At 36.1% G+C, this 278,647-nt stretch overlaps 2 protein-coding genes across 4 annotated transcripts; one reads left to right on the top strand and one right to left on the bottom strand.

The window, feature by feature from the left end:
• Positions 1 to 35,641: 35,641 nt before the first annotated feature.
• LOC150105661 (carbonyl reductase [NADPH] 3-like) lies at positions 35,642 to 180,112 on the bottom strand. The gene is made up of 9 exons (XM_090394982.1): positions 179,581 to 180,112; positions 169,815 to 169,896; positions 122,577 to 122,755; positions 115,211 to 115,323; positions 98,557 to 98,682; positions 85,123 to 85,264; positions 65,216 to 65,279; positions 43,170 to 43,277; positions 35,642 to 36,129 (listed from the first exon to the last, which is right to left on the bottom strand). The coding sequence occupies exons 1-8, from the start codon at positions 179,602 to 179,604 to the stop codon at positions 43,177 to 43,179; spliced, it is 831 nt and encodes a 276-aa protein (XP_090251108.1). The 5' UTR covers positions 179,605 to 180,112; the 3' UTR covers positions 35,642 to 36,129; positions 43,170 to 43,176.
• A 13,089-nt stretch (positions 180,113 to 193,201) lies between these two features.
• On the top strand, positions 193,202 to 275,721 carry LOC150105660 (uncharacterized). 3 transcript variants are annotated; one of them, XM_090394979.1, is made up of 6 exons: positions 193,202 to 193,282; positions 210,218 to 210,401; positions 216,318 to 216,464; positions 243,816 to 243,926; positions 265,336 to 265,434; positions 274,691 to 275,721. In XM_090394979.1, exons 1-6 carry the CDS (start codon positions 193,271 to 193,273, stop codon positions 274,807 to 274,809), a joined length of 672 nt encoding a protein of 223 aa, XP_090251105.1. In that variant the 5' UTR covers positions 193,202 to 193,270; the 3' UTR covers positions 274,810 to 275,721. The 3 variants fall into 3 exon arrangements, with proteins under 3 accessions (XP_090251105.1, XP_090251107.1, XP_090251106.1); XM_090394981.1 differs by lacking the exon at positions 274,691 to 275,721 and adding an exon at positions 267,869 to 267,921; XM_090394980.1 differs by lacking the exon at positions 193,202 to 193,282 and adding an exon at positions 193,290 to 193,382.
• The last annotated feature ends 2,926 nt before the right edge of the window (positions 275,722 to 278,647 follow it).

The following is a 278,647-nucleotide window of genomic DNA, read 5'->3' as shown; positions in this document are numbered from 1 at the left end:
GTCCGTGAATGGTGTCTTCTAAATGACACTATCATACTCTTTAGAACATTCTTTCTTTTTGTCCAAATGGCATTCTTACACTGACTAGAGCATTTGTTTTGTACATCTTTCCCCCTCATCCTGCTTACCTGCAAATATCGTAATAATTCATTTTGTTTATCCCATCTTCTCATGTACCTCTTTCGTACTTTTATCTTATATTGCCTGAAAGCCTATTATAAAATTTGTAGACTGCTATTCAAATATAGTAATCAGCAAGCTAATAACTAAATTATTTTGCAAACATTTTAGGTGGGGAAAATCCAAATCGTATTTGTCAAACATTGTTTTGTACCGTTCTTTTAACGTTTGAGTATGCTATATTTTAATTTTGTTGAGAAAAAATCCTCTAGTACCTTTTACTTCCCAAAGAGAGTAAACGGAGCTCTTTCAGCATAACTAATTTGGAAGATCAGTCAACAGTTTCTCTAACCTAAGCCTTAGCAGTAGCTGAGTCCAAGACTATTAGTGATTTCATAGGCATTGGAGAGAGAGAGAGAGAGAGAGAGAGAGACAGACAGACAGACAGACAGGGAGAAAGGTAACAACTGCCAGAATCTCATCGTCCTAAATCCCATAGGTGCACATTATTGTCTGAAATAGTATGAGTAATACGATTAATTATCTTGAGTTGCAGGGCTAAAACAAGTTTCGAGAGTGGAAAAAAAAAAAGCTTAATTTCTGTGCCAAAAATCGACTAACTTGAGAACTGGATGAAAAAATGTTTAGGAAAAGTTAATATAGTCAGAGACTAAAATCGAACCTATAATGGTCTTTCTTCTGTAAGTCACACTATAGGAGTAAGCACCTTTTCTTCAGGAGGAAAGGTTGAAGCTACACTATGCTACACTATGCCTCAGCTTTCTTGCACTGATAGAAACTGAGTTGCGTGTGAATGCAAAATTCATGTTAAATTGACGAAACCGCCCAAGAATGAGATGATGAAACAGTCATAAGGGAAGGTCATTCTGACCAGTCCATTTTTTTGGGTCATCCTAACATTACTTTTAAAATTTGGAAAGTGTGTGTATATACACACACACACACACACACACACACACACGCACGCACGCACGCACGCACACACACACACACACACACACACACACACACACACACACACACACACACACACACACACACACACACACACACACACACACACACACACACACACACACACACAAGGAATAGTACTAACGCATATTGGAATGTCTCATAAACTTCCTCCAGTACAAGAAATCTTTACATGCCACATTTCATTTTCCTCTCTGAAAAAACCTCTAATACCTTAAATTCCCTTTAAGCGAGTACACCAAACTCTTTTAGCTCTAACTAACTTTTTGAACTCGGTGTCCATTCTTCAACCTTTCATTGATAGCGAGCCCAGACTATCAATAAATCAAAGCTTTTGCAGGAGAGAAGAAAGTGCAGCATAGAATTGTCGTCATCACACTCGTATTACTGTCTACAAAAACGAAGAAACATTATTTGTTCGTGATAGAGATGACTAACTCGGGATTGTCGAAGAAGGACTTAGAAAGAGTTTCTCTAGTCAGCGACTAGCGTCGAATTTGAGACGGTTTTTCTTCAAGTGGCCCAGCACTATCTGTAAACGCCATTTCTACAGAGCTACAAAGGTATCTACATTTTTTCAGATTGTATATTGACGTAAAGCATATTTCTAAATTAAAGACCTTTTCTTCCCCTATAGTTTTGCTACGTTATTGTAGAATAATACACTTCTTTCAAAATATATATATATATTTTTAAATTGTATGCAATAGATGAATCCCTTTATGAATTTTTAAATCCGTGAAAAGTACAAGAGGTAGTCTTTCATCCTAAATACTTTGGTAATACGTAGTCTCCATAATCGCCAAGTGGTTAAATCCATTCCCATGGCAGTTTAGATAGCGTCGATATTCCTGATATTAATGCATTTATTTGCATATATCATATGTGGTCGATTCTCCTGAGTTGCAACATTAAAAACCCGAGTTTCTTTCTGGAGGGGAGAATTGTTCGCTGCAAAGTTCGCTCCAAAATTGACCAAAAAAAAAAAAAAACAGAAAAAAAAACTCCTGTACAGAAAACGAACCTAGCATAATCACAAGATTAAGCAAATCTTTTAAAAATATAGCGACCTATTTTATTCCATACTCCATCTAGTTCTCTGTGCTGCAATAGACATGCTTATGCAACAGGTTAATGACTTCATTTCTGTTTGTTACTAGGTGAGTATTCTCCTTTCTTTTATCTTTCTACTAACGTCATCGTCACCCCCAAGAATCTTCGATCATTTTAAATGTATTGATTATTATATTATTTCTGACATAAATCATATCAAAATTAATTTAACCCAGAATTCAAGAATTTTTTTTTTCCATAATTATCAAAACTGCATTTATTCTTGCATGAAAATGTAGCTGAAAACTTGAATATTTCACAACTCACTCTAGCTGAAAAACATTCGGCTAAAACAATCGCTTCGATATCCAAATATCATCATATTGTACTTTTCGGTATCTTTGTTGGCTTCTTCTTCTTCTGGTAATCGTTAGCATTACTTATCATCTGAACCGAATCATACCTAAACTACTGAAAATCAATGTTATTTCTTGGCCTTATCGGTTTTTGAATAGAAGCAAAAGCATCTGTAGAAGTGGCGTGACATTAATTAGCTACTGTTGCCAGATGTCACTTTTACATAATTCCCAGTAATACGATTTATCAGCTTTTCATTGTACAAACTCCATCCAGATAAACTTCAAGTAGCAAGATATTTCATTATTATTATTATTATTATTATTAATTCAAGAAATAGAAGGAGAACCACAGTTCCGCGCGGAACTGTGGTTCTTCTTCGCTTCCCTCTTCCCGGTGAACGCACGCAACTGAAGTTATAATAACATAACCGCCTCATGGCCTCTGCTGCTTTGGCTTGATCCTCAACAACAAACAGAATGAATTATTTTTTTATGTTAAAAAAAATGTTAAAAAACGTTTAATTTTCTTGACCAAAAAAGCTCTGCAAAAACTTTTATTGGGATTATATTGATCAAGTGTATATAATAAACAACTAAGTTATACCAACTAGTTTCACCAACTAAGCCTGTTGGCATCTTCAGGGTACATAACTGATGTAAGGCACTAAAAAGTAAAAAACTGTTACAAACTAAAATCAACCGATTCCAATTATATTAAACAAAGAACAGAGCGCGTACAATACACTCATAGAGCATGGATGATCTCACTTGTTATTTAGGATCGTTCTATAGTTGGCACTATAATTCAGTTCTGGCGAGTTGAAGGATCTGATAAGGGTCTTCCAGATCACGGGAAAGATTAGTCCTTGGTTCCTGTTAAGGTTTTGTGTACAGCGGGCAACTGTTGTGGCCTCCTTAAAAATTCGGGAGCGGAAGTCCTCCTCCATGTAAGGAATTGTGCTTCTATCCTACTCTATGGTATGGTTCGTTCTTAAGAAATGAAACGCTAACCACAATTTTTCTTCTCTGTTATTATTGACGTCACCTATATGTTCTTTTTGCCTAATTTCAAGGCTCCTTGAAATTAGGCAAAAGGATGCCTACGATCCAAGGATCCTCAACAACAAACAGAATGAATTATTTTGTTGGTATAAAATACTCCTGTGAATAACAAAAATGTAATTTTGTTATGCCGTTTGATTATTAGTTAAAATAGTATGAATGGTCATATTAAAGTGAATTTTATTCTATCTCATCTTTATTTTACATATTAGGCTTAGCAGTATGTTTTAGGCAGGTAACTTGACTTCTTAAGAACATAATTTTTGATGATGATGATAATATGCCTATTAATCCTATCACTGTAATTTACAATGTCTGCCAATTGATGTGTTTTCTGGTCTTGTTTATTTATTTCTTTTTATTTTATTTAGCAGTTGTGGGAGAACTATTTCTTGGTGCCTCAGCGCTGTTTGAAATATCGTAGTGTGGTGTAGATGAGGATTAAGTAGTGTAGATGGGGTTGTGTGGAATGCATTCAGTCACGAGCTTTTGGACTCCTAGAAGTGTCACATAATAATATTTGCATAAGAAAGACTAAAAGACCATAAGAAAGTGTTTTTTTACCTTCCTTGAAAAACACATATGAAGGATTTGAACTCGATTCGCTTCAAGAAAGGACACTATCACTACGGATACGAGTAAATTTTTACCAGTTACTTTCATCAATTAAGGCAGTGTTTCCTAAACTTTCAGTACCCACGTACCCCTTTTAAAATTTTAGTAATACCTGTGTGCCTCTTCTCGGGCAAAGGAAATTTGGGAGATGTTTTAATACTTCATTCCAACACGAATAATGATAAAGTGTTTTTTTTTTTTTTTTTTTGACATTTGCGTTATAAAAATTACAAACGCGAATTTTTTTTTTGATTATTTAATAGAATTTTAATTATACGAATGCAATTTACATAAAGAATGGACAAAAATTACGAAACGCAAAATTTCAATAATAAAAAAGAGTTTAACGAGACGAATGCAATTCTTTCCGTTCGGAAGAAAATAATTTGGTCAAATCCGGTTCTATATTTGTTATTTTTAGCCCATAGGTGAAACTCCACGTCAAGAATGCAACTTGTGACAAAACACGATTAAACATGTACAGATGCGCGCATGGGTGATGAAACAATCCTGAGGACCAACAATTTAAGATTAAAGATGTGAATGATTGTGAAATTTAGCACGCGGTTCGAACCATTTCAATTTAAACTTTTAATGCAAACAGTTCGAATCACGCGATGAAAATGTGATCGTGCCATCAGCCAGAAGTAGTCCTAACGGAGGCCAGTCGATATATGTTTCGGAAACCTCTTGTTTCCTTTTCGGAAACAAGAGGTTTCCGAAAAGTAAGGTAACACATTTTTTTTTTTTCTCGAGGACGTTTAATAATACGAAATTGAAATTGTACACCAATAAATAAGTAAACATGCACTATTTCTCCACAAAGTCTCCAAACGTATTGATGCAGTTGTCCCAACGACAGATCGGTTTATCAATACCCGTACTGAAGAAGTCCGTGTCCACACCCAGTAGTCAACATTGCACCGCCTGATGATCATCCATAGTGAAATCCCTTCCGGAAAGGTGTTTCTTGAGGGGGGACCGAAATAGAAGTCTGAAAGCGCTACATCTGGGCTGTAGGGAGGGGGTGACAGAGTTTCTTAACGATTACAGCGCAACCACTCACGAGTGGTGCTTGCAGTGTGTGTGTGTGTGTGTGAGAGAGAGAGAGAGAGTAGCGTTGTCGTTAATCACGCCGATTGTCAGAAGTCCTGACCACTTGCGTCAAATCATGGCTTTCGGTTTGTCCAATGTTGCACTGTAAAGCTCTGATGATTGTTCCTTCCTTAGGCAAGAAGTCGGCCGACAAAAACAAAATGCCTTGGCGATCCCAGAACACTGTAACCATGATTTTTCGGACAGCAGGACCAGTTGTGAATTTTTTGTGCACAAGAGACTGTGGATATTTCCACGTCATGGAGTCTTGTTTGCTCTCCGGGGGTAAATTGATGAACCCACGTTTGGTCTCCTGTAACTAGACAAACGAGAAATATATCGCCTTTATTAAGACAGATTCCCCAGACATCCCCATGCGTGTCTTCAAGAACGATGCCAAAATGTTGCTTTCTGTCTTGCTGGATGAAGACCTGTCAGCCCGATGTCGATCTTCAATGTCACCACAGCTAGCTTTAAATTCATTGCACCAAAAATGCACCTACTTCTTTGAGATCAATTTTCGCTGTACACAGCAACCAGTTCATGGTAAATGTCACTTGGTGAAGACTCTTTTATCATACTTGCAAAAACTAAACATCTTACAACATCTTAGCTGTAAGGCGACAATAGCGTCACACTGCAATGACAGTGTGACGCTATTGTCGCCTTAAATCGGAAACCCTTCATATAAGGTAATATTTTATTTTAAACCAATGCACCTCGTACCCTTTAAAGACCTATCGCGTACCCATGATAGGAAACCACACTTCGTAAGCATCGCCGTAAACCATATTGCTTAAACGAGAAAATGCAAGTAATGACATTTAATGAATGAAACGAGATTTTATTCGCATAACATTCTAAGAGTTTGTTAGCCCTTAATCAAGAAGTCCTAAACAGTAAGACCTAGGTCCAAATTCGGTGTAGGTTTTCTATACATGCAAATAAATAAGTAGTTCTAATCTTTTTCTAAGAGAGATGGGCAGCATTTCTTTAAGCCCTAAACTTTTGGAAACCAGTAAGCCAGTTGCTGAAGTTGAGTGCATTCCCACAACGTGCTAGATAATAGGCGATTTCCTAATCCTAATTAATATTTTATCCGTATGTGTTCTATACTATACTTTGAGTAGGCTGACCATATTTCCTTGAGACAAAAACGGGACGGAGTTTTTGTAATATTCTGTATTCATGAAAATGTAAGACGATTAAAAAACGTTTTACTTTGCCCAATATGTATGGTGATAAAACATTGGTAATTATTGCTTCTGATTTAGTGCATGCTGAAGAAAATTTTGGTTCATATCTTCTATTGATCAATGTCGACAATCGACAAGCAGTCATTTGCCTGAAAATTTTGGCCGTGACCCATAGTATGATAAGCAACCAGAGCTTCACTTGCTGCAATTTTATCACCATTACGTCCCAGCATAAACGAGCTAATGTTTTTAACTGAAGTCAGAGTCTTCTCAGCTTCCTTATGTTTCTGGCTATGTAGATGTCGCTTCTACCTCCATGAGTAACGGAAAAATGGACATTACAATGTTGGCATACCACTTTTGTTCCATCACTATACAGCTTGTCCAGTTTAATAAATTTGAATTCTTTCTGGAGATCGTTATTAAAACTGCCATTTCGCCTCTTTGACATTGCAAGGATAGACTTAAAGCTTTAAAAAAATAAGACTTAAAACTTTAAAAACTATGAAATTTAAACCACTTGCATTGAATAACAAAGCCACCGTTTAGCATACAGACAAAACAAAAACTAATTCTACAGCAGAACATACGCCGCGTCTGAGACGCAAGTGTTGACAAAATGTAGTTATTTTCTCTGAATAAATCACTGCAGATATCGATATTTAGTATCGAACAATGCGACTCCATGGTTATACAAATTACTCATATTCATGATATTGATATACGATTATAGGTTATGAATAATAATTAATGATCTACCGATATTAAAGTATATTTGTTTTATTAAAAACGGGACAAAATTAACATTTTTATTAAAACGACGGGACGGCAGGAAAATATGAAAAAAACGGTACTCTTCCGTTCAAAACAGTACGTATGGTCAGCCAGCCTAACTTTGAGCATTTGCAGGATCACAGATCCGATTTTCTCCGAAGGGAGGAAGTCCGAATAGTTTTGGTTTTAGATAGAACTGACCGTGAAAAGGTCCTAAAAAAAATTCCTCTAGAGTCACTCGAATCGAACCTATAATGGTCTTTTTACTTCCAACGTAGAAAATCTTGGATATTTTCGATCTTATAAGTTTTCTCTTATAAATTCAAATAATATGAGGATTGTTATGCACGAAAAAGGAGATGAGGTTTACAGGGATTTCTTAATATCGAGTGGATAACACTATACCTTGATTTTGCAATGACGGTAAACAAGGAACAAAGTAATTCTTTTAAATCTGTAATAGATTTAAGAAATTGTTTTGGACAGAAACAACTATACAACAGTGAGATTGAGTGTTAAATAAAATCATAGTAGTAATTAGAAAATCTTAAATATTGGAACGAGCTCTATTTAATGTGTGAGCGGTTTCAATTTTTTTTTTCTTTCCTCAGCCTGTGTAGCTCAGTAGAAGTAGCGTTTGCAGTCTACAGCGCTTGACTGCACGATGAAAGGCGTTCGAATCTAGTCGCCGACTAGAGGAACTTTTTCTAAGCCTTTTCTCGACCGGTTCCAGAGTTAATCAATCTCTGGCACTGGCTAGCGGGTTTTTCCTCCCGAAAACTCGGATTTTTCGTGCCGTAGACTCAAGAAAATCTGCCGTCGAACCCACGCTATTTTCAGACATTAAATATATCGTGTTAGGGTTAGAGACCACCAGATGGCGGCACTTACTAGTCGCCCTCTTCACTGCGTGCCGATTAATTTGTGATAACCTTGGGCCAGCTATCTCTGATTGGCTATCAGTGGAGATTGAACTGCCCACTCAGTCTCCAAAAGTTAGATAGGGCTAAAAAAACAGCCTCGCCTACTCCCTATACGGGGAACAAAAAGGCTTGGCTGATTTTTTTTAATTTTTCCTCATAATTTAAAATTAAATAATATCATGTTTTCGTTCCTCAAAGAGAGTAAACAGAGCTCTATGAGCCCAATTGTTTAGGAAATCATAGGCAGCATTTTCATCATTGCCATCATCAAATGCATTTCTGCAGGATGCTAAAATGAAGATAATGCTATTAATTCCAACAAGAAGTTATTTGTATGTATTTGTGTGCTATCCAGTGGGTAAATTATGGGATAAAAAAAAATAAAAAAAAATAAATGTTTAGGACGCTTACAATCGGTAAAAGGAAGATCTTAAGGTTTAATAATTATAACCTTCTTAAAATTTCCTCTGATTGGTTACTTTTGTCAAACCTTAAGGTCTTTCTTGCATCATTTACCATCTCTTGCATAAACGCTGATAACCCTGTTACCCAAGCTTATGTCGCTGATTTACATACCGTATAAGCTACAATTTAGGGTACTGCCTCATACAGATAACCTAAAATTCATTCGGTAGTGAGCACCTCTTAAATATTACAGCTTAGGGACCATAAATCCGACTCTCAGTCCAAATCTATGAATGACTCAGACATAACGCTTGACTGTAGAATGAAAAGCTTTTAATCGCACAGCAAAATTATTCTGCAGGTAGCACTGCTCTTTTTTTTTGTGCACGTGAATACACATCACGTGACAATCCGTTTTATTAATGCTCTCGTTTATATATATCAGGAATAATTTACGTCTTTGTTAGTGTGCTGTCTTTAATTCCTTTTAATTGTATATTTGTTCCTTGGCCATCAATGCCTCTAATGAATATTAAGCAACACAATTTTAGAAACATCTGATTTTTCAAAAAAAAATAATAATAATTCGCTAACACCGTTTATTCCTCAATATACGAGGACGTTTGATCCTTTTTAAAGATTGTGAGCAGCCAATCACCACCTTAGCCATTCACAAATAGCTGCCTCGAGGCTTTCAATAATTTAAACTGGCATCTGAAAAATACAGTACGTCTTTCCCAGATGCCAGTCATTATGTCATCACGTGGTTTAACACTACATATCTGAAATATAGTGCGAGTTCTACGCGCGATATTCTGGAGTTACAGGATTAAAACACTCCAGTTTGTTTTCAGGAGAAATAAATCCTACTTGTCCATGAAAGACATCAACTGTCTTTCACGGACAAGTAGGATCATTTCTGTCGGTGGTATTGCTGTCTTTCACGGACAGAAATACCATCGCACTCTAGCTGCTTTTTTGCTGGGAAGCATAAGCGGCTTCGTCTTGGGCTCAAATTGAAATTTGAGAAAGGCCCAAACTCTCGGTCAAAATGTTGTGCACAGTTGATTTTGGAATCCCCAATTCATTTTCAATCAATCCCATGGAAAATTTCGGGTTTTCTTTGATGAAATCACGCACTGTTTGGATTTTAACTTCGCTCAGTCCAGTTTTTGGACGGCCTGGCTTTTCGTCGTCTTCAAGCATCTCACGACCACTTTGAAATCGCTTAAACCACTAGCAAACTTGAGTACTGGATAAGCATTCATCGCCGTATGCTTTTTGAAGCATTTGATTAGTTTTGGTAAAATTTTACCAAGTTTAACACAAAAGTCAATCACAGCTCTCTTTGAAACTCATTTTCCGACCGTTCGTCAAGTCACTCTTGGCACTATAACTCGGCTTCTAATGAAACAAATGTCAAACAGTTGACACGACACTAATGAAGGTTGCTGCTTTCGACAACAAAAAGATACAAGAGGTAGCATCACTGATTTCTTCTATTTTCAAAAAGTTCGGTTTCTTTTTGGACAGAGGATGTAATATAATAATTTCTGGTTTCTTGTAATTTTGCAAGCATTAGAGATTTGATTTATCTGTTATACTTACTACATCATCTGCATATATACGATGTGTGCGTGATTGGTCTTCCATTGACTTTTCTTTTACTCCTTTTGTTGAGGACAATGCTTCAATGAGTTTTTGGATAAAATGCTAAAAAAGACATTGGGAAGAGTGGATGTCCTTGCATAACTCCTCGCTTGATTTAAAGTTTCACTTGTATTCTGATAGTTTGAAACAATTCTTAGTATTTCAAAGTATGTTTTTCTTTAATATTTGAATAAGTTTTTCTCTATTGACAGAATGAAATGCTTTAAAATTCACCGATAAAGGCCTCTCCCTTGTTCCATGCAATTCAACCAGACTGTCAAGAGTAAAGATATGGTAAACTGTTGACCTGTTTTTTTTTCTAAAGCAAGCGTGTTCTTCTATTAGATGTTTTTGTAAATGTTATTTAGACGATTCTATATTATTTTTTCAATGATTTTGGAAAAGTGGTAAAGAAGAGTAATTGTCTATAATTTTACATTTTTTTGAACATCATTTTTTTTTTAATGTATAGGCAAGATTTCGCCTATTGGTGAAAATAATATTGTTGAAAAGTTTGGTTGTCTGATTAGATCGGGTCCATCATTGTTATGGAGTTCTGACGGTATTTCATCAATTCCAGATGTTGTGATGATTTCATTTGATTAAGGATTAATTATTACTTTTTCCTCTAGGATTATAGGTGCTGTTTTTTTTGTCACTGGTCAGTATATGTGGGGTGAAAAATTTTATCTTTAAAGATATTGGGAGAAGTAATTGTACCAGATGTATTTCATTTCTCTATTTCCAGTTATCTTGCAAATCTTTCATGGTGAGAGGTGAAAGAATGTAGTCTTTGGTCATCTCTAGAGAGTAATTTGGAGTCATGATACAATTGGCTTCTGTACATTTGTCTGTTTTATCATTCAGAGAATCTATTTTTGCATTTTGGCACATTCTGTCTAGCTGGTTCTAGGCTTCTGTAATATATTCCATTCTGTAATTCTATCTTCTGTAATATATTTCATTATATAGTTTATTCAGATGTTCTTTAGTCTATCTTTTCTGCTCCCATAATCATAACCTGATTATCTCTGGTGTTGTCCAGTGATTATTTGGTTTTATTTTTTTCTAAAAATCTGTCAGCTGAGCTGGTTATATTTTTCAGAAAGTTCTTCATTTTCAACATTGTCTTCCTTTTATATGTTGACTGATCACATTTTGATATGCTGTTTAAGTGTCCATGTGGAATTTTTTCAGATTTGGTTCGGAGTGCTTTACTTCATTTCTTTTTTTTTTTTTTGTGAAATTTTAATTGGACCTTGGCAGATAAAAGTTCATGATCTGTAATCCATTTCAACACTACGAAGGGTTTTGATATTCAAAACAGATTTTACAGTTTTGCAAATTAGGAAGTATGAGGGGGGACAGTTCTGATAAACACCTAGAACAAAAATGACATTAAAGCAACTGATATAAGGAACATTCTTAAAACCCTTTAACCCCCATGTTTCATTAAATTGTAATAATTTGTTCTTTTTCATGGTTCTACCTTAATTCGTTCATGTCGATTATCACAACTTTTCAGCACACCCTCTTAATCTATGCAGTTTTTAGTATTTGAGTCTGGTGAAGTCCAGGTGTATTTGTGGACAGGTATATGGTAAAACATGGTGTTTGCAACTATAAGATTATTTTATCTACAGAAATAAAGCAGATACTCTCCTCTCTCATTTTTTGTGTCGATTCCAAATTTACCCATGACATCATGTATGTCATCTGAATATTGTCCAACTGGCATTAAATTCACCCATGATTATTAGCAGATCTTTTTTGTATCTTCCATCATGGGTGAATTTAATGCCAGTTGGACAATATTCAGACGACATACATGATGTCATGGGTAAATTTGGAATCGACATAAAAAATGAGAGAGGAGAGTCGAGAATGATTTGACACATCCAGGCAAGAATGATTTGACACATAGGAGTAGCTGTCATAGTCTATAGATCACTTTCCCACTGCATTGTAGAAGTTAAACCCATCTCATCTAGAATCATAGCCATTAGACTACAAAGGAAAAAAAAAAAACTTTTATTAAAATAATATAAGCATATGCACCTGATTCTTCACATTCCGAGGATAATATAATATTGAATGTTTCAGATTTATATAACCATGTCCAGTCCAGTGTGTTTCCGAAAGACCCACAACGCTCCAGCTCTTTCTCCATCAAATACACCTTTTGGGTTTGTACAATGTTCAGATGTTTACAGAAAGTAGGTAGTGAATGGATTTCGCTGACCACATAACCAATTTCTCACTGTATCTCTGTGGCATAAGATTCAGCGCATCAGCTTCCCCATAAGCAATAGTATTATTGACACTTCTTTTAGTAATATAATCCACATGGGTTTGAATAGCAATTGAATTTAATGTAGCCAACCTGCTATTCTTCTGCTACATTTGCCTACTTGGGTAAAGCATATATACCTGGGACAGAAGGCAGATTTCTTCTGTCCACTGCAGTGAAGAAGAAATTTGTAAGACAGGAAAGATACACCCCTAGCCCTCAAATAGTCTAATAGCATTGTGAGGAAGGAATAAGATAAAAAAGAAAGAAGACAAAAAGAAGAGGAGGGACCAGTCTACAGATAACATAACAGAAATGCAGGTATATTATATTAAGTAAGGCTTGGTCTAGCATCACGTACCTTAGGTTTGCCACTCCCATGCTCATGTAAAAACTCTATGTTACGAAAATTAATAAAATCTCTAGTACATCGATTTTTACTTTTTTATTTTAATCTCTAGTACACCTTAAAAACCTTGTATATAATGTATATAATGTATCTATGTTTTGTATGTTTAAACTTTGTTTAAAGATCAAAATAAGCCCAAAGGGAATTAACTCGCTCATTGTTTAAGAGCAGAAGTAGGATGTTATGTTTGAAATCAAGGATAGTGTCTGTAAGTTGGCAGTTCCTTTTGAAATGTATTTATGAGTCCTGTAGCAGGTGACCTCCAAGGTCAGTATTGAAAAGGGACAGCCTCCATCAGTCAGAAAGTCCCGTAGGCCACGTAGCCGGATTAAGGCCATCAAAGGGGAAGAATAGGATTTGTCGGTTAAAGTTTCGAGAACTGCAAGTTACATGCTGTTGTACGGGGTTCTTGAAACTATGTGCAAGACATTACGAGGACATTTGGGGTCCGATAAACGTAACCCAAAGTGCAGGGGTATTGAGAATATACGGCTTGGAATTTTGTTGAGAAGGGCTTCCTGTTTTCATCTTGTGTGATCTGTCCACAAGAGGTTGAGAAGGAGAGGTGTCGATTAGTTCCAGAGGGGAGAGATGGGAGTCCATCCATGAAGGGAGTTTCCAGTTCGAAGCCAAGGATAAACCAGAGGTTACAGTCTAAGGGGGAAATCTTGCCGTATTGGTTCAAGCCTTGCCGCTCTGTTTGAGTACATGCATGCCCACCAACCTACACAGTTCCTCGCCGGTCAGTTCAAGACGCCGAAGGAAACTTATCCAGTATCCTGATGGCTGATGCGATCCCTCAATAGTGCCCTGTGACTCCCATCAAGGAAAAGAAACAAGGAGGAAAGGCGTGTGCAAGACAGTCAGAGACCCATGTGAGTCTGAATGTTAATTATTTTATGTTTGTGATTTAAGAGAATTCCCCTCAAGGAACTGCTGAACTATTTAATATAGAAAAATAGTGGTTTAAGGTACATGAAACGCTCGTAGATTTGTGAAAAAATTATTCAGTTTAACGTGAGTGTAGTTAATTTCCCTAAGAATGATTGGGCTAATTAAGATTTCCTTTGATTAATGTGTGTTAATTAATTGCTGATTATCACATCATAGAGCTGTTTTAACCAAAGTGAATGAAATATGCCAATGTGATTATCAGTCAATTAACTAAGTCTTTAAGATGAGAATCTAAGAGTCATATGTGTGTGGAGTGCATGGTTGATGACTAATTACGATTGTTAATACGCACCTAGAAATTTCTTGTTCTGTGTGAATGATATTTAGTATTTGTGATATAGAATGTATTACTGAGATTTAATTAGAGAAAAAAATAAGAGCGTTCACTAAGTATTACATTTGAGTAATTATTCAAGATCAATGAAATTTTGAATTCATGTATTGTATGGTAACTCTTAGATATCAGTAATTAAATTCTGTTTATATATTAGTACATAATGGTTTGGTCTCATTTTCTTGTCTTTTGCAATGCACCGATTCAAAAATAAAAATTGAACCTAAGCGGGAAACGTTGATATAAATAGGGCCAGGACTGCAAAGCAAATTGATAACTTGGGGACGATAAAGAGATTTTGTTGTGAAAGATTTAATAACCTACTGGAAGTACTATATTTCTTGCACCATATCAAGGCATGAAAGGCGCAGTCATACATCTAAATAAATATTTCCATTGCTCTCTCAGGTAGGAGTATAGAATACAGAAGGTAGTAATCTAGAGTATAAAAAGGGGAACGAAAAAAATTAAGTGACGATATATTACACTGTCGCAGCATCACCCGGATATATATATATATATATAAGTAAAACATCCCAGGATAATAATAGAAAACAAGAAACAACGAACTAACGAGAAATAACCTCCCTATTATTACACTCACAAGAAATGAGCACCTGAGGATATCTTTGATGTACACATGAATGACTTGTTTCTAATCTATGTTTAAGTTACACAGGATAATCCAATTCCACATTTCATCTCAAATCTTTATCATCATCATCAAATTTCTGCCATGTACCATCAAGGGGTGTACAGGATGTGATAGTACTACATGAAAAAAATTACATCATTATTAATTTCCTATCTACAATTTTCCTCCAAATCAGTCTGTTACTTGTCAAGACTCCAACATTATCAGATCTTATATTTCTATCGTCTAAAGCACTTTATACCGTATCAATTCACCTATATCTTGGTCTTCCTCTGGGTCGTTTTGCTGCCAACCTGGCAGAGAACACTTGTTTTGCTAATCTTTCCTCGCCCATTCTGTTTAAGTGACCATACCACCTGAGATTAGCTCTGCTAATGCATTCCTGGATGCTGACAATGTCAAGTTCTTTCCTAATATCCTCGTTTTTAATATGATATTGCTATTGATGACATCTGTTCACTCCTATAATCTTTCTCAGGACTCTCATATCTGTGGTCTCTAGTCTTTGGTCAAGTGTTTTACTTCTGACCAAGCTCTCAGATCCATAAGTTAAAACTGGTTTGAACACTGTCTTGTATACAGCTAATTTAGTGTTCCGACTAATTTCTCTCTTATTCCATATGAATTTATTCAATTGACTTCCCACATACCAACTTTGCTGATTCTGTTGTCTATTTCTATATTTAATTTACCATCTTCACTAAAAATCGTGCCTAAATAGCTGAAATGTTTTACTTGTTCCACAGGTTCTCCATTCACAGCACAGTTGACATTTTCAATGATTCTGCCTATTTTCATTGTCTTTGTCTTTTTATTGCTGACCTTCATACCATATCTATTATAAAAGCTATTCAATTTAGTCAGAGAATCTTGCAGATTTGTAGCGGATTTATTTAGAAGTATAACATCATCTGCATAAAGCAAAGAGCTGACATTAACATCTCCAATTTTGATATCATGTTTAATACCAATTTCCTTCATAATGTGATCCATATAGATAATGAATAACAGAGAGGATAATGTACATCCTTGTCTCACACCAGATTTAACATTAAACCATCTTCCTGTACTTCAATTCTAACTGCTGACTTACAACTCAAATAAAGACTAAGTATTGCTTGATATAATGCCCCATTGACACAATATAACTGCAGCATATTGATTAGCTTCTCTCTTCGCACCTTGTCATATGCCTTTTCCAGATCGACAAAACTTAAATACAGATCTTTGTTATATTCCCATGCTTTCTCAACTATTTGTCGTAAAGTGAAGATCTGATCCTGACATCCTCTATTTGGCCTGAATCCAGCTTGTTCTTCACCAAGCTTTTCTTCCACAATTCTTCTCAACCGTTTCTCAAGTATACTTGTATAGGTTTTGCCAGGAACACTCAGTAGGGAAATACCTCTGTAATTCTCATATGCAGTTTTATTTCCCTTTTTATATATGGGTACTATGAGAGCTCTACTCCAATCATTGGGAATTCGTCCCTCTGTCCAGGCTTTCTGAACTATGCAGTGCAGCTACTGTAAGACTCTTATACAACCATACTTCAACATTTCTGGTCGAATATCATCTACTCCTGCTGCCTTTCCACATTTCAAGCCTTTGATGGCTTTTTCTACTTCAAGTATGAATATGTATTTCTGACTGCATACCTGCCAGTGTTTTTTACCACTGTGCTGTCATCACTGCTTGTTTCATTTAGCAGTTTTTCAAAGTAATTACTCCATACTTCAAGGATATCTTTTTTCTCCCGTTTTCATGTCACCTTTATCATCTCTAATTCCTTTTACAGCACTCTTTCCTCCATTCTTAAGCATCTTCAACAACCTCCAGAATATTTTCCACCTTCTTGATATTTATTTTCTATATTCTTGCCAAAGTCCTCCCATAACTTTTGTTTAACTAGTTTTACACAGTGTTTCGCATTCTTGCATTTGTCTCTATATTCTCTAAGAGTACAAGCTGACTTATTTGACAGGAACTTTTGGTATGCTTTCTTCTTTTCCTTCACTGCCTCTTTAACTTCCTGTGTCCACCAGGGAGTTCTGATTTTTTTATCCTTACAGACTACCTCACCACATGCCTCTCTGGCTGAATCAATTAGGGTTTTCTTCAAAGCATGCCACTGAATCTCTAAAGTTTGGTTACTGTTCTCAAACTCTTTCATTTTTTCTTCAATAATCTTTGTGTATTTTAGTCTACAGTTCACATCTGAGAGCTGCTCAACTTTTATTCGCTTTAAAACTTTCTTGCATGTTATTCTTTTCAATATGAAATTCAATTTTATCCTGCTCAAGACTAAATAGTGATCACTTCCAATTTCAAATCCTCTGTACACTCTGGTGTCCTGCACCAGGGAGAAAACATCACTATCAACAATAACATAGTCAATGAGACTTTTCTTATTCCTTGCCTCTTCTCTCCATGTGAATTTGTGCACATTTTTATGTTGGAACATGGTGTTAGTAATAACCAGTCCATGTCCTGAGCAGAAATCCAACAGATATTTGCCATTATTATTAGCTTTGCTGTTTTCTCCAAATTTTCCCAAAATATTTTTGTATGTCTCACAATCATTTCCTACTCTGCTATTTAGATCCCCAACAAGGACCAACTTTTTTCCTTTTTCCTTGTGTCAGTTGCTTTTTCTAAAGCCTCAAAAAATTCCTCCACTTCTACCTTAGTAGAACCTTTTGTGGGACCATAGGCACAAATAAGTCTCATTGTCCAGTTCTCCATTCTCATATTTGTCCACATTACTCTACTTGAGACTGACTGCCATTCAAGAAGATTAGCCTCATATTTAGTGTTGAATACTATGGCTACTCCTTCTTTTCCTTGATTGTCATTGCCTGATGTATTTATTGCTCAGAAAGATCTCACCAGTTTTGGTCTTTTTTGTTTCAGTCACCCCTATTATGTCGATCTGGTACTTATCTAATTCCTCAGCTTGCTCCATTTCTTTGCCATTCAGGCTTCTTATGTTGATAGTACCGATCTTTAACTCTGATGATGTTGAGTTGGGGTTTGTTTTCAGATTTGTTCCAGTAGCTGACTTTTCGCTGTTCGCCTTGGTTCCCTGGGGAAAACAACGGGGGCCTTGTTTAACCAGGCGACACCCCAGCCGGCATGAAATTTTGTCATGTTGTACCATCATTCTATATTTTGGTTTAACCAATAAGAATACAATTTGGTTGGCTAAATCCCAAATTGCCAGCCCATCCTCGTCCGTTCAGTATCCAAGTAGATACCCAACAGGGTGCACCACGAGAAGGTGAGGATTGGACATTAGGTCAGAAGCCCTGGTCGGTTCTCCGCATTCCTTTAAAGGCTATGTGGAGCTCTCCTGTCAGTTATACAGCTTTATAGATTTATATTTACAGTTTTTGTTTAAATTTACAATAGTTGCTCTATGTACCAACTTATGGTGAATCTCCTGGAGGCACTTCATCAGCACCACTGTTTTATGTGTGTGTGTGTGTGTTAAAAGCAAACTAAGGATTTAACATATGTTTCACTGTGTTTTCCAAAGTTTTATTAAAACTGGTCTATTGAAATTTCATTTTAACAGGACAGCTACATACTGCTTGAAAAGAAATCAACAGACATCATAGTGTGAGGAACAAACAACCATTGCGCACAGCTTAACAAGATGTAGGATTTCTTTTCGCTGCAATAACTGCATCAATCTTACAGGACATACTTTCCACAAGCATGATAGCAATCGATGGGAATTTTGGACCATTCTTCTTGTAGAAATGTAATGAGGTGATTGATTGCTGTTGGGGAACGTCCCTTGATGCTACAGTTCACCCCACAGATGTTCAATAGGGTTCAGATCAGGGTTCTGTGGAGTTTGGTGACATTCATTCTCCACAAACCATGTCGTTACAACAACAGCTATATGCCACGTTGCATCATCTTGCTGAAAGGGGCAATAGTAAATTCCATAGAAAGGCCAGAAAATCGGAAGCACTGCATTGTCTAGAATGTTCATGGCACTGCAAAACAGAGGTCCGAGGACAAACCAGGAAAAACAGGACCATACCATTTTACGCACTCTGATAAGAGACGTTTACTGGGCATCTCCCACACCCATCCATCTGCTCGATAGAGAGTGTAGTGTGATTCACTGCTCCATAACATAACACTTTCCAAGCTTCCACATCTCACTATACACATTCTTTGCACCACTGAAGATGACACTGCATGTTGGTTTGGATAACGTGGCGCTTGCATATTGCGGGTCCTACCATGGAAACCCATATTGTCAGTGGCTTTGTGCAGATTTGTGTTCCAGTTGATGTCCAGAACTCCACATCAACACAGCCTATGCATGGCAGTTTTTACATATCCTTTGTAGCATCCTATGGTCACATTTGGTGAGTCAACTGCAAGTGCTACTGCAGGGTAGCACTTGCAGTTGACTCCCTACACTTTCATCTCAGTATGGTATCACTGACTTTTGTTCTGTGATGGCACAATTCTTCAACAATTTGCCAAACAGATAGGCCTGCAACATGGAATCCTATCACAATGCCCCTTTCAATTCTGTCAGTTCAGTTCTCACACCCATTTCATTCAGATACAGTTGCATTGACTTGGGAGCATCATATTCCTACAATTTATACCAGCTGAAAACGTGACTCATTACATGGCATGATGCATCGTGCCCATGGGAGGTATCTGTTGACGTCTTTCCAAGCAGTGTACTTATTTACTACTATATTTTGAATAAAACATTTTCTCTGTATTGTTCTTCATGTAGCTAACAGTTATTTCCTTCCATGCCTCTACTATATTTTTAGTACATTCAGTATGTTAGAATTGTGCAAAACTCCCTGATAGCTGTTATAAAATATTTGCCATAATTTTCTTTCATAAGCTGTGAAAGACACACTGCAGATAGTAGTAGGAGTAAAGTGGAACAAATGCAGTTTGAATGTCAGTTGTGAAGAGGTACTGTTGAAGAGTACTACTGTATATACATACATATATATATATAGTTTTTTGCAAGGTCATTCATTCCTCTTATAGCATCCTTTAATAGCTAGACAAAAATCATATATAAAGTACTCTTGAAAAATACAAAAGCAACATGCTTTTCTGCTGAAATGTCCTATTTACAGTGATTCTGCTCAGGTGCCCTTTTACATCCACTGTCGAGGAAACACAGTTAATGGTTTCTAGGCCTTAAAAGCTATGACTTGTGCACATCTTTGCTTGCAGCCAATAAACATAAAATATTTCCACAACTTGTACCATATTTTATTCATAAAGCCTAATTGTGGAAGATATTTCTTCTTTTCTACTATCATACCAGCACTTTTAAGGGCACAATGCAAAAGTTTCAGCAAATTGTTAAAGCAGAATTAGAAGCTTCTTTTGTATTTTTGTCCTGTTTGTGCTCTATGTGCATATGTAAAATCAGTGTGAAATCCATAATTATTTTTATAAAAATGAAGCACATGTGACTAATTCTCATTAAAATTCTTGCATAAAACCTTTGTGCTACTTTAGCTTGCACCACAGTCACATTTTGACATTTATCTACCATGCATGTCATCTATCATAAATATATGAATAGATGCAATGCAAACTAGCTTCAAATCTGTGAATACTGTTCAATTTTTGCTCTGACACATTTTTATAATTGGCCTTTCCCTTCTTCTCCACCACACAAAACTATAACTTGCTGTTTGGGATGTATGTCATAATTTTTAATCACACACACAAACATGTTTGCAATTATATACATTATATATATATATACAGACACTGACTAAATTAAAAAAAAAAAAAAATTAAAAATCCAAATGAGAATAGGAAAAATGAACCACTACTGAATTTCATAATAAACATTCATTATTTCAGAAGGCAAGCACATACTTATTGCCACCTTATAACTTTCCTAGCTTGAGAAAATGCCAAATAGAAAGTAGGTTACTCTGGGAAGTACTTTACTTTAATCACCTTGTTAAACATCATCTCCTTACTTATAGGAGACATATACAGTAGCTATTACCATGTTTCACTTCCACTTTGTTTCTCCTCTCTTTGTACAATGTGGAAGTGAAATGGTAATAGCTACTGTATATGTCTCCTATAAGTAAGATGATGGAGATGGCACTTCTTCCATGCTTGCTGATATTACTCATCTACCTAACTCCTGCCTGATTTACCCTCCTGACCCTGTGTATACAGTACAATATTGATTCCTCCAGATACCCCCCTTGACTTCCCCATACACTGTGAACATCCTTTCCTAATCTACTGATGCATGTCTTCCACATCATCTCTGGCCTATAGCAGCCACCAATTTTATATTTTGTCCTCTTGATCTCCATCTCACACCAGATTGACTCAAAAGAACTGCCATCTACCCAACTGACTCCTACTTTATTGGCTGCAATTCATCTGCTATCATCAGTAGTATATCCTACCCACTATCCTTCCTGAAAATACGAAATCCATCACATTCATCCTAATTTCTTTAGTTTTCTGACTTTGTCCTTCCACACTCTCAAAAAATGAAGCTCTCTCTCTCTCTCGACCTCTAACTACAAATCCATAAAAATCATAACTACAAATGCTGATAGACTGCATTAAGTGCAGTCTATCAGCATTGTATAAATACACACTCGCTCACCAGTTTCGCTCTCCTTCCACAAATCTTTCAACTTTTGCAGCAAATACATCTCACACATATTTACTGGACAAAATCCGGACAAGAACAGAAACTGGAATATTCAACAGAATGACATGCACAATACTAAATCTATCACATTCATCCTAACTTCTTTAGTTTTCTGACTTTGTCCTTCCACACTCTCAGAGAATGAAGCTCTCTCTCTCTCTCTCTAGACCTCTAACTACAAATCCATTTAAGTGCAGTCTATCAGCATTGTATAAATCTTTCTGCCCATCAAATCAGGCTGTAGGTCCACAAACCCTACATCGTTAGTTCTGCACAACCTGCATATTGATTCCTTACCTATCGTTGCCCTCTTTCTCAGTTTATCTCTGTCATAGTGTGACAGAGCACTTAGAAACTTCATCTTCTCACTCTTCTTCCAAAAACTCTTTCATATCCTACTTCCCACTTTTTAGGTCACTGGTTCCAGCCAAAACAATCAATTCTTTCATTTTTCCATTCTGCATTCTGGCATTACTAATATTATTAATTTTTCACCTAGAGAAACAAGATTATGCAGTACTTTTGTAAAGTACACCCCCTTATCACAGAATCACTGTAAAAAATCTCATTTACTGTTATGATTTTCTTTTCTGCTTCGAACTGCTTGCTTTTTTCTGTTATCAATCCAACTAATCTCTTGCTGTTTCTGCAGCCTTTCAATCTTGTACTTTGTCATGTGAAAGACTACATGCAATTGCACTATTTCTTTATTAAGGTCTTCTGTCCTCCAGAACTTCTGCTACTGCACTTTCAGTATTATTGCTGATATTTATATTCCTCTCTCTTCTATTAATACTCTCTACTCTATCATGTACTTAGTTTGTTCTTCCCACATTCACTCTCAAAAAATTTATTACACACTCACTCACCAGTTTCGCTCTCCTTCCACAAATCTTTCATCTTTGGCGCAAATACATCTCACACATATTTACTGGACAAAATCTGGACAAGAACAGAAACTGAAATATTCAACAGAATGACATGCACAAACTGCACGTGCATGTTAACAGGTGCTAATAGTCTCTCTTTGTAGGTAAACAGTGGCAAAACTATCACTGCTCAAAAAATAAATAAATAAAATAAAATAAATAAATAAATAAAATAATTTTTTTTCTTCCACTCATTTATTTCCTTTCACCCTGAAAAAAAATCTTTCAAATTAATTAGAGGTTTCAAATTAATTGTGATAAAGTATGCAGAAAAGAGCCTGATAATATATACAACAAATAACTGAACTGACCTAGAAACACATGAAGAATTGGACAATGGACCACAGTAACAATGAAATTTTAGTGCCTGCAGAAATAATTATTTTGGAAATGAGAAGATGGTTGGTTACACATGACATCACTGATTTTGTCAGGACAATTTCATGTTAAAGATTTATGAAGCAGGACATGCATACATATACTCAAACTAGAACAACATAAGAGGTCTATTGAGTATGAAATTAAAATTTTACAATTTCAGAAATTTGTAATGCTGCTAGGAAAAAATAATAATAATCATATTTCAAGGTTCAAAAATTGCAACAATAATGGAGCTTAACTTTCAATGTTCCTTCAAATAAGACTCTGGGCATTAAAGTTACTAAACCAATTCTTAACAAAACTTCCAGCCAAAGGAAAGCATATTATACTATTGTTTTGGCAAATTATGCTGATGAAACAATATTGCTTCCCATGTGTTAATATTTAAGAAATAAATGAAACCTAGTGGTAAAATTCCAGAAGGAATTTTTATTCACATTCATTCATGAGTGCGAATAAAAATTCCTTCTGGAATTTTACCACATTCATTCATGAATGCATGCGGTCAAAGCATTTGGGTGGTGTTCCAAAAAAAGACAGCCTAATTCACATTGCATATGTTGTCAATAACAAAAAAAAAAAAAAAATGGGAGAGGGGGGATGAATACATAATTAGTTACAACTGCAGGAGGCTTTGCTAGTCAACACAAGTGCTGCAAAAAAATATTGTAAGGAATGAATTAAATGAATGGGAAACAGTTGTGTCGGAAATAACTGGCCCACTATCAGTCAGCCATTTGTTTCGGACCCAACATGAGAACATAGTGACTTACGATAAAAACATGCTTATACTCTCAAGAGCAGGGGTAAGGAAGTAATAAATAAATTGTAATCAAAAGGTATATCAACTTAATTAATAATACTGTTGTAAAGTAGTCCAAATAGTATTTTAGAATCATGACCAATATGGGAAAATTATGTTGAACAAATCAGAATAGTATGTTAACCAATCAATGGAAGGTCAGATCACTACGTAATAGTCCACAGTGACACAGCAAAAAACCCGTATAATCATCCAGTAACCTCTGCCGTAAGAGTTCCATCAAGAGAGGCATGGAGAAAAGGATGTGGCATCATTGATACCTGATGAATCAGAGATAGCAAAGTGAGTGATGAAGGCAGCAAGAGAGGGTGCTCGCGGATGAGATATAAAGAGCGGCATGCACTCTAAACGCTCTCCTGTTCCTGCATTTTTCCTGTGTTCCTGTTCAAAGGCTGCCGCAAATTTCAGGGCTTTTTTCTTTATTATAGTTATTGTGTCACTTTTAACATTTTTACTAACTCTGTTGTTGTTTATTACTAACCTTTAACTGCTGGTAGCGCTTTATAGCGCTACAGGATGATTGTTAGAGTCTTTGGACTCTAATTCTTTTTTATTTTTTTTTATATAGACGCAGAGACCAAGAATGAGTCGAGTGATCCCCCCCCCCCAGGACCCAGACTTTAGGAGTAGAGATTCCAGGGTTAGAGGACCCCAGAGTCCTAACCAAAGTCCTTAAGGAGCTAGTAGGAGCTCAGAACATCTTCTCCTTCACCACCTACGGAGGAGGATGATTTCTGTTCGTCGTAAAGAACGTGACGACGAGAGATAAACTTTTAGAGGGCTTCCAAGTCCAGGGGAAGCAGATGACCCCCTACCATGGTGGGATTGCAAGTGCGCCCGTTGAAGATTAGCTGATTCCCCATGGAATACATCGAAGCTGGAGACGACATGCTCATTCAAACATTTAACAAGTGGGGGAAAGTGAGCAACATAAAGAAGAGTGTCTCCCATGAAGACCCCGCCTGGTTTTCTGGTACCTTCACCACGGACATGTGACAACCTGTGCCAAACCTTGTTACCATCGGCACGTCACATGTAATGGTGAACTATCCCGGAGTGCAAAGACAGTGTCTGCGATGTGGCTCAGTGGAACATCTGGGTAGTAACTGTCCCCCGAGCCAAACGTTTCAACTGCGTCGGCATCAGGCACATCTCGAACCAGTGCCCACTCCCCTGCCGAAAGTGCACCAGCATGGAGCACAAAATAACATCGTGCTCTCTGTGCACATTTGCAAAGAGGGCAGGGGCACCGATAGAACCCTTGAACCTGCAGCCTGCAAAAGACGTTGGTGAATTTCCAGTACTCCCCAACACCAGCGGGGAGAAAACCTTCACACGAACTATCTTAGGAAAAATTAAGAAGTATCCAACTGCAACAACACCAGCAGAAGAGACTATTTATTCCCCCCCCCCCCAACCAAGCAACAACATTTGCTGAGGAAGCAGTCCCCCCCCCCTCAGCCACTTCCACCGTACCAACAACAACGGTGGAAGAACAACACACAGCCAAGGGTAATACAGAGGAAGCTATGGATAGCACTTCACCAGCTATCCCCACCTCAACAACATCACAGGAAACTTCGTCTGTTGATGCTTCACAAGTCCCCCCTGTAATAGCCAGCATCCCCCTCCCTGCAGAAGAAATGAAGACGAGAGAGAGGAGGTACAAGATCTTCTACCTTCTAAAGAACTTCCCAGAAAAAGGAAGGAAGCGGCTTCTCCTAAAATGGAAAACATCAAAGATGCTCCAAAAGAAGCACAGACTCAACAACATCAGAGTCCGAAATGGAGGTGAAAACCTCCTCTCACAGACATGAAAGTATCAACCATAAAATTAAAAAACGTACCAGCTCCCAGTTCAACTTATATGATTATAAAGTTGACCATAAAAAAATAATCAGTTTTAAGATCAAGAACATTAGCCATGAGTTCAAAGTCCTTTCGAACTCGTGCGCAAAACTGGAAGCCGGTCTGCAGGAAGCTGGATACTCTGCGTCCCCCCCCCCTACAAATTGACAACTTGGTGAAATACATGAAACAACTACATATTAAAGATCTAGGCCAGCTATAAAAACATCATAATGCCGCCACCCACCTTCTGTGTTGCCTCCCTCAACATCAGAGGGCTCCATTCACTACCAAAACAAGAGGAGGTGTGGAAGCTCATGCTAGCTCACATCATCCGGCTCTCGTTCCTGTGGGAAACACACTTTTTCCATTTCAAAGACATGCAGGAATTGAGCTATAAGTACCTCGTACTATCATATTGGAGCTTCTGCACAAATAACACCGCTGGGGTCAGGGCACTTATGCTAGTCCCCCCCCCCCCTCCTCGGAGCCTTCCATAACATCCAGAGGGATACAGAAGGGAGAGTCCTCGCTGTCGACTGGAAGTACTGGGGCTGTATCACAAGATACATTAACATCTCACCCCAGCATATGTAACATTAAGACCAGCATTCTTCCAGTCGCTCCATACATACTTGTATGGCACCCATCACGTCATCTTGATGGGGGACTTTAACTGTGTGGCAGACCTGGCCTACGAGTAGGGGGAAATCCCAACACAGATACAGCTGGCTACAGGGACTTTGGAAATTCACCTTAGGAATCTCCAGTTGACAGATATCTGGAGGGCTCACAGCCCTTACTGTCGGGATTATACTTGGACAGGCCAAGGCATCAGCAAACGGATCGACCACTTCTATTTAACACCTTCCCTTGTCTCCAGAGCCGAGACAACAAGGCACATTCCAATTAGCCATTCCATCTCGGACCACAAATTAGTCGTGCTCAGGTATCATCCTTTAGAAGCTGTAGATGTTGGTCCAGGCCTCTGGAAGTTACCCGTCCCTGTTCTCGGCCAAGCTTAACCAACTGTGCTTCACCTGGAGCACCGCTGGCTGGGACGCCTGGGCACGACAAAAACTTACCATCAAAGAAAACATGAAAAAATGGGGCCAGGAATGTGCCTTCCTCAGAAGAGCTCGGCTCTGTGACCTCTACAAGGAGAGGAGCTGGTTCGTAGCCAGCCAACACCAAGGCTTTCCATGTCACAACGCCATCTGTGACATTAATCTTGACATTGAATCGGAGAAACAAAAGCAGGTGGAAGAAAAGAACATTAAGATCCGTCTCCACCTCCACTCAGAAGACAGGCAATCGTCCACATTTTATAACAGGCAATACGTCAACTTCCAGCAGGAGCGAACCATTATTAACATCACTGAAGGCGGGTGTAACCACACCACTACACTTAACATCATGAACGCCTTCTGGGGGGGGGGGGGTACTACAGTCAACTTTACCAAGACAACAGTTCCCCCAGGATTACTCCTGTTGGAATGTTGACTCCTTCCCTGCGCACAACCAAGCAGGGTTGGATGCACCTTTTACAGCGGCCGAAATAACATCAACCTTCAAACAATGCCTTACAAAGAAAGAGCCTGGGCCAGAAGGATTAAGCACGGAACTCTACCGAGAGGCCTGGGATCACATCCTCCCCATTCTCGTGGCAATATTCAACACCTTCCTTACCACCGGAAACATGCCATGGGAATTTATGGAATGCCATACCGTCTTCATCCTGAAAACCAACAGGGACCGTTCCAACATCAAGAACTGGTGCCCCATGAGTCTGTCGAAAACGGACTATAAGATCCTCACCCATGTTCTCAACAACAGACTGAAGATCAGGATGAGGTACGTCATCAAAAGCACAGAAGTGTATGGTGTTCCTGGTCGATCGATGGAGTTCAATCTCATCCTCATCAGAGAAGTGCTACATCTGGTTAACATCAAGAACTACTCTATGGCATTGTTAACTATAGATCTCAACCGAGCGTTCGACAACGTCCAGCATTCCTTTCTCTTTAACATCCTGGAGAAAGTCGGGGTCAGCAGTGAACTCCTCAACATCATCAGAGGAGGCTACAACAACAGCTCCACTCGCCTCCTCATCAACGGACCTATCTGATCATATTACCATCCAGAAAGGGGTCAAATAAGGGTGTCCCCTCAGTCCGCTGCTCTTTGCACTAGCCCTTGAACCGTTCCTGCGGGCTGTCAACAATTCTCAGGCGGTTCAAGGAATTCTACTTCATCTCACCACGGATGATTCCAAGGTAATTGCCTACTCAGATGATGTGGTGGGCACTCTTAGGGACAATGACTCCATACTAAACTTCTACAACATCCTAGAGCAGTTTAAAGTGTCGGGGCTAACATCAAACCCCGACAAAACCAAGATCAAAATGTATGGAGTCTTGGACCTGAACAACATCCCTGCAGGTCTCGTCCCTACTGCCGACCCCCTCACCATCTTGGGGATCCCGTTTGAAGAATAGCCTGTGCTTAACATAGAACTTCTTGACAACAACATCGTTGAGAGTCTCAAGGACTGGAAAAATGGACAGCTGTCACTCTCCTCCAGGGCCACTGTCATCAAAACCATCATATGCCCTGCACTTCAGCACGTCCTGAAGTGGATTAGGAAATCTGGCTTTACAGGAAGCCCCTGAAGTTCTTCTGGGACAATCTACGCCAGGAAGTTGACATTAAGATCCTTCAACTTCCAGCAAAGATGGGAGGCTTTGGCCTCCCTCCCTTAACATCAGATACCTAAGCAAGATCAAAATGTATGGATAAGCAATACTGCTTTCCATCTAAACAGGGTACTACAGACTACACATCCCTGCAGCTATCCTGTGCAGTATTTCTTAGGTTTCAAGCTTCCCCTTTTTGGGATCCCAGTCTACCAGGGGTCCCAAAGCGGACATTGTTCCAGAAGATTACAACAGACTGTGCCAGCTTATGCAACAACTCTGCTCATCAGGTGTGAACATCATTGGGATCCAGAACAGTTACACATGGTACGAACATTTCTTCAACATCCTTCGTACCAATGTTCCGGATCTGGGGATCAACAACAATGAGCTCCTCTTCGGCCACCTCTCCAAACATTGAGGCTACCCATCGAGAAAGGACCTGGCATGGAGGATTGTGTATGGACACCTTCCAGTCAACATCAACATCTGGCGGTTCCACAACACCCAGAACCCCTTTTGTGACTTCTGCAGATGCCTGGACACCATAGAGCACGCCTTCTACCGGTGTCCCATTTCTATCTTTATCTGGAGGAGGCAAAGCGACATGCTCCGCATCTCCCTCCTACTGCAGGAGCAAGTCATCTCCCTGTAGTTTGCTCCCCAAGCTAACAACAAGCAGAAGTTAGTGGTATTTGTAATTAATGAGTTTAAATACCACATCTGGAAAGTAAAAAATAAATTTTCTAATCCTACTAATCCTCTCAATCTGTTGGATCTCTCTCTCTCGGATCGTTTTTTTACAAGTTCTACGGTTCCTTAAGGAGGTTTTTACATCTTGAAAAGGAGGCTCTGGGTGACACCACATTTAAAAACAAGTGGTGTTCACCTCCAATCCTGTGCAATGTCAGAAACAACACCAAGTTCTGCCTGCTGCTGCTTTAAGATCTCCATTTGTGGCAGCAGCTCCACTTCTAATCATTTCCTTGGTCTCTGCATCCCCCCCCCCCAGGTCTGGTTTTCCCACGGAGGTAGTTCGGAGGAAAAACCCAGGCCATGCAGGCCTACTCGAGGAGGGCTGCCCTGAAAGGGCGGGTCACCTGGGCACTGGCTACCTCCGTGGTCTTTTCGATCTTGAGAGCCAGGAGGCCTGGGTGAAAAATTATCATCTGATAGCATGGAGCTAGCAAGTGTGAGATATGAGCTGAGGCCTACACTTCCTTTTCCTACTCCCCACCCGCCATTCCCATCCTATTCCCCTCTCCTCTCCTTTTCCCCTTTCCCATCCCCCCTCACTTCCCCACCTCAACCTCTCTGTCACTTCCCTTTCCTTCTTTCTCTTTTTAACTGGGGCACTCTGACCACGCCATTTTTCAGTGGGCCAATGATGAGTTTCCCCTTTACTTTCACCCCAAGGCCATGAGGGCTGAGGAAGCTTGTCCCCGGTATCCAGCAACATTCCACGTTGCTGTGGGACCCGATGTGCACAAGATGTCCAACGAACATTGGGAGACCAGCAGACAGAGCCATCAGTGAATCTGCCACCAATGTGAGGATAGCGAAGGGGATCCTTCGAGAAGGAAAGAGATAGATAGTGGAGCGACAAGGGAATCTTGCCACGTCCGAGGAAAACCCGGAACTGAAGTTAAGGAACCATTTCACTAAAGAAATAGCCGGTAAGGTGCATATCTTTTACCTTATATATATCAAGTATTATAGAACCAGAGGAAACGAAAAGAAAGAGAACTTTAAGCATAGCCCTGCTCGACCCAACTAAGTGATCCGTTTTTGGACTAATCGTCTGTGACAAGACCTTCCTGTGATAGTTTAAACTTTTGTGTAAGAGAGACACTATAGTAGGACAATTATGAAATGATTCATTATATGTGATAAATGTGTGAAGGCACTGTTCTTTATATTGAGCCTATAACTTGTGTAAATTTTACAGCAAAGAGTTTTAATCCTCTAACTAAGATAGTAATTGATAAATTGAGTGAACATATCATGTGTATTTAGCTAACTTTGTATTACCAAAATTTGCATTGCAATAGAGCATCACTTAATACTAATGTAAAGTACAGAAATAGGATCGATTAACTGATGCTCTTGGAATATAATCATATGTGCCTGTGCGATAAGAAACACGTGAGAGTGATATTAATGCTTAGAATAATTAAGTGATTTTATTACAATAGCATGAGAATTTATGCATGAGTTTGTTTTTATATTGTTATTACATGATTTCTGTATATGATTTTTAGTTCAATCAAATGTATTCTTTTAAATCAAAGCTTGTGAGTTCTGTTGTTTGAGACTGAATTACCACTTAGAAAAGTTCGGACCTGTGTAAGTGGGGGACATTTTATGCAAGGTAGTAAGGGGAGCCACGACTGCACACGATGTGATTCCTATGCTCAATTAAATTGTCAAGATAATAGAGTAAACCTTAATATCAGAAACTAGTTGCTGGCTGGTGCAGTCGATGCTAAAATTTTGTCAGGAACTGATTTCTGGTACATGTAACTTAAGATATAAAACTAAAGTAGAGTATAGTAAAAAAGCAGAAAATAACAGAAGGTAGAAAGGGGATAAAAAAAAATTAATTAAAGAGGAACTAGCGATGTTACAACACCAATAGGATGCACCAAATGATGATTTGACAAATGAAAGGGCAAATGAAACACCCATGCACAAAACATGTTTGCAAAGGGATGAAGGATCCCTTTGCAAATACCATGTGACTATGAAGTCTTTCAAGAAATATGGATTAGAAATGTCCTGAATGTACTAAAGATGAACTATTTACAAAAATAGTGAAAAGTTCAGATAATAATAGTAATCATAACTGTTATAAGTACTAAAGAAGAATTTTTAGTACTTATAACAGTTATGGGTTTGGGTTAGGGGATTGGGGACACAACTATTAGAAAATTAATACTGATAATTAACACTAATGTAATTCATAGTCAGTTCATAATGTCTATGCATGTAAATTATATAAAGAAAAAGAATACACATTCATCAAAATGAATACACAGAAGGAACGGACCGGTATGTGAAGCAAGAATGGAGTAACAACAGATGTTTGTTGTCATTCTGAATGTCTTTTTAAAGAAAGTGCCAGAAATCTCCCATAATGCAGGGTGATTATAATTAAAGTTCACATTTCGAAAGGTTGTAACTGAGTAACTACTCAGCAGAATGATTTCATATTTAACATGATGATGTAGGTCAAAATAAAATTTTATTTTGCGCAAAAACCAATGTTAGTCTCAAAGTTGCTACTAGGGTGATACATAGCGCTGCAGTACGTGTAAATTACATATGATATTCCTGGTATGTAGTGAAATGCTGTGTGAAATACTGTGAAATGTAGTGAAATACTGTTTATGCAAAAGACAAATGTCCCCAGTGATGTATGCTTTGAAAGAAGCTTCTATAAAAGCAGGTAACTGCAGAATGCAAGTTAATTTCTTGTAAGCAGACAATGTTAAAGCACAATGTCACCATTAATTTAGGATTGTGCTCTTCTCGTGAAGTTGTTTTACCAAAATAACAGCTGTGCCTTGACAACATTGCAAAAGTTCAGAACATTAAAGGGATTAAATATGGGTCCTATGGTTGCAAATGGGTTATGCAAAATGGCAAAATGACCCGGAAATTTGAAGAGACAGGCTCCTTAGATGTCAAACCTGGCAGAGGACGGAAGCCCATCAAATGGTAGACAATGGAGGAAGCAGCCACAACATTAGAGGAAGAAAGAATGGCAAATGTCACAGGAAGCAGCAACGCATAGTCTTTAGACAAACCCATAAGCATGGTTCACGAAGTCGTAAGGCAAATTGTGCTCTGTTATCCTTACAAGATTTCCTACATTCAGTAATTGCTAAATCCTGACCACAGTGCATGAAAAACATCTGCCCTACAATTTCTTGCTCGGATTGAACTGGACAATGACTGGCCATTGAACATTTTCTGGAGTGATGAAGCTCACTTCCATCTAGATGGTGCAGTGAATGCACACAACTGCAGAATTTGGGCAACCACAAACACACATGTGCGACAGATTCCACTTCACTCCCCAAAAGCCACCATTTGGTGTGGTTTAACAGCAGAATCCGTTATCGGACCTTTCCTTTTCAAGGAGATCGGTTCTACTAGTTTCATTACCTGCACTGTTAATGGCGAGAGATATGCACCTCTCTTAGCCAATCAAGCTAAGAGTAATTCCAACACTTCAACAGCATCATTGCCTGGATTCACAGGTTTTTATGCAGTATGATACCCCCTCCTCACATTGCCATCCCTGTCAAGCAGTTGCTTCAGACACATTTTACCGAGGACAGAATCATCAGCCGCCATTTTCGTACAACATGGCAAGTGTGCATGCCAGATCTGAAACTGGCATTTCCAAGACATTGTCTATCATGGACACACAGCCAACTAAGTGGATCTCAAGAATAGCATTACAAGCCATATCCACAATATTTTGAGTAAAACCTATGTTCTGTGTTTGAGCATATGATTTTGCGAATTTCAGCATTCTGCTGAAATTCGCAAAATCAACAGAGGACAGCATATCGAACATGTTGTTGTTGTAACCACACAATGCACCATTTACCCCATGTTTTATGACATTTTGAATTACTCACTATGATATGTAATAGAAGGAACAAGATGTAATAGAGGGAACAAGAGGTTCAAGAATTTTAGATTTGGTCATAGCATCAGAAGAGTTGATAATAACTTAGATGACATCTCAACCACCAGTTGGAGAGTGCGATCATGTGATTTTGACTTGGAAGATGAATAGACATGCAGTAGTATCAAAGAGATGGGGACGCATGTGGAATTATAAGGCAGGTGATTATAATAGTCTAAGAAGTCAACTTGGGGAAGTTTCATGGAGGGAGGAATTGGAAGGCCAGGATATCATTAGTGCATGGGAAATTATGAAAGAATATTTGTTAGCAGCAATGGTAAGTTGTATACCACAAGTGAAAAAGAGGACACAATTTGGAGTAAAGTGGATGCCAAACAATATTAAACAGGAATTGCATGTGAAAAAGAGGCTGTGGAAGAGATATAAGGAGACAGGTGAAGAGAAGATACATGAAGAGTATAAGACACAGGCCAGAAGAGTGACTAGTATGCTAAGGAAGACGAAACTGGAATATGAGAAGAGATTAGCCCTAAGATCCAAAGAAAACCCTAGGGAATTTTTTAGATATGTGGCCAGTAGGAGGAGAAATGACTGTGGAAGAATGATATTGTGGAATAAAAATGGGAATAGAATGACTGATGCAGAGGACATAGTGGAATTATTCAATGAACACTTTATTGGAGTATTTCATCCTGGAGGAGTCAGTTTTAATGCTAGAGGGATAGGGCAGGTTCGAGGTTTAGAGGTACAGGAGGAGAGTATGCTTCAAATACTGAGTATTTTGGATGTCAGTAAAGCTGTGGGACTGGATGGTATTTCACCATGAGTTTTGAGAGAATGTGCTAGGGAACTGACAGTGCCTTTGACCTGGCTTTTCAATGAAATTCTGGCTGCAGGAAAGGTGCCTATGGAATGGAAGGAAGGTAAGATAGTGCCATTGCATAAGGGCGGTAGCAGACTGGAAGTGTCTAATTATAGACCAGTTTGTGTGTCATCAGTAGTTAGTAAGATCTTGAAGAAAGTAGTGAAGGACCGTATACAGCATTGCGTAGATTAGGGTAATGTTATCTGTGAGAGTCAACCTGGATTTGTGAAGAGGCGCTCTTGTTTTAGCAATATGCTAGTCTTTTATGATAAAGTTACAAGTGCATTAGATGAGGGAAAGGCATATACTGCCATTTTCTTAGACTTAGCAAAGGCATTTTACAGGGTGCCACATGATAAGCTGATATTTAAGTTGCAGCACATGGGTCTGAATATCAGATTGGTCAACTGGATTCAGGATTGGCTGTCAAATGTATCAGAGAGTTGTGTATGGTGGGGCAGTTTCAAGGAAGTAGAGAGTTACAAGTGGGGTCCCACAGGGCTCAGTACTGAGACCTATATTGTTTAACCTTTATATCAATGACATTGTCAGTGGATTGCAAGGGGATATTCAGTTGTTTGCAAATGATGCGAAGCTGGGAAGGATTATTAGTAATAGTGCAGATGCGGCAGCCCTGCAAGAGGATTTGAATAAGCTAGATGGATGGGCAAATGAATGGGGGTATCAATGTAATGCAGCAAAACGTAAGGTCTTGAGGTTTGGGAAACATCGATGGGATGCTGCATACTCTATGGGAGGAGTTATACTGGAGAAAGTAGGGGAGACATGAGATCTGGGGTTGATGATTGATAGAAACCTGAAATTTAGGAGACATATTGCAAAGGTGGTGAAGGTAACACAGAGGATTGCTGCAATAATGAGAAGGACACTGACCTGCAGAGATAAAACAGTTATCATTCCGTTGTATAAGACCTTGATCAGACCACACTTGGACTATTGTTCTCAGATTTGGACTCCAGGATTTGAAGGGAATAAATTAACTGTGGAAAGGGTACAAAAGGCAGATAACAAAGATGGTTTCAGGACTGTACAATGATAGTTATGAGGATCGGCTGAGGGAATGTAGACTGCAGAGTTTGTTGGATAGAAGAAGGAGAGGTGATATGATCGAGACTTTTAAACTGTTGAGAGGTGGTTACAGGGTTGACACTGGGGAGTTCTTTCACTTGGTTGAACAGCGGGAAGGAGTGATGACAAGAGGCCATCCCTGGAAGTTACGAAAGGAAACTGTGAGCAAGAGGGTGAGAAGTGGTTTCTCTACATGGAGGGTGGTTGAACCATGGAATGCATTGCCTGATGGAGTGGTGAGAGCGAGAATGGTCAACGAGTTCAAGGAGTGGTATGATAGACTTTGTGTTTCTTAGGAAGGACCTCCCACGATGAGTCTTTTGACTCCATGGAGGCCTGAATAATAATAATAATAATATTGCAGTGCTGTGTATTGCTCGAGTGGCAATTTTTAGAACTAGCGTTGGTTTTTGGCAAAATAAAATTCCAATGCCACACACACACATCATGTTAATTATTAAATCGTTCCACTGAGTAGTTACTCAGTTACAGTGTTTCAAAATGTGAACTTTAATTATAATCACCCTCTATATTACACTGCAAATGGTTCATGATACGTGTACCAAAATGTCCATACTATAAATATTTTGCTGTACTTAACATATAACTATTTAAATGAATACCACCAAGTTATTCCTTCAACAAGATGAAAAAACTATTAACAAGCATCTAATAATTGTGTTGGTCTATCATAATATCTGCTTTATCCTTTGTATAGATCAAAAAATCTATAATACTACAAAATAGAACCAAATTATGCATTTTCCATGTTCAATTTATTTTTCATACATAGGGGGATGATTTCCTTACCTCCATGTAACTTGACAATTTTGTATTTAAAGAGCATGAGTGACCAAATATACATACAAATAATAAAATATTAATATTTGAAAAGCAGGAGAGAATAATGCTTCACAGTTATAAGTCAAAATTATCTAAACATAATCAGGGGATTTTAATTTAGTTTTCAGAGATTTGATATAAACACACATTATAGGATAATGACAAAATTTTTGATTTTTAGAACATAACTATTCATGCACCACCAACATTTTTAAATGTAAGCAATGGATTTAAGCAGTAAAACTTTAAATGTATGTAATAAAATGATTAATTCATCTATTTTATAATTAAAAACTTAAAAAATACTAATTAGTCACTGAAAATGTATAAAAACTCTGTGGTCTTCATGCATAAGATAAATTTGTTTTTGCCATCTCGTTTGAAGTCTTCAAGCTTGATCTACAAAAAAATTTTTAAACAATGAGACTTACTTAGATCAGTGATGTATCTGAATAATATTAATCCAATATTAATCCAATCTGTTTTAATTTGTAATACAATTTGCTCAAGTAATTAAAATATACTGAAAAGTTACTTTAAAGAATTACAACTTGAATCTAAATCTATCTTGAAATCTATCTTGAATCAGCTAATCTATTTCTTTTAAATTATATTTCTTTAGTTATAAACCTGACTACATGAAGATCTGAGAACTAGAGACATACGAATGTGCACATGTATGCGTGCATGAATGCAGCATGCACAAAGCTGCCTTCAGTTTAGTTAAGGTAAACTGAATTTTTATCTTAACTAAATTGAATAATTTTATTCAAAAATTAAATTGTTTAATTTAAAATAATGTCCTTTTAGTTGAAATACACTGTAGTGTTGTGTATTATAGAGTATAATTTTATAATGAAAAAATGAAATTTATATATATGGGAGGAAAATATTTGGAAGAAAGGCATTTACGTGACTTTTTTTTTTTTTTTTTTTTTTTACACGATTTCGAAATAACACAGTTCAAATGGTGCTTATTTTTAAAATTTCTGTTTGGATTCAGTTCTGTTAAATAGGGTATTTAACAGAACAGGTGTAATTATCATTTTCTAGAACGGTACATATGCACTTAAACTTGAATTTTGGGGAACTCCCTCGATGTTTTAAATTTCAGGGATTACTCTAAGCTACTTAATGTAGACAATTGTGGCAATAACAAAAAAATCAGTTTTTGTAGTTACGATTCCCCAAAGCCGACAAATGATCCTTTATATTCACTTGCCGTTAGTTCCTGGAAGCAGAAGGGTGGTATGCTGATTCCTCAAAGTTAAGTTGGTCCGTTATGGGAGGCCCGCCTAAATAAAGCTGCTTGGAGGGAGTTAAGCTGTTTGCTAAACAATCATTTCTTGTTTACAATTCGAAATGGTTACACGTCTTGTGTTTTGTTCATGAAAGTTTTGTTTGTGCAATAGAGTTCGTGTCTAAGGGCAAGGCAATGAAAGGTGTGGATTTTAACACATTACCAGTGTACTGGAATTATACAAAGATCTAGTCAAAACAGGATATCAACAATTAATTACAGAGTTCGTGGTAAAAAAAAAAAAATCAACCTTCAGAATTATTGAAAATTAGTGCTAATTTAGTTCCTTTTACTGAAGAAAATATTTCGCCATTGCAGTATGAACAGGAACAGACAAAGTGTTTTGAGTAGTGGAAGTCATTTAATTCCAGTCTCACACAAACGAATGCAGCTGCTGTCAAAAAGTGATGGCGAATAAAATTTAATAACTAATAACCATATGCGCAGGCGTATTTGGGCCTTTTCGAATTTCTGATTTATTAGTGACACACTATTTTCTTTAAGAAAGATACATAGGTATATACATTAAATAAGTATTTCAAAATCAGCTAAAAAAATCAGCTAATGCCTGTTTATTCCCGTATATAGGGAGTAGGCGAGGCCGTTTAGCCCTATCTAAATTTTGGAGATTGAACTGAGTGGGCGGTTCAATCTCCACTGGTACCCAATCAGAGAGAGCTGGCCCAAGGCTATCACTAATTAAGTGGCATGCAGTGAAGAGAGACAGCTCAACAAGTGCCGCCATCTCATGGTCCCTAACCCTAATTTTTCTTGAGTTTACAGGATGAAAAACCCGAGTTTCCAGGAGAAAAAAACCCACTTGCCAGTGCCAGAAATCTACTAACTCGAGAACCAGTGGGAAAAAAAGGCTTAGAAAAATTTCTTCTAGTCACCAACTAGATGCGAAACCAAGGTCTTTCTTCGTGTGGTCAAGCACTGTGGTGTGCAAATGGCACATCCACTGAGCTACACAGGCTACTTTAAATGAGTATTTAAAATAAAAAATATTCCATTAAAATTAAATAGTATTTTAATCAATGATTTTCATATGTTTTGTTTGAAAATAACTTACTGTTCATATCGGGTTTTCACATCTGGAACCATTCTTCTATTTTTCGATATGCACTGTATTCTTTTTTATACGGTTTTCATTTACCCAGATTTTTTTGGAACCAATTTACCGTGTAAATGGAGAATTGGATATATATCTTTAGTTTTAAAGGTAGAAAAGGTCATCAGATAGTTGAAAATTTTCAGGTTTCTGATGGCTATGTTACATACTTCAGAAGGCCTGGTCAAAATGAAGATGATTAGAAAAAGAGCTCCACTGGTACCCATGGAAGTATATTTGAAAATAAGCCAAGAAATTGTGGAAGAGAAATGAAATACGGATTTGTCACTTTAACAGAAACAGAAATAATGGGAATATAAGAAGGATATGAATTTAAGTTTTCGAGAACAAAAACATACAACAAGGTGACAGGAGAAAATGTTTAAAATCCTAAAATTATATAGGGTTAATGGGAAATTACACTAATCAATCTATTGTGTATATTTAAGTTATAAGTCAGCAGTTCGAATTCTAAGGTTGTACAGGAACATCATCATCATCAAATTCCTGCCATGTACCCACAAGGGGTGTACAGGATATGATAGTACTACATGAAAAAATTATATCATTACTAACTTCCTATCTACAATTTTCCTCCAAATCAGTCTGTTACTTGTCAAGACTCCAACATTATCAGATCTTATATTTCTATCGTCTAAGGCGCTTTGTACCGTATCAATCCACCTATATCTTGGCCTTCCTGTGGTTCATTTTGCTAATTTTTCCTCGCCCATACCACCTGAGATTAGCTCTGCTAACACATCCATGGATGCTGAAAATGTCAAGTTCTTTCCTAATATCCTCATTTTTAATATGATATTGCCATTGATGCCATCCGTTCACGCCTAATCTTTCTCAGGACTCTCATATCTGCGGCCTCTAGTCTTTGGTCAAGTGTGTTACTTCTAACCCAGCTCTCAGATCCATAAGTTAAAACTGGTTTGAACACTGTCTTGTATACAGTTAATTTAATGTTCCGACTAATTTCTCTCTTATTCCATATGAATTTATTCAATTGACTTCCCACCATACCAGCTTTGCTGATTCTGTTGTCTATTTCTATATTTAATTTACCATCTTCAGTAAAAATCGTGCCTAAGCAGCTGAAGTGTTTTACTTGTTCCACAGGTTCTCCATTCACAACACAGTTGATATTTTCAATGATTCTGCCTATTTTCATTGTCTTTATCTTTTTATTCTTGACCTTCATACCATATCTATTACAACAGCTATTCAATTTAGTCAGAGAATCTTGCAGACTTGTAGCGGATTTATTTAGAAGTATAACATCATCCACATAAAGCAAAGAGCTGACATTAACATCTCCAATTTTGATATCATGTTTAATACCAGTTTCCTTCATAATGTGATCCATATAGATAATGCATAACAGAGGGGATAATATACATCCTTGTCTCACACCAGATTTAACATTAAACCATCTTCCTGTATTTCCTTCAATTCGAACTGCTGACTTAAAACTCAAATAAAGACTAAGTATTGCTTGATAGAATGCCCCATTGACACCATATAACTGCAGCATATTTAATAGCTTCTCTCTTGGCACCTTATCAAATGCCTTTTCCAAATCGACAAAACTTAAATACAGATCTTTGTTATATTCCCATGCTTTCTCGACTACTTGTCGTAAAGTGAAGATCCGATCCTGACAGCCTCTATTTGGCCTGAATCCAGCTTGTTCTTCACCAAGCTTTTCTTCCAACAATTCTTCTCAACCGTTTCTCAAGTACACTTGCATAGATCTTTCCAGGAACACTCAGTAGGGAAATACCTCTGTAATTCTCACATTCAGTTTTATTTCCCTTTTTATATATGGGTACTATGAGAGCTCTGCTCCAATCATTGGGAATTCGTCCCTCTGTCCAGGCTTTCTGAACTATGTAGTGCAGCCACTGTAAGACTCTTATACCACTATACTTCAGCATTTCTGGTTGAATATCATCTACTCTAGCTGCCTTTCAACATTTCAAGCCTTTGATGGCTTTTTCTACTTCAAGTATGGATATGTATTCCTGCCTGCATGCCTGGTCAGTGTTTTTTACCACTGTGCTGTCATCACTGCTTGTTTCATTTAGCAATTTCTCGAAGTAATTACTCCATACTTCAAGGATATCTTTTTTCTCCAGTTTTCATGTCACCTTTATGATCTCTAACTCCTTTTACAGCACTCTTTCCTCCATTCCTAAGCTTCAACAACCTCCAGAATATTCTGCCACCTTCTTGATATTTATTTTCTATATTCTTGCCAAAGTCCTCCCATGACTTTTGTTTAGCTCGTTTTACACAGTGTTTAGCATTCTTCCATTTGTCTCTATATTCTCTAAGAGTACAAGCTGACTTATTTGACAGGAACTTTTGATATGCTTTCTTCTTTTCTTTTACTGCCTCTTTAACTTCCTGTGTTCACCAGGGAGTTCTGATTTTTTTATCCTTGCAGACAACCTCACCACATGCCTCTCTGGCTGAATCAATCAATGTTTTCTTCAGAGTTTGCCACTGAATCTCCAAGGTTTGATTCCTGTTCTCAAACTCTTTCATTTTTTCTTCAATAATCTTTGTGTATTTTAGTCTACAGTTCACATCTGAGAGCTGCTCAACTTTTATTCGCTTTAAAACTTTCTTACATGTTATTCTTTTCAATATAAAATTCAATTTTATCCTGCTCAAGACTAAATAGTGATCACTTCCAATTTCAAATCCTCTGTACACTCTGGTGTCCTGCACCAGGGAGAAAACATCACTATCAACAATAACATAGTCAATGAGACTTTTCTTATTCCTTGCCTCTTCTCTCCATGTGAATTTGTGCACATTTTTATGTTGGAACATGGTGTTAGTAATAACCAGTCCATGTCCTGCGCAGAAATCCAACAGATATTTGCCATTATTATTAGCTTTGCTCTTTTCTCCAAATTTTCCCAAAATATTTTTGTATGTCTGACAATCATTTCCTACTCTGCTATTTAGATCCCCAACAAGGACCAACTTTTCCTTTTTCATTGTGTCAGTTGCATTTTCTAAAGCCTCAAAAAATTCCTCCACTTCTACCTTAGTAGAACCTTCTGTGGGACCATAGGCACAAATAAGTCTCATTGTCCAGTTCCCCATTCTCATATTTGCACACATTACTCTACTTGAGACTGACTGCCATTCAAGAAGATTAGCCTCGTATTTTGTGTTGAATACTATGGCTACTCCTTCTTTTCCTTGATTGTCATTGCCTGAATATAACATTTTGTATTTATTGCTCAGAAAGATCTCACCAGTTTTGGTCTTTTTTGTTTCAGTCACCCCTATTATGTCGATCTGGTACTTTCTAATTCCTCAGCTAGCTCCATTTCTTTGCCATTCAGGCTTCTTATGTTGAGTTGGGGTTTGTACAGGAACACAGTTATAAAATCAGATATTAGACAAGAGGGGCACTCCCATCTCCATTATTACTCATCTGTATGGGTCACATTATGAAGGAAAGTGGCATTAGACTGGATATCAAAATCAGAGATATTGAATTCCATTCTTTATTTGATGCAGATGATGTCATACTGCTGAATAAATCCAATACAAGTCTTTGAACTTGTACTGGATTTATTTGAATAGCTTAACTAAACTGAATAACTAATAACTGCTATCAAACAATTATGAAAACTAGAAATAAAAACAAAAATTAGAAAAGCAAACAGAACCTATAGAATAAGTAAAATCTTTCAACTGTTTAGCAGCAATTTTTACTGAGGATTGTGTATTAAATATGGTAACAGCTAACAGAATAAGACAAACTGGTATGCTGGAGAGCCAGCAAAAGAAAAAAAAAAATTATATGGAATAAGAGAGAAATTAGCCAAAATAAGAAAATTAGTGTTCAAATTGAAATGAAGAGAGACAGTATTCAAACCAATTTGACTTATGGTAATTTATAATTGAAAAGAAATTATATTCTTGTTTTAATCCTTTACTCAAGCAAGAAGAAACAAAAAGTTTGCATGTGAATTATCTTCAGCTACTTGTATACAGAGGCTGTTGACTTCACATGGAATTGTTTGGGTATCCCATAATGTCTCCCCCTCCCCATACACACATCTTTATGGAAAGGATTACTATCCAGCCTGGTTTTTATTGAGACCAAAACAACAATATAATTTCTTGTCAGGTATAACTTATCTTCTGACCAACAAAAACTTAGCTATAACTATCTCGGATTTATTTTAATAAGCATATAGTATTTTAACACACTTTTCTGCTACTTGTATATGAAAAACATGATGACCTATGCATTTAACTCTCAGTATTGCCACTGATGAGATCTCAATAAAGTTCAAACCAGTTTGGGTAGTGATCCTTCCCATAATGCATGGAAATAATGTCCAAAGGGATATATCCTGTGTATTATGCAGAGTAATGAAGCAATTGATGTGAAGTCAACAGCTTCTATATACAAGTAACCTAGTGGCAAAGATACCACACACACACTTGGGTAAAGGATTAAAACAAGAATACAGAGTCATGCTGAGTATAATTTATCTTCTGACCAAGCAAATACTTACTATAAAAATTTTATTAATGGATCTGAGAAAACAGATGTCATCATAGGCAAAATCGTATCAAAAATAAAGATTTTTGAAAAGAACTTAACATTATTAACATATAAGAATGTGTGGTGTGAGCAGGTTAATCTAAGGTGGTACAGTCACTTAAACAAAATGGAAAAGGTTAACAAAACAGGTGGCTGATGACCGCAAAAAGGACAAAAGGATAACCAAGATCTGGGTGTAAGATCTGACAATGCTTGCATTATGAGATGTTATGTTTTGATCCAGACCTGTCAGAAGAAATTTTTTTTTATAGGAAGACAGTAATAATATTAACTTATTTATTTAGTTTTATTATAGTATCCTGATACCCCTTAAGAGTGCATATCATTATTATTAAGATGATGACCACTTTATAACTCACTGAAAAAAGGAAAAAAAAAAAAAAAAACCAAGGCATACATTTAAGAAAACAGTTTACCTTGTAATCAGAGCCACTTAGCTATAGATTTATCATTCCAGATATATTCTCCTCGAGGGGAAGTAACGTTAGGTGGAAGTAGAGCTAAATACACTGGAGCTACAGCACCTACAAGGATTTTTTTTTAATTATCAGAAATGAAAATGCAATTGAAATAACCATGTTATTAATTTTTAACATTACAGCATCAGAGCAAGAAAAAGTTCATTTCTTAATTTTTTGCTCTAAATCAGTGTTTATGTTTTGCTCTTCAACCTGAGTGCTGCCCATTAATGATTAGCTTTCAGGTGGGCAGCAGAATAATTACATGCTGTATTAAAAACATCCAAAATATACAAACTCAAATTTGTGAGAGAATGTATGTGAAAAGAAATGTTACTATCATAAATAAAAAGTTAAAAAAATATTTGTGAGACACGGAAATAACATAGTACAAGATTGTTCCAAAATGATTTGATTCATCATGCCATGCTATTGGTTGAATGCTCAGCGTGCATATGGCCATACGGGTATTGATCAGGTTGTGCCAAAATGTTTTCATTCAACGCACCACGATATTCGTTCACTGGTGCACACAGCCTCTGTGACTCAGTTGAAACGTATATTGTTAATGCATAGTATTGCCATTGATGAGATTTCTGATTTTTTCTTTTTATTATTATGTTGTTGTGATTTGAATAATTTGTGCAACAAATATTGAAACCATGCCAAAAAAAAAAAAAAAAAAAACTCGTGGCTATTTACCCAAGTCTCTGAAGATGGGTTAAGTCATTGAATATTTTCAACAACTTTTGAAAGATTTCAAAATTCAAAGTCTGTTGGCTCTCAAAGGGTGCATGCTTGACTTGTTTTGTTGAATTATATGAGAATGTCGTGAAAATGAAGCTAATTTCTGTCAACGATTAAAAATAATAAAGCATGATGCATTTTATTTGGCAGGCATTTTTAAGAAATTTAATGAAATTAATTTGTAGCTTCAAGGAACCAACATAACATTTATCAGTTGTAAAAATGTTGTCATTATTTATCGATCTTTTGATAAAACTTGATCTTTTTTGTCATAATCTTTTGAAGAGGGAATTTCATTAGTTTCCAGAATTGTCATCAATAAAAGATGCAACTCCAGAGGGGACTGAAAGGTTAAGTAGTTACCTCAATGAACTTAAACTGGATATGGAAAAACGATTTAGTGATATTTTGAACTAGAAGGTGTATGACTTACTACAAGAGAGGAATCAAATTTCAATAGTGATGGATACCAAAAACTCTGGCAAAATAAAAAATAAAAAAATGCCTGCCTTATATCCAAATATGTGAAAAACTATATTTAATTTGCTGCTACCTTTCCATACCTCATATCTAACAGAATCAGGCTTTAATGCTGTGAATCATATTGTCACCAAACAGAGAAACTGTCTGAAAATCACTGAAAGAGGAGACCTTCACTTGTTCCTTACAAAAATCAAACCACATATCAAACATTTAGTTTCTCAGCATCAAGGATCAAGCTCAGTCTCAAGGATCTCATTAAATTAAAAGTGATTTCAATTAATTTTATTGTTTTATGTAAGGTATGTAACTTTTTTTTTTTCAATTTAAATATTAGTGGATGATAAGGATTTAAACTCACAAAAGTTACAAAAGTGGACACTAAGTATTAAAAGGCTGAAGAGCACTGCTCTAAATTATAGCTGACACTCATTGTAGCAAATCTGAGGGACTAAATAACAGCTAACTGCACTTGAAGATCTATTGCAAGTTTAGTTTGTCACAGTGAGTTAGTCTGCTATCATAAAAATTAATAATTTTAATCATAATAATTTATATGAAATAAAAAGTTTAAATAAAAAGATGTATTATTTCAGACTTTTTTCACGAACTAAAAGAATTCATATGCTGGAGAGTACAAAAATAGTTAAATGATTTAGTAATGGAAGTTTCTTAATTGCCACTCTGTAACATGCAAATGATACAAAGAAAATACCAGCTATTCAGTGAAGACTGATACAATATTTTTCAGTCAAAAGGTTACTGGAACTGTTAAAATTGATTGAATATGGCAATTCAAATTAGAAATGAAAAAGGCTTCCAACTTCATCTCAATATAGAGTGGGCTTTGTTGCAGTAATATCATAAGATGTACTATGCTAATTTAGCTTTTCCTTTATAACTGATATACCAATGAAGGCAACAAACTAGAAACATTCAACAAACATTTATTTCATACTGAATTCTGAAATATATAATCCACAGCAAAGCACACACATACCAACACACATTACCTCTTGCATATCATAAATGTCAGGAACTCATGCATCAACACACTATATTTTATAAACATAAACATTTACAGCCTACATCACTAATGTCCTTTAAATAAATCAGTGTTGAGACTAAGAATAATCAGAACCTCATAGTTATGTCTACCGATAACTCACTGCCAGGTTTCTTACCACTTATTTGTCACAAAATATGATTCATTATTCTGCAACAGTTTCTACTGTATGATCATAGCAATTCTTACCACAAATTACCATATTGTGCCAGATTACAATAAACATGAACAAAATAAAACAATCAAACAGTACTAGCCCACATACTGATTTCTGTGACACTATTCCTGACTCTGATACATTTTTCACATAATTCAATTTCTGAATTTTCTTCCTAAACTACTTTTACTAAAATAAGCTGAGAATTATTAAAAGATGTATTTAAATTCAGAGTAATGCATTTCATAATGAAAGAATTGTTGGATAGTGCGAAAAAAAAAGTAAGAATCATGAACTGAGTACATTACAAAGTTGACACAGGTGGATTATGAAAGGCTATACCTACAATTCACTAATGTCACCTGAATAAATCAGTGTTGAGAGTAAGAATAATCTGAACCTCATAGCTACTTCTACTGATACTCTCTGCCAGGTTTCTTACCACTTATCTGCCACAAAATATGATTTATTATTCTGCAACAGTTTCTGTTGTACGATCCACAAGAGAATGATGTTTAGTATGCGGATGAGGATGCTGCATGACTTCTTTAGGTCACCACTGTTTAATTTATATATTAATGATATTGTGGATGGTTGAAGGATAATATACATTTGATCATGATGTAAAGCTGGGAAAAGTGATAAGGAATAACTGATTTTGCATCCTTTGAGCAAGACAAATGCCAGTTCAATGCTGTCAAACATAAGATTTTACATTCTAAATTGAGGAAACAGGAAATCAAATTAAGAGGACATAAAAAAAAAGGTAGTAAAAACAATGTTGAATTACTGATAAGGAAATTGTTCCTCTTTATAAGATCATCATCATCTTACATCTAAAACTACTCTGTGCAGATATGGTCACCTAAGTTTCAGGTTAATATGAAAATGATAAAGCTGTTAGATATGTAACGTCTGACAACTTCATTTCACCAGTGATGATATCAGGATTATGAACACAAGCTTGTGTTCTTTTATATTGCAGAGTTTGACAAACAAGTGGAAAGAAGGAATATTATAGCAACAAATGAGCTGAAAGGACTATAGAATATATGGAAAGTTTTCAGCAGTTGAAAAACATGATGGGGGGGGGGGGGAAACAAGGGGTTATCCTTTGATGTTAAGTAAGAGTGCAGTCAACAATGGAATAAAGAGATTTTTCTTATATAGTACTTCAATAGTGAACCAATTTAAAGAGAAGTATAATAGGCTTTGGAAGTTTATTTTCCACTTGGTTAGACTATAATAAATTTAGTTTAATCTTTTACCCAAGTGTAGGCAAACAAAGTTTGCGCCTGAAGGAGTTCAGGACTGAGGCAACTCGTAGTAAAGGTGGACCAAGCTCTCATCACTCCTGTCTCAGTATCTCCCATAATGCAAAACACATCTCCGCAAGGAGATGTGTAAAGCTTTGCATTAAGGGAAGGGCCACTACCCAGACCGGTTTCGACCTTTATTGAGGTCTCATCAGTGGGGAGCAGACCCAGAAGTGGTGATACTAAGGCAGAAGCAATGGAGAGGTATATTTACTTATATCGTAGTAAAGGTGGACCAAGCTCTCATCACAAGGAGTGATGAGAGCTTGGACCACCTTTACTATGAGTTGCTTCAGGTGCAAACTTTGTTTGCCTGCACTTGGGTAAAGGATTAAACTAAATTTATTAAAGTATAATAGGCACTGTGTGTATGTGTGTGTGTGTGTGTGTGTGTGTGTGTGTGTGAGAGAGAGAGAGAGAGAGAGAGAGACTTAATTAATATTAATAATACATAATTATTTGCTACTTTCTCTGCCTATTTTTATTAAATGACAAAGAATAACCTCTTGTTCTTTCTTTCTACTTGAAAAAAAATACCACTGCAGCTATCCTATAAAATCCCATACAATATGATAGTACTCATATTCACCTTTTCCATCTGTCTGCCAAACTCTGCAAACTTTTAGTCTGTTATAATAAATTTAGTTTAATCCTTTATCCAAGTGTGAGCAAACAAAGTTTACACCTGAAAATATCTTCAAGACTGGGATAAGGTAGTACAACACTTTGTTTGCTCACACTTGGATAAAGGATTAAACTAAATTTATTATAGTCTAACCAAGTGAAAAATAAACTTTCAACAGCTTTCTCTAAATCCAGAGTAATTTAATAAAAAGGTGGCATACTTTTTTGCAACTCCTATAGGTAAAGATGACCTCGCCATTGCTTCTTCCTGGTATCTCCACTTTTGGGCCTGGCTCCCACTGAAGAGACTTCAATAAAGGTCGAAACTAGTCTGGGTAGTGGCCCTTCCCTTAATGCATAACATTATACATATCTGCAAGGCGATGTGTTTTGCATTATGAGAGATACTGAGATAGGAGTGATGTTAGCTTGGTCCACATTTGCTACAAGTTGCCCGGTGTTGTACTACCTTACCTCAGTCCTGAAGATATTTTCAGGTGCAAACTTTATTTGCTCACACTTGGATAAAGGATTAAACTAAATTTATTATAGTCTAACCAAGTGAAAAATAAACTTTCAACATCTTTTTAGTCTGTTAATCTACCTTAGTGTACATTCTACAGTCCTGATATTATCTTAGTTACCTGCATCTCCATAATTTCCATTTTATCCTGAAATCCAAGTGACCAGATTTATAAGTCAAAGTCCAGATGCAGTCCAGCAAGGTCTGATAACAAACAATGCCGAGGATGCTCTGCTTCCTGTTCAACATGGCCATTATCATTATCCTCTGCTTTATTATTGTTGCCTTTGCAAACTCATTGTCCGCTATCACAGTTATACCCTTTGCTGAAAGGCTTGGATTTAGGATGCTAGGAACATGTAAGAGCTCTTCAATGAATGGGGGGGGGGGGAGTTAACTGGTCTCATACAGAGGCAACAGGATTTTCCTACCCTAAAACAAGAAAACCATCCAAAACTCACATACAGATGACAACAGACTAAGGAGATGGAGTCAGTCGATTTGCTCACCATGATGAACTATCAAAAATCCACACAAAATCTCCAAACAACGATATTTTTAAGGAAATTCAACATAGTAATCTTTTCACTACGATAAACTATATTTGCTAATGATGAACTTTCAAGAAATAAAGATTGCACATATTAATAAACTGCAACTCCCAATTCATCTAACAAACCATGCTTATGAACATGTTCTTTTTTTTTTGTTTTTTTTTATGTGCTAAGTTTGCCAATATTTTACGATAAGCAAAATGAAATGTTTAGTCCATAACTGGCACTTGAGCCATATTGGTGTTATGTATACTTCTTGTAATTTTGTAATTCTCTTTTCTATGCCATATTGAATAGTCTTCAGTTGCTGAAGATATTCTGCATGTTAATGTTATGTGTATTAGCATACACCATTCAATTTTTTGTTATTACCCTTGAAATATGGAAAACAATGTACTGATTGTGAAAGTGCTAAAAGTTGCAAAAATGTTGACCAATCTCAACAGAAACTGAAATGGACATAAGGGATCTGAAAATGGTGAATTTCTTGTTTCAATTGGCTGTGTTTATAACATCAGTTGTTTTCAACATAATATCGAAGAAACTGTCGTAGGTCACTTAAAAGAGTGCAATTTCTTTTCCTTGCAAGTCGATGAAAGCACAGACATATCAGACAATGCCATTTTAATGTGTTTTGTGAGATACGACTATGACAATACAACTCGCACAGAATTTCTTTTTTTGTAAACCGCTGACAACAAGAACAGCTGAAGAAATTTTTAATTTGATTGCAAATTACATCAATGAAAAGGGCATTCAATGGAAGAAATGTGTGGGACTGAGTAGCATTGGAGCTGGCGCAATGGCAGGCGCACATAGTGGACTTTTTCTCGAAGATCAAAGCCGTAGCACCATATGCATCCATACTGTGTACGGGTGCATTGTAGTATTCACAGAGAAGCACTGGCCATCAAAAGAATACCATTGCTTTTAAATGCAACTATGCAGGAGTGTGTACAATTTATAAACTTTATAAAATCTCGTCCCTTGAATTCGAGAATATTCTCTGCATTGTGCAAAGAAATGGGGAGTGAACATGAACATCTTCTTTTAAACTGCTAGGTGCGATGGCTGTCAAGAGGGAATGTTTTAAGAAGACTTATTGAAATGAAGGATAAAGTTTTAATGTTCTTAGACCAACATCCCCCAACAGCTAGAATTGTAATATTTTAATTCAAAGATAGTTTTCAAGATGTCAATTGGTTAATGAAGGTTGCCTACCTTTGTGACATTTTTGATTTTTTTAATAATTTAAATCTGACATTACAAGGTAGCAATGTAACTGTATTTAAAGTGCAAGAGAAGGTGGAAGCTGCAACAAAAAAACTCAATTTGTGGTCCTGTCGTGTGAAAGCAGGAAATTACAAATCTTTTACAAAGTTAAAAGAATCTCATCTGGCATGGAATATAATATTCCATGCCAGATGAGATTTCTGTTATCATATGCTAGGACTGCAGGCAAGCCTGAAGGAATATTTCGCCCAATCAACAGCAACAAAGCATGGATAATGAACCCTTTTATAGTGAATGCAGAATCTGAGACAGAATTGCCGAATTCAGATATTGAATCTATAATTGAACTGTCATGTGATACGGCACTCAAAGACATCTTCAATACAATACCACTGATGGATTTTTGGCTGTTTTGCCGTCAGAGGTACCCAGTTTTAGCAGAAAAAGCAATAAAATTTCTAATGCCTTTTGTCACATCCTATAAGTGTGAAACAGGCTTTTCAACACTGGTTTTTCTAAAAAATAAATATAGAAACTGATTGGAAGCCGAACCGGATTTAAAAATAATGTTATCATCTTTTCCTCAACACCTGAAGTTTCTAGTTAACAAACAACAGCATCACACTTCTCATTAATAAATTACTTGGCTTTAGTTTAATTTCTTTATATTTTTGTAAGAGTAAATGCTTCTTTATTATAATAATAATAAATGAAAACTCCATGAACATTCAAATCTATTTTATTTTACCTATTGGCCATAAAAATTTAGTGGGTCACGAAGATGAAGTATTAAAATAACCGGGCCATGGAAAAAAAAGTTTGGGAAACCTTGGTCTACACTATCTATCAAAAATTTGATATTTCCTAGAATGCTTCTTTCTAAATACAAAAATTGTCTGACTGAACAATAAAATTTCCACAATACAATATTATAAAGCATTTGGATATTGCTGGTTTTCAAATCTTTCTAACTTTCCATAAATGGTATTTTAATTCATTAATTATAAAAATCAAAATTCTTTTCCCATAGCTGACAGATGGTCAGTACTGCAAAAAATAATAGTAGCTACTATTATTATGGCAAGTCAGGACTGGCAGATCATGCTTTGGACACCCCTTCACACAGGATTAGATGGAAGAAAACGAATGTGCTATTTAGAAGTCGTTACAGATCTAAAAGATTATTTTTTGAGTCAGCCATGGCTTTGAAGAATGTCAAGATATTGTTATCAACAACATTCAGTGAGATTTATTTAAGTTAAGGGATATTACATCCCATATTGTTTCTTAGCCAAATAAGAAACTCAAAGAGTTTCATGCCAAATATAGAAACTATATGAAGTTAGGCGATTCCAAGCGTAAGCAAATACCTGGATAGTGCAACACCTAACCAATTTGGTAGTGCAAACTGAGGCAACTCATAGTAAGGGTGGAGCAAGCTCCAATCACTATTCTTGGTATTTAACCATAATGTGAACTTAGCTCCTAGGAGCTGTATTACTGTTCTACATTATGAGAGAAGGTCACTACCCAGACCGGTTTCAACCTTTATTGAGGTCTCATCAGCGAGTAGGTCTACCTACTCGCTGATGAGACCTCAATAAAGGTTGAAACCGGTCTGGGTAGTGACCTTCTCTCATAATGTAGAACAGTAATACAGCTGAGAAGTTCACTACCCAGACTTGTAGTGACCTTCAGTCTCATCAGTGAATAAGTAGACCTACTCACTGATGAGACCTCAATAAAGGTTGAAACCGGTCTGGGTAGTGATCTTCTCTCATAATGTAGAACAGTAATACAGCTCCTAGGAGCTAAGTTCACATTATGGGTAAATACCAAGAATAGTGATCAGAGCTTGCTCCACCCTTACTATGAGTGCCTCAGTTTGCACTACCAAATGGGTCAGGTGTTGCACTATCCAGATATTTGCTTACGCTTGGAATCGCTGAACTTTATATAGTTTCTATATTTGGCATGAAACTCTGAGTTTCTTATTCGGCTAAGAAACAATATAGGATGTAATATCCCTTAACTTAAATAAGTTTATGTCGCCGAATTGAAGCCTTTGGCTCCTCATATAATTCAATGAGATTGTTCTTATTTTAATGTGAATTTGTGCACATCTTTTATATTGAAAATTTTCAATAAAACATGGTGTTAGCATGACTAGTTCATGCTTTAAATTTTTCTAGCACATTTCTATATACCTGGTATTTATTTCCTAATCTGCTGTTTAAATCTCTAACAAGGGCCAGCTTTTTTTCTTTTTTCTTTACATAACCTGCTTGCAGTAAACTACTTGCTTTTCTTGCTTCTACAGTAAAATGTCTGTTGAGAATGAGAATGTTTCTAGTTTTCTACAGGAATAGACATAGTAAAATTCATCTATTCGTGGATAAAAATAAACACTTTTTTTTGTATAAGAAGTGGACTGCATCTGTTGATCTCCAACAAATACTAGAATATGCAAAATATCTATTACTGATAAGACAGAAGAGCTGCTGACAAAAAGAAAAAAAAAGTTATGCAATGAACTGCAATTATGATTATGCAATTCATGAAAGGGATGATGATTTTGGTATGATCGGAAGTCTTATATATATATATATATATATATTACTATGTAAAAAGTGTATACTTGATCATCATTGAATAAAAGAAAATTCTTAGAAAACCAAGTGAAATAAAAATAAAACAGAAATCAATACACATAACAAGTTTTACAAGATGATTTGCTACTCCAATCAACCCACATGTATTTCTCGCATGCTTAGATGAATCACAGGATAGCAATATTACTTCACTGGATTAGTCCCTCCCTGTTATTTACTGAGCTACCAAATGTATGCAAGTTGCTGTTTATTACTGGTTAATTATTTATATTTTGCAAACAAATCTCTTTCACTCTCCTTATAAGTTTTTTTAAAAAAAAAAATATGCACCATTATATCTAGATTTTATAGGCTCACATGTTATTCGTTTCACCCAGCAACTTATAGGACACACACACATATAATATCGCAAATGTTAAGCATTAAAAATTTGTTTTGCCAATAACGAAATTATTTCTGTTCACACTTGTTCTTTCTCTCCCTTATATTTCCCATTCTCACATGGCTCATTAATGTTGGCTCACATATTTACACCTGTTAGTAATTGAAATATACCAACAAAATATAGAATTTTTCTTAGTGTTTTCTAATATATCCCAAAACAAACACATTAGTTCTCCCTCTCAACACAGATTTGGTTACAATTAAAGAATTACCAATATTTAGCATGTCTACCAATATGCAAGCACGAAATTGCCATGGGCATAGTCCGCGCGGTTAGCCTAGTGGCTATGCGCTTCACAACCATATGCCTGGGGAAGGAGTGTCCTAGGTTCGATTCCCGTCGGTGACGTGAGGAGCTGAAGGATCTTCCTCAGCCATAGCCAAGTTAGCCAGTCTTGGGCGTGGACAGCAGGGTTTTTTCCCAGTTTATTCTGGGGTTTTTCATCCCGCAAAGCAGGCAAACTGGCCTTGAGAACTCAACACTACAGGCCAAAGGATACACCGGGGCATAAGGCTGACCACCTTATCCTGTAAATGGAGTGAGGTCCGATGATTGATGGACCTTCGACACCGCAAGATAAAAGAGGGTATAAGGAAGATGAGATGAGATGAGATAGTGTTTTCTCTCACCTCACCATATGGTTAGGGTGGCAGCGAAATTTGACTGCTCTGATGTGAATGTATTAAAGACATTTTTTAAAACTCAGTATAACAAAAAATAAAAGAAAGCAAATAAAAAAAATAAAGAATTTGTGGGAGCTCCAAATTCCAGAAATAATAATAAAAAAAAAATGGTAGATTGAATGTAGTTTTAGATGGAAATGAAAAAATATGACTATATTTTTGTATACAACTTCTAACAAAAAAAATAAATAAATAAAAATAAAATTACCCAGAACTATTTAAAGAAATGCTGACATCATATGATGGGATGTAGCATACCCCCTCAAAATATATTTTCTGTATTCTCATTTGGATATTTTCTCTGAGAATTGGAATTTGAGTGACGAACAACAGGGAGTACTTTCATCATGATATCTCAACTTGAGAAAAATGACACATGACAGATGGAATGCTAATACCCGAATGATTATTGTTGGTCATTAATTAAGAGGATCTCCATCATATATCATATAAAAGAAATTAATTGGTTTCCTCTTATTTTATTTGTATGTACCTTTTAACTTTGTATCATATAAAATAAAATTATGTTTTGTCAGTACAAATTTGGATGTATCATTTAAAATAAAAAAAAAGCATTCAGAATTCCTATTTCTAAGCAGGAATCAGAGAAAGTTTAGTTTTGCAACTTAGTGTAATTACCGTATATGTCGGCATATAAGACAACCAGCATATAAGATGAGGCCTAAATTTTAGCCTATTTTTAGGTTTTAAGCTTATGTCGGTTGTATAAGATGACCCTCCCTTCCCAATTTCTTCTTTCTTGTATTAATGCAATGTTAGGTTATTGCTGCTATATCCATTATTTTTATATCTATGCATATCTGTTTTTTTTGCATAGCTTAGATTTAGTATTTATGCGAATTACCCTAATTAAAAGTGATTAGCCACAATTTCAATTAATTATTACTTTTACATTTAAAGATCACAAGCGAGAAGAGTGGAATAATTGGATGTTGACTGGTGAAAAATCATTTACAAATGGTGGATCTATGTGCACTGCATCACTTGATATGTTGTGCAGTTTTGTGATCAAAACATGGAATAAAGTAAAAGTAGAGACTGTAATAAAATCATTTAAAAAGTGTGGTATCTCTAATCTTATGGATGGTACGGAAGATGATCTGTTGTGTGGACACTGATGACGATGAAAACGAAATCAATTCACCGGATTCAAACTGGGATCCATATGATGATCATTTAAACAATGAATCTGAAGAACTATTTTCAACAGATGATGAAGAAAATTAACAAAATTGAGGTTAATAATTATTATTTGTTTTTTAAGACTTACATCTATTGTAATATTTTAAATAAATTTACATAACAAAAAATTAATCTGATTTGTTTATAAACATTGCCTATTTTCTTATATAACGATGTATTGTAACTACTTAAAAGTTCATCCAAGAAATTAAACTTTTTATACTCACCGTATAAGACGACCCATGATTTAGAGAGGTTTCCTGTGGTATTTGAGAGTCATCTTATATGCTGACATATACGGTAATATGATAAAGATACCAAGCTATTTTAAATATAAACCTGGTTTTTTTTCCTCCATTTCCCAAATAAGCAAACAGACAAGTCAGTTAAGTATGCGCCTGCAAGTGTTGCAAGTCTAGCTGACCCTGCACGTAGTACAAGTCAAGGCAACTCGTGGTAAAGGTAGAATAAGCTCTGATCACTATTCTTAATATTTACCCCTAATGCAAAGCGCATCTGGAGGAGATGTATGATGCTATTTATTAAAGGCAAGGGGCCACTACCCAGATCGGCTTCGACTTTTATTGGGGTATCGTCAGTGGAAGCCAAGCTAAGAAATACCAAGTTTTAAGTAATACAGAGCTTATAAATATTTTACCAAAACAAGTTACTATAAGGTGCTTTGACCTTATTAAATAAAAATCTCATCCTGAGATTTTTATTTAATAAGGTCAATAATGCTAGGTTAATACACAGCATCATACATCTCCTCCAGATGTGCTTTGCATTAAGGGTAAATATTAAGAATAGTGATCAGAGCTTATTCTACCTTTACCACGAGTTGCCTTGACTTGCACTACGTGCAGGGTCAGCTAGACTTGCAACACTTGCAGGCACAAACTTGACTGACATCTGTTTGCTTGCTTGGGAAATGGAGTAAAAAACCAGGTTTATATTTAAAATAGCTTGGTATCTTTAACATATATTATGCCAAGGTAAAAAACTTTCTATATACGGTAATACTTGGAGACTAGTATTAGAGATGAAGTAATTGACAACTAAGTGAAGTAGCTAGCCTAGTAAATGGATTGTGTTTGAGTGTTGAGCCCATATCTGGCTAAAGATAAAGACAGACTTATGTAGCAGTGAGTAGGCAGATTACAGCACAGTGTATGTAGAAAGTGCTATACTTGTACACAGGTCTGCCTAGAGCCACCACTGGTGAGAATCTTGGCAGCAGTAGTAAATACTCAAGTAAGAACCTCGAGGACTGAGGTGGAGAATGATTCCATGGGAAGAACTGGAACATTGCTGACCCATGTTCCAGTTTAACATGGTCACAATCCCAAGTGATAGGAGAAATCTATTTCAAAGCGATTTTTTTTCTGTGTGTATGTGTGTATAGATAATAATAATAATCAATGTGAAGATAATTGAGAAGATTCAGTAGCAAGTAGCCAATATGATAAATGGCCTATGTGCACGTATGAGGAGAGATTAAGGGGAATATATAGTCTTCAAAGTCTGAGGAATAGAAGTAGGAAAGGATATGAAAGAAACATTCACACTAGTAAAATGATCTTAGAGTACAGATAAGAGTTTGCAGCTTATAGAATGTGATGAGTATGTGCAGAATAGACTACTATTAGGCATTGTGAGTGCATCTTCAGTAAATGTGTTACATGAGAGAGGTGATAGGCATTTAAGTATGAGTGTCTAAATGGGCCTCTGATTTAGACACTAAATAGTTCTTATATACAATAATTATGTAGTAACAGCACGAAAAAAATTTCTTGCACATCACAAAATTCTTCACTATCTGGATAAAGAAAGTTAATTTCATTATTTTCAAATTTCTTCTCAAAATGAATCGCAGAAAATAATTTCTGGATAATTTGGCCTGTTTATCTATTAAGATTTTTTCCACTTGCCAAAAACTTATCATTTACTTATGAAATGGTTAGGAAATAGCATTTGCATTATCCATTTTTTACCCTTTTTAAATCATAAATAAAAGCACTATGAAATAAGTTATATAGGGATCAAAGATAACTGGGAGAAATCTACACATAGCCTTAGGAAACAAACAAATGACTGGAATTCATCTGATGTCCAATATTTACCCTCTAATGGTTCATTAGTAGTTATCCAGATAATGTACCCATCAAGACAAACTGGAAATTTGTGTCTTAACTAACGTAAATCACTTGGCTACCAAAAACAAAATGATGGCATACCTTAAAATAATGTCTCAGTGGGACCTTATTCACTTTAGGCTGTTAGGAGGTGTATTGTGTGTTGTATAATTATTAACACTCCTGAAAAATATGTAATTTTTCATATTTTAGTTGATAATATAGGTTAACTTATTGTAGTTTTTGTTTTAAACAGGTGTGTGTGTGATTGACTGAGTTATTTATTTTATAAGTAAGCCATTTTTTTTTTTTTTTTTGCTTAAATATGATATTGCATTGTCAATATGGCACCAATGCATGGTAGAAACAATGGCGACAAAGACCATGTTGTCGCCATTGAAGTGCAGTATGTGTGTGAGGTGTATTTGTCGTGAAAATTAAAAGACATGTGGAAGGAAACTGAAACTGGAGTGTGTATTAAATGTTTCAAAAAGTGAGTGCCAATTAGGTGACAAGAATGGACAAATGTTAGTAGAGCAAACATTATCGACAGTAGAATGAAAATGTTGGAATTGTAATTAATGACGAACATGCAGGCAATGGAAATACAGGAGAACAAAATGGACATAAATAAAGAAATAGCAAGCATGCTTAAATGTTATCCTTCACACAACCAAGCATGAATTTGAAAAGTGCAGCAAAAGCAAGAGATTATCATGGCCAAGAAGAGAAGCAGGTGGTCTAAAGTAATAATAGAGACTGAGCTAACAAACAAGTAAAACAAGTTAAGAAGAAAATTATGTACAGAGACTCAATGATCAGAGGAGTACTTCCCTGGTGCAAAAATTCATGATATTACTCATGCCATCTAGATGCAAAAAGGTAAGGCAAAAGAACTAATTATCTTGGTTGGTACAAATGATCTGAGAGGAGAGAAGTATTCCTTGAGAGAGAATATAAAGAAGTTATTAGACAAAGCAAAACTGAAGAGTGAGAAGATGAAGATTATGAGTTTCCTGCCACACTGAGAGAGGTGAACTGAGGAGGATGGCATTGGTAGCAAATAAATTAATACATAGGTTGTGCAGAAGGAATGATGTGGGATTTGTGGATTTATGTTTGATGGAAAGAAGATGGATTTGTATAATCCTGATGGACTGCATCTAAATGGTTTTGGTGTTAGGTGTCTACAGAAAGATTTGTTCATCGAGCATGCTGAAGCACAAATTCAGAAAAAATTATGTTTTCCTGAAAATTAAAGATGCCAAGAAATTATATTCTTGGTTTAATCCTTTATCCAAGTGTAAGCAAACAAAGTTTGCACCTGAAGTAATTTCAGGACTGGGCAACTCATATATAGAAGCTAACGACTTCACATCACTTACTTAGTATCCCATAATGCAAAGCACATATCCTTACAGACATGTATAATGCTATGTATATTAGGGGAAGGGTCACTATCCACAACCTTTATTGAGGTCTCATCAGTGGGAGCTAGACCCAGAAGTGATACCAAAGTTGAAGTAATATTTGTATAAACAGTGATAAAGGAAACCAACAGTTAACTCTTTGTTTTTATCCATTATTTCAACATGAAAATGTTGTTTTCAGAAGCTCAACTATGCAGACAAATCTTTCTTATTTTTATACATAAAGTAAATGTAGTAGACAATATCGGGAACAATGGAACTTAGAGATATTTTTGGCATATAGATGTAGATATAATTTTGTTTTGCAATTAAAAATGATCTCAATGAAATTAAATTGAAATAACTCTCTATGATAACGAATTTCATTATTCAAGTAATTCAACTAAAGCACAACTATTACTCTGTTAATTTTTGAAATGTTTTGCCAAATTTTTGACTGCAACTGGGCCAATCAAAATGAAGACCAAAATGGCTTGACAAATTTCTGATAGGATCCTAATTACCAAATTTCAATAAAATACATCGAGCCAGAAATGAGGAATAACATATGCACAAACAAAACTTACCTTAAAACAAAACAATCCTAAAAACAATCTCGCAAAAACTTAAATAAAAATAGTATACAATTATGATGCAACTAAAAAAGAAAATAGCATCCATAACAGCAACCACTGAACTTTAAGATAAACTATTTATCAAATCAATTATTATAGACATACAGTAAAACCCAGTTTTTATGTTTACGCAATTTATGTTTTCCTGCCATATATGTCATTTTCCGTTGGTCCCGTCGTAAGGCCTATTCTTACGATATGTTTTCCCGCCATTAACAACTTGATGTGGAAGTTATTTCCCATGATTTGCATTTTTTTCTCGGGTGGCAATACTGATTTTCGAATCGATTTCTGCGGAAATAAGTGCATTTCTGTTCCCAGATGGCATTGCTTTCGGCAGTAAGTTTCGTTTCCGCCATCACAGTGACTTGCACGCTTGAAGCAGTAATGTAGTGATTAGTGATACCGTGATTTTTCAATCACAGTATGAATTGATATTGCAGAATTTCTGCTACGTAATTTAGCGAAAGTTGCTTTCAAGTTGCGGTGGTGGATTATCCATGTTAGTAACATGTAAAAAAAAAAAAGAAAATGTATTTCGGTAGAAGAAAAGATGGCAATTCTGCAACATGTAGATTGGCATGTCAGAACGCGTGTGCATTTAGCAAAAGATCTTGGACTCTCCATGTCCACCTTTGAACACGATAGTAGAAAACAGGTCAAGCATTGAACTCAATGCAAAGCAATCTGGCGCTATGTCAAAAAAAAAAAAAAGCAAAAACAATCAACAATTAAGGATTTTTTTAAACAGATAAATGTAAGTAATTCTAAAATCATTTATTTTCAGTTATTAAATTTTGTAATCAAGTATGTAGACTCACATACTAGCAGTAAGTCATCTTTTAGCCTTTTTTTGAATGTTTTTTTTACATTTCCTGCTATTTATACTTTTTTCCATAAGTTGCCTGAAAAGTGTAAAAAACAGGTTTTACTGTATTTCTATAATTAGTACACAATCTTCTTACCTAGTCAACTGTCATAAAAAATTCACTTACTATAATCAAAAAAGTTGAGCTAAAATTCTGTAGCAACAATGTTATTTTAAAGGAAATTCATTATGCAAACTTTTCATATACAGTAGCGAACAAAGTAATCCAAACATGCTGAATTTTCACAAAGTTTTTGGTTTTTTGGTTCACTATTTTCATTGAGTGCTGCATGTTTTAACTATCTCTATGATGCTTATTAACAGTGTTGTGCATTTTTAATAGTGTAAACAAGTTGACATTCACAGTGTTTTATTCATTATGTGTAGATATAAAATGAATACATCTCCAAGAAAGTGTTCAAGGGGTGCTTAAGGGTCAAAGCTGCATAACTGAGAGGATTCCTTTAAAGGCTATTTAAACATAGCCTTTAAAGGAATGCGGAGAACCAACCAGGGCTTCTGTCCAATCCTCACCTTCTCATGGTGCACCCTGTTGGGTATCTACTTGGATACTGAACGAACGAGGATGGGCTGGCAATTTGGGATTTAGCCGACCAAATTGTATTCTTATTGGTTAAACCAAAATAAAAAAAATGATGGTACAGCATGACAAAATTTCATGCCGGCTGGGGACGTCGCCCGGCTAAACAAGGCTCCCGTTGTTTTCGCCAGGGAACCAGGGCGAACAGCGAAAAGTCAGCTACTGGAACAAATCTGAAAACAAACCCCAACTCAACATCACCAGAGTTAAGGATCGGTACTATCAACGTAAGAAGCCTGAATGGCAAAGAAATGGAGCTAGCTGAGGAATTAGATAAGTACCAGATCGACATAATAGGGGTGACTGAAACAAAAAAGACCAAAACTGGTGAGATCTTTCTGAGCAATAAATATAAAATGTTATATTCAAGCAATGACAATCAAGGAAAAGAAGGAGTAGCCATAGTATTCAACACAAAATACGAGGCTAATCTTCTTGAATGGCACTCAGTCTCAAGTAGAGTAATGTGGGCAAATGTGAGAATGGGGAACTGGACAATGAGACTTATTTGTGCCTATGGTCCCACAGAAGTTCTACTAAGGTAGAAGTGGAGGAATTTTTTGAAGCTTTAGAAAAAGCAACTGACACAATGAAAAAGGAAAAAAGTTGGTCCTTGTTGGGGATCTAAATAGCAGAGTAGGAAATGATTGTGAGACATACAAAAATATTTTGGGAAAATTTGGAGAAAAGAGCAAAGCTAATAATAATGGCAAATATCTGTTGGATTTCTGCTCAGGACATGGACTGGTTATTACTAACACCATGTTCCAACATAAAAATGTGCAAAAATTCACATGGAGAGAAGAGACAAGGAATAAGAAAAGTCTCATTGACTATGTTATTGTTGATAGTGATGTTTTCTCCCTGGTGCAGGACACCAGAGTGTACAGAGGATCTGAAATTGGAAGTGATCACTATTTAGTCTTGAGCAGGATAAAATTGAATTTTATATTGAAAAGAATAACATGCAAGAAAGTTTTAAAGCGAATAAAAGTTGAGCAGCTCTCAGATGTGAACTGTAGAATAACATACACAAAGATTATTGAAGAAAAAATGAAAGAGTTTGAGAACAGGAATCAAACCTTGGAGATTCAGTGGCAAACTCTGAAGAAAACATTGATTGATTCAGCCAGAGAGGCATGTGGTGAGGTTGTCTGCAAGGATAAAAAAATCAGAACTCCTAGTGGACACAGGAAGTTAAAGAGGCAGTGAAGGAAAAGAAGAAAGCATATCAAACGTTTCTGTCAAATAAGTCAGCTTGTGCTCTTAGAGAATATAGAGACAAATGCAAGAATGCTAAACACTGTGTAAAACGAGCTAAACAAAAGTCATGGGAGGACTTTGGCAAGAATATAGAAAATAAATATCAAGAAGGTGGCAAAATATTCTGGAGGTTGTTGAAGAAACTTAGGAATGGAGGAAAGAGTGCTGTAAAAGGAGTTAGAGATGATAAAGGTGACATGAAAAAAGGGAGAAAAAGATATCCTTGAAGTATGGAGTAATTACTTTGAAAAACTGCTAAATGAAACAAGCGGTGATGATAGCACAGTGGTAAAAAACACTGACCAGCATGCAGTCAGGAATACATATCCATACTTGAAGTAGAAAAAGCCATCAAAGGCTTGAAATGTGGAAAGGCAGCAGGAGTAGATGATATTCGACCAGAAATGCTGAAGTATAGTTGTATAAGAGTCTTACAGTGGCTGCACTGCATAGTTCAGAAAGCCTGGACAGAGGGACGAATTCCCGATGATTGGAGTAGAGCTCTCATAGTACCAATATATAAAAAGGGAAATAAAACTGAATGTGAGAATTACAGAGGTATTTCTCTATTGAGTGTTCTTGGCAAGATCTATGCAAGTATACTTGAGAAACGGTTGAGAAGAATTGTGGAAAAAAAGCTTGGTGAAGAACAAGCTGGATTCAGGCCAAATAGAGGCTGTCAGAATCAGATCTTCACTTTACGACAAATAGTTGAGAAAGCATGGGAATATAACAAAAATCTGTATTTAAGTTTTGTTGATTTGGAAAAGGCATATGGCAAGATGCCAAGAGAGAAGCTATTCAATACGCTGCAGTTATATAGTGTCAATGGGGCATTATATCAAGCAATACTTAGTCTTTATTTGAGTTGTGAGTCAGCAGTTAGAATTGAAGGAAGTACAGGAAGATGGTTTAATGTTAAATCTGGTGTGAGACAAGGATGTACATTATCCCCTCTGTTATTCATTATCTATATGGATCACATTATGAAGGAAACTGGTATTAAACATGATATCAAAATTGGAGATGTTAATATCAACTCTTTGCTTTATGCGGATGATGTTATACTTCTAAATAAATCTGCTACAAGTCTGCAAGATTCTCTGACTAAATTGAATAGCTGTTGTAATAGATATGGTATGAAGGTCAGCAATAAAAAGACAAAGACAATGAAAATAGGCAGAATCATTGAAAATGTCAACTGTGTTGTGAATGGAGAACCTGTGGAACAAGTAAAACATTTCAGCTACTTAGGCACGATTTTTACTGAAGATGGTAAATTAAATATAGAAATAGACAAACAGAATCAGCAAAGCTGGTAGTATGGGGGGAAGTCAATTGAATAAATTTATATGGAATAAGAGAGAAATTAGTCGGAACACTAAATTAGCTGTATACAAGACAGTGTTCAAATCAGTTTTAACTTATGGATCTGAGAGCTGGGTCAGAAGTAAAACACTTGACCAAAGACTAGAGATGGCAGATATGAGAGTCCTGAGAAAGATTATAGACGTGAACAGATGGCATCAATGGCAATATCATATTAAAAACAAGGATATTAGGAAAGAACTTGACATTGTTAGCATCCAGGAATGCGTTAGCAGAGCTAATCTCAGGTGGTATGGCCACTTAGACAGAATGGGCGAGGAAAGATTAGCAAAATAAGTGTTCTCTGCCAGGTTGGCAGCAAAACTACCCAGAGGAAGACCAAGATATAGGTGGATTGATGTGGTACAAAGTGCCTTAGACGATAGAAATATAAGATCTGATAATGTTGGAGTCTTGACAAGTAACAGACTGATTTGGAGGAAAATTGTAGATAGGAAGTTAGTAATGATGTAATTTTTTTCATGTAGTACTATCATATCCTGCACACCCCTTGAGGGTACATGGCAGGAATTTGATGATGATGATGATGAAAGTGTTCAAAAAATATGTACTCCTTCTCAATATACATCCATGACTCAAAGACAAATTGCCAATGAGCATGGAGTTGGTTTGGGTACTGTTAATGTGATTTTAATGAGGTTTAGGGAGACAGGTACCTTTTCTTCTGACAAAAAAGGAAAACCACATTTACTAGTTGGGAAATGCAAGATGAATCCAAGATTGTCTGCTGTAGACATAAATAGAGACTTGACAGCTAGTGGGATTAATGTTTCTGATACGACAGCCTACTGCGACTGTTGGAAACAGGGAAAAACTGCCCACAGACCCCCCCCCCCCCCCAAAAAAAAACTGTTCATGAAGACTATGCAAAAAAAAAGAGGCTCCAGTGGGCAAAAGCATAAATGATTGGACTGTTGAGAAGTGGAAGAAAATCATATTCTCAGATGAGAGCCATTTCTTTGTCCAAGGAGAGTAAGTACCCTGTAAGTACCCTGTGTTTGCAAATCAGCAGCTGAGGAGACTCTGCCCCCCACACGCACCTTCAACAAGCTCCTAAACACCAAGCTAAAAAGAAGTTCTGAGGTTGTTTTACATGACAGTTCAGTATCACTTGTGCCTGTTGACAGTATGATAAAAAGTGACTAATAGATAAAAATATTGGAAAAAAGTGTAGTCCACAGATCCAGAAAGACAAAGAACTCATCTTCCAACAGGATCTCACTCCATGCCATACTTCAAAAAAAGTGAGACCATCACCAACATCCAACTGCTTCACTGGCCAGGTAACTCTACTGACATTAACCCGATAGAAAAATTGTGGATCATACTGAAAAAAGAGACAGAAAATTAAATTATGATACAAAGGATTACTTAATAAATCCATTATATAAGTATGATTTCGAGATACAGAAATAAGAAAATTTTTTGCATTGGTAGAGTCCATATTTAAGTGAATTAATGAACGCATTAGAAATAGAGGAGCAAATATAAATTATTAGGTAAAGTTGGTGTTTAATTTTGGTACTTATTTTCATGCAAAATTAAACATTTTCTTTAAAATGTGAGTGTTCAGATTAATTTGTTCACTACTGTGTACTGTATATGTGAAACTTTCTTTGACCTCAACAAGTTTATTATAATGAAAATTAATTATATGATTAATTCACTTTCTTAAAACTTTATAATTAATAGAAATAACTAGATTTTGATGTAATCCTTTTGTTAAATACAAAATTTTAAAATCCTTAAAAGAAGAATAAAATCAAAAATTAATACCTTCATTTTCTTTCACACAATGATTTATCTTATTGTTATTACTTTCTATAAAGGAAAGTGAGTGGGAGAGTAGACACCAAATAGAGTGAAGCAATGAGGTAAATAAGTATAGTATGTAAAATGAGAAACAAAAATGTTACAATAAAAAGGTTTCCTAAGTTCTTTTTTAGTACAATGCTTGGAAAGTGGAATTTAAATAAAAACAAATTATCATAAGTACTTATATGTTCTTTTTAACATTTTGTTGATAACAATTTAGCTTCCCTTTAGGAACCACATACTCACCTTCTTCAATAGTTAAGGGCCCTTTGTGGCTTGACATATCAGTATCCACATAACCAGGGTGAACCTGAAAAAACCAAACACCCATCAACTTTATAGCATTAAACAATCTCAAATAAACTGTTCTTAATCAAAAAATGTCATTAAAACAAAAAATAATAAATATACATAATTATTTCATATCAAATAGACAATAATTGTTTATTTTTGAAATTGTAATGTTTTGAAAATGATTGAGAGAGTAAAAAATACAAACTTCAGCATAAATTCCCCATGACATTGCATTACTTAAAATGTGCATCAACTCTGCCATGGAGCCTATATTTTTGACTTTTGTTATTGCTTTTTGATTATGGATTTCACTGATTCAGCAGCTGAATTTGAAGTCAAGCCTTTTAGGCTATTTTTCTTCATTAATTATGATTTATGAAGATTCATATAAAACACATATTTCAAGCATGATTTACTGGGTATTCTGGATTATTGGGTATCCTGCTTTGCCTGATGAGAAACAAATTTAAAAGAGCTTGAAAACCCTTAATCAAAAGCACTATAAAAGTGCACATGTAACAAACTCCTGAGCAGAATTTCACATTTATAGAAAATTAAACACAAAAACTGAAACTTATGTGAAATAAATTTATAACTGTAAAATTATCACCAATGTATCATAGGCAACCTTAGTAAACTGAAAATAGAACACAACACATTATTACAATTACAGAATCATTTTCAAAAAGAGCCATTATAGCATTAATAGGACAATAAATGGTCGGTAAAATTCCTAATTATAAAATATAGAATATTCTGCAAGGCCAGACCATTCTGGATCATGGTAAAGGAAGTAGGATTCATGTTCTTCATGAAGGATAACTGCAGATCTGCCAGACCGTCTAAAATAAAGGTAAATCACCACAGGAGCATAGGATCGGGGGAGATGCCTGGAAGATTGAGCGGAGAAAGCTGGTCTTTAGGTGAAGAAAGGAAGGCAGAAATCTTCGTGACAGGATAAAAGACCACTAGAATATTAAGAGGTTTTAGAATTATAGCTCATATGTTCAGAAATCCCTTTAATATAAGGGAGTGGAATCCAAGTGATATCTTCAGGAGATCTAGAGATTGGTTGTCTAAAGCTGCTAAAGGCTTTCTTAATAAAAGATTCATTAAAGATATTTTTCATAAAAGCACATTTGATATAATTCAATTCTTGCTTTAAAAGGTCTTCAGTGGAGCAAACGTTCTAAAACCCCTTAATATGTAGTGTCCTCTCGTCCTGTCAGGAAGATTTCTACCTTCATTTTTTCACCTAAAGACAAGCCTTCTCCAATAGAGAAATAGATTTTCCAGTAAATGAAGATAATAATGTACATAAGTAGCTAAAAACTTTATATGTGTGGGACAGCCAATCCAGTCTACTACAGGTTTTAATGGAACATCTGGTTAATGAGGGTGTGCTGAAAAGTCGTGATAATCACCATGAAAGAATTGAAGTAGAACCATGTAACTTACATTATTCTACATATTCCCCACAAAGTGTTATACATTTGTTACAATGCTGCTGTGTCATTTGCAATTCTCTGAGAAAAGTCTTTCCCCTTGTTGCACAAACCAGTCCTTTTTGTTCTAGGAGTTATCAGAACTTTTCAGCCTGTCTCCTCCCCCCACATTGCATGAATCTTAGGAAGGTGAATGAGTATGAAAAATTGAGTTTTTTCTTAAACTCTTCATCCCGACTGGAAATATTATCAATCAATTTATTGACTTTATTAACTTGGGCTAGAAGTCAGATCACAGATGAGACAGGACAATATCTAGAGAAATCATGTACCATTAAGGAAATCTTTTTAAATTATTCTTTTTTTTTTTTATCTTGTTTGACTATTGCTTTGCCCTTGTCTGCCCAAATAATGCTAAAATTATATTATTTTTTTAGAGAATTAAGCACTCTGAATTCTGATGGAGTTAGGTGGTAATTTTGCTTTGAAAAGAATCATGGCTGATTGAAAACAAACTTTGTTAGCAGTCTCAGTAGGAAATGAATATAAGCCTCTGTCTATACAATTAAAAAAGTCCATAATAGGTAACTAACTTGGAGAGACAGCATATTCATAACCTTTGGTTAAAACTGATATTAGTATATAATATTAGTAGAGACTTACTGGCTCTAACATACACATACACAATGTGCTTTCGGTGACTGAAAAACTGCTTTGATTCGCAGCAGGGAGGAATAACTTGTGCTGTCCTACATCTGTTTAGAAATATGATCCTATTAATATATTTAGATTTTTTTGACTAAAAGTTTGCCATCAACTTACAGACCAATATTAAGAAAGACCTCCAGGGAATCAGAGACTCATCGAGGGAGGCCACATACTACATGCACCAGCTATCATACTTATTCTTGAATTCATTCACATGGACAACAGGATGCATTCTTGTCCTTTCCCCACCCTCCATAAATTAAAAAATACCATCAATTGAAATCCTGTATGACCCTTTCAGAAGTTTGTAAGTCTCAATCATATCACACCCTCTTTCTCCTGTTTGCTAGTGTCTGCAGTCTACAAATTCTCAATTCATTCTAAAATGAATTCCCAATCTGTCTTCATAAACAGTATTCCATAATCCTGATATCATTTTTAACACTCTCTCCAATATATCAGAATCACAATGGAAACCAGAAGACCAAACCTGCACCTAATAGTCCAAGTGAGATCTTATCAAGGCCTTGTAAAGAGGCAAAATGACATCCTTATCTTGACATGTGAAAGTTCGTTTCAGCGTTGCAATTATCTTTTGAGTTGTATTTGTTACATGGCCCCTGAACATCAACTTCATCATCATGAACCATGGGCTCATTGCCTGTTGGTGTCCGATGCCTCCTTCACTATCTTCTTCCACTTTTCTTTATCCAGTGCACAGTGTCGCAATTTCTGTACACCCATTCCACACTAGTCCTTTATATTGTTTATCCATTCTCTGTATGATCTAACCTTTTCTGTTTAAACCATTCAAAATACCAAACATAAATGTCTTTGTAGAAAGTATTTTACCTTGGGTATAATAAATGTTCAATTGTTCTGGAAAAATACTTATAAGCTCTGTATTACTAAAATCTTATTATTTCTAGCCTGGCTCCCACTGATGAGACCTCAATAAAGGTCGAAACCGGTCTGGGTAGTGGCCCCTTGCCTTTAATACAAAGCATCATACATCTCCTCCAGGAGATGTGCTTGACATTAAGGGTAAATATTAAGATTAGTGATCAGAGCTTATTCTACTTTTACCATGAGTTGCCTTGGTCTTGCACTACGTGCAGGGTCAGCTAGACTTGCAAAACTTGCAGGCGCAAACTTGACTTGTTTGTCAGTTTGCTTACTTGGGAAATGGAGTAAAACCAGGTTTAAAATAGCTTGGTATCTTTATCATTCATAAATGTCTTTATCTTCCAGTCCTCACTCATTCTACAGGTGTGTCCAAATAATTGCAGCTTCCATTTTATAATCTTCTGCATTAGATTCTCTTTTGGTTGTATCTTCCGATAGAGCTCTTCATTTGTGATTTTCTATACCCATCCTATTCTTAGAATCTTCATGTAACAAGTTCTTTCAAATGCTAAAATTCTTTTTCCTGATTCCTTATTTATTACCCACGTTTCAGATCCATACAATAGACCGCTAAAGATGCATGTTTCCAGTACTTTTAGTTTTGTTTGCAGGCTGATCACTTTACTTTTCCAGATGTTATCCGTGGCCTTCAGATTTGTTCTTCCCTTTGCAATCCTGATTGTTGTTTCTTTTTTTTACAGTCCAAATCATATGTCATTTTACTTCCCAAATATGTGAATTGTTCTACATTTTCTATATCAGTTCCATCCACTTGTATCTTTTGTTTCATGTTCTTCTCACCAAATACCATTGTCTTTGTTTTTTCCAAGTTCATAACAAATCCAAATCTTTTCTGTGTTTTTTGTAGTTCTCTTTAGTCTTCTTCAATAATAATGTCATCTACAAATCTCAGATTGTTAATTCTCATTCAGTGTACAGATATTCCTTTTGCATCTTCTTTCAATTTTTCCATTGCTCTTTTTTAAATGTGCGATGAAAATGCTTGGTGATATTAAGTCCTCCCCCTGTCCAGTACCTCTGCTTGTTCTAAACCATTTCCTCAAATCATCACCTATTCTAACTGCTGCAACTGCATTCTGATAAACATCTTTTAATATAGCTATTAGTTTTTTTTATCAATTCCATAGGATTCCAAAACTGCTAATATCACTTTCTGGTCAATACTGTCAAATGCTTTCTGAAAATCAACAAAGCAAGTATATATGTTTTTGTTTTTTCCCCTAGCTTTCTCTGCTATTAACCTCATTGTCAAAATCTGTTAAATTGTAGTTCTATCCTTCCTAAATCCTGCTTGCTCATCTGCAAGGTATGCTTCCAATTGTGTTCCCAATCTTTTCGTCAATATCATCACATCACTTTACCAAGGTGACTTAAGGCAATTGTTCTAATTTTTACATTCTAGCTTATTTCCTTTCTTGTATAATGTCACTAATATTGATTTCACCGACTCCTCTGGCATTTTCCCTTCTTTCCATACCATATTACATAGTTGGTGCATTTCTGTAACCATACTTTCACCACCATATTTAATCATTCTCCAGTGATGTTTTCGTTACCAGAACTCTTGTTGTGTTTTAGCTATCCTATTGCTTTTTCTACCTCTCCTCTTAAAATGTCCATATCGTGCTCATTACCTGGTGGTGATATCTGCCTCAATTCTTCAGTCAGTTTCTCAATGCTATCTGAATCTAGTTTTTCTTCATATAACTCACTACAGTATCCTGTCCACCGCTGTACAATTTTTTTTTATTCATCAATACTTTGCCTTTTCATCTTTAATTGTGGTCTGTTTTGGTTGCCACTTTCTATTAATGGTTCTGATCATTTTGTATACCTCCCTTGCTTTATGCTCTCCATAGTACTGTTCTATATTGTTGCATTGGGCTTCTAACCATTTCATCTTATCCATTCTGACTATTTTTTTCACCTCATTACATTTTTTTCTATATTAGTCCTCTATTTGTTCTAACGTATCCCCTCTTATCTTCAACATTCTTTTCTCCTATACTAACTTCAGTGTTTCTTGTCTAATCCATTCTTCTTGATCTTCTCTTCTTCAGGTACTGTTTCTTCAACTGCTTCTTCTATCGCCTTCATTTACTCTTTTCACTCTTAGATTAGAGTTTTTTTTTCTTTCTCCACACTTTTAAGTTTCTCTTCTAACACTGTTCTGTACCTTCTTCCTATTTCTGCTTCACTTATTCTTGCTGTATCTCTTCTATTCTGATGTAGGGGCTTATATTAATTTTTTTAATTTCAACTTGATGTTTGCATCACTAAACTATGGTCCGAGTCTACATCCACTCCTTGAAAAGTTAAACTTGCTATCCACTAACACTCAAGATCCTTAGCCTGATCAGTCTCTTCTAGCATAATCCCACCAATATAATACAACTTTGGATATTTAATCACACCAGAGTGCACAACCTTACACTTTGAAATGACAGCCATTTTCACATGCCCACTATTCCAGCCTATTCAAATCATTCTGCAAGTACTGCATATGCAAATAGCATCAGCAAATAGCTGTATGTTGCTTGTCAAATCCTTCCCAATATCATTATGTATAGATTGAATAACAGTGGACCAAGCACTGATCCTTGTGGTACATCACTGGTTACCTTAAATCTTGAGGACTCATCCCCCATATACCACTTTTTGATATCTGTCAAGTCAGCCATCCTCTTATCCACACTAATATTCTATAATCCAAAACCATATTCTCCAATTTATGCAACAGTCCACCACTGTATTCTGTCAAAAGCCTTAGCAAAATCCAAAAGTATCGTGGTGTATCCACTCCCTTTGTCTAGTCCAATGGTAACATTCTTATAGAATGTAAGCAAGCTGCTAAAACATGACCTTCCCTAGTACTCATGTTGCTCACTGCAAAGTAGAGATTCACTGTCAACCCATTTCTGAATGTGAGCCCTAACCAATTTTTCCAAAATCTTCACCACCACTCCTGAGATACTGATTAGTTTGATAATTGGATACATTGGTCTTTGCACCACCCTTGTGCAATGGAATTACTATACATTCTTTCCATTCCTGCAGAATCTTACCTGTTCTGAGACTCATATTAAACAGCCTAGTCAAAGGAATAGCCAGTTCAGTTGAACACTCTTTTAACACATGCTGATATTCCATCAGCTCCTATTGCTGAATTCTTATTCAGTTTGAGCAACAGCTCTAATACCTCATTGTCATACGCCTGAGTTTCTTCATCCAGTGAAGAGGTAGCAGTGAGCTCGATGTTGCGTACACTAGATTGATAGCTTTTAACAAAACAGGCACTCATTAGTTGAACAACCTCTTCTGCATCTGTAACCCTCATGCCATTTGCATTTAGAAGAGTTATTCTTTCATATTCATTCTATCTTTTACTTGTAACATATCAATAAAATTCTTGTGGGTTGTCTTTAGCACGCAGAACCAGTTTCTTTTCGTATTCAGACTTTGTTTTCCATACAACAGTTGCGACTATTCTAGCCTGCTCGAATTTCTTCCCACACAGTATTCCTTCCACATGAACCTTTTCTTAGGAATCTCTCGCTTAATAAGATTACACATCCATTTGACTCCTACTCTATTTATTCTTCGAACTCTCAATATACACTCTGATATCGCATCATTTAGGTACTGTTTAAATGCTTCCCATTCATCAACTGATCCCATTCTACTGAACTCAGTATACTCCTCAATTGATCATAATTTCCTGCTTTATAGTTCAGCATGTAACCTTTTCCGAATGGAACATTTATAAACCCGGTCACTTCCCAAGTGAGTACTGCATGATCACTATCACCAACTGAAGACAGAATAGTTACATCTTTAACTGAAACGCCTTCTGACACTATAATCAAATCTAACACTCTTTGATCTCGAGTTCCTTCTGTCACATGCTGCTTGAGGAAGTTGTCCCACAACAGCTCATTAAATGCATTTTTATTCTTCCCATGAGATTCTACTGCTTCCCAATCAATATTTGGATAATTAAAGTCTCCCATTATGATTATCCTTTTCACACTCATCTTGTCTATTTGGTGATGCATTTCTTCCTCATTAGCAACCGATCCACCAGGTCTGTAACAACATCACACTATGTAGAAAGTTTATTTTTCACTTGGTTAGAATATAATAAATTTAGTTTAATCCTTTATCCAAGTGTGAGTAAACAAAGTATGCATCTGAAAGTATCTTCAGGACTGAGGTAGGTCATAATTTTATTATATTCTAACCAAGTGAAAATAAACTTTCAACATCTTTCTCTAAATCCAGAGTAATTTAATAAAAAGGTGGCACACTATTTGGCAACTCCTATAGGTAGAGATGACCTTGCTAATGCTTCTGGCCATCTCTACCTTTGCAAGGAGTTTCCCTGGTGTTGTACCACCTTACCCCAGTCCTGAAGATACTTTCAGGCACAAACTTTGTTTGCTCACACTTGGATAAAGGATTAAACTAAATTTATTATTACCACACTATGTAATTGATCTTGTTAGGTTCCACCTCACACCAAATGGCTTCAAACTCACTGCCACATGAAATATTATTAGTAGTACTACAATCATAGGTCTCAACTCTAATTGGATTCAAGTCATCCGATAGCATAGAGGGGGATAGAGAGGGGAGGAGGCAGCAGGCTCCCTCCTCCCCTCTCTATCCTTTCTAAAAATAGTGTACCTTTTACACTCGATACTAGTTAGTATGTCTGATTCTGATAGCCAAGGGGTCTCACTAATGCCTATGTTTAAATATAAGATTTTTATTTATTTAATCTCTTTATTCCTAACAATTATGTTTATTTCCCGAGTGTACCTATATATTATATGCACAAGGGTTCACTCCGATTGGTGCAATGACCTATTTTTTTACTATGTCTTTCAACATTTTTCAAAATCCAAAAATCACTGACTCAAGACCAGAATACAAATAAACACATTTAATAAAACAAAAACAATATATATGCACACGTCAAACAATATTACATAGCTAATTACAAATTTAATTGGACCCAAGGCCTTTTAAAAAATAAACTTACACTTAAGACTAGACTAAACACTTTGCTTTCACAATGACAAAAAGTTCATTGCCAGTTTCTTTCTCTGTCAAGGCCCTTTTCCGAAGATATATGACTTTATTCTTCATTTTCATAGGATCCTTTCTCATCACTCATGTAGCACACATTAATTCTTCCTGACTCAATTCTGTCTTCTCTTCAGTAGAAATAATAGTTAGATCCTGCATCTCTTCCTAATCAGAGTTTTCTCGAACATTCCTTTAGAATGTAAATAGCAATTTCTTCTTTTATTCACTAATGCTTAACTCTTCCACTTTAAAAAAAGTCACAGTTCTACGATTCCCTTTTCAAAATCTACTACTAATCTTCCAATTAGCGTTTCCTCGAATATTCCTTTTAAAACATCTATAGCAATATTTTATTTTATTTATCAATACTTATTCCACTTTGAAACTTCATAGTTCCACGATTCCTTTTTTTAGAATATACTATTAATTTTCCTCCGAATCTAAATATCTGTCGGCTTGTGTTCTTATTTCTTTTCAAACACTGTCTTGTTTACTCCCATTACTCTGATACCGAATGCTGTTCTTGTCAGCTGTCAACCACGCATCAAACTTTTCAGCGAGCATGCACACTCCATGAAACTGGCTGACATGTAGATTACATTAGCGACAAGAGCATGTCTTCATAAAACATAACTTAATATTTTAAACTACAATAAAATTTTTTAAAGTAACACAACTATTCAATTCCGGAAAGTACATAAATTTTTAACTGCTTTACATATCATTTTAACAAAATAATTTCAATAACAGGCACATCGTAAGTGCTGACAATGCGTGTTATGAAACCAAAACTAATAAACATACTAACATAAACAATAAGTAAAAATATTCAGAATTTTAAATTACGATTATTTTTACACCTACAATCTGAGGTCCCAACATATCGACTAAGGCAATAAACTGTACCTCTTTTTTTTCTCCTAGCATTTGTGCACAGACATTATAATCTACCTCCATGTTCTTTTGTATACTCTTGTCTGCAGTCTGCATGACACAGATGGATAACTTGCAGATCTCTATTCTTCTCTAGTGCCTTATATATGTAGGCATCTTTGCACACGTTTGATAGGTCCGAACCAAATGAACACAAGGTTGAAATCATTCTCTCCTCATCAATATTTCCATGACAAAGCCTATTCCCACCATTAACACAGTTATATAACATTGTTGCTCTTACACCAACATTCTCACCATTCCTCCCTTTATAATTTAGTAATTCCTCTATAATTTAGTAATAATAATTCCTCCCTGACTCTCTGTGTTAGGTCTCATATCAGTTATTAGTTTTTCTAGACTCCTGGTGTAGCATTCGGGTGTAGTTCGTCCCTCTTATACAAATCCAATCTGCCCTCATACTCACTATGTATAGAGACAAGCTAAATTACATTTCACATAGTATGCTGAAAAGACAATGATTTGATCAATGGTTATTCTACTGGCCTGACTTCTAGTGAAAATAAAATTACAATAAATAAAAAATAAAATAAATTAACTACATCAAAGCTATATTCTATTTAAGACAACATCAGCGAAACATTCTTTCATATACAGTAGAACCTTGGTTGTCGAACATAATTCGTTCCTAAAGGCTGTTCGGGAACCGATTTGCTTGAAAACTGAAACCATTTTCCCATAAGAATTAACATAAAATGGATTAATCCATTCCCAAACCCCATATGATTGCTTGTTTAAACCTTAATAACAGTACTTCATGTATAAAATTGTATACAAAATCAATGAAAATGAATAAAATCTTACACAAAAAGAATAAACACAATAAAATATAGATGAAAATTTAACTTCACTTTGAAAAAAACAATAAAATACAAAGAAAATCAAGAAATTGCGCTGGAAATTCGAGCAGGTGTTTGCACTGAGCAGAGGCTACTGTGTAACTGACGCTCTCCTGCCTTACATCTCAGCCCGCAGAGCACGTGGTTGCCAGTTTATCTGTTCAGGAACCGAGATTATGTTCGAAAACCAGTGTGTTTTTTTGTTCAGAAAATATGTTCGGGAACCAATTTGTTCGAGATCAGAGTCGTTTGACAACCGAGATTCTACTGTAGATAGTTTTGTTACAGTAAAAATGATGTCCTAATTTAACATGACAATTGTTATATTAGATTTAGGATCCTGGATTACCTAATTCTTAGGGAGAAAGGTTAAGTGGGTAGAATATGCACCTTCCAATATGCTTGGGATTTTTAGACCCATCGTTATTGTTAAGATTAGGGTAACTAATAAGACTCTTACATGCCTCCTTAAATTTATGTTCATACCATGTTTTGGTGTGATGTAAGCAGGTGCTTTTCCAGTCAATTCTATGTAAAGTGTTCAGGGCATGATCAGAAAGACCAGCTTGAACATAGTTATTATATTAAATATATAATGTGTTGTTTATGTTCCTTTTTTCTGATAGGAATTGTGCATCCTGTTTCCCCTATATAGGGCAAATTACAGAGGTGCAATGAATACGGTATACTCCAGGGTGGGCCAGCGGAGGGAGTGGATCCTTGGATGAGTTGAGTAAGTTTTTAAATTTTGCAGGAGGTTTAAAGGTGGCTTTAAGGTTGTATTTTTGTAGTATTCTGTTTATTTTATCTGATATCCCTTTAATGTATGGAATGATTATGGTTTTATTGTAGTCTTGTTTATTTTTGTTTTTAAGTGAGGTCTTGTACAGAATTTTATTTGATAGTATTTTGGCTGTAATCATTTTTTAGGAAAGTATTGCTGATAACAAGCATTTAAAGATGAATTAAAAGTTATCAGCAATACCTTCCAAAAAATCATCAAAACTTTTTAATTTTTGTTTCAAATGAATCACCTATAATGTTGTCCATAATGCCTGTGACTCTTTACAGTATTCACAAGCTGTAAATTTATACTTGTAAATACTATAAATTTATCACAGACATCATGGCAGTTCTCATGAAAATGAGAGAAATACCGACAAATGATTTTTCAACTGAGAACTATATATTGTTCAGAGTTGAAATACTACAATGCGTATTTGGTGATATGGCATAATGAAGTAATTTTCAGTTTTAGTTTAAGTGTGGTTCCATGGGCTAAAACTCTATTTAACATATGTAATCATTCAATTCTGATAATATTCTAATTAAACCCTGCTTGTGATAACTTTAATCCCAAGTAGATAAACCAGGTGATAAGATGATATATTAATTAACGTGCAAGAGAATAGCAGTGCCTCTGATCACGCTGTCTGGGTTTCAGCTCTGGCAGGGTCCTAAGAGAGTGAAAAAAAAAAAAAGTTCCATTACATAAAGTAGGCACCAAGATGAATCAGTATCTCAGAAGCAGTAGTTAAGTTACTGGAAAAGCTGATTAAGAGCAGAATTCATGAATGGTTGAAGAGAAATATCATAATCTTATGAGGTGGTACAATGGCTTGGGGAAGAGGTTTTGTCTTAGAAAATTACTCAGTTTTTTACAGAATTCTTCTTCTGCAGCTTCTCCCACTTAAGTGGAATCACTGTTGATGATGAGTCTCCTCCACATCCTCCTGCCTTGGGCTGTCACCACATCCAAGTTCTTCATCCTCAAGTCCTCTTCTACCAGCTCCCTCCATCTCTTCTTTGATCGCCCACGCTTCCTCCTTCCTTGCACATCCATCTGCATGACCCTTCTTCGCACATATTTGTCCTCCTTCCTTGCACATCCATCTGCATGACCCTTCTTCCCACATATTTGTCCTCCCTCCTCATCACATGACCAAACCATCTCAACCTTGCCTCCTGTATCTTCGCTCCTAAGTTCGTAACTTTCATTGTTCCCCCTCACATAGTCATTTCTCAGACGATCCTTTCTGGTCACACCACACATCCACCTAAGCATTCTCATCTCTGTTACTTCCATCCTGCTGATGTTATTTTTCCTCAGGGCCACAGTTTCTATAGCATACGTCATAGCTGGCCTCACTACTGTCCTATAGATTTTGCCTTTCAGATTGATCGGCACCCTCTTATCGCATAACACTCCAGCCATCTCCCTCCAGTTCCTCCAACCTGCTTGTATCCTGCATCCCACTTCCTTCTCAGCTCCTCTATCTTCTTCCACTGTTGAACCTAAGTATCTAAAGTCCCTCACCTTCCTGATGACATTTCCTTCCAGCTCCAGATCTGTCTCCTGGCCGCCACCCACTGTGCAACACATATACTCTGTCTTACTTCTGCTCAGTCTCATACCTCTCTCTTCCAATACTTTTCTCCATCTTTCCAGTTTAGTTCCTGCTTCTTCTCTTGAATCTGCACTCAGCAAGATGTCATCTGCATACAACATTGTCCAAGGTGCATCTTCTCTCGCCTCCTCCGTCACCACCTCCATCACAATATTAAACAGAAACGGACTTAATGCTGATCCTTGATGCAAGCCAACTGTTACTTGAAAACTTTCTGTCTGTCCCAGACAGGTCCGAACACTTGTCTTCACATTTCTGTACATCTCCCGCACCAACCTGACATATTTCTCCAGAACCTTCTTCTCCCTCAGACACCTCCAGACTTCTTTCCTTGGCACTCTATCGTATGCTTTCTCCAGATCAATAAATGCCAGATGTAGCTCCCGTTGTTTCTCTCGAAACTTTTCCATCATCTGCTGTAACCCAAAGATAGCATCTGTTGTTGATCTACCAGGCATGAAGCCAAATTATGCCTTTGCAATCTCCACCTCCTTCCTCAATCTTCCATCAAGAACCCTTTCTAGGACTTTCATTGTTTGGGACATCAACTTTATTCCTCTGTAATTTTTACAGTCTTGTGCATTCCCTTTACCCTTGTAGATGGGGACAAGAGTACTCTCCCTCTATTCCTCAGGTATATTTTCCTGTTGGCAAACTTTCATGAACAGGTCCCACATCAGGTCAATTCCCTCTTCCCCCAGTGCCTTCCATGCCTCCACTGGAATCCTGCCGGAGCCCACCGCTTTTCCATTCCTCATCCTCTTCATGGCCTCCGTCACTTCCACTCTACTGATGTTCTGCATCATCCCTTCAGAAGGCTGTTTTACAGAATACCAAACAAATTTTATTTGTTTGGTATTCTGTAAATTGGAGCAAATGGAGAAGGATATGAAGCTGGTGACACAAATATGGTGGAGTAGAATCCAAGAGATAGCAGTGGTGTGCCACAGGACTATACTTGGATTGTTGCTACTTAATTATGCATTACTGATATAAGAAATGAATTAAGGAGAAATATCCAGTTGCATATGATGCTAAACTGGGGAGGATAAAAGGTAATAAAGGTGATGAAGAGATCAACAGGATGATTTAAATTCTCACAGCATGGACAAATGTTAACAGTTATGTGTTTAATGTCACAAAGTGTAAGGTTATGCAATCTGGGATCAAAAGATTACAAGTTATGCATTACACTTATGATAAAACTAAGACTGCAGGAAATTAATGAGGCCATAAATTAGGGAGTGATGGCAGAGAGAGACGAGAGAGAGAGAGAGAGATTAAGTTTAGAAGCATATTGCAAAAATAGGCAAAAAGAAAAAAAAAACTCAAAGATTCACTGGGATGTTGAACACAGTGACAAGCAGAAATAAGGAGGTTATTATTCCTTTTTTATACAAATATGATATGGCCACATCTAAACTACTTCATCGCCTAGTGTGAGACCACCACCCTGCTTATTAGAGGCCTGAAGTGGCTTGAAAAAGTTCCATGTTTGGTCTCTAGAGCAGGGTTTTCAGATTACGTAAAAAATAAATTAATAATGCAAAAAATATAATATAAAATTGATTAAAAAACAGAAAAATATCCATAGCCCACCCACATTTTCATGGGTGAAAACATAAAAGTGCACAGATCTAGGCAACTTGGTTTCTTAGGACAACATAGAAATGTTGAAAAGAATTCATTAACCCCACCAAAAACGATGATGAGTACCAGTCTGTCAAGTGCCCCCTGTAAGGATAGAACTGAAGGCTTGTAGAGTATAAAGTTTAGTTGATACATAGAAGAAGTGATATGATAAAAGTATATAAGGTACTAAAGGAGTTTTATAAAGTAGATGCTGAAAAAAGTTCCAATTCATCATAGAACAGTAGAGAACATAGTCATGAGTCTAAAAGTGGATGAGTTTAAGGAGTGTAATGGTAGGCATTGTGTGAATAATGGTTAGTGTGGCTTCCTGCTGTGAGTCTTCATACTCACGAGGTGGGGGGGGGAGGGGTTCCAGTATAACACTAATAATATTACAACAGACTACAAACTACATTCATTCCCCTGGTATAATGAGAGTAGTTGACCCCAGGATGTACTACCACAATGTATACAGAAAGCACAAAACATTTCCTAATAGGCATTAGTTAGAATGCCAAACAAATGAAGAGTGGTTAACAATTTGGGACTCAGCTAACTAAACTGTATTCTATATCAGTTTGAAGTAAACATGAACGGTGATGAACAAACAAAAATTAATGCAACTAGAAGCACTGTATAAAACTTAATTATATTTTTTTGTTCAAGGAAACATGGCAAACTGTGAAATGTCGCTTGATGAAACAAATTCAATAGAGATGAAAGCAAAGTGAGTTGATGAAACAAATTTAACAGAGATAGAAGTTTAATAATAAATTTAGTTTAATCCCAAGGTGTTGTACCACCTTACCCCAGTCCTGAAGATACTTTCAGGTGCAAACTTTGTTTGCTCACACTTGGATAAAGGATTAAACTAAATTTATTATACTCTAACCAAGTGAAAAATAAACTTTCAACATAGAGATAGAAGTATATAACATCAAGAGAGGGTATCAACTAAGAAAGATAGTTCCATAAAAGAAATTAAATACATCCCATTGATATAATAGTTAATTTGTAAATTATGAACAATAATGATCAGTTGACAGTACATCAGAGGCATTTTGGTTAAAATATCTCACTGAAAATTATGGGTAAAAAGAGCCCTGTGTTCAAATCCCATCTAGGATGAGAGGAACAATAATATGAACTTTTCAACTGAAAGTAAGTTGGCTGTGCTTATACAGAGGAGGTAGAGTTTCTCTGCACTAATACAAACAGTTGAGGAACATATGCAACTGGCAAATATAGAAAGCTGAGACAGGATGAAACCTATCCCAACATAAATTAAGAGCCAAAACAAAGGGAGAAATATAAGCACAAATCTCACGTATACATTTGTAATCCTTACAAAATCCTTAAATGCTTTGGGTAAACTATCCTATTTCAGATACTTGATTTAAAGGTTAAAAATGACACTTTTGTAATCCTCAGTACAGATCATGGGTTTCCATTTCATCTTAGATTTGAGGAATATGTACTTATATGAAATTTTTGCTTAAGAGTAAAAGCTGTATAACTGGGAGGAAACCTCCATGTACTCTTTTAAGGAATGCAGAGAACTGACCAGAGCTTCTAACCTAATGTCCAATTCTCACCTTCTCGTGGTGTACCCTGAATGAATGAAGATGGGCTGGCAATTTGGGATTTAGTGACCAAATCACATTCTTATCGACTTAAAACCATAACGCAAAATGATGGTACATGACAGAATTTTATGCTGACTTGGGCATCACTCAGTTACACAAGATCCACTCATTGTTTTAGTCAGGGAAACAAGGGTGAACAGTGTAAAGTGAGCTACTGGAACAAATCCTGGAACATATCCCAATTCAACATCAGCAGAGTTCAAGATTGGCATCATCAACATAAGCATCAAAGGAAAGGGAATGGAACTAGCAGAAGAAATGAATAAATATCAGATCAAACTAATAGGTGTGAATGAAACAAAGAAGACAAAAACAGGTGAGATCTTTATAAGCACAAATTCACAATGTTATATTCAGGCAATAACAATTAGCGAAAAGGAGTAACAATAGTATTCAACACTAAATACGAGGATGATCTTGAATGGCAGGCAATATCAAGTAGAGTAACGTGAGGAAATATCAGAATGGGAACTGAACAATGAGACTTATTTGTGCCTATGGTTCCACAGAAGATTCTACTAAGCAAGAACTTTGAGGCATTAGAGAAGGCAGCTGACACAATGAAAAAGCAAAGTTGGTCCATGTTGGAAATCTAAACAGCAGAGTAGAAAATGGTTACCAAATATAAGAAATGTCTTGAGAAAATTTGGAGAAAATAGCAAAGCTAATAATAATGGCAAGTACCTGCTGGATTTCTGTTCAGGACATAGACTAGTTATTACTAACACCATGTTCCAACATAAAAATGTGCACAAATTCAATGGAGAGAGGATGCAAGAAATAAGAAAATTCTTATTATGCTATTGTTGATAGCGATATTTTCCCACTCATTCAGGACAAGACACTTATTTGAAATTGGAAGTGCTCATCATTTAATTTTGAGTAGGATAAAATTGAATTTCTTATTGAAAAGAAGAATATAAGAAAGTTTTAAAATGATGCAAAGTTGAGAACAGGTTTCAGAAGTGAACTATAGACTCAAATATACAAACATTATTCAAAGAAAAAAAAAAATGAACAAGTTTGAAAATAAGAACAAAAAACCTCAGAGATTGTGATCAATCCTGAAGAAAATTAAGATCGATTCAAACAAAAAAGGATGTGGCAAAGTTGTCTATAAGGATAGAAAAATCAGATCTCCATGGTGAACTCAGGAAGTTAAAGAGGCAGTGGAGGAAAAGAAGAGTGCATATTGAAAGTTCCTGGCATGTAAGTCAGATTGTGCTCTTAGCAAATACAGAGAAAAATGTATGAAAGCAAAGCATTGTGTAAAACTAGCTAAACAAAAGTCATGGGAAGACTTTTGGTAAGTTTAGCTCTCATAGTACAAATTTATAAAAAAGGAAATAAGGCTTAATGTGAGAATTACAGAGGTATTTCCCTAGTGATCATGAGGAAAGCTCTTCAAAGAAAATAAATATCAAGAGGTGGTATTGATGATATTTATCTTAATGATAAATATATCACTAAGCAATCTATCAGTAAAATTACTCCAGACTTGAAAACTGAAGACACGGAAATCCCAGATGTCCGGAATAATTTCTTTGAAAGATTGCATAATGAAACAAGCAGTGTCAGCATAGTGGTAAAAAACATTCAACAGAAATAAATATCAATACTTGAAGTGGAGAAGGCCATCAAAAACCTAAAATGTGGAATGGGAGCCAGAGGAGACGATAATCGACTTGAAATGCTTAAATATGGAGATATAAAAGTTTTACAGTGGCTGCACTATGAAGACCTGCTCAGACGATCAAATTCCAGATGATGGGAGTTCAGCTCTCATAGTACCTATTTATAATAAAGGAAATAAGGCTTAATGTGAGAATTACAGAGCTATTTCCCTAGTGATCACGGGGGAAATCTTGCTGAGAGGAAAGCTCTTCAAAACACTGGTGTAAATGGGATGTTATATAGAGTAATACATAGTCTATATTTGAGCTGTAAATGATCAGTCAAAATTGAAGGAGGTTCAGGTAGATGGTTCGATGTTAAATCAGGTGTGTGAAAAGGGTGCACATTATTTCCACTGTCATTCATTATCTATATGGATCACATTATGAAAGAAACTGTATTAAACCTGATATCAAAATGGCGATGCTAATCTCAGCTGTTTACTTTATGCAGGTGTTATACTTCTAACTAAATCCAATACAAGTTTGCAAGATTCCTTGACTAAATTGGATAACTATTGTAATAATACGTTTGGTATGAAAATAAGCACTGAAAAGACAATGAAAACAAGCAGAAAGATTGAAAACATCAACTCTATTCTGAATAGATAACCTACAGAACAAGTAAAACATTTCAGATATTTAGGCACAATTTTTAGGGAAGATGGCAAATTAAATATAAAAATAGACAACAGAATTAGTAAAGCTGGTAAATTATATATTTAGTTTAATCCTTTATCCAAGTGTAAGCAAGCAAAGTTTGTGCCTTAAGTATCTTCAGGACTGGGGCAACTCATGGCAAAGGTGGTATAAGCTCTCATCACTTTCCTTAGTATTCCACAATGCAAAACACATTTCCTTACGGACATGTATAATGCTATGCATTATGGGAAGGATCACTATCCAGACTGGTTTCGACCTTTATTGAGGTCTCTTCAGTGGGAGCCAGACCAGAGATGATACCAAGGTTGAAGCAATGCAGAAGTCATATTTCCATATGGCAGTTGCCAAAAGGTGTCACACTTTATTATTAAATTATTCTGGATTACAGATAATTTATAATCTAACCAAGTGAAAAAAAAAACTTCTAACATCTTTCTCTAATCCAGAATAATTTAAACATTATTAAAAAAAAAATGAAAGAGTTTGAAAATAAGAACAAAACCTCAGAGATTGTGATAAATCCTGAAGAAAATGAAGGTTGATTCAAACAAAAAAGGATGTGGTGAAGTTGTCTATAAGGATATAAAAATCAGATCTCCATGGTGCCTTTTGGCAACTGGCATATAGAAATATGACCTGCATTACTTCAACCTTAGTATCATCTCTGGGTCTGACTCCCACTGAAGAGACCTCAATGAAGGTCGAAACTGGTCTGGGTAGTGACCCTTCCCATAATGCATAGCATTATACTGTCCATATGGAAATGTGCTTGGCATTGTGGGATACTAAGGAAAGTGATGAGAGCCTCTACCACCTTTGCCACGAGTTGCCCCCCCCCCCCAGTCTCCAAGATACTTCAGGTGCAAACTTTGTTTGCTTACACTTTGATAAAGGATTAAACTAAATATATAATTTATAGTCTAACCAAGTGAAAAAATACTTCCAACTTCTAATAAAACTGGTATGGTATGAAGTCAGCTGAATAAATTTATACATAATAATAAGAGAGAAATTAGTTAAAACACTAAAATTAGATGTATACAATTCAGTGTTCAAACCAATTTTAGCTTATGAATCTGAGAGCTGGGTTAGAAATAAAGCACTCGACCAAAGACTGGAGACCACAGATATGAGAGTTCTGAGAAAAATTAGGAGTGAACAGATGCTATCAATGACAATATCATATTGAAAATGAAGAAAGAACTTGCCATTATTAGCATTCAGGTTGTGCGAGCAGAGCTAATCTCAGGTGATATTGTCACTTTAACATAATAGAAGAGGTAATATTAGCAAAACAAGTGTTGTTTGCCAGGTTAAGAGATCCAGAGAAAAACCAAGATGTCCAAAATTATTAAAAGACAGAAATATAAGATCTGATAATTTTGGAGTCTTGACAAATAACAGATTCATTTGGAGGAAAATTGTTGATCAGAAGTTAGTAATGATGTAAATTTTTCATGTAGCACTATCATAATATCCTGACCCCCCCCCCCAAAAAAAAAGGGATCATATCAGGAATTTATTGAATTGATGATGATGAATTTTTGCTTGTGAATACAGCTAAATAAAAAGGTCTACAATGAAATCTCATCCTTGCCAAAATAATAATATATGTTATTATTTTGGCTAGGATGAGATTTCATTTCATGCCTAAATGATTAAAACAATCTCAATTCATAAGAAATCATTGTAATATACCTATACAATTAAAAGCACAGTTTCAGTATAAATTAGGAACACCACTAAGCATTATCTTACATTGATCTTCTGCACTTCTAAACTACAGATGCCACAAATAAAAAAAAAACAAAAACATATTCAATAGTTCTTTATTAATTACTTTAAAAATAATGATTTGGTTATTAACACTTACAGCATTCACTACAATGTCAGAACGTGAATCTTTGTTAAACTGTCTCTGTTGAATAAAGGTTAGTGCAGTAATACCCACTTTAGACATACAATATGCAGATCCTCCCCAGCCTTTATTCAGGTGATCTCCACGTTCTGCAGCTCTAGAAATATTAATGCAATTTAAAACAGCTTTGAATTTTAATATAAAATTTCAGTCTATTCAATTTTAACTAAAATAAGCAAAAAAAAAAAAAAAAAAAAAAATTGGGTTATTTTAACATCACATAGCAACTTCTGAAATCTAATAATCTAAAAATAAAGTAATTAAAAAATTCACTTATCCTTAAAAATGTGTAAACCATAAAGCAAAAATAACATATTACTGAAAAAGGAGTAAACATGTTAGACATGGGAAGTAATTAACTTTAATGAAAAGAGCACAAATATCAAAACAGTGAATCATCAGCACACAAAAAAAAAAAAAAATAATAATTTAAAGAGGCAGAATATTATTATTACCCAAGACACTATGGAGTCAAAGCTTTATCTAAGAGGTCCTTTTATCATACACAGCTCATCATACCATGCTTTAAACACACTCAAATTCTCTGCACACACACAACACTCTCAGGCAAGGCATTCCAATCATTCAACTCTGCATGAAAAAAACCTGCTTCTCACTTCCCTACTCACACCCTCTTTATACAGTTTCCAGGGATGACCTCAGGTTCTCCTCTGATCTCCCACTATTTTCCGTAGAGCATCTCCAGCACTGATCCTCTAACAACTCCTTATTAACTTGTAGGTCTCTGTCATATCTCCCCTCTTCCTACTGTTCACCAGACAAGTGGATCTTTCCTCATATTCAACATTCCAGAAGTTAGAAACTACCTTAGTCAGTCACCTCTGGACACAATAGTCCATGTGTGGCCTAATCAAAGCCTTATACAATGGAATAAGAATCTTCCTACTTCTACAAGTCAGTGTCCTCTGCATCATTCCCAGAAGCCTTTGTGTTGTTTTCATAATTTTGGCTATGTGTCCCCTAAATTTCAGATCCTTATCCACTATCACTCCAGATCTCTTATTTCTTCCACCTCCAACAATATATCCTCACCAAGCATAAATTCTGCATCTCATTTTTGTTTTCCAAATTTTCAAAACCTTACATTTTGCAACATTGAACTCACATCCCCATTCCCAATCATTCAATTTATTCAAGTCTTTGTAAGGCCACAACATCCTCTCTACTCTTCATGGTTCATCCCAACTTTGCATCATCTGCAAATAACTGAATATCTCCATCCAAATATTCACCAATATCATTAATATACAAGTTAAATAGCAATGGCCATAAAACAGACCCCTGAGGCACACCACCAGTAACTTAAATATATTCCTGGATATCGCTTCCCCCCTCCCCCCCCCCCCACACAACTTGTTGATACCTATCATTTAGCCAGTCTCCAATCCAATGCACCAATCTAATATCCAACCCCATCCGCTCTAGATTGACTATCAACTTATCATGCAGTAATCTATCAAAAGCTTTTGCCAAATCTAAATATATTACTGTGTATCTCTCCTCTGTCCATGGAAGCAGTCACCTTATTGTAATAAGTAAGTAGATTACTAAAACATGACCTCCATTTAGCAAATCCATGCTGTCCATCAAAGATAATACCATTGTTGTCAACCCAATTCTGGATCCTAGTTCTCACAAGCTTCTCCAACAACTTAACTACAACACCTGATACACAGATAGGCCTATATTTGATGCTTGAGTTCTATCACCTCCTTTATGAAGTGGCACAATCTTGCCCTCCTTAGGAACTTGACCCAGTGCAAGACTCGTATTAAAAAAGATATATCAAGGCCAGCGTCAACTCCCTGGCACATTCCTTCAGAATATGTGGTAATATATATTATCAAGTCCCACAGCCTTATTTACATCTAGTTTGCTCAACTCCCTCTACACCTCTTGCTCACTTACAATCAGTCTCTCTTCCCCATCATCTACTGCTCTCAATCTCTCCATGAAGTCACATTCACAAGATTGAAAGACCTTTATGAACTGCTCATTAAGTATCTCCACCACACCTTCTGCAACAGCTGTCATTATATCATTTTCTCCTTCCATAATCATTCTTTCTTTTGCTGGCTACTGGAAAGAACACCTTAGGATTCTTTTTGGCCTCATTCGCTAACTGCTGTTCATACCTCATTTAAAATATTTAAAATTACATCCTCTGATGAGATGACTGGGGGAGGAGAGGAAGAGAGAGAGAGTGGAGCAACCATTCTGATTCAACTCAGACTAGTGTAAAAGGCTTCAGAACTTTGAAAGGATGTTCATGTTTAAAACTGCTTCTATCTAGAAGGCAAGTCTCTTCTATCTAGAAGTACTAAAAGGCAAGTCTCGTTCCAAAGGATAGTGTATGTGTTTGGTATCAATACTATGAAGTGCAAGGCCAGACTTTTGAGATTTAAGATATTCAATGTAGTACTGATGTTTGCTAGGTCTTTTTTCCACAGAACCGTCTATCTGTCCAAAGTATGTTAGACTGCATTGACAAGGAATCTGGTTAACACACCAGCTACAGACAGAGTGAAAGCTAATCCTTTGTAAATGTTAGAATACAAATTTCGTTGATAGAAAAATATGTACATATGAGGTAAAACTTCAAGATTCTGCTATATGGTTTGGAGATATCAGAAATATATGAGATCATAATACTATTGTTCTATTGAAATATCCTTCAATGCAGGAATGCAGAAATTCGATTATCCATTGAATTTGACAAGGGTTGTAGCCAATTGATTACATTAAAAATAAAAACTTTTGTAATAAGGATGAAGGAGAAGAGCAAATGTTATGTCATCTATTAATTAGTCTATTAATTTATAAATTCAGGGTTGTCAAATTATAATTTGATAACCCTGAATTTTTGGAAGATTTATGATGAGATGTATACATCTGCCAGTAAAAGTTGACAACGTATCAGAGATTGTGTGAGTGGTAAGGCTATCCAAGAAGTGTAAATTCTCAGAAAATTCTTTCTCCTGTGTGTAACATTTTTGCACTCTTTATCACAAATGCCACAGGTTCTATTAAAATCAGATTACTGAAAAGGATTACATTATATAGAAATTCATCATTCCTGACATGTGCCCTCAAGGGTTGTACAGGATATTATGATAGTACTACATGAAAAAGTAACATCATTACTAACTTCCTATCAACAATTTTCCTCCAAATCAATCTGTTATCTGTCAAGACTCCAACATTATCAGATCTTATATTTCTGTCTTCTAAGGCACTTTTTATTGTATCAATCCACCTATATCTTGGTCTTCCTCTGGGTCTTTTACCTGCCAACCTGGCAGAGAACACCTGTTTTGCTAATCTTTCCACCCCCGTTCTGTTTAAGTTACCATACCACCTGAGATTAGCTCTGCACTAACACATTCCTAGATGCTAACAACGTCAAATTTCCTAATATCATAGTTTTTTAATATGATATTTCCATTGATGCCATCTCTTCACACCCCTAATCTTTCTCAGAACTCTCACATCTTTGGTCTCTGGTGTTTTATTTCTAACAAAGCTCTCAGATCCATAAGTTAAAATTGGTTTAAAGACCGTTTTGTATACAGATCATTTAGTGTTTTGACTAATCTCTCTTTTATTCCATATAAATTTATTCAGTTGGCTTCCTACCCTACCAGCTTTGTTGATTCTGTTTTCTATTTCCATATTTAATTTACCATCTTCACTAAAAATTGTGCCTAAGTATCTTAAACATTTTGCTTGTTCTATAGTTTCTCCATTCATGATGCAGTTGACATTTTCAATGTTTTTGCCTATTTTTTGTCATGTTACTGATTTTCATATCAACTTTATTAAAACAGTTATTCAATTTAGTCGGGGAATCTTGCATACTTGTAGCAGATTTATTTAGAAGTATAACATCATCCGCATAAAGCAAAGAGCTGACATTAACATCTCCAATTTTGATATCAGGATTAATACCACTTTCCTTCATAATGTGATCCATATAGATAATGAATAACAGAAGGGATAATGTACAACCTTGTCTGACACCAGATTTAACATTAAACCATCTTCCTGTACTTCAATTCTAACTGCTGACTCACAATCCAATAAAGACTAAGTATTGTTGATATAATGCCCCACTGACACCATATAACTGTAGTGTTTTGAATAGCTTCTCTCTTGGCACCTTGTCATATGCCTTTTCGAGATCTACAAAACTTAAATACAGATCTTTGTTATATTCCCATGATTTCTCAACTATTTATGGAAGTTTTTTCACTTGGCTATGCTACTAATTATATACTGGGTTTTATCCTTTATCTAAGTGTAAGCAAACAAAATTTGTGCCTGAAGTACTTTCAGGACTGGGACAACTCATGGTAAAGGTGGTATACGTTCTCATCACTTGCCTTAGTATATCCCATAATGCAAAGCACATCTCCTTGCAGACATGTATAATGCTATGCATTAAGGGAAGGGCCACTACCCAGACCAGTTTCGACCTTTATTGAGGTCTCATCAGTGGGAGCTAGACCCAGAGGTGGTGATACTAATGTGGAAGTAATGGAAGTCATATTTACCTATACGAGTTTCCAAAGGGGAGTCATACTCTATTATTAAAATTCTCTGAATTAGAGATAAGTTTATAGAAGTTTTTTCACTTGGCTATGCTACTAATTATATATTGAGTTTTATCCTTTATCCAGATGAAAGCAAACAAAGTTTGTGACTGAAGTACTTTCAGGACTGGGGCAACTCGTGGTAAAGGTGGTATAAGTTCTCATCACTTGCCTTAGCATATCCCATAATGCAAAGCACATCTCCTTGCGGGCATGTATAATGCTATGCATAATTAGTAGCATAACCAAGTGAAAAAACTTCCATAAACTTATCTCTAATCCAGAGAATTTTAATAATACGGTGTGACACCCTGTGGCAACTCTTATAGGTAAATATGACTTCTCCATTACTTCCACCTTAGTATCACCACCTCTGGGTCTGGCTCACACTGATGAGACCTCAAAAAAAAAAGGCCAAAGAAAACAAAGTCAGTTCCATCAGCAGGAAAAGTCATGGCATCGGTGTTCTGCATCCCAGAACACCAAAAAGGCATTTTGTTTATTAATTATCTTGAAAAGGGTAAAACAATAACCAGGGAATATTATTCTGATCTTTTAACTAGACTAGACGAAAAAATTCATGAGAAAAGATCCGGTTTGCAGAAGAAAAAACAGCATCTTTCATAAGGCAATGCACCTGCCCACAAAGGTGTTTTGGCAATGGGAAAATTAAGGGATCTGCACTATGAATCGTTGGAACATCCACCCTATTCCCCTAGAGTTGGCTCCCTCTGACTTCTATCTCTTCTCAAAACTACAACTCTTCCTCGCTGGTCAGCGTTTTTCTTCAAATCAAGAGGTGATTGCAGCTGTAGAGTGGTATTTTTGCAGATCTTACTGAGAACCACTACATGGAATGGGATAATGGTGCTGGAGCATCACTGAAATAAATGTATTAGTCTTAAGGGAGATTATGTTTAAAAATAATTTTGAAATTATAAATGCATTTTTTCATTGTTATGCCGAGAACTTTTCAGACCACCCTCACATACCAATCACAGTGTCTCAGGAGTGATTGTGGTAAAAATATTGAAAATGTTGGTCAAAGACAGAATTCAAGAATGGATGGCAGCATGGCAAACCCCAACTGCAAACTTAATGCATTAATGGAAATGCATTTATAACATGAATCTTCATAAGTTGAATTTATTTTTTTGAAAAGATATATTGTTAAAAATTTTGATGCATTTCTGAAATAAATTACCTAAATACAAAGATACTGTATGGGTGACAGCATGGCTCTGTGAGGGTAGGTCAAAGCCTTAATAATTTACAAACTTTGTAAAACAGTGACAGATGAGCTGGACAAAGGAAATGATACTGCTAGATTTTACAAACATATTTGACAAAATAAAGCATGTAGTTGTGTTACACAAATTGGAACAAATTGGGATGGAGATAAATAAGACTAGTGATGTGAATACAAGGGTAGCCGAAGGACAGATATCAAGAAAAGCAGTATATGGAGGAGCATAATCCAAAAGAAAGCAGATAATTAGTGCTGTGTTGCAAGGCTCTGTGTTTGGACCATTATTGTTTAATTTGTACATAAACGATACTATTATAAGGAACTTCACCTACAGAAACACACCGAAAGGAGGAAAGATCATATGACAGGAAGGAAATGGAATTTATACACCAAGAGATAATTATTTGAAACAGCATGTAATATATAGGGCTTTGGATTTGATATTCAGTTGTTTGTTGATGATGAAAAACTGGGTAGCAGAAGGCAAACCCCAACTGCAAACTTAATGCATTCATGGAAATGCATTTATAACATGAATCTTCATAAGTTGAATTTATTTTTTTGAAAACATATTTGTTAAAAATTATGATGCATTTCTGAAATAAATTATACTAAACTTTTACTAAATAGTTAAATTATTAATTTGAAAATAATTTATTCTAGTTAATTAAACATCTTTTTTAGTTCTTTCATCAGAAAGGAAGTATAACATAACATACGTAATTGTTAGTGCACGACCAATATAAAATTACTATTATTTTTACGGCTATTTTGCCTGCTTTTGTTTAGGAGTGTCCCTTTTTAATGTTATTGGTTTTTTACTCAAGAATTCTTAGGGCATTGCAGATGTATTTTTGAGACAAATATATGTAGCATAATAGAAGAAAATTTGCACATACTTTTACTTGGATGTTGTTGTTGGCTGTCTTCTTTCTACATACTTCTGCTGTATGGTGTGGAAAGGGGAGTTGGGAGGGGGGGAGGCTTAGGCAATGTGGGAGAATTAATTTGAAAAAACCCAGTTTTTTTTATATAATATATACATATATTATTTTTAAGGGTGGGCAGAGTGGTTTTTTGTAGGGTGGGAAAAAGATGAAAAAGAGGGCTGAAAATAGAAACTGTGTTTTTAGAGGAAGAGGAAGGGTTTATGGGAAAAGGGGCCGAGGAGAGAGTTGATGGGGAAGAGCTGTTTCGACCGTGTGGGTCGTCATCTGAACTCATGGAGGAAGTAGGATGCTATGTCGTGTCGGCTTAGTGTTTCTGCCTTTGAAGTCTTTGTGTTATCGCCTATTGGTCGGAGTTGTGACCTAATTTTTATGTTGTGGAGCTTTCAACACTCGGAGATTATGTAGGGTCGGTGGACGTTGATTGAGTTCTCGTCACATTTTATGGCTATTGTTTCCAATATTCTAAGCATTGTTTCATTGTCTTGTCTTCTATTATGATGGCCTTGTTGATTTGCGGGGTATGTTTCTGTTCAAGGGCATGAACTGCTATTTCTGTTTTCCCTGTACTTTGTATTCTATTTTTCTTTTTGATGGTGCATTTTTTCTTTTTCTTTCCTGAGAGTTTTCCCAGAAATAGTACCTAAAATTACTATTTTCACATTTAATTAATTATGCATTTTTAAAATACATAATTTGAAATGGATTAAGCTTTTTCACTTTTTTGATTTGTTTTTATATCTCTTTCTGTTTGTAACAGGCTATCTCACTATTAATACATCTACAGTGGAGAAAGCTATGCATTTTTTTTTATACTTTGATTCTGAATCCTGAAGTCACATTTCCTTTTTACAAATAAATACAGACTGAACAGAACTTGTACTGTCAGTATAATCACAATTTTTTGCTTGTCTTTTAAATTTGTTGCAAATGTTAAAACAACTGGTGTTATAACATAACCAGCTGAAGCAAGCAATTTGCTGTTTTCTATCACAATCAATTTTTTTTCCCACTACATTTTCACAATCATTACTTTTCCATTCGTTTTTTATATTTCATGGATAATAAAACCACGAAACAGTATATGTACATATACTGTTTTGTTTTCCATTTTTTAATAAAATAGTATATGTACTGTAAGTAAGATTAAAATATGCATACAATATTAACGTGTGGAACATGTTCAGCAACTAAAGAATGAATATTCAACATGGCAATAAAAAAGGGAAGAAATTTACCAGACTAAACATTTTCCATTGTGCATCATAAAATATTAGTGAATTTCTAGCAACATAAAGGTTCATAAGCATCCACCTCTGTGTTCGTTACATGAATTTAGTCCATACAATATTTGTAAATATGAATTGTTCATATACTGAAAGTTCATAAGCAGAGGTTCACCTATAGTTAAATCAAGACAATGTAGAGAGAGGTTGCAGGATGATTTAAACAGGTTGCCAGTATGGGCAAGAGATAATGGATGCCAGTTTCATGTGGAAAAAGCATCAAGTTATGCATTTTGGAATCAAAAGATCACAAGCTGTGTACCATGTTGATGGAACTGTATTTCATGAAACTGATGAAGAAAGGAATTGGAAGGGGGGGAATAGAGAGCTGAAGTTCAGAAGGCATATTGCTAAGCTGTACAAGGTAGCTCACTGGATTACCTGGTTATGGAAAAACATACTAATATGCAGAAATAATGAAGTTCTTATCATTCCCATTTATGAGGCCTTGATATGTCAACATCTGGATTACTATGCTCAGGTCTGGCACCTGGATTTCTTGGGGATGAGAAAATAGTGGAAAGGATCCAGAGGTAAGTGACCAAGAGATAGTGAACAGTCTGTGGAATGGTTGATAGGTGGAAAAAAGGGGAAATGACAGAAATGTTTAAGACTGATGCAGAAGAAATATTTCAACACTTGGAAAGAAGGGACAGGGCAAGATATTATCCCTGGAAATTGAGTAATAGTGAGGTTAGCAAGGGACTAGATTTTTCCCTTAAAAGTGGTGAATGACTGGAATGCATTGCCAGAGTCAGTTGTGAGTTCTCTGTTTGTTGATGAATTCAAGGTAGATATTGTGACATATATTCTATGGATAGTTTGGGTCTCCAATGATGAGTCTTCTGACTCCATGGAGGTGCTTGTGCAATAATAATACCAGTAATGATAAAGAATAATAATAGTAAGAATTGATTATTCTGTTTATTGTTTAAAGAAATTAATGTTGAACAATTAATGGAAAGCTAGAATATTTACTATTTTTCACTATCAAGATATTGTAACTTAGCTTAGTTCATTTTGACTTCAGATGTTATTCATTTATTATTATGATTATTATTACACCCTCCATGGAGTCGACAAACTTATGGTTCGTTCATGGGAGGTTCGTTCAACTGACAACATATTTATCATATAGAATCTTAAAGTCCTTAACACTCCTTGCATTAACAACACATTCTGGCAATGCATTCAATTCACTGACAATTCTCCATGTAAAAAAATCTACTCCTCACACCACTCTTCACTACACTTTTACATAACTTCCAGGGATAACCTCTGGTTCTTCCCCTCTTACCTTCTACTCTTTTTATAATACCCCCCCCCCTGGATTAATCTGATAAAATCCTTTCTCTAATTTAAACGTCTCTGCCATATCACCTCTCTTCCTCCTATCCACCAAACTCTGCAATCCGCATCTCTTCAACCTCTCTTCATAGCCAGCATTCCAAACTCTTGATATTGTCTTAGTCACTCATCTCTGGACCCTCTCCAATGTCTCCACATCACATTGAAAACCAGGTGACCAGATCTGAGCACAATAGTCTAAGTGTGGTCTGACCAGTGCCTTATAGTGGCACAACCATTTCCTTATCCTTACATGTTAGAGTACTTCTTATCATAGCAGTACTACGATGTGCAACACTAGCAATATGCCCTCCAAACTTCAAGTCTACTGTCAACCATCACTCCCAAATCTCTAATCTCATCCACTTCTTGCAGTATGGCACCATCAATATAGTACACAGCCTTATATTTCTGCACTCCAAAATGCAACACCTTGCTTATTGATATTAAAACTACAACACAACTCCTTTGTCCAAGTAAAAAAGTTTATTCACTTTCTGAAGGGAATTAACATCAACAGTGCTACTTATAATTCTTCCCAACTTTGCATCATCAGCAAACAACTAAAGATCCCTAATCAGTCTACATGATATATTGTTTACAAACATAAACAGCAGAGGCCCAAGAACAGAACACTGGGGCATGCCACTGGGCATCCTCCTTTTTTTGAGCCACTGCTCCATCATACACAACTTTCTGGTATCATTCAGAGAGCCAATCTCTGATCCATCTAATCAATATACTATCTATTCCTATCCTCTGTAGCTTGTACACCAACTTATCATGTTTTACTCTATTCAAACACTTTTGCAAAGTACAAAAATATCACTGTATATGACTGTCCCTTATCTAACACACTTGTTACCTTATCATAAATTGCAACTGAATTACTAAAACAGGACCTACCATTTACAAATCCATGCTGACCATCATAAAGGATGCTATGTCCATCAACCCAATCCTGTATTCTATTCCTTACCAATCTCTCCAACTGCAGTTATACTGACTGGCCTATAGTTGGCTTCTCAGAACCATGCTTGTGGAGTGGTATTATTTTGCCCTCTTTCCACCCCTTAGAAACCCTATCCACTACAAGACTTTCTTCATATCCTGGTTATTTTATCATTAAATAACCAGATCAAAGGCATAGCCAACTGTGGTACATGTTCCTTAAGAATACATGGTGATAATGCCATCCATTCCACAGCCTTATTAACATCCAACCCAACCAACACCTGATACACCTCTGATTCTTTCACTTCTAATTCTCTTAATACTTGCCTCTCTTCTATATATTGCATGGTGTAATTTACACCAGTATCATCGTTGATACTGGTGTAAATCGCTGATACAGTGCTCATTCAATAATTCCACTATACTATTTGCAGCTGTTGATCTGATGCCATGAACTATCCACCAGTGTTAATCTGATATATTATTCCCCTTGCTTGCCATATAGTGGGAAACCCTTGGCCTGACCAGCCAATCTCCTTTTATACTTTTCTTTCTTAACCATGCTCATCACCCTTTCTAGCCTGTACTTTATATTCTTCATGGATCTGATCACCACCAACTGTCTTGTACCTCCTTGTACCTCCATAACATTTTCTTTTCCAGCACAGTTTGCTTGATTTCACTGTTCATCCATTTCACTCCTATTCTATTTACTCACCTAACCCATGGTATGCAGTCATACATTGCTTTTGTCAGATACTGCCTTGTGAGTTTCCATGCATTGCCAACATCTTTTCTACTCAGCTCATCTACCCAACATACTGATACTAACCAATTACAGAGCTTCGTATAATCACCTGCTTTATACTTCCACATGTATCCAGTTTTGGCAGTAACCTTTTCTTGTTTTCATCACTTCCCAAACAAGTACCTCATGATCACTCTCACCAACCAGCAGCAGTGTCAACACTTCATTAACAACTACATCTTGTGAAGGTATAACCAAATCCAAAATATTAACGCCTCTAGTTGCTTCAATCACATGCTGCTTAAGATACTCATCTTTCAGAAATTCCACAAACCCACTCTCCTTGTTCCCATACACTATCTCCTCTTTCCATTGTATATTCCTGTAATTAAAGTCTCCCATCAGGATCACCTTCTTTTTATATGTACAACTAAATTGCCTAAATTCTCTGCATTCCCATCAGCTTTCTTATAATAGCATCCTATCAGATATACTAACCTGTTTATTTCAAAATTCACACACCACAGATTCAAAATCTGTGCATGCTCTATCAACTTCCACACTTTGCAGATAATTCCTCTATTTCACATTTCTATCCTTCTGGAAAATTAGATATCCTTCTAATTTTATTCCTGATATCAAATCCTCCACAGACAACCAAGTTTCACTCATTCCAATTATCTTTGGGTACTGCCTCAATCAATGCAACAAACTCAGCTCCCATTCTACCAGTACCAACATTCTCTATTCTAACTGCTATAACACCCTCTCTCTCTCTTCGGTCTGACCACTCCCGTTTCCCTGATTTCCATTCCTACTGGCCTCATTCTCACCTTTATGCATTCCATCATCATCTTGTGCTGCTGCAACCACATCATCAATTTCATATCCATCTTCCTTCTGCTGTACAATCCATTTATTTGTGCTATCCTGCTTCACAAGTAGAATCTGATCATTTTCTATATTAATTTCTTGACTCTGTGCCTTCTCAGAAAACAACAGACTTTCTAAATACCTAACACCAAACCCATTCAAATGTAATTCTTCAGCTTTAAATCATCCCACTTTCCCTTCAAATTCACTCCACAGATTTACAAATTGAACCCACTTTGCCTCACACAACTCGGCCATCTTACTATTCATTATCTCTGCTCTCCTTCTCAATTCACTGTTGTCATATCTGGGCAACATGCCTACAACTTTCCCAACAGCATTGTTCTTCTTTACTTGCTGCAACAACTTCCTCAAGTTTCTATCAACATTCGTTTTCTCCCCAATTAAATCATTTGTGCCCACAACTACTACCACTAATTTTGATGCCTGGTCCTTCCTTTTTCTGGAATTAGCAGGCTGTGGATTTCAAATCCACAGCCTGCTAATTCCAAAACAAAGATGCTATTCACTTGATTTCATCTAATTAAAACTGGCTGAAGAAAAACAGCATTATATCAGATCCCTAAGTTTTACATATGAAACATCATAATTAATAGCATTCTTTTGCAAGGATGAGGTCACTCATTATCAGAGCAACTGCATTGAGGCCATAAGATATCGTTTGGCATACCAGAAATTAAAAGCTGTTACTAATATCATAACCATCCCATTCTTATGAATAATAACAAAAGTCTGTGGCATTCTCACCATATTTAGTGCTACGACACCTGCTAAGAGACCAGAAACATGATCAGAATTAGGCATGAAACACCTATTTATTTTCATATCATTTCTACACTTGTTTACTCCCAGCTTGTTTAAAAATAATTATATAGCACATCTGATATTAAATACCTGTAAACATTGGCTGTTTATCATCGTCATCATCATCATACAGTTCAAGGATTAAGCTTATTATAGTGTTCTAGCCTCAGAAGCCATTGGCAAATCTCTTCAATGGATGACCTTTTCTTCTTTTTCTTGATAGTTTATAATGAAGAACTTGTTTGGGTAGTATTTCACATTCTTTTAACATGTTCCATCAAGTTGTATTTATATTTCTTTATTTTCTGTTGATTTGACTTTACTGTGCAAACTGACACCAGTTTTATTCTGGACTCCAGAAAATTATCCTGAAATGGAATGTATCCATGGTAAAACAGAAATGGAAATGACAAAATATAATGAATACTGCAACCTAGAATGAAAGAGAAATGCCTTATAAAGAGGTAAAACTGGATACAATATTAAATACATGATTTAAAACTGCAATAATCAACTATTTATAAAAATACATAAAGCATATACTTACTCAACAAAATCATTCATCATTTCACACAGTTGTTCTTCTGTTAAAGTTGGAGACATGAACTTTTCTTGCAGTTCTTTGCTCTTCACATATGAAAGTTTGCCAGCTGAACTTGATAGGTTCACAACCCTGATGTACAAATAACCCAAGAAGTTAAATAAAACAAGTTAATCAGTGGCAAAAAATGCACTCCTAAGAAAAAATTAAACAATGTACAACTAGCCTGATCATCTACTACTGTAATTACATCACAAGTTCACCACAGTAAATACTGAAACTAAAGAAATAGATCGGTATAATGAAAAGTTCACTATTTTGAATTTCCTTTAACATAGCATTGTTGTTGTTGATAATGGGTATTGGCCCAAACCTTTTGATAGTATGTTATAGTATATCAGACACAGTTAAAATGATTTATGATATACATCACTAGTTCATGTTCACAATAGCATGGTATTTACACACACACACACAAAGAGGTTCCAAGACCTATGACAATGACAGTGCAGTGTGTGTGTGGGGGGGGCAAGAAGTCAGAGAGAATAAAAAATTTGTTGATGTTTCTTTGAAAAGCTGAGAATTATAATCATCGGAAAAACTTCCAAAGAGCAAAGATACAGGAAATGAAGAATGAGGAGGAAAAGTTGGTTCAATAAGTTTGAAGCTGAACTGTATATGGGTTTGTTTATTTTATTATGTTTATATCATCATCATCATCATCAAATTCCTGCCTTGTACCCTCAAGGGGTGTACAGGATATGATAGTACTACATGAAAAATTTACATCATCATCATCATCAAATTCCTGCCATGTACCCTCAAGGGGGTGTACAGGATATGACAGTACTACATGAAAAAATTACATCATTACTAACTTCCTATCTACAATTTTCCTCCAAATCAGTCTGTTACTTGTCAAGACTCCAACATTATCAGATCTTATATTTCTATCGTCTAAGGCACTTTGTACCGTATCAATCCACCTATATCTTGGTCTTCCTCTGGGTCATTTTTCTGCCAACCTGGCAGAGAACACTTGTTTTGCTAATCTTTCCTCTCCCATTCTATTTAAGTAACCATACCACCTGAGATTAGCTCTGCTAATGCATTCCTGGATGCTGACAATGTCAAGTTCTTTCCTAATATCCTCATTTTTAATATGATATTGCCATTGATGCCATCTGTTCACGCCTCTAATCTTTCTCAGGACTCTCATATCTGCGGTCTCTAGTCTTTGGTCAAGTGTTTTACTTCTGACCCAGCTCTCAGATCCATAAGTTAAAACTGGTTTGAACACCGTCTTGTATACAGATAATTTAGTGTTCCGACTAATTTCTCTCTTATTCCATATGAATTTATTCAATTGACTTCCCACCATACCAGCTTTGCTGATTCTGTTGTCTATTTCTATATTTAATTTACCATCTTCAGTAAAAATCGTGCCTAAGTAGCTGAAATGTTTTACTTGTTCCACAGGTTCTCCATTCACAACACAGTTGACATTTTCAATGATTCTGCCTATTTTCATTGTCTTTGTCTTTTTATTGCTGACCTTCATACCATATCTATTACAACAGCTATTCAATTTAGTCAGAGAATCTTGCAGACTTGTAGTGGATTTATTTGGAAGTATAATATCATCCGCATAAAGCAAAGAGCTGACATTAACATCTGCAATTTTGATATCAGGTTTAATACCACTTTCCTTCGTAATGTGATCCATATAGATAATGAATAACAGAGGGGATAATGTACATCCTTGTCTCACACCAGATTTAACATTAAACCATCTTCCTGTACTTCCTTCAATTCTAACTGCTGACTTACAACTGAAATAAAGACTAAGTATTGCTTGATATAATGCCCCATTGACACCATATAACTGCAGTGTATTGAATAGCTTCTCTCTTGGCACCTTGTCATATGCCTTTTCCAAATCGACAAAACTTAAATATAGATCTTTGTTATATTCCCATGCTTTCTCGACTATTTGTCGTAAAGTGAAGATCTGATCCTGACAGCCTCTATTTGCCCTGAATCCAGCTTGTTCTTCACCAAGCTTTTCTTCCACAATTCCTCTCAACCGTTTCTCAAGTATACTGGCATAAATCTTGCCAGGAACACTCAGTAGGGAAATACCTCTGTAATTCTCACATTCAGTTTTATTTCCCTTTTTATATATGGGTACTATGAGAGCTCTACTCCAATCATCGGGAATTCGTCCCTCTGTCCAGGCTTTCTGAACTATGCAGTGCAGCCACTGTAAGACTTTTATACCACCATACTTCAGCATTTCTGATCGAATATCATCTACTCCTGCTGCCTTTCCACATTTCAAGCCTTTGATGGCTTTTTCTACTTCAAGTATGGATATGTATTCCTGACTGCATGCCTGGTCAGTGTTTTTTATCACTGTGCTGTCATCACTGCTTGTTTCATTTAGCAGTTTTTCAAAGTAATTACTCAATACTTCAAGGATATCTTTTTCTCCTGTTTTCATGTCACCTTTATCATCTCTAACTCCTTTTACAGCACTCTTTCCTCCATTCCTAAGCTTCTTCAACAACCTCCAGAATATTTTGCCACCTTCTTGATATTTATTTTCTATATTCTTGCCAAAGTCCTCCCATGACTTTTGTTTAGCTAGTTTTACACGCTGTTTAGCTTTCTTACATTTGTCTCTGTATTCTGTAAGAGTAAAAGCTGACTTATTTGCCAGGAACTTTTGATATGCTTTCTTCTTTTCCTTCACTGCCTCTTTAACTTCCTGTGTCCACCAGGGAGTTCTGATTTCTTTATCCTTGCACACAACCTCACCACATGCCTCTCTGGCAGAATCAATCAATGTTTTCTTCAGAGTTTGCCACTGAATCTCCAAGGTTTGATTCCTGTTCTCAAACTCTTTCATTTTCTTTTCAATAATCTTTCTGTATTTTAGTCTACAGTTCACATCTGAGAGCTGCTCAACTTTTATTTGCTTTAAAACTTTCTTACATGTTATTCTTTTCAATATGAAATTCAATTTTATCCTGCTCAAGACTAAATAGTGATCACTTCCAATTTCAAATCCTCTGTACACTCTGGTGTCCTGCACCAGGGAGAAAACATCACTATCAACGATAACATAGTCAATGAGACTTTTCTTATTCCTAGCCTCTTCTCTCCATGTGAATTTGTGCACATTTTTATGTTGGAACATGGTGTTAGTAATAACCAGTCCATGTCCTGAGCAGAAATCCAACAGATATTTGCCATTATTAATAGCTTTGCTCTTTTCTCCAAATTTTCCCAAAATATTTTTGTATGTCTCACAATCATTTCCTACTCTGCTATTTAGATCCCCAACAAGGACCAACTTTTCCTTTTTCATTGTGTCAGTTGCTTTTTCTAGAGTGTCAAAAAATTCCTCCACTTCTACCTTAGTAGAACCTTCTGTGGGACCATAGGCACAAATAAGTCTCATTGTCCAGTTCCCCATTCTCATATTTGCCCACATTACTCTACTTGAGACTGACTGCCATTCAAGAAGATTAGCCTCGTATTTTGTGTTGAATACTATGGCTACTCCTTCTTTTCCTTGATTGTCATTGCCTGAATATAACATTTTGTATTTATTGCTCAGAAATATCTCGCCAGTTTTGGTCTTTTTTGTTTCAGTCACCCCTATTATGTCGATCTGGTACTTATCTAATTCCTCAGCTAGTTCCATTTCTTTGCCATTCAGGCTTCTTACGTTGATAGTACCGATCTTTAACTCTGGTGATGTAGAGTTGGGGTTTATTTTCAGATTTGTTCCAGTAGCTGACTTTTCGCTGTTCGCCCTGGTTCCCTGGCGAAAACAACGGGGGCCTTGTTTAACCGGGCGACGCCCCAGCCGGCATGAAATTTTGTCATGTTGTACCATCATTTTTTATTTTGGTTTAACCAATAAGAATACAATTTGGTCGGCTAAATCTCAAATTGCCAGCCCATCCTCGTTCGTTCAGTATCAAAGTAGATACCCAACAGGGTGCACCACGAGAAGGTGAGGATTGGACATTAGGTCAGAAGCCCTGGTCTGTTCTCCGCATTCCTTTAAAGGCTATGTGGAGGTCTCCTCTCAGTTATACACTTTTATTCACTAATTTTATTCCTCTCTTTTATTCACTAATGCTTATTGACAGGCTTAACTCTTCCACTTTAAAAAATTAACAGTTCTACAATTCCCTTTTCTGAATCTACTATTAATCTTCCAATTAGCGTTTCCTCGAACATTCCTTTTAAAACGTCTATAGCAATATTTCCCTTTTATTTACCAACACTTATTCCACTTTAAACTTCATAGTCCACGATTCCTTTTTCGGAATATACTATTAATTTTCCTCCGACTGTCACATAAAAAACTCAATTTCCTCTGAATCTAAATATCTGCCGGCCTGTATTGTATTTCTTTTCGAACGCTCTCTTGTTTACTCTCCGTTACTCAGACACCAAATGCTGTTCTTGTCAGCTGTCAATCACACATCAAACTTCTCGGCGAGCATGAGCACTCCATGAAACTGGCAAGCAAGAAGTTAGGTATAATGGCTGACGCATAGATTTTACGTTAGCGTAACGAGGATGTCTCTTCAATACACAACACTTGATATTTTAAACTACTATAAAATTTTTAAAGTAACACAACTATTCGAATCTGGTAAGTACATAAATTTTTAACTGCTTTACACATCAGTTTAACAAAATAATATCAATAATGGGCACATCACAAGTGCCGACAATGTGTGTTATAAAACTTTCTTTCTTTCACTAAGTGTTAGTCCTGCATCCTATGCAAGGACCGCGTGTTACTTAGATGCGACTTTTTGTTAGTACCACTCCCAACCAACCTGTCACCTAGTCTTCCGCTGGGGGGGATATATTTTTTGATTGTAGAAGCGTATGTTCAAGGGGCCGGTTTGCCTACTTGCGGGATGAAAAACGTCAGATCAACTAGCGGAAAAACTGCCTGTGCCCAAGACCGGCTAACTTGGCTATGTCTGAGGAAGATCCTCAAGTTCCTCACGTCTCCGATGGGAATCGAACCTGGGACACTTCTTCCGCAGGCATATGGTTGCGAAGCGTAAAGCCACTAGGCTAACCTATGGACAATGCATGTTATGAAACTAAAACTAATAAACATACTAACATAAACAATATGTAAAAATATTCAGAATTTTAAATTATGATTATTTTTACAGCAGTGTGTGTATGGGGGGGGGGGGTAAGAAGTCAGAAAGAAGAAAAAATTTGTTGATGTGTTTCTTTGAAAAGCTGAGAATTATAATCGTTGGGAAAAAAACTGTTCCAAAGAGCAAAGATACAGGGAATGAAGAATGAGGAGAAGTTGGTTCAACAAGTTTGAAGCTGAACTGTAAAAATGGGTATAAGTAGCTACTCATTTCTGTACATAAAGAGAGGAAAGTGAAGGAATCATAGTGACCAGTTCAGTGAAGCAGCACCCACAGAAATACAGAAAATACATAATGAAGCAACAGAGCATCTATGGTAAAGCAACTGGAGGGAGTCAGTGAGAAATGGGTCATCAAAATAGAATAGCTCTTTTGAATACAATCAAGCATTCTGAGAGAGAGATCATGGATACTCCATTCCTAATACGAGAATGATATTCTAAGGGCAGGCAAATTTGAGATTTATAAGTATCAAGAGTTGAACAGGAGAGAAGTATTATTCAGAACAAAAAAGAATACTAAACTTTGTGGAGGCTATGGATGCATTATGTTTGTGCAAGGATAGACTAGATATGAAAGTCAACTTAGATGTGTTTTGGTGGCATTAGTTATAGAAAATCTTGTAGCCTGAATCACCTGAGAACTACAAGGTGTTGAAAATGACAAAGAAGAATGAAGAGTATTGTCACCAGCAAAAGCCACAAATAGGATTGAATGTTAAAGAGAGAAGATAATTGATATTAATGTATAGGAAGGTGAAAGCAAAGGACCCTCAGGTACTCCAGCAGTGACTGAACTATCTGATGATGAAAGGAAACCATTCACTATTAAGAATTATAAACATGTTAACACAAGAATATTTTAAGGTTTACCAAATATTTCAGTCTGAAACTAATAGATTATCCTCAGTGGCTTGATAGGAACAGTTTTTACAAGGTGGAATACAAACAATTGATCATTCAAAAGTAGAACGAGCCGCGTGATGTTACAATGCAAAGCATTAAAGAGAGGTAAATTTCATCGGAGTGATGAATAAATTATAGGTATTAATTCACAATTTCATATAACAATCTTAATTTATAAATTCAATTAAAGATAACATTAGACTAATGTAAGAATTAAAGGTCTCAATTATTAAAAAAAAAAAAAAAAAAAAAATTTTTTTTTTAGTGTGCTATCCAGATTAAACTTTCCCATATTTTTGACAAGGATATATAATCATTTCAGTTCAAGTTAGGGCATTGAAGTAAGGCCTCAGCACTCTCTTTGAATAGGCATTCGAATTTATAGCGACATCTGTGTAGAAGGAGAGTCTTGGACCAGAGAATGAATAGGCATTCGAATTTATAGCGACATCTGTGTAGAAGGAGAGTCTTGGACCAGAGAATGTTGTGGCTTGTCTCTATCTCGTACTGCACCAATCCAGACTTATCGGATTTGTTGTGAATAATGTATGATTGATGTTCTTGTATTCTTTTTTCTATATAGAGCGTCCAGTTCGTCCAACGTATGACAGATTGCAGTTACAAGGAACTTGATATATACACCAGGCAGAAACATAGTTGAGCGTTTATCTTTAGAAGAGGGGGAAATAGGTGGATATTTTGTTAATAGGGATATAAGTGGCTGTTAAATCATATTTCTTCAGAATTCTTGAAATTGGTTCTGAAATCCCAGAAATATATGGAATTGGAACACGACGTATTGATTCTTTGTTGTTCTGGATTGGATTGTAGGAATCGAACAGATGTTGTGTAGTTTATTCAGAGAAGCCATTTAATTTCATGTGATGTTTGATAACTGAAAGTTCTTTCTGTAATTCATGGGGAGTTGAGCAATTAGTTCTAGCTCGTTGAACTAACATTTTATGATTTTTTTTTTTTAGTGTTGCACGGTGATCAGCATTCATTTTAGAAATTATGGACTTTACAATTGTGTTATAAATAAATATTTTAATTTCCCGACGTTTCGACCTTCATATTATGGTCATCTTCTGGAGTATATACAAATATACAAGGACTAGCTGAGTTACATTTCACTCAGTAAGCCAAAATAACAATGATTTGATTACTGGTTATTCTACCGGCATGACATCTAGTGAAAAAAAAAAAAAAAACAGATAAAATTACAAATTAATTATTTAGAAACTACATTAAAGCTAAATTCTATTTAAGATAACATGAGAGAAACAATCTTTCTTGTTGATAGTTTTCTTACATTAACAATGATGTCCTATTTTTAACATTACAATTGTTATATTAGATTTAGGATTCTTGATTATCTACAGTCCTGTTTATAGTTAATTCTTAAGGAGAAAGGTTCTGTGGGTAGAATATGTGCCTTCCATATGCTTGGTATTTTTAGATCTCCATTATTGTTCAGATTGGGGTGGTTGATAAGAATCTCACAGGCTTCCTTAAATTTGCATTCATACCATGTTTTGGTGTGATGTAAACAACTGGTGCTTTTCCAGTCAATTCAATGTAAAGTGTTCAGGGCATGATTAGAAAGGCCAGCTTCACCATAGTTGTATTTAATGTGTTGTTTGTGTTCCTTGTATCTGATAGGAATTGTGCGTCCCATTTCCTCTATATATGGTAGATTACAGGTGCAGTAAATACGGTATACTCCAGGGTAGGTCAGCAGAGGGAGTGGGTCTTTGGATGAGCTGAGTAAGCTTTTAATTTTGCAGGAGGTTTAAAGGTGGCTTTGTGGTTGTATTTCCATATTATTCTGTTTATTTTATCTTATGTCCCTTTAATGTAAGGAATGGTTATAGTTTTATTGCAGTCTTCTGTTCAGGACATGGACTAATTATTAACACCATGTTCCAACATAAAGGTATGCAAAAATTCACATGGAGAGAAGATACAAGACATAAGAAAAGTATCATTGACTTTGTTGATAATATCTTCATGCTGGTTCAAGACACAAAGCATATATAGAGGATTTGAAACTAGAAGAGATCACCAGTTATTTTTGAGCAGGATAAAATCGAATATCATATTTAAAAGAAAAGTATGTAAGAAAGTTTTAAAACTAATCAAAGTTGAGCAGCTATTACAAGTGAACTTTGGTAAACTGAAATACACAAATATTATTGAAGATAAAATGATAGTTTGAAAACAGGAACCAAACCTTGGAGATTCAGTGGCAGACCTTGAAAAAACATTCATTCAATCGGAAGTGGTAAAGCTTTCTGCAAGGATTAAAAAAAAAATCAGAACTCCATGGTGGACAGAAGTTAAATAGACAGGCAAGGAAAAGACAAAAAAAGCACATTGAAAGTTCTTGGCATGTAAGTCAGCTTGTGCTCTGAGAGAATACAGAGAAAAATGTAAGAAAGTGGAGCACTGCATAAAACTAGCTAAATAAAAGTCATGGGAAGTTTGGTAAGAAATGGAGAAAATGTATATCAGGAAAGTGGCAAAATATTCTAGAGGGAGTGAAAACAAGCTTAGAAATGAAGGAGAGAAAGGAATCAGAGATAATAAAGGTGATATGAAAAACTGATGATATTTTAGATGTCGGAAATTTATTTTGAAAGGTTTCTAAACAAAACAAGCAGTAGCAGCACGGTAGTAGAAAACATTCAAAAGGAATACAATCAAGAGTATATATCAACACTTGAGACAGAAAAAGCCATCACAAACCAAACACATGGAAAGGCAGCTGGAGTAGATAACATTCAACCAGTAGTGCTCAAACATGGAGTTAAAAATGTTTTAATTGTAGTCGGCATCAGAGGGTCAATATCCATATGTCTGGAGTAGAGCTCTCATAATACTCATCTAAAAAAAAGGGAAATAAAACTGAATGTGAGAATTACACAGGAATTTCTCTACTGAGTGTTCCTGATAAGATTTATGAGAAAAGGCTAAGAAAAATTGTGGAAGGGAAGCTTAGACATGAACAACCTCTATTGCCTGAATTCAAACCAGATAGAGGTGGTGGTGGTGGTCAAGATTTTCATTTTAAGACAAATAATTGAGAAATCTGGGGAATATAACAGGAATCTGTATTTAAGTTTCATGGATCTAGAAAAGGCATATGACAAGGTGCTAATAGAAAAGCCATTCAAAATGATTTATTGTTTATTGTGGAAATGGCACATTATATCGACAATACTGACCATGTATTGCTCAAACTGAAGAAGGTACAGGGAAAAGTTTGATGTTAAATCAAGTGTGAGACATGGATGTACATTATCTCCACAGTTATTAATCATCTATAATGAAGGAAAGTGGTATTAAACCTGACATCGAAAATCATAGATGTTAATCTCAGTTCTACACATTATGCAGATGAAGTTATATTCCTAAATAAATCCAGTAGAAGCCTGCAAGATTCCCTAACTAGATTGAATAACTACTGTAATAAATTTGGTATGAAAATCAGCAATAAAAAGACAGAGACAATGAAAATAGGAACAAAGAAAACATCAAATGCAGCCTGTAAGGAACAAGTAAAACATTTCAGCTATTTAAGCACAATTTCAATTATTTGTCACCTTCAGGGAGCTCAAAGACTCCTCGAGGGAGGGCATCTACTGTACATCTCTCCATCTCCGTCATCAACTACACCAGCACCATCTACTGCCTACCACCACCACTAGTATTTCCACAGACAATCACAAACACCATGCCCACAGCAGGATTCAAACCTGCAGCCTTTTGGCTGGATAGCAGATGTGCTAACCACTCGACCAACCAGGTCAGCAAATGATGAATGATGATGAATGGCATCCTTTGTATGGACAAGTTGCAGTGCACAAGAGGCTAAGATCAAGGAAAAGCTTTATTTACTCAGTGGAACCATTGATACAGAACAAAGGGTTTGTTGCGCTGCTACAGAAAGAACCAGAACTAGAAGGAAAAGATTTCGTCATTACCACTGTTTAATCCACCAGGAGAATTTGTGTGCGAAAACTATTGGATTTGAGAATGTCATGAAAGTTATTGTGACTGCCAATTATTAGGGCAAGAGGATTGAATCATCGTCAATTCCAAGAGATTTTGACCCAAGAGTGCAAAGCATATCATGGCAATGTGGTTTATTATAGTGACGTGCGTTGGTTGAGCAGAGGGAAGGTTCTTAAAAGAGTCTTCAACTTAAGGAGCAAAATACAGCAGTTCATGCAAACCAAGAGGAATCTGATTGCAGAATTTAACAATCCAAAGTGAATGACAGACTTTGCCTTTGTGACTGACATCTCGTTGCATATGAATGACCGAAATACGTGGCTACAATCCACAGATCAACTGGTGCATGCACACTCTGTTTGATCACATCAAAGCTTTTTTTTGTGGTCACAAAAAAAGACTTAACTCATTTTTCAGCTTCTCGCTGAGTCCAACTGTTCATCTCTTGATGAATACGCTACAAAATTAGCCATGTTGCGAAGTAAGTTCGAAGAAGGATTTAGTGATTTTCGTAACCAACAGTCTTCTTTAGATTTATTTTCAATGCCATTCAGTGTCAATGCTGACGAAATGCCAGGCTCAGTACAAATGGAGCTGCTTGAACTCCAAAACGACTCTTCTTTGAGAGAAAAATTATTCAATGTGCCTTTGCTTACATTTTACAAAGACTACATTTCTGAGGAAGCATTCCCTAATCTTCGCCAGCATGCTTTGAAGATGTGTGCTTTGTTAGGAAGCACATACTTATGTGAGCAGTTCTTCTACAGAATGAAGCATGTGAAGTCCAAGACAAGAACTCAGATTACGGACCAACATTTCGAGAATACTCTGCGTATAGCAACTTCCAACATTGATGCCAACATCGACAAGCTGGTCAAGGAAAAACATTGACAGGTTGCCCATTGACATTGTAAAAAATGAATGTTTTCTTCATTAAATTATCTTTTTTCAAGTATTGATTGTATTTACTTATCATGAACCCGACTCCTACCTACGCTCTTAAAGCCGAGTTTGTTTATTTTTATAGGATTTCATGTAAAGTATCGAATGCACAGCATTCTTGTGAATCTGGAAAGCATCTTATAATTCTAAATACCGCAGTATAGCTTAGTGGCCTGTGGGCTTCATTGAAATTTTTAATGCTGCCTGCACTGTCTGAAAGGTTGAAGACCCCTGATCTATGGTGTTCTGATTTTTCTATCCTTGCAGACAACTTCATCACATGCCCCTTGCTAACTCAATCAATGTTTCTGTCAATATCATCATAATCCTTTCAGGAATTTTTGACCTGTTTCAGTCTCATTCCATCTTTTCCTTGGTTGTCCCCAACTTCTGTGTCCTCCAACTGGGTGGTACCAGAGTATCTTTATGAGCAGTCGTCAATTGTCCATTCTTGTTTCAGTATTCATATATTTTGTCCAATTTCCAGTATTTTTAATTCTTTACATATTTCAGTACTTTTTTTTTTGGTAACAGAAAGCATAGTCTGCTGTCCTTTGTAAGAATTTCATTTCTCCAGTTTCTATTATTTTTTTCTTCTGCAGCTTTCAGGGTCTATAATTCACTTCCGTACAGTAGAGAAGGTCTTGCCAAAACTTGATAAATTCTTATTCTTGTATGCTTTTCAACTCGGCAAGGTTTGAAAATATTATTAATCATCCCTGTTATCTTTAAGAAGTTTGAAATTTTTATATCAATGTCAGCTTCTTTTGTATATGATACAGCACATTTGAGGCATTTCTTTTCAATATGCAACTCGTTTTTATCCTACTCAAAACAAAATGGTGATTGCTTCCTATTTCAAATCCCTTTTATACTCTTGTGTCATGTATGAAGATATCACTACCAACAATAACAGTGAGCTCTATTTCTTTTCACTTCTCTTCCTATGAATCTCTGCATATCTTTATGCTGGAACATGGTATCAGTAATGAATAGCCTAACCTTAAAAAAGAAATTCAGGTATTTTTTGCTCTTTTCTGTAAAATTTCCTAAAACATTTTTGTGTGTCTGATATTCATTTCCTGATCCTAGCAACGACCATCCATTCCTTTCTTTATATCAGCTGCCTTATCTAGTAACTCAAAAAAATTCTTCCACTTCTTCCTACTAAGCCCTTCTATGAAAAAACAGGCACAAATAAGTTTCATTGTCAAATTCCCTATTTTAATGTTTGCCCACACCATTCTGCTTTATACCACCTGCCATTCAAGAAAATTCTACTTGTGTCCTTGTGTTTAATGTTGAATACTACAGCTACTACTTTCTTTCCCTAATAATTATTGCCTTAATATTATATCATGTATTTGTTATTCAGTTATTCAGAAGAATCTCACCTGTTTTAAGTGTCTTTGTTTCAGTAACATCAATTATACCGACCTGGTACTCCTCTAATCTATTTATATTTCTAATGTTGATTGTGCCTATCTTGAATTCTGCTGATATGGAGTCTGAGCTTAACTTCATTTTGACACCAAAACTCTATTGTCTTTTTCATGTGAAACAGAACCCTTATATTTCAGCTTTTTTTTTTTTTTTTTTTGACAGCACTGAAATCTTGAATATGATGAGATCTTCTTGGGATAACTTTGGATATTTTGGAATTCTTATGTTTTCTGTCACATGCAGGCAACAGCCTAATCAGTTATTCTCTATATAATGGCTCAGATCCACAAGTTCCTCTGTTCTGTTAACAGCACCATCAATTACTTATTTATATTCTGAATTATGAACTCTCAGTGTGACCTATTAATATAAGTTTGCCTCTTACTCCAGGAAAGATTTAGCTTCGAATCCCATGTGACTTTAAAGCCTTTTTTCCTTTTTAAATCTGAAATTGAGGTAGATGGTCTCGTATACAGGTAGTATGGTTTCCCCCTATTGGACACTCAGGTAAAACAAGTAAACCAGCCAAAGAATATATGCAATTTACACATATAATGCACTGGTCTCATAACTAAGCAACTTCATCTATAATTACAACCAACCAACAATAGTTTTTTCAGCAGATTATTGAAAGATCTTAATGTTTATAAAGAAATTCAGTTGTTTTCCTTGTTCTTATAATTATTTCAATAGCATGATCAGGTATTTTTCAACCTTTATTAAAAGGATGTGATCCATGGGGGGTGCCATGAGTAGCCATAGTATTCAACACTAAATACGAGGCTAATCTTCTTGAATAGCAGGCAGTCTCAAGTAGAGTGATGTGGGCAAATATTAGAATGGGGAACTGGACAATAAGACTTATTTGTGTCTATGGTCTCCCACAGAAGGTTCTACTAAGATAGAAGTGGAGGAATTTTTTCAGGCTTTAGAGCAAGCAACCAACTGACACAATGAAAAAGAAAAAAGAAAAGTTAGTCCTTGTTGGGGATCTAAATAGCAGAGTAGGAAATGATTGTCAGACATACAAAAATATTTTGGGAATATTTGAAGAAAAGAGCAAAGCTAATAATAATGGCAAATACCTGTTGGATTTCTGCTCAGGACATGGACTGGTTATTACTAACACAATGTTCCAACATAAAAATGTCCACAAACTGACATGGAGAGAAGAGGCAAGGAATGAGAAAAGTCTCATTGATTATGCTATTGTTAATAGTGATGTTTTCTAACTGGGGCAGGAAATTAGAGTGTATGGAGGTTTGAAATTGGAAGTGATCAGCATTCAGTTTCGAGTAGGATAAAGCTGAATTTCATACTGAAATTCAGAAGAACATGTAAAAAGTTTTAAAGCAAATAAAAGTTGAGCAGCTCTCAGATGTGAACTGTAGACTAAAATACACAAACATTATTCAAGAAAAAATGAAACAGAGTTTGAGAACAGGAAACAAACATTAGAGGTTCAGTGGAAAACCCCGAAGAAAACATTGATTGATTCAGCCAGAGGCATGTGGTGAGGTTCTCTGCAAGGATAGAAAAATCAGAACTCCATGGTGGATGCAGGAAGTTAAAGAGACAGTGAAGGAAAACAAGAAAGCATATAGAAAGTTCCAGGCAAATAAGTCAGCTTGTGCTCTTAGAGAATACAGAGACAAATGTAAGAAAGCTAAACGCTGTGTAAAACTAGCTAAACAAAAGTCATAGGAAGACTTTGGCAAGAACATAGAAATTAAATATCAAGAAGGTGGAGGTTGTTGAAGAATCTCAAAAATGGAGGAAAGAGCGCTGTAAAAGGAATTAGAGATGATAAAGGTGACATGAAAACAGGAGAAAAAGATATCCTTAAAGTATGGAGTAATTACTTCGAAAAATTGTTAAATGAAACAAGCAGTGATGACAGTACAGTGGTAAAAAAACACTGACCAGACATGCAGTCAGGAATACATATCCATACTTGAAGTAGAAAATGCCATCATCATCAAAAGCCTGAAATGTGGAAAAGCAGCAAGAGTAGATGATATTCGACCAGAAATGCTCAAGTATGGAGGTATAAAAGTCTTACAGTGGCTGCACTGCATAGTTCAGAAGGCCTGGACAGAGGGACGAATTCCAGATGATTTAAGAAGAGCTCTCATAGTACCCATATATAAAAAAGGGGAAATAAAACTGAATGTGAGAATTACAGAGGTATTTCATTACAGTGTGTGTTCCTGGTAAGATATATCCAAGTATACTTGAGAAATGGTTGAGAAGGATTGTGGAAGATAAGCTTGGTGAAAAACAAGCTGGATTCAGACCAAATAGAGGCTGTCAGGATCAGATGTTCACCTTATGACAGATAGTTGAGAAATCATGGAAATATAAGAAAGATCTGTATTTAAGTTTTGTAGATCTGGAAAAGGCATATGACAAGGTGCCAAGAGAGAAAAACTATTCAAAACCTTACTGTTATATGGTGTTAATGGGGCATTATATCAAGCAATACTTAGTCTTTATTTGAGTTGTAAGTCAGCAGTTAGAATTGAAGGAAGTACATGAAGGTGGTTTAATGTTACATCTGGTGTCAGACAAGGATGTACATTATCCCTTCTGTTATTCATTATCGATATGGATCACATTATGAAGAAAGTGGTATTAAACCTGATATCAAAATTGAGATGTTAATCTCAGCTCTTTGCTTTATGCGGATGATGTTATACTTCTAAATAAATCCGCTACAAGTCTGTAAGATTCCTTGGGTAAATTGAATAACTGTCGTAATAGATATGGTATGAAGGTCAGCATTAAAAAGACAAAGACAATGAAAAAAGGCAGAAACATTGAAAATATCAACTGCATTGTGAATGGAGAACCTATAGAACAAGTAAAACATTTCAGCTATTTAGGCAGGATTTTTAGTGAAGATGCTAAATTAAATATGGAAATAGACAACAGAATCAACAAAGCTGGTATGGTATGGTAAATCAACTGAATAAATTTATATGGAATAAGAGAGAAATTAGCCAAAACACTAAATTAGCTGTATATAAGATAATGTTCAAACCAATTTTAACTTATGGATCTGAGAGCTGGGCTAGAAATAAAACACTGGGCCAAAGACTGGAGACCAGAAATATGAGACTCCTGAGAAAATTTAGGGGCATGAATAGATAGCATCAATGGCAATATCATATTAAAAACGAGGATTATTAGGAAAGAACTTGGCTTTGTTAGCATCCAGGAATGCATTAGCAGAGCTAATCTCAGGTGGTATGGTCACTTAAACAAAATCGTAGAGGAAAGATTAGCAAAACAAGCGTTCTCTGCCAGGTTAGCATTAAAAAGATCCAAGATAGATCAATATAGGTGGATTGATACAGTAAAAAGTGCCTTAGAAGACAGAAATATAAGATCTGATAATATTGGAGTCTTGACAGGTAACAGACTGATTTGGAGGATAACTGTAGATAGGAAGGTAGTAATGATGTAAATTTTGTCATGTATTACTATCATATCCTGTACACCCCTTGAAGGTATATATCAGAAATTTGACAATGATGATCCATGGGGGGGAGTCTTAAAATCTAACCTTAGCATCAGGTGCAAGAACAAATAATTTGACACGTGACTGTATAGGAATGTAATGACAGTGTACTATTGAAGAGCGAAAGAGAGAGCTCAGAATTGCTATTTTCTGAATATCTCATAATAGGCTTAGGAAATAAGAGATTCTGGATAGATCAAATAACAAATTAATTGAAGATGAGAAGTGATTACTCTACATTTCTTTGGAGCAATAAACTTCATAAAATAGTTCCAAAACTAAGCATTGCTTAACAGGAATGGCAAGGTTTGAAAAGTTATTTTAGGTATTATGCTAATACTACCAAAAGAAATGAAAATTCTAGCTCTAAGCTTTCAGAGGATATCTAAGTTTGGTTGCAATGGCTTCTGAGGCATCCAAGGTTAAATCTTTGATATCTAATACAGTCATCTGCACTATAGTGGACATTTAAGGACCACAGGAATGCAGTAGTTTGTTATAGTGACTTTCCTTTGAATTTGAAATAGCAATGTCTTTGGGGCTTTTTGGGTCCCTCCCCCTTTTTTTTTTAAGTAGTTTGTTATAATGAGAATTGTCATTCATCATAATACATATCATACCTTGCATGGTCCCTCAAAAGTGGAAAAAGCTCTTGACAGACATGTAAATTTGCAAAAAAGTTTACTTGAATAGTATTTTTAGCTTGTTCACCAAATGGAACAGTTGATGCAACCTGTAAATAAAAATGTATTTATATATGAATATATCATAAATAAAAGTGAGAACAAAGTTATACAAAGAAGTATATAAAATAAGTTTTAAATAAGAAACTTAATTTATTCCTATCAAGCAATCCTAATTATTAACATAATTAGGATGCATTCTGTAAATACTTATCTCTGATATGTACCACTCAAGGGATGTTCAGAATACTATTAAATCTGCATAACTTATATTATTTAATTTCCAGCAACAATTTTCTTCCATATTATGTAATTTACAGGTCTTCAATATTAGAGGATGTGAAAGATGCCATCTGTTCACATCCCATAGCAGATGATCAAATTCCTTTGCTTACCAGTATATCTGGTAAGCAAAGGAATTTGATCAAGTTTAGCACAGGGCCTATTTGACAAAGTTAAGTAGGTTAAGTCCTATGGTGTGCCTTCCTTACTCTGCAACTTGATCGCCAACTTTCTCATTGGTCACTCACTACACGTCATGATGAACAGTTTACTCTCCTCAATTTCCCCCCACAATGCAGCAGTACCTCAGAGTACTGTTCATTCACCCACTCTCTTCCTCTTGTATATAAATGACCTCTCTCAAACTTCCAATCCTATCCACAATTTTGCAATGATGGTACACTCCATTCCTCCTTTTCATTCAACAAACCTTGTAATGCTCAAGTATTATAATTCTCAAGATCTACCATGACCAGTGACCTGAACTCAGATCTCCTAGCTATATCCCAGTGGGGCAAAGGCAACCTTGTAAACTTCAATGCCACCAAAACTCAGTCTCTTCTGATCTCTCACAAGAATGAACTTCCATCCCCCCCCCTACCTTCAGTAATACTGAGATATCCAAACACAACCAGATTTTTTTACTGGCACAACCACATTTCAACTACAGATTCTACAGCCTGCCAAAAAAAATTGGTGTTTTTTTGCACAAGACACTACTTTGTATAGAGTTAACACCTTCACAGCTGTTAACTCTATACAAAGCCCAAATCTGCCCAGCCATGAAATATTGCTCCCATATTTGGGGTGGAGCACCAAAATCCTCTCTCTAAGATTGCTCAATTCTAATCAGAAGATTGCAATCTGGCTAATTAATGATCCCTCTCACATACCCACTTCAATCCCTCTCTCATAGATGTTCAGTTTCTACCTTGTGCATCTTCTACAGATACTTTCATGGACAGTGCTGTGCTGAATTGTCTGCTATTATTCCTCTACTCACCTCCAAAATCATTAAAGCGAGAGCCACTGCTAGCCAATACCCTTTTACAATCCATCTTGAAACTCACTGAACCAACTTCACTGCCTCTTCCTTCAATCCCATCCCTGCTTCAGGTATCTTCAAATATTGGAAGTACCTCTGGAGTACTTTCATATCTGAAGATATTACAAAGCTTTCTTTGAACAGTCTTTTTCTTTTTGAAGGGTTCATATCAGAAATTTAATGATGTTCTGTTGCTGTTGTTTTCTTTTCTCTGCTCTGATTTATAACATGTATAATATATTTATTCCCCTGAAGAAGCACACTATAAAGACCATGCAGCTAGTCAAGTAAAGAAAGAAGTTTTCTTGATTTCAAGTGGTTATTTCCAGAATATCTTTCAACATGAATGAATACCACAGAGGTTCAGGGAGAATGTTATTCAATAAACTGATTTAGTATTCCATAAAGCAGAAGTAATATTTTTATTGAAATAAAAGCATTATGTCAATGTCTTTAGAGTCTCTGCACTATGAAATAGTAGTTAACAGCCATCATTATATGCATGAGGTTATGAGGATACTTTGAATACAAAGTTTGTTTGCTTACATACCAGAAAAAATATAAACAAAAGCAAAAATATAATTTCTTACAAAGTATATTCCATAAAGGTAGACCAAAAAGTAATACTGTTTTTGAATAAAAGCAAAACATCTTAAGATAAATAAATTAAATTTGAGATACAGATATTAAAGGAAAGTAGTTACTTGCATTCAGTCTTCTGTACATCCACCTTAATTCCAGATATATTTTTCCCAATGTTCAATAAGCAAGCTTGGATAGCTAAGGGATCAACCTACAAGTTGTGGATTCAAACCCCACAGGACAACTGATATTTGTGAAAGTGTTTAGGTGGTAACAGATGATTTTCATCATCCAATGTAAAGTGATAAAACTCATCTACCGTCTTTCAACATCCTACTTATCAAAGTCCAGAAGGGGCTTGAAATATTCCATATTTGGTCTTCTCTAGAGCAGTGTTCTTTTTCAGTATTCCTTTAAACCACTCAAAGTATTAACGTATATCTATCATTTGCTAGCCTCATTGGCCAAGTGCTTAGTGTATCCACCCTCCAACCAATAGGTTGTGGGTTCAAATCCTGCATCGGAGCATGGATGTTTGTGATTGCTTTTAGGTGGGAGATAATTTTCATTGCCTTATGTGAGAGCACTGCCCAGCTTATTGCAAGCCTGAAGTGACTTGAAAAAGTTCCATGTTTGGTCTCTAGGGCAGGTTTCCAGACTAAATAAAAAATATAAAACCCTGTAAACCTGAATAAAAACAGAATAAAAAAAATGCATAGACCACTCACAGTACTAATTACTACAGGCTTAGAACCTTTCATGAGTGGGAATTACATTAAAAAAAAAGTAAATAAAAATAAATAAATAAATCAGTATAAGATTCAACCTTTTCAGTGTGTGTGGGGGGGGTAGAAATTGCATAAAGGAGATATTGAAATTATAAGCATTTTGGAAAAATTCATGGTTATGACTTTCTGAATTAATCTTTAATGTCTCGTTTTAAATTCATTTTGGTTAAATTGAGGTCTACTTACGCAACTCTTCAGGAAACCAAACAGGAAAAGTTGACTGCAAAGCTTGAGCTAAGTTGACTGCAAAGTGAATGGGATATGTGTCTAAACAAATCTGAAAATTTCATGTGCAGAGGTATTAACGTGGTCCATATGTGATATAAAATAATTTCTGATGATTTTAGGTGAGGTATTTTTCTTAATAGAGATTATTATTATTATTATTATTACCCAAGATCCCATGGGGTCAAAGACTCATCTAGGAGGTCCTTTTATCAAACACACAGCTCATCATACCATGCTTTAAACACACTCAAATTCTCTGCAGACACCGCACTCCCAGGCAAGGCATTTTAATCATTTCACAACTCTGCATGAAAAAACCCTGCTTCTCACTCCCTTATTCACACCATTCTTATACAGCTTCCAGGGATGACCTCTGGTTCTCCCCTGATCTCCCACTATTTTCTGTAGAACCTTTCCAGCATTGATTCTATAACAACCCCTTAATAACTTGTAGGTCTCTATCATATCTCCCCTCCTCCTCCTGTACATCAGACTCTGCAAGTTGCATCTTCTCAATCTTTTCTCATACTCGACATTCCAGAGGTTAGAAACTACCTTAGTCGCCTCTGGACCCCTTCTCCAACATCTCTTCATCCTTCTGAAAATCAGGTGATCAAATCTTGTCACAACAGTCCATGTGTGGTCTAATCAAAGCCTTATACAATGGAACAAGAATCTCCCTACTTCTACAAGTCAGTGTCGTCCGCATCATTCCCAGAAGACTTTGTGTTGTCTTCACAATTTTGGCTATGTGTCCCCTAAATTTCAGATCCTTATTCACTATCACCTCAGACCTCTTATTTCCTCCACCTCCAACAATATATCTTCACCAAGCATAAATTCTGCATCCCATTTTTGTTTTCCAAAACCTTACATTTTGCAACATTGAACTCGCATCCCCATTCCCAATCACCCAATTTATTCAAGTCTTCTTTTAAGGCCACAACATCCTCTCTACTCTTCATGGTTCGTCCCAACTTTGCATCATCTGCAAACAACTGAATATCTCCATCCAAATATACACCAATATCATTAATATACAAGTTAAAGAGCAATGGCCCTAAAACAGACCCCTGAGGCACACCACTAATAACTTTCCTTTTCCTGGATATCGCTCCCCCCCCTGATAGGTATCAACACAACTTGTTGATACCTATCAGATAGCCAGTCTCCAATCCAATGCACCAATCTAATATCCAACCCCATCCACTCCAGTTTTACTCAACTTAATCATGTGGTAATCTATCAAAAGCCTTTGCAAAATCTAAGTATATTACTGCATATCCTTCTCCTCTGTTCATGGAAACAGTCACCTCATTGTAATAAGTAGATTACTAAAACATGACCTCCCTTTAGCAAATCCATGCTGTCCATCAAAGATAATACCATTGTTGTCAACCCAATTCTGGATCCTAGTTCTCACAAGCTTCTCCAACAACTTAACTACAACACAGATAGGCCTATAGTTTGATGCTCGAGTTCTATCACCTCCTTTATGAAGTGACACAATCTTGCCCTCCTTAGGAACTTGACCCAGTGCAAGACTCGTATTAAAAAAGATATATCAAGGCCAGCGTCAACTCCCTGGCACATTCCTTCAGAATATGTGGTAATATATATTATCAAGTCTCACAGCCTGTGATTATTTACATCTAGTTTGCTCAACTCCCTCTGCACCTCTTGCTCACTTACAATCAGTCTCTCTTCCCCATCATCTACTGCTCTCAATCTTTCCATGAAGTCACATTCACAAAACTGAAAGACCTTTATGAATTGCTCATTAAATATCTCCACCATACCTTCTACAACAGTTGTCCTTATGCCATTTTTTATCCAATCAATGTCATCCTTCCATAATCATTCTTTCTTTTGCTGGCAACATATCGAAAGAACTTAGAATTCTTTTTGGCTTCATTAGCTAACTACTGTTCATACCTCTCTTTAGCTACCCTCACCAACCAAGTCACCCACCTTGCCTGGTCTTTGTAGTTCTCATGGAATTGGTTATTTCCATTTCTCTTATGCTGCCTCCATAATGCCCTTTTTCTCTGTATTGCATGCTTAATCTCTTTATTCATCCATTTCACACCTACCTTATTTAACCTTCTCACCCTTGGAATACATTCAGACATTACATCTACTAGATAGTTTTTGAAAATCCCCCAAGCTGCATTGATCTCTTTTCCAGCTAACTCCTCATTCCATGCTACACCTGCAAGCTGTCTCCTGAGCGCTTCATAATCCCCCCCCTTGTAGTTTCATATATACCCTTTACTTACAGAGGTTCTCACATTGCTTGCAGCCACCCAGGTAATCACCTCATGGTCACTCTCACCAATTGGTGGGTGATTTCACATGTTTTATAATTACATTTATAATTACATCTTGGACCAAATCCAAGATCCTCAAATCCTAGTGTGCCCTCTGTTACATACTGTCTGAGGTAGTTATCTTCAAAAATCCCTCAAAAACTCAAGAAACTCATTTTTTTTTTTTTTACTTCCAGTTGCTATCTCATCATTCCAGTCTATATTGCTATAATTAAAATCACCCATAATGATCACCCTTTTCTTATTTGTCAGGCTAATTTGATTATACATTTCATAGTCACTACCATCCACATTTCCTGGTCTATAACAGCATCCAACTAAGTATTTCATTCCATTCACTCTATCTCACACCATACTGCTTCAAAACCACTGGCACTATTTCCCTCTTGCATCTCTACTTCGTATGGACATAACTCTTTCTCTATCATCAATAGCACTCCCCCCTCCCTATTTTACCCCTTCTATCCTCATGAAACACATCATATCCTTCCATCTCTATTCCTGTCAAGATGTCGTCCTCATCTAACCATGTCTCACTTATTCCAACAATTTTTGGGTGGAGAGACTCAATTAGTGCAACCATTTCATCTGCCTTGTTTCTTACACTTCTAGCATTTGTATATAAACATGACAGCTCATTCATCTACGGCTAGTTCCACCACTGATAACACTCATTTGATGTGATCTCTCCATGCTCGACTGGGGCCATTTCCCTTTCTGCTTATTCATTTAAGAACCCTCTTCAATTCCAACTGTTTCTTCTTGATCCCAGGTCATCTCATTTCAATTTAAATTGATTTCAATTTAAAATACATATCCTTGTTGAAAGTCTTCCTGAATTTAAACATTCTTTTGAAATAACACCTTTCCCACTCCAAAAAGATGGTCTTTAAGAGTTTTATACCTAACTTGGAAAATATCTGATTTTGGGGGGTGGGGGGGGGATTGCAGGAGATAATTAATGTTTCCAATCTTGGAATCGTACTTAGATTCTGGGTTATAGTGACAGAACCCGTTTTCAACACCAGTAATAACACCTTTGAAAAATAAGGACTAGTGTGTCTCCAAATTATCTGGAATCTCAAAGGGTCCTAAAAACTTTCATCTCTCTCATAAGTAGCTGCAAGTCCAATTGGCTATAAATTTTCCAGTATCCTAGCCTTTCTATGAACATTTGAATTTAATATTCACAATTCCAAATACACTATTTGGAACATCAAAACCTCAAAGAGTTATTTGGCAAAGGGCAGTCCCTTGACATATCCACTCACCCACGTTCTCTGATTTTAATCAGTTGTTCTATTCACTAGTCTACTTGATTTAGACTGATATGCTAAGTATATCATCATGTTTTTAACCAATCTCATGATATTGCTGATATCAGTGATTTTTGCACTATGCATACTTTTAATTTTTTAGAAAATGACAATGTAAACTAAATTATTAATTATAAAAACATTAATTAATAACTACCTATATTTAGGCAATGTTACATAGCCATCTTCAGGGATCACAAAACAATGATATGTGCACACAAGCACTCACACTAAGCAAATGAGGCTGAAGAAAGGCAACTGAAGTAGGTCGTAGATCCTAAAAGGTGTCCCTAGTGGACTAAATTGTTAATTATAAAAACTTTAATTAAAGTTTTTATAATTAACAATTTAGTTTACGTTGTCATTTCCTAAAAATTTAGAAGTATGTCTAGCCAACGTATAAGCTTATCTATGAGAATGCCCTATGCATACCAATGACTTTCATAAAGTTTTCTTCTTCTCATCTAACTAGAGACCCTGGGAAACTCGATGTTCTGTTGCCGGCATTATTTGGAATGGTCATCATTAAAACCTCTAACCAAAAATAAATAAAAATTTCAAAAAAAAAATGTATTTGTTTTAGAGACTACATAAGACTCAAAATTTAATAACAAAAAAACCGAGGATACTAGGTACATTTAGGATTTTATAAATCAACAGGCATGGCTTTTTTGCCCATACTTTTTGTTTTTTACTTTAAAACCCAGTGGAAAAATTAGTTACGTGTCTTACCGGATATGCTGTAGCTGCATTGTTAACTAAAACATCTAATCCCCCATGTTCCTGCTGAAGAAATTTCTTAAACCTCTGGATGCTCTCCAAGTCATCAATATCGAGCTGGTGAAATTTAGAACTTAGCCCCAGCTTTTGAAGTTCTTCAACAGCTTTTCTGCCTCTTGTTTCATCTCTAGCTAAATATATAAATATATGCAGATAATAATAATATCCTCTTAATATACCAAATATTTTTGGTATATTAAGAGAGTACTTTCAAAATTTAAGCAAATTTTGAAAATATACTTAATTAAAAATTAAAATAAAGTACAATGATTTATGTTACTCTCCTGAGTGTAAAACTGGCATTTTCTACTTAAACTGAAAGGAAGCAGGAAATGTGGTTATTAAATTACCTGATGTTTTAGAAGGGGAAGATACAGTACAAAATATTACTTAAAAAATACTAAAAGATATTTAATTCAAACGTCCTCCCATGATGAGTCTCTTGACTCCATGGAGGCCTGAATATAATAATAATAAAAGTTTTGAACTTTAATTGTTTTAAAATTAGGAAATTTCCTAGTTACCTCCTATGTAATTTTTTTAAATAGCCTTCATGTCCACAAAAGTTGGAAAGACCTATAGTACATGCTGGTATACAGCATATACTATAGGTCTATTTAGCCTATTTTTCTTCAGGAGTTACCCCCTTTTTTTTATAATGTCATTGACTTTTTACTCAAATTTTTGGGCATTACTGATATTTTATATGGACAGATATATGAAGAATATATAGGAAGAAAAACCGGACATACCTTTGTGGGATGTTGCTGGCTGTCTTCTTTTTCAGTGGCATCCCGGAGTATGGTGATATACATTCATTGTGTTGAAAGAAGGAAGTATAACTGAGTGGGGGGGGGGTCGGAAAAGTGGGGTTTGAGAGATGTGGGAGATATGCGAACTTTTTTTTGAAAAATCTGATTTTCTTTTTTTAATATTTTTTAAATTATTAGAGGTGGGCAGAATTAGGTTACAAAATAAGTTTCGCAATACTTTGGGATGGGGGTGAACATAGAAATATTTGGGAAAGAAGAAGGATATTATGGGATAAGGTCAGGGGTAATATTCCATATCTCATACTATCCTCTTATAGCCTGCAAGGATATAAGAGGATAGTATGGGATATAGAATTCTGTTATTATTCCCCTGCTAAAGTTAATCTTTGCTTTAATTCAGCAGTGGCTTGATCTTAATCACTTAATCTAAGACTGATACTCAACTTTTCATTACTTAACCTATGCAGGTCTGAATATTTTGGGGGATAATACATTGACAAAATCAGTCTAATGTGTTGTTGTTGTTCACAAACCATTTAATTAAATTAAGAAGAATTCTTATTACACTATTCGATCCAGCTTAGCACCTTTATACAATCAGATCACGATTCATAGTTACAAATGCTTCTAAATTAGGTTTAGTTCTCCTGCATTTCTACTCTTAAAACCTAAATACAATTTAACAAATGCTACTAGTCATTCTTATACAATTTGAATGTAAAGCATACCTATTATATTATAATACCTCATAATACGAAGAAGAAATTCAGTGGGATATTAACTTACACATTCTTATTGTAATTATTTACGTCATAACAACTGACTACGAACAGAGACACACTTGATGTGAATTTGTTCCGAATTATCACCTGTCTAAGTACTTACAATGAGTTGCAATCTTTACAATACTCTCATTCAACACTGTCCATTACATGATTCTTTTGTCCACATAATGGTACTAGCTTTCTCTTTCTTTCTGCTGGCTCGTTCTTGATTTCCCACTGAATTTCTTATTCGAGTCATCGATAATTCTGTATCCTCTTAAATCCTTAATTCAGTAACATGGCAGCTATGGGCAGATCTCTTCTTACAAAGCATTATGACAATAGACAGTAAACTTCTCATGGTGGAGGATCCAGGTAAGAGAAGGTGAAAACCCCAAGATGAAGTCCCTCTCGATGCTAGAGCTTATAAAAGTCAGGACTTCATGTTGTACACATAAGTGTATCTCTCGAAATTTCCATATATGGTCATGGATCAACATCTGGACATGAATGCATCGCACTTTGCACATCTTTCGGAATTGCCATACATGGACATGCATTTACATCATTACAGAGACATATTTCAAGCTTCACATTAGTTTAACAATTTTGTAATTAAGTTATTACATACAAAAGGATGTATAGTAATAATGCAACCAATGACATTTTTTTGTGTGTAATTTCCTAAATAAAAAAACTTTTAAAAACAAACATATAAATTATTTATCACGTGAGATTTTACATTACAATGTAGACTAATTTATTAACTAAAATAAATTTAATTAATAGTTCCAATATTTTGGCAAAGTCAAATTGTCATAATCAGGGAACACAATATAATGTGATATGTGTACACAGGCACTACACTAAGTAATGAGGCTGAAGAATGTTAACTGAGAGTAAGCCTGAAGTCCTACAGAGCATCCCCTAGTGGACTAAATTAGACATTCTCAGCTGTTGGGCTGAAATAGAGGATGACAGCTTCCCAAATTTGGGGAGGCTTCATCCAACCAAATGAAATGCCACGATGCCACAAACACTCTTTATTTCTAAAATACTCTTGGCATTTGTATATAGAAACCAGCACACTGTTAGTATTCCCATAACTTATGCATTACTCTTCAAAGGGTTCTGCAATATATACTATGCTCTCTCTCATTTTACAAACTGCTATTCCCATATGAGGCAATCATTTCTAGGGGAGAGTAACAAGATATCACTTCAAGAACACCTCACTTTGTCTTAGAGCTCTGCTCATGGTCAGGGTTGTTATCTATGAACTGGTCCATGATTTGTATGATAATGCTTAGGGACTCTTTAGTAAGCTCTCTCTCTCCCCCTCTCTGTGGTAATGTCACAGATAATACTAAGGCATTGATAATGTTATATTCTTTCCAAAATTTCCTGATGGATCGTTTATCTTCACCATCTGCCTTCTCTATAAATTTCTTGAATGGGCAGTGGAAGCAGGAAGCCTTAAAATTTGATATTACTGCCTGTTTCACTAGTTGTATTAATGAAGTTAGACTACATGAATGTTCCAGAGTGGCCATTACTGCAACATCTCTACCATGAAGTTATAGCACCCGGTGAGTGATACACCAAGACAGTACTAAGCGGGATATAATAATAACATTAAAAGCTTTGGAAAAGACAGTAGAAGAAACTAAAAATTTTATTCTGAGCCATCATTGTATATGTCTCATTTCAATGCAAAGTGATTCAGCAATCAATGATAGTTTATGAAGAAATTGAGGGACTATACTATAAAACAGCGCATTTCATTATCTAAACCAGTGGTCACCAAAGGGATCGATATAACATTGTTGGGGGGGGGGGGGTCAATTCGGGCTCAGGGGTCGATAGAAAAATATAAGACATCATTGTACGGGTAATATTTAATTCAGTTAACTTGGATTACCTCCATCCTGAATGACAATGATGCAATTAAGAGTGAATCGTGGGAACAGTGACATGAATAGGACCTGTAAGATGGAGCAAGGTCATGAAAATTGTTACGGAGGCCAATCAAGTAAGCCAAAAGGACGTATTTACCAATAAACGGATGTTGTGGTTCCCACCCAGTCGGTGCGGTGAGAGCAAGAGTGCAACATGTGCACGGTTCTTATTTACTTATGCTTACACGTATTCGATCCCAGTCTTATTTTTTGCGCATCGACATATAAGTGAGCGTTAATGTTCTAAAATTCATCGATATACATATTATAATTCAATCGTTATTCATTCACGAACTTCTCTATGTTGAAGAGTTGAGCAGGATTGGTAGTAATACCAGTGATATTAATACCAGTATATTAATATCACTAGTAATACCAGTGATATTACTAGTGATAGTAATAGTAGTAGTAATGTAATAATATATACTATATTATACATACAATAAACACTGTAACTATAAAATAAAGAATCTAAAAACTCACATAAGCATCTTTTTTGCTTGTCCTATTATAATTACGCAATAGTAAAATAGAGGGGGTCGATTAAAAGTCAAGAAACTCTTGAAGGGGTCGACGGTCAAAGAAGTTTGGCGACCCCTGATCTAAACTGATGAAATTATCAATTTATATAAATTAATATACAAATTTTAAGTTAAAATTCTTAAATTATACTTTTTTTTGATTCTCAGCTTTTTTTTAACCAACCAACCAAAATTCCTAACTACATCCGGAGTGCACTAAACCAATAAACAAAACTAAATATGAACATAATCAATATTAACTGCTCTCATCATTTTATTAAAAGAAATAAATATTATCTCTAGTGGGTATAGAAAGTTTTATCATTTGGTCACAAAGTAAATTACATTTGTCAAGGAATTATATTCTTGTTTAATCCTTTACCCAAATGCATGAGTGGGAGCCAGAACCTTGGTATTTTTCTGTGTTCTCATCAAACACAGAAAGATACCAAGGTTGAATCGATGAAGTCATATTTTCAAATGCAAGTAGCATGAAGGTGTATCACTTTATTATTAAAATAATCTGGATCAGAAATAGCTGCAGAAAGGGTTCTCCCCACTCTACAAACCAGTTACAAAATAAATTAAAGAAGAATATAATTTCATTGCAAGTATAATCTTTAGCCAAGTGAGCAACCAAAGTTTGTGTGACTACATGTATCTAGAGGGCTGTGACAATTGATGTGAAGTCAACAGCCTCTATATATAAATAGCCTAGTTGTGAAGATATTTCACACACACACACGAGCTTTGCTTACACTTGGATAAAAGATTAAACAAGAATATAATTTCTTAGTATAACTTATCTTCATTAGGCAACAAAAGAGAGAGGAATTTCTACACTTTAAAATTATCAACAGAAATAAAAAAATATAAAAATAAAAAAAAGATCATTAGTGAGGAGGCTGAAGAAAAAGTTGATTCAGCCAATAATTCCATGTTTAAATTTCCATAGTTGTTGTTATTCGTGTCAAAGTTTCTGAAACATAAAACTACATAGACACCAAAACTTAAACATAATTTACTAGCTTAAATTAATTATTTATAGCTGATGGTTCACCAACTTAAGCTAGCATTATCAGAGGCAATTTAACACAACATAATCAGTGAAGATAAGGTAAAATGACCTTGGATAACAAGGACAGTCGCATGCATGGAGGGCAAGGTGCTCTTCATGGTGATTCCTGTTGTTAATGCTGATGCATAGATAGGGCTGTGCACCAAAATCTGTTTGAAATTACAACATCCGTTCTGTTGCAGTTAACTGGGATTTGTAGAACCTGTACTGCTTCCAGGAACAGTCTCTCCGATTTGAATCCGAGATGGCTTTCTTCCATCTTATGAAGTGGTCTTTCTCTATGGCATGTTAAGACAGTCTGCTTTCTGGTTCTCCATTCAGGATGCATTTTTTGTGTTCTTTCCTCCTGAGTAAAACAGTTCACCCTGTCTGTCCAAAATATTGACTACCACATTGGCAGGGGATGCTGTAGACACCAGGGAAGAAGACAGGTTCTAGGCAATCCTTGATATGGCTTCATCATCATCATCATAAACCATGGGCTCACTGTCTATTGGTGTCTGATGCCTCCTTCACTATCTTCTTCCACCTTTCTTTGTACAGCACACAGTGTCGCAGTTTCTGTACACCCATTCCACACCAGTCCTTTGTGTCGTCTATCCATTCTCTGTATGGTCTACCTCTTCTGTTTACACTATCCATAATACCAAACATGAATGTCTTTATCTTCCGGTCCTCACTCATTCTACACATGTTATAAATTAAAGATACCAAGAAATTATATACTTGGTTTAATCCATTATCCAAGTGTAAGCAAACATAGTTTGCGACTTAAGTATCTTTCAGGACTGGGGCAACTCGTAGCAAAGCTGGTATAACTTTTAATAAGGTGTGACACCTTTTGGCAACTGGTATATGGAAATATGACTTCTCCATTACTTCCACCTTAGTATCACCACTTCTGGGTCTGGCTGCCACTGATGAGACCTCAATAAAGGTTGAAACCGGTCTGGGTAGTGACCCTTCCCTTAATGCATAGCATTTTACATGTCTGCAAAGAGATGTGCTTTGCATTATGGGATAGTGAGGCAAGTGATGAGAAGTTATACCACCTTTGCCACGAGTTGCCCCAGTCCTGAAATATACTTCAGGCACAAACTTTGTTTGCTCACACTTGCATAATGGATTAAATCAAGAATATAATATCTTGGTATCTTTAATTTATAATATAACCAAGTGAAAAACTTTCAACAACTATTCTGCAGATGTATCTAAATAATTGCATCTTCCATTTTATAATCTTCTGCATTGGATTCTCCTTTGGTTGTATTTTTCCGATAGAGCTCTTCATTTGTGACTTTCTGTACCCATTGTATTCTTAGAATCTTCCTGTAACAAGTTCTTTCAAATAACGAAATTCTTTTTCTTGATTCCTTATTTATTACCCACGTTTCAGATCCATATGGTACACCGTTAAAGATGCATGTTTCCAGTACTCTTAGTTTTGTTTGCAGGCTGATCACTTTACTTTTCCAGATGTTATTCATGGCCTTCAGATTTGTTCTTCCCTTTGTAATCCTGATCTTTATTTCTTTTTTTACAGTCCAAATCATATGTCATTTTACTTCCTAAATATGTGAATGGTTCTATATTTTCTACATCAATTCCATCCACTTGTATCTTTTGTTTCGTGTTCTCACCAAATACCATTGTCATTGTTTTTTCCAGTTCATAACAAGTCCAAATTCTCAGATTGTTAATTCTCATTCCGTGTACAGATATTCATTTTGCATCTTCCTTCATTTTATCCATTGCTCTTTCTAAATGTGCAATGAAAATACTTGGTGACATTGGGTCCCCCCCCCATCTAGTATCTCTGCTTGTTTTAAACCATTTTCCCAAATCATCACCTATTATAACTGCCGCAGCTGCATTCTTATAAACATCTTTTAATATTGCTATTAGTTTTCTGTTATGTTTTCAGGAGGGAACCTAGTTTATCTACTGTGCCTTTGATATAGTATATGTGTAGTCTGTTTTTTTTTTTTTGGGGGGGGGGGTATTGTTGTTCTTTTTAAGGAATTTGGAGAGGGTTTTTAGTTGAATCCCTTTTGTTCGAAAGATGCGAGTACAGCCTGTAGTTCCAGGTGCAGTGCTTGTCCTGAGGACGAAATTCATTCTGTCCTAGAGGCTAAAGTTTTGAAAATTCCAAACTTCTGAACAGGATGGTGGTGTGAACTTGGCATGTAGGTATCTTCCTGTGTGTGTGTGTGTGTGTGTGTGTGTGTGTGTGTGTGTGTGTGTGTGTGTGTGTGTGTGTGTGTGTGTGCTTATGGTAAACTGAACATACGAGGGACCCATCCGTTTATCTTATAACTAAAGTATCCAAGAGGGCAAGAGCCCTTTCTTTTTCTTCCTCGACAGTGAAACTAATACAAGGATGGATATTATTGAGGAAACATAAAGTTAGACAGAGCCACACAATCATATGGCAAAGACATCATCTATATACAGGTAATCCTCGTATAACGCGGTACTTATACAACGCAGTCTACAAATTGTAGTAATAGTAACCCCTTGTTCAACACGGCACTTATGCAACACGGTCTCGATAAAAACACAGTCTACAAATTGTAGTAACTCTTTTATCTTTTCATGTTTTTCACCATGTGACTTGAAAATCAAATTTTATCTTCATTAAATTTGCATCTGCTCATATCGCGCATGTAGTTATAAGTAGCAAATTTATATTAGGGGAAATACCCTTTAGTACGCATGCACGTCAACTGTTTACCGTACAACGGTAAACAGTTGACGTGCATGTTTATTGTTGAAAATTGTCTTCGTTTTCTGCCAGGAAAGAACATTAAAATCATGTGTGTTAATCTCAAGCTGAGTGCTTTATTTTCTGGTGAGTTACATACATAATTAATATGTAATGCTTTTTTTATGTAAAAAAAAAAATATTTTTATAGTAATGGCCACAAATTGCAACAAAAGCGAAAAACCAACATTGAAAAGAAAATTTATTTCTCTCTAAGAAAAAATTAAAATCTTCGATCAGTTGAAAAATGGAGAAAAAGTTGCAAGGACTTTGAATTTAAACGACTCAGCAATTCGAACAAACAAAATGAACATAAAATCCAAGAAAGTGTTTATTGCTGGGTCAATGGTAAGTGCAAAGCACGTCGCTCGTGTACGCGATATTGGAGAAATCTCTAATGATATGGATAGAAAATTGCACTCGAAAGAAAATTCCTTTGGATGGAAATCTTATTAAACAAAAAGCTCTCACAATTTATAAATATTTATGATACAGACCAGGTGTTCAATGCAGATGAATCCGGGTTATATTGGAAAAAAAATGCAAAAACGCACCTATATTTCGAAAAATGAAAGATCAGCTCCTGGATTCAAAGTTTCTAAAGATAGAATTACTCTACTGTTTTGTAGTAATGCATCAGGTGATTACATGGCAAAACCAAAGCTTATTAACCGATCCTCAAATCCTCGTGCTATGAAAGATTAAAATATGCACTTTACTTTATTTTGCCTAAAACATTTATGCATTATTTGCAATGAAGTTTATGTACAATTTGTAATTTTTATAATTTTATACTATGTATTTGTTTCATAATTTATATATTTTCATAAATTACATGAATTACCTGAATTAAATAAAAATATATTTTTGTTGGATATGTCATTGTTGTTTATATAATTAAAAAAAAAAAAAAAGATTTCGGGACATAACCCTACTTTTTCTATGTGATCTGAATCTCGCATAACATGATTTATATAACGCAGCATTTCTATGGACCCTAACATCCAAGTTATACAAGGATTACCTATACTTCAACCATACTTTGGGGGGGGGGGGAGACAGAATTAAATGTCAGATTCAAAAGATTTCATGTATAAATTTGCAATGGGATAAAAGTGGGAAACCCACTGCTAAGCCTTCATTTTGTTTAAAGAATTGGTTGTTCCTGCTAAAATATCCTGATTTAAAAGTGCTTAAAGAGTATGCAAATATCAGGAGAATAAATTTTGGACAGGAGAACTAGTGTATCATCTACTGGAACATTTGGAAAAAGGGATGACACACCAAAGCTTACTAAGCAATCATTCTCCTCTAACTGAAGGTTTTGTGTAGTGCTTTTAGAGTCTGTGAACTTTTTTTTTTATGTAAGATGATGTCTTGGCAACATGCTTGTTAAGTTTGGATGCCAAGTGTTTTGCTAATTTATAGGTAAGTTGATTTATGGCATCAATGATGGGGTGCAACAGGCATCAAGTTTATGGACCTTAGGCAGCCTGTATAGTCTTGGTGTATGTGGATACAAAAATTTTTTAGTTTAGACACAGTAGGCCAACTTGTAATGCTAGAAAAACTGTCTCAGCCTGTAAAATAAATATCATCATTTTTATAGTGTTAAATGTTGACTTATTCAGCAAAAGTTAAGGCTGAATTTTTTTTCTATTCTAAATGAAGAATTCATTAACAATAAGCTTATAAACTAAATCATATAGATCTTTTAAAAGTTTAACAAATCTATAAATCATTAAAAGTCCACTATTTGTTCTAAATAGTTTCATTCATTCATTGTTTACTCATATTCCAAGTTTGATGTCATTTCATATACCTGCTTACGGTTTCAGCACTTAATGTTATGCCCCCCCCCCCTTGACAGTAAAAGAGAATTTTGCAGATACTATGAACTTTATATTTGACATTTTAAAAACCAATAGTTGTGGTTTTATTAATGCATTTTTTTTTGTAATTGGTCTTTTTTTTTCCAAGATAATTTTATCATCATCAGTACCAGATGTATGCCCTTAAGGTGCACACAGGATATTCTAACAAATCAAACTCAACTGGCTTTTCTTTTTGTCAATTCCCACTTTCTGATCTGCAACTTTCTTCTAAATTCGATCCACTATTTGTCAAACCTCCACTATAATTTATGGAGGTTTAATGGAATATTAACAGCACTGAGAAAGGATTAAAACAAATTTTAATACTTTCAATATTTCGTCTCCGTCACAGAGACATCTTCAGGGATTACAAAAACTTTCTGTAACAACACACAAACAAATAGAATAAAAAGTGAAACTAAAGTCAGAAGAACTTCTTCAGAAGGACTTCAGAAATGCCTTACATCTGTGGTACTTCAGAAAAAATAGCCAGATCATTAAAAAAGTACAACCTCCATACAGCTTTCAAGCCCCACTGTAAACTTGCTACCCTTATCTGCTCCACTAAAGACCAGCTCCCTCCTCTTTCAGTGCCTGGTGTATATAGAGTACCTTGTTCCTGTAAACTTGCCTATTTTGGACGAACAGGCAGGTCTACATCCATCCGGTTAGAAGAACACAGTTCTTACATCTGCAAGCATGATTATGGTCAGTCTGGCCTTGCAGACCATGTTTTGGATACATCCCACAGGATCTCCTGGAAAAAAACTACCATGCTCCACCATAGTAAATTCAAAAAAGGAAGATTATTCTTTGAATCTGCATCTGCACTCAGGAATCAACCTAATTTAAACAAATACGGTTGCATTAAACTTCCCAAAATTTGGGAAACTTTAATTATCAGAGATCCCTCTTTACATCCCAGGCCACCTGCAAATGCCCATAGAGGGCGCACCACTAGATAGGACTTTAGTTTCATTTTGTATTGTATTTGTGTGTGTGTTGTTACAAAAAGTTTTTGTAATCCCCCAAAGATGTCTCTGTGATGGAGACGAAATATTGGAAGTATTAAAATTAGTTTTAATCCTTTCTCAGTGCTGTTAATATTCCATTAAATCTCTAACATGAATTCTTCACAGCACTTAAGCCTCAACACATGTACTACACTATAATCTTACATTTTGGTTTTCTAAAGCAGCATCTCACAATATTAATCCATTCAGATTTTTTTTTCTTCTATCTTTTTCCTTCAAAGACTCATTTAAACATTTGGTAATCCAGATGAGTCGTTGGGACCCCTTGAGGAGCCTGCAGAACATAATAATTTTTCATCTCCCATTCATATCAAATGAGCTCTGCTTATGCATTTTAAATTCTCTGTAATTTATTTCTAATATTTTCTTTTTTTTTTTTTTTATGGTTCATTCATTCACACCAGCTATTTATTTCCATAATTTTTCTCAGAATGCTCAATGTTTATAGTCACTGGTCTTCAATCAATTATTTCTAATCTAAATCAGATCTGCAAGTTTCAGATCTCCAAGTTAAGAATGAGCTTAACACAGTCTTATATACTTATACTACTTCAGTGTTTTAGTTTTAATTTGCTATCTAAAAATTGTATCTAAATAGTTGAAATAGGTTACATAGGTCTCAATATTAAGAATGAAGTTAAAGTTTTCCATGTTCCTACCAATTCTTATCTGCCTTTTTTAATGCTGATTTATATCAAATTTATTTCAGCAATTAATCAATTTAGGTTAAAAATCAACAAGACCTTGTAAGTATATTTATTTAAGGTTATAAGACTCAAGTGCATAAAATAAAAATTTTTTTAAAAAATTTTAAATCTTTGGTTTTGATATTAGGTTTAATACCACTTTTCATGCAATTAATATAGAGATGATGATTAATGGTGGAGATAGTATAGGAGGGGGGGGGGGGCTGAAAAGCTCTGATAAACACCTAAAACAAAAAGAACTGGTTTGTGCAACAAGGGAGACTTTTTCTCAGTGGATTGCAAATGATACAGCAGCATTGTAACAAGTGTATAACACTTAGTGGGCAACATGGAGAAGAATGTGTAAGTTAGATAGCTCTACCTCAGTTCCTTCATGGTGATTATCAAACTTTTCAGCATACCCTCATACAACCTTACATACAAGCATTTACATCTGAATTAACATTCAACTATCTTCCTATATATTCCTCCATCTTTCTGTACTTTTCATGAGACATTTGCAGAATAAGACTGTAAAGAAGAACTTATGTGAATAAGTTAAATAATGTTTAATAGCTCTGTACATTTTGCTTTTTTAAAGAAAAATAAATATAAAGAAGACAGAAAAACATCATATGCATTTATGAGCAAATAATCAATATTCATATCATCTGTAGCAGTAGTTTCTAAATGGTTACATTAAATCATGGCATCTGTCTTTCTGATGATGTAATAAAACAGTAATGTGTTTGCAGAGTAGATTTTTACTCTTCTTCCAGTTTCTCATGTAACCTTTGTAACAATTACACAAAATCTTGCATATACATCTGGATTTCAACTGGATGAGACACATTTTGATGAGTAAGGAAGCAAACTATTGAAATAGTCTTAAGTTTTTATCACAAATCAACAAAATATAGCAAATATCACTGCATCACATTCGAAGATGATGATTATTATTATTATGCAGTATCCATGGAGTCAGAAGACTCATTGTGGGATACACACACTAATCATGTCACCAGTCATTCCAGGTGGCATTTTGCTGGAAGGTTTGTGAAAAGAGGGCTCCCGATTTAGATACGTTTTTTGACTAATTAACTGTAAATAAGTGTGTATTTATGAGTAAGAGTTGCAGTAGAAGTGGTGTGTGCTTGCAGTGTTTGTAGGGTGTGGCTTGTTTGTTTGAGTTTAATGATTTTGTTCGCAAAATCATTAAACTTAGAGAAGAGCATAGTAATCAGCAAGGAAGAGATAGTGGTGGCTTGTCTTTCCAGGAGTTAAATTTTGATTTAGTAGTTTCATGAAATGTATTATATGTATTTGTTAGATTATGTTGATAAATAATGGATATTTAAGGCAAATGGAGAGAGGATCCCTCCATTTGCCTTAAATGAGTGTGAAGCGTGATCTGAATGGAGATTTGATGGACTGTAATGTGTTGGTAATAACTGAAGGTGATAGTAGCGAGAATCCCATGAGAAGGATGAGTGCTCATCTGAGTGCAAAGAGAGACATTGTAAAAGAGCAGTGAAATAGTAATAAAAAAGTTATGAAAAAGCAAACAAGTAATCTACTGAATGAAACAATGCATGGTAGTAAGAATGACAAAAGTGATATGAATGTAGCAGAAGTTGAAAAACAGAGTGCAATTAATGGTAAGGTGGCAAGCGGTATTGACAGTGAACAAGTGTGTGTGTGTGTGACCGGCGATAAAAGAAATATATATATAAAGAGAGAGTGAATGATAGTGAAAAAATGATGCAAGAATTGAAAGCTGAGTTGGTGAAGATGAGGTGAATGAAGAGAATTGTAGATGTCGGTATGAAAGGGGTAACGAACCCCCAACTGGTGTTGTATAGGGATTTGATTATTAGAGGTCTGGTAAATGAGAAGATGCACAAGGCTTGTTTTCCTGGAGATAAAATGAACATGGTGATTGAGGCATTGGATATGAGGAGTAAGCAAGCAAAAAAAGCTGTTGGAAGTTTATTTTCCGCTTGGTTAGACAATAATAAATTTATATAATAAGATACAATATATAATAAATAATTATATATTATAATATATAATAAAGACTATAATAAACTTCCAACATCTTTCTCTAAATCCAGAGTAAATTAATAATAAGGTGGTACACCTTCTGGCAACTCGTATAAGTAAATATGACCTCTCCATTGCTTCTGCCTTAGTATCACCACTTCTGGGTCTGCCTCTCACTGATGAGACCCCAATAAAAGTCTAAACTGGTCTGGGTAGTGGCCATTCCCTTAATGCACAGCTTTATACATGTCTGCAATGAGATGTGCTTTGCATTATGGGAGATACTGAGACAAGGAGTGATCAGAGCTTGGTCCACCTTTGGTACGAGTTGCCCCAGTCCTGAACTACTTCAGGTGCAAACTTTGTTTGCCAACACTTGGGTAAAGGATTAAACTAAATTTATTATACAAAAAAAGCTGTAGTAGTAATAGGGATAAATTACTTGACTGGTAGGAAGGAAAACGTAAGATTGGATATGAGGAGGTTGTTGAGAAGGATAAAAGATAATAGTGTGATAAGAAAGGTAATCAGCGTGTTTCCCAGGTGTGACAGTGATGAGATGAGGCGGACAGCAAAGATTATGAATGATATGCTAGCAAAAATGTGTGAGGAGAAAGGGGTGCAGTTTGTTAATGTGTGGAATGAGTTTGAAAGACAAATTGAACTGTATAAGAATGATGAAATGCATTTGAATGGTTTTGGTCTGAGTCATCTGGAGAGAGACTGCTGCTGGATGGAAGAGAGAGCAGTGAGTGCAGAGAATGAATATGAACAAGTAAGAAGTGATGTGAAAGAGTGGGAGAGTAAGGAAGGAGATATTGAAATGGTGCTTAAGTGGGTAGCATAAGCATAGAGAATGAGAGAACAAGTGTGCAAGACAAACAGGGAAATGGGGGTGACTCATGGTGGACAGGGGAACACAGCATAGGTTGATGCTCAAAGAGTATGTGAATCTGTATAAACAAGAAGGGAATGGGATGGCCTGTGAAATGAGGAAAACAGTTTGCTTTGAAGACAGTTCTTCTGGGAAGAGTATGGAGAAGAAAGGGCTCGAGGAAGGTATGGAGAAGTCACATCTAATCAGTGGTATCCAAGAAGCTCATTATAGATCCAGGAATGAGCCATTATGTTTATACACAAATGCTAGAAGTATCAGAAACAAGGGAAATAAAATGGTTGCATTGATTGAGTTTGTTCATCCAAAAATTATTATAAGTGGGACATGGTTAGATGAGGATGACATCCTGATAAGAACAAAGATAGAAGGGCATGATGTATTTCATGAAGATAGAAAAGGTAAAAAAGGAAGATGAAGTGCTACTGATGTATGGACCTTATATGGACATAAAGAGTTATGTCCATACAAGGTAGAGATACAAGAGAGAAACAATGACAGTGGTTTTGAGGCAGTATGGTGTGAGAAAGATGTAAATAGAATGAAATATTAGTCAGGTGTTGCTATAGACCTGGTAATGTGGAGGGTAGAAACCATGAAATGGTATAATCAAATTAGCCAAGCAAATAAGAAAATAAGAATAATTAATATTACCCATCATGGGTAATTTTAATTATGGCAATATAGAATGGGATGATAAGATAACAACCAGAAATAAAGAAATGAGAGTTTCTTGTTGATAGTGATGTTTTCTCTCTGGTGTAGGACAGTAGACTGTACAGAGGATTTGAAATTGGAAGTGATCACCATTTAGTCTTAAGCAGCATACAATTGAATTTTATATTGAAAAGAAGAACATGTAAGAAGGTTTTAAAACGAATAAAAGTTGAGCAGCTCTCAGATGTGAACTGTAGACTAAAATATACAAACATTATTCAAGAAAAAATGAAAGAGTTTGAGAACAGGAATCAAACCTTGAAGATTCAGTGACAAGCTCTGAAGAAAACATTGATTCATTCTGTCAGAGAGGCATGTGATGAGGTTGTCTGCAAGGATAGAAAAATCATAACTCCCTGGTGGACACAGGAAGTTAAAGAGACAATGAAGGAAAAGAAGAAAGCATATCAAAAGTTCCTGGCAAATAAGTCAGCTTGTGCTCTTAGAGAATACAGAGACAAATGTAAGAAAGCTAAACAGGGTGTAAAACTAGCTAAACAAAAGTCATTGGAAGACTTTGGTAAGAACATAGAAAATAAATATCAAGAAGGTGGCAAGATATTCTGGAGGTTATTGTAGAAGCTCAGAAATGGAGAAAGAGTGCTGTAAAAGGAATTAGAGATGCCAAAGGTGATATGAAAACTGGAGAAAAAGATATCCTTGAAGCATGGAGTAATTACTTCGAAAAATTGCTAAATGAAACTAGCAGTGATGACAGCACAGTGATAAAAAAAACACTGACCAGGCATGAAATCAGGAATACATATCCATGCTTGAAGTAGAAAAAGTCATCAAAAGTCTGAAATGTGAAAAGGCGCTGGAATAGATGATATCAGACCAGTAATGCTCAAGAATGGAGTTAAAGTTTTACAGTGGCTACACTGCATAGTTCAGAGGATTTGGACAGAGGGACGAATTCCAGATGATTGGAGTAAAGCTCTCATAGTACCCATATATATAAAGGGAAATAAAACTGATTGTGAGAATAACAGAGGTATTTCCCTACTGAGTGTTCCTGGTAAGATGTATGCCAGTATACTTGAGAAACAGTTGAGAAGGATTGTGGAGAAGAAGCTTGGTGAGGAACAAGCTGGATTCAGGCCAAATAGAGGCTGTCAGGATCAGACCTTCACTTTACGACAAATAGTTGAAAAGTCATGGGAATATAACAAAGATCTGTATTTAAGTTTTGTAGATCTGGAAAAAGCTTATGACAAGGTGCCAAGAGAGAAACTATTCAAAACGCTACAGTGTATGGTGTCAGTGGATCATTATATCAAGCAATACTTAGTCTTTATTTGAGTTTTAAGTTCAGCAGTTAGAATTGAAGGAAGTACAGGGAGATGGTTTAATGTTAAATCTGGTGTCAGACAAGGATGTACATTATCACCTCTGTTATTCATTATCTATATAGATTACATTATGAAGGGAAGTGGTATTAAACCCGATATCAAAATTGAGATGTTAATGTCAGCTCCTTGCTTTATGCGGATGAGGTTATACTTCTAAATAAATCCGCTACAAGCCTGCAACATTCCCTGACTAAATTGAATAACAGTTGTGATAGACATGGTATAAAGGTCAGCAATAACAAGACAAAGATAATGAAAATAGGCAGAAGCATTGAAAATATCAGCTGCATTGTGAATGGAATGGAATTGTGAAGTGAATGTGAATGGAACCTAGAGTAAAACATTTCAGCTACTTAGGCACGATTTTTAGTGAAGATGGTAAATTAAATATGGAAATAGATAACAGAATCAACAAAGCTGGTATGGTAGGAAGTCAACTGAATAAATTTATATGGAATAAGAGAGAAATTAATCAAAACACTAAATTAGCTATATACAAGACAGTGTTCAAACCAATTTTAACTTATGGATCCGAGAGCTGGGTCAGAAGTAAAACATTTGACCAAAGCCTACAGGCCGCAGATATGAGAGTCCTGAGAAAGATTAGGAGCATGAACAGATGACATCAATGGCAATATCATATTAAAAACGAGGATATTAGGAAAGTACTTGACATTGTCAGCATCCGGGAATGCATTAGCAGAGCTAATCTCAGGTGGTATGGTCACTTAAACAGAATAAGCGAGGAAAGATTAGCCAAACAAGTGTTCTCTGCTAGGTTGGCAGGAAAAAGACCCAGAGGAAGACCAAGATATAGGTGGATTGATATGGTAAAAAGTGCCTTAGGAGATAGATATATAAATATAAGATCTGACAATGTGGTAGCTTTGACAGGTAACATATTGATTTGGCAGAAAATTGTAGGTAGGAAGTTAGTAAAGATGTAAATTTTTCATGTTATACTATCATATCCTGTACACCCCTTGAGGGTAAATGTCAGGAATTTGATGATGATAAGAAAGTAACATTTGACGTTTCAACCTCTGTATTGAGGTCATCATCAGGAAAACATACATATGTGCAAATACAAGCTACATGACAATACACTAGACCAGTGCTTCCCAAACTTCTAGATGTCAGGGCTCCCTTTGCAAAAATTAAAATATTTCACGGCTCCCCCCCCTCGAAAAAAAATCGTAATAGAGAGATATATTATTATAATATTTATTGTATTTATATTCAATACAAAACATACCTCAGCGAATATTACAAAAATCAAATGCATATATTACATTTTTTGCCTCTTACGTTTGGTTCTGAAGACGGTGTGGGCTGTTCTGGTAAAATATGAAATACTGTCCTTTTTTTGAGTCTGTTTCTGCTTCTTCTGATTGTTCGCGGGATTTTTTTTTTTTTATCAGCCACTTATCGATCTCAGGGTTAAATTTTTTTAACGTAGAATAGATCAAATAACATCAGCACTTAAGGATACTGGCACACCACAGACTAATAACATGAAATTAGTGAATATTACCTGAATATGGGAATCCACGAACCAGGAACATTTTTCTCTTTTGTAACTTTTCTCCCTTTACGGTAATTAAGCCTAACGCGAAACAGACAGCAAAGGCAGGTTATTAAAACGTGCATATGATTGGTGCGGTATTAACAAAAGATCGCGCAACCGAAAGATAAAAGCATAGCTGGCAATTGAGTTGAAATGTTAACTCTCTTCAACCGAATTCCACATGTGAAACTGCCATAACATTCATTATATATATATATATTACTTGGTTTTAACACTTTTACGAATTTTAACACGTTCGGTTGAATTTTATTGCTGCCTTGGGAAATCGAACTCACACACATCTAATTAATAACAATAGCTTTTAGTTAGGTACTGTGTTTGCCCATGCAAGTCTATACAGCATAGTTTCTGTATGAGGGGACATGTGATTCATTAGTTAGTGTGTTTTTATCCCAGTTGTCTCTAATTGCACTATTTGTTGAGAAATATATTACACAGACTCCTCATACTTTATTCACTGGCATAATAAAAGTACGTGTTTTTATTGCCTCTGCAATATAGTGGCTGTTAGGAAGGGCGTGTTGTTTACCACTACAAGCGAGTTACTATCTCCCCACATGAACTTGTTTATGCTTTTTTTCATGTGTGAAGTATATGCGAAACGTTTATTGGTAACAGAAAACTAGCTCGAATGACAGTGATAGTATAAAATGAGTTTTGATATGTATATAAAGTTAATATCAACAGTCCCTGATTACGAACGCATGATGAAAGGGACAGGAAGATTTGGAGCTTCCCTGGAGAGCATTCGAAGTAAATACAATTAATCACTGCTTTGAAATGAAACATATGAATAAGCAATATTTACTAATATTCATTAAGCGCCGAAATACGCAGGAAGCAAAGTTTGTGAACCAACACCAATGTGTGAATTTTTCCATTAAAATATAAAAAATAACAGAAAAGAAATAATAAATAATCAAAGTTAAATACGTTTCTTTTAAAATAAAAAAATCTACTTAGTCTTAAAACATTTTAAATTTGTTTTCATTATTTCGCGGCACCCTCAACAAAACCTACGGCCCCCAAGGGGGCCGCGGCCCACAGTTTGGGAAGCGCTGCACTAGACAAAAGTAAGATGAATCGAAATGTTTGTTAATCATTTACCCTAGCCTAACCTCTGGTGGAAGATAAAAATATATATATAAAGAATAATAAAAAAAATTAAGCAAAAAATAAATAAATAATAATAAATAAATAAAATGTATTTATTTATTTATCATATGGCTTGTACACATGGTGAAAAGACAATAAGATATAATACACATGAATATAGATAAGATACAATTATATGATAATATAAATAAATAAAAAAAAAAAGTAAAACATCTACATTCAGGCAAATACAAATATGAGATTTATGATAAGCATCAAACAGAAGATTAATCATATTTTAACATTTAGGTTTTTAATCCAGTTGATCGCCTCTGGGAATAGGTCAAATATATCCTTAAAGTCACCTAGATATTCCATTATATCTTATTGTCTTTTAACCATGTACACATGGTTAAAAGACAATAAGATATAATACACATGAATATAGATAAGATGTCAGAAGTAAAACACTTGACCAAAGACTAGAGACCGCAGATATGAGAGTCCTGAGAAAGATTAGAGGCGTGAACAGATGGCATCAATGGCAATATCATATTAAAAACGAGGATATTAAAAAAGAGAACTTGACATTGTCAGCATCCAGGAATCCATTAGCAGAGCTAATCTCAGGTGGCATGGTCTTAAACAGAATGGGTGAGGAAAGATTAGCAAAACAAGTGTTCTCTGCCAGAATGGCAGGAAAATGACCCAGAAGAAGACCAAGATATAGCTGGATCGATACTGTACAAAGTGCTTTAGACCAGCGCTTCCCAAACTGGGGGCCGTAGATTTTGTTGAGGGGGACCGTGAAATAATGAAAACAAATTTAAAATGTTTTAAGACTAAGTAGATTTTTTTTATTTTGAAAGAAACGTATTTAACTTTTATTATTTATTATTTCTTTTTTGTAATTTTTTATATTTTAATGCAAAAATTCCCACCTTGGTGTTGGTTCACAAACTTTGCTTCCTGCGTATTTCGGCGCTTAATGAATATTAGTAAATATTGTTTATTCATGTTTCATTTCAATGCAGTGGTTAATTGTATTTACTTCGAATGCTCTCCAAGGAAGCTCCAAATCTTCCTGTCCCTTTCATCATGCATTCGTAATCAGGGACTGTTGATATTAACTTTATATACATATCAAAACTCGTTTTATATTATCACTGTCATCCGAGCTAGTTTTCTGTTACCAATAAAAGTTTCGCATATACTTCACACATGAAAAAAAAGCTTAAACAAGTTCATGTAGGGAGATAGTAACTCACTTGCAGTGGTAAACAACACCCCTCCCTAACAACCACTATACTGCAGAGGCAATAAAAACAAGTACTTTTATTATGCCAGTGAATAAGGTATGAGTAGTCTGTGTAATATATTTCTCAACAAATAGTGCAATTAGAGACAACTGGGATAAAAACGCACTAATTAATGAATCACATGTCCCCTCATACAGAAACTATGCTGCTGTATAGACTGAAACAAAACCATATGTTGCATGGGCAAACAGTATCTAACTAAAAACTATTGTTATTAATTAGATGTGTGCAAGTTCGATTTCCCAAGGCAGCAATAAAATTCAACCGAACGTGTTAAAATTCGTAAAAGTGTTAAAACTAAGTAATATATATATATATATATATATATATATATATATATATATTATATATATATAATGAATGTTATGGCAGTTTCACATATGGAATTCGGTTGAAGAGAGTTAGTATTTCAACTCAATTGTCAGCTATGCGTTTATCTTTCGGTTGCGCGATCTCTTGTTAATACCTAACCAATCATATGCACGTTTTAATAACCTGCCTTTGCTGTCTGTTTCGCGCTAGGATTAATTACCTTAAAGGGAGAAAAGTCACAAAGGAGAAAAATGTTCCTGGTGCGGGGATTCCCTTATTCAGGTAATATTCACTAATTTCATGTTATCAATCTGTGGTGTGCCAGTATCGGTAAGTGGTAATATTATTTGATCTATTCTACGTTAAAAAATTTAACCCTGAGATGGATAAGTGGCTGATAAAAAATAAAAAAAAATCCCGCGAACAATCAGAAGAAGCAGAAACAGATTCAAAAAAAAAAAAAAAAGGACAGTATTTCATATTTTACCAGAACAGCCCGCATCGTCTTCAGAACCAAACGGTAAGAGGCAAAAAATGTAATATGTGAATTTGATTTTTGCAATATTCGCTGTGTATGTTTTGTATTGAATATAAATATAATAAATATTATAATAATAATATATCTCTCTATTACGATTTTTTTCGAGGGGGGGGGCGTGAAATATTTTAATTTTTGCAAAGGGGGCCCTGACATCCAGATGTTTGGGAAGCACTGCCTTAGACGATAGAAACACAAGATCTGATAATGTTGGAGTCTTGACAAGTAACGGACTGATTTGGAGGAAAATTGTAAGTAGGAAGTTAGTAATGACGTAAATTTTTCATGTAGTACTATCATATCCTGTACACTGCTTGAGGGTACGTGTCAGGAATTTGATAATGATGAGTTTCTTGAGTTTTTTGAGAGACAAATACCTCAGCCAGAAAGCATACAAGAATTGAGGATCTTGGATTTGATCATATCATCAGAGGATGTTACTATAAATAAGGTGTCAAATTGCCCTCCAGCTGGTGAGAGTGACCATGAAGTGATTACATGGATGGCTGCTGGTAGCATGAGGATTTCTCTGAGGAAAGGATATATGCAGAACTACAAGGCTGGTGATCATGAGAAGCTCAAGAGACTGTTGGCAGGTGTAGCATGGAAAAACGAGTTGGGTGGAAAGAAAATCAATGCTGTTTGGGTGATATTCAAGAACTCCTAGGGTCAGAAGGTTAAATAAGGTAGGTGTGAAATAGATGAAGAGATTCAGGATGCAATATAGAAGAAAAAGGCATTATGGAAGTAATTTAAGAAGAATGGTAATAATCCATTCCATGTGAATTACAAAGAACAGGCAGGGAGGGTGACATGGTTAGTAAGATTATAGTAATTCTCGTAGATAAGATTATACGTTGGTTAGACGTAGGTTCTAATTTATTAGGAAATGACAACATAAACTAGACTATTAATTATAAAAACTTTAATTAACAATTACCCATATTTTGGCAATCTTACATTGCCATCTTCAGGAATCACAAAACAATGATATGTGCCTGCAAGCACTCACACTAAGCAAATGAGGCTGAAGAAATGCAACAGCAGTGCACCCCCCCCCCCCAGTGGACTAAGTTAGGATGTCTTCGCCATTGGGCTGATGATCTTAGAATGTAAGCTTCCCGAATTTGGGGCAGTCTCATGCACCCAAATGTTTATCATTATTATTACATAACACCTCCAGGGAGTCCAAAGACACATCGAGGGAAGGCACCTGCTCTACAACTCTCCGTTTCCACCACTCCACTAACCGTAACTACCTTCATCATCTACACAAGCACCATCTACTGCCGACCAGCACCACTATTTTCACAGACAATCACAGACATCCTTGCCCACAGCGGGATTCAAACTGCAGCCTTTTGGCTGGAGAGCAGATTCTCTAACCACTCGGCTAACCAGGCCAGCTCACTTGTTGAGGCTTGGAAAATTTTTCAGAGCCGAGGCTGATTCAAGGAATAGTCTTTCATACTTGCACTTGCTGCAGTGTAATAAAGTGGCCTTCCTCCAGCATATCCTGTGGTGGACTTGTTGACCAAAGCATGGTCAACAAGTCCTGAGTGGCTGTATGTGGAACTGTATATGGATAGTGTATGTATTTATGGATATATAAACTGTATGTGGAACATCCAGTCTGATGTTATTGGCAATATGGTTGGGAAGGCTGCCGATCCCTGCGGAAGAAATAATGATACAGGTAGAATGAGGTATCCACAGTCTTCCCAACCATATTGTCAACAATACCAGACTGAATGTAGCCCGTGTTCGTACCCAAGCCAAACCACCAAAAAAAAGCAGTTTATCAAAAGAAGAATTCAAAGCTCTACAAGAAATGAAAAGCAATAGAAAAATAGTAATTACTAAAGCAGATAAGGGAAATGCCATTGGTTCTAAACCAATCAGATTACACAGGTAAGCTTGCCTCTTTACTTTTAGATTGTTCTACCTACCTCCTATAGAATATGATCACACCAGTACCCAAATCAGAACATTCCATAGGCTCCTTAAGAAGGTTACTTCTTGGCCTGTAGAAGTGGCAAACAGACTAAAACCTTTTAACTTTAACCCACACCCGGATATATAAACTACCAAAATTCCATAAGCAAAATGTACCATTACGTCTCATTGTGGATGGCACTGATATCCTGACATACAAATTAGCCAAACATTTAGCCAAAGTGCTCACACAATATACTAGCAACATACCTTCACAAAAAAAACTCAGCCCACTTTAAGGCTAGTATAGAAAACCTCCCAATCCAACACATTGACATAATGGTCAGTTTTGATGTCTTCTTATTCACCAATGTCCCACTTAAAGATACCTTATACCTCATCCAAAGCAAATTTCCTCCCAATATCTTAGCCCTATTCAGTTCATCATGAACTCAGCTATTTTGTTCGATAAGGAAAATTCTACAAACAGATGCAGGGGACAGCCATGGGTTCTCCACTCTCTCCACCCCTGGCCAATTTCTTTATGGAGACCTTTGAAGAAAAAGCCTTAAACTCTAGCCCACATAAACCCACTGTCTGGTTATGCCATGTGTTCTCCATTTGGCCGCATGGCCTGGATACACTCCACAATTTCACAACACACTTAAACAATCAATACCCCAGGATCCAGTCTACCTTGGAAAAAGAAAACAACAACAGTTGTTTTCCTTTTCAAAGAATAGTCTTGCCTCTGATTACATGCCAGCCTGATGGATCCCTGGCTTTATCCATTTACAGAAAACCTACAGATATAGGTAGATACATTCACCAGCAGTCACACCTGCCTCCCAATAATATGAGATTATAAAAACCCTATACAACAGGGCAACATTAATCAGTTCAGATAACAATGCAGTAACTACTGAACTTGATCATATCCTTAACATCTTCAACAATCCCTCAAAAAAATCCAAAAAATATTAAAACCAGGTAACCACCACTCCCTCCCCCTTCAAAACAGAGATTACTCTAAATCTAGCCCCATTCCATATATCTGAGGTGCACCCAAAAAATTAACAAAAATCCTAAGGAAATATTACTTCACAACCAGTTACAAACCACATAAGAAATTGGCAGCTCTTATCTGCTCCACCAAAGACTAGCCATTTCCCCTGGACCAGCCTGGAGTATACCAGGTCTCTTGCAGTTGCAAACTCCTACTATGGCTAAACAGGCAAAACAGCCAATTTCAGGATATCCGAACACAAGTACTACATCCGATTATAGTCATACAAACATCCAGGACTTGTTGACCATGCTTTTGGACACCCACCACAGGATACACTGGAAAAAGGCCACTTTGTTACACTGCAGCAAGAATGAATGATTATTCCTTGAATCCCTCAGCTCTGAAAATCTTTCCAAACCTCAACAAATTTGGGTGTATGAGACTGCCCCAAGTTTGGGAAGTATACAATCTATCATCATCTGCCCAATGGCCAGGACAACCCAATTTAGTCCACTAGGGGACATCTAGGACTGACTTCTGTTGACTTTCTTCAGCCTTCCCTGAAGATGGCAATGTAACATTGACGAAATATAGGTAGTTGTTAATTAAAGTTTTTATAATTAATAAAGTTTACAGTGTCATTTCCTAAAAAATTAGAACCTATGGTTGGTAAGGGTAGCAAAAGTGCAGGACGAGCAGAAGTTAGCTAATGAATGACTATTAAATTATTTCAGGAAATTACAACGTATACTGGAATATTAATTAAAAGAAACTTTAATAAATACTTCCTATATTTTGGCAATGTCACATCACCATCTTCATGGGAACATAAAACTATGACATGTGCACGCAGGCACTACAAAGAGCAAATGAGGGAGAAGAGAGAAAACTAACATTGTTCCTAGAGTCCTAAAGGACTCTGCCCTCTAGCAGGATATATATTGGGTTGTCTTGGCTGTTGGGCTGAAGTTCTCATGATGCAAGCCTCCCAAATTTGGGACAGTCTCATGCACCCAAAAAAGGTGAAGTTTTTTCCTCATTAGCTGTATGCTAATGAGGAAAATTTGGATGGGGGTTATATAGTTATTTGCAGCTGATGCAAAGTTGGGATGAACTATGAGGAGTAGAGCAGAGGTTCTGCCTTACAAGAAGAGTTGAACAGATTGAGTGAACGGGCATGGGAATACCAGTTCAAAGTTGCAAAATGTAGAGGGTTTAAAATTGGGAAACAAAGATAGGATGTAGAATTTATGTTTAGTGAGGATATATTGTTAACAGTAGAGGAAATAAGAGATCTTGAGGTGATAGAGTGAAGATTTGTTGTGAAGACAACAAATTCTGGCAATAAGGATGGGACTTCATGATATATTACCATGTATTTTGAAGGAATAAGCCAGGGAGTTGACATCTGCCTTGACATATTTGTGTAATATGAGCCTTACACTGGGTCAAGTTCCAAAGGAGTGGATAGAAAACAAGTTTGGGCAGCTTCATAAGGGGAGGTGACAGAACTTCTGCACTTTAGGCGAGTTCAACCTTGAGGCCTATCTGTGTATCAGTTCTTATAGTTAAAGTGTAGTTAGAGAGGCTGGTGAGAACCTGGATCCAACACTGAATTGATAACAGTGGTATTATCTCTGACAGACAGCATGGATTTGCTAAAGAGAGGTCACGTTTTAGTATTACAACAAGGTGACGGCTTCATTGGACAAAGGAGATGGATACACAGTACTTATGTGTAAAAGTAGACGACACTGACTTGTAGAAGTAAAGAGATTCTGGTTCCATTGTATAAGGCCTTGTTTAGGTGACATATGGACTACTGTGCACAGATCTAGTCACCTGGTTTTCAAAAGGATAAAGAGATGTTGGAAAGAGTCAAGAGGTGATTGACTAAAGTAGTTTCTGATCTCCAATGTTGAATATGAAGAAAGGTTGAGAAGATGCAATTTACATAGTCTAGTTGATAGGATTGGTTAGTTGGTTTATAGTTTATTTGGCACAAAAACTACAAAGGTCATACTGTACCATACTAAAGGTTACAACATTAGCATTTACAGAAAATTGTAAACAAGATGTCTGTACAAGAATCTAGTTTCACAAAGCAGCATCTCTAGGTAAACAGAACTGCTACAGAGGGCACAGCAACACAGTTAACAAGGTCAGAGGTTATTACAGTAGTGCAAAAATAGTTAACAATATAGGTTAATACATAATATATGAAACACTGATACAGTACAAAGTGCCTTAGACGATAGAAATATAAGATCTGATAATGTTGACAAGTAACTGTCAACATTATCAGATCTTGACAAGTAACAGACTGATTTGGAGGAAAATTGTAGATAGGAAATTAATAATGATGTAATTTTTTTCATGTAGTATTATTATATCCTGTACACCCCTTGAGGGTACATGGCAGGAATTTGATGATGATGATATGAAACACTAAGCCAAGGAATGTAGTATCTACGTATATGTAAAATTATAATAGATGCCTTTATAGCAGTAGGCAAAAAGGGGTTTTTATACAATATGCATGGATGAAAATTAAATTTAGCAATGCAGTATAAACAGAATTTAGCAATACATCTAAACAGAATTACTAGAAAGTACACAAATAGGCAAGGTGTCCTACAGCACTACATGATTATTCGAAAAATGAAGTAGTAAATAAGATACATACACAAAATGTATGTTAAGTGATGCAGTATCTACATATTAACAAAATTACAGCAGGGTGATACAAATATACAAGATCAAGGCCTATGGTAATACATAATTGGTGAGATTTAACCTAATGAATAATATGTATTTATAAAAGTTAAGTTAAGCAAAAAAAGTATTTACATATAAACAAATTTATGGTCAAATGTGTTTGTACAAATTAATTCTTCCTAAAAAATTAAAAACATCGTGCAATTTGCCTGAGTCTGCTAGCAGTGCCCTGCGTGTATATGGCTTGGTTAGATAGGTGAAATTTTCATTCCTCTTTCGTGCAAATTTTTGACAATCTACCAGAATATGATGAATAGTGAGATGCGCATTGCATTTTTCACATATGGGAGGGTCATCGGCTCTCAGTAAATGAGATTGCATAAGGTGACTGTGACCTGTGCAGAGCCTAGCAAGAACCAACCTCATCCCTTCTCTTTGTACGTTGACTAGAATGCCAGTGTTTAATTTCAGATTTAATGTTATATAATTTGTTTGTTGATGCTTCTTGCCATGTTAACTCCCACTGAGCAATTAGCTTTGATCTTAGAAGTTGTCTGTAGTCTGTATATGGAACTGTCAAACAGTATGTGGAAATGGTATGAGCTGATTTAGCAGCTGCATCTGCAGTCTCATTTCCTTTGGTTCCGATGTGGCTGGGAATCCAGTAGAACTGAACATCGAAATTAAGGATTTTCATTTTGTGGAGCAGGTGTAGCACCTCATAAAGTACTGGATGTGGATTATACATAGGAGAGGAGATAGCCTGTAAAGAGCTCAATGAGTCTTATAAATTATACACTTTTGGTAGCAGTTTTCTTTTATATGCACAAGTGCAAGCTGAATAGCATGTAACTCTGCTGTATAATTACTGCAGTCTGGTGGGATCTGATTTGAGATAATAATGTCAGGAAACACAGCAGCAGAGCCAACGGACGTGTTAGTTCTTGAACCATCAAGTATAGATGGGTAAGAAATCAGCATGTGCTGCTCTGTGTGCATTAAACAATTGCAGGTAAATAGATGATGGGGGTATAAGATTTCTGTAGCTGACAAAGTGAGAGGTTGCAGGATGGTGTGCAAACCTGCCATGGAGGAATGCTGTTATGTTTAGTGTAGCTAATGTTATCAATATTTATACTAACAGCTTGCACAGTTTCTTTAATACGCATACCAAAAGGATGTATAGCAGTTTGATGTGTGATATTGAGCTTCCCAATGCAGAGAGAAGATACTATTCCATGTAGGGTGATCTGGGAGAGATTTTATTTTTAGGGCGTAATTAAGAGACAACTGTTTCCGTCGAAGTGATAGAGCCAGTTCATTTGCTTCAACATAGAGACTTTGAGTGGGTGAGGTGCGAAAGGCACCAGTAGCTATCTGTATACCCTGATGATGGATGGAATCCAACCATCGTAGGTTACTCTGTCTTGCCGAACCACAGACTTGGGACTCATAATCCAGCTTTGAACGTATAAGTGCACGATAAAGATGGAGCAATGAAGCTTGATCAACACCCCACTCAGTAAAGGATAGAGTGCAAAGGAGGTTCAAAGTTCTTCTGCACTTTTCTCTTAGTTGACGAATGTGTGCTAGAAATGTAAGTTTTCTGTCAAAGATGAGTCCCAAGAACTTGGTTTCTGTAGCTACTGGAATAACAGTATGTCCCATTCTTAGTTCAGGATCTAGGAATGAGTGTGTTTTTGACAGAAGTGTACACAGACACTTTTTTCTGTTGAAAACCTAAACCCATTATTAAGGTCCCACAGAGAGACATGATCAATTGCTTGCTGAAGTTGTCTTTCAATTACCCTCATGTTATGTGAGTGACAGTAAATTGTGATGAAAGTTTATTTTTCACTTGGTTAGAGTATAACAAATTTAGTTTAATCCTTTATCCAAGTGTGAGCAAACAAAGTTTGTGCCTGAAAGCATCTTCAGGACTGGGGTAAAGTGGTACAACACCAGGACAACTCGTTGCAAAAATGGAGCAAGATACCAACACTCCTGTCTCAGTATCTCCTATAATGCAAAACATCTCCTTGCGGCAGATATGTCTAATGTTATGCATTAAGGGAAGGGCCACTACCCAGACTAGTTTCGGCCTTTATTGAGGTCTCTTCAGTGGGAGCCAGGCCCAAGTTGAGAGGCAGAAGCATTAGCAGGTCATCTCTATCTATAGGAGTTGCCAAATGGTGTGCCACCCTTTTTTAATAAATTACTCTGGATTTAGAGAAAGATGTTGAAAGTTTATTTTTCACTTGGTTAGAGTATAACAAATTTAGTTTAATCCTTTATCCAAGTGTGAGCAAACAAAGTTTGCGCCTGAAAGTATCTTCAGGACTGGGGTAAGGTGGTACAACACCAGGACAACTCGTTGCAAAGGTGGAGCAAGATACCAACACTCCTGTTATTTTATTATTTGAATTTTTTTAAATTTAAATAATAAAATTTATATTTTAAATGTATTCAAAAAAAAAAAAAAAAAAAAAAAAAAAAAAAAAAAATTTCTTTTTTTTTTATTTTTTCTCTCCGGACCTTAAGTTCGACCTCTATGATCAATTCATATATTTAGCCTGGACCATAAATCCTCAGTTTCTCAATAACAGCAGTAAAATTTAATTACCCGGAATACAAATAAGGATATTATATTTAGTAACACAAAAAGATCCTCTAAGTAAATTATTAATTTGGATAAAATCATATGCAAACCCTAGACAAAAGACTATGTTTAACCTTTTTTTTTTCTGAACAGATAAATGGAGATTATGTGTTACAGACCAATTAGCCTAATATGGCTAAACAGGTTGACTGAGGCCTCTTATCTCCTACTATCCTACTCTATCTTACATCATACTCCTCTCTTACTGTCTGCTGACCCTCAGCACGCTTTATTCTCCAAAGGCCAATGATGAGAGACATAAACTCCCATTCTACCTCAATAAAGGTTGAAACTAGTCTGGGTAGTGGCCCTTAACTTAATGCATAACATTAGACATATCTGCAAGGAGATGTGTTTTGCATTATAGGAGATACTGAGACAGGAGTGTTGATAGCTTGCTCCACCTTTGCAATGATTTGCCCTGGTGTTGTAACACCTTACCCCAGTCCTGAAGATACTTTCAGGCACAAACTTTGTTTGCTCACACTTGGATAAAGGATTAAACTAAATTTGTTATAGTAAATTGTGAAGTCATCAACATATAGAGCATTGTCTACAGTGGGAGGAAGCTGTTCAATGATTGGGTTAATTTTAATAGCAAAAAGGGTTACACTTAAGACAGAGCCTTGGGGAACACCTTGTTCTTGATGATATGGTCGAGATAGCGTACTTCCCACTCTGACTTGGAAAGTTCGCCTGGACAGAAAGTTTTTAATAAATATAGGAAGGTGTCTTTTTGAGACCTAGGTTATAGAGGTCTTTTAATATGCCATATCTCCAGGCTGTGTCACAAGCTTTTTCCATGTCAAAAAAAACTGAGACAAGATGTTCTCACCTTCAGAAATGCATCTCTTATACAAGTTTCTAACCAAACTAAATGGTCTAAAGTTGATCGATGTCTATGGAAACCACATTGTGTATTGAAGAGAAGCCTGTTGCTTTCTAAATACCAGAGAAGTCTAGCATTAACCATTTTCTCTAGTATCTTACAAAGACAGCTAGTCAGAGCAATGGGTCGATAATTATTTGCTTGTGTTGGATCTTTTCCCGGTTTTGGGATAGCAATGACAATTGACTTATGCCAAGAATTTGGAAACTCTTCCTCTGCAAGTATTCTATTGTATAATAAGAGAAGAAGATCCATAGAAGATGATGGTAGATGTTTTATCATTTCATAATGGATGTCATCAGGTCCTACTGCACTAGGGTGAGATTGTAGGAAAGATCTTTTTAGTTCCTCTTTGACAAATGGCTGATTATATGGCTGAAGAACGTTGGTAGAAAAATTAAGCCTTTGTTTCTCTTGCTACTCTTTCAGTATTAAAAATTTCGGAGAATATGAAGCTGTTGCTGAGATTTTAGCAAAAGTTTCTTCCAAAGTATCTGCAATAGCTTTGGGATCAGCAAGAACACTTCCATTATAGTTTAAGGTGGACAAACAATGTGTACTATATCTGCCTTTCATTTTCCAGATTTTATCCCATACAATTTTTGGACTGGTCATTTGATTAATTGATGTAAATTGAATCCATGATTGTTTTCGAGTCTGATGTCTTACATAACGTGCTTTGGCTCGAGCATGCTTGAAAGTTATTAAATTTGATGTGGTGGGGTATCTATGAAATATGCTCCATGCTCTGTGTTGATCTTTTTTTGGCTGCCTGAAATTCTGGGTTCCACCAAGGCTTGGATAGACTGGAAATCGAGATGATGTTTTTGGGATGGAGGTTGTTGCTGCCTGGACAATGCATTCTGTTATATATTTTATAGCTCTTCGTTGATAGGTGTTTGACTGATGGCATTAGCATTAAATTTTGCAAGATGAGAGTAAAGAGAAAGTGTTCCAGTCAGCCTGGTCCATTTTCCATATAGGTATCCATGTGGGTGAACATGGTTCCTGTGAAGACATTGTACAAAGAACAAGAAAGTAATCACCTCCATATATGTTCTCTTCAACGTCCCACATGAGCAGTGAACGAATGGAAGGGGAACAGACTGTAAGATCAATTGCAAAATATGAGTGGGTAGGCATATGGAAGAAAGTATTGAGTTTATTATGTAGAAGGGAAAGGTTATTATTATCAAGAATTTTTTCAATGATTCAACCTCATCTATTAGTGTTGGCACTACCCAACAGAGTATTGTGACCGTTAAAGTCACCCATCAAAAGTATGGGTTCAGGCAGTTGCAAGATAAGGTTATCAAGATCAATTTCATTTAACTCAGCATCTGGTGGTAAATACATCGAACATACTGTAATAAGAAATCCCACAGAGAAGCGAATCGCAACTGCTTCCAGAAAAGTATTAAGTTGGACCTGATGGAAAGGAATATGACTGCCCTCTAGGATAGCTACTCCTCCATGAGCAGGACCACCTTCAGTTCTATCCTTAGGTACAACAGTGAGATTCCTAAAGGTACGGTCCTCATTGGGTCTTAAGTTAGTTTCTGTAGAAAGAAACAGAAAGGTTTGTGTTTCTGCAACAACATCTTGATATCGTCAATTTCTGGCAGATCCCACGACAGTTCCATTGTAAAAATTTTCTTATTGTCTTGATTTTATTGACTTGTCTGGTTTTCGAGAGGTTGAGGGATTACCTTTGTCAGATTTATATTTATCCACTGTTTTAGGGAAGTATGGATGGCCAGTGTCCATCTTTTCCTCTGGTAGAATGTTCAAAACATCAAATGTGTTAGGGTCAGTTGGTATGTTTAGTTTGCTTTCAGTGTGTATCGAGGTATCCATTTTTTTGTGTGTGTGTGTCTGGTGGTTTATCTTTGAGTGGTTTATCTGGTGGTTTATCCACCATAATTTTTTTGACAGGTGATTAATGTGCTCAACAGAGAAGCACTTGCGATCATAAAGTTCAGGTATGGTGAAATTATCAAATGGTGGAATAGACATACATGTTTGAGTTGCTGTTGGCACTTTTTTAATTGTTACTTTTTCAGCATAAGAGGATCGTAGAACAGGTGTAATGGTGGCCAACTTTCTTTTTGCATCCTGATATGTTATGTTTTATCCTGTTTTAATTTTTTGTATCTCTTTTTCATCTTTCCATTTCTGACATGCACGAGAGTATGCTGGATGATCTCCCTGACAGTTGACACATTCAGCTTTTTTTTTTTTCACAGCAAGATTTATTATCATGTTCTTTACTACCACATCAGGCACAGGTAGTAAAACCATGACAGGCAGTTTGGGCATGTCCATATCTTTGACATTTAAAGCATCTCAGCGGGTTAGGGACGTACATTCTAACAGGACAGCTGAGATACCCTGCTTTTACAGATGTCGGAGGCTCAGGCGTATCAAAAGTAAGGATGATGTTCTTGGTTGAGACCAGGTGACCATCCCTGCGTATCAGGATGCGCCTCACACCTGTCACTCCTTGATCTTTAAGCTCTGAACATATCTCCTCATCAGGAACATCAAGGAGATCCCATTCTGATATCACTCCTCTACTGGAATTGAGTGTTCTGTGAGGTGTTACTGCAATTTGTATTCCACCCATTGTCGTTGCTCTCAGTAGTTTCTCGGAATGTTGTTTGCACATTGTTTCCATGAGGATATCACCAGAATGCAATTTCTTGACAGTTTTGGGAGGTCCTGCCAGTCCTTCTAAACCTTTTTGGATAAAGAAGGGTGACATTTCTCAATTGTTTTTTCACCTGTTGCATGAATGATTAAAAAGGTTGGTACATTTATGTTAGTATCCGATATATTTTGTTTCTTACTTCTGTTTCCATATGCTGTGTCTATATTATCAGTACTTGGTGGGACTGTGTTAGGGTCCCTGAAAAATTTGAGGATGAAGAATTCATATTTAAGGAATTTTTAATTCAGCGCCAGAGCTCCCCACCCACCATGCCACTACCCCGGCAAGCAAAGACTGTGCTCAGGAGTGGAATGCCAGGGCTACCCTGGACGCTATACTGGCACTGCAGCAGGTCTAGGAACCCGACTCCAGACCATGGGGTGAGAGACTTACTGCAACACTGTTGACACTTGCAGGCAAGTCCACTAGTCGATTGATCCTGGCTGGGCCATCCAGGACCACCCGTCTTGCCGAAGCAGGGGCCAAAGTAGTGCAAGACTACCAGGATTCCCCCCCCCCCTTTCCAGATGTCCATGGGTCGCACTGCACGGCAAACACAGCAGCAGGGCATTGGATCCCAATGATCTGGAAAAAGGATAATGAAAAAGACTCAGGAGAAGTAGAGCAAAGAAAATGGGAAGAAAAGCAAAGGGCCAGTACCATCACTGGGAGGTCCCCTCCAACACGAACAGGTGCCCCACATGGAGGGTCCAGTTAATAGGAGGAAGACAGGTGATATGAAAGAGACAAGTTGGTAAGAGGTTGCTATAGGATTAACATTAAAGAGGTTTTTCATAAAATAGTGGGAGATTGGGGGGAGATCATCCCTGGAAGATGTATAAGGAGGGTGTGAGTAAGGGAGTGAGCAGCTTTTTTTTTTCTTTTCTTTTTTTTTTTTCATTCATAGAGAGCTGTGAATGAATGGAATGCGCTGCCTAAAAGCATGGTGTCTGCAGAGAATTTGAATATGTTTAAAGCAAGGTGATGAGCTATGTGTTTGACAAAGGTACCTCCTAGATGTCTTTGACTTCATGAGGTCTTAGGATAATCATCATCATGATAATCATCATCCATTTCCTGATATGTAGCTCCAAGGAGCGTTCAGGTTACTATGACACACACTACATGATTAAGTTTGCGTTATTATTAATCTTCTATCAAAAATTTTCCTCCAAATCAATCTATTACTTGTGACTGCTCCAATATTGTCATATCTAACATTTCGTGCTTCTAAAGAACTTCTGACTTAATCAATCCATCTGGACCTTGGTCTTCCTCTGGGTCTCTTTCCTGCCATCTTCTTCTTCTACAGTTTCTCCCACTTAAGTGGGGTCACTGTTTGTTATGAGTCTCCTCCACACCTTCCTGTCTTGGGCTGTCACCACATCCAAGTTCTTCATCTTCAAGTCCTCTTCTACCAGCTCCCTCCATCTCTTCTTTGGCCGCCCATGCTTCTGCCTTCCTTGCACATCCATCTGCATGACCCTTCTTCTCACATATTCGTCCTCCCTCCTCATCACATGACCAAACCATCTCAACCTTGCCTCCTGTATTTTCACTCCTAAGTTCGTAACTTTCATTGTTCCCCCTCACATAGTCATTTCTCAGATGATCCTTTCTGGTCATACCGCACATCCACCTAAGCATTCTCATCTCTGCTGCTTCCATCCTGCTGATGTTATTTTTCCTCAGGGCCACAGTTTCTATAGCATATGTCATAGCTGGCCTCACTACTGTCCTATAAATTTTGCCTTTCAGATTGATCGGCACCCTCTTATCGCATAACACTCCAGCCATCTCCCTCCAGTTCCTCCAACCCGCTTGTATCCTGCATCCCACTTCCTTCTCAGCTCCTCCATCTTCTTCCACTGTTGAACCTAAGTATCTAAAGTCTCTCACCTTCCTGATGACATTTCCTTCCAGCTCCAGATCTGTCTCCTGGCCACCGCCCACTGCGCAACACATATACTCTGTCTTACTTCTGCTCAGTCTCATACCTCTCTCTTCTGGTACTTTTCTCCATCTTTCCAGTTTAGTTTCCGCTTCTTCTCTTGAATCTACACACAGCAAGATGTCATCTGCATACAACATTGTCCAAGGTGCATCTTCTCTCACCTCCTCTGTTACCACCTCCATCACAATATTAAACAGAAACGGACTTAATGCTGACCCTTGATGCAAGCCAACTGTTACTTGAAAACTTTCTGTCTGTCCCAAACAGGTCCGAACACTTGTCTTCACATTTCTATACATTTCCAGCACCAACCTGACATATTTCTCCGGCACCTTCTTCTCCTTCAGACACCTCCAGACTTCTTTCCTTGGCACTCTATCGTATGCTTTCTCCAGATCAATAAATACCAGATGTAGTTCCCTTTGTTTCTCTCGATATTTTTCCATCATCTGTCGTAACCCAAAGATAGCATCTGTTGTTGATCTACCAGGCATGAAGCCAAATTGTTCCCTTGCAATCTCCACCTCCTCCCTCAATCTACCATCAAGAAAGGGTTCTTGATGGTCTCTTTCCTGCCATCTTGGCATCAAATGCCTGTTTTGCTAACTTTTCCTCATCCATTCTATTTAAGTGGCCTTAAATTAAGTACCTTAGATTAGCTCTACTGACATACCCTTGAATGCTAATAATGTCGTTATTTTCTAATATCTTCATTTTTAATATGATTCTGCCAGTGATGCCACTGGTTCACACCCCTAATTTTTCTCAGAACCCTCGTATCTGTGGTCTCTAGTCTTTGATCAAGTGCTTTATTTACACTTAATCAAAGTTTGGTGTTTTGTCTAATTCTCTCTTATTCCACATGAATTTATTCAGCTGGTTACCCATCATGCCAGCTTTGTATATTCTGTTGTCTATTTCCAGATTTAATCTGCCATCTTCTAAAAGCTATGCCTAAATAACTGAAATATTTTACTTGTTCTATAGGATCTCCATTCAGAATACAACTGAAGTTTTCTATGCTCCTTTTATATATATCTAAGATATATACTTTTATATCTAAGATAAAGCTAAGAGCTTTATCACTAACTAACAGAGCTAAGTTTGACATCTCCAATTCTAATATCAGGCTTGATGACACTTTCTTTAATAATGTAATACGTAAATGATAAATAACAGTGGAGATAATATGCATCCCTGTCTTACCCCTGATTTTACATCAAACCATCTTCCTGTATTTCATTCAATTTGAACTGCTGACTAACAACTATAATGTTCCATTCACCCCATATAACTGTAGTGTTTTGGAAAGCTTTTCTCTGGGCACCTTGTTGTATGCCATTTCCAGATCCTTGTCATATTCCCATGATTTCTCATCTATTTGTCTTAAAGTGAGAATCTGATCTTTACAACCTCTATTTGGACTGAACCCAGCTTGTTCTTCTTCAAGTTTTTTTTCCACAATCTTTCTCAACCTCTTTTCAAGTATGCTTGCATAAATCTTACCTGGAACACTCGGTAATGAAATACTTCTGTAATTCTTACATTCAACTTTATTCCCTTTTTTTTTATAGAATACTATATATACTATGAAAGCTCTATTCCAATCAGGGAATTAGACCTTCTTACCAAGACCTCTGAATTACAGTGAAGCCACTGCAAAACTTTTATACCTCCATACTGGTCGAATATCATCTACTTCAGCTTCCTTTCCACATTTCAAGTTTTTTAATGGCTTTTTCTACCTGAAATATTTATATGTACTCCTCTTGAAACTTTTCTAGTATGGTTCTGTCACTGCTTGGTTTATTTAACAGTAATTCAAGGTAATGACTTCAGATATCTAGGATATCTTTATCTTCAATTTTCATATCACCTTTATCATCTTTGATTACTTTTAGAGTACTCTTTCCTCCATTTCTAAGCTTCTTCAATAGCCTTCCAAACATTTTGCTGCCACCCCTCCTGATATTTATTTTTCATACTCTTACCAAAGTTTCCCCATAACTTTTGCTTAGCTACTTTTTCACATAGCTTAGCTCTCTTACATTATTTTCTCTGTATTCTTTTAGGACATTTACCGACTTATTTGCTAGGAACTTTTGGTATACTTTCTTCTTTTCCAGGACTGCTTCTTTAACTTCCTGTATCTACCATGGTGTTTTTATTTTTCTCTCCTTGCACACAATTTCACCACATACTGCTGTAGCTGAATAAATTAATGTCTTCTTCAGAGTTTGCCACTGAGACTCCAAGGTTTTGGTTCTTGTTTTCAATTTGTATAATTTTTTTTCAATAATGTTTCTATAGTCGAGTCTACAGTTTACCTATAAAAGCTGCTCAACTTTAATTCTTTTTCAAAACTTTCTTTTTATCCTTTTAGTACTAAGTAATGGTCACTTCCAATTTCAAATCCTCTGTACACTCTTGTATCTTGATCACTATCAACAAAGACGTAGTCAATGAGGCTTTTCTTATCTCTTATCATCTCTTCATGTGAACTTGTGCACATCTTTATGCTGAAATATGGTGTTAGTAATGACTAGTCTCTGTCCTGAGCAGAAGTCCAGTAAATACTTCCCATTTAGAATATTCTTATATGTCGTGGAATTCATTTCCTACTCTGATCTCAGGCTCACTTTTTCCATTTTTTTATGTCAGCTGCCTGTTCTAATGACTCAAAAATTTCTTCCACTTCTTCCTTCAAAGAACCCTCACCAATAGGCAAAATTAAGTTTCATTGTCCATTTACCCATTTTGAAGTCTGTCCACATAACGCTACTTGAAACTGCCTTCCAATCAAGAAGTTCATCTTCGCGTTTGGTGTTGAATGCTATCGCTACTCCTTCCTTTCCTTGATTATTATTGCCTGAGAATAACATCCTGTACTTATTTAGTAAGATCTCACCAGTTTTTTCATTATTGTCTTATTAATGCTAATTATGTCCATGTGGTACTTTTCCAATTCTTCTGCACGCTTGAATTCCTTTCCATTAACCATGCTACCGGCCAAGACGTCTATAGATGTCAAGTTTATCATGGATAAGAAGTGCATATTAAAATTGAAATACCACTGAAATATATGATGGATATGAAGCGATGAGGATGCGTATTTGATCCATAATGGCCGGTGAGGTGGTTAATACTCTTTACATTGATGGTTCCTATCTTCAGTTCTTCTGATGCTGGATTTATTCTTCTAGATGTTGAGTTTGAACTTGTTCCAATTGCAGACTTTTCGCTGTATGCTCTGGTTCCCTGATGAAAATAGCAGGAGCCTTGTTTAACTGGGCGACACCAAAGCCAGCATGAAATCTCATCATGTTGTACCATCATATACATTTGTGGTTTAAGCCAATAGAGAACAATTTGATTGGCTAAGTCCCAAATTGCCAGTCCATCCTTGTTCATTCAGTACCCAGTAGACACTTACTAACAGGGTGCACCACATGAAGGTGAGGATTGGACATTAGGTTAGAAGCCCCAGGTTCTCTGCATTCCTGAAAGGCGATGTGGAGGTCTCCTCCAAGTTATTTAGCTTTGACTCAATAATAATAATTATTATTATTCACACAATACTCATTGTACCACTCCTTAAACTCATTCACTATCAGGGTACTCACAACTGTCTCTGTTAATTTATTCATCATTTGCCACTTTATGAGCAAAAAAATTTAGTCTGCACACATCCTTAATACATCAAACATAATAATCCAAAAAGACTTCTTCTGTGAAACAATTTTACAATGTGAGGATTTGAAACTGCATTAAAAACTCCAAAAACAAAGCACTTGAATTGGACAATATAATGGTAGAGGCTATAAAAAGGATGCTTTCAGGTCACCTAGTAAAGAACCCCTTACTGCCACTATTCTACCAGGTGTGCATGGAGGGAGTCCAGGTAATAGCAGTATGTGAGGGTACTGCTGAGGTCATAATTTGCAGAGGATTTGGTGAAATCCTCCATATGTACAGCTCAATAAGGAATCGATTACTGCATATTCCATGTCCCTCCCACTTTCAAACCAAAGCAGAGAGAAATAGATGGTGTGTGGATAAATCCAAACCTCCCAAAGACTTCCAGGTCCACTTCACATATAAGTTGAATTAAAGATACCTGCCTAGTAGCAGGTAGCACTCCCTTTTGCCTCGATGATGGCGGCGATGCGGCATGGCATGGCAGGTACTCCACAAGACACCGGCAGTTGGGGAGTCAAACTGATCCATGACCACTGCACAGTCTCCCACAATGCACAGAGATTGGTCAGAGCAGGGTCCAGGGTGCGTATATCTCTCTCGACAGCATCCCAGATGTGTTCAATAGGATTGAGGTCAGGGGACCTCGGGGGCCAGCCAAGCATCCTCATGTCTGTGGAGTGTTCATCTACCCGCTCGGCCACAATTCGGGAGTGGTGGGCTGGTGCATTGTCTTGCTGTAGGTACAGGTCTCCTGCACTTGTCCCGTGAAAAGTCCAGTGTCTGCACGACTTCGGAGATGGAGTGTCCATACGTCTGACTCCGACTATCTGGTCACGATCGAATTCGCGGAGATCTCGAGTCTTCCCCATTCTGTGCTCGACTATTACTCAGACAGCCAGTACAAGTTCTGACGACATCTCCGTCATACGCCACTATTCCATTCGCCAGGGCGACCACAGCACCATTTCGCCAACACGGCAGGCAATTCAACTGCTCATGAGTGTATATATGTTATCTTAATTCCAACCTCAGTGATGCTCATTTTCACTACTAGTCTTCAAAACCACACATACTTTTCCTAACAGAAACTGAAATTTCAGCTTTTTCAAGAACTATTAGAACTACCAATTTACCCCATTTTTCTTAATTGCTCTCTTTGATTCTTTCATTTCAAAGGTAATATGGTGCATATATGTTTGCTCTGGTAAAACCATCCAAGTTTTCAACTTAAAATTTCCTCTTTATGTTGAGTTTCTTTTGCTGAAAATCTCTCATCCCCATTCTATCAGTGGGGCTGAGAAGTTTTCATTTCTTGTCTCTATCACTCTCCTAATGCCACCAGCCATTCTGAACTTCATTTTCACATCTGACAAGATGTCATCTCCTTCCAGGAGGTTGACTACCGTGAGCTTCCACCATGTACGGTTTTGTGCTTCTCTTTTGCATTCCTCATAGGACAAAAAGGTCCAGTCCTTAATGTCTTCCTCCTCTTCTTTTTTTTCCTTGTATCATTCTTTCTAGAAGTGTTTTTTGTAGGGATTCATGCCTTAGTATGCGACCAAGGTAGATGGTTTTCATTTTCTTAATGGTTTTCAACAGATTCCTATCTTCTCCAATCATCTCTAATATTTTTATAAATTAGTTTTTTTGGCAGTCCATGGGACTCTAAGAATTCTTCTGAGGATTCACATCTCAAAGGCTTTTAGTTTATTTTCACAATATTTTGATATTATCCAGGTTTCTGCTCCATATAGCAGTGTTGACCACGTAGCATTTTGACAGCCTAATTCTTGTTTTTGTGTGAATTTCCTTTGAGGTCAGAATGTTTTTCATGCTAATGAAGGTTGATCTAGCAATTTCGGTTCGTCTTATTATTTCCTTATCACACTTTCCATTCTCTGTAATTAGTTGACCCAAATATACCCTCTACTTGATCTAAAGTATTTCCCCTGATCTTAATATTTATATCGGGTATTTTCCCTTTTTCTCTTGGTACCAGAATGGTTTTGGGTTTTTTTTTTCACTTAACTTCAGCGTCTCTTCTAGTAGGTTTTGAAGATATTTTTTATTTTCAGTTAGCAGTACTGTATCATCTGCATATCTTAAGTTGTTTATATTCCTGCCGCCTATGCTGACTCCTTTAAATTCTTCTAACTACTGGAAGATAAATGCAGTATAGAGGTTAAACAATATAGGAGAAAGAACACATCCTTGTTTGACACCCTTCTTTACTGGGAATTCCTCCAAGATTTCTCCTGATATTTTTATTGAGGCAGTTTGCTCCCAATATAGATTTATCAGTAATCTGGTATCTTTACCATCTACTCCTAAATTTCTGATGCATTTGATTAGTTGTTCATGTTGTATATTGTCAAAGGCCTTTGTGTAGTCAATAAAACATAAGTAGACTTCTTCTCTAGATATCTTTCTATAATAGTTCTAATGTTGAAGAGTCCTTCTCTAGCTCCTTCATTTTCCTGGAAACCAGATTATGTTTCATTAATTTCCATTTTGATTTTATGTTTATTTATTTCTAGGATGATATATAACATAACTTTTGCTATTTGACTGATCAGACTGATTGTTCTGTACTCTTCACATTTGATTGTCTTCGATTTTTTAGCTATTGGTAGGAATGCGGAGTGCTTAAAATCTTTTGGCAGGTGTCCAGTTTCATATATTTTGTTACATATGTCAGTCAGTGATCTTATAGCCTTATCATCTAAAGCCTTTAGATATTCTGCCATAATTCCATCCATTCCTGGAGCTTTTCCTCGTTTCAGTTTCCTAATGGCATTTGTTAATTCCCAGGTAAGGATAGTAGGCCCCCTCCAAATCTTCTTGCATTGGCTTATCTATTCTATCATGATTGTAGAGTTCCTTTGAATACTCTACCCATCTAGCCCTTATTTTGTCTTCCTCTATTAGGATGTTTCCACTGATATCCTCAATGCAATGAGAGCCTACCCTTTTGCAAGATTTGCTAGTTAGCTCCCTAACTTTTTTTTCATTAAGTTCTCTAGTTTTGTGCTTTTTGTCCAGAAGTTCAATTTCCTTGCATTTGTTGTTGAGCCATAGCTCCTTTGCAATCCTACATTCTTGTCATTCATCCAGGGTTTACTCATTTTCTTCTCAAATTTGGGAATTGTTTGTTTTACTGCCTTTTTTATGCCCTCTTTAAATTTCTGCCATCTATCCTCAATCTCATCTTTAGGGTAAGGATACTTGGTGGGATCAGAACATTAACAGCAGTGGATTGTGTCAGTTCCTTTAAAAATTTATCTTGTATTTCTTGATTTTTAAGGAAGCCAAGATCATATTTATCTATGTTTAGAGGTTTCATTGTTTTCTTTAATTTTATTGCTGCTTTAATGACCACAGGATTGTGGTCTGATCCAATATCAGCCCCTTAGTATGTTTTGGCTTGCAAGATGTTATTCTGGAATCTTTTTTTAATCATTATATAGTCAATCTGGTTCCTATAGCTGTGTCCGGGGATTTTCCATATGTAAAGTCTTCTAGGAGGGTGGCTAAATAAAGTATTTGCTATTACCAGATTGTTTTCTTCACAGAACTGTATTAATCTTTCTCCTCTTGGATTTCTATGTCCCAGGTTCTGGTTTCTTTTCTGAGTCTATTTTAGCATTTAGATCTCCCATAACGATAGTTATGTAATCTGATGTAGTGTTGTTTATGTAGAAAGTATTTTACCTTGGGTATAATAAATGTTAACGATACCAAGCTATTTTAAACCTGGTTTTATTCCATTTCCCAAGTACTGGCTCCCACTGATGAGACCTCAATAAAGGTCGAAACCGGTCTGGGTAGTGGCCCCTTGCCTTTAATACAAAGCATCATACATCTCCTCTAGGAGATGTGCTTTGCATTATGGGTAAATATTAAGATTAGTGATCAGAGCTTACTCTACTTTTACCATGAGTTACCTTGGTCTTGCAGGCGCAAACTTGACTTTTTTGTCTGTTTGCTTACTTGAGAGATGGAGTAAAACCAGGTTTAAAATAGCTTAGTGTTGTTTAATGCATTTTGAATGTCTTCATAGAAACATTCTACATCTTCATCTGGGTAATAAGAAGCAGGTGCATATATTTGGACAATAAAAATATTAGGAAAGTTTAAGTGAAGCAAATCAGCATTTTAAGAAAGGGAAATCAAAAAGTGTAAGGTATGGGTAGTAGGGATTGCACCTCTGCCTGCTCAGCAGTTGCATCAAAATATTTGGTGGCTGGGTGGAATTGGTCTCCACTGCTCATGCAATTCTCACTTATGGCTCCAAATCCTGGGACCATGCCAAGTAAGGATTGCACAATCTTATTTTTTAGTACAAATGCTACTCCATTCCTATGACTCTCCACATGAGTATATAATTGAATGGTTCTTTCTGTTTATTTTTCCACTTGATTGGTCCATTTGACTTCACTGATACCAGCAATGTCAATTTTCATTGCTTCAAGTTCTTGTATAAGATTATCTAACTTCCCAGCTTCGTATAAGGTCCTTACATTCCAAGTTGCAAGCCTTAAGAGAAGATTCTTGGTTTTCAGACATGAAAGATAAGGAGATACCCTCCCTGTAGGGTTTAAGGTATCTTCGTCATATGCTATTTCATTGTATCCATCTTAAGTCCAAGTTTCTTTCTCTTCTTCCATATAATGTTTCCAAGAGACAAAAGTTACAGAGGGTCCAACTTTGTCTCTATTGCTTAAATCCGACATGATTCTCTGTTTCGTAGTTTACTACGGAAGGTTACATGGTGAGGTTCATGTCTCTTCCATGGTGACTGGCCACATCTGTTTTGTCTCGGAGTGTGCCTGGACTATGTCACATAGTTTGCTGGTCATGCCTTCATTACCATTGTCAAATTAAATTTTGGTCATCGGCTAACTCAGCCATTTCAGTCTTCAAGTGCAACAAGGAGGAAACACTCTCCTTCACTACAGCATAAAATGCTGATACCCTCACTTAGTTTTGCATGCCAGTCGAGGCATGGTCGCAGGGTGTGGCCGTTGGTGCACTCTACCAGCTACTTAGAGCCATAAGTGAGAGTTGCATGAGCAGTGGAGACCAATTCTGCCCAGCCACCAAATATTTTGATGCAACTGCTGAGCAAGCAGAGGTGATATCCCTACTACCCATACCTTACACTTTTTGATTTTCCTTTCTTAAAATGCTGATTTGCTTCGCTTAAATTCTCCTAATAATGAGGTAATTTTCTCTGATATTTTAATGTTCCCAACTCCACCTATTTTCCTTCTGCAATTGCACAGATCAAGCAGGAGGATGCTGAGACACTTGATTTGACAAGAGAGTATATATGGAAAAGTCTCCCCCCCCCCATCTCCAAGCCTTCTAGATTCACTTCACCAATATGTTTTTTTTTTAGTTCCAACCTCAATAATGTTCATTTTTACTTCTAGTCTGCAAAATCACACATAATTTTCATAACAAAAACTCAAAATTCAGCTTTTCAAGTACTGTTCACCAATTACATTCTGTTTGGGAGCCTCTGTATTTCTTCAATTTCGATGAATCCCTTTGGTTGGAAAGCCCTTTTGTTTGAATCTCCTCTAGGATGACAAGAACCTTTATGAGAGCTTTTTACCTGATGTGAATTAGCCAGTCTTATATGGAAGATGCAGGGTTTTTCTTCCCATAACTCAAGTTATGGGGGGGGGGGGCTCAGGATATTATGATAGTATGATGATGAAAGTTATATCATTAATAACTTCTGACAATTTTTCTCCAAATAAATCTGTTATCTGTCAAGACTCCAATATTATCAGATCTTATATTTCTGCCTGGGATGGCCAAATTTGTTAACAATTTACCCCAAATATGGCATAGGTCTGCAACATGGCATCTATCACAATAGCTCTTTCAAACTCCATCAGTTCCCTTCTCACAGACATTTCACCCAGACACAGCTGCACTGGCTTGGAAGCGTTATATTCCTCCAATTTATCAAAAAAAAAAAAAAATCAGCTAATGTCTATTTATTCCCGTATACAGGGAGTAGGCGAGGCCATCTAGCCCTATCTAACTTTGGAGACTGAGTGGGCAGTTCAATCTCACTGGTCCCAATCAGAGATAGATGGCCCAAGGCTATCACTAATTAAGCGGTACACAGTGAAGAGAGAGACGGCTCAAATGTGCCACCATCTCGTGGTCCCTAACACAATATATTTAATGTCTGAAATAATGTGGGTTCTACGGTCAATTTTCTTGAGTTTACAGGGCGAAAAACCCGCTTGCCCGTGCCAGAGATCGACTAACTCGGGAACCGGTCGAAAAAAGGCTTAGAAAAATTTCATCTAGTCGCCAACTAGACTCGAAACCAAGTCTTCCTTCATGCAGCCAAGCGTCGTGGTGTGCACATGCCACACCCACTGAGCTACACAGGCTCTTCCTCCAATTTATACCAGCTATAAACACGACTTGTTACATGGCACACTGCACCTTGCCCAGAATCCATTCACTTCTTTCCAAACAGTGTGTGTGTGTATGTGTGTGTGTGTGTGTGTGTACACCGTATTTACTCGAATATAACTTGCATATATCTCACACCCCTAATTTTACTTTATGGAAAAAGATATTAAAATGTTTCGCATATACCTCGCACACAAAAAAAAGTTTAAAACTTTAACAAATATATAATAAATGTTGGTATGGCAGTTTCAGATATTTTGGAAGTCGGTTGAAGAGAATCAGCATCGAATAGAAAAGATCATGCAACTCAACAAATGTGGGTTCGCATTTGTCGGTGAGTCGCATGATCCTTTGCTAATATCGCACCAATCATATGCATAGAGATGGAAGCAATCAGTAGAGGAAATACGGAGTGAGCATTGATTTCTACTTGATCTTTGATTGGGTGTGTGTGTGGGGGGGGTGAATGAGGTGAGGTTTAGGTTCTATATGGAGAGAATAATTCCCCCAGAAATAATTGCCAAGAATTTTTTTTAAAAACCGCCATCTCTAATGCACTGGATGGGAGCAAAGATGACACTATTTCAGTAGATGACTGTTTGTTTTAATTTAATTACAAGAAGCATTTTTGCTAAAGATTAAAATATACTGCATGATGAAGGCGAGCGATTGATCACATAAATAACGTTGATAATTAAAATTTAAATGCATTCATTTCGTAAACAATCTGAGCAATTATAAATTATGAATACTGAGGATGTAATTATAAATGTTGATTTAGTTTTTTCCTGAAAAACTTTAGTTTCCAAAAATCCCCTTATATATCTCACACCAAGATTTTTTTAACTTTACTTTTGGAGAAAAAAGTGCGAGTTATAGTCGAGTAAATACATTACACACACACACACACACACACACACACACACACCCAAGGTGGCCATAATTACAGGGCTTTGAACATCTCAGAGGAGATGTTCAAAGCCCTGTGGCAAAAAACGCATTGGATGAAATTTAACCAAACTTTGTGTAAGTATACTCTAGAACACGGGGTTTTGATTTACAGGAAAAAAAAAGTATAAAATTCTACCACCAGCAGACAATTGGAGCTAGAATCGCTTGATATTTGGATAATCTCACTGTTTCTACTGACAAGTTGGTGGATATATAAGGAAGACCAAAATGGATTTACATCATTCTGATAAGACTGAATTGCTATGGATCTCACCTTACTGGAACGTGCATTGCTAGTCAAACTTTACTTGACAAAGTTGCAGATAGGGCAATATCACGGCAACTGGACATGCCATACTCAACTGTGTGGAAAATCCTGGGTCAAATGCTGACGTTTTTCTCCCTACAAGATCTCCCATACTCAAGCTTTGCTTCGTGGTGATGCAGAACGTCCTGACATTCTTAGCTCGAATGGAGGTGGATGATTCATTTCAGTAGAAGAACAGAGTGAAGAGGCACATTTTTATCTGAACAGTAACATTAACTCACACAATTGCTGCTATTGAACCACATCTGTAAGTTACACAAACATGAAAATTGATTTGTTGTGTCTCTTCTAGCGATTACTGTTTAATCCCAAACCATGCACTTATAGTGCCAAATGTTGCCTGGTTGCAAAATTTCGTACTTTTTTTTTTTTTTTTTTTTTATATATCTATATAAATCAAAACTCCATGTTCCAGAATGTACTTACACCAAGTTTGGTTGAATTTCGTCCAATACATTTTTTGTTACAGGGCTCTGAACACTTCCTCATTAATTATGGCCATCCTGTATGTGTATATATGTATATCACAAAAGAGTCATATTATATTATAAAATTAAAAGCTTCTAGAAAATGAAAAACTTACCTGTCAAATATACAATTCCATCAAATTTTTTACAAAGATCTTTGGTGATTGCAAAACCAATACCCTTATTTCCACCAGTTACCTGTAGAAATAAAATATTCAAAATGGCAAAATAACTAATTTGATTTAATTTATATGCATGTAAAATCAAAACATTTTAATTTTACATGCATATACACATAATGGATATGAGTGCACATATCCAAAGAATGTAAATGTTAATGGTTTTCTCCATGACTTTAAACAAGCTAAAGTGAAACTGATAATTTGATTGTAAAGTTCTGTTAATTTTCTTAGATATGCGTTGAATATGGACTAGGTTCCAGGCAGCAGGATAGATATCAGTAGAATAGGAGAGAATAAAAAGATGACATAGTAGTCAACTCATAAAGACATAATGAAGTGGAAGAAATCTATGAACAAATCAAAGAACTATTGAGAAAGATGAAAACAAAAGAAAATGTAGTGATAATGGGAGACCAGAATGCCACAGTTGGAGAAGAAGAAACACCTGATATCAGTGAAAATTTTGGCTTTGGAACATGAAACGAAAGAGGATCGTGATGAATAGACTTCTGTAAAGAAAACCTTATGATCGTTAACATCTGGTTTGAAGTTTGAAGATCATTAAAATCATTAAATGATATCTCAAAGCAATATAATATGACAATTATGACAATATCTAAAGAAAAAACAAAAATAATGGCATTCAAAGGAAAAAACCCAATAAGAAGTAAAAGAGTGATAGATGATAAAATATTAGAACAAGAATACTTTCAGATACTTGGGATGCGATCTATCATACGAAGAAAAAGACAGACACTAAAATATCAAACTTTGTCAAAGTAAATGGCATAATAAATATATTTAAGCCATCCCTAGTACAAAAACACACACTAGAATCAGACTATATAATGTCTTGTCAAAACCAACTCTACTATACGGAAGTGAAATATGGACCATGAAAAGGAAAGATGAAAAATGAATTCAAACAGCAGAAATGAAGTTCCTCAGAAAAACAGTTGGATATACCAAGTGGGACCACAAAACAAATGAAGAAATCTTACAATCCCTGAAAATAAAACCAATTAATTACTACATAAGACAGTATAAAGAAAAATGGCTAGAACATTCAAATAGAATGGACAACAGCAGACTACCAAAAATATTATACAGATACAAAATAAGTGGGAAAAGAAGAATCGGAAGACCAAGAAAGAGATGGCATGAGACTGGAACAGGCCACTTGGCCTAAATTCCATGTTAGGAAGAAGAAGTCCCCAAGAGGAGAAGATACATTTGGAAGAGTCCAGGGGAACAAAAAAAATTTCAAATCAACTATATCATTGTAAAACAGCAGTACCAGAACCAAGTTAAAAAAGCTATGGCTTTCTTAGGTGCAGATAAAGGATCTGATCACAACCTAAAAGCCAACTATAATGGAAAATCCCCAAAACAAGCCCAAAGCTACAAAGAAATGGAATATAGAAATTAAAAAAAAAAAAAAAAATTCAGAATTTGCACCAATAAACATATAAACAAGCTCACACAAGGAAAAAAAAAAAAAAAAAACTGGGAACTACATATACCAACTGGAAAGACATGAAAACAATAATAAATGGCGCAACAGAAGAATGCATAGGAATAAAGCCACAAGAAGCGACAAATCCATGGATCACACTACTAAAATATTAAGCAAAATGGAAGACAAAATTGGAAAAATATTAACACAACAGCAGATTAATGATGTATAAAAACTCAAAAATGAAGTGGAAAGAGAATGCAGAAATATTTCCTTGCTTTATATGCAAGGAAATAGAAGAAACAGAGAAACTAGGAAGAGGTGATTTAACCTACGGGAAGATAAAAGAATGTTACACACAAACACAGAAGTATAACCACTTTTGTGCTAAACAATAAACAGGGAAACCCAATAACAGATCATGAGATAAAAAAGAAAAGATGTCAAGAATATGTACAAGAACTGTATAAAGAAACAAAATCACTTCTGAAATTGCCAGAAAAGAAAGATAAACTCATAAATAATATAATGCAAATTACTCGTGATGAATTTGACAATGCACAACTATTGCAATGACTAAGGCACCAGGCACAGATTGCATACTAATTGAACTAATTAAGGAAGCAAGTCAACAGGTAAAAGACAAAGTATACCAACTGATCACTGATATTTTTGAAAAAGGAACATGGCAAGAAGACTTTTTACACTCTCTGATGGTATACCCATCCCTAAAAAGACTAAATCAATAGAATGTACTCACTACAGAATAATAAGCTTAGTAAGTCATACATCAAAAATACTCCAAAAATAATATAAGACTAACTGGAATCAAAATTGGAAACCAATTTGGTTTCAGAAAAGAAGATGAACCAGGACGTAATTCTGGCATTAAGGCATCTCGGTGAACATATGATAGAACAAGGATGACACCTACATATATGCTTCATAGACTACGAAAGGGCATTTGACGTTTCATGGCATAAACTCTTCCCATTGCTGAGAGAGATGAGTAGAACAAATAATAAAGTTGATCTGGCGGTTGTATAAACAGCAAACTCCAGTAGTGTCTCTACAAGAGGGATGATCAGAACCAGATAAAATTGAGATAGGTATAAGATAAGGATGCCTACTCTCCCAATCCTTTTTAACACTGTTGCATACAAAATGATGAGGGAAGCTTTAAACAAAGAGTATGGAACTGTGATAAATGGCAAAAGAATAAATGTTATTAAATTTGCAGATGACCAAGCAATAATACCAGGTTGCTCTAAAGGATGAGAATATGCTAAAGGAATAAATAACAAGACATCCCAATATCGCATGAGATAACTTCACGAAAACAAAGGCAATGATAATAGGAAAGAAATCCCATACTGTGAACATCAGAAGATAAACCTATTAAACAAGTAACTTCCTTTCAATATTTGGGACAATTGATCACAGAAGATGCACATTGCCCAAAAGAAGTGAAATCAAGAATTCTACAGGCAAAAAAAGAATTTTACAATAAATATCACATACTCACATCAAAGCAAACTGACATTGAACTAAGAAAAAGATTAGTAAAGACCTTTATTGGAAATACCTACAGTTCTTTGAGTTGTGGTACTGGAGACCATTAATGAAAGCGAGTAGAAAAGAAAAGAAAAGCAACGACAAAGTTCTCAAAGAAGTTAGAGAAGAAAGAAGTATATTCGAGACCATAAAGAGGCAACTCAAATGGATGGGACATCTACTAAGGCATAACAATTTCCTCAAAACTGTAATAGAAGGGAAAATCCTGGGTAAAAGAACGAGGGGTGAAGACCAATAATGAACTTCATCAAACAACTACATGAAGATTTGGGAATAAGATATGAATAAATGAAGAGAATCACTGAAGAGAAGAATAAATGGCAGGATTGGTGTGCTACAGCTTACCAGTTCATGGACTGAAGGACCGTGCAATGATGATAATGCATTTTGTACTGTGAGCAGGCTGGGGATTTTTTTTTTCTATTTTTCATAAATTTTTATATATTTTGCATTCTTCATTTATTCTTTATATACTCCAGAAATCCTGCTATAGAGATCAAACATGGAACATTTTCAAGCCACTTCAGGCCTCCAATAAGGCAGTGGTCTCGCACCAGGCAATGTCATATTAGAGGCTTAATGGATTGTATATAGCACTCAGAAAGGATTAAAACAGAATACTTCCTATATTTCGTCTCAGTAACTGAGACATCTTCAGGGATTACAAAAACACTAATGTAACACATACACAAATACTATACAATACTAAGCCCAGCCACATGGGCGACTCTAAAGTCCTATCTATGTGGAGGGGCCCCCTTTAAGAGCAGTTGTAGGTGGCCTGGAATGTAAGGCAGGATCTCTGATGATAAGTGTTTCCCAAATCTTAGGAAGCTTAATGCAACCATATTTATTAAGTTTTACTAAATCACTTAAGGAATTGACAATGTAGATAAGAATATAAATTAAATTACACTTTAATAAATATATCCATTATTTCAGCAACGTTACGTTGCCATCTTCAAAAGGAACTTACAAAAAAAAACAAGGCACGTGCACGTAGGCACTACAACACGGTAACTGAGAATGAAGTGATATTGTTCTCCTAAAAGTCCTGGTGGTATCCCCTAACAAGCTGTGTAGGTGTTCTTGGCTTTGGGCTGAAGGTCTGCTGATGTAAGCATCCCAAATTTGGGGCAGTCTCATACAACCAAATTTGCAGAGGTTTGGAGAGTTTCTTAGGGCTGAGGCTGATTCCATGAATAGTCTTTCAAATTTGTATTTGGTTGTATGGTTGTATGAGAAAGCTACAGTAATACGGTGTATTACTGTAGCTTTCTTCCACCATATTCTGTGGCGTGTATCAGAGCATGGTCTGCAAGACCAGAGTGACTGTACTTGTGAAACCTGATGTAGTCCTTGTGTTCAGAAATTCTGATATTCGCTGTCCTGCCTGTTTGGCCAAAGTACGACAGTTTACAACTGCAAGGGACCTGGTATACACCAGGTAGGTCTAGGGGAAGTGGTTGGTCTTTGGTGGAGCAGATAAGGGATGCCAATTTTCTGTAAGGCCTGTAACAGGAGGTCAAGTCATGTTTTATTAAGATTTTGGTAATTTTTTCCGAGGTGCCTCGGATATAGGGACTGGTGATGGATTTAGAGTAATCCTTGTTGTGAAAGGGGGGTGGTGGGGGGAATTGTGGTTTGTTGGTTTCAATATTTTTTGGATTTTTTGGAGGGGTAGCCATTGGCTGAGAAAGTGTTGAGGATGTGATTTAGTTCAGTGTTTAGGGCCTTGTCGTTAGAACAGATTAGTTTAGCCCTGTTGTATAATGTTTTCACCACTCCATATTGTTGTGGGGGGGGGGGGGATTGTTGGTGAATGTACCTGCTTGTATGGGTGGGTTTTCTATAAACTGAGAAAACCAAGGTTCCATCAGCCTGGCAGGTGACTAGTGTGTCTAGGAAAGAGAGGCTGTTGTTTTCCTCTTTTTCCAGAGTGAACTTGATTCTGGAGTGTTGGGTGTTTAAGTGTGTTAAGAAGGAGAGGAGTGTATCAGAGCCATGTGGCTAAATAGCGAACACATCATCAACATAGCGAAGCCATATGGTTGGCTTTTGTGGGGCAGAGGATAAGGCTTTTTCTTCAAATGTCTCCATAAAGAAATTGGCCAAAGGTGGGAGGGAGTGGTGAACCCATGGCTGTCCCCTCTATTTGTTTGTAGAATTTTTCCTGCCCAAACGAAATAGCCCGAGTTCATTATGAACTGAAATAGGGCTGAGATATCGGGAGAAAATTTAGCTTCGATTAGTTCTAAAGTTTCCTTGAGTGGGACATTTGTGAATAGGGAGGAGACGTCAAAGCTGACCATTATGTCAGTATGTTGGAGTGTAAGGTTTTCTATGCTGGCTTTGAAGTGGGCTGAGTTTTTTTATGTGTGATGGTGTGTTGCCAGTATAGTGTGTGAGAGCATTGGCCAAAGCTAATTTGTATGTGGGGGGGGGGGGGGATCAATGACATCCACTATGGGACGTAATGGCACATTTTCTTGATGTATTTTTGGGAGTCCTTAAATACGAGGGGGGGGGATAGAGTTAAAGGGTTTTAATCTGTTAGTAACTTCTACAGGTCAAGAAGTGACTTTCTTAAGGAGCCTGTGAAGTTTTCTGATTTGTGAGTTGGTGGGATTGTATTCGATAGGGAGGTAAGTAGCCCGATCTAATAGAAGAGCATTAAGCTTACTTGTGTAGTCCTTTTAGTTATATTAATTTATATTCTTATCTACATCATCAATTCCTTAAGTAATTTAGTAATGCATAACCAATATATAAGCTTGTCTATGTATTTATTAAGGTTTGGTTGATTTCTGAGAACTGCTGCTGATTCTAAAAATAGTCTCTCTCTTTTTTGAATTTGCTGTGGTGGAGCATGGTGGTTTTTTCCCATGAGATCCTGTGGGTTGTATCCAAGACATGGTCAGCCAGGCCTGACTAACCATAGTCGTGGTTGCAGATGTATGACATGTTCCTCAAGGCAGATGGTTGCTGATCTGCCTGTCTGGCCAAAGTAAAATGGGTAAGATGGGTACGCATTTTAAAACCATAACAGAAAATCTAATCTTAAATAACACAGACATATTGTTGGTAAGCTTTGACTTCTCCTCAGTGTTTACCAATATTCCCTAAATTGATACCTTAACACGCTTAGAAAACGTTTTTCCTTTTGACATCTTAGATCTCTTTTCCTTTGCCATCAATTCTGGTTATTTTTCTTGGAAGAACAAAATCTACCAGCAGATAGAGAGAACCACCATGGGTTCCCCCCCCTCCCTTGCCAATTTTTATATGAAAGATTTTGAAAAGTGAGCCATTGACTCAACCCCCTCTCAAACCTTCTATCTGGCTAAGATATGTAGATGATGTGTTCTCTATTTGGCCTCATGGCCCAGACACATTAGACTCCTTCCTCAGTCACCTCAACAGCCTACATCCAAGAATCCAGTTTACGATGGAAAAGGAAAAGAACAATTGTTTACCCTTCCTAGACACTTTAGTTGCATGCCTTCCTAACCGTACACTTTCCTTCACTGTATATAGAAAACCTATGCACACAGGCATAGATTGTTTTCACAAACAATCCCACCACCACCTCTGCTCAACAATATGGCATTATTAAAACTCTAACCAAGACAGCCCACAATCTTTGTTTCAGTGGAACCACCCTTACAACTGAGCTTGACCACATACACAACACTTTCCTCTCCAATGGCTACAGCGATCACAGTATTAAAAAAATAATCAGTTCCTTCCCCATTTCCCGGTCTTCTCTTCAAAAAGAGTTTAGAAATGCCATCACCCTACCCCACATCCATGGCACATCAGAAAAAATAGCCAAGATTTTAAAAAAAAGTACAACCTACACACAGCATTTAAGTCCCATCGCAAACTTGCTATCCTTATCCATTCTACAAAAGATCCGCTCCCTCCTCTCTCAGTGCCTGGAATTTATAAAGTACCCTGTTCCCGTAAGCTGGCATACTTTGGACAGACAGACAGACAGATCAGCAACCATCTGCCTGGAGGAACACGTCATACATCTGCAACCACGACTATAGTCAGTCGGGCTTGGCTGACCATGTCTTGGATATAACCCACGGGATCTCATGGAAAAAAAACCACTATGCTCAACCACAGCAAATTCAAAAAAGAGAGACTATTTTTAGAATCAGCAGCAGCTCTCAGAAATCAACCAAATCTTAATAAATACGGTTGCATTAAGCTTCTTAAGATTTGCGAAACACTTATCATCAGAGATCCCACCTTACATTCCAGGCCACCTACAACCACCCTTAGAAGGTGCTCCACCTAGATAGGACTTTAGAGTTAACAACGCGGTTGGGCTTAGCATTGTATGGTATTTGTGCATATGTTACATTAGTTTTTTTTAATCCCTGAAGATGTCTCAGTAACTGAGACAAAATACAGGAAGTATTAAATTCTGTTTTAATCCTTTCTAAGTGCTGTATACAATCCATTAAGCCTCCAACATGATGCCCTCACAGCACTTAAGCCTCTACACACGGACAAGGCAATGATATTCATCTCCCACCTAATGTATAGGATATTATGATAGAACTACATGAAAAAAGTCACATCATTAGACTATTACACTTTTTTTATATAATCTTTGTCAAGTAGCTTTATTTTATCCTCCTATATGTTTCGCCAATTTTTCTATTGGCATCCTCAGGGATACAAACTAGTAAGCTAAAATGAAGGTTACAGACTAGGTTATAACTGATGGTTCTAATTCATACAAAAAATTGGTATCGTGCGTGACAATGTGCGTGTCTCGTTAACGTGATTTATTCGTTATGGCTCATGACGTAATTGTTATGAAAGTTCATTTCTTTGATGTTTAATGATCTGATAAGTTTTCCAAATTTCTGGTAAAATTAGACCTCGATTCTTGTTTAGGTTTTCAGTTTTACGGGCGACTGTAGCTGTTTCTTTAAAGGTTCTTGAATGGTAGTTATCTTCTATGTATGGCATAAGGCTCTTATCCCACTCAATGTGATGGTTAGTAGAGGCAAAGTGGCATGAAAGGCCTGAAATGTCTTGTCTGTTATTTCTGACATATCCTATGTGTTCTTTCTTTCTCGTTTCAAAGCTTCTAGAGGTCTGACCTACGTAACTAATACCACATGAGTATTAGTTACGTACTACGTAACTAATACTCATGTCATAGATATGTCATAGGTAGGATCTTCCGCTCCCTTCTTAAACACAGGCCATACACAGTCAAAGTAGCTCTAGCCAGAGAGCTTCAGCCAGCCTTTACAAGTGTGTGTGTGTGTGTGTTGCTTAGGAAAATTAAGTTGCAACCAACTTTTTATGAACGATGTTATTGACCAGTTCATAAAGAAGAACCGTAGGGTAGAATTTGTATTCAAGTAGCTAAATTGAAAAAGATAAAATATCATTTGTAAAATAAATGGTGTATTTGTATGATTAAATGTACATAAATTTCTAAATATATACTTTTAAATGGTCAGTAATTCATTATTACGCTAATCAGACTTCAATCACTCCCTGAATGATAACAAGAACAAGCGTGAATTTCAAGACCAGCATTCGCCCCTGATATAAATTTATTCATTTGACATCCTACCATACCTTCCATGAAAGCATTGGCAAGGGGTGATCCCATATAGGTACTTCTGTTTATAAATTTTGTCCTTCCAAGAGAAATAACCAGAATAGATAGCAAAGGAAAAAAAGATCTATGACATCAAGTAGAATCAATTTTTTTAAAAAAATAATAAGGTGTCATTTAAGGAAATGTTAGTGAACAGTGAGGTAATGTTAAAGCTCACCAGGATATCAGTATTATTTGCAAGAATCTTTAAAATGGGAACTTTTTTTTATATAGAATGTAGTATGACCAGTAAGGGGTGGAGATGAGATTTCACTAACTTTTTGTATAATTCATTGCAGAAGGAATTAGTATGTGTTGTATAAGTCTTATACTGTACTCATTGACAATATCTCTGTAACTGAGATAAATTTATGGAAGCATGAAATATTACTTTCAATCATTTCTCAGTGCTGTTTCACTCCATTAAACTTCTAACATGAAGTATATTATCAATGTTCAAAATTCTCTACAACGTTGTTTTTTTTTGTTAATTTAAAAAATATATTAATCTTGAATAAATTGAAACCTGATAACCATTCCTAAGAGTATACTAAACCACCTAAATTAATGACATATTTTGAAAGACTTCACTAGTAAGTCCACATTTATCTTTTACACTATACTGATAATCATCCAGTGTAACATATCGATATTATCAGAATTAATTTCTTCTATTAACCCAGAGCTGAAACGAGAAATTCTACTCAATAAGCACCTTCTAAATTTAATTAAATGCTGATAGTTGATGCAGTAACAAGTGCCAAAGTTTAATTCTGCATGGTACAAATAATGCATATACGAAATAAAATTTATGCACACTGAATACTTCATTCTATCCTGAAATTTAAAATTGTTTTTACTAAGGAACATTCCGCAATTTTCCAATAGATCCGTAATATTTACTGTTAAGAGAAAAGTCTGAAAATGCTTTGTCATCAAAATATCGCAAGTTTTTTTTAAGCATATCTTTAAGGTTCATAGATATATTTTTTAAATCTTAATGGATTTTTGAACAAACTTCTGAACCTTACCACTGCAATCCTTGAGGCTGCCATGATATTCAACTACTTCGTTAAAAACTGAAGTCGGTATACGTGCTGAAGTAGTACGTAATGATAACCAACCTAACTTGTGCGCGGATAACTGAAGATAAAAAAAATAATAAAACGGGCTTCTTTAGTCAAGGTCACGTTAGAAGATAATCATTGACAGTTTCCTTTGGAGGGCAAATTAGTCAGTGGAAAATAAATTTACTACATAAAATGTGTACAAGTAACGTATGCTAGTTCAGACGGAGCTTTTTTGTTTTTTTTCTACAGATCAAATGTAACGAAACTACGTAGTTATTTCAGGTTTCTATAATCTGGTGTTACGACTGGTGATGTCTATATGAATTTTGATCAAAGATATTTAATAATGGCATAAAGAGTGTTTTCAAACTTTTTCAAAATATTTAAAACGCGCGGCATTAGAGAATACCTGTGCTCACAACGACCCCCCTCCCTCTTACGATGGTATACATTTTTTATTTAAAAAAAAATCAGCTAACGCCTTTTATTCCTGTATATAGAGTGCAGGAAAAGCCATTTTAGCCTTATCTAACCTGTGAAGACTAAGGGGGGGGGGGGAGTGGATTTCAATATCAGTCGGTACAAATCAGAGATAACTGGACCAAGACAAGTACCGCCATCTCGTGGTCGCTAATCCTAACACTATATTTACTGTCTGAAAAAAAGTGTGGGTTCTACGGTCGATTTTCTTGAGTATACGGGATTAAAAAGCCGAGTTTCACGAAAAAAACCCGCTTTTCCGCCAGAGATCGATTAACTCAAAAACAGGTCACAAAAAGGCTAAGTAAAAGTCCATCCAGTCGACGACTATAATGAAACTTACGACGATCTCTCTTTGAGCGATTTAGCGCTGTTGAAGGTACATACCATCTCCAGTGAAGCTACACAGGCGCTATAATATATTATTATTATTATAACTAAAATGTAGGCCACATAAGCGAAACGATGGAGATACAACAGCAGACTACCAACTGACTTATACAGCAGTGTAAAAGACAAAAACTATTTTAACTAGTATTATTGTTGTTGTTGTTGAATGTAAAGTCACTCACTTCGGTATTAAGAATTAGCTATCCAATGTCGTTTTATACTGGTGGGATTATGCTAGAAGAAACTAATGAGGCTAGGGATCTGAGTGTTAGTAATAGGAAGTTGAGGTTCAAGCGCCATGCAGCAAAGACTGCAAATACAACAATACAACTCAAAAGATAATTGCAATGCTGAAACGAACGTTCACATGTAAAAAATAAGAATGTCATTTTTCCTCTTTACAAGGCCAAATCCTCACTTGGATTATTTGCGCTGGTCAGGTCTCCTTGTTTCCGTTTTGATTCTGATATACAGTAAACCATCGATTTTAGACTTCAGATTTGACGAAGAAAATTTCCGTTCTGTATGTCACATCTGAAAATGAACACCCTATTAATTTTAAAATGCTCTTAACCAAGATTTGCTTATAATTAAATGAATTGTTTTTGTTATTAATTTCCTGTTATTTTTAACAAATTTTGGCGAATAGGCCATCATATCTTGGAAAAACACTGTAGTAATTTAGCCGACATAAAAGAGTCACCGCTCATAAAACGTTGGCGAATGATTAGCACGTGATCACATCAATCAGGTAGTAATTGGGTCTTTTGTCGTATGGCGTGACTTTCTGCGGCAGTTTTAACCCGTGCCGGCCGACGGAAGTGTCTGGATATATCATCATCCGAAGACGAATAAATAGGAAAAATATTTTTTTTTTTTTTGTTTTTAAGAACATTGTTTATTTAAATATAATTAAATTTATTTTCCGGAAAATGTTTGTTTATTTATTTCGATATATAAAGGAGGATCGCAGACTTGTTTTTTAGAGTCTCAAAAGTATAACACATATAGAAAACTCTTCTTTAAAATTAAACTTTTCATAGATAGTATTTTAATTATAATTAAATAAAAGTTTCTACATAGGTAAAAACATGTAAATTAGCTAATTTGTCAATTTTTTAACATACACATTCGGAAAATCTACTTTATTATATAACGGACTTATTATTATTATTATTGTTGTTGTTGTTGTTATCCAGGCCTACATGGAGTCAAAAGACTCATCGTGGACTTTCGGATTTAATGGACACCCCTCGTCCGAATTAGTCCTTTATATATCGAGGTGTCAGTGTATTGGAGAGAGAGTGCAAAGACAGTGTTAAAAATGATATCAGAATTGTGGAATACTGATTATGAAAACAGATTGAGAATTAGTAGATTACAGACACTAACAACCAAGAGAAAGAGGGATGATATGATTGAAACCTACAAACTTCTGAAAGGGTCATACAGGATTTCATTTGAGGAAATTTTCAATTTATGGAGGGTGAAGAAATGACAAGAGGGCATCCTTGGAAGCTGAAAATGAATGCCACTAAGAAGGAGGCAAATGCTAGATTTTTCTTTCATAGGGTGGTATGTGATTGCAATGGATTGCCATTGGATGTTGTGAGTGCAAGCGGTGTGAATAAATTCAAGAATAAATATGAGAGATGGTGGGTGATATGGTCTTCCTCGATGCGTCCCTGACTCCCTGAAGGTCTCTCTTAACAATAATAATAATATTTATTATTATTAATAATAATTTATTATTAATTAATTGTTGTTGAAAATATTAATTATTATTTGCAGCACCTCCATGGAGTATGGAGTCTCATTACGGGAGATCCAAATCGACCATCATGCACACAAATCCTATTATACCTCTCCTCGAATCCATTCATCATCAGTGAGCTGCACAAAAAATTCTGGCAATCCATTTCACTAATCAGCCACTCTCCAAGAAAAAAATATGGTCCGCACACTCTTACATAACTTCCATGGATAGTCATTAGTTCTCTATTTGTCAAAGACTCATCATTGAAGCATTTCACTTGCATCAATTTTATAAAAAAAACTTTAATATCTTGAAAGTTTCTATCACTTCCTCTCTTTTCCACCTACCAACTAAACATAGTAATCAACAAACTTTCAAACTATCCTCGCAGGGAGTATTCCATAGACCTGTCACCACCTTTGTAACTCGTCTCTGAATCTTTTCGATCACCTCCTTGTTCCCAGGTGACCAACTCTGTGCACCATAGTAAAGTTGTGGCCAAAGCATAGCATAAGGCTATGCTTTGGCCACATATTTATCTTTACTTGTTAGTATGTTATTCAACATCCAAGTATTTCGTTCAGCTGTTTTACCCACTTACTTATTATTTATTTATCGTATGGCTTGTACACATGGTTAAAAGAAAATAAGATATAATACACATGAGTATAGATAAGCTACACATATATGATTAAAAAATAAGGTCTACATTGAGGCAAATACAAATATGAAATTTATGACAAGCATTAGACAGAAGATTAGTCATATTTTAACATTTAGGTTTTTCATCCAGTTGATCTCCTCTGGGAATTATTATTATTATTATCTTAAAAAAATCTGTTAACGCCTTTTTATTCCCGTATACGGGAGTAGGCGAGGCCATTTAGCCCTATCTAACTTTTGGAGACTGAGTGGGCAGTTCAATCTCCACTGGTACCAATCAGAGATAGATGGCCCAAGGCTATCACTAATTAAGCGGTACACAGTGAAGAGAGACGGCTCAAATGTGCCGCCATCTCATGGTCCCTAACCCTAATTTATTATTATTATTATTATTATTATTATTATTATTATTATTATTATTATTATTATTATTATTATTATTATTATTATTATTCAGGCCTCCATGGAGTCAAAAGACCCATCGCGGGAGGTCCTTCCTAAGAAACACAAAGTCTATCATGCTACTCCTTAAACTCACTGACCGTTCTCGCTCTCACCACTCCATCAAGCAATGCATTCCATGGTTCATCCATCCTCCATGCAAAGAAACCACTCCTCACCCTCTTGCTCACAGATTCCTTTCATAATTTCCAGGGATGGCCTCTTGTTATCACTCCATCCTGCTGTTCAATCAAGTGAAAGAACTCCCCAGTGTCAACCCTGTAACCACCTCTCAACAGTTTAAAAGTCTCAATCATATCGCCTCTCCTTCTTCTATCCACCAAACTCTGCAGTCCACATTCCCTCAGCCGATCCTCATAACTATCATTGTACAGTCCTGAAACCATCTTTGTTATCCACCTTTGTACCCTTTCCACAGTTAATTTATCCCCTTCAAATCCTGGGGACCAAATCTGAGAACAATAGTCTAAGTGTTGTCTGATCAGGGTCTTATACAACCGAATGGCACTTGTCTGCCGTAATCTCTCAAATGAAAGCCTTCATTTACTTATACCTTGAGCTCACCATGAGCAATAGCTGAAGAGTAGAGACCAGCTGCATCTCAACAGCGTTAGGGCTAAAGAAGCTCCACCCGCTGACCTTGAGAAAAAAGAAAGAAAAAAAAAACAGATGATTTTATGAAGCAAATGGATTATTGTGTACATTTAAGATATTGCTAAGAAATACTATTTTTGGCAAGCTCCAACATTGGCTATACTGTCATTTTGTCTTAATGTAATCTTAAATAATTTAATGTAAGTGTCAGAATTCTAGTTGTGAAATTAACAGTCCAGACAGTATATCCATCCATTCTTAATATTTTGCAGATGAACTAAAATAAGTTAAATAAAAAATGCCCAAAGTATTAAGATGAAGCTGTAAGCATGTGTGAGTGATCTTTGATGGTCTTATCGTATATTTCCAGTTTTGATATTTAGCAATCTTATCCATAGATAAGATTGCAAACAACTCTTCTCAACTATTTTATACTCCTTGAAGGTAGTACAATAACTTTATATGGCTTTACAATAGCAGTACAATAGCTTTATATGGGTGCAACACATAATACTTTTTTTTCTAAATTATTATCATTCAGGCCTCCATGAAATCAAGACACTCATCGTGGGAGGTCCTTCCTAGGAAACACAAAATCTATCACACCACTCCTTGAATTCATCGACCGTTCTTGCTCTCACCACTATCAAGCAATGCATTCCACGGTTCCACCACCACCACCCTCCACGCAAAGAATAGGTCAAAGATATCCTTAAAGTCATGGATATGCTGTCAGCTAGCATTCCTGTACTATATGGTAATTGGCTTGGATCTCGGCTCCACAGGGACAATGGGGATTGGTATCTTACCCCACTTTGAAAGTAAGTCTCCACATACACCATGGCCTGTACGAATCCTATTAGCCGTCATCCATATATTCCTGGGCAGGTCAAGTCCAGATGGTTTTTGGAAGATGTTTATGTGATTGCGAACTTCTGATGATACTGCTTGGGATCACAGTACATCCCACCTACTCACCATACTCTCATTCTGGCTAAGATGATTATGGGCAATTTTTATGGTAGGTCTTCTAAATTTTAGTCTATTGGATAAAGCATCTGGAATAATTTCATATATTGGGAGATTTTGGCTATTTAAAATTCTTTTATATTCACGAAGCAAGGCTTCCTGTCGTCGCAGTTCCGGAGGAGCAATATGGCTCAAAGTGGGGAGCGAGTGTTTGGGTGTACTCCTAATGCAACCTGTTATTAAACGCAGAGTAGAGTTAAGTATCTAGTTTATTGACATGATAACTATTGAGCCAGACAGGAGCACCATACTCTGCTGCACTATAAACTAAACCCACTGCAGTGCACTTGCAGAGTTATGGCACTTGAGCCCCATATAGTACCACAATGCTTCTGAATTATGTTATTTTTGGTGCAGACTTTAGCAGCGATATTAATCATATGCTGTTTATATGTCAGAGTTCTATCCAGAGTTATTCCCAGATATTTAGGTGTCGGATTAAACGAAATTAAGATCCATCAGCATATATCTCTGGTTTTTGATTTACAAGACTATTGTTCAGGTGAAAGCCAGAACATTCGGTTTTACCAAAATTTGGTGTTAATCTCCATTTTTTTATAGAACTGCCATAAAGCAGACAGATCATTTGTCAATATTTCTTCAGTTCTTTTGATAGACTTGTCGCTGATCGCCAAAGCTAGATCATCTGCATAAGCAAGCTTTCTGCTCGCTGTTTCAGGAATTCCTGCGATATAAAGGCTAAAAAGCAGTGGTGTGAGCACTGAGCCCTGAGGTAATCCATTCTTAAGCATTCTCTGTTTACTGATGCTTCCTCCAGTGACTACCCTGAAATATCGATCACACAGTAAGTTGTTTAGGAGATGACCCAATATTTTACATGGGATGACTTTAAGAAATTTATATATGAGTCCCTCCCTACAAACAGTATCGTAAGCCGCTGTTAAGTCAATGAAGACTGCAGAATTCTTCAGGCATCTTTGAAATCCTGCTTCAATGGATTTCAGCGTCGAATTTAGGTGTCGGATTGTTAAGCTGAGAACTTGATCTGCGATCTCTTCTGAACACTGCTTGTTCTATTGGAACACGTTTTAAATTTTATCACTGACCCTGTTCAATATTAGTCTCTCCAACAATTTGTAGGTTGGACTTAAAAGGGCTATGGGTGATAGCTTTCAGTTCTGTCTGCTGGCTTACCTGGTTTTAATACAGCAATGATTTTTTGTCATTTTAAATTCTTTAGGAATGCAGCCACTTTCAAGTATATCGTTAAAGAACTTAGCCTGCCACGATTTTGCATAAAGTCCACAGCACATCAGGAATTCATTATGAACATTGTCAAATCCAAGAGCCTTCCCCATTTTGATATTTTGAAGCGCCGAGGATATTTCCTCACGGGAAAAAAGCACAGAGAATTGTTGATTTGTTTGAGTTGCAGACTACATAGCCTTTAGTTTGCGTTTTAAATTTTTAATATTCTATCGGAGCTCTATAAAGCGAAAGAATATTAGTAGCTATCTGATTCGGATCGACAAGAGGAGATTTCTTTGGTACAGAGGGGCTTGAACTAAGCTTTTTTGCAATATTATTAAAAAAAAAAAAAATCAGCTAACGCCTTTTTAATCCCGTATATACGGGAGTAGGCGAGGCCATTTAGCCCTATCTAACTTTTGGAGACTGAGTGGGCAGTTCAATCTCCACTGGTACCCAATCAGAGACAGATGGCCCAAGGCTATCACTAATTAAGCGGTACCAGTGAAGAGAAACGGCTCAAATGTGCCGCCATCTCGTGGTCTCTAACCCTAACACAATATATTTTAATGTCTGAAATAATGTGGGTTCTACGGTCGATTTTCTTGAGTTTACAGGACGAAAAACCCGAGTTTCCGGGAGGAAAAACCTGCTTGCCCGTGCCAGAGATCGACTAACTCGGGAACCGGTCGAAAAAAGGCTTAGAAAAATTTCCTCTAGTCGCCGACTAGACTCGAAACCAAGACTTCCTTCGTGCGGCCTAGCGCGGTGGTGTGCAAACGCCACATCCACTGAGCTACACAGGCTATTAATAGTATTAGTATTATTCGTATCATTATTATTATTATCATTCACAAGAGACCCAGATGACCAAATCAGTGCGCACTAGTCAAGATGTGACCGAAGCATAGCTTTATAAAGAGGGATAATAACTTCTTTAGCTTTACTTGTTAGTGTGTTTTTCAAAATTCAAGTAATTCTTTCAGATATTTTACCCACTTTTGCAATATTATTATTATTATTCGTGACACCTCCAAGGGAGTGTCACGAATAATAATAAAAATAATCGCGGGAGGACACCTATTGTACAACTCTCTGTCTCTACCCCTATACCGAACATCTACTACCAGTCGTCTACATCAGCACGATTTGCTGCCCACCATCACCGTTAGTATTTTTGTCTGTAAATTGCGTGTGTTCTGAAGGGCCGATTTGTCTGTTGAGGGATGAAAAACGCGAGTTTCCAGGAGAAAAAAAAACTGCTACCACCGTATGAGATCGACTAACTCACCTTCCATTGAAAAAGTCCATATAATGATTCCCTCGTCATGACGAGACTCGAATTTATGCCTTTTCCAATTGAAGGGCGCAACGTACCATAGTTCTTCCAATTGCGCTACAGAGGCGCTGAAATAAAGCGCCATCGCTTCAACATTTACCCCAGATTTCACGGGATTTGTCAGATTGTGTGGTACAAATAAAGTAAATAATATTTTCTCTTTGTCCATATCGTCCCCAAGTTCCTAGACTCATCAATTTCCTGTAAACTAGTACCATCAATATGATACGAAGTATGTAATCTCCTCAACCCAAAGTGCATTACCTTACATTTAACAACATTAAATTGACAACCATTGTCCTTTGCCCACAATTCCAATTTGTTTAAATCATCCTGCAGAATTCCTACATCACCTTTATCAACTATTGCTCTCCCCAGTTTTGCATCATCACCAACTCAATATCCCTCTTAAATCTTTCCCTTTGTCGTTGATACACAAATTAAATATTACTGGCCCTAGAATGAACCCTGAGCCACTTCACTACTCGCCATCACTCTCCTAGACTCAACCACACCATATACTACAATCTGGTGTCTGTCCGTCAGCCATCCCCCGATTCCATACTACCAGCCTCATATCCATTCCCATCCTCTCCAGTTTTTGGTAGTAGTTTCCATGTGGTATTCTGTCAAATGCCTTGGCAAAATGTCAAAAAAGATTATTGTTTTTGTTATAAAAAAATGTGTACCTAGATGAAAGTACTCGATTATGAATGTAACCCATTTTCAAGTGTTTTGCGAAAAATAATCCAGCACTTGACACCGTTAGATATGTCTACAATACTCTCGCCAAAACCAATCCCAAGTGCAGTACCGTAAAACAGGATGTGGCATAGAAGTAGCCTGCCTCACGGCGCGACTTAATAAGGGCGTTCGTTCAGCCATATCGCCGTAGGCGCAGTCGCTACGCTAACAATTCCTGTTAGCGTAGGAACGGCGAACAGCAATGACCCAAGAAAGATTGGTTGGTCTAACAACTACTGTATATCGATAATGGCGAACTTCTAAATTTAAATTTAGAAGAGCTTATAAACAGTTTTATTATGCGATATCCCATAGAGCAAATATATAATTAATATTATCGTGCGATCGTTTAGCATTAATGTTTCTCTTGTAATAAAAACAAAATAGCAATTAGAGGTTTTCTTATATTTTTATCTTATAAACCATCAGGGACGATATTTAATTGTTAGCTTCAGGGCACGATCTACTCTGGCGATGGTCCGGCCCAAGGGAAAGTTAATTGAAGACTATGAGGGTTTTGCATCTTCTTTGGAAAAGGCCACGGCTATGGCTGAGGTAGCAAACTGATTGGCTGTAGAAATTTCCTCTAGAGATATAATTGATTTGCTGAACTAGCTGAAAATCGACATACAAATGAGAAATTTGTCGAAATGGAAAGCAAGAAACTACTGAGAAAGATGAGACTAGAAAGCTTAATCCAACCCTGACTAAAGACTTACAGAGGCTTTTTAAAAACGCTCTTGTCAGAAAAATTTGGAAATTAAATAATCCAGTTTTCAATAAAGCAGAGCTAAAAGATCTTAACCAAGATCTGTTTGTCTTTAATGCTATACCGAATTTTGTCAATAAAGGGAGGAGTGATACCAATGTTTAGTTAAGAAAAAAACTTACGTGTAGATTTTTAATTTACGGATCTCGAAAGTGTATATCCTATAACAGTAGTTTCGCTTTTTTGATTATAAATAAATAGATTTCTTTCTTTCTGGTTGTGGTATTATAAAGATCAAATTGTATTTTCAAGAACATAACTTCAATTTATGACAATGAGCCTACGAGAATTTACGGAGTGATTTACGAGTGGTCGCTTACAGAAATCAATTAAGTCATAAAAGCAGATTTAGTGCATTTCTTCTAGGCACTGACATAGTAAATAAATATAGATGCATGATCACTGTCTGTAATATTATGATATCATCTCTGGCTCAATAATCATAGACAGTCAGAATAGAAGTTTTCTAGTCTCTCTCATTTTCTCTCTCTCTCTCTCTCTCTCCTCGCGATTGCGAAGCTCGACGAACTTTGAGACAGTTAAGTAGAACTTTTCACCTAGAAACTATTATTATTATTATTATTATTATTATTATTATTATTATTATTATTAACAAAGACATGTGGAAAGTATAGGACTATCGAGGATGCCATACAGCATCCACATCAGCTATCATATCTCATCTTGCTATGGATGTATTCACCATTAATGCCAGTTATTCTACTCAGTCCTTCATTTATTTCCTCCCTCCCTTGCTCACGCACTCACTGCTCTCTCAGAGGAAAATGCATCTCACCACTTTCTTAATTACACAAAAATCTCAGCTTCCATGGAACATACCATGTCCACTCACCAACTTCCATATAATGAAAAAATTCAAAAACAGATAAACCCTTTCAGAAATAATATCTCTAACATATCAACAGGTCTGTACAGTTCTCTGAAAATAACGTTTTCATCCATATCTATAGGCTGCGTGAAGAAAAACGTTGAAAAGCTCGATTCTCTTTAGCAACTAGCGGAATATTTCATACCCTTTTCTTCTGCTTGTTCCTTGGTTAGTCGATCTTTGATATTCCTACAAGCCGGTTCCCCCCCCCCCAGAGACTCAAGTTTCTTGTCTAGTAAACTCAAAAAAATTGACCACAAAATCTACACTATTTCAGACAATAATATACTATGTTAGGATTATCGCCTGTAAGATGGCGAGACTTGGCTGCCGTATTTTACCTCACCGGATGATATGTAAAATTAATGATCGTCTTGGACCAGCTATCTCCCTCTGTCTTATGGTCGAGTTTCATTTACCCCCTCAGGCTACAAAAGTTACATATGGCTAAAACGATCTTACCTACTCCCTATGAAAAAGAAAGGCGTTAGCGCAATTTATTATGTCATAAATATCATCACTTCTTCTCTTACTGACATCTGCAGATCACTGTCTCCAGTTTTCCGATAAATTGGAAAAATCAGGGATTATGTCATCAATGCTTGGGAATCATTGAAAAAGTGATAAAATGAGACATCTGAATGTATTTCTAGTGTTCGAATAATAAATAGTTGGGAGTAAAGTGGATGTGCAACCTTATTAGGAGGGGATCGACAAGAAGAAGAAGATGATGTGGAAAGAATATCAAGAGAATAATATATATAAAAATATATGAAATATATAAAGCTCTGGTAAGAAATAATGAATATTGTGCGGAAAGCTAAATCGCAGTTCTAAAAGAAATCGGCTCTGTTGGCTAAAGACAATCCAAAAGAATTTTATCGTTATCCACAAGCGAAAGAATAAATATAGAAGAATAACTTTATTGAATGCACATGGTACCCTAGTGTCAGAAGTTAATGAGATTGTTCAATGAATGAGTGTTCACTTTGCTATGATATATTAACCAGGTGTATTAACATGGTGTACGGTGCTACTGCTATATAGGATGAAGAGTTAGTGGTGCATAAAAATGAGCTTGCATAACTTGGATAAGAATTTGTCAATCGGGATAGATGGAATATCAGCACCATTGCTAAAGTAATGTTCAACCGAATTGGCTAGGCCTTTCAGTTGTTTGTATAACTTGGATCTGCTCAGGAATGATACCACAAAAATGGAAGGAATGTATGAAAGTTCAATTGTACAAAGGTGATACAAAAACCTTATGTTTCGAACTACCACTTTATCAGTGTCTCTGATGTGGTGGTGAAGATTTTAGGAAAGTTGGTAAGAACTTGCATACAGAAATGGGTAGAAAAACAAAATATATACCTGCAGGGAGCGACATGAGTTTACTAAAGGAAGATCATGTTTTAGCAATTCGCTCAAAATGTTTCGGTTGCATAAAGGATATGGATATACTATGATAATGTTGGGTTTTGCAAAAGTAATTTGATAAGATACCGTACGAAACAATGTTGCATAAACTGGAGAATGTAGGACTGGAATATAAATTCCAGTCCTACATTCAAACATAATGACATAACAAACACTAGTATTCAGTGGGTGTGAATCTGCCAGATTTAAGGTGACCAGTGGTGTACCTCAGGTTCAGTCCTTGGATCGTTGTTGTTCAATTTACCAATTAGGCATTAGGAAGGGTCTAACAAGAGATGTGCAATTGTATACCGATGATAATGCGAAGATAGGCATGGCAATCAGGGATACTACTTATATCCAACACTTACAAAATGATGCGAATAGGCTGGCAATATAGGCGAACGAAAATGGCTGTCAGTTTAATGCTAATAAGTGTAAATGTATGCACTTTGGCGTGATGAGATTTCCAGTGGCATATTATATTAACAGAGTTATGCTACAAGAAACTGATGATGCTAATGATCTTGGGTAATGATGGGTGGCACTTTGGAAGTCCAAAGGTCACATAACAAAAGTTGCAAATATAGCTCAGAGGATTGTTATTTATTATTATTATTTGCCACCTCCAGGGAGTCCAAAGACTCATCGAGGGAGACTGTGCCAACAGCATCGAACGATTGAACTCCTTTCTACTACTAACCGCGCTCAAATTTGCTTAACTTTTTGCGTGAGCCATTAGTAGCAGAGGCTCTACCAACCGACCAACCTTTGCTGGCAATTGCGATGTTGAAGCGAACCTTGATATGTAAGGATAAGGAAGTCATTTTGCATCTTTATAGGGCCTTGAACTGCAGATTTGGTATCCCAGGTTCCAAGGGTATAAAGAAGCTGTAGAAAGGTTGCAAAAATGAGTTATAAAGATTATATCCGGATTATGGGATTGAGATTATGATGATATTTTGCATGTGTGTGGATTACATACTCTATTATCAGGAAAAAGAAGGGTGATATGATAGAAGTCTATAAACGCTTGCATTTGCATGGGTATTATAGGATGTCGTCTGATGAAAAATTTTCGTTATATGGAAAGTGGGGAGAGAACATGGAACTGGAGCATTCATGGAAGTTAAATTTCTTCGCAGTGAAGAAAGGAATAAGAGCAAAGATTTCCTCTAACAGCGCAGTGAGTGAGTGAGCGAATAGTTTGCCTTTAGGGGTAGTGAGTCTATCTAGTGTGAATGAATTTAAAAAGAAGGTATGACAGTTGGTTTGGGTGATTTATAGCCTCTCTCGATGAGTTCTTGACTCCCGTGTGGTCTCAGATAATGATAATAATATTAGAAGTAATAGTAAGACGGAAAATAGCCTAAAAAATACGCTTCCATAAGGAGGGAAGTCACACACACACACACACAGAGAGAGAGAGAGAGAGAGAGAGAGAGAGAGATGAAAAAATTACAACCCCACTTCTTTCATTGCAACATGATTTCGCTTAATTCATAATCTCTTACACTGGGGATCGTGGCAGTAGTTCCATCACTGAGTCGATAAGGAGCGACTCCACATGGTACAAGGTGGAGGAGAAACAATATTCAAAGAAAATAAATAAATTCTCCTTGCAACTTTAAACAAAACAGTCATTCTTTTTAAAAAAAAAAAATTCAAATGTTTGAAGAAGATACGTGTTTCTTTTAAGTACAAATTTTTTGCACTTAAGCACTCTCTTCAAAATTTTATATAGGAAAATCCTTCATTTAATCAAAATAATAATATTAAAATAAAAAAGGCGTTAGCTGATTTTCTTTTCTTTTTTTTTTTAATAAAAAAGCAAGGTTGCAGCTTTTCTCTTTCTCAACTTTTTTCATCTCAAAAAGTTAAGAATAGCGATGTGGCGCTTATAATAATATGCTACAGCGGGTAATTTGTTTTGCTGTATTTGTTTGTTAATGTGCTTTTTGCTCCGGTGTCTATTTTTATTTTTTAAATTAATATATCAGTACTGTAGATATGACTATAGGTAATCTTTTCGTGTTTCTAACCTTATTTTCTTATATTAATTTATTAAATATATAGTCGATGATATTACTGGAGTTTTTATCATCTTAGTGTGCAAAATATTCCTTTCGGAAAAACTACATTATTATGTTACTTAAATATAAAGAGCCAATAGGCTTCATTTCGGCGATATAAACGTTATTTAAATTAAGGGGATATTAAATCCCACAGTGGGATTTAATATCCCTTTAATTTAGATACATTATTATGGTATACATAAACTTCCCCAGTTACCAGCTGTTATCTTTTACATTTATGATATTTTTGTACTCGTATTTTTATTTCATCATCGTAATAAAGTAGGATGAAAAGCCATTAAGAATTTAAAACATGGAAAGTATAATTAATAAACATTCTTACTAACAATTTTATCACAAAATTTTGAATGATTATTGCTTTTTTTTCATTGGACATATATAGATTGAAACATTAGCATTGAAAGCAGTGTTCAGACCATAAAAATAACGAAAAACCATTAGGCGACATGTCTGTTGAATTTTGTGGCAAATTAGTAGCGGTATTGGGTACAACAGTGAAGAAATCAGATTACCTGATCAAAATGATAATAATTAGTACTTTTGCAATAATAATGATCAAGGCTCCACAAATTGTACGAAATCCTACACATACCACGCAAAAACTGTACTCGCCCAAGGACCCCCCCCACACACACACAGACGTTTTTTTTTGTTTTAGTTATGTTAAATAATTTAATAGAAGTTGCATAAACTGATTGAATGTGCCACATGTGTTTTTTAATAAAAAAATTTTTAGAAAGTTTTTTTATGAGCTGTAGCTATTGGCCAGCTGGCAAAATCTATTCTCCAAGGACAAGTTGTCCAGCCCTGATAATGACTGAACATGTAATATCAAAGGATGCTTTTATTAAGGCCTATTGGCTGATGATAATTGTTGAAGTATCTCTTCCCAGAAAATCTTCTCCATTCCACAAAACTAATCAGTTGGAGAAAATATGCAGTAGTACACTGGCCTCATAGCTCTAATTGCTTTGGTGCCATAATTCCGAACAACTCATCTATTTGTCCCACCTCTGCTATGTTCAGTGATGTAATGTGCTTTGACTGTATTGTTATGCTACTCCCTGCATGATGGTGTTTTGTGCAGATCTGTCAACAAGAAATGTTAAAATATTTTGAAGTCCCTCCTCAAATGCCTGTCATCTTCCCTTCCACCTTAAAAAAATAAATAAAATAATAATAAACTGGATGTGCTGCTTCTGTCAATGATGTCATTTTTTTCAGTTTATTTAGGATATAAGTGGTGCACGAGATGTACAGATGTGCAAGAGTTTGTTTATATAAGGATATGTTTAATATCTGCAATATGGAATAAGGAGTTGAGTGGAATGGAGAGCAATACTGCTTGAGTGATACTAAATAACTATGGTAGAAGCAGTGTCTGAATATATTCCAAGGGTCAGAAGGCTAAATAAGGTAATGGATGAATGAAGAGAATAATCATGTAAAACAGAGAAACAAGACATTGGGGAGGCAACATAAGGGAGGAGGGTAACAATCAATTCTATGAGGAATACAAAGAACAGAAAAATAAGGATCACTCAGTTGGTAAAAGTGGCAAAAGTTCAGTATGAGCAGCAATTAGCTAATAAAGCAAAAAAAAAAAAAAAAATCCTAGAAAGTTCTTTTGATATGTAACCAGCAAAAAAAAAAAAAAAGATTATAGGAGGATAGCATTATTTGGAGAAAATGGTATAAACACAACTGCTGTGAGGATATAGTTAAGGTATTTAATGAGTTCTAAAAGTCTTTTATCCTTGTTAATGTGATGTGGAGAGTTTGAGAGCAGTGGATGATGAGGAGGAGAGACTGACTGTGAGTGAGAAAGAGGTATATGAGGAATTCAGCAAACTTGATGTTAATAAGGCTGTGGGACTTGATGTTATATCACCATGTATTTTGAAAAAATGTGCCAAGGAGTTGACATCTGCCTTGACATACTTGTTTAATATTAGTCTTACATTGGTTACGTTCAAAAAGAGTGGAAGAAAAGCATGATTGTACTGTTTCATAAAGGAGGTGACAGAACTCAAGCATCAAATTATAGGCCAATCTGTAAGTCAGGTCTTATGATTAAAGTATTAGAGAGGGTGGTGAGCATCAGAATCCAGAATTGGGTTGACAGCAATGGTATTATCTTTGATGGACAGCACTAATTTGCTAAAGGGAGGTCATGTTTTAGTAATCTTACTTATTACAATAAGGTGACAGCAGCATTGGCTGTGAGAAATGAATACACAGTAGTATACTTAGACTTGGCACAGGCTTTTGATAGATTACCACATGATAAATTGGTAGTCAAACTAGAGCAGATGGGTTGGATATTAGACTAGTGCACATTGGATTGGAGATTAGCTGTCTGATAGGTATCAAGTTGTGAATGGGGAGCAATATCACAGAAGAGTAAAATCACTAGTGGTGTGCCTCAGGGGTCTGCTTTAGGGCCATTGCTGTTTAACGTGTATATTAATGATATTGGGGAAGATTTGAATGGGGGATATTCAGATTTTGCAGATAATGCAAAGTTAGGATAAACTATGAGGAGTAGAGCAGATGTGGTCTTATAGGAAGACTGGATTAGACTGAGTGAATGGGCATGGGAGTGGGAATGCCAGTTCATTGTTGCTAAGTGTAAAGTTTGAAATTTGGAAAACAAAGATGAAATATAGAATTTACTCTTGGTTAAGATATATTGTTAGAGGTGGAGTAAATAAGAGATCTTGGGATGATGGTGGATAAGGATCAAAAATTTAGAGGACACATGTCAAAATTGTGAGAACAACACAGTGAATTCTGGCAGCGATGTGGAGGACACTGACTTGTAAAAGTAAGGAGATTCATGTTATATAATGCCACATATGATCTACTGTGCACAGAATTGGTCACCTGTTTTTCAAAAGGATGAGATGTTGGATAGGGGTCCAGAGGTGATTGAATAAAATAGTTTCTGATCTCTGGAATGTAGAATATGAAGGAAGGTTGAGAAGATGCAATTTGCGGTCTAGTGGATAGGAGGAAGAGGGGTGATAATAATAGAGAAGTACAAGTTGGTGAGGAATTGTTATATGATTAATGTTGAAGAGGATTTTCATAAAATGGTGGGAAATTGGGGGAGAGAAGAGGTCATTCCTGGGAGGTGTGAGCAGGGGAGTGAGAAGTAGGTTTTTTTCATGGAGAATTGTGAATGATTGGAATGCATTGTCTGATAATGTGGTGTCTGCAGAGAATTTGAATGTGTTTAAGGCATGGTATGACCTCCTGAATGAGTCTAAGACTCCATGGTGGTCTTAGGATAATAATATTATTCCATTTGTCTCACTAAGATCTGCACAGAATCAAATGGAGAAAAACTACTATGCTTTACTGCAGCAAATACAAACATGACACTTTTTTGACACAGTGTTGAATTTTTTTGAGTCATCAGCAGATATAAGAAACCAACCAATTTGTAATAAGTATGGTTGCTTGAAACTTCCCAAGATTTGAAAAACAATAATTCTTAGACCTACTGCCTAACAGCCAAGGCTGCTTACCAACTCTCACAGAGGGGTATCCCTCTTAGGGCTTTAAGTTTACAGTCGCTTCTATGTCACTTATATATGTTATTATAGTTCTCATATTATATCCCAGATTTTCTTTAAAAAAAAACTCATTTTCATATCCACTTTATCAACATCCATGGCATAAATCATATATATCATCACTTGCCAATATCCTATTCCTGACATAAATCCAAATTGCACCAGCAACAATCACAGTACATCATTGTCCAAATTACACACTTCATGATTCCTTTTAACATGGGTGACATCTGTGCCTTTGTGAGATTTGCATGCCAGAGAATGTCTAATTTAGAATCCTCTAAATCTTGTGTTCTCCTCTGGCTCAAGTTTTCCTTGCCCAATTCGGTAACATTCATCTGTTGTATTTACTGCTCCAAATTCCATAGGCCACTCTGACCTCACCTACCTATCCATGAAAATTCACTTTCTGTAGTCCAGCTATCCACGTAGTAAAGTCATTCGTATGTGATCTTAATGTGCACAACTCTAACTGGCTTCCCTTTTTCACACCACTGCCCTAGCTGGCCAAGATGCAGGAGTTTTTGCTATAAGCAATGATTTAATGTAATTTGTATATCTCCTATTTGAATTCCTGATGATCACTTTCCCAAATACATTTGATATATATATTTTTTAACTACTTTTTCCAGATAAACTGAGATCATCTCTTCTCTTTGCAACTCAGATTGCTATCTTATTGAAGTTTCCTCTCCCATAGAATGCCTTCCCTCCAATCACTTCTAACCTCATGTCCTCCAGCACCATAAAGGTACTAAGTGGGATGACCTGTGGCACTTTTACTCTTCCTTTTGAAGCGGTACTAAAGCAGTTGAAGGGGAAAAAAAACATTCAGCTCACTTCAAGGAGGTTGCTTATAACAAGAACTGCAACTTTGTACTCAGCCTGTGTTGAAGCATGTAATAAATGCAAAACAGCCATCAACAAATGCAAATCGGACTTCATAAAGGCCAGTAGCAGAAAACTTGCCCTCTGTCCAAATGGAGGCCATGCTTTCCTGTCCCTTGCAAAGGACATTGGACACAGCTTCTGTTCACCTGTGCTTCTACTTCTCTCGTTTCCTTTCTCATAGAGATGGCACCAATGTTACAGCATCACTCTTTTCCTCCAAAAACTACATGGATGACTAAGGCAAATTGCATACCACACCACAAAGAGTGTGTATGCCTCACTGTGGTTTTTTAGCAAAAGGACATTGGAAGAATAGTAAACAACATAGATATTAAACTGTCTTCTGAGCCCAATGGTATCTCTCTGATTATATTGAGTGTTATGCTTTACAGCTGACACTTATACCACACATCAAACTACCAGCTGAGCACTACTGCCTCAGTCCTTTTTAAAATAATGGAGAAAACCATCAACACTAAACTTCTTCACTACCTAAATTCCTACCAGTTAATCGTTGATTGCAGTATGAATTCTGCCAATCTAGATCCATGACTGACCTCAGTCTACACACCCGCCATAAGATATGGGTCATGTCATGGAAGGGTTTGGAGAAATCTGTTGTTGCTCTTAACATTTTTAGAGCTTTTGATCATGTCTGGCATCAAGGCCTCCTAAGTAAATTGCCTTTCTTCAACTTACATATCACCCTCTGTAATTGGTTAGCCAGCTTCCTCTCTGGTCATTCACTATGTAACATGGTGGATGGCTTTATTTCTTTGTGCTTCACCACCATTGCAAGAGTGCCTCAGGGCTCTGGTCTCTCTCCACTCTTTCTCCTATACACAAGCAACCTCCTCCTAGTCATCACTCATTTTTATCTACAGCTTTGCTGATGATAGCACATTCCATTCATTTCCATTCCTACCAATTTAAAAACCATTGAGTGCTCCAGCATCTCAAGTTTTCAAGATCATCTACAACAACCACTCCATTAAACAGTGATCTCCATGCCATTCTTTGGTAGCACAAGGATAACCTGATCACCTTCAATGCCACTAAAATGCTGTCTTGCCTTTTGGAAAAGGAATCTCAGCTCAGCTTTCCTTCAGATTAACAGACAGGATCAGACTTATCTCCCTCCTCACTCCTTTGACTGACATTTGCCTTTGGCCTCTGCAAACATAAACACGTCACATTAATAGCTTTCTCATCCTCTAAAAAAATTAGATTTTCTTTTCTGCTCAAGATACTGTTTTTCATCCACCCACTCAGCTGTAGATTTTACAAATCAAAAAATTTCCTCATCCTTAGAATATTGTCTGCATGTTTAGGGTGATACATATAAAACCTCCCTAAATATTCTTGCTGTCCAGAAGAAGCAATTTGGCTCATAGGTGATCCCTTCCTTCACGGACTCGCATTATCTTTTATCTTACAGATGCACTGCTTCAGCTCTGTATCTTCCATGGTGACTGTTCTACTGAACTGGTAGGTGTTCATTCCTCCACTTCGTTAATCTCTCTCTCACACACGATGTGCTATAGATTCTTCTGCATCTCATATATAGGATCAATAATGAAAAGTGTGACAGAGATGATTTATCTAGCAACCCATAAATGTCTTTAATTCTTTCATTGCTTTTATTCCATTAAACCTTAAAATTAGCAACTGAGCTATCTGTTGCAGATAGCTCAGTTGCTAAACCCCTTGCCAAAAGCCATTGAGCACAGATTTTGCTCATGTATGTTTCTTCTAACTTTCATATCCAGGTGAGAGAAGTGGAAACTAACATAACCTGAAGATAAGGTTGACCTACTGGCATCATTCTTCTCTTTCAACTCTTGCATCAATGACCATGGCAGAGTACTTATGATTTGACAAAAACTGCTTACTGAATGCTCCCCTTGTATTTCATCAGAAAGAAATCAGAAGAAACCTGGACTTTTTGCATCAAGTCAGCTAGTGTTGATGATATCCCTCTTGTCATGATAAAATCTTGCACCCCAGAATTTATACTTATCCATTATTATTATTATTAACATCTCACCTTCATGGAGTCAGATGCATCATGGGAGGTACTCATCCAACCATGCCTTAAAATGATTCAACATGTCTACATTCACAATACACTCAGGCAATGCATTCTGACCAATCACTCTCCATGCAAAGAATGTACTCTTCACTCCTTTGATCACATCCTCTTTATACAGTTTCCAGCAATGGCCTCTTGTTCTACCCCCCCCTCCCATTTTATGAAAAGCTCTTCCATGTCAACCTGATAAGAACCCCTGATTAGTTTATGTCTCAATCATATTCCCCCCCCTCCTATTCACAAGGCTTTTGCAGTTTACATGCTCTTCATACTCTGTCCTCATACTCCACAATCCAAAGACCACTGACAACCTTTGTGAATCTTTTCTGGACCTCTTCCTACCTATCCTCATCACTATGAAAACCTGACAAGATCTGTGCACAATAATCCATATGAGGCCTGATCAAGGCCTTACACAGTGGCATCATAACTTCTTTCTTTCTGCATGTCAGGGTCTTCCGCATCATTGCTATTATCCGATGTGATGTCTTCACAACTTGTGCAATGTGGGCCCCTGAATTTCAGGTCCTTATCCACCACCACCACTCTCAGATCTCTCATTTCCTCTACCTCCTTTAAAGTTTTTCCACCAATTGTTTACTTTTCATTCCATCATTGCTTACTAAATTACAAAACCTTACACTTTGCAATATTGAACTGATAGTTCCACTTACCTGCCCATTCATGCAATCTATTCAAGTCAGATACATCATGGGAGGTGCACACTATTGCATACAATGCTCATCCAACCATGCCTTAAAATGATTCAATATCCTGCAAGGCCATAATATTTACTTGACTCTGCATTGCTCTCCCCAATTTTGCATCATCTGCAAACAGCTGTATATCACTAGTTAAACCCATCCCAATATCATTAATATACAAATTGAACAACAATCGTCCCAAAATGACTCCTGCGTTGCACCACTAGTGACCTTCATCTTACGGGATATCTCACCCTCATATACAACTATCTGATATCTATCTGAGAGTCGATCACTGATTCAGCTCAGAAGTCTGTTATCCAATCCCATCTGTTTCAATTTATTTAATAGTTTGTCGTGTGGGAGCCTATCAAAAGCTTTTGCAAAATCCAAGTACAGTACTGTATATGCATCTCCTCTGTCCGAGGTATTTGTCACCTTGTTATAGTACTTAAGTAAGTTAGTAAAACATGATCTCTCCCCTTAACAAACCCATGCTCATAACCACAAACAATACTGCTGTTTTCAATCCAATTCTGTATCCTACTTTTCACCAATCTCTCTCTCTCTAGTACCTTCACCACAACTTTAGATATATGAATTGGCTTATAAATTGAAGCGGCAGCCTCAATTTATAAGCCAATTCACCACCTTTATGCAGTAGAACAATTTTATCTTCTTTCCACTCCCTTGGAATTCTGTGCTTTTTGTAAGACATTAAAACAAGTATGCCGATGCTATTGCCAATTCCCTGGAACATTTCTTTAACCCCCCCCCCCCAACTGGCCATGACGTCTATAGACGTCCAGATAAATCTGGATACGAAGCTCTAAAATTAATTAAGGTTATTTATTAATAAAATAAATTAAGGTTATTTATTTCCTCGAATACCTCCTGCTCACTCACAATTAAGCCATCCTCTCCTATGTCCTCTACACTCATGATTCCAGCCTGATCAGGATGAAACATCTAAATTTCACTGAATGTCTCAACAATGTCTTCTGCAGCAGTTACCATTTTCATCCATTAACATAATCTTATCATGATCATTCTTCCTTCTACTTACCGCATATCTAAAAAAACTCTCTTGGGTTTTGTTTTGCAAGATTTGCCAATTTCTGCTAATACTGCACTTTTGTTTTCCTTACTGATATCTCCTGGCTTGTTCTTTATACTCTTCATGAAATTGATTATTACCATATTTATCTTGTACTGCTTCCAAAGTATACCTTCTTCTGGATTTCATGCTTAAGCCCCTCATTCATCCATTTTACGCCTATTTTATTCAACCTTTTGGCCTTCAGAATGCATTCATAGATTGATGCTGTTATGTATTTCTTTATCAGTTCCCAAGCAGCATTTATTTCCTTACTTTACTCCTCATTCCATGCTATAGCTCCAAGCTGTCTTCTAAGCTTGTCATAATCACTAGCCTTATAATTCCACATATATCCTTTCATCACAGAAGTCTGCATATGGCAAGTCATAACTCAAGTGATCACTTCATGATCACTCTTGCCAAATGGAGGAAAGTGTGAAACCTGACTCACAACTACATCCTCTGATGATATGATCAGATCTAAAACTCTTGATCCTCATGTGCCCTCTTTAACATGCTACCTGAGATATCTCTCAAGAACTCAAGAAATTCATTTTTCTTATTCCCAAGTGCTATTTCTTCATTCCAATCTATACTGCCATAATTAAAATTGCTCATAATAATTACCCTTCCTTTGTTCACTAATCTAAGCTGTTTATACATTTCTTCATCACCCACCCTTCACATTCCCTGGCCTATAGCAACATCCAACTAAATGTCTTCCTGTCAACTTCCATGTTACACCACACTGCTTCATAACCAGTGCTACTATTTCCCTCTTTCATATCTACCTTATGTGGACTTAATTCTCCTGCTATCATCAGCAGTGCTCCCCCACCCATCTTGCCCTTGCTATCTTCACAAAAAATACTGTATCCTTCCATTTCTATTCCCATTATGATATCATTTTCATTCAATCATGTTTCTCTTATTCCAATGATTTATTTTGGGGCGAATAAACTCAATCACTGAAACTTGGAAAATCTGGAATTTATTGCTTTTTTTAAATCTTTCCTACCAAACTGGCATTTACCCAACTGCATTTGGAAACAAACCTATATTCAACCTATTCTTTAAAAAAAAAGAAAAAAGAAAAAATAAGTGATAAGTCAGCTTGACAAACTATCATTCAATTGCTTTTACTTAATTTTCTCTAAAATTATGGAGAAGTTCATCACCAGTCACTTCCTTCACCGCCTGAATCATCAATTCACAGCCACTCCTAGTCATTGCCATCCACCCTTGGACTCAAGCTATAGAATAGTTTGGAGAAACTTACATGCTCACTCTTGACATCTGCAGGGCATTTGACAAGGTTTTCCAGTGGGACTTGCTCAGTAAACTATTGTTTTGTGATCTGCAGTCTCTTCGTTGCAAATGAATTGCCACCTTCCTTCCTGCTTATTCACCCAGCTATCATAATTGATAGTGTCTTCATTTTCGATTTCTCCATCAATGCTTAAGTACAAGAACTTTGTACTTTTATCCACACATCTTCCTGTAGGCGACGGAAGGAATCTTATGTGGATGATTTTCAATCGAAGGTGAGTTAGCCTATCTCATACGGAGGTAGCAGGGTTTTTTCTCCCGGAAACTCAGGTTTTTCATCCCGCATACAAACAAATCGGCTCTTCCGAACACACGCAATTTACAGACAAAAAAATTGTGGTGGAGGTGGGTGGTAGATGGCATTGATGGAGATGATTGGTAGTAGGGGTTCGGTGTAGTAGTTGAGAGAAGTTGTATAAATAGTAGGTGTCCTCCCGTGGTGAGTCTTCGGACTCCTTGGAGGTGTCATGAATAATAATAATGACTTTCTCTCGTTGATCTCAGATCCTATCCATATCTCTGATAATATTCAGAACTCCAAATAGAATCATATTTCTCTTCTAGGACTTACTGAAACTTCTAGCTGTAGTGTATGTCAGTCCAGGTGGTATAGTGTGTAGATTAACGTAAATAAGGAGTTGTATGGAATGGACTGCCCTCCTGGCATGAAACACATTTCAGCCATGACTTCATATTTTATATCTTGTGCAGCTGCTAACACTGTATAAATCCCAAATCTGCCCAACTTTGAAATACTGCTGACACATTTGAGGTGGTGCCTCGCCATCCTTAAAAATGCTTTGATTGCTCTCCAGAAAAGGGTAATGTGATTGAATATCTCTCTCTCTCTCTCTCTCTTTCTCTCACACAGGTTCTCTCCAATCACTCTGCTTTCTTTTCTCCAATCATTTTGCTTTGTCTCTTCTGTTTTCTAGGTATTTCCATGGGCATATTTCTTCTGAACTGGTTATGGTCACTCCTTCACTTTTTACTAAAACTGTAATAATTTGAGCAGCTGCTGGTCAACATCCATTTACTTTCCCTCTCCAAACTCACCAAACCAACTTGTCTTCCTTCTTTTTCATTCTTCTTACCTTTTAACTTCCATCTTGCCTTTCCCAGAGACTAAACTTCAGCTATTCTTGAAATAGTTCAACAGATTCATTCTTCTTACTCTTGTCAACACATAACATCAATGTGCTATAGGTTGCAAAACCTTGTACTGTTATTTTCAGTACAAAATAACTTTTGCTAATTTTCAATTAGCAAAATAACTTTTCAATAAATCTTTACTTGAATGTGTTTTTATACCCAAAAAGGTGTTGTAACTCGTTATGCTGTGGATGTACAGGTTTACTTAATTGTGATTCAATCTTAAAAGTAAATGAAGAAATTCAAGAGTTTGTCTTCTTGCTGGTTCGAACATTATACTCTTCTTCTTTCTGAAGATTTGCCATAAATACATATGTTGATCTTCAAAGAAGCTTTTTGGTTCTGCTTGAGGGCTCAGTAAACATATTCTGATTCCAATAAATCTTTATATAGAAGGGACCTAAACATAAGTAATCTAACTTCTAACCATATAAGTGCTCATTCCCTCTTCACTTCACATTACAAGGTTTCTGGTAAAATAGTTACATTCACTGATCTTGGATAATGTCATAATTACTTAATGACATACAGTTTGTTAAAAAGAAGTAAGGAATGCTTCCTAGAATTCCTGTTATCACTGTTTTGCCAATATTCCTGTTATCACTATTGCTACATAAGGTGTATGTACTTGACTGTATCTGCACACTGTCAGTGATATGAAAAAAAAAAATACTTGCAGATTTTGAAAGATATGTTACTATTAAAAATGCCATGTTAGTGAATTTCAAAGAGTATAGGGGATTTAGGTTAGTAGTAAGATACTAAAGAGCTGCATAGCCATGGATTTTGTATAAGAGCAGCTAGGTCAGAGATGAAATACAATTCAAGGGTATGCAAAACATGCTTAGTAACCTCAAAATCCTTTGTTTTGAGGTTACTGCAGTACCTCAGGTTAGCTGCCATATTGCATCTGATGATAACACATTAATTAGCTTTGATCATTTAGCACACTATCTTGCTGCAACATTCTCTATTACATCTTGCGTGGAGAGGGAATCCAAATGGTATGTGGGAATAGTTAAGGCCACATAGCAAGGAAACTAGGTACTGTCTGTATGAGTGACATGTCCAAGAGTCCTGTGTTACTCCATATCTCTATTCAACTGTTCCTGAAAGTAAACCATGAAGAGTGTAGCAAATGATCAGTGGGTGTCACTGCAATTAAAAACATTCACATCCATCGGCATTCCTGGCATACATGTTACCAAAAAAAGTATTGTATTTTTCATCAATTACAGACATCTAAACCTGACTTCATATTTTTGATTTCTTTTTGCCACAAAGGCCTGGTATTTGTGCGTTTATGAAATCTGATATTGCTTGACAGAGAATACCAAATCTAGAATTCTCTGTTTTAAACCTCTAGCTCATTCTCTTGGTGCATTCAGTAACATTCATCTGCTGTATTTGCTTCTTTCCAAATTCTGAAAATCACTAACCTCTTCAGCATCTTATTTCTGAAGCTTGATTTCTACAGTCTGATTATGCAAACAGTGAAATTATCTTCCAAGGTTACTTCAATACCCACAACTCCAGCTGACTTCCCTCTTCCATTAATCAACCAACCCAGAAGAAATACAGAAGTATTCGCTGTAATCAGTGAACTGACACAAATCATCCTTCTACCCAGGAATATCAGATAACTCTTCACTCTCTCACAACACCTTTTGATCTCCTCTTTACCAGTTCCTTCAGGATACTATAAGGATCAGCTCTCTCTCTTCTTTTGCAGAACATCTTCAACTCAGAACCTACTCTCACCAGCATACAGGTCTTCATTTCCCACTCCATTCTTTTAAAATTCTTGCCCACCATCCAAACAATGGTTTTAACAACATATGTACCAAGGCAGTTCAGAAACAAGTTTTTAGCTTATTTTAGGTGACATGACAAGAACTCCAACTTCATGCTTAAAGCAGCCATCATTAAATCTCAATGACTTTGAAAGATATCACAAGAATTTTAAATTATCTAGATACCAAAAAACTCTTCTGATACTGATAGTACCAATTGTACTAAAAAATGTTCTGGAACTACCATCTGCCCTATATCATTTCTACACTTTTGTATTCAGCTGGCATCTGTTTCAATACATGGAAGCAAGCCTGTATTCAGTTCATCCCCCCCACCAAAAAGGGGGGGGAATAAGTCTGATGGCAAACTACTGATCCATTGCTTCTCACCTTAGTCCTTTCCAAAATAAGAGGTTACCAGTAGTCAACTCCTCCATCAACTAGAGGCTTACCAGTTAACAACGACTGCATAAATTCTGCCACTCATCTATTACCCAACCATTATCATTTGTTATCCATTAGTGGTTAATATAGCCTACAGCACATATCAAGTACCATGGAAAGGTTTGGAGAAAACTTTGCTATTCATGGCATTTCTAGATCATGCTGGCATTTAAAGCTGCTCATATACCTTCCATCTTCTGTAATTGGGTAGCCAGCTTTCTCTCTCGTTGAACACTGTCAATGCAGGAGTGCTTTAGGGTTTTGTTCGTTGCTTACTCTTTCTCCCTTGTATAAATGATCTTCACTTACTGACCAGTAACCATGTTCATAGTTTTGCTGATAGTAAATCCCAATCTTCCTACCCTTTCAGTAAACTAGTGCACAGCATCCCAAACTTCAAGATTGCAACCAGCACCTTAAACACCAATTTCTTTACTATTTTTCAATGGGGCAAAGATTAACCTGGTAACCTTTAATGTTACCCAAATGTAATTTTGCCTTCTTTCTTGCACAAAATAAAAATAAATAAATAAAAAATTTCAGTTCAGCTTCCCTTACCTTTAGTAATACGTAAATCACCACACAAAATCAGATTTTTTCTAGGACTAACATTGATCTCTCCTTCCATAAACACGTTATATCAATAGCTTCCTCAGCCTTGAAAATGTAGATATTCCTGTCTACCTAAGAAGCTACCTTTCAGCCATCCATCTACTAATGTTATAATACAAATGCTCAATCTACCCAACCTTAGGTTGCTGTTTATATGTTTGGAATGATGAACCAAAAATATTTAAGATGCTGCCCAGCTGATAGTTTATCTTTCTTTCTCAGAGCTGAACCACTGTTTCAGCTCTGTCTTTTGACAGGTACTTCCATGGACACTCTTACAACTGGCATCAATCATTCATTTATTTTCCATTGGATCTATTAACATACAAGTAGCAGCTACCCAGCATCCTTTTATGTTCCAATTTCACATGCACTAAACCCACTTCTCTTCTTTTATTCCATGAACCTGTGTTCTGTAGAACAGCCTTCCTCATGAAGTTTTCCTCAGCAACTACAACCTCTATTTTTTTTAAAGAAAAGTTAATAAATTCTTTCTTTCCAAACTCTCACATCCTATACATGGCACTAGTGTACTATAGTTTCTGCCACCTGTTGTGTGGGTTGTAGGCTTCATTAAAAAAACTAAGTGAAATATTAACTGTAATAATCAGCTGTATATCATGTTGGAATTCCATAATAGCATTTGGGTGAATAAACTCAATCAGTGAAAAAATTTTATTTTCCTTATTTTTGATATTTCTGGCATTTGTAAATAACCACGGCAGTTCACTTTTAGGTCTGTAATCAGTTCTACCCAATCCACCTAGTTGGTTGTGATTTCTCTACACCTGCCCTTGCTCAGTCATCTTTATCACCACTTACCACATATATCTGCTCAGTCTTATCCTAATCTATTCCATTTCTCTGCTGATCATTTCCATACATACATTTGCTACTACAGGGTGTCCCAAAATTCATGCAAGAAGTAATTTTGATAGAAAACACAGGTGTTAATTAAAAATTGTAATTTCTTATTGATTCATAAAGTATACAGTATAGGGTTATGCATGGAATAGCATATCGGGTAAATGGCCTCCATGACTTTGCTGCCATATACGCACTGTTTTGTCGAAATTTTCCATGACCGTTTTGCATAAATGTGGCTGAATTTCATTGATACAGCGTTCAGTTTCCTCCTTCAAGGCATGGGTGGTCGTGGGCTTGTTGGCATAAACCTTAGACTTCAAAAAACGCCAAAGAAAAAAGTCCGACGCAGTTAAGTCACATGATCTGGGCAGCCAATTCTGATCACCAAAACGGGAAATTACACGACCAGGAAATGACTCATGCAGTAATTGAATTGTTTCTTGGGCTGTATGGCATGTGGCACCGTCTTGTTGAAACCACATGTCGTCCACATCCATATCTTGCAATTTAGGCACAAAAAACTGGATTATCATGTCGCGATAGCGAGCACCATTAACTGTTATTGCCTTACCAGCCGCATTTTCGAAGAAGAATGGACCGATGATGCCTCCAGCCCAAAATCTGCACCAAACAGTGACACGTTGTGGATGCATTTGTTTCTCAACAATCACTCGTGGATTTTCTGAACCCCGAATGTGACAATTTTGTCGATTAACGAAGCCATCAAGATGAAAATGAGCCTCATTGCTGAAGATGATTTTGTTCGAAAAATAAGCATCCACTTGTTGTTGTTCCATAATCCATTCAACGAACTCTCTTTGCTCTGTGTGGTCAGTAGGCTTCAGTTCTTGAGTCAATTGGACTTTGTAAGCAAGATGCAAATCTTTCATGAGAATACACTGTAGAGAGCTTCTCGAAATGCCCGATTCAAGACCACGGTGCCGAATTGATGTTCCTGGACTCTCAGCAACACTCTCACGAACTGCTTCGATGTTTTCTGTTGAACGACTTGTTGAAGGACGGCCAGAGTGTATAAGATCACTAATTGATCCAGTTTTCTTGAATTTTTTAATTAATCTTTTCACAGTTGATGAAGCTAAATCACTATTCTGACCATATTTTGTATGAAAATTGCGAACTGTAGCTGCCAAACCTTCATTATTTTTAAAATATTGCTCAACAATGAAAATGCGTTGTTCTTTTGTGTAGCGCTCCATTTTTAATAACCCTGAACTGTCAGCTGTCACGCTGTCTTTTTTTCTTATTAGCAACACTTTACCGCACAAATGGCGCTAAATTTAAATCTTACGTGAATTTTGGGACACCCTATACTTCCAGCAACCAATCTCCCTCTGCCATGTGTCCTTGTCCATCTTGATTCCCCCCCCCATTTCCCGGTTCCTCTTGCATTCCAGTTCTCTCTTCATCTCTCTCTCTCACACACACCACTGTTTCCATTGCCAAACACTTGTCTCTTTACTACCACTCTCTTGATCTTTCACTTTCATCTTTTGCTTGCATCACACATTGCACTTCCATCTGGCAACACTTTCTCCAGTGCACTCTCTCCAAAACCTTTCAAATGCAATCATTCACATCCATATAACTTTATTCTTCCCTCAAATACATGCCATACATCCATGAACTGTACTCCCTTCTCCTCACACAACTCTGCTAGTATACCATTCATGAATCTGGCTCTTCATCTCAACTCATCATTGTCATACTTTAGCATTAACTTAATAAAGTAATGAACAGTTTATGCAGATTTTGTTCTTGTTTAATATTTTATATCCTTTACAAAACATAGCATCTTAAAGCTTTTACATATATCTAGAAAACAAAATTTATATTACAATTTATAATAACTTTATAATAACTGCTGGATTGTAGACATTTACACTTTTTCTTCTACCTTTCTGTGTTGATTGATAGTTAATTATCCAACAGCCATCCCAAATCTTATTTAGGTTGGTTAGTTATGAAAATTCCATTTAACACTGTGCCTAAAACATTTTTGTATCTTAGTCGCTAACTAGGAAAGCAACTGTATTAATAATTCACTTAATAAATTAATGAACAGGTTATGCAGAGTTTGTTTTTGTTTCATATTTTATATCCTTTACAAAGCATAGCATCTTAAAGCTTTTAAATAAATCTTGAAAAAAAATTGTCTTTTTCTTCCTCATCCATAGGATTTCTATTCTGATATTAATATGTCTAAATTTGAAGATGCATCTAGTCTCTCAGTAATATTCCAAGAATACACTGAACAACTTTGTGACACACAGCAGAAAATCCATGCTGGTGAGAAATATTGTCTTGCAGAATTACAAAATGCAGCTGATTATCTAAAAGATATTAAAATCCATTGGATAGGTAAGTTTTTTTTTTATAATTTTGAGCTTTTGTGATGGATTGTATTTCTCTCTACTTTGAGGGAATTATTATTATTATTAATATTATTAACATCTGACCTCCATGGAGTCAGAGACTCATCATGAGAGGTACACACTATCATGCACAAAATTCATTCAACTGTGTTAAACTGATTCAATGTGTCTACATTCACAACACACTCAAACAATGCATTCCACTAACCAACTGTGCCTTAAACTGATTCAGTGTGTCCAGTACTGTCAATAGGGTGTAACATAGAGGCAGCCTGCCTCACGGCGTGGCTTAATAAGGGTGCTCGTTTAGGCGGCATCGCTATGCTAACAATTGCTGTTAGTGTAGCAAGTGTGGAAAGAAGTTTTTCCAAGCTTAAACTGATTAAAAATTATTTGCAAACAGCAATGACCCATAAAAGATTGGTTGGTCTAGCAACTATATTGATAGAGGGTGGACATAGCTTATAATTTAAATTTAGAAGAGCTTATAAACAGTTTTATTTTGCAATATCACCTTAGAGCAAACATTTGATTAATATTATTATATAATTGTTTTGCATTAATGTTTCTCTTATAATAAAAACAAAATAGCAATTGGAGATTTTTTTATATTTTTGTCTTATAATCCAATAGGGGCAATATTTAATTGTTTGCCTCAGGACACGATCTAATCTGGCGACAGCCCTGAATGTATCTTCATTCACAATACATTCCACTAACCAACCACTCTCCATGCAAAGAACCTTCTCCTCTGCTCACATTTTCCTTATACAATGTATGGCCTCTTGTTCTATCCCCTCTCCCATTCTGTGGGATGATTTTGCTCTGTACTCCAAAGTGTAACACTTTGCATTTATTAATATTAAAACTATTACCCCTCTCATTTATCTAAGCTCAAAGTCTATTCAAATCTTCCTTTAGAGAATTAACATGAGCAGTACTCTTGATAATTCTACCTAACTTTGCATCATCAGCAAACATTTGAAGAACCCCAGTCAATCTGTGTGAAATATCATTAAGAAATAATTTAAACAGTAGGGGCACAAGAACAGAACCTTGAGGTACACCGCTGGTTACCTTCCTTTTTCTGAGGTACTGCTCCATCATACCCAACTTGTGGGCATCTTTCAGAAAACCAATCTGTTATCTAATCCCATCTTCTGCAGCTTATGTACCAATCTGTCAGGTAGTAATCTATTAAATGCCTTTGCATAGTCCATGAAAATCACTGTATATGAATCTCCTTTATCCAACACATTTATCACCTTATCATAAAATGTTAGCACATTGCTAAAACAAGACCTACCCTTCACAAATCCATGCTGACCATTATAGGGAATCTTATGTTCATCAGTCCAATCCTGTATTCTATTTCTAACCAATTTTTCCAACACTTTGGCCACAACTTCCAGATATACAGACTGTTCTATAAATATATTAGAACATTATGCTTCTAAGTATATGTGTGTGTGTGGGGGGGGAGCTTGATAGATATTAAAAACATTTCATTTGTATATGATAGCTCTCTGATATTCCTAAGGTATTTACTAAAACTTCATAAGTTTTAGCTAATACCTTATCTGAAAATGTCTGATTGAAAATGAACAACTGTGCGTGCGTGCGTGTGTGTGTTTATATTATACACTGTGACCTATAAGTCACAATGGGGTTTAAAATGTAAATAACTTTTTTTATTAATTTTTTTTATCTTTATTTTTTTTTTTTCAGATATTCTAAGGAGCATTTGGGAAATTAATCATGTTCACAATGAAACAACGAACCAAAATTGTGCAATTTTATTTTGAAAATCGGCATTTTTGACAAGCAAATAATTTCACAAAGATCTTCAATTAATTGGCCATCATGTTCTCCAGATCTGATGGCTCCCAACTTCTTCCTATGGGATTACTTGAAGGAAAAGGTGTATGTGAATAAGCTCCAGACAATTCAACAGCTGAAGGAGAACATTCATGCAGAAATTAGGGCACTGGAGCTAGAAACATTAACAGCTGTCATGGAACATGCTGTAGAAAGAGCCTGTCTTCGTGAAGCCAAAAATGGAATGCGTTTATGTTGATATGGGTTTTCATAACTTAAAAAAAATTCCAAGTTTTGTATTTCATTAACAAGAATAAAAGAATAAAAATAATTAATAAATAAAAAAGTTATTAAATATTTAAATCCCTTCGTGACTTATGGGCCACTCTGTATACTATGGATTCCAATTAACTGGATCATATTAGAATAGCTTAATTTGACCAAGTAAGTGGCTGTTCCAGTTACATCAAGTTGCACTAAAGAGTTGTTTAAAGGATGTATGTACCTAAGAAAAGAACTAAGTTTAGACAGTTTTTCATATGAGTAGCAAAATTACTGACTTATAAACAATTTACCTTTAATTGAAGTAAAACATTTGCCATAAAAATAATTTAATGCATATGATATTAAACATGTATACGGCTCTTACACACACACACACACACACACACACACACACACACACACACACACACACACACACACACACATACTAGAAACTTAGAAACTTTTATTTAATATCAAGTTAGACCTCCATTAGCCTGAATTACAGCACATATGCAGTTTGGCATAGATTTCACAAGGTACGTGTGTGGAGGCTTAAGTGCTGTGAAGAATTCATGTTAGAGGTTTAATGGAATATTAACAGCACTAAGAAAGGATTAAAAGTAATTTTAATACTTCCAGTATTTCGTCTGTCACAGAGACATCTTCGGGGATTACAAAAACTTTTTGTAACAACACACACACAAATACAATACAAAGTGAAACTAAAGTCCTATCTAGTGGTGCGCCCTCTATGGGCATTTGCAGGTGGCCTGGGATGTAAAGAGGGATCTCTGATAATTAAAGTTTCCCAAATTTTGGGAAGTTTAATACAACCATATTTGTTTGAATTAGGTTGATTCCTGAGTGCAGATTCAAAGAATAGTCTTTCTTTTTTGAATTTACTATGGTGGAGCATGGTAGTTTTTTCCCAGGAGATCCTCTGGGAAGTATCCAAAACATGGTCTGCAAGGCCAGACTGACCATAATAATGCTTGCAGATGTAAGAACTATGTTCTTCTAACCGGATGGATGTGGACCTGCCTGTTTGTCCGAAGTAGGCAAGTTTACAGGAACAAGGTACTCTATATACACCAGGCACTGAAAGAGGAGGGAGCTGGTCTTTAGTGGATAGCGGATAAGGGTAGCAAGTTTACAGTGGGGCTTAAAAGCTGTATTGAGGTTGTACTTTTTTAGTGATCGGGCTATTTTTTCTGAAGTACCATGGATGTAAGGAATAGTGATGACATTTCTGAAGAGATGGTCGGGGAATGTTTATTTTATTTTTCTTTTTTATTTTTCATTATTTTATTTTTCATTATTTTTTTAATTCTGTAGTCATTATAGCCATTGGAAAGGAAGGTGTTGTGTATGTGTTTGAGTTCAGTTGAAAGGGCAGTTTTACTGGAACAAAGATTGTGGACTCTATTGGTCAGAGTTTTTAATAATGCCATATTGCTGGGAGGGGTGGTGGTGGTGGGAGAGTTTGTGAATGTATCTGCCTGTATGAGTAGGTTTTCTATATACAGAGAAAGAAAGGTTACCATTAGGAAGGCATGTTACTAAGGTGTCTAGGAAGGGTAAACTATTGTTATTTTCCTTTTCCATTGTAAACTGGATTCTTGGATGTAGACTATTGAGGTGACTGAGGAAGGAATCTAATGTGTCTAGGCCATGAGGCCAAATAGAGAAAACATCATCTACTTATCTTAGCCAGATAGAAGTTTTTGGAGGGAAAACGTCCATGGCTCGTTTTTCAAAATTTTCCATGTAATAATTGGCAAGAGGGGAGTGAGAGGGCACGGGGGGGAACCCATGGCAGTTCCCTCTATCTGTCTGTCTGTAGATTTTGTTCTTCCAAGAGAAATAACCAGAGTTGATGGCAAAGGAAAAGAGCTCTAAGATATCAAGGAAAAACGTTTTTTAAGAGTGTTAAGGTGTCAATTAGGGGAATATTTGTAAACAAAGAGATGATGTCAAAGCTGACCAATATATCTGTATTATTTAAAGTAAGATTTTCAATTAAGTTTTTAAAATGGGGAGTTTTTTACATAAGGTGAGGTAAGAACAGTGAGGGGGGGGGGTTAAAGAGTTAGCTAGCTGCTTTGATAATTTGTAGCAAGGTGCATTGGTGGCATCTACTATAGGTCTTAGGGGAGAATTAGGTTTGTGGGTTTTGGGTAAACCGTATATCCGGGGGGGGGGGATGAAAAGAGAATGGTTTGAGTTTTTTTGCAATGTCAGGAGGCCAGGAAGAAACATTTTTAAGTAGGTTTTTTAGCTTGAGTTTTTGTGGGATTGTGTTCCAGTGGTATGTAGGTAGCGCTATCACGGAGAATAATATCCATTTTCCGATTATATTCTGAGGCATTGAGAACAACAGTGGCATTACCCTTATCAGCTCTGGTGATGACAATACTTTTTTCTTTCCGTAATTTTTTGAGGGCAGAGAGTTGACTGGAAGATAAATTAACTTTAGGAATTGAAGAACTGGAGAGAATGTTGGCTACATCAAGTCTCAGTGCTGTTAATATTCCATTAAACCTCTAACATGAATTCCACAAGGTGTTAGATTTGCATCTACGTCTACAGTATACCAGGCATTCACCAGACAGCCTTTTAAGTGGCTCAGATTTGACAGAAGAGACTTTGTTCCTGGATCTGTTTTTCTAATACATCCCATACATTCTCAATGAGTTTTAGAGAAAAATGTAGTCAGATCTGGGCTTTGTGGTGGCCAGGAAATGGGTAGCATTATCATCCATGAAACAGCTGTCATTTGCTAGATAAAAAGTCAACATTGCAGGATGAACTTGATTGGCAACAATGTTCAGATATTCCTTGGAAAACACTCTTCCTTCCAGCTATGTCAGGAGGATCGATTCCATAACAACAGAACGTGCCTCACACCATGTCACCACCTCTAGAACCTTAAGTTGTGTTTAGCAGGCAAGTTAGGTTCATTGCATCATGCAGCTCTCACCAAACTCTTTGCCTACTGTCAGTGCAGAACAAGGTGTACCAGGGACTGACACCACTGGAAAATGTCAGTGGTGTCAATCCAGGTGTTCCTGACACCACTGTAGATGAATTTTCCAGTTCTTCCCAGAAATCAGTGACTTCCTTATAGGCATGTGATTGCCAATACTGATTCTCTTCAATTCCCTGTGCATAGCTTTGTGAGATATGGGTCAGAAACATCCTTCATTAAATGCTTGTCAATTGCTGCACACAGGAAGCTCAATTGGTCTGTATAAGCCTTCTCAGACAAGCGATCACATTCCTAACACTGTCTTAGGACCATAGTTATTCCTCTTACACAAGCAATATGGGTTTTTTTACACTGATTAAACACCCGTGATATCTCACCTTATGAGAAACCAGTCAGTTCTGCTCTTTTCTTAGCATTGGGAGATACAAATTCCAGTTGAATATTTTTCAGAGAATCTAAATGAGGGTGTACTGCACAATATCAAGAAGTTTTCTTCAATATCCGTTGCTGTTCTGTGTCTCAACTCATAAACCACTTGTTAAAAATTTCAGGCATCGTCCATGCATTTTTGTTTGTCAAGGCTACTTTTGCTGGCTCAGTTAGATGACATTGTGTAACAAATAAATGAGGCAAATTCTTGTTATACTTTTATTTTGCCTTTGCTCCTCTAGACTTCGTCTTCTCTCTCCCACCCAAAAAAAAAAAAAAAAAAAAAAAGCTGTCCCGATTAATAGGCATACCAATTGTGTGTGTGTGTGTGGTAGCTAAATGCATTCTTATATTTTTTGTATATATTTTTATTTTTATTTTTTATTTTTTTTTTTTCAGAGGTAAAGAGGAAACAAGCACTGTTACAGGCACATAATGAAAATCTAAAGGCCATAGAACAGGATTTAGAAAAAATTTTGATAGAGAAAGAAGAAAAAGAAAAGGAAGTAAAAGATATGACAGAGTTAATCACAGAAGAGAGTCAGAGTAATTGATATTTAATGAAAACATTTAAATTTTTATTGATTATTCCATACAAATAAATGTGTTTACTTACACAAAGCCATATTTGTTTGGTTTTGTTTTTTCTCTGGTTAGCATGTAAATTACTATGAGAAATTAAGACATGTTTGGGTTAGCTATATCTTATGTCTTAAAACCTACAAAGATTATAAAATGGTAATAGTTCAGCTGAACTTATTACTCAGACAGCATTATGCTAAAATAGTAAGGAAGTAATGTTCTGAGGGATAGAGTAAAGGATAGTAGATGGTATTCTATCTTAAAATATTTCTCCTATCAGTATTTTTTATGTGAGATAGTGTACCTCTTTTCATTACAACAGCAACTTCTCATAACAGTTACTACTTGTTCTCAGCCAAGCCATCTCGTATTGACTTCATTTGACCTTTCCAAGAAAAACAATTCCGGCAAATTTTTCTTTCTCTCTTTGCATTCACAGCATTAGGAAAAGCAATTCTCTGCACTGTATTCATACAAACTTTAAAAATATTAATGAAGAATCGTATATATTTTTAAAACAGTTTTTTTTTAAAAAATCCACTAATGTTTCCACACTGCTAAATAATTTCCTATTTATTAACTAAAGTCACTTCTTACCCATTGCAAGACGTTAACTACACAATATGTGCAAAGTAAGGGTTGAAGCTGTATAACTGAGAGGAGACCTCCACATAGCCTTTAAAGGAATGCGGAGAACTGACCAGGGCTTCTGATCTAATGTCCAATCCTCACCTTCTCATGGTGCACCCTGTTGGGTATCTACCTAGATACTGAACGAACGAGGTTGGGCTGGCAATTTCGGATTTAGCCGACCAAATTGTATTCTTATTGGTTTTAAAAAAAATACAAAATTATGGTACAACATGACAAAATTTCATGCCGGCTGGGGTGTCGCTCGGTTAAACAAGGTCCCCGTTGTTTTCGCCAGGGAACCAGGGCAAACAGCGAAAAGTAGCTACGGGAACAAACCCTAAAACACACCCCAACTCAATATCACCAGAGTTGAAGATTGGTACTATCAACATAAGAAGCCTGAATGGCAAAGAAATGGAGTTAGATAAATTAAACTAGAGGAAATAGATAAATACCAGATCGACATAATAGGGGTGACAGAAACAAAAAAGACAAAAACTGGTGAGATCTTTCTGAGCAATAAATACAAAATGTTATATTCAGGCAATGACAATTAAGGAAAGAAGGAGTAGCCATAGTATTCAACACTAAATTTGAAGCTAATCTTCTTGAATGGCAGGCAGTCTCAAGTAGAGTGATGTGGGCAAATATCAGAATGGGAGAACTGGACAATGAGACTTATTTGTGATTACAGTACCACAGAAGGTTCTACTAAGGTAGAAGTGGAGGAATTTTTTGAGTTTAGAGAAAACAACTAACAATGAAAAAGGAAAAGTTGGTCCTTGTTGAAGATATAAATAGCAGAGTAGGAAGCGATTGTCAGACATACAAAAATATTTTGGGAAAATTTGGAGAAAAGAGCAAAGCTAATAATAACGGCAAATACCTGTTGGATTTCTGCTCAGGACATGGACTGTTATTACTAACACCATGTTCCAACATAAAAATGTGCATAAATTCACATGGAGAGAAGAGGCAAGGAATAAGAAAAATCTCATTGGCCATGTTATTGTTGATAGTAATGTTTTCTCCCTGGTGCAGGACACCAGGGTGTGCAGAGGATTGAAATTGGAAATGATCACTATTTAGTCTTGAGCAGGATAAAATTGAATTTCATATCGAAAAGAATAACATGTAAGAAAGTTTTAAAGTGAATAAAAGTTGAGCAGCTATCAGGTGTGGACTGTACACTAAAATACACAAAGATTATCGAAGGAAAAATTAAGAGTTTGAGAACAGGAATCAAACCTTGAAGAAAACATTGATCGATTCAGCCAGAGAGGCATGTAGCGAGGTTGTTCTTCAAGGAGAGAAAAATCAGACCTCAATGGTGGACACAGGAAGTTAAAGAGGCAGTGAAAGAAAAGAAGAAAGCATATCAAAAGTTCCTGATAAATAAGTCAGCTTGTGCTCTTAGAGAATACGGAGACAAATGTAAGAAAGCTAAACACAGTGTAAAACTGGCTAAACAAAAGTCATGGGAGGACTTTGGCAAGAACATAGAAAATAAATATCAAGAAGGTGGCAAAATATTCTGGAGGTCGTTGGAAAACTCAGGAATGGAGAAAAGAGTGCTGTGAATGGAATTAGAGATGATAAAGGTGACATGAAAACAGGAGAAAAAGATATCCTTGAAGTATGGAGTAATTTCTTTGAAAAACTGCTAAATGAAACAAGCAGTGATAAAAAAACACTCAACAGGCATACAGTCAGGAATACATATTCATACTTGAAGTAGAAAAAAGCCATCAAAAGCTTGAAATGTGGAAAGGCAGCAGGAGTAGATGATATTTGACCAGAAATGCTTAAGTATGGTAGTATAAAAGTCTTACAGTGTCTGCACTGCATAGTTCAGATGGTGTGGACAGAGGGATGAATTCCTGATGACTGGAGTAGAGCTCTCATAGTACTCATGTATAAAAAGGGAAATAAAACTGAATGTGAGAATTACAGAGGTATTTCCCTACTGAGTGTTCCTGGTAAGATTTATGCTAGTATACTTGAGAAACGGTTGAGAATAATTGTGGAAGAAAAGCTTGGTGAAGAACAAGCTGGATTCGGGTCAAATAGAGGCTGTCAGGATCAGATCTTCACTTTACGACAAATAGTCGAGAAATCATGTGAATATAACAAAGATCTGTATTTAAGTTTTGTTGATTTGGAAAAGGCATATGACAAGATGCCAAGAGAGAAGCTATTCAATATGCTACAGTTATATGGTGTCAGTGGGGCATTATAAGCAATACTTAGTCTTTATTTGAGTTGTAAGTCAGCAGTTAGAATTGAAGGTAGTACAGGAAGATGGTTTAATGTTAAATCTGGTGTGTGAGACAAGGATGTACATTATCCCCTCTGTTATTCATTATCTATATGGATTATATTATGAAGGAAAGTGGTATTAAACCTGATATCAAAATTGGAGATGTTAATGTCAGCTGTTTGCTTTATGCAGACGATGTTATACTTCTAAATAAATCTGTTACAAGTCTGCAAGATTCCCTGACTAAATTGAATAACTGTTGTAATAGATATGGTATGAAGGTCAGTAATAAAAAGACAAAGACAATGAAAATAGGTAAAATCTGTGTTCTGAATGGAGAACCTATGGAACAAGTAAAACATTTCAGCTACTTAGGCATGATTTTTAGTGAAGATGGTAAATTAAATATGGAAATAGAAAACAGAATCAACAAAGTTGGTATGGTAGGAAGTCAATTGAATAAATTCATATGGAAAAAGAGAGAGATTAGTTGGAACACTAAATTAGACAGTGTTCGAACCAGTTTTAACTTATGGATCTGAGAGCTAGGTCAGAAGTAAAGCACTTAACCAAAGACTAGAGACTGCAGATATGAGAGTCCTGAGAAAGATTCGAGACGTGAACAGATGGCATCAATGGCAATATCATTGGCAAGGATATTAGGAAAGAACTTGACATTGTCAGCATCCAGGAATGTGTTAGCAGAACTAATCTCAGGTGGTATGGTCACTTAAACAGAATGGACGAGGAAAGATTAGCAAAACAAGTATTCTCTGCCAGGTTGGCAGGAAAACGACCCAGAGGAAGACCAAGATTATAGGTGGATCGATACAGTACAAAGTGCCTTACACGATAGAAATATAAGATCTGATAATGTTGGAGTCTTGACAAGTAACAGACTGATTTGAAGGAAAATTGTAGATAGGAAGTTAGTAATGATTAAATTTTTCATGTAGTAATATCATATCCTGTACACCCCTTGAGGGTACATGGCAGGAATTTGATGATGATATGAAGTTATACATTTTTTATACTTGCTGTGTGATGTGACTATATATCTCTAACAGTTATTTTCCAGAGTCTGTAAAGTTTGGTTACAGGTTGCCTGTTGGTTATCTTTATTTCTTAAAGTTCACTTGTTTCATTTTCCAGCAATTCTCATCATTGCAGTGGGATCCAAAAGAACAAATATCCATTCTAGTAATTATCATGTGACAAACACCCAATACAAGAGTGGTACATCGAATGCATACTAAGGGAATTTGGGAAAATTCTAGACGAGCCTTTTAAAGTTCATATGAGCTAAATACTTATGGAAGTAGGAACAACATAAAATTGCAGCTATACCATTGGAACTGAGGGAGGGGGGGTGGAAAATACATGGATGCTCTGCAGTATTACATTGAAAGAATTTTTATTAAAAAAATTATCTTACTAAGAACAATTTTCCACTCAAGTAAAATGCTATTGTTCATTTATATGTTGAAAATAAGTTTTTCATAATTTGCACATATTTTTAAATTTTAAGAAGCATCAGCACAGCATGACCAGTAATCGTATCATTCCATAATCATAATAATATTATACATTCCATTTTTTTAACTTCTGGAAGAAAAATACTTTGCACCTGTCCATGATTAAAAAGGAATTGCCACGAAGAATCATAGTTACGCATGTATTATAGCTGCAGTTTCTTACTATAAGGAATTGCCTGGGGAGGATTAAAAGAGAGAGTGATTGAAAAACTATCAAGAATAAAGTCACTCAAGCATATGAAAATGATTGAGGAATGGATGTATAGAAGAAGATAATAGAAAAAACTGAGAGGAAGAGCAAAGAAGAGATGGCGTGATCAGATCAAGAAAGATAGAAAAGTAAGCAAAAGGAATGAGAGGCCTTATATTAGGTTACGTAAGTAGAGATGAAGAGAACTGATTAAGATTTACCTGATAATCTGAAACATTTGATAAATATGATGGTAATGAAGGCAGGTATGTGTGCGTACACAATATAATATAACAATATATGTTTTATGTGGTTCGTTTAATCTTGAGCAGGATAAAATTGAATTTCATATTGAAAAGAAGGACATGTAAGAAAGTTTTAAAGTGAATAAAAGTTAGCAGCTCTCAGATGTGAACTGTAGACTAAAATACACAAACATTATTCAAGAAAAAAATGAAAGAGTTTGAAAATAGAAACCAAATCTTGGAGATTCAATGGCAAGCCCTGAAGAAAACATTGATTGATTCAGCCAGAGGCATGTGGTGAGGTTGTTTGCAAGGACAGAACAATCAGAACTCCATGGTGGACACAGGAAGTTAAAGAGTCGGTAAAGGAAAAGAAGAAAACATATCAAAAGTTCCTGGTGAATAAGTCAGCTTGTGCCCTTACAGAATACAGAGACAAATGTAAAAAAGATAAAACACTAAACAAATGTTAAAAAATCTAAACTAGCTAAACAAAAGTTATGGGAAGACTTTGAGAAGAACATAGAAAATAAATATCAGGAAGGTGGCAAAATATTCTGGAGGCTGTTGAAAAAACTCGGAAATGGAAGAAAGAGTGCTATAAGAGGAATTAGAGTTGATAAAGGTGATGTGACAACTGGAGAAAAAGATATCCTTGATAAATGGAGTAATTACTTCAAAAAATTGTTAAATGAAACAAACAGTGGCAGCACTGTGGGGAAAATACACTCAACACATATGCACTCAGGAATACATATCCATACTTGAAGTAGAAAAAGCCATCAAAAGCCTGAAATGTGGAAATTCAGCAGTAGTAGATGATATTCCACCAGAAATGCTTAAGTATGAAGATATAAAAGTTTTGCAATGGCTGCACTGCATAGTTCAGAAGGCCTGGACAGAGGGACCAATTCCAGATGATTGGAGTAGAGCTTTCATAGTATCCATATAAGAAAAGGGGAAATAAAACTAAATGTGAGAATTACAGAGGTATTTCCCTTCTGAGTGTTCCTGGTAAGATTTATGCAGAAATGGTTGAGAACAATTGTTGAAGGGAAGCTTGGTGAAGAACAACTGGATTCCAAATAGAGGCTATCAGGATCAGATTTTCACTTTAAGACAGATAGTTGGGAAATCATGGGAATATAGCAAAGATCTGTGTTTAAATTTTGTATACCTGTAAAAGCCATCTGTACCAAGAGAAAAGCTATTCGATACACTTTTGTTGTATGGTATCAATGGGGCATTATATCAAGCAAAATTAATATCTTTATTTGAGTTGTAAGTCAGTATTTACATCCTTGTCTGGGATCAGACAAGGATGTAAATAAATCCAGTACAAGTCTGCAAGATTACTTGACTTAATTAAATAACCATTGTAATAAATTTGGTATGAAAATCAGTAATAAAAAGACAAAGACAATAAAAATAGTTAGAAGCATTGAAAATATCAGCTGCATCATGAATGGAGAACCTATAGAATAAGTAAAACATTTCAGCTACTTAGGCACAGTTTTTAACGAAGATGGTAAATTGAATATGGAAATAGATAACAGAATCAACAGAGCCACTATGGTAGGAAGTTAACTAAATAAATTTATAATAAAAATAACTAACACTGGGTTTATTTGTCATAAAGATTTAATACTACTAGTCACTTACTAGTTTTGCCATGTAAACTAGTGGCTTCATCTGGGTTTGGATGAATACAAATATAAATAAACAAAAAGCTTTGATTATGAATCAACACATTACTAAAAACAATACCAAATGCATAGGAATCGTTACACAAGTACAATAGAAGCACGTAGAGCATGGATGCTGGCACATGGTCAGTCATTGTTCAGCAGGTGTGTCTGATAGCAGAGAAATTAAACTCTGATGTGTTTAGAGATCTGATAAGTGACTTCCAAATGTCACACAGAATCATCCCTTGATTTCTGTTTATGGTACATTGTGAATGGATTACTACTGTAGCCTCTTTTATGTTGCGGGAGCTGTAGTCGTCTATGAAACATGCGTTCGTTTGCATGTTTCGTAATTAAAACATCTAGAAAAGGTAATTTTCCTTCATTCTCGAGTTCTAAGGTGAATTTGATTTTGTGATGGAAGGAGTTAAATAGATGCCAGAAAATCATGTAACTCAGCTGCATTGTGTTTGCATATTATTTATGAATATATCGTCTGCATATCTCCACCAAACTGATGGTTTAGGATTTGTAGATAACAAGATATCATTTTCAAACTTTTTCATGAATAAGTCCACACAAGGAGGAGATAGAGGACTTTCCATTGCGAGGCTCGAAAGTTGTTAGTAGATTTTTCCATTTCATCGCAATAAATCAAATTCACCATAAAATCAAATTCACCTTAGAACTGTTGTGGGTGCCATGACTGTGAATAATTTAAAAGTAATGTATGATAGATACTGTTTGAATGTTGTATGGTGTTGGCTTAATGTTTATGGCCTCCCTCAATGAGTAAGGACTTGCGTTGCCCATAATAATAATTTATTCTTGGGATTGTTAATTCGTAATATCATTACTTAGATACACACTGAAACATGATTCTAAAGTTCTACAAATATGTTTTGCAGTCAATTCAATAATATCCTGAATCGCATTAGTTATCCTTATCCACAGATCATCTAAAGAGCAAGGGTTTGTTGAATAAACAAGTCTTAACATGTCCCCATAGAAAGAATCCAGTGTGGTTCAATCTGAACATGGAGGACTGGTGAAAATTGGTGACAAAAAATCAATCTTTTGCTAAACTACAGCGAAGTAAATGAATCACTCTTAGTACACACTAAACTTCACTATATTACATTTCTAATATTTTTACACAGATTTTATTGTGTATAGAATAGAAGTTATAAAAATTTTAAACTGCACAAGGACTTTATAATGACTCTGTTTATCTAAAATTCATTCATTCATTCATTCATCTTCAAGGTCCACACCTTTCCTAATTGGGTTGCGGGGGCAGCAGCTGCAAGAGGAACTTCCAGTGGTCATGATCCTCCGCCATCAAGTTCTGGTGAGACTCCCAAACGTTTCCACCTGAGGTTTTGGATATAATCTATCCAGCAAGTCCTTGGCCTTCCATGTGGCCTCCTGCCCTCTGGCTTGGCAAAGAGGGCCTGCTGGGGGAAGCCTCTCTTGTGGCATTCCGACCAGGTGCCCGTACCAACGTAACTGTGATCTCTCAACACAGAGAAGCAGCGGTTGAGTATTGAGGATTTCCTGAATTGCAGAGCTTCTGACTCTGTCGAGTCTTGTCAGCCCCTCGAAGGAACCTCATTTCAGCCACTTGGATTCGTGTTCGCATTCTTTCAGTCATTACCCAACTCTCATGACCATAGGTGAGGATGGGGGACATAGACTGTATTGAAGACAGCCAGCTTTGCCTTCTGGCTTAACTCCTGCTTCAATACTACCAAACGGCCAAGCTCCCCCAATATTGCGCTTGATGAGCCAATCTGAGTATCTAGTTCTACGTCCCACTTTCCATCAATCGTGAATATGGACCTAAGGTATTTAAACTTCTCCACCTGCCTCAGTGGGACTCCACTCACATGTAGAGTGCACTGGGATGGTTGTCTTGAGACCACAAATGTTTCAGTTTTGGCCACACTGATCTTCATTCCGGCTTCTGCACAAATAGCTATAAACCTATCCAGGGTCTGCTGGAGGTCATCTATGGAAGAGCTGAGCAGAACTAGATCATCTGCAAAAAGCAGATGTCCAATGCTATCTTCCAATTCTGACCCACTCACTGCCTCAGCTGTACCTATCAATCCAGTCCATAAATATTATGAAAAGGAGGGGTGACAGAACACACCCTTGGCAGAGGCCAACGGAGACTGTGAAAGGTTCAGACTGTGTGCTGTTTACCCTGACACAAAACTCCGGGCATTCATATGGGGACTTGATGGCAGCTAATGGTTGACTATTCACTCTATACTCCTGTACTACTTGCCGAAGCTTATCCTGAGGAACCCGGTCATATGCCTTCTCCAAGTCCATAAAACATATGTAGACATTCTTGGCATATTCCGAAGATTTCTCAAAGACTTGCCTTAAAGTGAAGATTTGGTCAGTTGTGCTTCTACCAGGACAAAAGCCACATTGTTCTTCCTGGAACTTTGACTCAACTATGCTCCTGCACCTTCTTTCCAAGCACCTAGTGTATACTTTCCCAGCCAGGCTGAGCAGAGAGAGAGAGAGAGAGATGCCACGATAGTTGCAGTCTCTCTGGTCTCCCTTCATGAGGACTGGTATTATTATGCCTGTCTGTCATTGCTTTGGTGCTCGCCCAGATATCCAAACAGCCTGACACACTCGAGTCAGCCAGAGAACACCGTCTTGATTTAAGGCTTTTAGCATTTCGGGCTGAATTTCATCAGCAGCAGCAGCCTTCCCCAAATTATGTTTTATTGCTAAATGGACCTCTTCTGCTGTGAGACTAGTCATCGACCTGATCTGCACTTCTTGGATGTCCATAACTGCTGGGCCACCTGGGTTAAGAAGGCTTTCAAAGTATTCCCTCCATCTGTGGAGGACATCCTTCTCGGTTGTTAACACTGCACCATCAGAGGCTTTAATTGCCCTTGCTGTGCATGATTTCCTCCCTCGAAGGCGGCGGATGGTCTGCCAGAATACTTTGTTTACATTTGCATAAGATGAGTCTAATCTTTCTCCAAAGGATTCCCAAGCCTTCTGCTTTGCTGTCTTTACTGCCTCAGCAGCAGCTTTTCACGCCTCAGTGTACCAGAAACGCATCTCAGGTGACCCGACCCTAAGCCATCTTAGGTAGGCCTCCTTTTTTGCCCAGACAGGTTTTTGAACTTCTTGGTTCCACCAAGGTGTCCTTTTCTCACTTCCCGTCTCCACTTTCTTCCACAGCATAAGAGTGCAGAGGCAGTGACAGATGTTCTGAACAGCTCCCCACTCCTCCTCAACATCTGCAGTATGCCTAGCAATCTCTTTGAACCTGGAGGAAATGTCATCTGCACAATTCCTCCACACATCCTCATTTTCCAGTGCCTCCCATTTCACACAGTATAGCTGCTTAGGCCTAACAGTGATGGTGGTAGCATCTGGTTTCTGAGGCCGTAGAGTACAGACAACAAGGTGGTGGTCAGTTGACAATTCTGCCCCCTCTTCCTCACACAAACATCCAGCACTGAAGAAAATAGGTCTGCTGAGACTATAAAGAAATCAATCGGAGACCTTTGTCCAAGTGTATCCCTGTACCGGGTATACTTATCGACTTCTCGGTGTTGAAAGAAGCTATTCGTTATGGACAAGCTGCTGTTAGTACAGCAGAAGTCCAATAATTTCAACCCATTCGCATTAAGGTCAGGGTCTCCATTCCTCCCAACCACACTCCTCCAAGTCTGGTCATCTGTTCCAACATGTGCATTGAAGTCACCCATTAGCAGGACTGATTCCATGTCTGCCACTCTGTCAAAAGCAGCATCCACTTCCTCTACAAAGGCAGAGTATTCTGACTCCAGATTTGGTGCATAGGCTTTCACCACAGCCAAGTCGTAGTATTTCATCTGGAGCCTTAACACACATCCCCCCCCCCCCCAATGGGATCCACTCAGCAACATTCTGACAGCTGGGAGCTTATGAGTATCCCCACACCTGCCTGAGCAGACATTGTCAGGCTCACACCAGAGTAGTAGAGCTTCCACCCCTCATCCAGGTGACAGTTCCAGAGCCTTTCCTCTTAGTCAAAGAAAGCCCGACTAAATCTAGTTGGTAGTGCTTGGCTTCCTCTACCAGTTCCTTCTCCTTCCCTGTCAGAGAGAAGATTGATTGTCAGTTGCTTAAAGCCATAGTCTGGTGTCCGTTGTCGTTGCCATTTCCGTCCTTTTGCAGAACCATTTCTTTGTGCTGCCCATAAACACCTCCCTAAAAACAGGTAGTGGGCCCATTAATGAAGTTTCCTCTAGCAGAGTGCTGAGGAGTGGTGTCTAAGGGAGACTGTAACATACTTTTCGAACAGGTCCCTCTGCCTAAAACCCGAACGCGTCCCTTGGTATCCCGCATGTTGGACGATGCAGTATGGCCATTGTGTGATAACCTAACCATGTTACAGTATTTGGTAATGCCCTGTTAGCATAAGACGAAATGACACAGCAAAATAGGAAAGATTCACCCCTAGCCCTCGAATACTCTAATAGTATTCGGGGGGGGGGGAGCAAGAAGAGAAGAAAGAAAGAAGCAAGGAAGGAAGAGGAGGAACCAGTCTACAGATAATATAACAGATGTATATTACATGATATAAGGCATGGTCCAGCATCATGTATCTCGGGTTTGCCATGCCCGTACTCACTAAAGTGAGCCCCTGAGATGATATATCTAAAATATATATGTTAAAGATACCAAGCTATTTTAAACCTGGTTTTACATCATTTCCCAAGTAAGCAAACAGACAAATAAGTCAAGTTTGTACCTGCACGTAATGCTAGTCTAGCTGACCCTGCAGGTAGTGCAAGACCAAGGTAACTCATGGTAAAAGTAGAATAAGCTCTGATCACTAATCTTAATATTTACCCATAATGCAAAGCACATCTCCTAGAGGAGATGTATGATGCTTTGTATTAAAGGCAAGTGGCCACTACCCAGACTGGTTTCGACCTTTATTGAGGTCTCATCAGTGGGAGCCAGGCTAGAAATATTAAAGGCAAGGGGCCACTACCCAGACCGGTTTCGACCTTTATTGAGGTAGAATGGGAGTTCATATCTCTCATCATTGGCCTTTGGAGAATAAAGCGTGCTGAGGGTCAGCAGACAGTAAGAGAGGAGTATGATGTAAGATAGAGTAGGATAGTAAGAGGTAAAAGAGGCCTCAATCAACCTGTTTAGCCGTATTAGGCTAATTGTTTTGTAACACATAATCTCCATTTATCTGTTCAGAAACAAAAAAGGTTAAACATAGACTTTTGTCTAGGGTTCGCACATGATTTTATCCAAATTAATAATTTACTTAGAGGATCTTTTTGTGTTACTAAATATAATATCCTTATTTGTATTCCGGGTAATTAAATTTTACTGCTGTTATTGAGAAACTGAGGACTTATGGTCCGGGCTAAATATATGAATTGATCATAGAGGTCGAACTTAAGGTCTGGAGAGAAAAAAAAAAAAAGGAATTTTTTTTTTTTTTTTGAATACATTTAAAATATAAATTTTATTATTTAAATTTAAAAAAATTCAAATAATAAAATAACAGGACTTAAGGTCCAGTGAGTTGAAATGAATAGGGACTTATAGACCTGATACCATTGGGACTTAGAATGGGGTAGAGACTGGCCCGGGAGATGCTGCTCGCGAGGAGCGGCACCGCCTCGCTGTAAGCCTTCGCAGCCCGGGTTCTCAGCTCTACCCCCTTATTTGGAGTAAAAGAAACCGTGCCAGCGAAAGCTTTGTGGCTAGGGAAGACAGAGTGGTTATTCTTTTTCCTAGGGGGGGGGGGTTGGTAGGGTTTTGTGGGTTCTAAAGAGATATACAGGGCTTGATGTGTCCCTGTATAAGAAAGCATATTGTCGGTAGTTTGCAGTATTGATTCACAAATTTAAAATCTCCTAGTAAGTGCCTTTCTTGTGCAAGAAATTTGGGTAGGTAGAAAAAGAAACCTTTCCTTATTCTTGCATACATTAAATTTGCGTCTCGTACCTGGGATTTTTTCCGCACCTTCCAAATGTGATATTTTAACACGTTGATTAGGAAGATAGCAAACTTTTGGGTTTTTTGGACTGGTGGGGGGAATTGTAGCCGTACGACCTCTTCTACTGTCAGCATGGGGATTCCCAATGCTGTGCTGAGTCTCCGCCAGATGCTTTGGGCTGGTGGGCAAAAATAAAAGAAATGGTCCACCGTTTCCACGTCCCAGCAGACATCACAGAAGGGGTCGCACGGGCTAGGTACATACCGGGATTTCACCTGTTTCACCGGGAGCCGCCCGTAGGCTATTCTCCAGGCTAGATCTCGATGAAAAGGCTGTCCCCAGCTGTTTTTGATATTTCTGAAGAGAATTTCATTATTTTTACTGAGATTGGGTGTATCACGCCTGGAAAGTTGGAAGAAATCCCAGTATACTGCTTTGGGTTTGTGTGAGGATTGCTATTCCTCTGTCTCTGAGTGTTGTGATCGATTTAACTAATGTACGGTACGATATAAATGTAGAAAGTATTTTACCTTGGATATAATAAATGTTAAAGTTACCAAGCTATTTTAAACCTGGTTTTACTCCATTTCTCAAGTAAGCAAACAGATAAATGAGTCAAGTTTGCACCTGCATGTAATGCAAGTCTAGCTGACCCTGCAGGTAGTGCAAGACCAAGGTAACTCATGGTAAAAGTAGAATAAGCTCTGATCACTAATCTTAATATTTATCCATAATGCAAAGCACATCTCCTAGAGGAGATGTATGATGCTTTGTATTAAAGGCAAGGGGCCACTACCCAGACCGGTTTCGACCTTTATTGAGGTCTCATCAGTGGGAGCCAGGCTAGAAATATCAAGATTTTAGTAATACAGAGCTTATAAGTATTTTACCAGAACAAGTTACCATAAGGTGTTTTAACCTTATTAGTGCAGGCGTAAACTTGACTTATTTGTCTGTTTGCTTACTTGGGAAATGGAGTAAAACCAGGTTTAAAATAGCTTGGTATCTTTAACATTTATTATACCCAAGGAATACTTTCTACATTTATATCTCCTCCTGAGATTTTTATTTAATAAGGTTAAAACACCTTATGGTAACTTGTTCTGGTAAAATACTTATAAGCTCTGTATTACTAAAATCTTGATATTTCTAGCCTGGCTCCCACTGATGAGACCTCAATAAAGATCGAAACTGGTTTGGGTAGTGGCCCCTTGCCTTTAATACAAAGCATCATACATCTCCTCCAGGAGATGTGTTTTGCATTATGGGTAAATATTAAGATTAGTGATCAGAGCTTATTCTACTTTTACCATGAGTTACCTTGGTCTTGCACTATCTGCAGGGTCAGCTAGACTTGCATTACGTGCAGGCGCAAACTTGACTTATTTGTCTGTTTGCTTACTTGGGAAATGGAGTAAAACCAGGTTTAAAATAGCTTGGTATCTTTAACATTTATTATACCCAAGGTAAAATACTTTCTACATATATATGTTAAAGATGCCAAGCTATTATACCCAAGGTAAAATACTTTCTACACACACACACACACACACACACACACACACACACACACATATATATATATATATATATATATATTAAAAATTTGAATGGCTAGAAACTGAGAAAAGTGAAAACAAAGTTTAATAGCACGACTAGTTTCAGCTTGTATCAGCCTTCTTCAGGTGCACATTAAAAAGAAATAACCAGTAAAAACATAGAGGAAATAACTATAAACACCACCAAAATTTAGTGTGTATATATTTCAACGTTGAAGTCTGTGCAGTCAAAACTGTTCTCTCGTTGGCTTCTTTGTTGGGTGTATGCATGCGTATAGCATCTTGTGAATGCCAGTATTGGATCGTAGCACAATGACAGCCTGAAAGGTTGTAACTCAGGTTGTTGTTGAGATGTAGGGGTTTGAGAATGATTTCTTTAGATTCTATTATCTTCCTTTCTAATTCATCGTAGCAACGGAAAATGTTATTAGACTTGTTTCATATATGAAATTCTTATTATATATTAAGAAATATCTATGAGAGCTGTAAATATAGTGGCAACACTGTCGGGAGATGCAGTTGGTAACTTAAATGTCACTCTTGACAGAGGCGTGACAAAGCCCATTCTAACAAGTGTCCTTGAGTGGGAGTGGTGGTTAAAGTTAACCTCTCAGTGTGCAACGCTAAGGTTCTCACAAGATTAGAACAATGATCCTGGATCAAGGTCCAGGTTGCACAAGACAAAACTGCGAGCAACTGTCATCATGGCCTTTGGGAAGCCTGTAGCAACATCACCCTACCCTACTGGACTGTTGCAAAATAGGTCTGCACATTTCATGTGGGACAAGATCACCTAGATAATTGCTGTGCAGGATGACCCACCATTTTGGATGAACATATTGAGCTTGTTCAGGGACAACACCTCACAGTTGATTGGTAACGGGCTATATGCCAGTAAAGGCCTACTGGCCCAGGAAACTGGGATAAGCCACTAAAGTGTTTGGCACATCCAAAAAGAGAGGGCTCAGTATGTACAAAATTTCAGCTTGTTGGGTTCCTTGACATCACTTGACTGAGATGCAAAAATGGCATTGGTGCATGGTTGCTTGTCTCCATCTGGAATGGTATGAAAATGAAGGAGATGCATTCTAGAATCATATTGTAGCCATTAATGAAACTTAGGCAAAGGCTTATGAGCATGAACTGAAAAGACAATTCACTGAATGGCACCATTCAGGATCACCCCATCCAAAGAAACTTTTCCAGGAACCCAGCAAACTAAGTCATGCTTATAATCGCTCACGATGTTCAAAGTGTCATTCTTCTTCATGCCATCCCCCTTGGAGCATGACATGTTAACACAAACTTTTTGTTAACTGTATGTTAACATAAATGGTTAACATACAGTACTATCAACGATTTCTGGAGCACAATTTGCATCCAGCTTTAAGGAGGGAGCGATCACATTTTTTTCATGGGTTATCCATGTTTGTTGCATGACAATGCACGATATCATGTGTTGTGACTGGTGATAGAGTGATACATGAATCAATCCAGCCCCAAGTATTGGAACATCTGTATTCACTGGATTTGAGTCCTTGCGACTTTGACTTGTTTCTGAAAATGAAAGAACTCCTCAGAGGTCTGCAGTTTTGTGATGTGCAAGAGATTCTTCTAGCAATAGGTTGCACTATCACTAATATCAACAGGCAACACTCTGCTGATGATATCCAGCAGCTCCTACAAATTTGGAAACAGGTGCAGAACATGGCAGGAGATTACATTGAAGGGATGTAATTGTATAGATAATAAATAAACTCTTTTACATTTTGTGCACATGTTGCCATACTTTATTTACAACCCTTGTATCCATTCTAGAATTACGTAATTTGAGCTGAAGAAAATTCTCAATTAAGTTCATTTTTGAGGAATGACATCAAATATCAAACACAAAAATTAATGTAGCATTCAGCTACAAGTTCTATAGAAGTTCCTATATAGTCAAGTTTCACTTGACTATATAGGAACTTCTTCTGCAGCATTTATTTCATCACTGTCCTCTTTACCTTATTGTGTTTTATTTATTTTTTATTGCTTCTATTCATTCATTCTGCCTTATCTCTGAAATTCCTAAGTCACAATAAAAGTGGTTATTATTATAATAGCACATATCTTCTTTTTCTGGTAAGCAAGTTTCTTTAAATACACCTTTCCTTCATTTATAAATCAAGATAATTACGTTGGAATAGGAATCCATTTAATTGACAGTTCCAAAAGTACTTCCAATAAAATGACCCTACTGCAGATTCCATCTTGCTTCATGGAACATACTACTTACTTCTCATCAGGCACCTGACATTCTCATTAATATACAAAGAATTGAAACATTGCACAGTTTTCCCCTGGAGAGTAGATAAAGATGCATATAAACTTTTTAAGTTTTAAAAGAGGTATGCCATGAGTAGACATATCGATACATAAGTAAAAATGGAAAAAACTCGCATACAAAGATTATTTAATAGTATAATTTTCGCCTGTGTGTCACAGGCATCTTCAGTACATTAAGCTCAAATTAAACAATAACTGACAATTCCAAAAAGCGCCACCTAAGTAGCTGGTGTAAGATAACAAAAAAGGTCAATAAATTTCCTAAAAAAAAAAAAATAATAATAATAATAATAATAATACAATAAAAAGTTAGGAAAGATTAGCTGATTTGTAAAGTACTATCTACCATAAAGGGGATAGACGTAAGCTGTCGGATCTGTTTAAGTTAGGAGAATGAAGCAGAGTTTCACATGTTTCTTTATAAAGGCGTTACATGAGAAACTGACTTTTGTGAAGAACTCTGTGTCTAGTGAAGATGGCATGTTCTGCAAGTCCAGACTTTTCAGGTTTAAAGTATTCAATATAAAATTGGTGTTCATCTAGCCGAATAGAGGCAGATCTTCCTGTTTGTCCGAAATAAGATAATCTACAAGAGCACGGAATCTGGTAGACACCTGGATGATTAAGATGTGGAAGCTTGTCCTTAGGAGAAGTGAGAAAGGTGGAGATTTTTCTAAACGGTCAAAAGGCAACAAAAATATTCAGTGGTTTTAAAACTTTTGCTATACGTTCACTGATGCCTTGTACATAAGGAATAGTAATGCACGTTATTTCTTCTGTGTTTGAAGAGGAAGACATATTAAAACTACTCAAAGTTCTTTTAATGAAGCGATTTTTATAACCATTAGATAGAAAGGAAGAAGTTATATATTATAGTTCTTTCTGTAAAAGATCATCTGTAGAACAAAAGGAGTGGGCCCGATGAACCAGTGTTTTAATAGTTCCTGCCTTTTGACTGGGATGGTGATGAGATTCTGCAGGGATATAATGGCCTGTGAGTCAGCATACCTAGATCCAGTAATAATACTATTGATATAGATAAAGTAGTTATAAATGTTTCTGGACATCCACTAACAGACTGTGAACATTTTGTTTTATCAAAAGGACATAAGGACATGATTTCGCCGTTACGCCAAATAAGGTGCCACTTGTGGATTTTATTTTCATAGCACAGACAGGGGGTATTCGATCCTTATCCCAAGAAACAGCCAACAGATTACGTTTTGAATGTACACAAATTCTTTTTCATGCCAAGCTTCCTCGTCCTAATCTTTCTTACTCTGAGTTTAAAGCATTGAAATCACTGAAGAATAACAATAATTTAATTATTACGAAAGCTGATAAGGGGAAGGCTGTAGTGATTCAAGATAGGAAGGAATATGAGAGAAAAATGTCTCTTTTACTTCGTGACTGTTCAACTTATAGGCCTCTTACATCGGATCCTACCCGGAGTCAATTGAAGAGACTTAATTCTCTTATAGATAATGTATCTACATGGAATGAAGATCAAAAGAAAAAACTTACAACTTTCTTCAGTCATCCACCTAGATTGTATGGTCTTCCAAAAGTTCATAAACCAGGCATTCCGTTAAGACCAGTCGTAGATTGTATAGGTTGCCCCACTTACAAAATCTCAAAATTTTTATCAAATTTATCTTCAACTAGAAGGATACTTATATAAAAAATTCTTTGAATTTCGAAAATAAAATTTTAGATCTTCATTTGGACGTTTCTGATATCATGATCAGTTTAGATGTTGTTTCTTTATTTACAAATGTGCCTCTTTCAGAAAGCATTGAATTACTACAACAGGAATTTCCTTCAGACATTGTAAACGTATTTGATTTTGTAATAAATTCTGGTTATTTTTCCTTTAAAAATAAGTTGTATCAACAAATTGAAGGAACAGCAGCGGGTAATCCTCTTTCTCCTACTATCTCCAATTTCTTTATGGAACATTATGAACAACGTATCTTTGACAACATTTCTCCCAAACCTACTCATTGGTTCAGATATGTTGATGACATTTTTGCTGTATGGAATGGCTCTTCGGATGAACTTCAACAATTTCTCACTAAGTTAAATGCATTTCATCCTAGGATCAAGTTTACCCTAGAAGTAGAATCAAATAAGCAGTTAGCCTTTTTAGATCTTCTAATTCTTCGCCAACCAGATGGTAACCTACATTTCTCAGTTTATAGAAAGAAGACTCATTCAGGCCAGTATATCCATGCGGTATATCTCATCACCATCCCAGTCAAAAGGCAGGAACTATTAAAACACTGGTTCATTGGGCCCACTCATTTTGTTCTTCGGACGCTCTTTTACAGAAAGAACTATAATATATAACTTCTTCCTTTCTATCTAATGGTTATAAGAATTGCTTCATTAAAAGAACTTTGAATAGTTTTAATATGTCTTCCTCTTCAAACACAGAAGAAATAACACGCATTACTATCCCTTTTGTACAAGGCATCACTGAACATATAGCAAAAGTTTTAAAACCACTGAATATTTTTGTTGCCTTTCGACCATTTAGAAAAATCTCCACCTTTCTCACTTCTAAGGACAAGCCTCCACATCTTGATTATCCAGGTGTCTACCAGATTCCGTGCTCTTGTGGATTATCTTATTTCGGACAAACAGGAAGATCTGCCTCTATTCGGCTAGAAGAACACCAATCTTATATTGAATACTTTAAACCTGAAAAGTCTGGACTTGCAGAACATGCCATCTTCACTGGACACAGAGTTCATTGGAGAAAGATAAGAGTTCTTCACAAAAGTCAGTTTCTCATGTAACGCCTTTATAAAGAAACATGTGAAACTCTACTTCATTTTCCTAAACTTAGGTGGCACTTTTTTGGAATTGTCAGTTATTGTTTAATTTGAGCTTAATGTACTGAAGATGCCTGTGACACACAGGCAAAAATTATACTATTAAATAATTTTTGTACGTGAATTTTTTCCGTTATTAATTTTGTATCGATATAAACTTTTTTTTTTCTTCTCATGCTTTCCAGCTCATCTCCTTTTTCCTCTCTTGCTAGCATTACTATTACTCAGCAACAGCTGTTCTAAGAACTTCCGACTAACATTCATGTTCGTTACCAAGATTCAAAGGAAAACTCTAGTGACAACATGGCTGTCATTATTACTTCTACAACTAATTACTACAATGGTTACTTGTAGAAGTATGTGATAGTGTCATTTCTGAGTGAATCCCTAAGGATCACAATATTATGGTAAGCAAACAGACTACTTAAAATGCATTTGTTTCCTTTTTTTTCTCTACCACGTAACTACATGGCAATTGTGGTAATTCTCAGGAGTAAAGTCATTGTTAATGCACACATTAAATTGTGTCATACAGTGAGACTTAAATGTTTATGAAATTTTCATTCAATATACACAATACTGTAAAGAATGAACATAAGTCACGATTATGTGAGATATGAGATTGTAGGGCAAACTTGAAGAAAAGTGATGGAGGAAAATATACTACTAATTGAGATGATTTAAAATTGTATTCTGGTTTTCTAATATTGCTGTTTCAAAGGAAATATTGATGTTTTGTAGAAGGTCGAATTCCAAATGATTAGAGCTCTTATAGTCCAGCTATAAAAAAGGTAATAAACCTGAATGTGAGAATTACAGAGAAATTTGTCTACTAAGTGTTCCAGGTAAGATTTATACAAACATACTTGAAAAGAGGCTGGGAAAAATTAAAAGAGAAACTTGGAGAAGAATAAGCTGGGTACAGGCGAAATAGAGGTTATCAAGATTAGATTTTTGTTTTACGACAGATAGTTGAGAGATTAATAATAAAAGCATGTGTAGGGATGATCAGCATAGAAATGGAATAGATTAGGATGCGAGGGGGGTTACTTGAGAATGAGTGGATATATGTGATAAACAGTAATAAAGGTGATTGGGTAAGAGTAGGCGTGGTGGGAAAATCGCAACCAATAAGTGGCTTGAGTAGAACTGGTTCTAGACCTAAAAGTGAACTGCTGTGTTTATTTACAAATGCCAGAAGTATCAGAAATAAGGGAGATGAAATTGCTTCACTGATTAAATTTGTTCATCCCAAAATTGTTGGAAGAAGTGAAACATGGTTGATTGAAGATCCTGATTGGAATAGAAATTGAAGAATATGGTGTTTTTCATGAGGATAGAAAGGTTAAGAAGGGGGGGGGGGTACTGCTGATGACAGCAGGGGAATTATGTCCACATAAAGTAACATGAAAGATGGAAATAGTGACAATGGTTTTGAGACAGTGTGGTGGGAGGCAGAGGTTGACAGGAAGAGATATTTAGTTAGATATTGCTATAGGCCAGACAATGTGGTGATGAAGAAATGTGTAAATAACTTCGATTAGTGAATAAGAAAAGAGTGATTATTGGTGATTTTAATTATGGCAGTATAGATTAGAATGAAGAGATAGCATTTGAGAATAAGGAAAATGAATTTTCGAGAACTATCTCAGGCAGTATGTGGAGGGCATACGAGGATCTAAAATTTTAGATCTGATCATTGTATCAGAAGATTTAATTGTGAGTGGGGGATTCACACTAACCTCCAGGTGGTGAGGGTGATCACATTAATTGTGGCTAGCCATAGAAAGACTTCTGTGAGGAAAGGATTTACAGTATGTGAAAGTACAAAGCTGGTGAATTGAGTGGTAAGGAAATAAAATGCTGCTTAGGAACTGACAAAGAAATACATAACATCATCAGTGTGTGTGAATGTATTCCAAAGGTCAAAAGGCTGAATAAGGTAGGTGTAAAATGGATGAATCAGGGAATTGAGCATGAAATCTGGAAGAAGGCACTGTGGAGCCACACAAGATGAATAATGGTAATAATCAGTTGCGTGAAGAGTATAAAGACAGGCTAGGAGAGTGACTCTGTTGGTAAGGACAACAAAAGCAGTGCAATTAGAAATTAGTGAATCAGGTCAAGAAAAACTTGAATTTTTTTGATAGGTGGCAAGTAGAAGGAAGAATAATTATGGTAAGATGATGTTAATGGATGAAAGTAGGAGATTGGTGACTGCTGCAGAGAACATAGTTAATATGTTCAGTGAGCACTGAAATCAGCTCAAGTGTAGAGAATGCAATGAAAGAGAAAGAACATTTGGTGAGTGAACAAGAGGTATACAAGGAGTTAAGTAAGCTAGATGTCAATAAAGCAATAGGACTTGATAACATATCACCATATGTCTTAAAGGAATGTTCCAAGGAGTTGGTATGAGCCTTGGCCTACCTGTTTAACAAGAGTCTTGCAACAGCACCAGTCCCAGAGGAGTTGAAGGAAGGCAAAATTCTTCCATTTCACAAAAGTGGATAAGCCGACAAATTATAGGTCACTCTATATATCTGCAGTTGCAGTTAAGGTATTGGAGAGGTTGATGAGATATAGGATACAAAAGTAGGTTGATAATAGTGGTATTCTTTTGTGCTTGTCAGCATGGGTTGGGTACTGTAACAAAGTGATGAATATTGGACAAGGGAAATGCATATACAGGGAGAGGCTTTTGATAGATTGTCACACCATAAGTTGGTCACTAAACTGAAGCAGATGGATTGGATGTTGGATAGGTGAGTGGCTATCAGCTAGGTGTCAGCAAGTTGTGTATGGGGACACTATCTCGAAAGAGGAAAGTCACTAGTGGTGTGCTGCAAGGGTGTTTTTGTGACTGCTGTTATTTAATTTGTATATTAATGATATTGGGATAGGTTTAACTGGTGATATACAACTGTTTGCAGATGATGCAAAACTTAGGAGAGAGTGATGAGGAATCAAGCAGATGTTGTGGCCTTACAGGACTTGAATAGATTGTATGAGTGAGCATAGCATGGAACTGTCAATTCAGTGTTGCCAAGTGTAAGGTTCTGAAATTTGGTAGGCAACAACAGGATACTATCAAATTTTGGAAATCATATTGCACAAGTTGAAGACATCACATCAGATTATGACAACAATGTGGAAGACTAACTTGTAGAAATAAAAAGTTCTAGTTCCATTGTATAAGGCCTTGATCAGGCCTCATATGGATTACTGTGCACAGATAGTGATACAAGAATATGGTGGGAAATTCCAAGAAGACTGAGTAATTTTGTAACTGGTCATTGGGATGGAGGATATGAGGACAGATTGAGGGAATGCAGTTTGCAAAAGCTTCTGAATATAAGGAAGAGAGGGGATATTTCATAGAATGGGAGAATGGGGTAGAACAAGCGGGAGTTGTATATCTGGAAGTTGTATAAGAAGGGTGTGAGCAGAGGCGTAAGGAGTAGATACTTTGCTTGGAAAGTGGTTGGTCAGTGGAATAATCTTCAGAGTTCTCTAACTAAATTGCATAACAGCTGTAACAAATTTGGTGGCATAAAAATCAGCCATAAAAAAAAAAAAAAAAAAAAAAAAAGACCAAAACTGTGTAAATAGTCAAGAACATAGAACATTTTGGCTGCATTTTCGGTGGAGAATCTATTGAACAAGTGAAATATTTCAGCTATCTAAGCACAGGTTTTAGTGTAGATGGCAAAATAAATTTGGAAATAGACAACAGTATGAACAAAGTGCTATAGTGGGGAGCCAGTTGAATAAATTTATATGGAATAAGAAACTAGTAACTTACAAAACAGTGTTCAAACCACTTAAGTCAGTGTTTCTCAACCTGTGGTCTGCGACAATGGGACAGATGGTCTGCAGGCAGACTTAAATTAAATAAATAAATATAGCCAATATATTTTAATTATCCAAACAAAAATTAAAATTGAATAAGTAAGTAAAAATTATTGAAATAAAATGAATACTTAAAAAAAACCCCAACAAATAGCGATAGAATGTTCGTGGAATGAACATTCTGCCACTACAATAATTTGTAGTGGCAGAATGTTGTTCACTTCGCCCCTATTTGTAATAAAATAGGGGCGAAGTGAACAACAATATGGTTTTATCACTTCCGCCTTCCCTTGCTGTTTTGTCAGATTTGAAGTAAACGTGTCATCCACATTTCAACTAATTGCTTGTTGTTTATTGATTTTTATGATTGAAGGTTTTCCTCCTTCAACCAAGGCTCAGTATATCTTCAGAAGTGCTGAGTGATACTTGGACAAAGTGTATCATGAGTTAACCCCCAGTAGTTATATAAATTTCGGAAACGTTTTTTAATAATGGAAAAGTGGCTTAGAACTAGGACTTTGAAAAGAAAAGCAAATGAAACAGTTGATGCTAATCCTAATTGTGATACACGCATTGTAATGGCGAGTAAATCCGATACTATTAAAGTAGAAGAAACAAGCAGTTCAAAGAAAAAAATACGGTAGGAAAGTGAACAGAAACGTCAATGTGTTTTGTGTTATGAACTGTTGTCGAACTAGTGCATGAAACCTGCGAAATTCCGACATTTAGAAACTAAACATTGTGATGTGAAAAATAAGCCAGCTGAATTTTTCAGCAATGCTTAGGAACATTAAATCATGAGAAAGATATAGTTTCGTCCATGGATTAGATCAATAGCAAGGCACTGGGAGTATCCTCTCTCTTAAGTTTGCACATACCAAAAACAGGGAAACCTCATTCTGTTGAGGAAAATTTACTACTTTCAGCTATAAAAGATGTAGTAAAAACTATGTTTGGCAGCAAGTTCCTCTTTCAAATGACACTGTCAGTTGCAGAATTAATTATATGGCAGGTGACATAGAATCTTAGTTAATCGAAAGAGTTAAGAAGAGCCCTTATTACGTGTTACAAATAGATGAGACTACTGATGTTACAAATGATGCGCAGTTAATATGCGCATGACGCCATTCTGTTTTGTAGAAGTTTGTCATCCCGAACAACTGGAGAAGAAATATTTCACACTCTCAATAATTACATGATACACAAAGGTATCCAGGTGGAAAAATGTATGGGTTTCTATTCGGATGGAGCTCGTGCCCATACAAACTGGTGTTATGGATTAGTTATGTAAAAGACAGACAATTTGCACCTTTTCCAACATTGGAATCCTTTTTAGTGGAAAATGATATTTTTGTTGATTCTGAGTTTCTGGATAGGGTTTGTGACCACCTCAAAACTCTGAAACATATTTTCTGAAAAACTTTTATTAGAAATTTCTGTGGATTCACGATCCATTTCAGGCTTACAGTCACAAGAATGAATTTTCGTTATCGAAAAAAGAACAGTTTACTGAGCTTTTAAGTGACAGTCAGCTTAAAATGCAATTCCATGATCTTGGTTTGGCTATTGCCTTCATTGAGAAGTGAATTTCCCGAATTAGCTGAAGAACCATTGAAAATGGTCATGCAGTTTTCTACAACCTATCTTTGTGAGAAAGGATTTTCATTGCTCCTTCAAATAAAAACAAAATACAGAAATTGTCTTAGTGTGTGTGCTGATCTACGACTGAAATTGACCAATAATGAGCCGGATATCCAGCAACTCTGCAAGGGCCAAGAAGCTCAACCATCTCATTAAAAGTAAGTAGTAACATAATTATATCATATCATATTATTTATTTGTTTAATAAAAATTAAAATGGTGTTCAATGATGATACATTTTTAATCATTTACTTCCAATTTAATTAATTATGTTTCCATATGTATTCAAAACATGCTTTTAGATTTATTATGTTATAAATGGCACAGTTTTTCCCAAATGTTGGTAATCCCCACGTAGGTTTTTTAAAAAAATTACATAGTGGTCTGTAAAATTGTTTTAGGCATTTTACTGGTCCTTGGGCTTAGAAAGGTTGAGAAACGCTGACTTAAGTAATGGGATCTGATAGTTTGGTTAGAAATAAAGCACTTCATCAAAAACTAGACTGCAGGTATGAGAGTTCTAAGAAAAATTAGTGGAGTGAATAGATGACATCAGCGGCAGAATCATTAAAAAGTGACTTGATATTGTTAGCATTCAAGAATGTGGGGGGGGGGTGAGGCTAATCTAAGGTAGTATTGGCACTTAAGTAAAATGGGTGATGAAGATTAGCAAAAGAATGTTTGATGATAAGAATGAGACCAAGAGGAAGACCAAGGGCTAGGTGAATGGATTGTTTCAGTCAGAAATGCATTAGAAGCGAGATGTTAGGTAAAACAATATTGGAGTGCTGACTAGCAATAGATTTGGAGAAAAATTGTTGATAGGATATTAATAATAATATAAACTTAATCACATAATAGCCTGAACACTTCTTCGAGGGTACTTATCGGGAAATTGATAAGTTATTTGCTTCTGATTTTTAAAAACTTCTGCTTTCTTCAAATTATCTCTAGATTAGCCCATGTGTAGTACTGATGCATACAGTTATTGGAGTTGTTCCAGAAGTGGTAAGCATATTGTACATTTAAACTAGTATTTAATAATGTAGGTGTGCAAAATGTTACTCAAAAAAACTGAAAATTGCTCTTATTGAAATTTGTAACACAAATCTTTCGGTACAGCTTCTTTTGACCTTTGGAAACATGGACTTATAAATGGAGTTACTTTTATGGAAAAGTTTGAAATTTACAAACTGGTAGCAGGATTTATCCTCCAGAAACAATCTGAGATTTTTCATCATACAAACAAAACAGGCAAACCTACCAGAAGAACAGTACACACTGCAGATAGGATTAACTACCTTTTCATAAGCAATAAGTAGCTTCTTAAGAAGCTGCTTTATTTGGTGGTGACAGTCCATCTTCCCTTTTCACATTATGCTTGATGGCCTGCCATTGCCAAGTAATGTAGCTTCTTAAAAACCTGCTTATTGTTTATGAATAGTAGCTTCTTAAGAAGCTGCTTTATTTGGTGGTGACAGTCCATCTTCCCTTTTCACATTATGCTTGATGGCCTGCCATTGCCAAGTAATGTAGCTTCTTAAAAACCTGCTTATTGTTTATGAATAGTAGCTTCTTAAGAAGCTGCTTTATTTGGTGGTGACAGTCCATCTTCCCTTTTCACATTATGCTTGATGGCCTGCCATTGCCAAGTAATGTAGCTTCTTTAAAACCTGCTTATTGTTTATGAAAGGGTGGTTAATCCTATCTGCATTATGTGCTATGTCTGTAAATTTTCTGTGTTCTTCTGGCTGGTTTGCTTGTTTTGTTTGTGTGGTGAAAAACCATTTCTGGAGGATTTAACCCTGCTACCACTTTGAGACTAATTCATCTTTACTTGAAAGGCCCTGATAGATTCTTCATATCCTGCATGGGATTTGAACCCATGTCTTTCTGCCTGGGCTAAGCTCTGGACTAATACTGACTGAGCTAAGCTCTCTTGTTAGAAGATTAAGTAATTGAGATACTTTCTATGCTTAAGATATTTTAAGACATATCCAAATTTTTATGGAAAAGTCCTCCACCCCCTTCAACAGTGTATTTTTATTCCAAGGATTACATAAGAATGTCAATAGTAATGGAAAAATTTTGCTTTGTTTTCTGAAGTAAATGAAGTTTTTAAAATATAGGAAATTTAGAAAGAAAAAAAAATTGTAGTATTATGAAAGTTGATCAAAAGCTTTTTTTCTACAAATATAATTCATTATTTTTCTTACTGTTTTCCCAAATATTATTTTTAAAGGAAAGAAAAAAAGTTTTATTATTGATTTTTAAGTGTCAAGTCACTGTAAGGAAATTTATGTGTAAATTGACCTAGAATACAAATATGCTTTCATAAAAGTGAAAAGAAGGTGATGAGTGTTTTTGGAATTAAAAACAATGTAAATCTGAAAACAGATTTACAGAGAGAGAGAGAGTGGGTGGGTGTGGGGTAGTGGAGAGATATACTTCTGTAGCTGAAATAATTAGTAATTTTCAGGAAAAATTTATTTAATATTTAATAAACATCTTAAATAGTTATTTCTAATGTAATGAATGTTTTTATTTTGTAGAAATTAAAAAACACAAGCAAATGAAACAGGAATTCATTCATATTGTGAAACAAGCTGTTTCCCATTTCAGCAAATATCTTGCGATGACTGTTAAGCGAAAACAAGGATCAGGTATTCATTTCATTGAATTTTTTGCATATTTCAGCCAGAACGCTACTTTGTAAATTAAATGATTACTTCTATTTTTTCTACAGCCTACCTTTTTTCATGTATGTATCAAAAAGAAAAAAAAAGGACCTCATGACTGTTCTGGGTTAATATCTTTGTTTGTCTTCAGCAGTCTGCAGTATTATTATTATTATTATTTATTTTACCTTTTTTTTTGTTTGTCGCTTAAACTCACAAAAATTGTAAACCAATTGTCCATCAGCACTGTGGACTAAGTTTTAGGTGAATAATTGCTCTAGCAACCAAACATGGTATTAAAAAAAGAAGTTAAATCATAAACAAATAATCCCCCCCCCCTTTTTTTTTTATGATTCTCTTAGATCAATTTTTATATTTGTTTTTGAAGGGTAAGGAGATGAACTTCTTTGGGTATTGCATGAAAATACAATTATATGTATCTCGCAATTCTTATCTGCTCTTTACAGATATAAAAATTTGTGAAACATGAACAGAACATGAAAAATGGATAGTGATTTGCTCAATGATATATGAAATACTTTTGAAGATATCCTTATCCTCAAACAGCAAATCATTGTTTTTCATGTTCTGTTCATCAGATCAATTTTATGTCCCTATAGGAAAATATAGAAGATGGGAATGCAGAGAACTGACTGGGGCTTCTGACCTAAAGTTCAGTCCTCATCTTCACTGGTATGTCCACTGGATACTGAACAAACAAGGATGGGCTGGCAATTTGCTTAGCCAACCAAATTGTACTCTGTTGGCTTAAGCCAGAAATACATATGATGATACTATATGTGTGTGTGTGTGGGGGGGGTATATTTTTTGCTTTCTCCCTTACACTCCTAGTGGTTTAAGCTCTTCTTTTTCTCTTCAAGGATTAGGCATTTGCCTGTTCTGGCTTCACTGGTCTTTTTATCTTGTAGCTAATCTTCCTCTCTCACTTTCTCTCTTTTTATAGTTATCAGGTATTTTTTTATTGGAAGCTTATATCTTTCCATTTCTCTGTATTCCTTGATATCTTCATTTTTATATGGTCCAATTTTGTTCACCCCTTAATTGCTTTTAAAAATGTAATTTCTGCAGCTTGTATTTTACTTTGATGTTTCTTTTTAATTGTCTATGTTTACGAATCATATAATAGCGTGCGAGTGACCGTTAGTTACTTTATAAAATTTTAGTTCAGTTTCTCTTCTTTTTTTTTTTTTTTTTAATTCAGTATCCTTTTAATTATTTCACAGATTTCCAGAAATTTATTTATTTTCTTCTATATCTATCTTTTAGATATATTGTTATTATGCAGCCTAAATCATTAAACTGTGTCACCTGTTCTATTTTATTTTCTATGACTAATTTTGATTTAACATGATCTCAACCTTAAGATGCCATGACTTTTGTTTTCTTTTGTGAAATTTTTAAATTGTATTGTTCACTTATTTTATTTAATTCATAAACTGATTTTTGAAGGTCATCTTCATAGTCTTGTAATATAATCTGATCATCTACATACAGCATTGTATTGATAACAGTTCTTCTGGTTAACTATATACCTTGTTTTATTGGTTCAGGCTTCAGGGTGACTGATGAAAGGTTGATTATGGTATCGGTAGCAAGTTTTGGAAGGACAGTAGAGACGGTACCAATACCTTGTTTTATTGTTTTCCATATTTTAATAATCTGATCAATATATATATATATATATATATATATATATATATATTGAACAGAGATGGAGATAAGCTACATCCCTGTATAACACCTTGATTAATTTCAGTATCTTCTGTTAATTTATTATCTAACTGTATTTTTGTATCTTTGTATAGCGTGTACCAAATGTAATGGATATCCTGTTTTTTCATTATATTCCATAATTTTTCTCGCAATCTGATGAGTCTCTAAATTAAATTCTCATTTTTTTTTCGATAATTTGTTTTAACACCTAAATACTCTATTGTCTATACATGATCTTCCATGTCTGAAACCATTTTGTTCTTCTGAGAGTAGATTGTTTGCAATATTTCTAAGTCTTTTATTTAAGATTTGACTAAATTTTGTAACCTGTATTTAATAATAGGTGTGGGGAGTAAAAAGGTGCACAAGGTCTCTGTTTTCTAGGAGATAGAGTGAGCCAGCAGGGAGATTGACGCATTGGATAAGAGGAATATGCAAACGAAAGAGTTGGTAGTGATAGTTGGCATGAATGATCTGACTAGTAACAAGAAAAATGTAAGAAGGAATGACATGAGGCTATTAAGGAGAGTGGAAGATAAGTGTGGCAAGCTAAGGTAGTCAGCATGTTACCCAGGTATGATAATGATGCGTTGAGGTGAGCAAAGATTATGAATTGTATGCTAGCTGAGTTGTCAGGAGAAAGGAGTTCATTTTGTGAATGTGTGGGATGAATTTGAGGCCAAAAAGAGCTGTATAAAAAAATTCACTTGAAGAGGTGACTACATTTGAATTGATTTGGTGCAAGCCAGTTGGAGAAACTTGCTGCAAGAGAAACTAACTGAAATGAATGCAAGACCTGAGAAAGAAAGAAGTGTGGAAGAGCAGGAGAGTAAGGTAGGCAAGTTTGTAAATGGAGAGGTGAGTGGCACAAGTGAAGGGAATGAAAGAAGAGAGAAGGAGCACAGGGTTTGCAGGGAGATAATGCATGAGAAGTGTAGATGATGGTTTCAGGAGCAGATGTGTGAGTGCACAAGAAAGAATTAAAATAGTCAGACGTGGGAGCGGCATTTAGGTCCTGGGGGGGGGTGTAATATCAGTGATAATAGACAAGAAATGACAGTGGGAGATGTGGAACAGTCATATCTGTGAAGTGGGGGTTAGTGGGACTTGTTATAGAAACATAAATTAACTAGTATATGTTTACAAATGCTAGAAGTATTTGAAACAAGGGGAATAAAATTGTAGCATTTATAGAGATCATTCATCCAGAAATTGTATAAGTGAGACACGGATGAAAAGGAACATCATTCTGACAGGAATAGAGATGTAGTCTTTTGTGAACACAGACAAGGCAAAAAGGGAGGAGGAGGGTGTTATTGATGATGGCAGAGGAGTTGTACCCATCTAGGTTGGAGATGCAAGGAGCAAATACTGACAGTTTTTTAAAGTTGCATGGTATGAAGTGGACAGGGTGAATTGTTTAGTAGGGTGTCACTATAGACCTGGCAACCTGGAAGGCAGTGAGAAAGACATGTTCAGGAAAATTGGTTTGGCTAATAAGAAAAGGGTGATCATTATAGACGATTTCAATTATGGTAATATAGACTGGAACGAAAAGACAACATCAGTAACCAAAGATAAGGTTGGTGATTATGACAAACTCAGGAGGTGGCTTGCAGCATTATCATGGAATGAGGAATTGGATGGGAAGGAAATCAATGCTACTTCATCTTTACTCAGGCAGTATCTGGCAGAGGCAATGACTGAGTGTATTTCAAAAGTCAGGAGATTAAATTAAGGTAGATGTAAAATCGATGCCTGAAGAGGTGAAAAAGGCATTGTGGATGTAGCACAAGATGAGTACTGATAATCAGTTACATAAGTACAAAGAGCAAGCAAGGAAGGTGACTCGCTTGGTAAGGGTAGCAAAAATGCAATATGAGCAGCAGTTAGCAAATGAAGCTAAAAGCAATCCTATGGAGTTTTTTTTTTTTTTTAATTTTTTTTTATGTGGCCCATAGAAAAAGAATGATTACTGAGGGATGATGCTGGGTTGGTGATAATGGGAGAATGATAAATACTTAAGTGGATATAGTAGATGTGTTCAATGAGCATCATTAAAGTATTCCATCTTTGTGATTGTAACATAATGCAGAACTTGAGAACAGTGGGAATGGGGGGGGGGGCAATGATGGAGAATGAGCAGAAGGTATATGAGGGATTGAGTGAAGTTGATGTCAACAAGGCAATGGGACTTGATGGTATATCACTGCATGTCTTGAGTGAATGTTCCAAAGAGTTAACAATAGCTTTAATTTACATTTTTAACATGAATCTTAGATTAGCCTAAGTCCCAAAGGAATGGAAAGATGGCAAATTTGTTCAACTTCATAAAGGGAGTGATAAAACTGAGACTTCAATTATAAGCCAATCAGCTTGTCTGGTCAGGGTGTTGGAGAAGCTAGTGAGGACAAGGATTCAGAACTGAATTGACAGTAGAATTCTCTTTAATGGACAGATTAGGTTTGCTAAAGGAAAATCATGTTTTAGCAATCTGCTTACTTATTATAACAAGGTGTGTGTATATATATAGTAATATATTTAGATTTTGCAAAGACTTTCAGTAGATTGCCACATGGCAAACTGGTAGTTAAACTGGAACAAATGCAGTTAGATAGCAGATTAGTGGTTTGGAAATTGGCTGTCTGATAAGTGTCAACAGGTTATCTATGGGAGAGTGATATCCCAGAAGAGGAAAGTCATTAGTGGTGTGTCCTAGGGATCTGTTTTGGGCCATTGTTGTTTAATTTGTATGTAAATAACACTGGATATGGTTTAAATGGTGATATACGGCTGTTTGCAGATGATGCAAAGTTGGGGAGAGTTATGAGAAGTAGAGCAGCTGTCATAGCTTTGCAGGAGGACCTAAATAGACTGTCTAAATGGGTAAGTGTGTGTGTGGTGGGGGGAGTGTCAGTTTAATGTAGCAAAGTGTAAGGTTTTAAAATTTGGCAAGCAAAGATGGGATGCAGACTATAGGATTTGTGGGGATATTTTAGAGGAGGTGGAAGAGATGAAAGATTTGTGGGTGATGGTGGATAGAGACTTGAAATTTCGTGGAGATTTTGCTAAAATTGTGAGGACAACACCACAGATTATGGGAATGATACGGAGTAGAATTCTATTCTACAAGGCTTTCATGGCTGCATAATGAGTATTGTGCACAGATTTGGTTGCCTGATTTTCAAAAGGGTGATATGTTGGAGAGGGTTCAGAGATGATTGAGTAAGTTGGCTTCTGGTCTCTGGAATGTGAGGACAGATTGATTGAGACATATAAGTTGGTAAGGAACAAGATTAATGTGGATAAGCTTTTTCATAGAATATCTGGAGACAAGGGGAGAATGAGAGGCTATCCCTGAAAGATGTATAATGCGGCTGAGTGCAAGGACAGTGGATGCACTTAAGTTGACTTATGATGAGCTGCTTGACTCCATGGAGGTCTGATAATAATAATAATAATAAAGGTATTGTAATTTCCACAATTATGTCTCCTTAAGTATAGATGTAACCTTAGCTTTTGACCAATCTGAAGAACTTCACATTTCCTCCAACAGTTATTTATTAATTTTAAGAATCTGTGATGTAAATATTCTCCATATATTTCCAAAGCTCTGTATTTATGCCATCTAATCCAGTTGATTTTCTGTTTTTTATTACTTCTTTTAGTTCTATATCAGTACTGATTTCTTCGTTATTATTTTCTGTTAATTAAATTTGGTCATACCATAAATTCTTATAATGTTCTATCCATTGTTTTTCTTGTATTGTGTTGATTTGTACTGTATCTCTTTCTTCATTTCAATTTCCTTAATAATTTGTAGGCTATGCCTTCTATTTTATCAATAAATCTGTCCCAAGAATCTTCGTGATGTTTCTGTACTATGTTTTAACTATTTCTTTTGTTTTTGTTTATTTCTTCTGTTTCTTTTGTATGCCATTTGTTTTTCTTTTATTGTATTTTCTATATCTGTGTTCCAAATTTTTAATATATTTCTTCTTAATATTTTATTTTTCTTTCCAAGCACTTCAGAGGCTGCTTTATGAATTATGTTTATTAGTTTTCCATTAGAAGAAGCAATTCTATTCTTCTTCTATATCTTCATTGATTTTGGCTTCTTTTATAGGTAATCTGTTAATTGTGATTGATATAGCATTCTAATGCTTTCTTTCTGTAATAGATATACTTTGTATACCTGTTCTATTTTTTTTTTCTTACTTCCTTTCTCCATTTTGTTCATATTTCTATTTTAGAAACTAATAAGTAAAGATCAAAAAAAATTTAATTTCCTCTGTAAACATGTACATCTCTCACATGCAGAGCTAGTTTCTGTTATAATCAAATGATATAATTATACATTATATTATACAATTATAGATTATGTTCCTCTGCCATTACAAGTATATTTATTTATATTCCTCTTTTGAGAAAAACATATTAGTTATTTTTAAATAGAAAATACAGAAGTCTAATAATTCTTGACCATTGTTATTCATGTAAATTTCTCCATATTATTTCCTAAGGCATTTGGGATTGGATTATTTCTAACTCTAACATTAAGATCTCTTGATATTAACATATATAGTCATTTTTATTATGTTTATTTAACTGTTCAGACTTTATAAATTGTTCAGACTCCTCTTTTCTGCCTTCTTCAGGGTATATACTCCTATAATATTTAAGTAACTTCTGTTTGTTTTTAATTTAACTGTTATAATTCGATTATTTACAAAATTGTACTTTTGTATTCTGTTTTTCCATTTGTTATCTATTAAACTGGCACTAGAAGCATTGATATATATTGTTCCACTCTACTATATAACACAGTAAAACCATCTGTATCCTTTTTCCCTTCCCTTCCCATCAATTTTTTTTTGTTTGTTTGTTTCTGTTATCACTGCTATATTAGTATTTTTAGTTATTTTACTAATTCCTGTGTTGAATTGGATTTAAACAGTATTGACGCGAACACAGATTGATAAGAAAATAACTATTTATTAACTTAAAAGCTAATATTTCGCTGGTATATCCAGCATCTTCAGAACACACAAACAGAGTTTGTTACAAATGCGAGACAACCACAATTCGGTGCAACAATGGGACTAGTATAAGTAATTGCAGCATGCAACACAAGACTAAAGTCTTAATACAGCGCCATCTAAGTTAAAAAAAAAAAAAAAAACAGTAGTCCAAAGTTTTGAAAAAAAATATAGTAGTCCTTAAAAGTTTTGAAAAATAGTATTACAAATACTATTTTGTAATACTATTTTTAGTATTAAAAAATAGTAGTCCAAAGTTTTGCTATGGCAAAGTTTATTTTTCACTTGGTTAGAGTATAATAAATTTAGTTTAATCCTTTATGCAAGTGGGAGCAAACAAAGTTTGCACCTGAAAGTATCTTCAGGACTGGAGTAAGGTGGTACAACACCAGGACAACTCGTTGCAAAAGTGGAGCAAGCTACCAACACTCGTATCTCAGTATCTCCTATAATGCAAAACACATCTCCTTGTGGATATGTCTAATGTTATGCTTTAAGGGAAGGGCCACTACCCAGACTAGTTTCGACCTTTATTGAGGTCTCTTCAGTGGGAGCCAGGCCCAAGTGGAGATACCAGGCAGAAGCATTAGCAGGACATCTCTACCTATAGGAGTTGCCAAATGGTGTGCCACCCTTTTTTAATAAATTACTCTGGATTTAGAGAAAGATGTTGAAAGTTTATTTTTCACTTGGTTAGAGTATAATAAATTTAGTTTAATCCTTTATCCAAGTGGGAGCAAGCAAAGTTTGTGCCTGAAAGTATCTTCAGGACTGGGGTAAGGTGGTACAACACCAGGGCAACTTGTTGCAAAGGTGGAGCAAGCTACCAACAATCCTATCTCAGTATCTCCTATAATGCAAAACACATCTCCTTGTGGATATGTCTAATGTTATGCATTAAGGGAAGGGCCACTATTGACCTGCTAATGCTTCTGCCTGGTATCTCCACTTGGGCCTGGCTCCCACTGAAGAGACCTCAATGAAGGTCGAAACTAGTCTGGGTAGTGGCCCTTCCCTTAATGCATAACATTAGACATATCCACAAGGAGATGTTTTGCATTATAGGAGATACTGAGATAGGAGTGTTGGTAGCTTGCTCCACCTTTGCAAGGAGTTTGCCCTGGTGTTGTACCACATTACCCCAGTCCTGAAGATACTTCCAGGCGCAAACTTTGTTTGCTCGCACTCGGATAAAGGATTAAACTAAATTTATTATATTTGCTATGGCAAGTCGGATCTGGCAGACCATGCTTTGGATACCCCAGCACACAGGATCAATTGGAAAAAAAAACAAAAGTACTGCACAGAAGCTTCTATAAGTCAGAGAGGTTGTTCCTGGAATCAACAGAAGCCTTAAAACATACTCCAAACCTTAACAAGTATGGCTATATAAATCTACCAAAAATTTGGGAGACAGTCATCCTAAGACCAAATTAATATTTATTTATTTATTTTAATTTAATTTTTTTTTTTTTTTTTCAAAACTTTCAAGGACTACTATTTGGACTACTATATTTTTTTTTTCAAAACTTTGCTACTTTTTTTTTTTTTTTTTTTTAACTTAGATGGTGCCGTATTAGAACTTTAGTTTTGTGTTGCACGCTGCAATTACTTATACTAGCCTCACTGCTACACCGAATTGTGGTTATCTTGTATTTGTAACAAACTTTGTTTGTGTGCTCTGAAGATGCTGGATATAATACCAGCAAAATATTAGCTTTTAAGTCAATAAATAGTTATTTTCTTATCAATACCGTTTAAATCCAATTCAACATGTGTGACGAACATATAAGCCTATCCATGCGTTTCATTCCTGTGTTGTTTTGCTTTGTGCATTCCACGTGGCTACTTTTAAAATGTCAGGATTCCTAATAGTTTATCCTTTCTTGGGTTGTTTTCCATAGTTTCTGTTTGATGAATTTTTCAGTTGAAGCATCTTAGTTGTAGGAAATTTTTTTACTTGGTAGGGTAAACAGCCTTATACAAAACCCCCCAACCTGGAGGACCAGGGTATATCTCTCTCTCTCTCTCTCTCTTAGTCTGGCACCTACCTCTTGACCTGTCCAACTTAAGGAGGCCATACCAGTAGCTTAGCTACCACTGGCATAGCTCTTGAGGTCATTGGTGCACACAAGTCTCCTTACCATGTCAAGGTGGAGATGCCATTATGGAGAAGTTTAAACTCTTAAATTCAAAATAAAAAAATTGAACTACAGATCTAACGTGCATACAGATTAGTATCCCAGGATCTCATGTAAACATCTTATTTTCTGAATTAATGATATCATTAAACCCTAAGAGATTGAGCCTTCCCACTCTTGTAACCAAATAAAAACTTATAATTTACAAAAAGCATAAATATATACAAATGAAATTTGTAAGAATCACTTGAACTGTGCAAGTGCTAGCATATTCTTCAGATTATAATAAGAAACACATTAATGTGTGCAACTTCTCTTCAAACACATAAACCAACAGTTATCCTATATGGAACCTTAGTCTCTTGCCTCCTACCAAACTTTTATTCTTTCTTGAGTTCACACAGGAGAAGACTAACATGAAACAAAATTGCTCCCTATGTGATAGCAGCATAAGTCAAAACTTTTTCTTGCATCTTAAATCATAGAACACTGAAGAAAACTTGGCTTTTTCTGGTGCATTTCAGTATGTTACTTTCATATGAAAGTAACAACGAACTTCACTGAATAAACTACTAAAACTTTATCAAACCATATCATTTTAGAATGAATTAATTTTCTACACCTCCGAATCAAAAAATTAGAATAATCAAAGAAAATGTGTTGAATGATTTGCAATTCTAATTTATTGCATAGAAAATAATTATTGCCAAATATGAATTAGCATCATCTAAATGTACATACTTGGTAGATTATATAACCATGCAAACGCATAAAAATGTAATATAAATTATAAGAAAACTTAGAGAGACCATACAAAACTTCTTAGCTTCTGATATATCACTCATTACCAACTCATATTTAGCGAATGATTACCTGAAATCCAGGCACAAATGTTCCTCACACACAAGTCAGTAACCACAGCTACTGAAATATATGCTATTTCTGCTCTCCTCAAACTCAATTGGAAAAATTTGGAATGTTCTAATATTTTGAACCAAGTTAAAAATTATTCTAATTTTGTGAATGTTTTTAAATACATTCACAAAATTGGAATGGAATAATTTTTAACTTGGTTCAAAATATTAGAACATTCCAAATTTTTCCAATTGGTTTTGAGGAGAGCAGAAATAGTGTATATTTCAGTAGCTGTGGTACTGACTCGTGTGTGAGGAATCATTTGTGCCTGGATTTCAGTTAATCATTCGCTAAGCATGAGTCGGTAATGAGTGACATATCAGAAGCTAAGAAGTTTTGGTCTCTCTCTACACAAAGAAGGCCAAACTCAACAGTTTATAGCTAAGGAATTGAAATGTTCTCAAGCAAGTGTGAATAGAGTATTGAGATAGTATTCTAATAACTGGAATATGCAGAGATGAGAGAAGATTGAAAAATATTGTGAAAAAAAACTGCTTCCGGAGTGTAAGGTATTTTCACAGGAGACTGGAAGAACTAGGTGTGAATGTGTCTAAATCTAAGACATTGAGACAACTTCACAAATTGGGTTTTAAATCACATGTGCCTAAGACGAAGCCACTTATGACTTCTAAGCCAAAGGCAGCTAGAGTGAGATAATGTCACGGTCAAGAGGACTGGAAAAAGGCCATTTTTTAGCTATGAAAGTATGTTTTGTGTATCCCATGTCATCAAGGGATACACATTTAAGCAAGAAGCATTTGATAAAGAATGCATGAACCATTTCTTGAGTACTTGATGTTACTAGCATCAGAAGATTTATGTGATGGTAATTTCCTTTTTCAGCAAGATTCAGCTTCTTGTCACACTTCCAAGACAACTACTAGAAGGCTCAAAGAAAGGCAAATCAGTGTAATTCCTTGGCTGGCAAACTCACCAGATTTAAACACCATTGAGAATTTGTGGGGAATTATGAAGAAATGTCTTCAATAAGTTTTCACAAGAGACAAAAATGAACTTATTTCTAGTCTGCAAACATGAGCATTTTTTGATTAAAAAAAAAAAAAGACTGAACTGTTAGTAACTAATATGCCCAACCATTTACGAACAGTCAAAAACGAAGGGGGATGCAACAAAGTACTAATTATCATGTTTCCCTTTGACTGTAATTTTTGTGCATTTATTTTTGCATTCTAATATTTTGAACCAAGTTAAAAATTCTTCTAATTTTGTGAATGTTTTCAAATGACTATTTTCTTATAATTTATATTAAATTTTTATGTGTTTACGTGGTTATATAATCTATAAAGTATGTAAATTTAATTATGCTAATTCATATTTGGTAATAATTATTTTCTATGCAATAAATTATAATTGCAAACCATTCAATATATTTTCTTTGATTATTCTAATTTTTTGATTTGGAGATGTATATGAAAATCTCAACATTCTTCTTAAAACCTTACCTTCAGAATAAATTTGCCTTCTGTATGAAAGCTTCTGAAGAAATAACTAAAACCATATCAACTCTTAGAAATCACTTATCAGACTGAGAATTCTAAATAAAACACTTTACTGGAACAATTTCTGTGTGAACTGAAGAGAAATAAAGTTCCTTTCAGCTTCAACTGAAATAAATCCTATATGGATTAATGACTACAAAAACTTTGCTTATCATTTCATAAAAGGATATCCTTTCTGTTTTTCATTTCTAACTTTTCTTCTGATTTCTGCTGTCTTTATATATTGAAGACAAAAACTCCACAGTTTTTCTCCTGCTGTGTTACTTTCCTTCCTACTTCCCCACAATTGAACACTTAGCAATGCTCGATAACATTCTTTTTGCTTCCTGGCATTCTTGGAAATACATTAGCGCTACTTCCTTTTCAATCCACCATTGTGTTGTGAACCATTACTGCTTTCGGCACTAGACTTGAAATGACAGAGTTAAAGAACTTAACAGTGCATAAAAGTATTTAATTATAATTTTAAAAAGAAACAAGTAGAAATTATAGCAATTCTTAATTTCACAATCTTCTATTAAGATAAGTACATTTAATTATTCAAGAAATCTGAATTACAGTAGTAACTTTCGCTTCCCTGCTGTTGATAACATATCTCATAAATGTTTGTCTTGATATAATGTGAACAAAAAAAATGCCAACAAAAAAAAATGTGAACAGCACCAACATTACAAAACTTTTGACAGCTCATACAAAATTATAATTATTTTCTAACAACATATTTAAATAAATTTATTTTGCATAATTGAGATTTAAAATAAATATGCTGTTATTTAATGCTTTTATAAAACAATACAATATTACTAACCTATTAACTTTAATGAATTTTTATATTTTTAACATGTGGGATATGTAAATTTTAATACAGATATCCTACATTCCAACATAATCAGATATCATGCTGCTGGGATGTCACTCTGTCAAACAAGGTTTCTGCTGTTTTCATCAGATAGACAGTGAAAATTCAGCTATTGGAACAAACTCAACACTAGAAAGAAGAAATCCAACATCAGAAGAATAGGAATCATCAATATAAGGAGTATTAATGGAAAGGAAATCAAACTTGCAGAAGAACTAGAAAAGTACCACATGGATATTATTCGCATTACTCAGACAGAGAAGACAAAAACAGGAGTGTATGTAATATAACATCCTAAGTATAGGATGCTTAAGGGTCAAAGCTATATAACTGAGAGGAGACCTCCACATAGCCTTCAAAGAAATATGGAGAACCGAACAGGGCTTCTGACATAATGTCCAATCCTCACCTTCTCGTGGTGCACCCTGTTAGGTATCTACCTGGATAATGAACAGACAAGAATGGGCTGGCAATTTGGGATTTAGCTGACCAAATTGTATTCTTATTGGCTTAAACAAAAATATCAAATGATGGTACAACATGACAAAATTTCATGCCAGCTGGGGTGTCACACGGTTAAACAAGGCCCCGTTATTTTCACCAGGGAACCAGGGCAAACAGCGAAAAGTCAGCTACTGGAACAAATCCTAAAACCCACCCCAACTCAACATCACCAGAGTTCAAGATTGTACTATCAACATAAGAAGCCTGAATGACAAAGATATGGAGCTAGCTGAGGAATTGGATAAGTACCAGATCAACATAATAGGGATGACTGAAACAAAAAAGGCAAAAACTGGTGAGATCTTTCTGAGCAATAAATACAAAATGCTATATACAGGCAATGACAATCAAGGAAAAGTAGTAGCCATAGTATTCAACACAAAATATGAGGCTAATCTTCTTGAATGGCAGTCAGTCTCAAGTAGAGTAATGTGGGCAAATATGAGAATGGGGAACTGGACAATGAGACTTATTTTTGCCTATGGTTCCCACAGAAGGTTCTACTAAGCTAGAAGTGGAGGAATTTTTTGAGGCTTTAGAGAAAGCAACTAACAATGAAAATGGAAAAGTTGGTCCTTGTTGAAGATCTAAATAGCAGAGTAGGAAGTGATTGTCAGACATACAAAAATATTTTGGGAAAATTTGGAGAAAAGAGCAAAGCTAATAATAATGGCAAATACCTGTTGGATTTCTGCTCAGAACATGGACTGGTTATTACTAACACCATGTTCCAACATAAAAATGTGCACAAATTCACATGGAGAGAAGAGGCAAAGAATAAGAAAAGTCTCATTGACAGTGATGTTTTCTCCTGGTACAGGACACCAGAGTGTACAGAGGATTTGAAATTGGAAGTGATCACCATTTAGTCTTGCTCAGGATAAAATTGAATTTCATATTGAAAAGAAGACCATGTAAGAAAGTTTTAAAGCGAATAAAAGTTGAGCAGCTCTCAGATATGAACCGTAGACTAAAATACACAAATATTATTCAAGAAAAAATGAAACAGTTTGAAAATAGGAACCAAACCTTCAGTGGCAAGCCCTGAAGAAAATGCTGATTGATTCAGCCAGAGAGAGACATGTGGTGAGGTTGTCTGCAAGGATAGGAAAATCAGAACTCCATGGTGAACACAGGAAGTTAAAGAGGCAGTGAAGGAAAAAAAGAAAGCATATCAAAAGCTCCTGTTCTTAGATAATACAGAGACAAATGTTAAAAACTAAACACTATGTAAAACTGGCTAAACAAAAGTCATGGGATGACTTTGGCAAGAACATAGAAAATAAATATCAAGAAGGTGGCAAGATATTCTGGAGGTTGTTGAAGAAGCTCAGAAATTGACGTAAGAGTGCTGTAAAAGGAATTAGAGATGATAAAGGTGATATGAAAACATGAGAAAAATATATCCTTGAAGTATGGAGTAATTACTTCGAAATATTTCTAAATGAAACAAGCAGTGATGACAGTGCAGTGGTAAAAAAACACTGACCAAGCTTGCAGTCAGGAATACATATCCATACTTGAAGTAGAAAAAAGCTATCAAAAGCCTGAAATGTGGAAAGGCAGTAGGAATAGATGATATTTGACCAGAAATGCTCAAGTATGGAGGTATAAAAGTCTTACGGTGGCTGTACTGCATAGTTCGGAAGGCTTGGACAGAGGAGTGAATTCCAGATGATTGGAGTAGAGCTCTCATAGTACCCATATATAAAAAAAGGGAAATAAAACTGAATGAGAGAATTACAGAGGTATTTCATTACTGAGTGTTCTTGTAAGATATATCCAAGTATACTTGAGAAACGGTTGAGAAGGATTGTAGAAGAGAAGCTTGGTGAAGTACAAGCTGGATTCAGGCCAAATAGAGGCTGTCAGGATCAGATCTTCACTTTACGACAAATAGTCCAGAAAGCCTGGGAACATAACAAAGATCTGTATTTAAGTTTTGTCGATTTGGAAAAGGCATATGACAAGGTGCCAAGAGAGAGAAGCTATTCAATACGCTGCAGTTATATGGTGTCAATGGGGCATTATATCAAGCAATACTTAGTCTTTATTTGAGTTGTAAGTCAGCAGTTAGAATTGAAGGAAGTACAGGAAGATGGTTTAATGTTAAATCTGGTGTCAGACAAGGATGTACATTACCGCCTCTGTTATTCATTATCTATATGGATCACATTATGAAGAAAAGTCGTATTAAACGATATCAAAATTGGAGGTGTTAATTTTTGCTTTATGCGCATGATGTTATACTTCTAAATAAATCTGCTATGAGTCTGCAAGATTCCCTAACTAAAGTAAAAAAACTATTGTAATAGATATGATATGACGGTCAGCAATAACAAGACAAAGACAATGTAAATAGGCAGAAACATTGAAAATATCAACTGCATTGTGAATGAAGAACCTAAAGAACAAGTAGAATTTCAGCTACTTTGGCATGATTTTTAGTGAAGATGGCAAATTAAACATGGAAATAGACAACAGCATCAACAAAGCTGGTATGGTAGGAAGTCAACTGAATAAATTTATATGAGAGCTGGGTTAGAAGTAAAACATTTGACCAAAGACTAGAGACCACAGATATGAGAGTCCTGAGAAAGATTATGGGCATGAACAGATGGCATCAATGGCAATATCATATTAAAAATGAGGATATTAAGAAAGAACTTGGATTGTCAGTATCCAGTAATGCATTAGCAGAGCTAATCTCAGGTGGTATGGTCACTTAAGCAGAATGAGAGAGAGAGGAAAGATTAGCAAAACAGGTGTTTTCTGCCAGGTTGTTGGCTGGAAAAAGACCCAGAGGAAGACCAAGATATAGGTGGATTGGTGCAGTAAAAAGTGCCTTAGAAGGCAGAAATAAAAGACCTGATAATATTGGCGTCTTGACAGGTAACAGAGTTATTTGGAAGAAAATTATAGATACAAAGTTAGTAATGGTGTAAATTTTTCAAGTAATACTATCATATCCTGTACACCCCCTTGAGAATATACAGGGTGTTCGGGATAAATTTGACATATTTATAATTAATTATATTTTTCCGTAAGTTACATGTATTAACACACACTTCTCTTCATTTAAAAGTTTGGACCCTTCTTCATTCATATACAAGATGTCAGAAAGGTTGGATAGCTGGAACCCACCTGAATCATGGAAGAGAATAATTTGTATCATGATGATTCGTGCCCGCCATCAAAATAAGGATATTACGACTGCTGCCAATGCTCCCTGAATACAGTAAAAACAATCAGGCATGAACTAGAGACTTGCAATGGTGACTACGAGGATGTAGCAAGAAGAAAGATCCCTAGCAGACGATCTGATTGCGTTCGTACAGCAGAATTCCTCGCAAATCTGCAGGAACAGGTGTTGAAGAACCCTGGCATTGGAATTCGGGCTTTGTTCGTGGAGTTGCTAACTGTAGTCAAGCCCTGGATAACAAGGGTAGCCAATGGTAGGCCGTATGTATGGCAGCAGGATTCGGCCCCTTGCCACACCTCTGGGAAAAGTCAAAAATGGTTGTCTGAAAATTTCTACGACTTCACCAGTCCAAATGTTTGGCCTCCAAACTCCCCAGACCTTAACCCCATGGATTATTTTGTATGGGGCGCAGTTGAAAAAGACACCAATCGCACTTCCAGTAATACAAAAGCCCAGTTAATGGATAAAATTAAAACAGTTTTTGCGGCCCTTCCCAGGGAGACTGTAGCATCAGCTTGTTCGAGGTTCCGAAGCAGAATTGAAGCTGTGATCGATGCTAATGGTGGTTATTTTGAGTAAATCTTGTTGATAGTATTGTAATCAACTCTGCCTGTAATGTTTTTTTGTCAATTCATTAAATTTAATAGATACAAAGAAGATTTTCTTTTTCCTTACGAAACTGTCAAATTTATCCCGAACACCCTGTATATCAGGAATTTGATGAAGTATAGGATGTTATATTTGGGCAACAGTTCAAGGAAAGGAAGGAGTGGCGATGGCATTCAACACCAAACATGAAGATAAACTTCTTGATTGGAAGGTAGTTTCGAGCAGAGTTATGTGTCCAAACTTCAAAATATGGAATGAACAATGAAACTTGTTTGTGCCTATGGTCTATAAGAGGTTCTCTTAAGTAAGAAGCAGAGAAATTTTTCAATTCATGCCAGGCATCTAGAAATGTTTTGGGAGAAATTTTGGATAAAAGGGCAAGGCTAATAATGATATCTTCTGGATTTCTATTCAGGATATGGACTGGTCATTAACACCATGTGCCAACATAAAAATGTGCACAAGGTCACATGGAGTGAAGATACAAGAAATAAAAGTCTCATTGACAATGTCATTGTTGATAGTGATATCTTCATGCTGGTTCAGGATATAAGAGTGTACAGGGTTTGAAATCTGAAGTACCATCACTTAGTTTTAAGTAGGATAATGAAAATCCAATTGCAAAGAACAGTACATAAGAAAGTTTTAAGAAGAATTAACATTGAGCAGTTTTTACAGGTAAACTGTAGACTCAATGACACAGATATTATTGAAGTAAAAAATGAAATAAATTAAACTTGCCAAGAAAGTATATCCTTGTTTTATCCTTTCTTCAAATGTAAGGAAACAACGATTGCTGATGAAGTATCTTCACAACTAGGCTACTTGTACATAGAGGCTAATGACTTTGTATTAATTGCTTTAGTATTCCATAATGCAAAGCACATATTCTTTTGGGTAGGTATATAACTCTATGCATTATGGAAAGGGCCACTACCCAGCCCAGTTTTGATCTTTGTTGAGGCCTCATTAGTAAAAAATCAGACACAAAAGAGATACCAAGGTTGAAGTCATAAATAAATCATATTTCCAATATACAAGTAGGAAAAACGTGTATCACCTTATTATTAAAATACTCTGGATTAGGGATAGTTGTAGAAAGTTTCTTTCACTTGGTTGTAAATTAAACTTGCAAAGAAACTATAACCTTATGTCATCCTTTATCCAACCATTTGTTAAGTATCTTCATAACTAGGCTACTACTGAAAGGATGTGAGCATTGCATTATTGGAAACTAAGGCAATTAATGTTGAAGTCATTAGCCTCTATGTACAAATTGCCTAGTAGTGAAAATAATTCATGTGGAAATTTTTTTTCCTTACACTTGGATAAACTTGCCAAGAATATAATTTCTTGGCAAATTTAATTTATAACCAAGTGAAAGAAACTTTCTACAAAAAAAAGTTTGAAAATAAGAACCCTCATCTTGGAGTCTCAGTGACAACTGAAGAAAACATTTATTGATTAATTCAGCTGAGGAAGCATGCGGTGAAGTTGTCTGCAAGGCTAGAAAAATAATGGTTAATGATGATCGGCCTGTATTTTTAACCTGCTACAAGGTGAAGGCTTCTCTCATTACAGGCGGGTTGAGTCTACTTCTCTCATAGTGACCCAGTCCATCTTGGGATGGTGTATCTATACTTGGGTGAATGTATGAAGGTGGAAGACAATCACAAACATCCATGCCTAGGCAGGATTCGAATCTGCAGCCTCTTGGCTGGAGAGTGGATATGCTAACCACTCGGCCAACCAGGCCAGCTCCATGGTAGATACAAGAAGTTAAATAAGTAGTCCTGGAAAAACAGAACGTTACTAGCAAACAAGTCAGCAGATGCCATAAAAGTACAGAGAAAAAATATAAGGCATCAAGCTATGTATAAAAGTAGCAAAACAAAAGTTATGGGAAAACTTTTGGTAAAAATATAGAAGATAAATATCAGGAAGGTGCAATGAAAAAGCTTAGAAATGGGGAAAGAGTACTGTTAAAGAAACCAAGGATGAAAAATGCAACATGAAAACTGAAGATAAGGATATCCTAGATGTCTAGAGTATTTATTTTGAAAGATTGTGAAACAAAACAAGCAGTGACAAAACAATATTAGAAAATTTTCAAGAGGAATGCAAACAGGAGTACATATCAGTACTAGAGGTAGAGAAAACCTTAAAAATCTTCTAAATGTGGAAAATGCAGCTGTGGTGTAGATGTGTGTGACCAGAAATAAACAAATATAGAGGTATAAAAGTTCTATATGGTCAGAAATCAAATTATGGATGATTGGAGTAGAGCTGTCATAGTTCCCACATATAAAAAAGGGAATAAAGCTGAACGCAAAGATTATAGAAGGATTTCTCTGCTGTTCCCAGTAAAAATTTCTGCAAGCATATTTGACAAGAAGCTGGGAAAAATTGTGGAAGGAGAACAAACTGGGTTCAGGTCAAATACAGGTTGTCAAGATCAGATTTTCACTTTATGACAAATGCTTACTTAATCCTCTTCACTCCACCTGGGAGCATAAGTCTTCCACCACCACTTTCCACCAGACTGTTTTTTGCTTCTGCTTTTATTTGGTTCCAGTTTTTATTAATATTTGTTATTTCTTTTGGTATTTTTCTTTTCCATGTTTCTCTTGGCCTTCCTCGTCTTCTTTTAACCTGTGAGTTCCATAGAGCCTGTTTTACCATTATTTTATCTTCTTTCCTCAACACATGCCCCAACCATCTCCATTTCCTTTCACGTATCTGTTGCAACATGGGTTTCTGGTTTGTTCTTTGCCATAGTTCTTAGTTTGATATTTGTTTTGGCCAATATATTCTATCATTCTTAAACACTTGTTTAGGAAGACCTGGACATTGTTAACTATCTTTTTGTTTAGCATCCACGTTTCTGATCCATACATTAGTATTGCCTTTACATTTGATTAAATATTCTCATTTTAGTTTTTATAGACAAATTCTTGTTTTTCCAGATATTTCTAAGTTGGTTGAAAGTTGAATAAGCCAGCTGTTCCCTTCTATTTATAACTTCAATGGTTCTTCCTTTTATTGATACTATATAAATTGTTCTACTTCTTTAAGTGGTGTTTATTTTCATCAACATTGTTTTATTTTTATTTATCCTAAGACCAACTTTTTTGGCTGTTGCTACAAGTGTTGTTGTTTTTTGTTCTATATGTTGGTTCCTCTGTTGAAGTAAGCAGATATCTGCAAAATCTAGATCGTGGAGTTGGTTTTGAAGTAACCATTGTAATCCTGTATTTCCACGAGATACTTTTCTCATCACCCAGTCTATGACAATTAAAAACATTGTAGGGGAGAGTATACAACCTTGCCTTACTCCTGTCTTTGTTTTAAAGAGAGCTCTCAGAAGGTATTTCCATGTATTACTTTAATTTCAAAATCTTCATACGTTTTTTTAATTATTCTTATTATTTTTTCTGGGAGTCCATAATGTCTAAATAATTTCCATAGGGAAGATCTGTTTATACTTAAATTATACATATTTGGTCATAAAATACTGAAAAAACGAGACTTTTTGTGATTATGAGACCATAGGTTCTTTAATTATCCACCCCTACATACTATTGACAAAACACCTTGCAAACCTACTAAAAGGAAAAATTAGACAGAGTCCTATATTAAGAACTCTCAACAATTTGTAGAGAAACTGAAGTACGTTAAGACATCACAAATGGACATAATGGCCAACCTGGATGTAGTTTCCTTATTTATGAATGTAGTGGAGGAGGTCATTAACACTGTTAAGGATCTCTTCCCTACAGACATTACACAGTTGTTCACTCACTGCCTGAAATCAAATTTCTTCAAAGTAAACAACACAGTTTACCAACAATTGGAAGGCCTAGCAATGGGTAGCCCACTGTCACTACCTTGTGCAGACCTATTCATGGAAAAGTTGGAAAATGAAATTTTTATCAAAATTACACCTAAACCATTGATATGGTGGAGATAGGTTGATGATATTTTCATCATTTGGAATGAAAACATGGAAAACCTACAGGTGTTTTTAGAGAGAATAAACTCACTGCACAACAAAATTAAATTTACTCTAGAAGTTGAAAAAAACAGACAACTCCCCTTCCTAGATACTGGTGAAAAGGCAGGAAAATAATTTTAAACTCTCCATATACAGAAAACCTACAGATACTGGACGTTATTTACATTATTCTTCTAACCATCATAGATCACAAAAACATAGCATCATTCACATGTTACAGAACAGAGCCAAAAAGTTTATTTCAGATGAAGAAGTGGTACAGACAGAACTTTCTCAAATTGCTATGACACTATCACAGAATGGTTTTGTCTACAAACATCAACAAATACCTTTATAAAAACCTCCAACAACAAGGAACAGTTGCCCAGAGCCCCCTCCCCTGTGTATGTATGTATGTGTGTGTGTGTGTGTGTATATATATAAAAGCAGTCTTCAATTTATGATAACAATGACAGGTTTTGTTGTTACAAAAGGTCTAATTAAAACAATTTGGAAAATTTTAGTAGAACTCTTAAATCCCTTATTTCGTTAAATTTAAGTTAGTGCAACATTTTTAAAATGAACTTGAATCATTTTGTCAATAAAAAATGAGATTTGACTGAAACCAAAGAACCTCATTGGTATCTTTCTTTTTTTTTAAATTGTATATATCCTAATTTCATATTCAGTTTTAATTATTTTTTAACTAATTTTATCATATGTCCAGTACCAATTGAAAGTATATACTAAGAAATATAATTTTTATATAACTCTTTTTGTCTATGTTAATTTGTGTTTAAATCATTTTAATTAGTTCCTAAGGTCACTGATATACTTAGGTAGTTGAATAACTATATGTATCTTTTATATTTTTCAGAGTGCACCCTTGCCTTCATCTTTACACAAATTGATAAGAACAATCCAGACCATGAATACATATTTGACCTTTCGCTAGATGATAATGATAAGTTTTTTGGTAAGTATACTTTCCTCCTAGAAATAAAATAACTATTTTGTTTCTAGATTTGTGTGTTGGTTGTTTATGTTGACACTTGACTTTTTGGTATGGTTTATAACACCTAAGTTAAGGCTGTCAGAAATTCATTTCTTATATTCATACCCTGGTATTCTTCTTTGAATTGAGGGAAGTCATCCCTCAATTCAAAGAAATTGCCACCACTGAAGTAGTTGGCCTTTGAGTAATATAAAATACTGTCTAGACTGAGTTGTGGTTTATCAAATAAAGTCAAAATATTTCCAGAGCCGAAATCACTGAGAAACAAGGTGTATAATTAGTTATTAATTTTAAATCAAAATTAGTGATCCATTGGAAGTTAAATCAAAAGATACAGAGCTCAACTTTTGCTAGATATTTTAATACTAGCATTTATACTACAAATACGATAACACACTAATAATCATAGCTATAATGGTGCAATCAATAATTAAATGCATACTTCCTTTGATGGACAGAACTGTTGTGCTGTGGTTAGCTTCTCTGAAGCTGGTTTCGTGCAGTTTTGAATCTTTCCTTGTCTTTTTGCTTACTGTATTTATGGTAATTTCTTCCTATCTTTTATTTTTTTTTAGTTCCTAGAATGTCTCACCACCTCAGATGTTTCAAGAAACATTCTTTCAAATTGGAAAGACAAAGGTCTTGCCTCACATGCAATCATTGATTGCATATGAGGCAAGACCTTTGATGGAAAATAGTTCATGTTATTTTGAATGGACAAATGCTATTTCACTTTCAATTAGTAGGAGAAACTACATTTATATATGATTCTCAGTATTCCTAGAAAAGAAAAATAGGTCCTACCTTTAATCTGTCAGGAAGTTTAGAAATTTTTTCATAGGTTTGTGGATAATTCCTGATCATCTTCAACCACGATTGATCCACTGCTGAACAAAGGTCTCCCCCAAATTTTCTCCATTCCATTCTATTTTCTGCTTTTCTCATCCATTGCATTCCAGCAGTTCTAACAACTTTATCTTGTCATCTCTTTCTTGGTCTTCCCCTTTGTCTATTGCAATCCATAGGTCTCCATTCTGTTGTAGTAATCCTTCCTGATATGCTTTAAAAATCTTTAATATTTCAATTGGTGACTCTCATATAGGGCAGTGTCATACTGTCAACAAACTAAAGTTTTTATGGAGGGAATTCTGAGTATAGTTGTATTTCTAATATCTAATTAAGAGAAGGTTTTTTTGTTACTTCTGTTAAAACCATTTTGTAATTATTTCACTTATTGTAATGATACATTGGAAGTTGTGATTTCTTTGATCCTGTTGGCATACATGTTAATATTACCACTTTTTCATTGGATGATGTGATGTGATCTCATATGAGAGAGCAGCTTTTTTTTTTTAACCAAAATTTATGGAAAAGTAATGTCTAACTTAAGAAAACAAAAGAAACATGGATAATAGGGCCAGTGAAATCGCCAAGTTCAATGCAGCATTACAAGAAGAATTAAGTGCCCACTCAGCAAGTGCAGATGATGGCCTCATACCAGCCTGAGGCAAACTGAGGTAATGTCTAACTTATGAAAACAAAAGAAACATGGATAATAGGGTCAGTGAAATCGCTAAGTTCAATGCAGCATTACAAGAAGAATTAAGTGCCCACTGCAAGTGCAGCAAGTGCAGATGATGGCCTCATACCAGCCTGAGGCAAACTACCCTGTTTATCAGAAGTCTGAGCCTTTAAACAAAATAGTTGTAACAAACAAACAAAAAAAAAAGTAATCTTCTCTCCCAAAGTCCTAAATGGACCGTTGGGTCACTCATGGCTGATAGATGGTGTTCTTTGTTAGCCTCCTCCAGTCAACTCGGTCCCTTGTTCTTGATGTTAGTTGAGAAAGGGAGGAACTTGTCCATTTTTTGATGTTATCAATCCATTTTAATTGGGGTTGGCCCCTAACCTTTGATTCCTTCTAGTGCTTGCTTTGGGATGCCATTAGTCCTTTCCACGTGTCTTCTGATAACTGTCAGGATGTTTTCCCTTTTTTTTTTTCCCCATCTATTGAATCAATCAATTTCTGGACATTTTCATTGGTTTCATGAGCAGTATAGGAAATTTTCAAAAGTCTTCTGTAAGTTTTCATTTCAAAAGGCAAGTCTCCTCTCATCTTCCCTCAATAAAGTCCAGGCCTCACAACCGGAAGGATAGAATTCATCAAAGTGTCAGTTAGTCTGGTTGTGATTGCTATTTTGTTATCTCTCCACAATGGTTTTAGCTTCTGTAGGGCCACAGTTGCCTTGGCAATTTGATATTTAATGTCAGTTTTTGAATGACCATCTTGACTCAGCGTGCTTCTAAGGTAAGAGAATTTGTTTACATTGTCAATTTGTATCTTTAAGAGTTCAATGTCAAATTTTGAGGTTATCATTGTTTTTGTTTTTTGCAGGTTAATGTATAATCCATATTTTTTTTAATGTTTTCCGAAAACATGCCTGGTTATCTCTTGTAATTCTTCATTTTCTGCCAGGAGATTGATATCATCTGCAGAATGTAAGTTATTTATTCTTAGTCCATCAACTGTGATTCCATTGTAACATTCATAAAGAGCTTCATCTATGACATATATTCCAGAAAACAATTAAAAAGAAGAGGGGAACAAGATGCATCCCTGTCTTACCCTCCGTTCTGCCCGAAACAGTTCACTGCTGTAATTTTTAATTTCAATTCTCATATCAGATGAGGAATAAAGAGATTTAATAATCCTAATGATGTTATTGTCTAGGCCAAAATGTTCCAAAATTTCCCATAATGCCTTGTACCACATTGGGTCAAAAGCTTTTTGAAGGTCTAAAAAAGGTATGACAGATTATTTTATGTTCTATGTATTTTTCGCCTGTGTGTATTGTAAAAATATGGTCGATTGTGCTGATGATATCTCATATGAGAGAACAGCTTCTTCTTTTTTTTCTTTAACCAAGATTTATGGAAAAGTAATGTCTAACTTATGAAAACAAAAGAAACATGGGGAATAGGGCCAGAGAAATTGCCAAGTTCAATGCAGCATTACAAGAAGAATTAAGTGCCCACTCAGTAAGTGCAAATCATGGCCTCATACCAGCCTGAGGCAAGCTACCTGTTTATCAGAAGTCTGAGCCTTTAAACAAAATAGTTGTAACAAAAAAAAAGTAATAATAAAACCCTCTTAATAAAATATTAGCCCCTTCCACATGTTGACTCCAATGTTTGCATCACATACGTTTTCTCTGCAGTAATGCTAATGTTGGAGTCATTACCTATGAGTTTCTTTTTTTAGAAGAATGCTCTGATATGTTTTTCAGAGCATTCTTGAAAGTTGATGTAATGCTTTTCAATCTTAATTGGTTATATTTTTTATCAGACAATCAGAAATCTTTGTATTATTCAAATAATGAGTTGTGATTTGTTGACGGGTGTTGATTGGAAGGTGACTTACAATAGCTAAGGTTTGGATTTTTTTTTTGCATTCTTTTCCAAGTAATAAGCAATTCCATTTTCCTATGGACTATGAAAAAAACTATTTTTTGGTGCTCTCCTTTTTAATGAAGATATCAAACTTTGAAAACATTACTCTTTTAGTAAATTTAGTTTAATCCTTTATCCAAGTGTAAGCAAACAAAGTTTGCACCTGAAGTATCTTCAGGACTGAGACAACTCGTGGTAAAGGTTGACCAAGCTCTCATCACTCCTTGTCTTAGTACAGCTTGATCTACCTTTACCATGAGTTGCCTCAGTCCTGAAGATACTTCAAGCACAAACTTTGTTTGCTTACACTTGGATAAAAGATTAAATATAGTCTAACCAAGTGGGGGAAAAAAACTTCCAATTACTCTTTTAGATTCATCAGCCATCATGGAATTTTATTAACAGTGGATGTTGAAGTTTGAATTTGCTGTTTGGCTTCCCGTAAAATATGGAGTGCATAATTAGTTCCTTTTCCCTCTGGCTGATCAATGTCTAAGTATGCAGTTTTCAAAATTCAGTATCTTTTCAAAAAATGTGGAAAAATTAGTCAATTTTTAAAGCATATCAGGAAACACTATTTCAATCAAATTGCCAAAATATTTTTGTAGTTCTTTCATAGTGCAGAGAGAAGAAATTGTTTGTTCTGAAAATTTTGAAATTTCCAGACGAGAGCTCTATTCCACACTTATGCCAAAGTTTTGTGTTGGATACTTGTGATCCCCTGAGCAAATTCCCACAGAATCCTGAGTTGTTGATACCATAGCACTGTTATTTTTGAAGATGATATCACAGATAGATAAAAGAAGATTAATCTGCTTTCCTTATTCCTTTAATGTGGTGGGTTTTTTTTCCTCTCTCTCTCTCAAAAAAAAAAAAAAAAAATCAATATTGAATACTAATGAATAGAACAGCATTTATCCATTCAAAAGAACACGGAGGTTACGTTGACCTGCCTGGTTGGCCAAATGATGGATAGTGGCTCCACTCTAATTAATGTGCTGTGGAGTTCAAATTCCATGTGAATATGTTTGTAAATATCTTTCAGTAGTAGATGAATTTCAGTGTGATTGTGACCCTGCTTATTTGAGGCCCAAGAAATGGCTAGAAAAAAATTTTCAATATTTCGTTTTAAAAGCAAGATTTCTGAATTAGCTACTTTACTTGATGTATCACTGAGCTGATCCAGTCTATTTCATGATTCTCATCATAGCCAAGGCATAATGATGACTTGGCTGAGAGGAACCTATGGTCTTCCATAAGGCTCATCCTGAACACTTGTTTAACCATATTCTCCAGATTATAGTTCCACATAAAACAGTAGATCTAATGATTAGCATATGTAATTCTTGTAGATAAGCTTATACATTGGTTAGACATACTTCTAATTTTTTAAGAAATTAACATAAACTAAATTATTAATTAATAACTACCTGTATTTTAGCAATGTTATGTTGCCATCTTCAGGGATCACAAAACAATGACAGGCGCTCACACTAAGCAAATGAGGCTGAAAAAAAAGGCAACAGAAGTAGGTCCTAGAGTCCTAAATTGAGTTGTCTTGGCTGTTGGGCCAAATGATGTTAGAATGACCAAATTTGGGGCAGTCTCATGTACTCAAATTTGTTAAGGTTTGGAAAGTTTTATTCCGTGAATCAACCTCAGCTCTGAAAAATTTCCCAAACTTCAACAAATTTGGGAAGCATATATTCTAAGATCATAAGCCAAAGACAACCCAATTTAGCCCACTAGGAGGCACCATTTGGAACTCTAGAACAGACTTCAATTGCCTTTCTACAGCCTCATTTGTTTAATCATGTTGGAGGCTTAATGGATTTTTTACAACACTCAAAAAGAATTAAAATAGAATTTAATACTTCCTATATTTCGTCCTAGTCACTAGGACATCTACGGGGATTACAAAAACAATTAATGTAACATATACACAAATAACAAACAATACTAAGCCCAACCACGTGGGTGACACTAAAGTCCTATCTAGGTAGAGCGCCCTCTAAGGGCAGTAGTAGGTGGCCTGGAATGTAAGGTGGGAACTCTGGTGATGAGTGTTTCCCAAATCTTCGGAAGCTTAATGCAACCATATTTATTGAGATTGGGTTGGTTTTTGAGAGCTGCTGCTAAGAAAAGTCTCTCCTTCTTGAATTTGCTGTGGTGGAGCATGGTGGTTTTCTTCCATGATACCCTGTGGGTGGTGTCCAAAACATGGTCAGCCAAGCCTGAATGGCCATAGTTGTGTTTGAAGATGTAAGACTTATGTTCCTCTAGACGGACGGACGGATGCTGATCTGCCTGTCTGTCCAGAGTATGCCAGCTTACAGGAACAGGGTAATTTGTAATCTCCAGGCAGAGAGAGAGAGGAGGGAGCTGATCTTTCGTAGAACGGATAAGGGTAGCCAGTTTGTGGTGGGGCTTATATGCTGTGTGTAATTGTACTGTTTTAGTATCTTGGCTATTTTTTCGGATGTGCCATGGATGTAGGATATGGTGATGGCATTTTTAAAATCTTGTTGACAAGAAGGACGGGGAAGGAGTTGATTATTTTTTTGATACTGTGATCGCTGTAGCCATTGGAGAGGAAAGTGCTGTGTATGTGGTTAAGCTCAGTAGTGAGGGCGGTTCCACTGGAACAAAGATTGTGGGCTCTCTTGGTAAGAGTTTTAATAATGCCAGATTGTTGAGAGGGGTGGTGGTGGTGGGAGAGTTTGTGAATGTATCTGCCTGTGTGTGTGGGTTTTCTGTATACAGTGAAGGTAAGTGTATCATTAGGCAGGCATGTGACTAAGGTGTCTAGGAAGGGTAAACATTTGTTCTTTTCCATAGTGAACTGGATTCTTGGATGTAGACTATTGAGATGACTGGGGAAGGAGTAACGTGTCTGGGCCATGAAGCCAAATAGAGAACACATCATCTACATATCTTAGCCAGATAGAAGGTTTTGAGTGGGGCTGAGTCTATGGCTTGTTTTTCGAAATCTTCCATATAGAAATTGGCAAGGGGGGGGTGAGAGGGGGGAACCCATGGCAGTTCCCTCTATCTGCTTATAGATTTTTTTGTTCCAAGAGAAATACCCAGAGTTAATGGCAAAGGAAAAGAGATCTAAGAAGTCAGAGGGAAAAACGTTTTTTAAGAGAGATAAGGTGTCAATTAAGGGAATATTGGTAAACAAAGAGGAGATATCAAAACTTACCAATATGTCTGTGTTCTTCAAGGTTAAATTTTCTGTGAGGGCTTTAAAGTGGGTCGAGTTTTTTATATAGGAAGGGGACCTTCCGGTGAGGGGGATCAGAGAGTTGGCCAGCTGTAGATAGTCTATAGCAAGGTGCATTGGTAGCATCTACTATAGGCCTGAGTGGGGAATTGGGTTTGTGGATTTTTGGTAAACCGTATATTGGGGGGGACGGGAGTGGAAAGGTTTAAGTTTTTTCGTGACATCAGGGGGCCAGGAAGATACTTTTTTTGAGTAAAATTTTTAGTTTCTTGACTTGTTTTTGTGGGGTCGTGTTCTAGCGGGATGTAGGTAGCGCGATTGCGGAAGATAATGTTCATTTTAGGATTATATTCACTGGTATTAATAACGACTGTGGCATTACCCTTATCCGCTCTGGTGATGACGATACTTTTTTCTTTACGTAGTTTCAGGAGAGCCGTGCGTTGGGCATATGATAAATTACTTTTGGGTGGCGAAGAATGCGTGAGGATGTTGGCTACGTCCTGTCTGATGTTGTTAGCTATCTCCGACGGTAAGCGACACCGATTCCACGTTCAATGTTCACCATTACATCAAGCACCGGCACTTCCTTCGGAGCGACGGCAAAATTACGGCTGAGACAAAGGGTGCTGATGGCATCGTCGTTGAGCCTTTTGGAAGAGAGGTTTATTACTGTCTGGAGCAGTTGAATTTGTGGTTGTGGTTTGTTTTTCACAAGGTTGCTATATTTCTTGATGTGTTTATTTTTTATTTTTTGGAATTCTCTGTGCGGAAGTTTCCGAAATTCCAGAGAGAATCGACCAAAGTTCAGGGTTAAGAACGGTGGAGAGCTCTGAATGGAAGGAGCCAATGGCGGCATTCATCACTACGAGGGTAGCACGTGTAGAGGCGATTTGCTCGCAGAGTAATGCCTGGCTGGCACGGTTATATATACGAAGTGCTTTTTTGGAATGGAAATTGATCTTCATTTTAACGCAGTTTGGTATCACTCTTTATCCTGACATCGTTTTAAAAAGGCCTGCCTATTTAGTTGCCAAGATAGTCGTAGTTTTGACTTACCGTATTGCTTGGATTTGCGTGCTAATTCTTCTCCATGAATGATTAGAATACGTGTGTAGAGGCTTAAGTGCTGTGAGGACATCATGTTGGAGACAATGGATTTTTTACAACACTCAAAAAGAATTAAAATAGAATTTAATACTTCCTATATTTCGTCCTAGTCACTAGAACATCTACGGGGATTACAAAAACAATTAATGTAACATATACACAAATAACAAAAAATACTAAGCCCAACCACATGGGTGACACTAAAGTCCTATCTAGGTAGAGCGCCCTCTAAGGGCAGTAGTAGGTGGCCTGGTATGTATGGTGGAACTCTGGTGATGAGTGTGACCCAAATCTTCGGAAGCTTAATGCAACCATATTTATTGAGATTTGGTTGGTTTTTGAGAGCTGCTGCTTCTAAGAAAAGTCTTTCTTTCTTGAATTTGCTGTGGTGGAGCATGGTGGTTTTCTTCCATGATACCCTATGGGTGGTGTCCAAAACATGGTCAGCCAAGCCTGAATGGCCATAGTTGTGCTTGAAGATGTAAGATTTGGGAAACACTCATCACCAGAGTTCCACCTTACATACCAGGCCACCTACTACTGCCCTTAGAGGAAGTTAGAGGCAATGAAGAAAGCATATCAAACGTTCCTGTCAAATAAGTCAGCTTGTGCTCTTAGACAACATAGAGACAAATGTAAGAAAGTTAACTACTGTGTAAAACTAGCAAAACAAAAGTCATGGGAAGACTTCGGTAAGAATATAAAAAATAAATATCAAGAAGATGGCAAAATATTCTGGAGGTTATTGAAAAAACTTCAAAATGGAGGAAAGAGTACTGTAAAAGGAATTAGGTAATGTTGGAGTCTTGGCAGCTAACAGATTAATTTCGAGGAAAATTGTAGATAGGAAGTTAGTAATGATGCGAGTTTTTCATGTAATACTGTCATATCCTGTACACCTCTTGTTGAATGTACATGTCAGGAATTTGATGGTTAAGATTCCCCCCCCCCCCAAAAAAAAGGTTGCTGCTCTCAAGGCTTTGCAATTCTTGTGGTTGTAATGACATTAAGTTTGGCTCTCCCATGATCAAAATGATTGTTAGACATGATCATCCACTTCCTCAGTCACGATCCTTTGTTTTATAGATGCAGTTAGTCTCCTCAAGTTGTGATACCACTTATGAACTGAATTTGGTTGAATCTTTTCATACTTTTAAAACTTGCTGAACAGACAGAATACACGAACACCACAGTCCTATCCACTTACTAAATTGGCAGTGCAGTAAATTGTATACTCATGCTTGATAATCATTAGAAACTAATTCTCACACCTGTATGCACTAAAATTCTTAGAATTCCCATGTCAAATTATTCATGTTGCATTTTTATTAAAAAGAATTCCTCACATTATTTTAATTTGTCCCATATTTCATATATTAATTTGTTCCCAAAAGGAGGTGTCATTTGTATGCATAATTATTTTTTTTCTAGTGGTTCGATGCATTCCTGATATACCAGATTTGGCTGCTCTTGTAGAAGAATTACAGGAAACTAATGATTTAGGAAATTTTGTCAAAAAAATGCGAAGCCAGTTTGTTTCATTAATTTGAAGTATGAACAATTATTCATTTGCAGAAACATTAAACTTTTGTACACATTTTACCAATGATTTAGGAAATTTTCTAAAAAAAATGAAGCAGTATACATCGTTTCACTTTTGTCTCATTAACCTGCTGTTAGTAAGGTGGGGGTGTCAGTTATTTCTTTCTATATCTTTGGGGGTCTGTGGACACCCCACCTTACCAATTTTCTGTTTAAGTATCAGTAGGAGTTTGCGATGCCTATCCAAGAAAGGTTGTGAACAGCCAGTATAGGGATGGGAACCTGCAGACCTTAATGCCACAGTCTTTTCACATATTTTGTCAATTATGTATCTTCATTTACAAATTATACATTCTCAAATGGCATATATTTTAATTAATTATAGTTAAAAAATCATTATTTTTAAAGTGCAATATTAAAATATCAACTGCTATTATCAGTCTATCCACTGTTTTATGGTTGGTGTTTCTTCCTTATCCATTGTGCAATGATTAGCACACTATCATATTATATATTAATTTGTCACTAGAGGCCACTATGAGCACCTGCTGCAACATCAGCTTGCTTCTAAAAAAAACAGTTTAATTTTGCATATGTTGCTATGTTACAGTGGTTATAGTAGTTTTGTAGCAAGCTGGACGAGTAGAAGTTTTTAATTCATTAATTTTTAAAAATGTTATTTGCTAATTTCCAAATATTGAGGAGGAGAATAGAGTATTTAAAGAAGAATGGGAACTGTAGTTCTTTATATGCTTGCAATCAAAGATAAAATGTGTTTACTTTGTGATATTAACAGTGAAAAGATGCAATGCTCATCAGCATTATTGTACATATATGGACCACAAATATGCACCTAGTTAAATTAAGAAAAAAGCGTGCATTCCTAGAATATAATAAAATAGTGTTTTATTAGCTGTTGAGATGTTGTTTGTAGAATTCCATTCTTGAATTATTTTTTTTTATATTTGTAAACAAATAACACTTGAGTTTCATCATCATCAAATTACTGCCATGTAGCCTCAAGGGATACATGGTAGGATATGATAGTATTACATGAAAAAAATTACATCATTAATTATCAGATCTTATATTTCTATTGTCTAAGGCACTTTGTACCGTATCAATCCACCTATATCTTGGTCTTCCTCTGGGTCATTTTGCTGCGAACCTGGCAGAGAACACTTGTTTTGCTAATCTTTCTTCGCCCATTCTGTTTAAGTGACTATACCACCTGAGATTAGCTCTGCTAACGCAGTCCTGGATGCTGACAATGTCAACTTCTTTCCTAATATCCTCGTTTTTAATATGATATTGCCATTGATGCCATCTGTTCGCGCCTATAATCTTTCTCAGGACTCTCATATCTGTGGTCAAGTGTTTTACTTCTGACCCAGCTCTCAGATCCATAAGTTAAAACTGGTTTGAACATTGTCTTCTATACAGCTAATTTAGTGTTCCGACTAAATTCATATGGAATAAGAGAGAAATTATTCAGTTGACTTCCCACCATACCAGCTTTACTGATTCTGTTGTCTATTTCTATATTTAATTAACCATCTTCAGTAAAAATCGTGCCTAAGTAGCTGAAATGTTTTACTTGTTCTACAGGTTCACCATTCACAACACAGTTGAACATTTTCAATGATTCTGCCTATCGTCTTTGTATTGCTGACCTTCATACCATATCTATTACAACAGCTATTCAATTTAGTCAGAGAATCTTGCAGACTTGTAGCGGATTTATTTAGAAGTGTAACATTATCTGCATAAAGCAAAGAGCTGACATTAACATCTCCAATTTTGATATCATGTTTAATATCACTTTCCTTCATAATGTGATTCATATAGATAATGAATAACAGAGAGGATAATGTACATCCTTGTCCCACACCAGATTTAACATTAAACCATCTTCCTGTACTTCCTTCAATTCTAACTGCTGACTTAAAACTCAAATAAAGACTAAGCATTGCTTGATATAATGCCCCATTGACACCATATAACTGCAGCATATTGAATAGCTTCTCTCTTGGCACCTTGTCATATGCCTTTTCCAAATCGACAAAACTTAAATACAGATCTTTGTTATATTCCCATGCTTTCTGAACTATTTGTCGTGAAGTGAAGATCTGATCCTGACAGCCTCTATTTGGCCTGAATCCAGCTTGTTCTTCACCAAGCTTTTCTTCCACAATTCTTCTCAACCGTTTCTCAAGTATACTTGCATAGATCTTGCCAGGAACACTCAGTAGGGAAATACCTTTGTAATTCTCACATTCAGTTTTATTTGCCTTTTTATATATGGGTACTATGAGAACTCTACTCCAATCATCAGGAATTCGTCCCTCTGGCCAGGTTTTCTGAACTATGCAGTGCAGCCACTGTAAGACTTTAATACCACCATACTTCAGCATTTCTGGTCAAATATCATCTACTACTGCTGCCTTTCCTCATTTTAAGCCTTTGATGGCTTTTTCTACTTCAAGTATGGAAATGTATTCCTGACTCCATGCCTGGTAAGTGTTTTTTATCACTGTGCTGTCATCACCGCTTGTTTCATTCAACAGTTTTTCAAAGTAATTACTCCATACTTCAAGGATATCTTTTTCTTCCGTTTTCATGTCACCTTTATCATCTCTAACTCCTTTTATAGCACTATTTCTTCCATTCCTAAGCTTCTTCAACAACCTGCAGAATATTTCACCACCTTCTTGATATTTATTTTCTATATTCTTGCCATAGTCCTCTCATGACTTTTGTTTAGCTAGTTTTACACAGTGTTTAGCATTCTTGCATTTGTCTCTGTATTCTCTAAGAGCACAAGCTGACTTATTTGACAGGAACTTTTGTTATGCTTTCTTCTTTTCCTTTACTGCCTCTTTAACTTCCTGTGTCCACCATGGAGTTCTAATTTTTCTATCCTTGCAGACAACTTCACCACATGCCTCTCTAGCTGAATCAATCAGTGTTTGATTCCTGTTCTCAAACTCTTTCATTTTTTCTTCAATAATCTTTGTGTATTTTAGTCTACAGTTCCCATTTGAGAGCTGCTCAACTTGTATTTGCTTTAAAACTTTCTTACATGGTCTTCTTTTCAATATGAAATTCAATTTTATCCTGCTCAAGATTAAATAGTGATCACTTCCAATTTCAAATCCTCTGTACACACTGGTGTCCTGCACTAGAGAGAAAACATCACTATCAACAAAAACAGTCAATGAGACTTTTCTTATTCCTTGCCTCTTCTCTCATTTGTGAATTTGTGCACATTTTTATGTTGGAACATGGTGTTAGTAATAACCAGTCCATGTCCTGAGCAGAAATCCAACAGATATTTGCCATTATTATTAGCTTTGCTCTTTTCTTCAAATTTTCCCAAAATATTTTTGTATGTCTCACAATCATTTCCTTCTCTGCTATTTAGATCCCCCACAAGGACCAACTTTTCCTTTTTTCATTGTGTCAGTTGCTTTTTCTAAAGCCTCAAAAAATTCTTCCACTTCTACTAAGGTAGAAGTGGAAGAATTTTTTGTGCAATAATAGGCACAAATAAGTTTCATTGTCCAGTTCCCCATTCTCATATTTGCCCACATTACTCTACTTGAGACCGACTGCCGTTCAAAAAAATTAGCCCCGTATTTTGTGTTGAATACTATGGCTACTCCTTTTCCTTGATTGTCATTGCCTGAATATAACAGTTTGTATTTATCGGTCAGAAAGATCACCAGTTTTTGTCTTTTTTTTTTTTTTTGTTTTCAGTCATCCCTATTATGTCGATCTGGTACTTAGCTCCATTTCTTTGCCATTCAGGCTTCTTATGTTGATAGTACCGATCTTTAACTGTGG

Source organism: Typopeltis vanoorti, chromosome 6 (genome assembly GCF_054136105.1).
Source record: "Typopeltis vanoorti isolate ZY-2024b chromosome 6, IOZ_Tvanoo_1.0, whole genome shotgun sequence".
NCBI classification, from domain to species: Eukaryota; Metazoa; Arthropoda; class Arachnida; order Uropygi; family Thelyphonidae; genus Typopeltis; species Typopeltis vanoorti.
Note: the sequence above shows the minus strand (reverse complement) of the source record. Positions and strands in the feature narration are given on the sequence as shown.

Bases quoted from the DNA above. Each gene is read 5' to 3' on its own strand.
- LOC150105660 (XM_090394979.1), top strand. The intron at 216,465-243,815 runs GTAATTGATATT...TTTATTTTGTAG, and splicing joins AATCACAGAAGAGAGTCAGA to AAATTAAAAAACACAAGCAA. The intron at 243,927-265,335 runs GTATTCATTTCA...TATATTTTTCAG, and splicing joins TAAGCGAAAACAAGGATCAG to AGTGCACCCTTGCCTTCATC.
- LOC150105661 (XM_090394982.1), bottom strand. From the start codon at position 179,604: ATGGCAGCCTCAAGGATTGCAGTG. The intron at 122,756-169,814 runs GTAAGTTTTTCA...TTATATATTTAG, and splicing joins TGGAATTGTATATTTGACAG to CTAGAGATGAAACAAGAGGC. The intron at 85,265-98,556 runs GTAAGTATATGC...TAATATTTCTAG, and splicing joins ATGATGAATGATTTTGTTGA to AGCTGCAGAACGTGGAGATC.